At 40.7% G+C, this 288,358-nt stretch overlaps 1 protein-coding gene across 3 annotated transcripts; it reads left to right on the plus strand.

Annotated features, from left to right (window-relative positions):
- Positions 1 to 3,843: 3,843 nt before the first annotated feature.
- Positions 3,844 to 163,367, plus strand: SNX13 (sorting nexin 13). Of its 3 annotated transcripts, XM_077811398.1 has the most exons (26): positions 3,844 to 4,032; positions 50,203 to 50,315; positions 62,219 to 62,321; positions 66,877 to 66,966; positions 73,212 to 73,333; positions 76,340 to 76,461; positions 76,640 to 76,741; positions 82,042 to 82,130; positions 83,047 to 83,130; positions 94,757 to 94,895; positions 95,583 to 95,671; positions 97,173 to 97,272; positions 98,663 to 98,856; positions 108,092 to 108,196; positions 110,302 to 110,434; positions 114,827 to 114,864; positions 119,973 to 120,042; positions 127,459 to 127,598; positions 134,306 to 134,413; positions 136,160 to 136,270; positions 138,275 to 138,436; positions 146,949 to 147,020; positions 150,171 to 150,316; positions 155,612 to 155,680; positions 158,989 to 159,101; positions 159,684 to 163,367. In XM_077811398.1, exons 1-26 carry the CDS (start codon positions 4,021 to 4,023, stop codon positions 159,929 to 159,931), a joined length of 2,874 nt encoding a protein of 957 aa, XP_077667524.1. In that variant the 5' UTR covers positions 3,844 to 4,020; the 3' UTR covers positions 159,932 to 163,367. The 3 variants fall into 3 exon arrangements, with proteins under 3 accessions (XP_077667524.1, XP_077667526.1, XP_077667527.1); XM_077811400.1 differs by lacking the exon at positions 136,160 to 136,270; XM_077811401.1 differs by lacking the exon at positions 50,203 to 50,315.
- Positions 163,368 to 288,358: the final 124,991 nt, after the last annotated feature.

A 288,358-nucleotide genomic window follows, 5' to 3' on the forward strand; every position in this document is an offset into this window, starting at 1 on the left:
CTGCCCATATCTGAACTTTGTTGAGGGGCAGATAAATTCAAAGTTTTCACAAACTATAATTTACTAGAATCACTGGTAAATTTCACAATGTATCCAGGGGTGCACAACAGATCTAAAGGAACAGAACTGCAGGACTCTCAGATTCTCTTTTCTGCTCCATCCCCTGGAGGTGTATGTGTAGGCTGCAGGCTTAAAAGCAAAGTTCACCAAGGAATACATTAAATATTGCTTTGCAAAGTCTCAGTGCCGCAGGACAGGAGTTCAAGAAAATCAGGGACTGCCCTTTGGGCAAGCTTGGATCAGGAAAAGCTGTGGATGATCTTGTGTGGTACACCAAACCCTTTTGGTGATATGCAAAGTGTACCATGAGTTGGAGAGATCACACAGGTGATCTTGGCATTTTGTGAATGATTCCTCAAGCCTAGTATCAGGATTGTTCCTTGAAGTTGGTTCCTGTTGAAGAGCAAATAAGTGTTTGGTCCTTGGGTTTTACGCGACAGGGCTTGAGCTTATCTTTGGTAGTTTTGTTGAAGGGACCATCCATATTGTCATCCATTGTTATCTAGTGTGAATGGCCTCGTTTCCAGACTGTCTTATACTGCCACAGGAAAAAGCCAGAAAAAATGTGCATAAGATGTGCAAATGTAAACTTCTGCATTGCAGTAGAACCTCACTGCACAACTTCTCATAATCCACCAATGACCCACGCAAATGCAGTTCTCTCCATTCCTTACACTTCAATTCCAATCTCAGCAGGCCTTCCTCTCCTAATTCCTCAATTTCTACTCTCCTCCCAGACCTTCATTTCTCTTCCCCACCGCATACTCCCACTGCTGCCCCATGTTAATAACTCCTCTGCTAGGGGGTCTTCTGTTCCACTGTGTAAATGCCTTTGTGGTCCTACCCTCCCTTGCACCCTCCTTCCTGCGGTTTGCAGCCATATTATTCTTGCATTCTGAAGTCAAACTACTGATAACCTAAAGTTAGAATACTATATTATAACTTTCATAGATGACAATTTTTGCATCAATATTGATGTTTCACGTCCACGGAATCCTTGTTGATAATAGGGATAAAGAACAGTAGTGAATACACTATTCAGTAGCTTCATTGCACCAGTACAGGAATGTTAGGTGGTTCCCTGCACAGCATGTTGTTTGCCATTGCCAACCGTCAGGCAGAAGAAGAAATAGGTTTGAAGACGTCAGGCATAAAGTATTAGTTAGGATTTGTTTTTAATGACAAGAAAAAATATCTATATATTTATATAACTAAACTCTGGTTCAATAATTTGAAAATGATACATGTTGCATTGAGGCCAATTCAAGCTTCCCATCTGCATTGAGCTCAGTCAGGAAGTGCTACTTGTACTACGAGAAGGAAGAGGAGAGAGTTTGTTTGTTCAGCTAAGCCAAGATTTGAGGTTAAGGATACTGTTCCAGAATTTGGGACATCTGACACAGTAGTATGTACAGTTGCCCAGCCTAATATTCTACTCTTGTAACATTGACAGTTGGGATTTTCAAAAGTGCTTAAATGAGTTAGAAGCACAAGTTCTGTTGACTTTCAAATGGATGTTTTGTTTTATAAGAACCAAGTGTCCCTTCTTTCTGCACATAGCACACTTAAGAAATTAGGGTGGGGTTCTCAAAAGTGTTTTTTCTTCTTCAATAGGACTTGTGCTCCTAATTCATTTGTTTATTTTTTAAAATCCCACTCTATGCTCTTAAGGGCACTCAAGATGCAGAAAGAGGAGAGATTTGATTGTAATCACAAAGTATCCATTTTACTAGAACACCATCTATGATTCAATTACAGCAAAACACAATGACCCTTTCTCTATATATGTTCACTTAATCCCTACAGTTGCACTTCCTGTTTCGCTCATGATTTCTCCCTACATTTTATACACTGTAATTTATCTTATCATTTGGATAGTTCCATACCTCACGCACAGAGAACACACTAATGTCAGCCTGTGGATGTTACCTAATTTGGGTACAACCAATATAAAAATAGCTATGTGACTATGTGCTCACACTCTGTTTTTGCATAATTATACAACTGATAGTTTACCAAGCACTCTGGTATACTATTGCCCCCTTTAGAGCTGTCTCTAAGCACAGTGCAGCTAATTGGCTGAGTGCAATTAGATATGTGATGAAGACTTGAATGTTGTGAATGCAGACTTACTGCTATGCATAATTTTTTAGTTCTGGTAAACAAATATCCTTTGTGTGAAAGAAAATTAAGCTATGATAGGTTTCAGAGTAGAAGCCGTGTTAGTCTGTATTCGCAAAAAGAAAAGGAGTACTAGTGGCACCTTAGAGACTAACCAATGTATTTGAGCATAAGCTTTCGTGAGCTACAGCTCACTTCATCGGATGCTATGATAATTCTTTTATGTCCTTTTTTGTAACATGTAAAGAAAATCCAAATGCCTGATGCAGTGGAATACCTATGCTCAAATAAATCTGTTAGTCTCTAAGGTGCCACAAGTACTCCTTTTCTTTTTGCGAATACAGACTAACACGGCTGCTACTCTGAAACCTGTTCATTCTAGAACTCAGTAGTCCTAGTGGAATTCTTCATTACCCACTCCCACTCACCCCTCTACTTTAAAGAAAACAGGTTTCCTCCCCTTCCCAAGTCCAAACTAGACCAAATATAAAGTCCCCTGAGCTCTTCCATTTCTGGTTCCAGGCTTTCTCTAACTTCTACTACTACTTTTCCCTTCATGCACATCACGAGACCTGTGATGCAATAACCCTTTATCCACTCCCCCCTACACTTTACTTACCCATGCCTAATTTCACATACCTTGAAAATCTGCCAGGGATCATGGAGTTTTGCTTTCAGTACAGACTGAAGGCTTTAATAATTTTAGTACATATAAAACTGGACGAATACTGAACTGTCAAGACAGATTCTCCTGAAAACAGGGATATGCTGTCCTTGTTTGAAATTTAAGGTCCTGATCCTGCAAAGATTGGTGCACTTAACTGGGGATTATCATTCCTACAGACTTCTGTGGGACTGTTAACGTGGGCCAAGTTAAACATGTGTGTGTTTTTGCAAGAGCAGGATATAAATACTTTTATACGTTTATATTTTTGCTTTCCTAAAAGTGCAGCAAAATCTGCGGAAGTTTTACACAATTTACTCCCTCCCCCCCGACGTGTGCTAATCGTCTAAGAAAATACTTGCTGCCTTAAAAACTGATCCCAGAGAGCAGTTAAGCCCATAGGAGATCTGTTGTCCTAGGCGTTTCTCAGGTCCAGCTGCACCTGCAGGCAGCAGCCAGCTAAGCGAGCAAGCGAAACTCAGCAGGAACAGGACCAAACCCAAAACTCAAAAGGAACCAGCTAAGTAAAACAAAGACCAACTTTCTGGAGCGAGAGCAAGCTCCCAGTCAAACCACCCCCGCCCCGCTGCTGACACGTGGGACATTTCAAGACCCCCCCAATACCATCCTCATCCCCGAAGTTGTTTGAATTCAACCCCTGGGCTGGGAGAACGCGGCACGGCTCACTGAGGTGCATTTCCCAGCCCAGGCCCTGGCTCCACGCTGGGTCCTAAATTCTCCGGCTACTGCTGCAGCCTCAGGGCTACTGGCCATTACCCTGACTGACGAGCCCAGGCTGCCCCGCACGGGGGCGACCCCTACAGTGGCTGCTGCTCTGGTCACGTCGCGCCCACGCCTAGGTGGGGAGCGCAGGGCCAGGCCCGGGACGGAGACAGGCCAGGTGGGGGCGGCTCCCTCCCCGTCTCTCCGCATGCTGCGGCCCCAATGGGCTGGCGCGCCGGCGGCGGCGGCTCACGTCGCCCTCCCAAGATGGCCGCCGCTCCGGATCGAGCTGCGGCGGCGGCGGCGAGGCTGAGGGCAGCAAACGGCCGCTGAGGAGGTCGGCAGGGAGCCGGCAGCCGCCCGCCGCGCAGCGGAGCGGCGGAGTCTTTCCCGGGCTGCTGCGGGCACCATGCAGCGGGGCTAGGGCCGGGGGAGTCCGCAGCGGGGCAATAATGTTAGCAGAGGTAAGAGCCCACCGAGGCCGGGAGGAGCAGCCCCAATCTCCCGCTGTGTGGGTCTTCCCAGGGCCTTGGCCCCCTTCCCACCTCCGAGCTGGGCTGAGCCCATCCCACGCAGCAGCCAGCGGCTCTCATCCCTTGAGCTGCCCGACACGGGAGCTGGGCCCCTCAGCCCGTCCACATCGTTAATCACCTCGGTAACCAGGAACGGCGATTCGTCCCTGCCTCCCTAACGGCTGCGAGGGGCTCTTGGAGGAGCCGCTGGGCCGGCCCCGCTCTGGCCTGGGGTGTTACGTTGTTATGAAGTGCAGTGGCCCCTGCTTTGGGTTTAGTCATTCAAGAGGCCGAGGTCCCTCAGCCTAGCCTGTCCAGAGGTCAAAGTGCCTCCCCCAGCCCCACACGATTGGGCTTCAACTTCAATATGACCCCATCTCTGTTAAGCACCCTATGTGAGATCCCTGGTGCACAGGCTTTGCCTTACTTACTTTTGTATTTATTAATTGGACATTGAGGCTGATTGGGGTAAAGGGCTGAGAAGCAGGAATTCCTGGGTTCCAGTCTTGCTCTGCTGTTGCCTTGGTGCATGGCTGTAGACACTTCCTGAGACGTGATTGCCTCAGTTTCCCTATGACAATTTGGGGAGTTTTGCCTTCCTTACAAGTGTGTTTTGATGCTTAAGGTAATGTTTAAAGTAATAGCACATAAAATATAATGTAAATCTAAAGTATCTGATGCCCAGTCTACACTAGAAAATTAGGTCAGCATAACTACGTCACTCAGGGATATGAAAAATCCATATCCCTAAGCAGCATAGTTAAACCACTCTAAATCCCCATGTAGACAGCACTAGGTCAATGGAAGAATTCTTCTATCAGCTAACTACCACCTTGCAGGAAGGTGGATTACCTATATGTAGGTAGTGCCTATGCTGAAGCTACCGTGGAGCCATGCTGTTCTAGAGTTTTAAGTGCAGACAAGCCCTGAGTGTCATAAGTGTGCTTGGTGTTGTGTAAAACATAGAAAAGATATGATTGCTGCACCAAGAGGCTGGGAGTGCGGTGTGATGTCTGGCATAGTTTATCAAATGCTTTAAGTGACAGGGGTTTCATACATTTGTAAGTTTCCTTTCTTTAAAGGATTATTGATTATCTGAATGTTAGCAGTGTGCTTAGTGTACAAACATTTATAAGGCATGATTCCTCTCCATTGTCCCTGTTCATATTTTGGTCTGTCATTTAAGTCCACCTACCTGCAAGGTGGGCTAATTCCTCTAAACAATATATAGTTAAATTTTGTCACGTGTTCTTATGTGTCGGAAAATGGCATTAAAGGGAAGTGACACTGCCTTTTGACAGCTGAAGCATCTGATTTTTATTGGCCATGAAGGCAAACAGATATTTTAAGTTCTGATTTGCATATCCTTTTATCTCATTGAGATGTAAGTTCCTGAGTGGGGAAGGTGCAGTGCAGTATTTGTGGGAAGTGTTCATGTTAATGTAACAGGACAAGAACTTGCAGACTAAATAATACGTATAAAATAAAAATCCTAGTTTGAACGTGAGCTATGTGGTGGTATTTTGTTTGGAGTAAATGGACTACTTTGAGTAATGGTCAATAAGTGATTTGTATATGTAATGCTTTATGTGCAGTATTTCAGCAGTAAAACCATATTACCGTAGATTTTTAAAATCTATGCTAAATTAAAGTAAATACAATCTTGGGTGAATGATTAGTACAAAGTTCATATTTAGCATGTTCTTATATCCAAGGGGCTTTATATCTAAAAGGGTTTACTGAGGCAGTGAGCTGCTTTGAGGTTGAAATTTCTGCTTATTTTTATGATATCTCTTGGTGATATTTCAAGGTACATCATCAGAATTCATACTAATAGTTGCTTATAATATTTTCCAATTTGAGTTGTGAAGTGAAGAATGCTACCCCAAACGAATAAAGATTACCAGTTTTTCAAACTTTGGGTTTAAATTTGATTTACTGATTAAAATCCTACCAGCAAAACAGTTATCCACAAATACTATATCCTAAAATTAATACTAAAGAGATTCATACAGGTCCAGGTTTCCCCACTGTCCGCTTTATGCTGCTCATAATCAGTTTCGTAAAGAGGCCATTGCTGAAGACTTCTAACTGGGGAGGAAATCAGTAAGTGACAGAAATGTGTTGTGCCTTTTTATTTGCCAAAAGAAACTCCCTAAAATTTTCAGGCGGTATCAAAAACTGGGAACTTTAAGAGTAGCCCACCTTTCGTGAAGTTAGTGTGTAAAATTAAATAGTATAAATTATTTTGCTAAGTAAGCAAAACATAACCTTTGAACCAAACATATGACTTGATGTTGGGGTCAGAAGGAGATATTTGTAAGTGCCAGGTAGATCAGTGGTTCTCAAAGCCGGTCTGCCCCTTGTTCAGGGAAAGCCCCTGGTGGGCCGGACTGATTTGTTTACCTGCCGCGTCCGCAGGTTCGGCCGATCACAGCTCCCACTGGTTGCGGTTTGCTGCTCCAGGCCAATGGGGGCTGTAGGAAGGGCGGCCAGCACGTCCCTTGGCCTGTGCACAGCCCCCATTGGCCTGGAGCAGCGAACCGCAACCACTGGGAGCTGTGATTGGCCGAACCTGTGGATGCGGCAGGTAAACAAATCGGTCCGGCCCGCCAGGGGCTTTCCCTGAACAAGCAGTGGACCAGCTTGGAGAACCACTGATGTAGATGATTCTTCTTGATCTTGGATTGTTGGTTTTTGGGTTTTTTAAAGAAGCATCATTCCTCCTTCAATTTCAATAATCCATAGTTACTTACATTTAATCAAAATAATAAAAACACTTTGAAGGCTCAATTTGCATTCATATACTCGTGTTCTTAAATAGTTTTCTATTATTCTTATTAAGTATTACCAGCTTGTCAGTGAGCACCCTCTTCTCCCTCATATTTCCCCCGAACAGACCCACTTTAAATTGTTAGTGTTGCTCTTTCATTTCCTTAACTTTTCCGGGATTATGTTGCTACATTCATGATGCTTTTTATAGATGATACTCTAAAAATATAATTTTTTATGTGGCCCAAGTATAGTATATCTCTTCTTAAGCAGACACTAGATTCCACTTTATAAAATGTGTTTCATGTGGATGCTATTTAGACAGTCATGTACCCATATGCCTTTTCTTTTGGGAAAACAAATATTCTATATAGTTTGGCCTAGTAATGACAAATTTAGTCATGCTTCTGTAAGGTATTCGACTTGATACTACAGCTCATTTTGATTAAAAAAAAAACCTAGAAAGATATAAAATTAACATGGCACACATTAAATGGATTAAAAACTGGCTAACTGGTAGGCCTCAAAATTTAAATGTAAATGGGAAATCATCATAGAATGGGTGTTTTTAGTGGAGTCCCACAGGGACTGGTAATTGGCCCTCTGCTATTTTACATTTTTATTAGTAACGTGGAAGAAAACAAAATCATTACTGATAAAGTTTGCAGATGACCCAAAAATTGGGGGAGTGGTAAGCGATGAAGAAGACAGATCACTGATACAGAGCAATTTTGATTACTTGGTAAACTGGGTGCAACCAAACCATATGTATTTTAATACTATTACATCTAAGTATATACATCCAGGAACAAAGAATGTAGGCCATACTTACAGGATGGGGGAACTCTATCCTGAGAAACAGTTGTGGCAGACTGACAACTTCCTGCAGTATCCTGAATGAACTTTGTTGAATTATTAAAAATGCAATTGTCTGTGTTATTGTGCAATTGTCTGTATTTCCATGGAAGGATAAAAAGAACAGCGGGGGAGATTAAGAGATGTAGTAATATCTTCAGAGAAGAGACCTTTACATCTGCCCCCACTTCCTGAAAGGTATGCATATACTAGTTCAAACTGGATTCTCTAGGCACCAACAGACACCAAAAACGTTTTTGGATAAATAGCTTGGATTTAAACTGGTTTATGGCCTTCTTCCTGATCAGACAGGACCCCTTATCCACACAAGACCACAGTGCTTAGGGTAGGATTGGAAGACTGGGACTACTGCGGTTCAGGAGATTGAGTGCTTGTTTTCAGATGAATCTGTGATGAAGTGGTAACTGGAAGGAATCCCATTAGATAGTGGAGTCGAAGGACTGCTCCTGCGAGGGTGACCATATATCCCGTTTTGCCTGGGACAGTCCCTTTTTTAAGCCTGGTCCTGGCCGTCCCCACTTTTTTGGCAGAAATGGGTATTTGTCCTGTTTGCTCTTGCTGACTTGATCAGTTGGCAAGAGCAAATGGGACAAATGACCACTTTAAAAAAACAAACAAACAAAACCAAAGGTGGAGTGTGGTGTGGAGGAATGTGTGGGAGGGGGATGAGCAGCCATGCCAGCCCTGTGCAGGGGGAGAGGCAGGGCTCAGGTAAGCAGCGTCGCCAGCCCCAGCCCTATGGGTTGCGGGGGTGGGAAGCGGAGCTTGGGCCAGCCCCATGTGGGGTGGGGGGTGCCTTTGGACCAGCACTCCGTGATGTCCCATTTTCCCTTTGGGAAATATGGTCATCCTATCTCCTGTCAGAGTATGTTAGGGTTGGGGTTAATTCTGGTAAGCTTATTAGCATGCATTCTTTTAATGTTTTAATATGTTTTCTCGGTAAAGCTTTTTAACTTAATAAAATGGGCTTTCCTAGGAAGTGCTGTGTGATACCTTATCACTGTAGAGAGTACAACTGCTAACCATCTCTGAAGAGAAAGCAAGCAGGCATCCCTGGGAAACATGTGCAGGGAAATACATGATGAAGGAGGAGGCTGGGCAGCCTGGAAACACCCTGGTGACAAGGGAGAGGGATGCGTGTCTCCACTCAAGAGAGGCAACAGCTGTGGAGCTGGAAGCCTGAGAGTGGGTGCCCTGGCTGGTCCACTGAGGGGAAATACAGGTGCAGTTGCTCTCAACTGTGCCAGCAGACTCTGAAAAAGATTTGTGGTCATGGTGGATAATAAGTTGAACATGAGCTCCCAGTGTGACACTGTGGCCAAAAGGACTAATGAGATCCTTGGATGCATAAACAGGGAAATATTGAGTGGGAGTAGAGAGATTATATTTGCCATTGGTTCAACTGCTACTGGAATACCGTGACCAGTTCTGGTGTCCCCAATTCAAGAAGGATATTGATAAATTGGAAAGGTTTCAGAGAGGAGTCAAGACAACAATTGAAGGATTAGAAAACATGCCTTATAGTAAGAGTCTTGGAGCTCAAACTGTTTATCTGATAAAAGAGAAAGTTAAGGGGTGACTTGATTACAGTGTAAAATATTTAATAATTGGCTCTTCAATCTAGCAAAGAAAGTTATAACACAATCCAATGGCTGGAAATTGAAGCTAGGCACATTCAGACTGAAAATAAGGCATAAATTTTTAACAGTGAGAGTAATTAACCATTGGAACAATTTACCATGGGTTGTGGTGGATTCTTCATCACTGGCAATTTTAAATCAAGATTGGATGCTTTTCTAAAAGATATGCTGTAGGAATTATTTTGGGAAAGTTCTATGGACTATTATACAGGAGGGCAAATAAGATTATCACAGTGGTCCTTTCTAGCCTTGGAATCTAAATGATGTAGATTTAAATGCGGTAGCTCATTTTTTCTTTCTCTTAAATCTGTGCTGCAGATATCTTAAAATGTATTTAATGTTTGCAAAGCACTATATAATTTGTAAGTGCTGTAGTGAGAGCAACAGTGACTAGAGTGGCTCCAAATCCTACAAAGACTTGCATATGTTTAAATTTCTGTACTGTGAGTAGTCCCTTTGTCTTAATTGGGACTACTTATACTGAATAAAGCGAAGCATGTACATAAGTTTTGACAGTTAGAGGACTGCAATGGTTTCCATTCCAGTCTCCTTTATAGTTTCTTACAACTTTCTGAAACTCTTCATTATTTTAGGATGAAATTTTCCAGGCTTGGGTTCTGCTAAAAAGGGATTCTTTTTTTAAAGTTTGTGCAAAAACAGATGAGCTGTTTATTGAGTTGTGAAAAGAGTGTGGGCATATGTGGAGTTGGACGTTACAAATTCTTGCTAAATAATTTTTGAACAGCTCTTCAGCTGAAACACCTGGGCATAGAAAATTGAAACATGGCTGGAAATAGTGCTTTTTGAGAAGTGTTTTTGAGTTTTCTGGTGAAGATTAGGTTTGATTTGACTGAATTATGACTCTAAGAAAATTGCATGCTTCCTTGGGTGCTTCGCATTTTGCGCATGGTTTCTTACTAAGCTTGTGAAGTAAGCGGTTATGGCAGTCTATGATGCGTATGTATATGTCTATGCTGCAGTGTAAGACCAGGGTTTGAACTCAGGCTCAAGCCTAACCCACTTCCCATCCAAACACAACACTAACCCAGGGCTAGGACCCAGAGCCCCAGAGGGGGCTTGTCTAAGCCTGACTCAAGCGGGACCCATGGTTCAAGCCCTATTGCTTTTCACTGTAGACACAGCCACACTGGACTCATGCTCTGGGAGTGTGCCAAAAGCATCCCACAATCCTAAGGTCTGAATTTCTTTGTCCTCTGAAGAGTCAAGTTTGTAGACAGTCGAGTTTTCCCACACGGTGCCATGAACAAAGAGCTAGTTGCCACATTTGGGAGGGCCCTCGGAAATCTGGGATATGGGTGACTGGACTTGGGCCATGCAGTGTAGGTGCTAGAATCCCAGGTAGGGACCAAGGGTTTAACAATTTTTAACTTGGGGTTACAAATGAGTGTAGCTGCTATTTTACTAACTCTTGGATTGCATTGCGTTGTAGATATATCCTTAGGGCCTATCTACACAGGAAGTTAAGCCAAATTAACTAAGGCACTATCTACACTATGGGACTATAGTGGCATTGTTAAGGTGCCCTAGCTATGCTGGCATATCCCTGTAGCGAAGATGCAGCCTACAGTGACGGAACTGGCTTGTCCATTGCTGTAAGAACACCACATCCCTGAGTGATGGTAGCTAGGTCAACGGAAGCATTCTTCTGTTGACCTAGTTGCATGCACACCAGGGGCTAGGTCAGCATAGCTATGGTGCTCAGAGGTGAGGATTTTTCATGCAGCTAAGCACAATAGCTATGTCAACTTAAAATTTAATATAGACCAGGCTTAAAGATATGACTTCAAAGTGTGTTAGTTAAAGTACATTAAACTCCTGAGTGGATGATCTCATTTAGAAGTAAAGTGGCCTTAGTTCACTAAGGGTTTGTCCACAACTGGCACTTTAGAGTGCTGCAACTTTCTTGCTCAGGGGTGTGAAAAAACACTCCCCTGAGTGCAGTAAGTTTCAGTGCTGTAAAGCGCTAGTGTAGACAGTGCACCATAGCTGGGAGCTATGCCCTCGTGGAGATGTTTTTTTTAAGAGTGCTGGCAGAGCTCTCTCCCAGCGCTGTGCTGTGACTACATAAGCCGTGTTAAAGTGCTGCTGTGGCAGGGCTTTAATGTTGCCAGTGTAGACAAGCCCTAAGTGAATTAAGCTAAAGCAAAGCCCTTAGTTATTTAGGTAAAAGTGTACTGGAGGTGCAAAGGGATCTGCTAGAACTGCTGCTCTGAAGCACCTTGCGAGTTTCACAATAGAGCAATGCACCATTCCCAGTTATGCAGCTTGTAAGTAGAAGGGGACTTCTGTGGACCTCTTTAGTATGTGAGAGAGTTCCCATTGCAACAAGTCAAAACTTCCAGAATATTCTTTAAAGCCAACTTTGCTGTGTGTAAGGGAGTGAATCTCATTTTTATGGCGGGGAAGGGATAGCTCAATGGTTTGAGCATTGGCCTGCTAAACCCAGCGTTGTGAGTTCAATCCTTGAGGGTGCCATTTAGGGATCTGGGGTAAAAATTGGGGAATGGTCCTGCTTTGAGCAAGGGGTTGGACTAGATGACCTCCTGAGGTCCCTTCCAACCCTGATATTCTATGATTCTATGGATATGTCTTTAAAAAATAAACAAAAAACCTCAGAAGTCCCTATATTAAACTATATTAAGTAAAATCTATATTAAGTAAATGTTAAGCTTACAAAATTCAGTGTTCAGATCAAGAAATGCCAAAGTTAAAGAAGCACAGTAGTTTTATCAATTCTCCAAATATGGTAAAAAAGGACTGTCCTTGCGAAACCACAGATTTATGGAGGAAAAGTTGTAAAAAGTCTTAGGGTCTTTTATAGTTGGCTCCTGTTTAATGGAGTATAGGATTTTGACCCTGGTATTTTGATGGCTTTACATTTTTATTGTGAAATAATTGATTTTGAACTGAAAATAATTACTGTGGGACTTTTCCCCATAAATGTGTGTTTTTGCAATATTTACCATGTCAGCCATATTTTGCTATGGCAAGCAACCAGCCTTATTGGCTATTAACTTGCTTTGAAATAGTCACCTTTATTAATATGTTGCAGTTTACCACCTCATTGCTATAATACTAGCTCGATTCAGAAATATTCAGGAACAAGTTTAACATACAGACTTGTTTAATTTCTTTTGTCTATTCCTTGATTTGCAGCTATGAAAAGTTGAAGACTAGGTTTTCCAAAGGTGGCTTTGAAGTTTGACATCATGGTTGGGTTATAAATTGCTGGCAGATGTAGGCCTGGCTTGACATGAGTAACTGGACGTGGGTGAAGCCTTATTTTTTGGGAGACAACATGAGGGAGTTAAATGGATCAGCAGGCTGGAAACAGAATGTCTTTAGGAGCTAAGATAAGGGAAATATTGCACAAATATGTCACTTATTAAATTTTACCAGTCTGCACTTACCTAAAAAATTGTGCCCACTAAAAGTTAGTAAAATATAGTTAAAAACTGTTTTTTAAAAACTTTCTAAACCAAAATGTTTAAAAATGCATAAGACTGGTAGAGTTGGGGGATGGGTACATTAAAATAAACTTAATAGGATTGGCACAAAACTAAACTGTTCGTTTAAAACCAGCATCTCATTGTAAAACCAAACTGACATAGAAATGCTGTGGGAACATAAGCATTTCAACAGAAGATAGCGACAAAAGTAGAGCATCCATTGAATGAGCAAAACCAAGGACTCATTAATAAAGCTTTAACTATATATATAATAAACATAACATTGTAATTGCTTTACAAAAGTATAACATTAACATAAGAACATAACATAACAGCCGTACTGGGTCAGACCAAGGTCCAACTAGCCCAGTATCCTGTCTTCTGACAGTGGCCAATGCCAGGTGCCCCTGAGGGAATGAACAGAACAGGTAATTATCAAGTGATCCATTCCCTGTCGCCCATTCCCAGCTTCTGACAAACTGAGGCTAAGGACACCATCCCTACCCATGCTGGCTAGTAGCCATTGATGGAGCTATCCTCCATGAACTTATCTAGTTCTTTTTTGAACCCTTTTATAGTGTTGGCCTTCACAACATCCTCTGGCAAGGAGTTTCACAGGTTGACTATGCATTGTGTGAAAAAATTCTTTCTTTTGTTTGCTTTAATTCTGCTGCCTATTAATTTCATATGGTGACCCCTAGTTCTTGTGTTAGGAGGAGGAGTAGTAAATAACACTTCCTTATTTACTTTCGCCACACCAGTCATGATTTTATAGACCTCTGTCATATCCCCCGTTAGTCGTCTCTTTTCCAAGTTGAAAAGTCCCAGTCTTATTAATTTCTCCTCATATGGTAACAGTAAGTCAATATGTTCTAATAGGAATATTGTGTAGCATGTAGGAGATACGTGCTATACAAAGTAAAAGTGGCCAAGTTCTATGGAGCAAAAAACCTTGCCTTTTATCACCACAGAAAAGTTAAAACTTTGGTATAAGAACGGTAATACCAGTTGGTGCAAGGTAGGAAAATTAACAAGGGTCCAGTACCACGGCGTTAAATGTGAATCCCATATGATGTGGAAGAAGTTTGTTTTCTCTCCTCAAATACTGTTCCAAGATAATGCAAGGTCTGGAAAGCCTCAGCCTTGTACTGCCATTTGCACCTGGTGGACACTTACATGTGCAGGTGTAATGTCTTACAGACAAAGATGCTGGCAAGTGGATTCACGCTGGGGGAACAGTCTCCAAATTGTACAGTACAGCTGAGATACTGGATGTTTGTAAAATAAACATTGCATATGCTGGTGATAAGTATTCTGTAGTCTCTGAAGAGGGCCACTTCTGGTATGGACCAAGGGGATGTTATTTTAATTGGCCTATGGTTTCTTTCACACCTAAATTGCCTCTAGAAAATGAAAAGATGATATTTTTAGCCTTTTTTACAACATATAAAAACAAAGTTAAAATTATAGAAGGATGCTTTAAAGGCACTGCAAGCTTATAATGTGGAATTATACCCTGGCGGGCTATACCATAAGAGATAAGCTTGTACCCCCCAGTTTGTACTTTAAGCCTAGTATCAGTGGTGGTTCAAATAATTACAACAACTGTGATCTTGAGAATGTGTTGCAGGGCAATGAACTTAAAAAAGAAAGCACAGAAAAACAGATATACTGAAAATAAAACCCATTCTAATATAGAAAAGAAAAACAAAAGCAGTGGAATGTAGGCCTGGCTTGACATGAGTATTTGGAAGTGGGTGAGGCCTCCTTTCTTGGGAGTCTGAGTTAGGGAGGTAAATGAATCAGCAGGTTGGAAACAGAATGTCTGTATAAGCTAAGATCATTTACAATGGACAAGATAACAGTGGATAAGATAAGTTAGGAATGTAAAGATGAGGTAAAGAGTACATGGACAGAGCATGCTGTGCAGGGATTGGTCCCTACAAAGTAACCAAGCCAATCCCAAAACATGATGCAATGTGTAGTACGTGCAATGTAATGTGTAAATGTATGTAAAAGAAGAGGTTTGCTATGTAATATGGATGTATGATATGTCCTATACCCATACCCTACACTTGCATCTGATCAACTCAGCATAGCTTTGCTGTATGCCAAATAAAGGACTCTAAATGATGAGACTGAAGTCGAACAGAGTTCTTGATGAACTGAGTGGAAGAAGTCTTGGGGGAACCCCGAGACCCCAATAAGAGAGAGATTTTAGAATATGAAAATAAGTCAGTTGGGCTGTGATCCTGAAGTTATAGGCAGAATGACCCTCTGTGGAATTTCAGTGACTTCACTGGGACTTTGTGCATGTTCAGGATCCACTTGTGGAGATATGATTACAGAACCAAGGCGTTAGTTTGTAAGCTCTTCAGGGAAGGGGATTTCTTTCCATGAATGTTTGTACCAGGCTTAGCACAGTGGAACTCTGTTCCTGATAGGGGCTCCTGGGTACTACCTTAGCAAGGATTTAATGATTTTATCTTCTGTAAGCTGCCACTGGATTCTACAGTCCCATTTGTTCTAACATTTCTTAGACAATTTTAAGAAAGGTAGGGTTTTACGTGTCCAACGTAATTTACATCTTGGCACACAATATATTAAAAATATTTTACAACTGTATTAAAGGACAATGATTGAAATCTCCAAAAGAATAGCCTAGAATATATAGTGGGCCTTAAAATAATTTGGTTGTAGTGTAGCCACCTTGCTGCAGACTTTTGTACTTGGCCTTATTGGACAACACAGATGAACTAAGTGCATTCAAAATAGCTTATAAGCTATACAGTAAACATGGTGTTTTGATGTTTTCAGATTCTGAGGTGACTCGTGTAGTAGAGCAACCTGTATGTATAGCTTGAAGAAAAAGCAAATGTAAAAATTTGTGAGAAGTGGATTAAAATGGTGGGTCAGTCAGATGTGAGCAAATAGATAAATAGACCATAATTCCAGGTGGTCTGTAGCACTGAACTGGCTCCTAACAGAGACCTTATGCCTTTGATCCTAGTTTTTGCTCCTCTTTTCCCCTTCCCACACAAGATGACATAGCATGCTGTACTAGCAGAGACCATGAGGAGAGCTGCTAGTATTTGCTTTAGCTTTAGACACAACATACTAGTAGTAACTATGTTGCTGGTAGCACTTAAAGCATTGGCTAATTAAAGTACTTCTAGCATCTCACACTGTTGCTTGGGTGGAGGTTGCAAGGTTGGTATGGTAGAGAGATCAAAAAGCAGAAGAGGAAAGAGAGAGAAAATAGGAGTGATAGAGTCCCAAAAAGCACTGGTTCTGGTTGGAAACATTTTATTTGTAGGTCATAGGTTGGAAGCACTGCCTCTAGAAAAGTCAGATCAGATGTGGTGACGTAGAAGGGGTCATAAAGTAGGGCTGAATCACCTGACTTCTGGTAGTGGTAAAGCAATTGGTGTCTGAATCTTTTCGATATTTTGATCCTTATCTTCAGTGTTGGGATGCTGTCCCACTTTGAAAACATTTTGAAAATTTATCTTGGCAGGGCTATGGATGCTCTCACATAGTTGTTAAATTTAATCATATAAACACACTTGACAGTTTTAAAATGACCACTATTTCAATGGCATAACTGATCTTATTACGGATAAAATTCAGTACTTGCAAATACATACCAAAACTAGGCATTGTGAGGTAGCATAGATTGGTAGGCATGTTGGGCTGAGTTGCCTTTTTCTGTAACTAAATCTTTGTGCTTAGGATAATTTTCAGAGCTTTTTTGTACCATGCATATGAGCATTGAAGGATATCTGTGAATCAGTTGTCTTGTTTTTCTTCATGTTTTGTGTAGCCGTTGACTAAAATTCCCAAGTATGTTGCTGCATGGCAACACCAAGGCCTGTACGGTTTGTGTTAATCAGCTGCATGTTTTTTATTGTGGTTGAAATGTCACCTCAATGCTACAGTTCAAATAACCTGACCGAATATAGGCCCCAAAGTTGTTACTGTTTTTTGCATTATCGACATGTATACAGGGACTTAGGCATTATGCTAATATGAAATAAAGACAGGCCCTTTCCCCTAAAGAGCTGCAAACAACTGTTCCATTCAAACTGAGCTGTCAAGGTTCCTCCCCCACTCTGAACTGTAGGGTACAGATGTGGGGACCTGCATGAAAAACCTCCTAAGCTTATCTTTACCAGCTTAGGTCAAAACTTCCCCAAGGTACAAAATATTCCACCCGTTGTCCTTGGACTGGCCGCTACCACCACCAAACTAATACTGGTTACTGGGGAAGAGCTGTTTGGACGCGTCCTTCCCCCCAAAATACTTCCCAAAACCTTGCACCCCACTTCCTGGACAAGGTTTGGTAAAAAGCCTCACCAATTTGCCTAGGTGACTACAGACCCAGACCCTTGGATCTTAAGAACAATGAACAATCCTCCCAACACTTGCACCCCTCCTTTCCTGGGAAATGTTGGATAAAAAGCCTCACCAATTTGCATAGGTGACCACAGACCCAAACCCTTGGATCTGAGAACAATGAAAAAGCATTCAGTTTCTTACAAGAAGACTTTTAATAAAAATAGAAGTAAATAGAAATAAAGAAATCCCCCCTGTAAAATCAGGATGGTAGATATCTTACAGGGTAATTAGATTAAAAAACATAGAGAACCCCTCTAGGCAAAACCTTACGTTACAAAAAAGATACACAGACAGAAATAGTTATTCTATTCAGCACAATCCTTTTCTCAGCCATTTAAAGAAATCATAATCTAACACATACCTAGCTAGATTACTTACTCAAAGTTCTAAGACTCCATTCCTGGTCTATCCCCGACAAAGACAGACTATAGACAGACACACAGACCCTTTGTTTCTCTCCCTCCTCCCAGCTTTTGAAAGTATCTTGTCTCCTCATTGGTCATTTTGGTCAGGTGCCAGCGAGGTTACCTTTAGCTTCTTAACCCTTTACAGGTGAGAGGAGCTTTCCCCTGGCCAGGAGGGATTTCAAAGGGGTTTACCCTTCCCTTTATATTTATGACATGAGCCTTAATGGGGTTTTGCACAGGTGTAGTGATCAATCCATGCAGAACATGTTATAGGATCAGGCCATAGTGATTAGGCTATTAGTTCCTCATATTGGAAACTACAGGATTGTCTGACTATACCATCACCATCAATTTTGTCATACTTCACAAAGGAAGTGTGTGACATGGCTTGAGAAGAGTGTTAGAACCGTTTCTGATATGTAGAATTGTTGGGGATCATCAGGAGTTGCTTCATCTTGTGTATATGTAAACATGAGTTTTTTCAGATGACTTAAGTACTTCAGGACTAATGCGTAACTGCTGTTGGTATAGTGCTTTTTACATTTGTTCAACAGCTAGCTAGGGTTGATTCAGAGTTAATAGTGAAAGTGATGGATAATACTGGATAATAACTCTGTTAAATGTTCTTTACATCAATATTGGCTATGACATTAGATTCTTAAAACACTTATTTTACTTCCATATGTTTATAGTTAACTAGATTTTTGCATCAGTGGGTAAGGAAGCTATACTCAAAATTTTTGCTTTCTAAGAGCATTTCTGAGCTTGTGACTATTTAATAACTGTTAGGAAATGCTGCGGACAGGTTTGGCTTTTGCATTTTTCTATGATTATGGGAGTAAGGCTTTACTGGAGTATGTTTTAGGATAAGCTCTGATCATAATATATTTGTGTTCATAATCATGCCAGTATTCTTTTAAATTCCATCCATTTCAGACTGTGCAGTATATCCCTCTAGTCTTAAGGAATGAGCTGTATTAAAGATTTTTGCTGGTACCTTAAGGCCATTCCACGTTAGCAAGGCCATTGTTTTTGCCAGGTTTCAGAGTAGCAGCCATGTTAGTCTGTAACCGCAAAAAGAACGGAAGTAGTTGTGGCACCTTAGACACTAACAAATTTTTTTGAGCATAACCTTCTGTGGGCTACAGCCCACTTCATCGGATGCATGCTGTGGAAAATACAGTAGGACGATTTTATATACACAGAGGACATGAAACAATGGGTGTTACCATGCACACTATAACGAGAGTGATCAGTTAAGGTGAGCTGTTACCAGTGGGAGAGAAAAAAAACCTTTTGTAGTGATAATTAAGATGGTAATAGCTCACCTTAACTGATCACTCTCGTTATAGTGTGCATGGTAACACCCATTGTTTCATGTTCTCTGTGTATATAAAATCGTCCTACTGTATTTTCCACTGCATGCATCCGATGAAGTGGGCTGTAGCCCACAAAAGCTCATGCTCAGATAAATTTGTTAGTCTCTCAGGTGCCACAAGTATTCCTATTATTTTTGCTGTAAAGGAATGAGCTTCAACAGGAAGTTTGAAGTTCCTGCACATCCTTTAGGATATTCTACATTTCCATTCTTCCTGTTGACTCTCACAGACATGGATCGACTGCAGAAAATGCTCAGAAGTTCATTATCAGACTTGTTTCAGATGACCCACTGGCTATGATATAGTGACTCAGACTTCTGGGTTGAATTTGTTACTAGAAATCTAAATACTGCTCCTTTAGTTCCCCAGAGCGTATGGATCATTAATGATGCAAGATGTCCCACCTCTCACTCTAGGAACAGAATGAATTGACTCTACCATGCTGACCCACAGAATTGGGGCTGCATTAGTTCCATACTGGTGGGTGCTTCCACTCTGCTGATGGTGTAGCTTTTCTATTTGTGCATCTCTCGCCACCCCACAGATGTTTTTCTTTTCTCTTGTGTTTTTTTCTTCTTCTTTCCTTTCTCTCACCCAGGAGTATGGCAGGACAAGTTGCAGAGTGAAATCTTCTACTCTGTTTAGTCAGTTTTCTTTAGCACAGCAGGATGAGCAGAGTGGCAGAGTGAAGTATCTCTTTGAGTGTCCCAGCAGTTGCAGGAAATTTCCTCTTTGACTCTGCCACTCCTTCAGGTTACTATGCCTGTAGAGTTCTGAATGAAACTAACTAGAAACATTGCTGGGCAAACACTGTGGTTGAGATTTTCAAAAATACTCTGAACGGGCTGTCCACACACTTTCTCTTTAATTTTAAGGACAACTGGATCCAATATACCTTAGGTAGCTTTGAAAATCTCAGTTTGTGTCCCTAAACAGAAGCAGCATCATGGGCATAACGCTTGACTGCAGGTGGCATGGGAAAATGCAGTATTCATGATCTTTGACTGAATCTAAATCTTTGGAGAGGTATGAGGCCCAGATCCTGTGAACACTTATACAGCATGAGTAGTTCGTTCCACTGAGTTAACTGGGACTGCTCACCTGTATGATGTTACTCCTAAGCTTTGGGGCCCTTAGTTTAGCCCTCTCATAAAAAAGAGGGGAGGTAGGAGTTCTGTTTGTCAGATAATATTGGTGCCTGGCAGTCTAGGAGCAGTGGTTAGTTCTATTCATAAAGATGACCTTGTTGTCATTCTTCGACAATATGCCCAGTGTAACATTTGTTACTATTTGCTCAATTTATTTCAACTAGGATTTTCTGCTTGAAGCACAAGAAGAGGTAAGAGTTTCTTGCTTCAATATTAAGTGAATGTGCTACATTGATGCCTCATATGATTAGGAAACATGATGTACATACGTGGCACATGCATTGCCACCTTTGTAATTAAGTATTTAACTTCAGTAAAGCGAAGCTGATGACAGCTAGGAACCGAGATAAATTCTTAAAAGTAGGTGCATCCTATTGGTTAACATTAATGGGATTTCTTTGTGATCCATGAGGGAAAAGTAGGATTCTTGATATAAATTTAAAATAAAAAAAATTCATTGAATTAGTAAATTTTTGATGTTTTTGAGAGGGGGTACAAGGAAATGTTTGGTGACAAACAAACATAATATGCATGTTGTGGAGGATCACTGGGATACTTTAAGGAGAGAAATGTGTTGCAATCCAACATACTCTCTTCCTCTCCACTGTGCACTGCCCCCACCCCTTTAAAGTGTATCCTAATGAAGACCCTGATTTATCAAGTTTCTTAAGCATGTGAGTAGTCCCATTAAAGTCAATGGCCCTATTGATTAAGAACCTTATTAATCAGAGCACAAGTCATTTTGGCAGAAGGAGAATGCTGCTGGAGGGCTGCTCTCTACATAAGTTCTTGCTGCGCTATTTCAAGAGGTCAGTCAGAAGGATTTGGGAAGAAGGAATAAAAAATGCTTCTTTCTAGGAGACAGTGATGTATACAATGACCATCTGTACCTTAACATGGGGTGGGTGAAGAAAGTAGACTACAATTGATGTGTTACTTAATATGTGTTTTATTTTTCTTTGAAAAGTTGTGGGATATTGGGATGTTTCCTCGAAATGTTTTCTCTACAGATTTTTACTTAAAATGTAGATATAACCAAAGAAATTTTCACTAGAAATCGAACATTTAAAACCTTGAAAGTGACTGCCCCCTTTGAATCGGCACATCTCTGAAAATCAGTCATTGTTGATGTTTTGACACACGTGGTGAAGCGAGCCATTTCTTGTGGGCACATCTTTTAGCTCTTGCAGTGGAGGGTGGTAGGGCTGTCTGATATCAAAAGCAGTCTGTCTTGGGTGCTCCCACAGAGTGGGAGTTGGCTAAATATATAATCTGAACTTCAGATCTGAAAAGTGTGAGGATAGTTTACAAAGTGTTTAAAAAGCCCTCTTACACTTAAAATAAAATAGCTTTTAAAAACTGTTTGCCTTTAAATTGATTTTTGCAGTATCTACTTTAAAATGGTATTACATACGCATAGCTAAGCAGCAACATCATTTAACGAGTCACACAAACATCTTTACTAATCCTGAATCTAAGAGGTATATTCCCTACCCCTCAGTTTTGAAGTCTTCCTGACTTGTCTTTATTTGTTGTTTTAAGATATAGTTTTTGTTAGTGTTATAGCTTCATTAACATACATTATTACTTCATTTCCCCACTTTGATGTATTTTTTTAATGAATAAATAAAGTAACAAGTATAGAGCATTCTCTCTTAATAAATTGAACAAGTTCCCAGAGACGACTGGAATTCAGTAAATTTGTCTTCTGTATTTCCATAGTACAATATTCTCCAGTTGAACATCATTATTCTGCAATTTTTGAATATTTTTCTTTTCTTGTTGCCTCGTGTTATTTGTTGTCCTTTGGCATGTAGAATGTTTGCTCATTGCAACTAATGACAGAAATTTCAGACATCATTAAATCTTAATGTGTGTGATGTTAGTCAATTGGTAATATTAAAGTAAATATTCTAGTAAGACTTAATATTTAAAAGGGCTGTATCCTAAGGCATGTTGTCAAATTATGACCACAGATGGCTGAAGTCTTCATTCTACAACATGGACCTCAGAAGCCTATTCTGGAGCTTAATTACCCTGGTACTTAAGTTTTTCTTAATATCTAACCTAAATTTTCCTTGCTGCAGATTAAGTGCATTACTACTTGTACTACTTTCAGTGGACATGGAGAACAATTGATCAGCATCCTCTTTATAACAGCCTTTAACAAATTTGAAGACTTATCAGTTCCCCCGTCAGTTGTCTTTTCTCAAGACTTAACATACACAGCATTTTTAACCTTTCCTTATAGGTCAGATTTTCTAAACCTTTTATCATTTTTGTTGTTCTTCTCTGGACTCTTCAATTTGTCCACATCTTTCCTAAAATGTGGTGCCTGGAATTGGACACAGTACTCCAGCTGAGGCCTCGCCAATGCTGAGTAGAGCGGGACAGCTACCCCCCATGTCTTACATGACACTCCTCTTAATATACCCCAGAATGGGATTAGCCTTTTTCTCAACTGCATCACACTGATTCATATTCAGTTTGTGATTCACTATAACACCCTGATCCTTTTCAGCAGTACTACCACCTAGCTAGTTATTCCCCATTTTGTACTTGTGCATTTGATTTTTTCCTTCCTAAGTGACGTATTTTGCATTTGTCTTTGTTGATTTCATCTTGTTGAAGACAAGTGCACAGTACATCATTTAGGAAGGAAAAGTCAAGTGCACAATGATGAATTGCTTTTTCTCTCTGGGTTGTGAATGATTAGTATAAATAGAAAATTGGACTAGGTAATGGGCTACAGAGGGTATAGAGGAGAGGTGGGCAAACTACGGCCCGTGGGCCATATCTGGCCCATGGGACCCTCCTGTCCGGCCCCTGAGCTCTTGGCCTGGGAGGCTAGCCCCCGGCCCCTCCCCCGCTGTTTCCCCTTCCCTGCAGCCTCACCTCGCCGTGCTGCCTGCGCAGTGTTCTGGGCGGTGGGGCAGTGAGCTCCTGGGGCAGCAAAGGTGCAGAGCATGGCCTGACCCGGTGCTCTGAGCTGCACGGTGCGTGGCTGGCTCCAGTGCTCCAGGCAGCGTGGTAAGGGGGCAGGGAGTGGGGGTTGGATAGAGGGCAGGGGAGTTTGGGGCCAGGGGTGTGGATAGGGGTCGGGGTGGTCAGAGGGTGGGGAACAGGGGGTTGAATGGAGGCAGGGATCCTGGGGGGCAGGAAGGTGGCAGGGGGGGGCAGGGGTTCTGGGGGCAGTCAGGGAGAAGGGGTGGTTGCATTGGGCAGGGATCTGCAGGGGGGAGGAGGGGTTGGATGGGGCAGTCAGGAGCTGGGGGGTCCAGGAATGGTCAGGGGACAGGGAGGGGTGGATGGGGCAGGGGGGCTGTCAGTGGGTGAGAAGCAAGGGAGTTTGGATGTGTGTGTGTGGGGGTGGGGGGTGGGGGGTTGGCCACACCTGGCTGTTTGGGGAGGTACAGCCTCCCCTAACCGGCCCTCCATACAATTTTGGAAACCTGATGTGGCTCTCAGGCCAAAAAGTTTGCCTGCCCCTGCTATAGAGTGAAAATGACAATACACAAAGTGGTGTCATATGGACACGGTGATCTTTGAAGAAATAGGTATTTTCCTTTACTCTCTCAGCTAGAGGAGTCTTATGTAGTATTTTTAGCAATAGATATAATATCTCACTTAATTTTTTAAAGTTAACTGCATCCCTTTGCATTTATGTCAGAAGGGTCATGGCTTTCTTACTTATGTTTGTTTCTGGTTATCCTTTTGTCTTTTGGATGTGGGTACTCTGAATTTCCATTCGACTTAAATGAATATATGTTGTTTAGCTTGGTGTTTAGTTAAATATATTTTTAGGCCTTCCCCTTTGTTGGTTTATTACCCACTGTAAAGTGATGCACCACTGTGTAAATAGTGCCTGTTGAACTTTCAATGAACTTTTTTGGGGAAAAGGAGAATAAAAAAACCTTGCAAACAAGTCCCCACAATGAGACAGGATTCATAGTACTAAAAGTGACCATACAGATGCTACCTGGTACTTAGTTTTCCATAGTGTGATCATCTGGACAATTTGTGCTTGAATTTAAGACATTGAATACATAGTTATGTTTGACTTGGATTCTAAAAATTTCATTCTGGAGCAAAACCTCTTGCCTGCTGTAGTAGGGTCTGATCCCACAAACTTTTATTACCAACTACAGTGTTTACTACTGTTAGTGTCATTGGGTATGTCAAGATATACAGTTGGGCAGTGCTTTTTAAAAAAGATTGATTTAGCTAACATGACTTGAACCCCTTAACACCTAGGCTACAGCTTGACCAAATAACACCATTGTAAAGGTGTTAAACTATGTCTATCTTAAGTGTTAAGGGTTGTTTCAAAGACATGCTGGCTAACATGATTTTAGAAAGCATCTCTTTTTATTGTCTAAACAATAGCATTGAACCACTTTACTGTGCAAAGTAAATGGTTGTAGGACTGTACCCTTGCTCATCTATGTAATGGAGCACAAAATTAATTGAACTGTTAAAACATATCTAACATCCTATCATAGAACTATTATAGCTTGAATGTATTTTTATAGGTGAATGAACTCAAAAGATATTTTTTTTTAAATGTGAAATCTGCAGTTACCACAACTAAGCACCAGTTAAGTCAGCTATGCAGGTGGATGTGATAATAAATGAATACCTCAATAATTCAGTTTTCATTTGATAATTACGTTGTAATTCTGGTAATTGCTTCTTTCAGTAACAAGCAAATTGGAAACTAAAGAAATAAAACCGGACTTTCACATAATGTAGTATAAAGTTAACCAGTAATTAAAACCAAGACACTTGCTAAAGGAATAGATGTAATTCCTGCACAAACTTTTTGCAGCTTGCCATCTTAAAAACTAAAGATATTGTAGTAGCAGCATTTGCGTGGGGGGGCTCAGTTCCACATATGCTCATATCCACAGAAGTGTTTCTTGGTCATAAGAAACTGTAGATCTGGCTTTAGATTTTGATGATTTGTCAATCTAATATTTAAAAGAGAAGCCTCTTGTAAACAGTTTAAGAGTTGTATGTTAAAAGAATCTTAATCACAAACCTACAAATTAATTGAGAGAGAATGAAATGTCTTAAATTTTAATGTTCTCAAATTTATGTAAAATTTGATTTGAATAAATAATCACTGAATTAAACATGACAGGTATTCTGGAGCATTGTATCTTCATGTATGATAAAAAAAGGTGCAATACGCTTCTCTTGTGCTGTATGAAATTTTCAAATTTCCATAATTTTACTAAGAATGGAAACTTTATGGTACTTCAGAGTCCCTGTCATTGACTTCCTTATTTGCTTAAAAAACTGAGCTAATTTGTCACAATTCACTGACTTTGTGGGACTGTCACTTTCTAAGATTTTAGGAATTTTGTAAAGAAAATGTCATGTCAGCTTAATGATTCCCCTTTTCTTTAAAAAATGGGAAATCTTGTAATGTAAAGTCTTAAGAAGGTGAAATCATTAAATACTATTCTCGCTGGCTTACTTGACTGGCGTACAGGTGGTTGTGAGGGATGTTTCCGTAGCATAGATTGTAACTATCTATGTGAAACCTGTCAAAACCAAAAAATTCTAACTGAACATCAGGTACAAGAGAAGCACAGGTGTGTGTGTGTGGGGGGAAATCAGTGCCTGGTATTCTAAATAGCAAAGCTATAACTGGCTGCAAAGAGCTGGAGTACTTGCACACGTGGAGAAAAACACTGGGTTATATTGGATTAAAATTCTAAATGTGCAACTCTACGGCCTAGAAGCCCAATTTTACTTTAAATAATATTTTAAATTCTACAGAGGCAGGTTTAGGCTTTATGCTCCTCAAGATGGGGATGGGGATTGTTAAGCCCTGGTGGAGGGTTTTTTTTTTTTTTGTTTTTTTTTAGTTTAAAGAGAGATTGTCATCTCTTTATCATCCAAAGGAAAGTAAGCTATAGCAAAATAATCATGTTTACACATTGGAAATACCACTTATTCCTGGGACAATACAGCTCTCAATACATCGCATGTCCTTTGAGGCATGTAAAGTGTATATTGTTGGCATAGATTAAACTATTGACTTTGCCTACCATTATGTAGAAATAAGATAAAATTATTCGTACCTGGGAATTTATGTAACAACTTGCGTATAGTAGCTAAGACTATTTACCTTCTTAAAAGCATTTGGAGTCATTTGCTCTAGCTACACTGTTGCTAGCAAGTAGCATACACTGTTGAGGCAATTTATAAATCATCATATCACTGTCACAGTGTATAGGATATTTTAGATGAAATCAGTACATCATTGTTGATTTGGTAAACAGCATGTTGAATATCAATAAAAGGACTAGATTTTCACTTTTGTGGTGCAGCTTATCAACTTTTACGAATTATCTGGCTTGGCCTGTTTGAATAGCAGTTAAGTCAAGTCTCCTCCTTCTTGGTCATGTGCTTCATCACCATTTCAGTAGTTGTGCTGGAAACTGATAAAATCTGGCTCACGCTGTGAGAAAGCAAAGCATCAAGGTTGTTGTATTGGAGTTAGGCAGCTTGTGTGCTGTGCCAACATAAGAAATATCTTTTCCATATTCTTATGGAATTGTATATTTTTCTTTCTAAAGGGGAAATAGTCTGTAAGCTTAGAAAAATTCAAGTTTAAGGGGACCTGCCAACCATCAGCCCTCCCCCCCCCCCCCCGGAGTTGGCCATATGCTGTACCCAACTGATTCTCATATATCTAATAACTTCTCAGGGAGAGTGCAGACTGACAGGGCAGTATGCTGTAGAAATGGGTTCAAGGAGCAGGTGGCTATTGCTATGAAGCAGAAGGGTAAATGAAATGTGCAGTGCAGGTGTGTTATAGGGGAATGAGCTAGTTTGCTGTTGGCATTCCAGCCTCAGGGCACATTAACACAAACATAACCACCATTTGTTTTACAATATCACTTTTCATCTTCAAGAAGTACAGCTACTAAATTGTGAAGAAAAGTTTGTTACAGTTGTAACTCATCTTGTATGACTGCCGGTGCTGTGATAGTTCTAACGGAGCTTAGCACTCAAGTTTTAAACCTGGTAGAATACAAATAGTCTACTAGAAATGATTTTTGTAAACGAAGGCTGACCTAATGAATTGGTGCTGAATTGTATGTTAGAAGCTGGAGGAAGTTTAAGTGGTTCAGACTATCCCAGACTGTCAGGACTGGCTAAGAAAATATAGGTGAAATAAACCATTAAGTAATTAATACAGAATTGCAATATTATTGCAACATGAAAACAGTAGAGTTTCAAACGTATAGTTGCTTTTTAAGCAGAACAAAGCTTAATGTTGGCAGATGTGGTTTCTTTGTGTTTTTGTTGTAGGAAATGTAATATATAGCCATAGTATTATATTTACTTGAAGAGAAATGTTTTGAGAATTCTGTTTCAGTGCAGAACCGGGAAATACATGTAATTTGTTTATCCAAAGGCCAAATACAGGATAGTTCAGGAATAGTACAAGTTTATTCCATTGGTGTGAACTCAGCCTTGAGGTGGAAGGATCACTGTGTTATCCTACACTGAGTGGGTAGGTAAACTTTCCCTATGCTTGTGTGGTTCAAAGTACTTTGTCTGACTCTTTATACCCCCTTTAGTTTTACTTATTTCCTTCCTGTTTGCACCTTTCTGATTTAAATCACCAAGTGGAAAGTCTTGATTTAAATAATCAATTTTAATAAACTTTTTCCATTTGTACTTCAGTTAAAGAGAGTTGCATTCTCAGTGGTTGAAACATTGATTTACAGCTAAACAGAGCCTTTACACTAGATTTGTTATCTTTTTTTTTCTCCCTACGAGGGTATGACTATAACTATATACATTTATTTAAGCAGTTATATAGTTTAATATTTTCACACTTATATTAATTGTACATTTTATTTAGTATGTTAGAAAATGGTGAATGATATATTGCTTATTTATTAATTAAATTTTGCTCATGATTTGTGTCAAAGCTGCATTAGGATGGTAACCGGAATTGAATTAAATGCATACAACAGCATGCAAAATTTATTTTTATTAAACAAAACAACCTTAAATGTTTTGGATATATATATTTTTCTGATTCAAAATGTTTCTCATTTATAACTAAATGATTTATTAAACAGTGGGAAAAACTGTAGACAGTGAATTAAACTGATTTCAGGTCAGCCTGGGAAAACGTTCAAATATGCCTACGTGAAAGTGACTTGAGCTTAAGTTCCTACTTGCCAAAGTCTCTTGAAAATGAGACTGTCACCTAAGTTATTTAGGCTATCTTTCAATCTTTGAAAACTAGTAGTAGATCCCCTTCCTCCATATTTTTATTCCCAGACTGGAAGGGAGAGACAAGTTTTCCTGTTTTTTCAACACTGAGTGAATTAGTTCAAATGAAAAAAATATTCCTTCTGTGTCTGCAGAAGAGGTTACTGCTTTCAAAGGCTGGTTTAGCACTTCACCAAACTCTGGTTCCAGGTGCTTAGCTAGTGACTTCCACCAGTTAGGTGGTCTGACTTTCTTTTAAAACATCAGCAAATATGTTCTGCTTGAATGGTTCATTTCCAGCCCTGAGATTTATTATAGTTAGAATGGCTGAAGGGTGATTATTAGATGCCCATGTGCAGCAGTTAAGCATCTACCTCGGTACTTTGCGTTGAGAATATTGGCAGGAAAGTAAGGTGCAGTACAGTAGTTGATCAGTCTGCTTCTTTACCACCTGCAATTTAACTTTGTTGTTGGGTATTCCTTGGAATGTCTCTTGAAGTTCTTTCCAAATTTCATAAAAAATACAGCAGCAGCAAACTTTCTGCAGTTTTTCCAAGTATATGGAAATAGATTTTAGTATATTCACCATATCTTCTACATTTTTCTTTATCCGAGGTTGAGTACTATGGATTTGATAGTTTCATATATTTTATCATGATTTCTTCACAAATTGTCATCAGCATAGGCCAGTTTTTAATAAACAGCTCAAAACCGTCAACTACTGAATTCTATTGTACATCTTTGGGAGAATTAGTTTCTTCCTGCTCTCTTCAGTGAAGCAAAGTGGTTGTTAAAGTATTTTTCAATTTAAACAACATTTTCCCTTTATTCTTGGAGTTGTACTTAACCCTTTGGCTAAAAGATGCATTAAATGATCACTGCAACCCGATGTTGTTAGTTTCAGGTTCCCTTCATTATCTTCTTCTCGATTTCTTCTTATCCTTGCTACATGTGCAGCATTTTGTGTGACAAAGCTAAGTGCTTGAAATTTGAATTTTTGTTCAGTTTGTTATAATTTTTACTGCTAAACTCAGTTTAATAGGGAAAATAAGAAATCATAAAGAGTATCTAAATCTATTTTAAACCTGATCTTTAGCAACATACCAAACAGCATGGGAGGAAAAAACCTTTTTTTAAATGTTACAATTCATAAATGGCTAATACCGCTTTACTTTTAAACAGGAAGTTTTCACCTAGAATGTCTGATTATATTAAGCAATAAAAAATAATTTCAGAAGTCCAGCAACAATAGGAAAATTTATCAGTTATATTTGTACTCTGACAAATTAACATAGCAATTATATTTTGAACACTGTCATTTTGAAATTCATAAGTAATCCACCCACAACATAAATCTATGATGATCTAAGTTATAATTTACTAGCATAAAAAGACACAGTGGCAGCCCGTAAGAGTGGTGCAAAAATAAGTTTACTATCCACATTGTTCAGACATGTCCACATCATCATCATCGTCAAAGTTATTGCCATCCAAAGGGCATTTTTCATAATATTGTTTCATCCTACAGTGTCCTGCTTTGACACCAGTGTTGTTCATTTCTGGTTTCACACTCTGCTTTTTCTCCCTTGTTATATAACTCCACCGCCCTAACCTCACCTCCAGAAAAACAAAAAAGCTAACAGCAATCCAAAACTTCTGCTTGTGTAATTCTCATGCCTTTTGCACTATAGCATTTTATTTGTTTTGAGACAGAGAGGGGAGGAAGTTGAGAAATTAATGGATTTCTGTTTTTGTATCTCTGCAGGGGGACAAAGCAAGGCCATTTCCTTGAAGTGCTCAGAACCGTCCAGAAGCAAAGGCTTGTAGTAACAGGGCAGATCAGTGTTTTTCCATGAGTTGGAGTGTACATTTCCATGCTTGGTGAAGTCAAAAATATTAATCATTTGGGATGATCAGAGCTCAGGTAGGGAGAAGAGATAAAGTAGGAATCTGAGACCACCCAGTTAGGCTCAGCAGATGATCCTGTTGAGATACATGATGGTGTCTCCTGGAGTCAGAGCCTGGGCCCCAATGTCTGTCATGGCTAAGGCTACATTTTAGTCACAGGTATTTTTAGTAAAAGTCATGGACTGGTCACGGTAGTAAACAAAATTTACGGGCCTGTGACTTATTTTACTAAAAATACTGCTGACTAAAACAGTAGGGGACTTGGGGAGTGCCGGGAAGCTGGGGTGGGCTCCTTACCCACCTCCTGGGAAGCAGCGGCCCCAGTTCCCTAGCTCCATGTGCTACCTCTGCTCTGTCCCAAGCCCTAGTTCTGCAGCTCCCATTGGCTGGGAACTGTGGCCAATGGGAGCTGCAGGGACGCTGCCGGCAGAGGCAGCATGTGGAGCTAGGGGAGCTGAGGGAGAGAAAGCCCCTGCCCTCCTCCCAGGTAAGCAGTGGCCCAAGCCCTCAGCCCCCTACCTCCCCCAAACTCCTGCTTCTGGGGGAACCCTGAGACTGCTCCAGCAGCAGCCAGTGCAACTGACTCAGTGGTTTCCCGAGTTTCTCAGGTGGCTCCTGGACCAGCTGCATGGAGCTGCTGCAGAAGTCATGGAGTTCACGGAGTCCGTGACTTCTGTGACCTCTTTGACAAACACAGAGCCTTAGTTATGACGAAGCCAGTAGCACAGCCCCTGGATCTCCCACAGGAAACCTGTCCTTAATACAGTACATGACCTGTTGTGCCATATTTATAAAGCTTGACTTCAAAAGTTGGGTGGCTTTTCCCCCTGATTCTTTCTTTATCTAGAAAAGTAGCCTCTCTAATTCAGTTTTTGTTAGAGGCTCATGAAGTCAGCATATTTATTTTTTATGTAAATGTTTTAAGAGATTATAATAAGTTTAAGCCTTAACATATTTTGTATTACATCCAGGTTTCATTTTAAATGAATATATCTTTGAAAAGAAAAACATAATTTAAATAACAATAAAAAATTCAATTTGAATTAAAAAAAAGATTTTTTTAAAAAATTGTCAGTTTTTTTTATCCAACCTTTTTACATTTAGGTTAGTTTTTTAACATTTGGTGCTATAAAGCTGGAAAATACCATTTTTGAATGGGTTACAAGTTGGTCTCCTATGCCCAAATTCAGGGAAGCATTTGGGCAAGTGCTTAACTTTGAACATATGCTTATATCCCATTCTTTTCAGTGGGACTTAGCATATCTTCAAGCTCTTTTGTACATAAGGATGCTTTCCTGAATCAGGGACATAGTGCAGTTTGTGATCAGAAAAGAGATTTTTCAATTGGAACATGAATAAGTATTCTGCTAATATAAGGCATAACAAAATCCAAGATCTCTTTCCCAAACTGTTGGTTCTGCATCACCATATCATTTAATATCTTATTTATTAGAAAATAAAATTAATATGGCTCAACATACTTACTCCATATGCAAGGAATATTTGCTTTAAGTGAAAAGGTGCCATTTTTGCATTGTTTCTCTTACTGAGGACGATGCATGTGTCAAAAAGAACAAAGTTTGACTCTCAGATCCTAGCTTCAATTGACAATAAAAGTGTGTGTGTGGGAGAGTTGTTTTTTTCTTACAAGTTAGTAGAATTGATATGGACATTATTTAATATTTTTGATACTACCACCAATGTGTGTGTTCCTTTTGGAATAGAAAAGAGACATTCCTTTTCCTGAGGAGCTTGCAGTCTAAAGCTATTAGGATAGTAAACATAGAACCCAATTACACTACTTTTAGTCTCTTGTCAAATTATAATGGATTTAAAAGGATCTGCAAAAGTAGATGGGTCTAATTTATTTTATAATCTTGATACTTCTACTGAAAAAATCAGTGTTTAAAGGGACACAGTCAACTCAGTACCATTAGTGTCTGAAATATTTTTCCTACTGTTGTAACACCTAAAATGATTGTAACTTGAAAGATCAAAGGGAATTAGTTAAGTCTCTTTACCTGATGTCACTTTGTGTATAGATTCTCCCCTGGCCGATTTTCCTTTGCAATATGGGAAAGGTAATGAGAGAATTGGGTTACTGTGCATGCCTTGCTGTAATTTTTCATAGCCTTATAGCTTCTTAGGATGAAATGGATCACAGAAGTGACTTTTAAAAAGACAAATTGTTAAATCTTGATAGTTGTGTTGTTATATTACTACAGTTTAGCACAGTTACTCGCCTCTCTATGCTACTAAGAAGTTGGGAATAAGTAATTTGCAGAGCTGTGACTCTTCAAAGCTCCACCTGACATCAGTTTCACTTTGTTGTCAAGACCTTAAGTCATCGAGGTGTAAAGACTTCAGCAGTTTATTTCACGTGTTATGATTGTTGTGCCTCACTGACGTCTTTTTAAAGACATATGCTGTGTAAATCAGAGTTCTGGTTCCACCTACAATGTTCCAGATTCTAGTTGTCATGCTAGCTGAAGTCATTTAAATTCCCAAATAATTGTTTTAATCACTAAAATGACCTCTACCCTAATTATATAAAGGTGTATACATGAACAAATTTCTATTGCTCTCGGAATTGGAAACCAAAACTTAAAAGGCAGATGTGTTCGGAATTAAATATTTAAACTCAAATGTGTAGGTTAGTTGTCATACAATGTCTGATAACTACTGTATGTGCTATAACTTACCCATCCATTGACAGAGTTTTCTGTCACTCCAGCAGTGATGCTAAATATATTAGGCAAAATTTAGCACTGTATTTCTTATTTAAAAACTAATACACTGATTTGATAATTCTTTGTGCAAACTGAATAGTTTTGTCATTGCTCTATAGTAGCTACTCATAAAGTACACTAAATAAAACCATTGCCTAAATGGAATTTAATTTAAATATTATAATAGAACTGATTATTCAAAATAAATGATTGTCATGTAAGTGTTTCAAAGAAACCCTTGCTGCCACCATGCTGTAGTGAGTAGATACGTCCTTCCTGCACACTCTCTCAATTCCACTGCGTGGGAAGGAGAACTATGAGAATCAGTCTGTTTCTTGGTGGTGGTAGGATAAGTCTTAAGTTACCACAGCTGTAATGGGGGTAACCCATTCTTGAAGTCTTAAGGTTCAGGTAAATGATTCTGGAGCTGAATCTTTATACCAACTTCCATTAGATTTTTGTTTCCCTTTATAAAAAAAAACCAACAACTTAGAAACGCTGTCAACAAAGTTCATGCTTCTGTCTGATATATTTTTTTACTCTTTATTATAAGTAATGCATGGGTTATTAAAATGACAATATCAGGGATTTTCTTTTCCACTTTCACTGTGCATCTGACAGTTCTTTCCATGTAAGTGGTTTCACTTCCTCATTTCCTATTTTAGTATGAAGATGGCCATCTCAAACTGCTATATGGGGCACCCAGTTGCCTACTCTCCCTTTGGCAATGTGATTTTTGGTCCCTCATAAGCATTACTGTTACATCTTTGAGACTTGCTGTTTGGAAAAACAAGTTTATTAAATCACAATCTGAACTTCTTGGAGCTTACACACGCAGAGTCTTCCATGCTCTGGACCTAGGCGAAATGTCTCTCACAGTGCTTTGCATCTCAAATACACTCTAGAATGGTGCCACACCCTGTTCTTAAAAGGATAGCTCCAATTAACTAAAACACAGGTAAATACACTGAAAAATGCATTTAGTTTCAGTCAAAAAAACCCTGAATAAATAATATTTTGGAAATGTTGAAATGTGTCACTTCGAAGCAACGTTTTTTCAGTTTTTCATTTCAATGAGGAAAAACCAAAAGTTCAGTGTCTGTTCAAAATGAGCCGGATTCTTTTTTGGATTTATTTTTTGGTTCAGCTACAAAACCAAAACTGTAATTATTCACTCAGCTGTATTTGTGACACAGCAGTATACTCTGTGTAAGGCCTGCAACAAACACCCCACTCTATCAGCCATCTATCAGCAGCAACCAACCCTTGCTCCATTACCCATGACCTGCTGTGGACACAGTCTATGGGAAGTCCCTTCTCAAGGAGTCTGACAGACAAAAAAGTAACCTCATGGCTCCTTATTGGCTCCCCGCCCTATATAAACCCAAGGGGTGTTCCAGGAAGTATCTAGTCAACAGCATAGGTGTCCTGTAGTTGCCACGTCCATTCCTGCTTTATGCTCTTGAACTCTGGGCTCTGACCTAAGCTTGGTTTGGACCTTGCATTCTAACTTGGACTCTGATTTTTGGTATTGATCCCAGGTTGGAACTTGACTACAAACTTGTCCGCTACTCTTGGCCTCAGGTTTCTCCCTGTTCTGACTCTTGGTCCCAGCCGCCCTTGTTAGGATCCTGACACTCTGGGTGTCAGGATTCTTGGTCTTTTTTTACCTGGGTCTAAGAGTAGACTGTAGTGTTAGGAGCTAGGCAGCATAGCTAATGTAACTGTTCTCCTGTGAAAGTTGTTTGTGGGGATTGAGATGTAAAAGCATGAGCATCACGAAATCATGTGAAGGCTGAAGCTTTTGCAGTCTTCCCAAGACCAGTTGCAGCAGGGTCCAAAATCACATTATTTGTGAGTTGGCAACACTGTTAACTATTTGGCTCGTTTTGAATACGGCTAACTCCCTATCCACTTACCTATTTCTTTCCACACTTTCCAAACAAGACTGTCTCTACCCTCAGAATCTGGAACTAGTGGAATTTGAGAGCTGGAACAAATAGCTGATAATGCTGAGTCTTTCTCTCCTGAAAGAAGCAGGGCTTTCCTACAAAGCTACAGGTCCAACTGAATTTATGTAATTTAAAAATATGTAACTTGTAAAACAGTTTCAGAATCGCTGCTTTATATGCTCCTTGTGTTAATCTTTGTTCAGTTATTTAAAGGGAGGAAAGTTCCATTTCAACATGCACTTCTCACTTAATACAGAATAGATTCTTACAGTAGCAAAATATTCAGTAACCTAGTCTGCCATTTTTGTGTTTTTCAGTTTCAGAATTACCTACTCCCACAGATATGGAAAAATAAAAACTCCTCTTATGGGATTTATGCCATTCTAAAAATGTAACAAAAAATTCTATTTTTACATGTACATCTTAAAATATCTTTTGGTATGCCTCTGAACTTGCTAGTTCAAAAATGTGGAAAACTAGTATGTTGCAGAAAAAACAAAATTGCTGGTTTTTACTAATAACTTGTAACATGAATCATTCTGCAAAACCAGAAATTCTTACATTCAGCTTCTAATACAAGGAATATAATTTTCACAGTGTACCTTTTTAAAAAAGTTTGGTGCATTTCCCTTAATGACCCTAAACTTTTGAAATATCCTTCTTTGCAATCTAGCTTTTTGGAGGTTTCTGAGAAATGAAGTCTATCACTTTGCTGCAGTGGTATAGAACAAGGTCTTAATGTGAGTATTTTATTCTGCTTTTATGAGAACAAAACAGTAAAAAGGCACTTTATTCTAGGTGCCCATTGTCCTTCCAAATTTTTTAAAACTTAAAGATGAATCCAGGAGCAAACTCTGTGTAAAGCAATAACTAAACTTAACAGTGAAAAATTGAGACATTACATCTGCTAAATATTGTCTTGAGCAACACTGCAAAACTCCCTACCCAAAAGACTATGTAAAAAGGTGTATTTTGCATTATGCTATGAAAATCAACAAATTGGGCTGTTTTGGAGCAGATTCTGAATTTATGGGTCCATCATGCTAGCATCTTCTTCCCTTTATATTAAGGGAGTCTGGCTTGCATACCTCTGCTGGTTTCACTCTGGCATTCTGGCACAGGAAAAGATAGTCTCTTAAGAAGGTGTGTCCAAGGCCATTACGGGCTTCTTACCATAGGTCATAACCATCAACTTAAATTCCACCTGGAAAGCTGTAGACAGCCAATGCAAATTAAAGTGCCCTTTTTAATAACAAGTTCATGGTGAGAGACTTTGCTTAACAAATGGTAGAGAATGCACCAGCCTAGTCTGTTTCCAAATGAATTTAAGATGTAGCTCCCAATAGAGTGCATTGCAGCAATCCAGTTTTGTGGTGACAAAGGAATGAATTATGGTAGCAAGAGAGAAGGCCACAACCACCTAGTAAAAAATTGGAATATCTTTTCACTTAAATGACACCCCAGGCAGGATGCAAACCATACAAGCCTTTCATGGGCAGGAGGAAATCCATAAACAAGCTCTGCTATTATTGTTAAAAAGGGAAGTGGGCACAACCCCCGCTTAATCAGTTTCACGAGACTTGCACCTGTATATCACTTGCTTTTCTTCTCCGCTTTCTACCCAGCATAAAAAGCACAGCCCTCCCCACCCTCTAACCTCTCAGTGAGTATCTTAGTTTCATACTAGGAGAAAGTAGTAGCAGTCACCATTCTTGTCCTTAAAAAAGAAACAGGGAGTAATCTGACCAGGAGGCAGAGCTGAACAATCAAGGAGTGCCTCTAAACAGTCCTGTCCTATCAGCTCTGTCTGTGCCAGCCATTAACCTGGCCCTTCCCTTCTCATGTTTATAGCAACTTTACCCTTATTTAGTCTATCCACTACGTGGAGAGGAGGCAGGTATGTGGAGGTGAGGGAAGTAGGGGGAAAAACATAATGTCTTGTTTCCCCTCCCTTACAAATTGCTGATGCAGCTGGTGGCAGGATGTGTATGTCTTCTGTACTTTTAGAAAGGAATTACTTATCTATAATTGCACACTGACCCATCTTCCTTCCCTGGAGAGCTGGATCATGCTATGTTCTTAAATTGGGACCCAGAAAAAGAACAAACTATAGAACAATACGGAATTCTGTGAAACACTGAGCTATGTGTCAGAAATAATGTTTATGGAAACCCCCTTTCTTGGTAGCTGTGATTATTTTTTTTCATAATTTTTCATAATTTTTTCAATTTAGGTTTCAATCCCGCAACCGCATTTGCATGCTTAATTGCAAGTGAATAATCCCTCTGAACTGCTTAAATTAAGTGTGTTTAAGTCTTTTCAGGACTGAGGCCTATATTATATGTTGGAGTCTAAGTAGCTTTCTATAGGATGTCTGTGCATGTATATACAGGATGTGTATACATGTCTACAAAAAAGGTACAGTAAAAATTCTTAGTCATTGAGATTGAGGGTATGCCTACACTGCAAAAAAAACAACAACCCTACAGCAGTGAGTCTCAGAGCCTGGGTCAAATGACTGTGGAGCTAATAAAGCCATGTAGATGTTCTCATTTGGGCTGGAGTCCAGGATCTGAGACCTGGTGAGAAGGGAAGCCTAGGTTCCAGCCTGCATGGGAATGTCTACACTGCTATTTTTAGCCCTGTATCATGAGCCCGTGACAGTTTACCCGGGCTCTGAGATCTGCTGCTGCAGGGTTTTTTGCAGTGTAGATGTACCTTGAGAGTCCTAGAGAAATGCCTCCATCTAACAACCAAAGCATAACCTCCTTTCCTGAGGGAATCAGTTCACAGGTCCCTCTAGAATGAATAGTTTTCTCTTTAAAATAAATATAGTAGAACTAGAAATACTTGAAAAATCTGCAGAATTGTAAATTACATTGGTTATTTACAGCAACATTAGCAGTAATGTCCATCTTCAGCATTTGAGTGGGAGTTGAAAAATATTGGCATTTGAATATTAGCTGCTGACGCTAAAGTAAATAATTCTGCAGCATTTTCTACTAAGCTGGTATTATGTGTTTTGTAGCAAATTCTCCTGGAGTGACTCCTTATGCTAGCCCAGTAGAGTTATGGACTTTCCTTGCATTAAGTCTTTTATAATTTCAGGTTTCAGAGTAACAGCCGTGTTAGTCTGTATTCGCAAAAAGAAAAGGAGTACTTGTGGCACCTTAGAGACTAACCAATTTATTTGAGCATGAGCTTTCGTGAGCTATAGCTCACTTCATCAGATGCATACCGTGGAAACTGCAGCAGACTTTATATATACACAGAGAATATGAAACAATACCTCCTCCCACCCCACTGTCCTGCTGGTAATAGCTTATCTAAAGTAATCATCAGGTTAGGCCATTTCCAGCACAAATCCAGGTTTTCTCACCCTCCACCCCCCCACACAAATTCGCTCTCCTGCTGGTGATAGCCCATCCAAAGTGACAACTCTTTACACAATGTGCATGATAATCAAGTTAGGCCATTTCCTGCACAAATCCAGGTTCTCTCACTCCCTCACCCCCCTCCAAAAACCCACCCCTATACACACACAAACTCACTCTCCTGCTGGTAATAGCTCATCCAAACTGACCACTCTCCAAGTTTAAATCCAAGTTAAACCAGAACATCTGGGGGAGGGGGGTAGGAAAAAACAAGAGGAAATAGGCTACCTTGCATAATGACTTAGCCACTCCCAGTCTCTATTTAAGCCTAAATTAATAGTATCCAATTTGCAAATGAATTCCAATTCAGCAGTTTCTCACTGGAGTCTGGATTTGAAGTTTTTTTGTTTTAAGATAGCGACCTGCATGTCTGTGATTGCGTGACCAGAGAGACTGAAGTGTTCTCCGACTGGTTTATGAATGTTATAATTCTTGACATCTGATTTGTGTCCATTTATTCTTTTACGTAGAGACTGTCCAGTTTGACCAATGTACATGGCAGAGGGGCATTGCTGGCACATGATGGCATAAATCACATTGGTGGATGTGCAGGTGAACGAGCCTCTGATAGTGTGGCTGATGTTATTAGGCCCTGTGATGGTGTCCCCTGAATAGATATGTGGGCACAATTGGCAACGGGCTTTGTTGCAAGGATAAGTTCCTGGGTTAGTGGTTCTGTTGTGTGGTATGTGGTTGTTGGTGAGTATTTGCTTCAGGTTGCGGGGCTGTCTGTAGGCAAGGACTGGCCTGTCTCCCAAGATTTGTGAGAGTGTTGGGTCATCCTTTAGGATAGGTTGTAGATCCTTAATAATGCGTTGGAGGGGTTTTAGTTGGGGGCTGAAGGTGACGGCTAGTGGCGTTCTGTTATTTTCTTTGTTAGGCCTGTCCTGTAGTAGGTAACTTCTGGGAACTCTTCTGGCTCTATCAATCTGTTTCTTTACTTCCGCAGGTGGGTATTGTAGTTGTAAGAAAGCTTGACAGAGATCTTGTAGGTGTTTGTCTCTGTCTGAGGGGTTGGAGCAAATGCGGTTGTATCGCAGAGCTTGGCTGTAGACGATGGATCGTGTGGTGTGGTCAGGGTGAAAGCTGGAGGCGTGCAGGTAGGAATAGCGGTCAGTAGGTTTCCGGTATAGGGTGGTGTTTATGTGACCATTGTTTATTAGCACTGTAGTGTCCAGGAAGTGGATCTCTTGTGTGGACTGGACCAGGCTGAGGTTGGTGGTGGGATGGAAATTGTTGAAATCATGGTGGAATTCCTCAAGGGCTTCTTTTCCATGGGTCCAGATGATGAAGATGTCATCAATATAGCGCAAGTAGAGTAGGGGCTTTAGGGGACGAGAGCTGAGGAAGAGTTGTTCTAAATCAGCCACAAAAATGTTGGCATACTGTGGGGCCATGCGAGTACCCATAGCAGTGCCGCTGATCTGAAGGTATACATTGTGCCCAAATGTGAAATGGCCTAACTTGATTATCATGCACATTGTGTAAAGAGTTGTCACTTTGGATGGGCTATCACCAGCAGGAGAGCGAATTTGTGTGGGGGGGTGGAGGGTGAGAAAACCTGGATTTGTGCTGGAAATGGCCTAACCTGATGATTACTTTAGATAAGCTATTACCAGCAGGACAGTGGGGTGGGAGGAGGTATTGTTTCATATTCTCTGTGTATATATAAAGTCTGCTGCAGTTTCCACGGTATGCATCTGATGAAGTGAGCTGTAGCTCACGAAAGCTCATGCTCAAATAAATTGGTTAGTCTCTAAGGTGCCACAAGTACTCCTTTTCTTTTTATAATTTCAATAGCTGATAGATAAATTTTAAAGAAACAGATGTAGCTGTGAGTCTTAATGCTGGAAACTTTGTTTAAAATTGTTCTTGGGAATTCCATTATCAAGAAGCCTAAATAGTACCTTTCTAAAGATTAGCTTTTTTGAGTAGTTAGAAAACAATAAGATTATGTACCATTTCGTAAAGCATAGAAGAATTTGGGTGAAAATCTCAGCTAAAATTAATACAGTGGTACCTAATAGTGAGAGAGCTATACAATTGGGTCAGTTAAATTTTAGTCTTAAGAAATCCGATTAAAATGCCTAATGAGATTTGACTCTTGGCAGCTGTATGCTACATTACAAAAAATGATATGGGGTAGAGAAGTTCACTGTTCTGGCTACCCAGAAAGTTTTGAGGGAGGTGTATTTGATAATTATAGAGAAAGTCTCATATCTTCTCAATGTGAAGTTTTCCCCCAGACTTCTAAGATTAGATCTTGCAATCCATGTTTAATAAAGCCTCAGTATAAGCATTCTGTATGACTTTAAAAATTATAAAGAAAATCTAGTGTGATTTTGTATTTATAAATTTTGGTCCCCATATACCCTGACTTCTGTTTGTCATGTCTTCCCTTGCCCTCTCTTGTTGTTGTTTAGGCTGTAAACTATTTGGAGTAGGGCCCATGTCTGTTTTCTAGTTATGGCACCTAGCACACTTTTGAGGGCACAGTGAATGCATTTTCTTTTCTGTAAACTTGGGGAGCTCCTAGAATTGGAGGAACCTTGTTTTGCCATATTGTGTAATGGAAACTTTTGTTTTTGTGTTCTTATTTTTAAGACTTTTATTTCTGACTTTGCTGCTAGGCCATAGTGTTCTGCTCAAAGAGAAAACAGTTATATCTTGAACTGAATTGTCTAGAAGAAGATTCCATGATTAGTTAGTATCAGTGCCCTATGTATTATGTGACCAGGAAATGTATTTCTTGTCACAGAACTGTTCTTCAAAATTTGAACTGTCATATTTTTTTGAAATATCTAACCCTAGTTATGATGATACTACTGAAAACACATACAGGAAGATATACCAGAATAATCTGTACAGGAATAATATGAGTAGAAGAGGCAACCAAATCCTCAAATCTCTAGGTGACTAAAGTTGAGAATATTGGCCAGTGTTTTTATCCCACAATCCCAAACTCTCTGTTCAGCTGCCAAAGGCCCCAATTCCAAAACGTGGCAACTTCCATACAAAAAGATGTGGTGTACTGAAATATGATGATAGTGTAAAATAGAATTTAACATAAGTGAAAGTAATACAGAAGAAATTGATTAACAAACCTATCTTTTTTTAATTCAATGAAGCTGTTGTAAAATTTCCAGACTGCTGTGTATGTGATACAAAATTTTGGTCCACCTTTCTATGGTGCACACAGGAGCTTGCTTACAATAAGGGCCACTGGAAATGCCAACTTTTAGGGTGGCAGAGATCTTTGCTATTTCTGGTATTTTCTGCAGAAGCTTTTGTAAAAGATGCTAGTCTCCTGACACAAGACATGCTGCAAAGTGAGAATTGCCATATTCTTTTCAGTGGGGGTTAGTTTTTACGCCTTGTGATGACAAGTTAAATCAACATAGCCAAGCATTTCATTTTGGATAATTTGATGGCAGAAAGAAGAATTGAAGAATCTGTTTTTTCATTAGAAAACGTTGGGGAAAAAACAGTGGTTTTGAAATTGTAGATGAAATATAACTTTGTTCTGGTTATTAAAGTTAGAACATAAAGAATGGCCAAATTGGGTCATATCAAAGGTCCATCAAGCCCAGTATCCTGTCCTCTGACAGTGGCCAATGGCAGGTGTCTCAAAGGGAATGAACAGACAGGTTATCAAGTGATCCATGCCCTGTCACCCAATCCCAGCTTCTGGCAAACAGAGGCTAGGGACACCATTCCTGCCCATCCTGGCTAATAGCCATTGATGGACCTATCTTCCAAGAATCTGTCTAGCTCCCTTTTGAACCCCGTTATAGTATTGGCCTTCACAACACCCTCTGGCAAGGAGTTCCAGAGGTTGACAGTGCATTGCATGAAAAAATACTTCCTTTTGTTTGTTTTAAACCTGCTACTTATTAATTTCATTTTGTGGCCCCTTGTCCTTGTATTATGAGAAGGAATAAATTACACTTCCTTATTTACTTTCTCTATACCACTCATGATTTTATAGACCTCTGTCATATCCCCCCTTAGTCGCCTCTTTTCCAAGCTGAAAAGTCCCAGTCTTATTAATCGCTCCTCATATGGAAGCTGTTCTATACCCCAGTCATTTTTGTTGCCCTTTTCTGAACCTTTTCCAATTCCAGTATATCTTTTTTGAGATGGGGCAACCACATCTTGACGCAGTATTCAAGGTATGGGCGTACCATGGATTTATATAGAGGCAATATGATATTTTCTGTCTTATTATCTATCCCTTTCTTGATGATTCCCAACATTCTGTTCACTTTTTTGACTGCCACTGCACATTGAGTGGATGATTTCAGAGAACTATCCACAATGACTCCAAGATCTCTTTCTTTAGTGGTAGCAGCTAATTTAGACCCCATCATTGTTTGTGTGTGTGTATGTATATAAATAAAATTAGGATTATGTTTTCCAATGTGCATTGCATTTGCATCAACATTAAATTTCATCTGCCATTTTGTTGCCCAGTCACCCAATTGTGAGATCCTTTTGTAGCTCTTCATAGTCTGTCTGGGACTTAATTATCTTGAATAGTTTTCTATCATCTGCAAATTTTGCAACCTCACTTGTTTACCCCGTTTTCCAGATCATTTATGAATATGTTAAATAGGACTGGGCCCGGTACAGATCCCTGTGGGACACCACTATTTACCTCCCTGAAAACTGACCATTTATTCCTAGCCTTTGTTTCCTATCTTTTAACTAGTTACCAATCCATGAGAGAACCTTCCCTCTTATCCCATGACTGCTTATTTTGCTTAAGAGTCTTTGGTGAAGGACCTTGTCAAAGGCTTTCTGAAAATCTAAATACGCTATATCCATTTGGATCTCCTTTGTCCGCATGCTTATTGACCCCCCCCCCCCCCCACCAAGTTGATCTACCTGGAAGGAGACTGGGAGCTGGAATTGTGGATTTTTCATGATAGAAAGATGCATGTATGGTCTGAAGATCAAGGGGAGAACGAGAGATAAAATAGCGTGTCATTTTCTGTGACAAGAATAAATCTATCTAGTAAGGTCAAAGGAGTTCACAGCCAAAAAAAATCTGTAGAGGTTTCAATTTTCAGCTACTAGATTTTGAATTGTATTAATGTTTTAATTAATATTTATCTATAAAAATCTCTGATGTTAGAAGGAAAAATGTGTCTTCAAACTCTTGAGCCTCCCTGCCCTCCCTTCTGCAAATGACTGCATCTTACCATAGATACTGGGACACTTATTTAGGTGGCTAGTGTCTCTCTCTTAGGAAGAAACAAGTAATTTTAACCAATAGGAAAGCAGAACTGCACTCTTAACATTCCAATAGGACTTAGAATCACATATAATTCTTTATATCTTATAATAGATTGAGACACCTACTCACCCAGCAATCTATCCTGAGTGGTGGAAATTTTTTCTTTTTTCCTCCAGAAAGGCACAGAGGCCACTCTATTATATCTGTTCTTTTGGGTTATATGGCTTTTGACTCTCCTAAGGGTCTAAATACCTTTTCTAGAAAGTGAGCTTTCTGACTTGCATGCATAAAGTCAAAGCCAAAGTGTGTAAACTCTGAATATTCTAATCACTCTTTTCAGGTAATAAGAATTAAAGATAGACTTTTCATCGTTCTTTGAGGAGAGCCGGCTGACAACATAGTGCTGGATCTCCTTTTGTTTTACAACTGTCAAACCACATTAGAAGACAAGTACATTAAATACTTAATGACAGGTTTCAGAGTAACAGCCGTGTTAGTCTGTATTCTCAAAAAGAAAAGGAGTACTTGTGGCACCTTAGAGACTAACCAATTTATTTGAGCATAAGCTTGATGAAGTGAGCTGTAGCTCACGAAAGCTTATGCTCAGATAAATTGGTTAGTCTCTAAGGTGCCACAAGTACTCCTTTTCTTTTTGTAAATACTTAATGTTATTCTTCCCTGTAGGCAATTGCTCGAATTCCCACAGGGATGTCATTTAATTACTAGTAGAAAAGGTGGTAAATTACACACACTCTGAGATGTATCCACACCCAGAAAAAGTTTGAGAACCCCTTAGTATTGCAGAACTCTTGGAAAGCCTCTAAATTCTTGCCTGTATTAATTTTATTTAATGCTTGGGATCAGGTTAAAGCATGCTTTCCATATTTGGCTGTAGACTGGACTGAACTATGCTTTAACTATGTTCATAGGCCATGTTGCAGCATTGCAAAAGTCGTGACTAGTGTAGTAAAGTTTGTAGAGCCTTGTGTGGATACAAAATATCACATATCCACATTTGGTCAGCATAAATTGGCTGCAGATAGCTGCAGATTTGCAGGGCTCTACATAAGAGCTCCCCAAGTCACCATGCAGGGAGGCTACATCCCACAGGGTGCTCGGTTGCTCTAACACACACAGTTAGCACGCGGTCGTGCTCTCTTTTGGGAGTTGTCGTTTACCTTCTCCATTTGAGCAAGCTGGGGACTATAACACCCAGAATGCTCAGGTCGCTATTGCTGCTGATGTGTGATTCAGAAAGCAGTGCTGCAGCTTCAGGGCTGGGTGACAACCTCTCTGTTCTTGTGAGTGTGTGCCACAGAAACCTGCGTGGATAATTGTATCCGCATCCAAGGTGCGAGCTGCAAAAATGGTCTGTGCATATAAAGCATGTATATTCAGATTTTCAGGGTTCTACTGTTTGGTCCTATCTCCACTGTTATACTGAACTTTTAAAACTGTATCTGGGGGCTACTTTGTTGCTGGGGGACCCCTGGGTACATATTACAAATTACAGTGTAAATACTAATTGAGCATTGTGACAACGTAAATCTCATTCCACTATTCTGGCAATTTCTTCATGAGCAGAAAAAGGTGAAGAATTGTCCATTGAACTATGTAAAGTATAGAATTAATTTACTTCTCAAATGCTCATTAGATTAATATACTAGGCTTCATATTACAATGCTGTCAGCAAATGATTTGAGCAAGAATTAAAATTTTCTGTCTGTTTTCTATCATATGCTACTCTATCTCCTGAGTGTTCACATTGGAACACAAGCAGTGTAACATAGTAATATGTAGGGTATATCTACACAGCAGTTAGACACCTGTGGCTGGCCTAAGTCAGAGTCTTCAGACCCTCAGAGCTTGGATTGCAGGACAGCATTTGGACTTGGGGTGGATCCTGGGCTCTGGGACCCTCCTCCCGGCCACGCTCCCCACTGACTGAGTCTCTGCTATAGTGACGGGTCTTGTGAGGTGGTGGTTGAAACATACGTCTCTCAGTGTTTTATTCACATTCTATTTATTGAGCAGTTTCTCATAAAACTGTTGCCACTTCTAAATGACCTCACTGTCTTCCACCAGTACTCTCCTCTTTTTATCTTTGACATACTTCACAGCTCCCAAGTCTTTTGTGCTTCTTTGCCTGATCTTGGCTAATCTATATATTCGTTTCCATAGTTCTATATATTCCCCACCCCCCAAAAGAGTTTTCGTGGTCGAGGTGGGTTTCACGCCCTAGAAAATGCCTCCTGCAGCTGGTGTAATATATATATCCTCTGACAGATAAACTGCTACCACTTTTCTTTTTGTGGCAGAGTCATTCTTAATTGAAAGTGGGGGGTGGGAAAGGCGAGTGTCTGACACCTTATAACCAGACTGCTCCAGACAGATGGGGCTCATAAGCTGTCGTAGGCAGTCCACCTGGGTGAAGGAACTTGATTTGAAATCGGAGAACATCAGGCCTGGCCAATGGATTTGTAAAAGTTGTGCCAATCACACATGCTCTATGGGTATGTCTACACAGCCTGTGGAAACAAGCCTCCCAGCCCAGGTCAGCAGACTTGGGCTAGCGGGGCTCATGCTAATGTTCTTAAAAATAGCTGTGTAGACAGTGCTTTGAAGTTGCTGCTCAGGTTGGACCTTGGTCTCTGAAGCTTAGGGAGAAAGGTAGATTTCAAAGGCCAAGCTCCAGCCAGAGCTGTAGCTTCAAAGCCCTGTATACACTGCTATTTGTAGAACACTAGTGTGAGCCTCGCTAGCCCACGTCTATTGATCCAAGCTAAGAGGCTTTCTTCCATAGGCAGTGTAGACATAACCTTTGGGTCTTCGTATTCAGGGAGTATCAGTACAAAGTGAGGACATCCCCCAGAAATCATGCATAATTGCTTTGTCTGATGTCTGGGGAAATGGGAAGATGCTACTGCATTTCAGGTGCATTCGGCTAAAGAAGTGAGCCCACCAACTATATCTGGCTTCCCTGAACGTGGGAATGACACCTGGGAAATGAAGAGAAGCAGATGAGATTTGAAAAGGAGAGTGCATGTTTTCTGCATACAAGAGACAAAATGGAAGGATCAAAATCCATGAACATCAGGGTGGGTTACAAGAAGTATCATGGCTCTGCATCAAGGAGGAATAGAGTAGGAATAATTGTATCAGAAATATTACAGGATAAGGTTGTGGACATCCAGAGGAAGAGTGATTTGCTGGTGAAAGTCAAAATAGCACTGAGCAGAGAACAAATATTTAATGTTATATGCAGATATGGTGCTGCAGGTTTGTTGTGTATTGAGGGAGGATGAGGAATTCCAGATAGCGTTGAACCAAGTTATAAGTGAAGTACCGCAAACTAATTACTTGATTGTTTTAGCAGATCTCAACAGGCATGTGGGAGAACGCAGTGAGGGCTATGACAGTTGTCATGAAGGACGAGCCTTTGGAACCAGAAATGAAGCTGGTGAGGATATGTTCGGGTTAACCAGCCCAAGGCCTGATTGTTGCCAATATATACCTCATAAAGAGGGAGGAGCACCTAATTACATACAAAAGTGGTACCATCAGGTCCCAGATTTATTACTTCCTGACAAGAGGAGGACGTCTAAAAATGTGAGACTGTAAAGTGATCTGACGAGAGCATATTGTGGAGTAACATAGATTGCTTGTAATGAACTTCTGTGTGGGTGGTATTGGTGGCCTTTGATATACAGACTAGATCTGTCCTTAAATTCTGTGACCCTGTCATTGAGAACTTGACACACACAATTAACTGAGCCCTCCAAATAAGCCTTCAACAGAATGTTTGATGCAGCTCTTGGCCAGTGCAGTGGTATTAGTGGAGGATGGACCATTTTGTGTTGGTCCCTAGTTTAATATAATTCCTTCTGCCTAAATGAAGGAGTCGCACTTATTGGCAATGGAAGGTAGTGCACAAATGGAAAGATAGTTATTGTGTGACCTGAGCATATACTTTCTGTGACACAGACTCCTTGGCAAAGGACTTTTACCTCAGACCTGACAAACTTACTCAGCCAAACATATCTTGTGGAATATGTATCCATAAGGTATCTACAGAAAGCTTGTAACTTGTCAGGATTCATAATCATTGTAAGATGTATGGAGGGTAATATTTAAGGAATAATGTGTTTATAGTGAAAGTATACTTTGAGGACATGGAGTAAAAGTTAGTCTCCAGGATAGTTTGTCTTGGTGATTGCCTATTCAAGGAGGAAGGAGTTTTCACCCTGTCCTGGTTAGTTGATGATATAATGCAAGGCTCAATTATCTAGCATTGTTCCGTCCCAAGACTTTCAATGGAACACCACCAGAGAAACTGCAAACAATCGAAATCACGTGGAGGTAAAAAAGGAACGCTGCAACAGACAGAGACTCACGCTGCCTATGAATAAAGACAAGATACTGTTTCAGCGTAACACAGGATGAGGATCCTCTGTATCCATTCACCGAGGAAACATCTTGTGTATTGAGGTTGTGTGACAGGTTCCCTTTGGGGTGCCACCTGGGAATGAGGTACCACTGAGCCCGCCTGATCCACCAGCCTGGGCTCCCTTTACACTGTATTGCTGAGGCAAGCCAGTCAAGCCCTCCCTCAGGCTTCAGACTGCACTTGACAAGCACACATACAGGTAGGGACGCACCCAGCTACAGTTCTACACACAGATGCTGAGATCAGCTCTGCATGGGAAGGCTCAGCTAAGGAACTGCCCAGTCACTCAAGTGCACCCCTCCCCTCCCCTGAGTATAAACCCAAAATTCTACCATCTTGGCTGCACAGAGAACTGTACAGCATAAGCTCATGAAATTTGCCCCCTCCCTCAATGTGGAGAGATATACAACAGCTTTCTGCCCCAAGTTATAATTTCCACACACACTGGTTTTAGACCAAACAAAAGAAGTTTATTAACCATAAAAGATAGTTTTTTAAGTGATTATAAGTGAGGCTATGTTTTTTTCTGGGTATTTTTAGTAAAAGTCATGGACAGGTCACTGACAGTAAACAAAAATTCTCAGCTGTGACCTGTCCATGACTTTTACTAAAAATACTGGTGAATAAAACTTGGGGGGGAGGGACTGCACTGGGGCCCCATGGGTGCTGGGGGGGCTCTCTACCTGCTCTGTGCCTTCCCCCTCCCCCCAGCAGCAGCAGCAGAGTTTGGGTGTGGGAGGGGGTAGTGCTATCTCTGAGAGGTTTCTATTGTAGAAAGTTCCTGGCATAATCCCTGTGCTTGTGTGTATTTTCTCAATGAGCTATTAACATTGTTTTGCCTTTTTACTGTTGCACCTGAAAGGCTCCTTGTGGGTGTTTTTCAACCTCACATTTTTCAGTAACACATACACAGCCAAACTTCAGAACTTCACATACAATGATAGCACATACAATCCAATGAGATATTAATATCTAGCAGATCAAGACTTTTAGAATGATACAAGGCATACTTTGTGCAAAACTTATCCTAATTACATGACAGTGGTGAATATTGGGGTGCCAGGATGTCACAAATGGTTTTTCTCATGAGTTTGGATCCTGGTTCCTGTGAAGCCAGCCAGTTCTGCAACAGATTGCATTGTGTGTGTGTTTGGGGGGGAGGGGATGGGAAAATTAACTATTAATAAATGTAGACCCAGGTTTGCATTTTATGATTTGGTTTTGTATTATGACCATTTGTTTCCACTGCACTCTCTTGTTTCCAATTAACTCGCAATTCTTTCTTAAATAAACCTATTCTTGTTTTATTATAAGTGCTGTGTGATTTTACAGAAGCAGTGATTTAAGGAAAACTATGGTGCACACTGCTCCTTTGGGGCCAGAGGATCTGGGATTTCTGAGTAGCTAGTGTTGGGCTGGAGATCACAGAAGAACACTTCAAAGGGCATCAGGGGCTGGAGTGCCCCTATTTTTAATCTGCAGGACGAAGACAAAGCTGGGATAGCCCGGAGGAGAGTGCATGAGTGGCTAAAACCCAGCCACAATGGCCAAGGCTTCCTCTTGCTGGAGGCAGGGGGTGACTCGCAGTCCTGGGTTACCTGAGAACCATCACGCTTCCCTTCTCCAGAAAGTCTGAGACACATCAAAAGAGGTGTACAGACTGTAACAGAGGAGGAAGAAGTAGAAAGTTACATGAAAATAAGAGGACCCAAGGAAGAGAAGTGCACAAATGCATAATCAGAGTAGGGATGACAGTGTGTAAAGGAGGGAAGGACATGTAATATTTAATTTTTGCATGGAAGGGAGGATTAGTCGCTGAAAGAATCATGCAGTCGGATTGTTGGCTAAATTGGATTGTCAGCCCAAAAGTATTCAGTGATAAAAACGTCCTTTCTGGTACTTTGGAACCTCTTCTCTTTATGTCAAATAAAACTAAAACTCTGAAAACTAAATGGAAATGGGCAGTCATTATGAAATCTTTTAAGACATTTCAAATACATGAAATTTAATCTACTAAAAATTCTCCAAAACGTACAAATATTGTATTAATTATTCCTGTTCTGTTTTTTATTTCAGACCAGTCTTTCCATATGGGGATGGGGAAGCCTTGGTGTTGTGCTCTTTCTAGTAACTTTTGGACCGTTTGCTATATTTTACTTTGCGTTTTATATCCTCTGCTTTGTGGGTGGGTAAGTATACTCTACTGTGGATTATAGTGTATTTTGTAAGTTTAATTTAATTTACTATTTAAAAAGAACACATGAGAACTAAACCTGAGAAAAAGGGTAGAAATACTCCAATAGGAAGCTATCAAGCCATGAAGCATATCCTACATTTTCTCAGATGCTTCACGTGTTCACAGTGGAGTACATTAATCTATCATTTTTTCTTGGCTAATGGAAAAAGTATCCTACTTCTCTTATTAAATAAATGAAGAAAATAAAATTATCCTCTGCTTACTGCTTTCTTATTTACTTCATTACAGTATTTTACATAGCTGATAAATTTTTACTTAAGATATTTATTTCCGTTCTTGAAAATTTATGTACAAACTATTATGAAATAAAAAGGGAAACTGGAAATAAAACAAACAGTACTTTATTTTCCACTGAATGGTGCTTATTACAATATCTCCACCCAAGTTTGAGTAGTAACCATTTCTTTCTGACTCATGACATGTCATATTGATTTCTTACATTTTAGCAATAAACTGAAAATAAATAGCCATGCAATGACTGACTTTACTATCTTCAGTTGATCATTACCTTCAATTACTGTACTGATTACTTGGCCAAGAACCATGAGATAACTGTACTTTGTCCATTTCCCTTATCAAAATCCTATTTCCCTGGTTTTTTATCTATATGCTAGTTAACTCAGCAACTCCTATTTGAATGCCAGTCTTCCTTGGCAACCACACTTTCAGCTGCATATCCAAAGAGATGGAACGAGAGTGTAATTTTGTCTGAGGAAAGAGCTGGTGATATTTTAGTTGTGTTTAGCTCCAGTGTTATAGTGGGCATTACAGCATGTGATATAATTAAAGTTGCAATTTGTTTTTATTTCTATACTTGTATGTAAACCAAAATTATATATTTTGTTAATGTATATCCTAAACTATATAATACGTGTTGTGGTAGTAACCCTGTCTGTTGTAAACAGCCAGGAAATTCCCCCTTCCTTTTTCAATTTATGATGTTGCATTAGTGCTATATGTTTTGTGTGTGTGTGTTTCGATATGTATTGAGTTTTAGTCTGCTTAGCATATTATCAACTGCAGTAGTCTTTCTGCAGGATGTTTTGGCAGTAGGTTATATTGACAGGTGTAGTAGCTTCTGATAGGGTGCTTAGTGGCTAGAGTAATTAAAAGTAGGGCACAGTATTTCTCCTAACCGTTTTGGAGTCTAGACCCTTTGAGAGCACATGAGGGTCAGTTTTATGGAGTTGTACAACATGGTTAAAACTGAATTATTCCCAGAAAACACTTCCTAGAAGGAGTGGGTTTTTAGACATGTATGGCTAGAGTATTTTTTTATTGGTACTTCCAGTGAAAGTGGTACTTCCAGTTGAGCGCTGATATAAAGAAACTAATATTTTTAAGTTTTGTTATGGGTTCACTGCTCAATGTGTAAGATGATCTGAAAAGTTTTGTCCAGCTATACTGAAAGAAGGACGGGAGACACTTTATATGGTTTTAATGAAGCCTCAACTCTACTATCAGATATCTGGGACAAACTGGCAGATAAAAGTGTACCCCATGTTCATTCAATATCTACCTGGGGAGCTTCTGCCAGCCCCCCCTCTTTTTCCATCCAGGTCCCCCAGCCAACCCATGGCTGGGACCTTACCATCCCCCAAGGTTAAGGTAGGCTGTAAGGAAGGAGGGTTGGCTCCTTGCTGTACCAATTCTCAAAGTCAGATTCAGGACTCACATAATTTGTCAGACCACTCTGTTTATTAGGAAAGCGCTTTGCCAGTGCACCCAGATATGTGAGCCCCTCTCTGAGGCTCAAGCTAACTTATTTATACAGCTAAGCCAAAGCCAATTGAGACAAAAGGAAGCAGAAACTGACCAAATATACATACATATCTTATTTGCATACTAACATTTGCCAATCTCCTAGCTCAGTAGGAGCTCTAAGTTAATTAGTTTGAGGACCCATTGTCTCACACTCCTTAATGTTTCTCTTCCTGACAACTATACTTCAACAAACCTTTCAAGTAGCATTTCTTTAATGAATTATAATTTCAATATAATTTATTCTATTTTCACACATTCATAGGAGCCCCGAGCCTCCCCCCATTCCGTTCCTTTATCCAACTCCTCCTTTTTAAGTCCTTTACCGAGGCATTTGTCCGCTCACTGTATACCTTTCTTATGGAGTACGTGCACTGAATATTTTTGCTCCATGCTTATATAGTAAGTTGTGACATATAGCCTAACTCCCTTCATGCCTCACATCAGCAAAGCCCTCCCTGAACCTGCTGTGGGGAAGGCAAAACCCCACTCTCCCCCAGACCAATCTGGTGGTGAAAGAAAAATTCCTTCCCAGCTCTTCCATAAAAAGGGGTGGCTAGAGTAATGCCCACAGCAGGTCCTTGTATATTGCCACCTAAGGCGGAAGGAGGAGGAGTGCTGCTTCTCCTGCTCTGTGGAAAAGGGCTTTTTCTGCCCGGGCTTCCTCTTTTCAACTCGCCTGGGCTTCCTCTTTTCAACTCTTCCAGTCCCAGGGGATGAGTGAGCATGGCCACATTGACCCATTTCCCCCTGTTGCAGTAGCTTCTGACCTCTCCCATCCGCTGCCCCCGTAGAGCACTGTTCCCTTTCCTTCGGCCAGCTGGACATCATCCTCCCCCTTTAAAGGTGCGGTGAGTATCTTAAATCTTTTGTCTTATCAGTATTAAGGATGTTGGTCCACTGAGTAAGAAGTACTGGCCCACAGGAAAGCACACCAAGTGCTGTGTGGCTCCTTCACTCGAGTAGCTTATCAATATTTTGAGGCAGCATGTTTTTGCTTTTGACAACTTTGTCTTTGAAAGTTTGAAATCATGTATGTGTCGGCTTCCCCCTTACCACTGATATTTGGGGCAGTGAGCACAAAATGTGTAAACTAGTTCATTTAAAAAATCTATTTGCAGCATGTTAAAATGTTTATAGACAGTTCCTTCATTTATTACCACTTCCTTATTACAATGTAGTCTGAGAAATTCTCAGAAGTGGAAACTGCACTAATCTCTAGTTTGTGTTCAGTTTCAGCTCCCAGGCTGAATTGCTTGGCTTGTCAAACCTATCAGACTGAGGAACCAAAGACAACTCCTCACGCAGTCAATTTACCATCTTTGATTATTCATTATTGTAGGTAGCTTGGCTGCTACATCTTGTACATTTCACCAAGCCTCATCAATATCCGCCTTAAAGCTAATTTCATTTTATGGTAATATCCGATGAATTGAGCTGTAGCTCACGAAAGCTTATGGTCAGATAAATTTGTTAGTCTCTAAGGTGCCACAAGTCCTCCTTTTCTTTTTGCGGATACAGACTAACATGGCTGCTACTCTGAATACTCTATACTGTTATAGCAGATTTTTCCAGCCGTCCTCCTGGTACTTATTTATTGATGTTGGTAGATGTTAAATCTGAGACCTCAAGTGGAATGTTATTACTTTGAATTTTCTGTGCACGAGGTTTCCTGTCTTTCTTTCTACCTATCCCTACTTAGTGGTGTTAATCTTTTCAGGAGCATGATACTTGCTTAAATTAAACTGTATCAATGTGTGAGGAACAGAGCTATGTGTATGGAACAGTTGAAGCTAGGTTGTATCTGAATTGTTCCTGTCTGCATTTTCTTCACTAATTGGTTTGTCACATTAATCTCATCCAAATTATGTAAGATTCCAAATACTCTTCCTCTGATACAAAGGTATGTAAGTACTTGTCATGATTCATTAAAGTAAACAAAGTTTTAAGCTGTTGTTTAAGGTAAATTACTCATCTATACTTAGTAATTTAAATAATATGCTGTGTAGTATATCTACCTTTATACCAGAAAGAAACAAACCTTAATACTTTGGGAGGTCTCCCTACACCCAATTCATCTTTATCATCCTGAACAAAACACGTAGCACACAACAGTTTTGGGTGTGTGCTTGATTCCTGTATATATTTATATCTCTGTTTTTTCCTATTTGGCATGCACAGTCTTACCAGTTTGTATAGTTTTTTCCTCACAAGTATTTCAAAGCCTATATACTTAAGCAGTACCATTATTTATTTTATGTATTCATGTCCCTTCAATGTTGATGTCAGAACAGTATCAATCTTTGTCTATTTCTTCATTGTATATGCTAGTTAAATAAAAATGCTTTGTTAAATCATATGGCAATAGTTTCCTTTTAAATGTGATATACTCTAGCTAACTGCACATTTTATTTTATTTTAGTATGCTGTAGTCAGGTTACAACCGTTGTTCTTCAGCACATTTGTGGAATGATATTGGAACTCTTATTTTTATACATATGCATAGCTATAAGTCTGAAGTCCTTTTCTGCTTGATATTTATTTTTTTTTATTTGCAGACTGATTTACAAACATTTAGGTTTTTTTTGTAGTATATCTCTTCATCAATTCAGGATCAGGTAAGCTATCACATTAGGAAATTTGGCATTTCCAGAAGCAAGAGGCAAAATATTGGTATCATTTATGCAAGTTACATAACATAAAACCATAGAACATCTCAGTTTCCATGAAATATTTTTTGCCTCTACTTCAAGTATTGATAACTCCTTTGACCTATGTGCTGGACCCTAATTCTACCACCTCCCCTTTCTTTGAACAACATGTGAACATCTTTACTCCTGGGGGAATTGTGTGCCACTGCACAAACACAGAATTAATGTCCCTGCAGATTTCCCCCCCCCTTTTGCCCACCGGGTCTGATGTGGTACCAGAAAGAGAGAGAGAGCGAGCAGCTGGCTCAGGGGCTGCAGCAGCCAGCTGAGGAGGGGAAGGGGGCAGAGGCTACCTTTCTCAGATTGAGGTGAGGAGGCACAGGATATGGGGAGGATGAACAGAGCGGGGCACATGGGGTTGCTAGGGAGTCACAGACTGGGCTTCAGAAGGGCTAGTGGGGGGATGACAGACTGGGGAGGGGGCATATGAGCTAGTGGGGTGACAACACTGAGCCAGAGGCTTAATAGAAGTGGGGGGAGGGTGCAGGGCTACATGGGGATATGTGCAGATGTGCCTGACTGAATGGGAAAGGCTGAGATCAGCCAGGGTCTGCATGGGGGAGGCTCCCCAGCTCCCTAACAATCCCTCCGTGCTCCCCCCAAATAAAACCTGTCCCATACTGCTGCCACCCATACCCAACAGCCCTCCTGGTTCACTCCCAGGCTCCTTCCCAGCTATTACTTTCCTCTCACTCAGTTCCTCCATTGCCCCTGACTCTTGCAATCCTTTGGACTGCTTCTGAGAGGTGCAGGAAATACATTTCTGTATTGTAGTTTATATAAATTAATACTCAGAGTTCTGTACTAGTATGCCTAGTAAGAAATTTGTTTATCAAAAAAACATTTCCTGAATCTTTTTTGTTGTCTGTATTGTTGGACATACTTGCTGACAGGTATGTTGAAATAAATTACCAAAATAATTGAAATTGGTGTGATTATGTTGTTGTTTTGACAAATAAAATATGCAGAATTTTGCAGAATTTTAAAATATTGTGCACACAATTTTAACTTTTTGGTGCAGAATTTCCCCAGGAGTAACATCTTTCCTCAGTTTTTTCCTTTGGATCCTAAGTGATGCTAGGCAAAATGGCAGTTATTTGCTGGAATTAAATTTTAATTGTGTAGACATAGAGAATAGATGTGATGAAGCAGGACTGTTCTTAATGTTTCCTCTGAATAGTGTGGGGGTGCCTCAGTTTCCCCTATGTAGTTCTTAAGTATCTAGGTGGTGGGCTAAGGGTGTATGATCATTGAAGAGCCCTAGAGGGCAGGTGTGTGCAGGGGTCTGGACACAGAGAATGGCCAACACCCTGTTTCCTGGCCACTGATGGCCTGGCCCCTTCCCCCCTGCAAGGTGAGAGCTAAAGGGTGAGAGAACAAAGGGATCAGGTGACCTCCTGGCCCGGGAAAGGGACAAAGCCCAGAGGAGGAGGGGCTGGAGAGAGTTTCAGTTTGGGGCTGGCTGGGGACAAGGAGTGAAGTGCAGATGTGGTGGTCTGGCTCACTGCCCCCAAAATGGACCCGGCAGAGGGGTCCTGTTCTCTGCACCTACAAGCTCTGTTTTAGACTGTGTTCCTGTCATCTAACCTTCTGTTTCACTGGCTGGCTGAGACTCACGTCTGACTGCAAAGTTGGGGTGCAGGATCCTCTGGCTTCCCCAGGAGCCCGCCTGGGCGGACTCGCTGTGGGAAGTGCATGGAGGGGCAGAGGATGCTGAATGGTCAGATCCAGGAAGGTGGAAGTTGTGTGAGCTGTGTGTCCTGAAGACAGTCTGCTCAAAGAAAGGAGACTTTCCCAGAGTCCTGACTGGCTTCGTAGGGAGCAGTTCCAGAGCATCGCCTGGGGACTCCGTGACAATAGGCTTTGAAGCTAACATTTTGGATTTCTTTTGCTCACGTGCTTGGATCATCTGACTCTTACTTTGTGGCTGCAGGGAATGTCTTCTGGCCCATTAGGCCTACCTATCAATATCTTATCAATGTGTCCCTTTTTGTTGCTGGGATCTTAAATTAAAACTGTTGTTTGCCTATGTTTTTAGATGCAACCCAAATTGGGAATGTTGCTGAAGCTGCTTTTGATCCTTAAATAGTCTTAATTTGTTATCACCTTTAGGGCTATAACTCCTTAAGGGAGAGAATAGTCCAGATAAATCTGGAGCAAGATGGATGAGAATTTCAGCTCCAATCACTATTCTGTTTTAAACATTTTTCCTGAAGAGCTAGTCTTGCAGTTTCCTTTATGACAGGGTTACAGCTCTCTAATACTTTTGAATGTAAACAAACCGTAGGGTCTCCCCATTTGTATTCATCAATGTGTTTTCTGTGGTGTCTGATAAGGAGTTGAGGCAAACATTACTTTTTACAGTGCGTCAGTTAGTGTCCTTTTTAACTTATGTAAAACGGTGGCTGCTTCATATTGATAAAAGGCTGAAATTATCACTCTGCATCTCTAGTAACACAATGTGGGCACTTTTGGACACCATTTGCTGTCCCCACTAGGTGGGCATGTGAACCTCTACCTTTGCTGTTAAGCTTCAAACTACTGTGGAATGGATGAGTTCCCTTCTCTGTTTATGGCATATTGATATTGAAAAGAGAAGACAAAAACAGCAGTTAGCAATAGTTTGTGGTACAAATGCTTTTTCACACTCCTTATTTGCCAGTCTATTGCCCACATGCCTCTCTCATGCTTGAAGTTTTTAACTGGGAAGCGCATTCAACTTAGTCACATAGGAGTTGTCTTATTGGATCAGGCCAGTGATCTGCATTGTCTGTTGACAGTTGCCAATACCTGATGCATCAGAAAAAGATAAGAATGCATATCCGTGTGCACCTAATCAGTTTGTCCAACACTTTATGTAGGTGTGAGTAGACAGGATTTCTTTCCAATTCTTTATCTCATTTTCCTGAAGTTTAAGATTTTAGCTATATATATTCTATTAACTTCTAGAAATGAGTGATAAGAGTATATGTTTGGATGAGTAACTGCAGTCTACTGCATCCTCCTTCCAGTACAGTATGTAGGGCCAAATTCTCTAAAGCAGTGCTTAACTTCTGAGAAAAAGAAACAAGACAAATTTACCGGAAGATCAGTATTAAAAAAAAGAGGGGTTATGAGACTCTGTGTATATATCAGCTTTCGTCTGTGAGGATCTCAAAATTCCATTACAAAAGTCTATAATTATTATCCTTAGGTGCCTGTAAATTCAGAACTATTCATGCAGTCTGTATTTGCTGCTCAAGTTTTTAAAGAAGGGAAGGCCACTGAACTGGTAGAATTCAATGGCCAAGCACAGGGAATCAGAGTTTCTTGAAGTGCTAAACCAGTTTTTGACAACAGTTGCCTCTTGTACAAGTGCATAGAGAACATGTTCTTCATTTCAGTTTATTCAGCTAGTTCAGTGACAAGTTCATTCAAAGTTGAGAAACTGTTCGGAATAGAAAAAAACAGGAAAGCTTGTTTTCCTTTTCTAATGTATGAATAAAAACTTTGTGAGAGATATCATCTACTAGTTCTAATATCTTGAAAGACATGGTGACCAGAAACAGCCAGTTCAATTTACTAAATACTTCCCTTGTTTTAATAAATCAGTTAGCTTTAAATACAAAAACTGTTTTGCATTTAACCTTTTTCTCCCTTATGTATCCCAGCACATTGCTGGTAGTTTTAATAAATAAAACTAATGTTAAAATGCTGTTTTTGTGCATTTGAATTGAATTCCAATATCGATACAAATTACAAATAAAAGATTGATAAATGCGTCATTCACCATTTCTAACTTAATAAAAATTAAGAATTTGAATAAGTATAAATCAAGCTATATAATTGCTTAAATAAGTGTGTGTGTGTGTGTGTATGTATATATATATATGTATATATATATATGTATATATATATATATATATATAAATCAGCAAGTAGAAAACCTTGATTTAATAACTGAATTTAATCTTGTTTTTCACTGTACTTTTTAGTTATGTTCCTAAACAAAGATTGGATTCTCACTGGCTGGTATAATTTGGTATTACCTTTTGTTGCCAGTGAGAATCCAATCTTTGTTTAGGAACATAACTAAAAAGTACAGTGAAAAACAAGATTAAATTCAATTATTAAATGAAGGTTTTCTACTTGCTGATTTAAATCATGATTAAAATCACTTTGATTTAAATTAATCTACCCTGCTAAAACATGTTGTATTTCTGGGTTTCAAAATTACTATTTATGGTAACATTAAAAAGTTGTTCAGAGGATATTTTTAATTATAAAATCGTATTAACACTTTTTTTGGTTTGAAAATAGCATGGTAGTCATATGATTTTAGTAACTTACTTTAATGTGTCATCTTGGATTTTCTAACAGATTTGAAACAGAGCTATAATGTATGTAGTTTGTCTGTTACTTCCATGCATAGAAAACTGTTAATTTTGATTCTCTTTTGATAGAGTATAATAGAGAAATTTTGAAATTGGTTATTTTTCAAGTTAAAACTAGTTTATCATGCATAAAACCTTATATGCATCATCTTTAAAACATAGTTGGTTCCCTTCCTTTATAAAATGTTGCTTTAAAATTCATATCTGCAAATTTGCCTTTTGGAGAGAGGATTGATAATGGATAACTGATGATCATGATTGGCAAAAGTTGTCTGTTTATATAGTCACCATTTCAATTATGCTGTGAAATTTATTTTGGGGAAATTGTTTTAATATAGTCTAACAAATTTGGGAAGGTTCTAAGAAAGATATTTCAACTGTTAATTATGCTAATTGTCATTGACAGTGCCTGTAAAGTACAGTTTCTGAAACCATCTCTGCTTGCAGAGAGCAGGACACTGTAGAGCTCAGGTTTTTTTATTGGCCCTCAATGATTTCCATATCAAATATGCTTACTTTGGGAGTGAAAAGATATGTTCTAACTGCCAGTACTGCAAACTCCACCTGGGATGTATAAATCAAGCTATGTTCTGCCCCCCAGCCCTTGCATCATCTACAGTAATAAAGGTTCTGCATTGCCAAATATCCATAGTTATGCTGTGCAACTGTGTTGTCCTCCATGACTTCTCACAAGTGTAACTGATTGGAACTTAGTAAATCATCATATTGATGAGCTTCAAAAAGGGATAGCATCAGTCTCTCTGCTTCTTAGTTATATTGTTTCTGGAGTGCTTGCAGGAGTAAAAAGCCTTACAGTTTTGGGATTAAAACCTGCAAATAGATCTGCTTGAGTGTACCCATGTGTTCAGACAGATCCATTTGCACTAATCAGCCTCTATTTTATTCATCAATGTAAGCATTCCATATATGACCGAACAGGGAACAGATCTGTTCAATAATGGTATACTATTTTTTTATAGTTACATTTCAGTGTAGAGCAGCACTTCAGGTTATCCATATGGCCATTAAAAGCCTCCAACTAGTTTACCTGAAATTTGCAATTTGCCTTTAAAACTTTGTGTATGACTAACATGAGCAATAATAACTTTCACCTTCTCATTCTCCTCCAGTTTAATTCTTTTTCAAAGGCTGTTTTTTTGATTTCACCCATTCCGAAGTAGAAAGAGAACATACAATACAGCTTTTTGGGTTTCATCCACTTCCTATCAAAAGCAGCAGTGTTTGTCTTTCTGCTATCATCCACCAGGGTTGAGTAGTTGATTCGTCATAAAAAGCAATTGAATTTGTCATCATCACAACTGAAACCATTATTTTTTTTCCTGCTATCTTCATTTTTACCAGGATGAAAATGTGCAATAATAAAATTAGTTGCACTTCTATTCATCTTATCATTGTAGAACAGGGGTAGGCAAACTTTTTGGCCCGAGGGCCACATTGGGGAATAGAAATTGTATGGTGGGTTATGAATGGTCACAAAATTGGGGTTTGGGTGCGGGCTGTGGGGTGGCGCTGGAGATGAGGAGTTTGGAGTGTAAGGAGGATGCTCTGGGCTGGGATCGAGGGGTTTGGAGAGCGGGAGGGGGATCAGGGCTAGAGCAGGGGTTTGGGGTGTGGGGAGAGGCTCAGGGGATGCAGGCTCCAAGTGGCACTTACTTCAAGTGGCTCCCAGATGCAGTGGCATGTCCCTTCTCTGGCTCCTACACGGAGACGCAGCCAGGTGGCTCTTCATGCTGTCCCATCTGCAGGCACCGCCCCTGCAGCGCCCACTGGAGCGCGTAGGAGCCAAAGTGAGGTCATGCCACTGCTTCCGGGAACTGCATGTTGCGATCCCCACCCTGTGCCCCATCTGGAGCGCCGGTGCGGGGCCAGGCCGCATGGTGTGGCCCCGACTCAGCGCCCTGGCCGGAGCCAGGCCACGTGGTGTGGCTTTGACCCTGTATCCTCACCGGAGCGGGGGCCAGCTTAAAACAGCTCGAGGGCTGGATCCGGCCCGCGGGCTGTAGTTTGCCCACCCCAGTTGTAGAAGCTCAAGAAGAGCCAGAAGTTAATTTCTGATAAAACCTCATTTTCTGCCAACCCATAAAAAAGCTTTGCAATGTTCCTTTCATTGATTAAATTGTATATTTAAATAAAAAAAATAGTAATAAAATCACTTGCTTACCAAGCTCTATCATCTTCACCTCAGGCTTTTAACTTAGCTTTCTTTTCTCTTCCAAGCTACCCGATAAGTCTACTAGTTTGACCTTACATCTTAACTTACTGCTCCTTTCCTGTTTCAGCTGTCATTATGCTAATTTAAGTAATGAGTTCAGTGTTACTATAACATAATATAGTTTCTTCCTGGTAAAAGTTATTCTACAAAGAGTTATTTTCATACATTTAAATGTTTGTGTGTCCATGTCTTACACTTTCATGTTGCGGGTTGAGTGCATTTCTAAAGAGATTAGTGCTTTGTAGAGTTTAAAGAAAATATATACATAATAATATGTATTTATTTATAATGGCTTGACTGCCTCTAAACCTACTTCATTTTGCTAACATCTCTGTGAACATAAATACTGTGGGTAAATTTACTATCTTTAGTTCTGATCCTGCATCAGGATCCACTAGTATAGACACCGGCCCTGTGCAGAATCCCCATGTGGAATGAATCAAAACATATCGCAGTGCTGGATAGTGGCTAAAGATTTTACCAGTACAAAGTACACTGGTGACATTAAACGGGATGTTACACAGAAGTAGAGTTTTCATGGTTCTTTTTAAAAAAATATTTCTTGAAAAATATAGAAATTCAGCTTTGTATACGGTGAACAACAGTCACCTTTGGTAAGCGTTACACAATGTGTGTAAACTTTTGCTAAAAAATATTGCTTACCAGATGCCTTTGAATTTTTAAGTTTTAGATTGAACATCTAAGTTGAACATTTAGAACATGGAAGCTGATTATTTTATTTTGTATCTTTTTTTAGGGGTTTTGTGGTTACTCTCTTATTTGGAAAAACAAATTCAGAAAAGTATCTTGAACAGTGTGAACACTCATTTCTTCCTCCTACGTCTGTTGGGGTTTTTAAGGTAAGCAACATAAGGAAAATTTACAAAGCATTATAGCTTCAAGATCAGAATCCATAAATTTCAGACTTTGCCTCTTGAGTCTTTCAGTATGTTGTACTATCAAAAAAATTGAAATGTATCAGTTTAAGTGCATATTTCTCAAGATAAACGTTTATATTCTCGGAATTTGAGCCAGGTTTTCTTCTGCTACAAAGAAATATAATAAATGGACAAACTCTGCACTGGCCTTTCAAAAACACATTTTTACGAAGTGTGCGCTACTTTAAAGAAACAGCTTATTTTGATTATATTTTTCTGGCTACAGTGTGAGAAGCAGAATAACGTATATACTAAGTAGTTTCTTCCTATGTGCAATCTGTATAGTTTTTTCTCTGATTAACTTTTATAATTTCCTATGTATTCATTTAATAAATGTTTGTGTCTTAGTCTGCAAAAATGCAGAGACTGGGGCTCCTCACTCACTCCAACAGGATCAGCATTGCTGTTTGATATTTTTTCCATTCCTAGGATCTTCCTCTCTGCATCTTCAGTTTGATTCCCTCTGATCAGAAGGGCACCTGTTAGCTTACTTTTCTTGCCTAACTTAGTTGAGAAAGATTATTGAAGATTGGGTCTGGAAAGCTTGATAGGATGAGAGTCTGTCTTGGCCAAGTCAGAGAAAGCATGGTAAATGATTTACAGCTAGGGAAACTGTGAAACCATCTCCTCAGCTGTCATGTTTTCTGAAGCTAGTGACCTTTCTTTGCTCTGTTTAACAACCTGGTCTTCTGGTTGTGTGAGCCTCCTTTCAAGACTCTTCACTGGGTAGATTTTTTTGCATCTCCTTACCTTGAAGGTAATGTAACAAATACAATGGACAATGGAAGAGGTATTTCATGCTCTCAAGTAGGTCTCCATATTTGATCTTCTATAGCAGTGGTTCCCAAACTTATTCCACCGCTTGTGCAGGGAAAGCCCCTGCTGGGCCGGGCCGGTTTGTTTACCTGCCGCATCCGCAGGTTTGGCTGATTGTGGCTCCCAGTGGCCGTGGTTCGCTGCTCCAGGCCAATGGGATGCGGAAGGTAAACAAATGGGCCCAGCCCAGGAGGGGCTTTCCCTGCAGAAGCGGCGGAACAAGTTTGGGAACCACTGTTCTATAGTGATAAGTGTTCCTTTACACTTGTCTTTCTTAAAAACTAAGATCCTGTCCACCTAACAAAGTTTTCAGAGTTTTGTTCCTTAAGTGAGGAATGTTGAAGCCTGGGCCTGAAAATGTGTTTAAATATATCTGCAGCCTTCAGGGGACTGGATCCTCTTCCAGGTTTCAAGGAGAGGCATCTAGGCTTCTGTATACATCATGGCCAGATGAAGGTTTGTAAGGCCACAGAAGGAAGTTCATTGTCTCATGAGGTTTAGAGAGACCATTCCATTAGAGCCAGAGCTCTGGCTCTGGGCTGAAGAGGGACAAGTATCAGTGATACCTGTTATTCCATGCTTTTACTAGTTACTATTTGAATGTGCAGGCACCTACAAGTGCTATTCTACAATGGATGAGTGCTTAGAACTGGGCATCAGTTTAACATTCCTTTGAAGGGAGTGGGGTATGGGACTAGAGGTTGCCATTTTCTTTTCCTCAGGCTCTTCTGTCTAATTCAGCTGTGAAGTTCATGGTTTTCTATTGCAAACTGACCCACAGAAAGCATTATATACTAACTTATCAGCCAACTTGCTTTTTGTGGCTCTCTGGCAAGAGAGTGAAGGCTTCCACCATACCAGGCCTTCCAAAGCCAGGCTTCAACAATAGATTCTCCTTTGTTAAGGAGGTAGAGCAGACAGATGCCTTTTGGGTCAGAAGGAATCAAACTAGAGAGAGTGATGGGGGAGCCTGAGTGAGTGGAAGAATCCTGGGTAGTGGTTAGTTGTCATCCTGTTTATCAGCAGGAATGAGGAGGAGGAACCCCAGAGTCTTTGCTGTCTTGATGGAACCACAGAAAACAAATTAGCTACTAAAAATTTGCCTTAAGTATCGCTGGGTCACTTCTGTACTTTCAAAAGTCCTTCTACTGCTCTAATACTTAGTTACTCCAAATTTTCTTTCTTTGGAGGTGCTTACTGACTTTTGATGTTGTAAACACACATTGCACATTCAGGTTAATTTTGTCTATTCATTACATACAGGTTAGTCAAAACTCTGGGCTCTTGTGTGTGTGTGTTGAGGTATGTTTATGTTTTAAAATAGAGAAGCCCACACAACAAAGAAAGGAGAGTGTTGATGAAATTGCAGAATGTTACGGTTCCAATCTATACAACCCTATCCATCTTCTTTCCCCTCAGAATAATGTTTTCCATGCATTGCATAGGGTTTACAGCAGGAGTTGCTTTTCTTCTTTCCTTTCAGAACTTTTTAGGCAGATGGCCAGCAGGGATTACTGCTCGTTCGTTTATATCTCTAAAAATAAAGAAACCAGAAAACTGTGCACATGTGTGGATTGTGATACCAGGTGTGCCCATCACTATTACCCTCATCCTCCCTTTTCCTATTATTTTTTTCTTTCTGGTACATGCACTTGTTCTATTTTGTCTCTAAACCAAACTTTGTGGGACAGGAGCTCTCCCTTAGCAGGTGGTATCCAGCACAATGGGAACTCAGTCTGAATGAAGCCTCTGCATGCTTCTGTAATGCAAATAATGAGAAGCAAAACAGAAAGTATTGTAAATGGCACTCATATAGTGCAAATATTAAGTATTTCTTGCCTCATAATGCTTAAAGCCATTGGTCTCATTGGTTCAGATGTCTAAACGAATCTCAGCCTGTTGATTGTGTGCACTTCAAGACAGAGAAGATCCTTGGTGGACCAAAGGCCTCCAGCCAAATTTAAACAACCTGTGTTTAGTTCTAACTCCTCAGTCTGAGACAGGGAAATGGATCAGCGTTCACTCCCTATCAGTGACCGGGCCACGGAGCTAATGAGCCAACCAGCGGACCAAATTCAGTAATGAATGCTTGTTATGTACCACCTGAGGCTTGTTGCGCATACACTAAGAAATCTGAGACTGTTGCTTTCTCCTTGTTCCTCTTTGACTTGTCCTCCCTTATTCCCAATGCTTCAGTGGAGGCACAAGCTTATTCCATGGCTATCAAGATTGCACATTTTAAAAATAAAAAACTAGTTGTGAGGTTCTAGCAGGTCTGTGTTTTAAGGGTATAAACTTCTCTTATCTTCAGAAGCTGGGTCGTTGGCCAGTTGGTTACTTATCCTCTTGTGGCAAAGTTATTTAAACCTATGGGGGTATCATCTTAGCCTGAAGTATGAGCCTAGTACTCCGAGCTCTGTGTGTGCCTCCCTTTTTAGCCTCTGTTTAGTTTCCATGAGAATGTTAAACCATAAGGTTTTATTTTTAGTTGCTGCTGTTGCTGAAGGACAAATCAGCAAATTAGTGACACAGTCAATCAATAGAAATTTCATGTTTTTAGTACCATAGGCTGAAAAAAGGAAAGTTCTAATGTTTGAGGGTGCAGAGTTGCTGTCTATTCTTTAGTGCATACAGTGTACGGTATTGCGTAAGCAATACCTCTGCTTCTCTTAATCTGCCTCTGTGAGCAGATTTTTGAGAAACTCTGCCTTCTCTGATCTCACCCTCAGTTTTTTGTTTAAATTGCTACTTTGATCAATTTATGTGTGGACTAACCTGACTTGTAGAGCACTTCCCCCCCTTATAAATGACATTTCTATGACTGGTTTCAGAGTAGCAGCCATGTTAGTCTGTGGCCGCAAAAAGAACAGGAGTACTTGTGGCACCTTAGAGACTAACCAATTTATTTGAGCATGAGCTTTTGTGAGCTACAGCTCTGTCCTCACAACCTTCCCTGATGCTTTTACTACTGTTTTGTATATTGGTTGCTTGTGCATGTGTGTCCTCTTTTAAACTGTTAACTGGTCTGTGTACTGAAATTTTGTTGTGCAAAGTTTATATGCATTTTTATAGTACCCTATTTAACAAAGAAATCTTTATTTTTGATTTACAGGCTTTATGGGGTTTATTATATAATAGTTCAACATTCTTTTAAGTCATTTTCCAAATAAGTTTAATTTTGTATGCTTAACACAACACAGAGGGTGAAGTGATTTGCTCAAGGTTGCAGTTTCTAATGGTCAGGTACAAGTCCCAGGTCTTTACTGTCAGTCCTGTCTTAATCACAGGCTATCCTGTCTCCTTTGACTATTATGACATTTCAAAGGAACCAATTTTTTCACCATATGGGCAGAGTTTTTCTAATATTAGTCCCTCAGCTCATTTCAGTACATAGTACAAGGGGTGGGAGAGGGGTGTGTGTGTGTATCTATCTTGTGTGTGTGTGTGTGTGTGTGTGTGTGTGTGTGTGTAAATATACACATACATAAGATATACATATTTTCAAATGATTTTATGTACTATATAACTAATGATTATAAGTGAAATACTGTAGTGTAGGATTTTTCATTAAGAAATATTCATATACCGTGAACAATAGATGCAACCCTTTTTATTCATAGTGAAGATCGGGTTAGTAAAATTGTCCTAATCTATTTTTAAGTGTACAGAAGAAATGAAATGTGAAGCCAGGCCTATTAAGATTGACAGAAGATTGACAGGTGCCAATATAATTGATGAACCTTTGCAACAAGTGAGTTTTAATATAAAATATTTGAATTTTTTTTCTTGTATTGGGTGTGGTATTTTTGTGGCCTTCATGACTAAAATATTTACATGATCCACAAAACGGGTAACTGTATATGAATTGCAATAATTGAATACTACTTTAATATAAATTGCACAGTTCTAAACCCACTTGAAGACCATTCTAAATAACTAACAATTCCTGTCTCATTTACAGGTTGGAGAGCTCACTTTTAAAATATCAAACATTTTCTGTGTGGAAGACCTGAATTCAATTTTATACTTACATGGTGGCAGAATGTGTTGTTAAATCCTTAATTTTTACTTGAACTGTGTTACTTATTTGGCAGATTTTATTCAAAATGATTAATGTAGACAAATGCAGCATTTTCAGTTTGTCTTTTGAGTAGTGGTTATAGTCAACACAATAATGACTTGCAGATAGAACATTATTCACAATATTTAACAAGAAACAAGTCTAAGAGGTGTTCAGTTGAGCCTCCTTTGACATTTTTGTTTACTTATAGAACAAATATGACACGGGCAGTGGCATTGTAAGTTTCCCTACATTGCCTTGCCTATATGCCTCTACCCTAAGACGAAAGACTAAAGGTTGAAAAGAGTTCATTCAATCACCATAAGTAATCTAATCTTGGTCTTTTTAGTGAAGAAAGCAAAGAGTTAATTATAAGTTTATAACTGTCATAAATGGCATTTAAAGTGATTTATTATAAAATGTTACCGAATTATGTACATTTCACTTTTTAGAGCTTAGCTAAAGCATTGTTTTCTGCCCCCAAAAATGCTGGACATATTTAAAAAATATACTTGCTATAATAAACCTGAGATGCACAGGCTATCCTTCAGGCATCAGATTGCAAATATCTTGAATTCTGAATACAAACTCTCTGCTACAAACCCAGACAATCTAGTGAAATAGTTGTTCTATAGCAATATGTTAAATACTCAGAATAAGGTTAAGCCTCTAGCATACCTTTGGTACTACCTACATAATTAACAATGTCATTTTCAGGAGGTTTTTTTTTTTTTTTTTTAATTTAAGGTGACTTATTTTAAAAATGTTTGTTCTCCCAAAATAAATTTAATGATAGCTGACATAGCCTAGGTATAACATACAGCTCTTCAAAAGTTTTGGATCCTGTGCTTAATATTGAGTAGTGGCAACACAGGAAAAAAGGTGCCTGATTAAAAGTTTAGTTTTTACTTCTTCAAAAAAGTTATAACTGGTTTTCAAACCCCAGTACTAGCTCTCAAACTCTGTACAGCAAATAATTCTTAGAGAGTACTTACTTTATCTATATCCATTCCTCCCTAAAACACATCTTTTAATGGTACTCTACAACTCACCATTCTCTATCTAAATTAGTACAAATTAGGTATTATGTATAGTACCAAACTAGTATGTTACAGGATGCAGTTATAATTGTCATCCTGATCTCTATCATATCAACTATACAATTTATGAGCGTGTCTCTAATTTGGCCTTGTTTGCAGAAGGTTGAGAAGGTGAGGGGGCAACTTTGGAATCATTTGGAGTCCTCAAATTCCATGATTTCTTTCTATCTAGCTTTCAGCCAGGGTGAGGAGCATTTTATCTAACTCCTTCTTTCCCCATCAATCCTTGCCTCCAGAATACTTTTGATTCTGGAGGGATGACCTATGGTGCTCCTTCCAAATTGCCTTTTTTTAAAAAAAAAAAAAAAAAAAGTTCCTTCTCTGTGAATATCTCCAGGACTTACCTCTACTTCGGCTCATAGTCATCTCATACAGAAAAAGTGAATTTGATGCTATTGTGTGTTTCAGTCCTGCTCAGAATCTTCATTTTTTTTTTTTTATTGCTTGGGAAGTCTTCTGAACCACAGAACAGGCACTAGAGTTGTTTGTCTTCAAATTCAGGAAGGCAGCACTTAATCTGTTTACACTCTGTTCTATTTGGAAGTTATCTTTGCAACTATGTAGGCTTAGAAACTTTTTCAATTTTAAAAAAAAGCTCAAATTCTTTGTAAAGTTACTTAGTTCACCTTCATTCCCCTATATCCTTTATAGGAGCTGATAAATGAAACTTAATCCCTATCTTTCTCAGCTGTTGACTGACCATGGAGAAGTTCACTTGCAACAAAGCACAGTCAGGAAAAATTCACAACTTGGATTCTTTGTATGCCAAATCACTAAGTACTCTCAGAATTCTATTCCCAATGCTTAGCTTTCCATAGACAGCAAGGATTGTGTGCAACAGATAAATTGTATATCCTTCTGCCTCCTCTCTCTGATCTCCTTGCAAAATTCAGACTAAGCAAATTGCAGTTGAAGCACTCTTCAGTAATTCAGAAAGCTGCTTAGAAGGGAAAACTTAAGTGAGAGCTATTACCACCCTCACATGTACCTAACAGTTCTCAAATGTTGAACCCAGGCTCAAGGCTGTCTTCACTTCCCCTTTCCATTGTTTGTCTGAGATATGTTTTTATATCTATATTAAACCCTGCTAAAAGTGTGTCTGTGTGTGGGGGGCGGGGGAGGTTTTACAGGATTAGTTGTGACCCTGGAATACTCATTTTGACATGGTATTTATTGCCAGCTTGCTGTGTTTTTATGTATGTAAAATAGGTGTCAGAATGTGATTGTTGTGGCTATGAAAATAGTTCTTGAATGATGATGCATTTATTAAAAATTATACTTGTATATTTCATAATATTTGTATTTATAGTTAAGGCTAAGATTTTGTCACGGATATTTTTAGTAAAAGTCATGGACGGGTCTCAGGCAAGAATGAAAAATTCACAGAAGCCCGTGACCTGTCCCTGATGTTTACTAAAAATATCCATGATAAAGTGAGGAGCCTGGGCAGCTGCAGGTAGGCTGGGAGCTCCAGGGTCCCCCTCTGCTGGCAGCTCCCAACTCCGGGGGTTCCCCCTGCTGCCAGGGAGGCTGGGAGCTCCGGGGGTCCCTCCTGCCGAAGAGCTGCGGGGGTCCCCTCTGCCGTCTGTGGTGGCAGAGAGCTCTGGGGGCCCCCTGCTGCCTGCAGTTTCTGGGAGTGGCAGGAGGTCGCCTGCCAGCAGGGGACCCTGTAGCTCCCAGCTGGGGGTGGTTGAAGTCTCAGAGGTCTTTGGAACTCCAGGAATCTGTGATTTCTGTGACCTCCATGACCAAATCGCAGCCTTATTTATAGTTTATGGATGTAGTTTGACTCCTGGCAATTTCTCTCCTTTGTAAAAGTGCAAGGAGTCAATAAACTACAGTATAGAACTAGACCATTAAAAAGAATGGTGGTGGCTGCTCAGCATAAGTAAAGTAGTGTGAGCTTTGCAAGAGAGACAAATGGATTGCCACCTTTGTTACTGTGTTTTTTCATGCAAAATCCATTACTTGCTATGAGTGCAGAGCTGATAGTATAAAAAGAGGAAACTTGCCAGTTTTTCACTCTTTAAATTTCTTGTTGAAATTGATATTCTCCCCATTGACACAATTTTTGCTATGATGATGCAGGGCAAAATCATACACTTTAGTACATGTTAAATCTTGTGCACTTGCCAAGTACTCCCACTAAGCATTATATGAAAATTTAAAGATTACAGTATGTCACGTTGTCTGTAGTGGCTCACAACCATAAGTGCTTACCTCCGGGCAGACACCACAAATTGGTGGTATGTTCTATAATTAGATTTTACCAAGCCAGTAACAAATGTGAACTCTTGGATCACTATATCAGTCTTACCATGGAGTCACAGGTTTCAGAGTAGCAGCTGTGTTAGTCTGTATTTGCAAAAAGAAAAGGAGTACTTGTGGCACCTTAGAGACTAACCAATTTATTTGAGCATAAGCTTTCGTGAACTACAGCTCACTTCATCGGATGCATTCAGTATAAAATACAGTGGGGAGATTTATGTACATAGAGAACATGAAACCATACATGTTGTAACGAGAGTGATCACTTAAGGTAAGCTATTACCAGCGGGGAGGGGGGAACCTTTTGTAGTGGTAATCAAGGTTGGCCATTTCTAGCAGTTGACAAGAATGTCTGAGGAACAGTGGGGGGTGGGGAACACCCAGTCGGAGAACACTTCAGTCTCCTTGGTCACTGGATTACAGACCTAAAAGTGGCAATTCTTCAACAAAAAACCTTCAAAAACAGACTCCAACAAGAGACTGCTGAATTGGAATTAGTTTGCAAACTGGATACAATTAACTTAGGCTTTAATAGAGACTGGGAGTGGATGGGTCATTACACAAAGTAAAACTATTTCTCCATGTTTATTCCTCCCCCACCCACCCTCGCTGTTCCTCAGACGCTCTTGTCAACTGCTGGAAATGGCCCACTTTTATTAACACTACAAAAGGTGTGTCCCCCCCCCCCCCCCCGCTGGTAATAGCTCACCTTAAGTGATCGCTCTCCTTACAGTATGTATGGTTACACCCATTGTTTCATGTTCTCTATGTATATAAATCTCCCCACTGTATTTTCCACTGAATGCATCCAATGAAGTGGGCTGTAGCTCACGAAAGCTTATGCTCAAATAAATTTGTTAGTCTCTAAGGTGCCACAAGTCCTCCTTTTCTTCATGGAGTCACAGTGATGGACTGCGGAGTCACTTCTTAAACTGGAGAGTCTATCTTGCCACCAAGACAAACTCAACTTACTGATAAATGGTCACTTACACCAAAAAATCACACAATATTTCAGTTGCTTCCAATCTCAAGAGACCAGTCACTTACCCCAGATCAAATGGTACCATAGATATTATACCAAAGACAAAGCTTGTAGCCAATCCTGTAGTAAACAATCTGAAGTTTTATTAACTAGGGAAGAGAAAGAAGAGGGGTGTGTGTGTGTATATATATGTGTGTGTGTGTGTGTGTGTGTATACACACAAAGCAAGCAAATATGCACAAATGAGTTGCAATCTAAATTCTAAGAGTGACAGAGTTGTCGTGATCTGTCAATTCAAAGTGTCATTCAGGGCAAACCCAGGGGCAGCCCCTGGGGATCTCTGGCTGCAGTTTGGTATCTCCGGCCATGTGAGTGTTCAAACCGCAGAAATGAAAAATCTTCACATCAGCTATTTTTATTTTTCTCCTCCAGCATTCAAAGCAATGGGATGAGTCCTTCTGTATGTACTTCTCCATGGTGGATGAAAGCTTTTTAATGGCTCAGTTAAATTTCGATTGTTGTCCTTGGTGGGCAGTTGAGGGATGGAATTCCCATGCTTGGGTTCACAAGTTCAGAGCAAACATTTAGAGAGCTATAAAGTAAAACTTACATATTTTCTTATTGCATGGAATGTGGACATTAGAAGTAAGATTAATGCATACAGCAATTTACAAGCATTTAATAATCCAAACATTAAATACATTCTTATAAGACTAATACCTATTTTAAGCAAAACTAACATAGAGCTGAACTGGTCTGGTCTCCAGCTATAAGTTTTTCAGTTCTTAGCTAATGTCTGCAGCCTTGGCAAGAGCCTCATCTGCCAGCATCACACCATGTCTTTAACCACGTCTACAACACACAGGTCATAGAGAACAAGAGTTATGATTTGCAGATTAAATATTTCTCCACCTTTCTGCAACCATAGGGCATGGTACTTATATGTCTGAGCCACAGCTATAATAATGATGATTAGAGGCTGTGGTTTGCACATCCTTCCTTTTTGTGGGCAGTAGATCTCTGTAGTTGGTAAATCCACTGTGGGAACATCTCAACACACCATTGCTCAAACAATATGGAGAGAGTAGCATTTTAGTCGCAAGGAATTGCAGAGTCCCGCTGCATAGCTTCTCTGCTTATCATTCCCCCAAGCCAAGCAGTACAATGGTGTTTCACTGTGTTTGGGGCCTACCACAACTGCAGGAAGTCTGAGAATTTCATGTAGTGGTGAGTAAATTTGCATAGTCTAAGGTATGTGTCATGTCTGTATAAGCATAACAATATATTGGTAAAAGCAAAGATTTCAGGGATTGTTTTTTGATGCTCAGCCTTGTCTCTGTATGTTTTGAAAGATGCCTTGGAGTTTTCACCATTGTAACAATAGAGAAGGGTGAATGTTAGTCAACAGTAGAGAGACTGAGTTAAACATAAACAACGTTGAGGTTAAGTTATCTGTATAGCAGTGTCTCAATCACCGTGATGTAAAGGATATGAGAGAGCATTCTTTATCATATGAACTGTAAATGACACAGCTATTGCATCTTCACACGCTAAAAGATATTTTGTATCCTTTTTTTAAATTTTAGGTAATCCAGTTTTCACTGAGGGACTATGTCCAGTACTGGTATTATACACTAAGTGATGATGAATCCTTTCTTCTTGAAATCAGGCAGGCTCTTCAAAATGCACTCATTCAGTTTTCTACTAGGTAAGACAATTTGTGTTTCTATAAACATACATTTAAGCAAGTACAAAATATCATCGGTAGATTGCAGTATAACAGCTGGAGTTTATATTTTTTTTAAAACTTCAAAAATTCTTGAGCATAATATAAAAAGGAGTGTCTGAATTTTGTGGAAAGAGCCAATAGCTTTTAAAAATAATAGTTCAAGACAGCTTCAGCCATTTGGCCATCCTCTAATCTAAGTAAATCGAGTGGAATGTTGTTAAATTTTAGCAATGTCATTACCAGAAAGATACTGGGTAGATATCAAGCTGGAGCAAGTTCAGATAACAGTGATATAAAGAATCAAGTGGTAGTGACAGTGATTTGAGGAAAGATTAATAACTGTATTTAATTTGCCTACATTTCAAAAGTAAGGGTTTTATTGCCAGTTACTCCTGGGGGAATTCTGCGCCATTGCACAATGCAGAATTTTACATTGTGCATGCAGAATTTCCTTTCCCCCACAGAAATGGGCTGCAGTGCTGCTAGCCACCATTGGGGCCAGTGGACTCAGCAGAGCCCAGCTTGCATATAGAAGACACTGCTGTGGGGAGGGAGAGGGAGCTAGAGGGTTCCTGGCTGCTGTAGTTCACAGCATGCCCTGAGGGAAGGAGAGGGTGGTGCGTAGGAAACTGTGTAAGCTTGGGACTGAGCATCAGGCTATTTCTCCCTCTGGATCCCTGGGCTCTGAGTGGGAGGGGAACTGGTGTCTGGGCAAGGGCGGGGGTGCCCACAGCTGGGCTTTGCAGAGGAGGGGTACAGGTATCTCGGCTGGGGAACCCCAGCAGTTGGACTCTGGGGAGGAGGTGGTTTGGGTGTATTGGGGGTTCAGGTGGGCTTTGTGGGGGTGGGGTTGTATGTGTCTGCCCCCACGGCTGGGCTGTTGGGGGGAGAAGGGGGAAGAGAAACAGGAACTGGGTTGTCATAGGGGTTTCTTTAACTCTCTATTCCTGGGGGAAATTTTGAGTGTGTCTGTATTGTTACAGACATACTTGCTGACAGGTATTTTTAAATAAATTATCAAAATAATTGAAACTGGCATGATTATGTAATGTTATTTTGTCAAAATTTGCAGAATTTTAAAATATTGTGCGCAGAATTTTTAATTTTTTTGGCACAGAATGCCCCCAGGAGTAGCCAGTGGAGGTGAAAAATAATGTAGGGTGAACAGTGGGATGGAACTAGAATAATGGGTGAAATAGATGCGGAAAATTAGCCTTAATATCAAGAAGACGTCTTACCATTGAAATCTGTTAGGCTATAAGATAGTGGAAACTTGCAAATGCTGTCACTTGGGAAGCTTAAAACCAGACTAAACAACACGGGAGGCTGTGTACTGTGGGAAATAATCCTGCATTTGCAGGAGATGGATTGCAGTTTGATTCCATCTTTTAACTACTATGATTCTGTGCAATTACTTAATTGGTTTATTTTTATAGGGAGGGAAAAAATTCACAGATTTTTGAGCGCTATTTGGCTATAGGCAAAAAATGTAACAGCTTATAGGAGTGCTAATTAATTAGTTATGACTAGATTGACCTGCTTTGACGTTAAAGTAGAACTTGCTGTCGTTGTAAGATTGAGAAGATTGCATTTATTCATTTCTTATCTTTAAGAACTTTATTTCATAGAATTGGTGCAAAGCCATCAATAGTCTGTAACTCAAAAAAAAAAAAAAAAAAAAAAGGCTGCTCAAGTTTGTTACAGTGGTTATAACTTGGTATACAGCTGTTCTGTAGGTAGGTGGATGATTTTTTGGCAGAATTCTTTGTTTTCGTCTTGGGAGATGCTTGTCAGAGGAATTAGGTAAGGCTGCCACCTAATGTTCTTTGTGTCATTATTAGGTACTTACTACAAGTGAACAATTTGGCTGCTGAGTCATAGCTTTGTTATACTCTTCAAGGTGTAATGCTTTCTATTCATATTTTCCCCCCAGTTCATGCTTCTAGACTAGACTTTGCTGTAGGCTCAACCATTTGTAAGGTTTCTTGCCTATCTTGGTGGGAAAGCTGTTCAGAAACCAAGGTGGTTTTACTTAAGAGTGTTGTAGTGTGGCCCTTTTAGGCAGAGTAGGTACCAAAGTAGTTTACTTTTGCTCTTTCCGTTAAGAAAGAACCCGTACTGGGAATGCCTAGTGAGGAGGAGCTGTGATTGCCTACCTCCTGCTTTACTAAAAGCAAAAGGGAGGAACTTCCTTCAGTCTACACAATTAGAAAGTGTTTTTTCCCCTAAGAGCACTAATGAAATGTTAATACATAAATATCATAAAATGGTGGCTGCTATTTTACCAAATGTATAATATGTCATCAATATAACTGGCTCCCTCACAGTTCATGTGATTTTTTTTTTAGATGATTGCTTGTTTATAATATTGAACTTGCTTATAGCTGTGATTTCTAATATGATTACATATTGCAGGGTGTGAGAAGAAAATAATTTGGCAACATATTTTTCACAAGTAATGTCACAGATCTGTCTGAGAGGTCTATTAGTATTACACTGAGACACAGTACAAATGTTCAACCTTTGTTTTCTTATGCTTAGTACAATTTATGAAAAATGCAAATATGCTCATTTTTAACGTTCTGATGCAAATGTTGAAATTACTGTTGTACAATATATGTTATAGTTGATTTTGTAAATTCATTTATAGCATCTAAGAAATCATACATTATTTAAGGTTTTTCTTGTCCTCCGTGTGTGGTGTTTTTGTTGATATAAAGCTTTCTAGTGTTCTACAATGAATCAATCTAAACATGGAAACATGTTTGAGTGTGTAGCCTTCTGTAGATCTTCCTGAGCTGATAAGTTACAGCAGGACCATACTGTTGATTGTTCATATAGTAATTGTATAGGCCTTCAGAAATGTAATACCAAATTATAGTTCTCATGTCCTTAGATAACTACTGTTTACAATAGCATTAAAATAAATTAGTGTTTTATTTTGCTTTAAACATTTTTGTTGATGTATACTCTATTTTCTGTAAGATCAAAAGAAATGGACTGGCAGCCTTATTTCACCACACGACTTGTTGATGATTTTGCCACTCATCTTCGAGTATTCAGAAAAGCTCAACAAAGGATAACAGAAAAAGATGATCAAATGAAAGGTATTGCCATAATTTAAAATGCATTTGACTTTTTTGTTGTTGACCCTGCATAGCAAATTTCTCTATTCTATTTCTCTATTCACTTCATCCAAACGCTTTTTTTATTTGTATTCAATTACTGGTGACTTACAAAAGAGTCTTTCATGTACACAAATATCTTCTAATGTCTTTTGTGTAGGTACAGCAGAAGACCTTGTAGATACATTCTTTAAGGTTGAAGTTGAAATGGAGAAGGAAGTCTGTCGTGATCTGGTCTGCACTTCTTCCAAAGATGAAGAAGGTTTTTCTAATGATTTTCTAAATGTTGTGTTGCTACATTAAGTTATGTTAGAAATGTTAGTTACAGCATCAGCCAATAACATGGAAGAGATTCAAAGCTAAGCCGGTAACTTTATTGCAACCAGTTATGACGTGATATTTCATATATTTCTTGATTGGTGCATATCAGTATTATACTTTTAGTGGCAGTGACAATATATGTAATGAGGGCTGAAAGAATTTGACGGAAATGTGACTGTATTCAGTTTCATGGTATCCCTTTATAGGTGGTGGTGGGAGGAGGGAGAGGCTAGTTAATTCTACATCTAATATCAGACCATCATCTGATTGAGGAAACAAGGATCTGTTTTGTTTAAAAAAAAAATAAAAAATGAATAATAGTTTCAAGAAATTTTATGCTATTAATAGTACAGTTACTGCCTGATCTCCCTGGGCAATTTATTCCAGTGCTTAACTATCCTGACAATTAGGAAGTTTTTCCTAATGTCCAACCTAAGCCTCCCTTGTTGCAATTTAAGCCCATTGCTTCTTGTGCTATCCTCAGAGGTTAACAAGAACAGTTTACCTCCATCCTCCTTGTAACAACCCTTTATGTACTTGAAAACTGTTATCATGTTCTGCCCTCAGTCTTCTGTTCTCCTGCCTAAATGAAACCAGTTTTTAAAATTTTTCCTCCTAGGTTGTGTTTCTAGACTTTTAATCATTTTTGTTGCTCTTCTCTGGGCTTTCTCCAGATTCCCCACATCTTTCCAGAAATGTGGCACCCAGAACTGGGCACAATACTCCAGTTGAGGCTATATCAGCATTGAATAGATTCTTGTGTCTTGCTTACAACACTCCTGCTAATACATCCCAGAATGTTTGCTTTTTTTGCAACAGTTTACACTGTTGACCTGTATTTAGCTTGTGATCCACTGTGACCCCCAGATCCCTTTCTGCAGTACTCCTTCATAGGCAGTGATTTTCCATTTCGTATGTGTGCAACTGATTGTTCCTTCCTACGTGGAGTACTTTGCATTTGTCCTATTTACTTCAGACCATTTCTCCAGTTTGTCCAGATCATTTTGAATTTTAATCCTATCCTCTAAAGCAGTTTTGTATCATCCACAAGCGTAGTAAGTGTACTCTCTCTATGCTGTTATATAAATCATGGATGAAGATGTTGAACAGAACTGGACCCAGAACTGATCCTTGTGGAACCCCACTCTATATGCCCTTCCAGATTGGCTGTGAACCACTGATAACTACTCTCTGGGAATGGTTTTCCAACCAGTTATGAGTAGTTCCATCTAGGCCAGCCGTCCCCAAACTTTTGAGGGTTGCGTCTCCACGGAGCTGGGGCCGGGAGTGGGGCTGCAGCTGGGGTGGAGTGAGGGGGATGGGGGTAAGGGGGTTGCAGCTGGGAGTGGGTCTGAGGCCGGGGCTGCGGTCAGGTGCAGCTCCACTCCTGGCCTTGCCTCCAGCCTTGGTCCTGGGCTGGGAATGGAGCCGTGGCCAGTGGCGGAGGTTGGGGGCTGGCGTGGGGCCAGGAGCGGAGCCTCGCTGCGTTTGGGTGTGAGGCCAGGCATGAGGTCGGGAGGCAGGAATGCGGCTGCAAATGTAGAGAGGCTGGGTGGTGCTCCCTCCCCGCCGTGCACCTATGGGCATTGCTCCCCGTCCCCCAAGGGGGTGCGTGCCGCACACTTTGGGGACCTCTGATCTAGGTTGTATTTCCTTAGTTTGTTTATGAGACGGTCTTGAGAGACTGTATCAAAAGCCTTACTAAAGTCAAGATATACCACATCTACTGCTCTCTCCCCTCTTCCCCCCGGCGACAAGACTTGTTACCCTGTCAAAGAAAGCTATCAGGTTGGTTTGACATGGTTTTTTCTCTTGACAAATCCATGCTGGCTGTTACTTATCACCTTATTATATTCTAGTGTTTGCAAACTGATTGCTTAATTATTTGCCCCACTATCTTTCTGGGTACAGAAGTTAAGATGACTGGTTTGTAATTCCTTGAGTAGTCCTTATTTCCCTTTTCGTAGATTGGCAGTACTTTTTCCCATTTTCCAGTCCTCTGTAATCTCTCCCGTCTTCCAAGACTTTTTGAAGATAATCTCTAGGTTCAGATACCTCCTCAGTCATCTCCTTGAGTATTCTAGGGTGTGTTTCATCGGGCCCTGGTGACTTGAAGACCTCTAACTTGTTAAAGTAATTTTTAACTTGTACTTTTCCTGTTTTAGCCTCTGATCCTACCTCATTTTCACTTGCATTCACTTTGTTAGATGTCCAATTGCTACTAATCTGTTTGGTGAAAACTGAAACACAAAAGTAATTTAGCACTTTTGCCATTTCCTCCTCCTCTCCTCCCACATTGAGTAAGGGGCCTACCCTTTCCTTGGTCTTCTTATTGCTTCTAATGTATTTGAAGAATATTTTCTTGTTACCTTTTGTGTGTGTAGGTAGTTTAATCTTGTTTTATGCCTTAGCCTTTCTAATTTTGTCCCTACATACTTGTGTTGTTTGTTTATATTCATTCTTTGTAATTTGATCTAGTTTCTACTTTTTGTAGGACTCGCTTTTGAGTTTCAGATCATTGAATATCTTCTGGTTAAGCCCAGGTGGTCTCTTACCGTACTTCCTATCTTTCCGATAAAGTGGGATAGTTTTCCCTTAATAATGTCTCTTTGAAAAACTGCAAACTCTCTTGAAATGTTTTTCCCCTTAGACTTCCTTCCCATGGGATCTTAATGACCAACTCCCTGAGTTTGCTCAAGTCTGCCTTCTTGAAATCCATTATCTTTATTGTTCTGTTTTCCCTGATACCATTGCTTAGACTCGTAAATGCTACCATTTCATGATTGCTTTCACTCAAGCTGCCTTCCACTTTCAAATTCTCAACCAGTTCCTCCCTATTTGTCAAAATCAAATCTAGAACAGCCTCTCCCTTAGTAGCTTTCTCCACCTTCTGAAATAAAAAAAAAATGTCTCCAATACATTCCAGAAACTTGTTGGATGATCTGTGCCCTGCTGCATTATTTTCCCGACAGATGTCTGAGTAGTTGAAGTCCCCCATCAACACCAAGTCCTGTGCTTTAGATGATTTTGTTAGTTTTTTTTTTTTTAAAAAACAAATCATCCACCTCTTCTTCCTGGTTAGGTGGTCTGTAGTAGACACCTACCATGAAATCACCCTTGTTTTTTACCCCTTTTATCCTTACCCAGAGACTTTCAATAAGTCTGTCTTCTATTTCCATCTCAAACTCAGTCGGAGTGTGTATATTTTTGATATATAAGGCAACGCCTCCTCCCTTTTTTCCTGCCTGTCCTTCCTGAGCAAGCTGTACCCTTCTATACCAATATTCCAGTCATGTATATTAATCTGTGATGCCAACTTGTTATACCAATAAAATAAAAAACAGCAGGATCTTATTAAAGGGGAAAAGGCAAAATGCCACATTTATTGTGAATACAGAAAGAATCATAGTAAGCAGTTAGTTATAGCTATAACATTCCATTCAATTTCATATTTATTCACGCATTCATTCATACACACACGCACACACAGGTTCTGCAAGGTTGTTATGCTAGTTACCAGCCTTAGAGTTGCTTGTGCCAAGCCACTGGTCAGGTGGCCTGGACACGAGGATGGAGCAGGGCCTTGTCAGATGCACATCTGACGCTCTTGGAGGTTGGTTTGCAGAATCAGACCTCAAAGTTCTCAGTTTCTAGAGTCCATTTTTATAGGAATTTCTTCCTATGCCAATCTATGGGAATTGCTTCATCATGCTGTTGCTGAATCAATCAGCAGATAGCACATTCCTGACTGCTCCGTGCTGCCAGATGTTATCTTGTTCTTCGGTTCTCCCATTCTTGAGGCTGTTGGGTGGATTCCTGTCTGCCCTCCGGGGGTCTTCTGGTTGTTTCCACTTGATGCCTTCTTCAGCCGATAGACACTGGATTCTTAGGCTGGCACCTCCCTGATCATTCAGTTATTATCCACACCAAGCATCCATCTGCAAACATCCTCTATCTCTATTTTAATCACAATTGTTAACAAAGCGAGATAAATACAACAAAAGGATGGGGAGTCTCTGTGTGCTGTTTCTGTTGTTACAAAGTATTTCTTTGAGAACAGACTCTGTCTTAGGATGTACTAACACAATTAGCAGCTTGTAAGTTGCACACAGAGAGGGAGAGAAACAGTACCAAAAACCAAGAAACCTCTTAATTAGTAATACCCTGGAATTTAAACTGTGGGGAATCAAACTCATTTGTGATTTTAATACAGAACTTCTTTAATATGATCCAACAAACTGTGTTTATTAACTAGCATTTCAAATTCTTCCTACTTATTTCCCATACTTCTTGCATTAGTATATAGACATCTAAGATACTGATTTGATTTCCCTGCATGTTATCTCCTGTCTCTCCCTTATCCCTGCTATAACGGCTCATGATCTCCCCCAGATTCCAACCCTTCTCCCAGGTCTCCGTGTTTTTTGACTTACCTGTGGGTTTTTATCACCTGCCCCCATCGAACTTAGTTTAAAGCCCTCCTCACTAGGTTAGCCAGTCTGTATCCAAATAAGCTCTTCCCCTTCCTCGATAAGCGGATCCCATCTCTGCTTAGCAGCCCTTCTTCCCAGAACAGCATCTCATGGTCAAGGAAGCCTAAGCCGTTCTGTCAACTCCATCCTCGCAGCCAGGCATTCTCTTCCAGGTTCACGTCTCTGCCCTGTCTGATTCAGAGCAGGGGTTTGAATCAGGGTGTCCCCACATGAGTGGTCCTGACCACTGGACCATTAGCTATTCTGGGTCTTTCTCTCATATCCTGGACCTGACAAACTTCCCAACAAAAGTTTAATGGAAACTGATTCATTCCTACGAAGAATTTGTTTCAGCTAGCTTGCCTTTTCCAACAAAAAACTGTTTTGTTTGAAAAAAAATCCTGAAGTGCTCTATGCGTAAGTATGAAAAAAATGCACTGAAGGGGAGTAGCTGCTTCTGTGAGAGTTAAGAGAATGCACACATCCATTCATTCTAGTCAATATATATAAAACCAGTAAAGTCATTTACTGCCTAGATTAAGTCAGTCAGGAATTACTGCATTGTAAGATTTGAAGACAGATACATATCTTTATATAAAATAGAAAAACAAAACTTAAAAGTTTGAGCATCATTGAAAAGTATATTTAATGCTGTCAAATTCAGTCCATAAACTAAAGCTTTTTTTGTTACATGAGAATAATGGGAAGGAACATGTAGTGTTGTCACTACTCTATATTGGATTGATATTTTGTTATTGTTTTCCCCTAGGATTCCTAAGGGATCTGTGTGAGGTGTTACTGTATTTATTGCTACCTCCTGGAGACTTCCAGAACAAGATCATGCGATACTTTGTCAGGGTAAATTTAGGATTTATATTTCACCCTAAGATTTCCAGTTGTATATAGTATAAAAGAGATTTAGATATAGGTCACTTATTTTATGTGTTGTATAAAATGCAATCGTCAGCTATTATATTAATACCAGATGATACTTTTCAACATAATAGGTTAGATACATGTTTCATATGGAGGTGTTGACTTTTTATATGACATTGGTGAACAATTCTAGATGACATTTGTTAGAGATATGAGTGACTTTTGGATGTGCAATAGTCACTGTTAAAAAGTCAGTATTTACCTACTGATATCACTCAGTGGTTTGTGTGATACTGTAACTCTGATATACTTAAAATGGAAAATAACTGAGACTGTAGATACTATAGAAGGTAAATGTTTTTCAATGGTCACCATTGTATTCTTGTCCGACTAATACTAAAGTTCTTAAAATCTTATGGGGATGAGTGTTTCATTTGTCGTATTTCTCTAAGGATCCTATTGCGTGGGTCTTAGCTCAAAAAAAGCTTATCCCCAAATAAATTTGTTAGTCTCTAAGGTGCCACAAGGACTCCTCATTGTTTTTGCTGGTACAGACTAACACGGCTACCACTCTGAAACCTGTGATATCTAGGTTGTCTTCCTTGAGGTCAGTTTCTGTACTGGGCACACAGCAGACTAAGAGAGCTAACATTCTTTATTTATCACAAGAATTTACCTTTGTGTGGGGAGAGTGAGTTCTGAGAAATAAATTTTCTAAATTTTTTGTTTCAGAATTTGTTTTTAAGTTTGTTCTTAATATGCTTGAAGTTTCACTTGTTACTCAAATAGAAGCTTTACGTTGAATTCATAGTAAAATTTGATAGTTTTTTGAGTAAACTATTTGTCATTTTTTAGATACAGAGGACAGATTTCAATTGTATTACATTTCATTTTTCAGGAAATCCTCGCCCGAGGAATTCTTCTTCCATTAATAAACCAGCTCAGTGATCCTGATTATATTAATCAGTATGTCATATGGATGGTAAGCTTTTTAGTGCTTCAGTAGTATTTCAAGAATATTCATCTGTAAGCACATTCCTATTCTCTTTTCCTATGCTCTCTAAGCATGGTTGGTTTAGCGGAAATACAATTTGTAATAGTACATCATTAGAGTAAAAGGGGTAGTGATGCTATCATTGATGTTGCATAAGAATTCCCATTCTAATCCCCTGCTTTGGTGGTTTTATGACTTTCTCAAACTTTGTTTTTTCAGGATGATAGTTTCTAAGCTTGCTCTCTACCTGCTGGTGAACTTTTAAAAAAAGTTTGAGTAAAAGCTGAGTACAATCAAACTAAGGAGGAAAGTAATTTGTCTTCAAGAATTTATTTTTCATGATTTTTATAGTGAAGTGCAGGGGTCAGCAATGTGTCTGTACACGGACACAAGTGTCTGTGGTAAAAATGTTGAGGACTGTGTTAATTTTTCAAAAAAATTGAATGACTGAATGACATAATTGCCCCACCCCATGTCTGTCACTAAGTACGGTAATTTTGTCAAGTGTACATTGCACAACATGGTGGTGTCGACCCTTGGTAAAATGTTTTGAGAGGTCTAGTTCTGCAGTAGTCAGTATTTCTTGTGGAAATGTCTTAATTAAAAAATGCTTGTGAGAGTTGCATCAAAAATTTAGTTTTGGATTGGAATAGACACGACACATCTTAAATCACACTTTGCACATTCACAGTACTTTCCTAATTGTGATGCACAGCTAAGGAAGTCTGCACTTGCACACAACACAGTGAAACATTTAGTTGTGAGCTGATATATAATTTAACATGCATCCTGCTGTGAGGTTAAAGCTGCACAGTTCCTAAGGCTCACAGTAGAGAGGTCACCTAAATGATGCACAAAAGGGCAGAGGTAAAGTGCATATGTAACCTTATACTTTTCGTTTCTTGACTTTTAAGTGTTTAACTGCAACTTTAATGTTCTCAATCATTTTTAATGGAATGAGAGTAGACACATTTTTTATGGAGTGACAGAATTTGGTTGGTGGAAAACTATATTTTTAAGAATTTTGGGAATTGTTTTAGCCTTACATGGAAGATAAAAACAGTAACATTAGATCATAATACTATGATAAAGATGAATTCAGTAACTTATCAGTGATTCTCATAGCATGTCTCCAAATGAAGTAGTTTTCTTAAGGGCTTTAAGAATGACAGATGAAACAAAAACTAACAGCAGTTTAAGTACATTAGAAGCAGTCAGCCTGCAAAACCATCAGTGGGGCCACTGGATGATTGAAATGCTAAAGGAGCACTCAAGGGAGACGGTCGTTGCAGAGAAGCTAAATTAATTCTTTGCATCAGTCTTCACTGCAGAAGATTTGATGGAGATTTCCACACTTGAGCAGTTCTTTTTTTGGTGACACATATGAGGAACTGTCCCAGATTGATATATCGTTCAAGGTGGTTTTGGAACAAATTGATAAACAGTAATAAGTCACCAGAACCAGAAGTAACTCAAATATGAAATTGCGGAACTACTGATTGTGGTATTTAACCTGTTGCTTAAATCAGCCTCTGTACCTGGTGACTGGAGGATAGCTAATGTAACAATGATTTTTAAAGAACGCTAGAGGGGCCATCTAGGCAATTACAGGCTGGTAAACCTAACTTAAGTACTAAGAAATTGGTTGAAACTATAGTAAAGAACAGAATTATCAGGTACATAGATGAAAACAACATGTTGGAGAAGAGTCACAAAAGGAGTCTCTTTTGTAAAGGGAAATCGTGCCTCACTAATATATAAGAATTCTTTGAGGGTATCAACTAACATGGACAAGGGTGATCCAGTTGATACAGTGTACTTGGACTTTCATAAAGCCTTTGACAAGGTCCCTCATCAAAGTCTTTTAAGCAAAGATATTAAAAGATGATAAAAGATATTACCTCACTCATCATGTCTCTCTAATAATATGGGACAAACATGGCTACAACACCACTTCATACTTAAGCAAAGTAAGCAGTCATGGAATAAGAAGGAAGGTCCTCTTATGTATCAGTAACTGGTTAAAAGATAGAAAATAAATGATAGGAATAAATGGTCAGTTTTCACAATGGAGAGAGATAAATAGCATAGATATTAGATATATATATCCTCAAGGATCTGTACTGAGATCAGTGCTGTTCAACATATTTATAAAAGATGTAGAAAAGGGGTAAACGGTGAGGATACAAAAGTACACAAAATAGTTAAGTCCAAAGCTGACGTGATGAGTTACAAAGGGATCTCACAAAACTGGGTGACTGGGCAACAAAATGTCAAATGAAATTCAGTGTTGATAAATGCAAAGTAATGCATATTGGAAAATGTAGTCCCAGCTATACATGTAAAATGATGAGGTCTAAATTAGCTGTTACCACTCAAGAAAGAAATCTTGCAGTTATGGTGGATAGTTCTGTGAAAACATCTGCTCAGTGTGAAGTAGCAGTCAAAAAAGCTAACAGAATGTTTGGAATCTTTAGGAAAGGGAAAGATAAGACAGAAAATATCATCATGCCACTATATAAATCAAGGGTACTCTCTATTCCTACTCAAGATTCTCCTGTTTATGCATCGCAGGACTGTATTAGTTATTTTGGCCACAGCGTCACACTGGGAGAGTTCATGTTCAGCTTATTTATCTACCATGACACTAAATTTCTTCAATGGCACTGCTTCCCAAAACATAGTCTGTCACCCTGTAAGTATGGCCTGAATTCTTTGTTCCTAGATATATGCATTTACGTTTAGCTGTATTAAAATACACATTGTTTGCTTGGTAAACTGGATGCAAGCGATCAAGAGTGTTCTGCATTAGTGACCTGTTCTCTTCGTTATTTAGCACTCCCCCAATTTTTGTGTTATCTGCAAACTTTATCAGTGATGATTTTTGTTTTTTTCTGGCAATAGATAAAAAAGTTAAATAGTGTAGGGCCAGGAACTGATCCCTATGGGACCCAACTGAGAAAACATCTGCTCAGTGGTGATGATTTCCCTGTTTACAATTACATTTTGAGACTTATCAGTTAGTCAACTTTTAATTCATAAAATGTATACAATGTTAATTTTATATCATTCTAATTTTTTATCAAAATGTCATGTGGTACAAAGTCAAAGTATGTCAACACTATTACCTTTTTCAATTACGTGTATAATCACATTAAAAAAATCAAGTTAGTTTGATGAGATCCATTTTCCATAAACCTATGTTGATTGACATTAATTATATTCTCCTCCTCTAATTCTTTGTTAATCGAATAACGTATCTGCAACTCCATTACCTTGCCCAGAGTTGATGTTAGGCAGAAAGGCCTATATTATAAATTGTCTGAAGTCAGACTCTTTCCAAATAAGTATTTCCAAAAAATAAGTAAATGGCATGCTTTCTGAGAAATTTTGATTTGTTTAGATTCCAGTCAGGTTAAAAAGATGAATTTCCAATTTCTGAGACCAAAGTTGTGCTCCCCACTTTCTGATAGGGTTAGAAAGCCCATCCATGGGATTTTATTAACTTCAAAATGTTTTTACTCTTGATTATGATGGAAGTTCATGATGGATGTTTGTTCCACTCAGTAAGGTCTATGAAGACAGACAGCTTTAAATGAAAATCTTCCTGAGCTTGTCTTCCACGCTACACACATGTTACACACACACACACAACACTACATTAAAGTTCCAAAGTCACACACTGAAAAGTTAAGAAATGTCAGTATTAAGGTTGCTTGCATATGAATTATGACAGTGTTTAGTTTCATGATCACATACTGTTGTTCTACAGCACCCCACATAGCTCAGTGCACAGAATGGATGGTATTCACACCTATGTAGCTATTCAATATCTTTTTATTTTTTTCAATTATTGAACTCCTTGTTCAATTCATGGTTCCATGCTTCGTTTACTGCATGCTATTCAAAACCTGTGCTGAAGACAGAATTATTAATTTCCTCATGGACTTTTCTGGGGTGCTCATCGCAATAGCATTCAAGTGCATCACAAACATTATTTCATTTCTTTTCACGATACCCTTGTGAGATGAGGTGGTATTACTATCTCCATTTTATAGATGGAGAGTAGTGGCACAAAGAGATTAAGGTCAAAAATAGAATAGCTTGGAATGGAAATTCTGGTTCCCATGGGAATTCTGACACTTTGAAAGATATCGCATTCTGATTCAGAACAAAAATCTGAAATTTCTGGCAAAATGAAAATTAAAAAATGCAATTAGGGACCATCAAAACGTTTTGTTTAGTGTCAAAATGCAACTTTTCAATACTGTCATTTTGTATAGACTTTCTATATTATATTTAGTATTTGAATATAAAATAAAATAATTTTAATATAATAATTTGAAACAAAAAATTAGAACAGCATTGTCAGTTGCAAATTTTTTGCCTTTTTGTTGACAAAAATTTTCAGTCTCGCAAGATGTTTCAATCTAAACTAACTGCATTTTTTCAAAATAATCAACTTCCATTGAAATTTTTTTGATCCACTCTAGTCAAAACTATCCGCTAATTTCGGAGGCCCAGTTTGAGACACCTACAGCCTGATTCTTCTGAAGATGTAGCACTTTATATGTTCAAATCACAGCTCCCATTGACTTCAATTTTGACTATGAGTACTTAGCACTTCTGCTAATCAGGTCCCAGGCTTTCAAGTCCGGCACCTTAAAAATGAAGACCATACAGTTAGTAACAACTTGTGAAAAGTTTGTTTAAATGGCTTAGCCAGCATCACAGAGGAGCCCTGTGGTAGAGGCAGGGATTGAATCAGTTTGTCAAAGGCAGTATTCAACTGCCGTAAGCATTAGACTGCCCATTCTCTGCTTTCATCCATTCTTTAGGGTTGCTCAACTTATGGTGCGCGGACTGTACATCACCCACCAGAACATTTCATAAGGCCCGCGGCCTGCTTCAACATATACTAATGGCTGATTCATTAGCATTTTGTCATCATGTTTACATCATTCTAGTTTACACAAGAGTGTAAATAGACAATGTTTCTATGTACAGAAATCTGTCTACATACGGAACAAGGTGAACTTAAAATATAAATCAATACAAGTGACTTTAAATCTTATTAAAATATGTAGAATCTGTTTGGCCGACACAGTTTTGCTTAGGTTTGCTAAGGTTGTGTTTAGGTTTATTTGGCCCTCTTGTGTAATAGAGTTGGGCACCACTGCTTCATTCAATATACACCTTCCAAGGCACTTAGCCAGTACATGGGGTTGCCTATCCTTCATGTTCCCCATTGTGTGCTACAAGATGTGAGGGCAGCCTTGCCCCCTGCTTCTCTTGCTTTTCTTGAGCAGGTCCTGTGGGAAGGTACTTCTCTCTCACCCATGGATTTCTGGAGCTTATCGTTGCCTCCCTCATTCCCCGGTACACAAGCTGAGCAGTCTGGGGGCCATCCAGCTGGTCTGTCTGTGAACTGCATCTAGAGAACATCTGTATGCACTCATGCTCCATACCATTCAATTCCTTGCCCTCATGTCCCACCCTGACACTAAGTGGTGGAACCTGCTGCCACCTGTGGAGGGTGGGAAGCCCTCATTGATTCATAGATATTAAGGTCAGAAGGGACCGTTATGATCATCTAGTCCGACCTCCTGCACAATGCAGGCCACAGAATCTCACCCACCACTCCTGCGATAAATCTCTCCCCTATGTCTGAGCTATTGAAGTCCTGAGATCATGGTTTAAAGACTTGAAGGAGCAGAGAATCCTCTAGCAAGTGACCCATGCCGCATGCTACAGAGGAAGGCATAAAACCTCCAGGGCCTCTTTCAGTCTGCCCTGGAGGAAAATTCCTTCCCGACCCCAAATATGGCGATCAGCTGAACCCTGCGCATATGGGCAAGATTCATTGATTGTTATCCCATCATACCATCTCCTCCATAAACTTATCAAGTTTAATCTTAAAGCCAGATAGATCTTTTGCTCCCTGCTTCCCTTGGAAGGCTATTCCAAAACTTCACTCTTCTAATGGTTAGAAACCTTCGTCTAATTTCAAGTCTAAACTTCCCGATGACCAGTTTATATCCATTTGTTCTTGTGTCCACATTGGTACTGAGCTTAAATAATTCCTCTCCCTCTCCAGTATTTATCCCTCTGATATATTTATAGAGAGCAATCATATCTCCCCTCAACCTTCTTTTAGTTAGGCTAAACAAGCCAAGCTCCTCGAGTCTCCTTTCATAAGACAGGTTTTCCATTCCTCGGATCATCCTAGTAGCCCTTCTCTGGACCTGTTCCAGTTTGAATTCATCCTTCTTAAACATGGGAGACCAGAACTGCACACAGTATTCCAGGTGAGGTCTCACCAGTCCCTTGTATAACGGTACTAAAACCTCTTTATCTCTACTGGAAATACCTCGCCCGATCCATCCCAAGACCGCATTAACTCTTTTCATGGCCATATCACATTGGCCGATCATAGTCATCCTGTGATCAACCAATGCTCCAAAGTCCTTCTCCTCCTCCGTTACTTCTAATTGATGCGTCCCCAGCTTATAACTAAACTTCTTGTTATTAATTCCTAAATGCATGACCTTACACTTCTCACTGTTAAATTTCATCCTATTGCTATTACTCCAGTATACAAGGTCATCCAGATCTTCCTGTATGATATCCTGGTCTCTCTCTAAATTGGCAATACCTCCCAGCTTTGTATCATCCGCAAACTTTATTAGCACACTCCTGGTTTTTGTGCCGAGGTCAGTAATAAAAAGATTAAATAAGATTGGTCCCAAAACTGATCACTGAGGAACTCCACTGGTAACCTCCCTCCAGCCTGACAGTTCACCTTTCAGTAGGACCCGCTGTAGTCTCCCTGTTAACCAATTCCTTATCCACCTTTCAATTTTCATATTGATCCCCATCTTTTCCAATTTAACTAATAATTCCCCATGTAGCACGGTATCAAACGCCTTCCTGAAATCTAGGTAAATTAGATCCACTGCATTTCCTTTGTCTAAAAAAAGCTGTTACTTTCTCAAAGAACGAGATCAGGTTGGTTTGGCACGATCTACCTTTTGTAAAACCATGTTGTATTGTGTCCCATTTACCATTGACCTCAATGTCCTTAAATACTTTCTCCTTCAAAATTTTTTCCAAAACCTTGCATACTACAGATGTCAAACTAACAGGCCTGTAGTTACCCGGATCACTTTTTTTTCCTTTTTTAAAAACAGGAACCATGTTAGCAATTCTCCAGTCATACGGTACAACCCCTGAGTTTACAGATTCATTAAAAACTCTTGCTAATGGGCTTGCAATTTCATGTGCCAATTCCTTTAATAGTCTTGGATGAAGATTATCCCCCCAATTTAGTCCCATTAAGCTGTTCGAGTTTCGCTTCTACCTCAGATATGGTAATATCTACCTCCATATCCTCATTCCCATTTGTCATGCTACCATTATCCCTAAAATCCTCTTTAGCCTTATTAAAGACTGAGGCAAAGTATTTGTTTAGATATTGGCCATGCCTGGATTATCCTTAACCTCCACTCCATCCTCAGTATTTAGCGGTCCCACTTCTTCTTTCTTTGTTTTCTTCTTATTTATATGGCTATAGAACTTTTTACTATTGGTTTTCATTCCCTTTATAAGGTCCAACTCTACTTGACTTTTAGCCTGTCTCACTTTATCCCTACATGTTCTGACCTCAGTAAGTAGCTTTCCTTGTTGATCCCTCCCATCTTCCACTCCCTGTATGCTTCCTGCTTTTTCTTAATCACCTCTCTGAGACGCTTGCTCATCCAGCTTGGTCTACAACTCCTGCCTATGAATTTTTTCCCCTTTCTTGGGATGCAGGTTTCCGATAGTTTCTGCAGCTTTGACTTAAAGTAATCCTAGGCTTCGTCTGCCTTTAGATCCATAAGTTCTTCAGTCCAGTCCACTTCCCTAACTAATTTCCTTAATTTTTGAAAGTCAGCCCTTTTGAAATCAAAAACCCTAGTTGCAGATTTATTTTTGTTTATCCTTCCGTTCAGTTTGAACTGAATTAGCTCATGATCACTTGAACCAAGATTGTCCCCTACAACCATTTCTTCTATGAGGTCCTCACTACTCACCAAAACCAAATCTAAAATGGCATCCCCTCTAGTCAGTTCAGCAACTACTTGATGAAGGAATCCATCAGCTATCGCATCTAGGAAAATCTGAGCCCTATTATTGGTACTAGCACTCCTCCTCCAGTCTATATCTGGGAAGTTAAAGTCTCCCATGATCACGCAGTTTCCATTAGTATTTACTTCATTAAAAACATTAAAGAGGGCTCTATCCCTATCCAGATTAGATCCTGGCGGTCTATAGCACACCCCAAGCACTATCACAGGGGAGGCTCTAATAGTTTTCTTCCCCAATGTGATTTTTGCCCAGATGGACTCTGTCTCATCCATTCCATTGCTTCCTATTTCTTTACATTCTACCTCACCACCACCTTTACCTTTATTTCTGTCTTTCCTAAACAGCACATACCCTTCAATACCTGTAGTCCAGTCATGACTACTATTCCACCATGTTTCTATTATCCCTATAATATCTGGTTTCACTTCCTGCTCCAGTAGCTCTAGTTCCTCCATTTTGTTACCTAGGCTCCTCACATTGGTGTACAAACATCTTAATTTTTGCTGTTTGGCCTCGCTCACATTCTGTACCCAATTAGGCACGGTCATTCTACAGCCAGTATGACCTATTAGACTGGTATCCACACTACCCTTCCTCCTTATGTCCATTCTCCTACCCATGGCTGTATCCTCTCTTACTTTGTTTTCTTCCCTCTCAGTGCTAAAATCCGGCGTGGAGATTACCTCATGGGCAAGCCTGTACTCCACCCTGGTCCCACGGGCCACTGAGGATATTAGTTGGTGGCTCCTCTGTGCAGCTAATGGCATGGTTCATGTAGTCTCCTGAAACCTGCCCCTTCTGTGTTGTGCCCCAAGGTCTCCTTCTCATCTATGAAAAGTGCATCAGACTGCAGCCCCTTTTCTGACTCCTCCAAAACCTCCTGCTGAGGTTTTGGCTGCATTTTTTCCAGTATCACCTTATATTTGCATGTCCTATCCATGGCTCCACAAAGCCATGAGACCTCCTTATCATCCTCCTCCTGATGCTGCCCAAGATGACCACCTACCAAACTAGGAGGAGCAAACTTGTGGCTCCTTGGACTCCACTGAGGAGCGGTGGGTGCTGTCCGGGGTTCTCAGCTCAGTGTCCTCATCTGGATCCCCCGTTTTGACCCTATGACCCTTGCTCCCTTCACTGTTTTTTTTTTCATTTGTTGTCTCCCTTAAATCTGGGCTCCGTGGTTCTTTCCCCTTGGTTGAGTGGATCGGCCTGTAGTTCGGGGGTTGGGGGGTGTCTAGGCCTCCCCATCCCAGTACCCACAGTGGATGCACACCTTCCAACCTCTGCAGTAATTGTAGCAGGGGTCAAACAGACAACAATCTAACTTTGCACCCCTGATTCATCCCTAGAGCAGCTCCGTTCTGGGCTCTGAATGATGCAAAGAAACTGTTTAAAAAAAAAAAAAGTTGTTATGCAGTTGAAGACTGTATCATAATGCGCACACACAAGAGGGTCAAGTTAAGGTTGTACAGTGAACCTTCATTCTGGCATTTTCTAACTTAAGAGTGCTTGACTTTGCAACTTAATAATCTTTTAATATCATTTTTGGGTGATGTCATAGGTAAGGGTATGATTTAATTATGGAGGTCATGGATTCCATGACTTTAATGAACCTCCATGACTTCTTCGGCTTCAGCCTCTACCACAATGTGCTCTTCCCCCCTTTATTTTTAATAAAAGTCACAGACAGGTTGCGGGCTTCGGTGAATTTTTGTTTTGTGCCTGCAGCCTGTCCCTGACATTTACTAAAAATAACCGTGACAAAATCTTAACTTAATAATAGGATTTTAAAAAAGCAGAGTCAAACAGAAATTCCATCATGTCATGTTGACACTCACAGAAGTAATCAACAGGATTGGAACCTTCTGATCTTTAAGATCCTCAGCCACTTGAGGTCATGGTGTAACTGATAGTGGTAGTAGTAAGTTGTCATCTTCTATGTGGAACAGCACTAGATGGGGATGGGGTTTGGAGATGTTTGCTCACAGCAGAAGAATGGTGAAACTCAGGAATCTTAGTTTCCATTCCAGGCTCAGGATGGGAGTGTTGCCACAGACTCTCCTCTTTTCTCTTCATTTCTTGTCCCAGTGAGTGCCACTTTCATCACCTTGCCAGCCCCAGTCTCCACTCTTCAGATGTCTCATCTTTGTATCATCCCACTGAACTCCCCATCCCAGTCTTCTCGTCCCGCCAGTCTCAGTTGCCCACATACTTGGCTCCTTGTCCCCAGACTCCTTGCCCAGCCAGACTCCCTGTGTCATTTTCTGCCCCACCCTTTCTGACTCCTTGTCCCAGTCCATTCCCCTCATCCTCCTGCAGGTCTCACTCTTGTCCCCTCCACTTTCTAATCAGGCAGCTTCCTTCTGCATACTGTCTGGGGCCAGCAGAGGGATCATTGACCGCACAGGAGAGAGAGTCTCCCTTGACTCATTTCAAATGTCTGGACTTGGCACAGCAGCTGCAATTGCAGGGAAAGCCCTGCTTAGTCTCAGGCTAGACCATGTGCAAAGTAGACAGAACCTTTGGGAATTTTAGCTGCTGAAATCCAAGTTGTCTCTACTGAGTGTACTCAAACTTTCATTCTCAAGACTTATAATTTGGTCAAATTTAGGCAGATTTTAACAGACACAACCCAGAGCACATCCCTAAAACAATGTCTGTCCCTACGAATTTCAAGCCCCTGTTCCAAAGCAAGTGGAGGGGGCAGGAGAGACTTTCAAAGAAAACGTCACCAGACTTTTTTAACACGGTGGCTTAAGGTGCCTTAGCTCACCCTCCCCCTGAACTGCAAGTTCTTAGTATCTCACCTTTCGTTTTAACATGTAGAGAGAGACCTCTAGTCTGTAATATCTAAGAAGGGGATTTTAAATGTGAGGTCTTAAACTTTGAGAATTTGTGTGTCTTCTGAAGTGAAATATGTCTTGGTTGTCCATAGGACCATTCTTGTATTAATAAACAGTTGTACACATCCCCACTCCTACAGTTCTGATCTTTTTCCTTGATAGAATGTGGGGAAATCCTTAAATGCTGTATGGTCTTTATATCATTCCTGATGCCAAGAACAACAATTCAAAACATACAAGTGTGGATCTGTATCTGATAGCAAAATGACAGAATCTGTTGCTTTAAACATGGCAGGAACACAATTACTGTGGGCCCCCAGAATCTGGTCTTTGTTTCTTCTGAACAGAAAGTTCTTTAAAATGTAGCCTTTAATTTAAAAAGTTCCTAATTGAAAACCAGGTTTAGAGGTTTAAACTGCCACAAGGATTTATTTCTCCATAGACGGCACAATCCTGAGAAAACAGTTTGAATTTCATGGCTGCCATGAACTGTGATGTTTTTAAAGTGATGGCACTATACAGTATATGTTAAATTTACAATTTTCCCTTAATTGTCGATTCCAGTTCACCATGAAGAAGCATACACTATGCATAGATTTTTCTCTTCTGCATAATTTGGGTTGTAAATTTTCTGACTATTTCAGATTCGTGATTCCAATTGTAACTATGAGGCCTTCATGAATGTTATTAAATTAAGTGACAATGTAGGGGAGCTGGAAGCGGTAAGAGATAAGGCTGGAGAAGAACTGCAATATCTTCGATCCTTAGATACAGCGGGAGATGGTTAGTATTTTTATTTTAATGAAGAATTAAAATAAACAAAAGCTAACAAGATTTTTTTTTTTGGTAATTACAGAAGAGTGTTAAAATGTGAACTCTTACCTTACTAGTGTTAATCGTGAGTGCTATTAAAAATGTTATGTGAAAGATTCAAACCTGAGTTTTCTCTGATGTGCAAGATCCAAGACTGATTGCCTCCATCTGTATTCCCCTTTCTGTGATGGCTGTTATCATGGTTTCTAACAGTAATTATGTGTCTTGATAGGTTTTGTTCTAAATTTCTATGATTTTGTTCTATCTTTTAATAAAAGTCAAATGTCCCGGTTGAAACCTGCCTGACTGGTTCTGACTTTCAGTAATGGTTCATCTATTGATGATGGACTACTCACAACTTTTTAAATAATAACTGAAAGTTACATTGAGAACGGAAGGAAAAAGACTACTTAACTGCAATTCAGTTCTTCCAGTAGAAATTAAATGTATTCAAAACAAAACCAAACCACTTCACTGTAAATATTGACAGTCATATTCATTCTGGTAGGTGTCCTTACATAAGAACAAAACAAGAAAAATGATATGTATCTTTTAAAAGTGTGTTTAAATTGATAATATACTTAATCAATTGTTTGATCACTAGTTTGTTTCTACTTCAGTCCTCTTTAGTCTGAGTTATTGTTTTTTTTTCTCTAGATATCAATACGATAAAAAATCAAATAAACAGCTTATTATATGTTGTTAAAGTATGTGATTCAAGAATACAGAGGTTGCAGTCAGGAAAAGTAAGTCATACTTTTCTATTAATACTCTTTCTGATGTTTGTTTTAATCATAAATGATAATGTGAAATTGTCAAAGACGTGCTAGCGATTGTCATAAGATCTCTCTAGTTCATTAAGGGAAAAATATGACTGTAGCCCTTGAGTTTATACTGTGTAGTATATATACTGACTATATTGAACTGTATACTGAGTAATTATGTAGCTAAAGTTGCACCTTCATACTTCCAATTTTATATGGAAAATTCACCTACCAGAGCTTTTGTTAGAAAATGTTATCCATTATATATATATTATAAATATATAGCTATTATGCTACATATTACTATTGCATATTTCAGATTTATTTTCAAACCTTTAAAAATCTGGAATATATTTTTAAATGATCTTGGTTTTAAACTCTTCCAATTAGAAAAGAACTGAAGTAAGCTGCATAGCTAACTAATGAAGTTAAGAATTAAGAGAACAGTTTCTCTGACACATGAGTTCAGCTTCTCTACATCATCAACTGAATTCCTGCCTCTGATTAGGAAGTTCATGCAACACGCAGCTCAGTCTGGAGGCCCTTAGACGAAGTCCCTGTTTTTCAGCTGTAGGAGTTTATAACATTACTGCCTATTTATTGGTAGTAGTGTTCTCTTTTGAAGTACAGTTTGTTGTTCAGACTGTCACTTGTTTAAAAGTACCAATGGTATTTTGCACTGCTTGGAAGTTCTTGTGTGTCAGAAATTCGTCCGACTTGCTTCCTCTGTTTTAACAGCCTCTCCAGTTGCCATCTAGTCTCTAGCCTCTACTTTTTGTTACATTTGAGAAACTGCTGACATTCTTACTGTAGCATATCTGACTTTGTCCTGTTTCTTGGGACTACATCAGTTGAGCTTTAAGCTTGGATGGGGCATAAAGATGATGAGGGTTGTGCTTATTGACCAACACAGTACCAAATATGTAGAGCTCTGGTCCATGACTGGGGCCCCTAACACTACTGTAATACAATCAATAAAATAACTAATGGAAGTCAGATATCAATGGAGACAGATCTATATCATATTCTATATCATGTAGTGCTAATGAATTGGCTGCAGAATTTGAGGTGGTTTCAGGTAATTTTTAAGATGGCTCTAATAATTTCTTTAGAAAATATTTCAGAAGGTTGTGATGAACGTTTTCTTATCTACCCACTTTGTGGCCACTTGTGAACAGCTAGGTTTAAAATACTTGCACACAGGAATTCTGGGGCAGGGATAGAATCCAATTCCCTGGAGGGCATGAATCATCTATGCTGTAAACAAACACTGTTATAAGTCATTACACAAACAAAAAATTGTGGAGATAGCAGTGATCCTGTATACTAACATTTTAAAAACCAAACCAAACAAACCCCAAACAGGTTGCTGTAGTTAAAGTAAATCTGTTTACATTATATAAACACTTTTTGGTAGTAATTTAAAAAATATAAAAATTAATAAAAATAATATATTATCAATGCTGTATCCCATATTGTACAGGAAATAGATACTGTGAAACTGGCAGCAAACTTCGGAAAACTTTGCACAGTCCCTCTGGACAACATTCTGGTAGACAATGTTGCACTACAATTTTTTATGGGTAAGAAAATGCTAACTTTGGGAGGGTGGGGGAGGAAGATTATTTTTCATGAAGTAAGAACATGCCTGTGAACTAATACAAATTTGTGTTGTGTGCCATAACTGTACACGATCCTTTTCGGAGGGAATTGAAACTTAGTCTTTGCCATGACGAGTGTAGGTTAAACTGATATTATTCTTAACTTCATACTTTATGTTGAAGTCAGCTTGAAAGAGTTTTCAGACATAGTGATTTAACTGCAAGACTGATTCAGTGAATGTTTACAGTGGTGTCACTTAAGTTTCTTTTGAGAGATTCTACCGGTCTGAGAGATTCCTTCCCTGTTAAGTAGGGAATATTGCTGGAGCTAGTAACATCTCTTAAATTGAACAAATTTTTTTAATTATGACCACATTGCTTCAGAGATGACTAGTACCTGCTGATTGTGGTGGGGCGCAATTTAAAGGTTCTCTCCACCCTCTCCCCGCAACACTTTGAGTCACATCCCCTCTTACCCTTAGTGGCCCCTCCCTGCAGTTCCCAGCTATCTTGCTGCTGCCTTTTCCCACGGCTGCAGCTTGCAGCTCACCAGCTCCAGGAGCTGCCACACACGAAGGGGGCTCAGCCAGCAAAATCTGGCAGAAATCTGGCGAGGACGGGACATGACCCCACATGCACCCCCATGTGTTGCCTCTGCATTGCCTCATACTCTAGGTAGTCCTATTGAGACTACTTATGGTAGTATCCACTATGCCAGAATTTGGAGGATTGCAGGACTTGTAGAAGGCTCAAAAAATGTCCTTTGTTTAAAAATACTTTTAAAAAGCATTAGAGTTTTAATATCTCTAAAATGTATTCATTTGCAAGAATAAGAATGTCTGTTTTTAGATTGTTGGATTCTGCACTAAATCACAACATTGATAAAGGAGTGAAGTTCATTTACAGGTTCCACATAGTGTCAGTTTATTCTGTTGTGCCCTGACATTGCGAGGATTAAATAAAAGTTAACCTTTAGACTTCTGTGAAGGGACTCAGTTTTACCCCAGGCTCAATTTCCTCTTGGCTCCTACCACGACGCACACAGTCCTGTTTCATCTCATATGGCTGTGGCTACAATTAAGATGTGTTCATTTTTTAATATAAAACACAGCCCTACTTCTATACTTTCCTCCAGACTTTGCTTGTTGATCAAATCTTATGAGTATCCTATTAGGCGTGCTGGGGGGTGTTTCTAACAGTGACTCTGTGAGTGTCAATGTTATAGTTTTATCCAAAACCATAATCAAATCCTGAAGCTTATTCCTAATTTAATGTTTCTGACCTAGTTGTTTTTTACATCAGGATGTGTGATTTCTTAAGATTTTTTTTATCCTCACAGGTATAATTACAATAATGATGATTGATTTTGTAGATTACATGCAGCAGACTGGAGGCCAAGCGCATCTCTTCTTCTGGATGACAGTGGAAGGGTACAGGGTTACCGCACAGCAACAGCTGGAGGTGTTACTAAGCCGGCAGAGAGATGGAAAACATCAGACTAATCAAACCAAAGGCCTATTAAGAGCAGCTGCAGTTGGAATTTATGAGCAGTACTTATCAGAGAAGGTAAGAATATTCTTTTTTTTAAATACTTTACTAATTTTTGAATTCGTAAGTATTTGTGGAATGTTGTTTAAAATGTACACTGCAGTGTCAGAACTCTTAGCTGAATTTAGAACAATCAGAAGCTAACTTCCTGTGAAATAGATTTGGTGAAAAACTTGTTACAAGAAAACAGATGCGTTGCAGTTGATACCTGAATGATTTCACTTGCATCAAGCTTAGGGTAAATAGTTCTTGCTAGCAGGTCTATAAAACGCAATGCATATAAAGTACTCAAAAGTTGGTTGACTTAAACGAAGAAAAACAAATTGAAAACCTAAAAGCTGGCATCCTCTGCTCATTCGAGCTCCACCTATAACCAACTGGGTGGTAAGCAGGCATTCTGAGGGTGTGCTTTGAGGGTGACCTAGCCTGTGACCTGGATCCTGCTCCCCTGTTGTTTTCCACCTGTCTGTCCCCCTTCCTCCCTGCCTGGGCCTCTATAACATCGGACCGGCGGGTCATCTGCACAGTAGCAGGGGGATATACTCTCCAGTTCATTTCTGTCCCTCCCCGTCCCTCTTCAGGGACCCTTCTCACAAGCATCTGCTCGTTCAGGAGGTGCAAGGCCTTCTCCAGGTGGGAGCCATCGAAGAAGTCCCACTGCATTTAAGGGGCAAGGAGTTTTACTCCTGCTATTTTTGATGCCAAAGGGGGGTCGTGAGCTTCTCCCTAATCTCGTGGTCCTCCATCTCCAAGCTTGGTTCCTAGATGGTTCATGGGAATAAAATCCACCTGCTCGACAGGAGTATAATAAGTATTACTAAACATTAGAAGGGAGTCAACTTGAATTACTTTCAGAAATGGAAAAGGTTCAACCACGGGTGTCACCACCACCACCACCACCATCTCTGCTCTCTGCCATCTTGGATTATCTGCTGGACTTAAAAACAACCAGGTTTATCAGTTAGCTCTATTAAGGTTCATCTTGCCGCAATATCAGCATTTCAGTCCCTACTAGAGGGATTTTTCTATTTTTGATCACTATATGTTCTTGACACATAGTAAGGATCTGGGGAATCTTCTACTCACAGGTTAAGGATACTATCGACTTGATCTCAGCCTGGTACTTAGGTTCAAACTGAGGCTCCGTAAGGTATCTATGTAGACCTACTCCTTGCTTCACATATCTAAAAAGACACCCTTTCTAGAAGCTATCACATCAACCCACAGGGTTGGAGAAATTGAGTCTTGATGTCAGACTGCACACTTGTATTTTTCAAGGACAAGGTCTCCCTATGACCTATCCAAAGTTCTTACTTAAGCTGTTTGATTTCCATCTTAACCAGTCTATTAATCTACTAGTATTTTTTTCCTAACCCACATAAATCTCAGCAGGAGACGTCCCTTCATACATTAGATGTAGGCTGGGCATTGGCCTTTTATTGGGATAGGACCAAAAAATCTCCTAAATTTTGTCTGCATCGCAGAAAGATCAAAAGCAACTTCCACAGCCTTACTCAAAAACATTTCCATGTCTGAGATATGCAGACCTACTACATGGACTTCAATGCATACGTTTTCTAAACACTATACTAGGGATCAGCAGTCTTTGGCACGCGGCCCATCAGGGAAATCCACTGGTTGGCTGGGACAGTGTGTTTACCTGCAGCGTCTGTAGGTTCGGCCGATCGCAGCTCCCACTGGCCATGGTTCACCGTTTCAGGCCAATGGGGGCTGCGGGAAGCGGCGTGGGCCGAGGGATGTGCTGGCCGCCACTTTCCGCAGCCCCATTGGCCTGAAACGGTGAACCATGGCCAGTGGGAGCTGTGATCGGCCGAACCTGCAAACATTGCAGGTAAACAAACAGTCCCAGCCCGCCAGCGGATTTCCCTGATGGGCCACGTGCCGAAGGCTGCCGATCCCTGCACTATACCTTGGTCCAGGCCATCAGTTCTGATGTAATACTTGGTTTTGTTGTACTATCTTTAGTTTTGGACTTGATTCCAAACCTCCCTTCCTCCCTCCCATTCTGTGAGGATACAGCTCGGGAGTCACCTGAAATGGAGCACCCATAGGTATTCTACTTGAAGAAGAAAAGGTTACTGTCCTTGCTCTGTAACTCTGGTTCTTCAAGATGATTGACCCTGTGGGTGCTCCACCCTATTTCCCCTCTGCTTTGGACTGTTCTTGTTGGATCTTCAGATAGAGAAGCAACTGAGGGTGGTTCACCCACGCAGTCCCTATATACACTTGGAGCGCGGCATGAGGTTGTATATAGCGCATGCGTGGGTTGAATGGACATTGGTAGCAGAAAATCTCCAATCAAGGGCTTCAGGCACCTGGGCACCTAATATGGAGCACCCACTGAGGGAGGGAGAAGGACACATCTTGAAGAACCAGTTACTGCACAGTTAACTTTCTGTACCCAGAAAGATAATGGAGCAAATAATTAAGCAATCAATTTGCAAACATCTAGAAGACAATAAGGTTATAAGTAACAGTCAGCATGGATCTGTCAAGAACAAATCGTGTCAAACCAACCTGATAGCTTTCTTTGACAGGGTAACAAGCCTTGTGGATGGGGGGAATCGGTAGACATGGTATATCTTAACTTTAGTAAAGCTTTGATACTGTTTCACATGACCTTCTCATAAACAAACTAGGGAAATGTAAACTAGATGGAGCTACTATAAGATGGGTGCAAAACTGGTTGGAAAACCATTCCCAGAGGGTAAGTTACAGTGGTTCATAGTCATGCTGGAAGGGCATAATGAGTGTGGTCCCACAGGGATCAGTTCCGGGTCCGGTTCTATTCAATATCTTCATCAATGATTTAGATAATGGCATAGAGAGTAGATTTATAAAGTTTGTGGACAATACCAAGCTGAGAGGGGTTGAAAGTCCTTTGGAGGATAGGGTTATCATTCAAAATGATCTGGAGAAATTATCTGAAGTAAATAGGATGAAATGCAGAGCGCTCCACTTAGGAAGGAACAATCAGTTGCACACATACACAATAGGAAATGACTGCCTAGGAAGGAGTACTGCGGAAAGGGATCTGGGGATCATAGTGGACCGCAAGCTAAATATGAGTGAACAGTGTAACACTGTTGCAAGAAAAGTGAACATCATTCTCGGCTGTATTAGCAGGAGTGTTGTAAGCAAGACACGAGAAGTAATTCTTCCGCTCTACTCCGTGCTGATTAGGCCTCAGCTGGAGCACTGCATCCAGTTCTGGCCCCCACATTTCAGGAAAGATGTGGAGAAATTGGAGAAAGTCCAGAGAAGACAAATTGCCTAGGGAGGTTGTGGAATCTCCATCATTGGAGATTTTTAAGAGCAGGTGTCAAGGCTGATTCCCCACTCTGGCACTTTGAGTGGAGAAGGTGGGGACCCTCAAGGATTTTAAAAATTAATACTTGCCACTCCCGGCTTGTATTAAACTCCCAAGGTTACAGCTTCTCTCTGACCTTGGCTTGGTAAACGCTGCCATCACCCAAATGCAAAACCCCTTTTGGAACTCAGGAAGACTCACTTGGGAATTCCTTCCTGTGAGGTACCCTCAAGCCCTTTCACCTCGCCTCCGGGGAAGAGCTGAGAAAGAAAACAAAGGGTGTTAGCTGTTGTCATCAGCTAATTAAACAACACAAACCTCTTAGGACACCAAAAATCCAATCCTGTTCTTAAAAAGGGTAAATTTTATTAAAAGCAAAAAGGAAAAAAATACATCTGGAACTTAGGCTTTTGCTTGATTGTTAAAAGAGCAATTCTAAAAATCAACCACCCAAAATAGCTTTCTTGTGGGTTCACCTTAAAGCAGGGGTGGGCAAACTTTTTGGCCTGAGGGCCACATCTGGGTGGGGAAATTGTTTGCAGGGCTATGAATGTAGGGCTGGGGCAGGGGCAGGGGGTTGGAGTGCGGGGTGTGGGAGTGGGTGCAGTGTGCAGGAAGGGGCTCAGGGCAAGGGGTTGGGGCAGAGGAGGGGTGTGGGGTATACGAGGGGGCTCAGGGAAGGGGATTGGGGTGCAGGAGGGTATGCACAGTGAGGGAGGGAGCTCAGGGCAGTGGTGCAGGGAGGGGTGCAGAGTGTGGGATAGGGCTCAGGACAGGGGGTTGAGGTGCAAAGTGGAAGAGTGTTGGGGTGCATGCAGGGAGCTGGGATGCATGCAGGGAGGCGGGGTGGTGCAGGGAGGGGTGCGAGGTGCAGCAGGGGGTTGGGGCAGGAGGGGTGCAGGGTGTGGCAGGGGGCTCCGACCAGGGAGCTGGGGAGCAGGAGGGGTGTGGGGTGTGGCAGGGGGTTGGGGTGCAGGAGGGGTGTTGCAGGGGGCTCAGGGCAGGGAGTTGGGTGTAGGGTGCTGGAGGGGTTCGGGCTCTGGCCTGGCCCCGCTTACCTGGAGCGGTTCTGGGGTGGCAGCGGCGCGCACTGGGGCTGCTCCGGGAAGCAGCCAGCACCACGTCCCTGCGGCTCCTGCGGGAGAGGGGGCAGAGAGCTCTACGCTCTGCACTTGCCTATCGGTACCTCCCCCGAAGCTCCCATTGGACGCGGTTCCCCGTTCCTTTTCACTATGGTGAAAGGGCTTAGGGTACCCCACAGGAAGGAATTCCCAAGTGAGTCTTCCTGGGTTCCAAAAGGGGTTTTGCATTTGGGTGATGGCAGCGTTTACCAAGCCAAGGTCTGAGAGAAACTGTAACCTTGGGAGTTGAATACAAGCCTGGAATTGCAAGTATTAATTCTTAAAATCCTTGCGGGCCCCCACCTTCTCCACTCGAAGTGCCAGAGTGGGGAATCAGCCTTGTCATGGTGGCAGAGTGGTGGGATCATTTTGAACCAGAAGCACAGACCTAAGGATTTTAAAAGGACACATTTTTCCTTTTGGGTGCTTGAAAGCCAGGGAGTTCAACAAGCAGTTCTATATCTCTGCTCTACGGAGAATCACAACACCCAGACAAAGGGAAGTTTTTTCCCCATTTTAAAAATTTCTAGCCTTCCCATTGGCTCTTTTGGTCAGGCGCCCACTCCTTTTCCTTGACCTGGAGGGACTTTAACCCTTTACAGGTAAAGCAAGCAGAGAACAGCCACCAATAGGGACTTTATAGCTAACTGGCTGGCTGTGTGTCCATAAAAGGGAGCTGCCCCCCCCCGCTCCCCCCCCATTTATCACAGCTGGTTAGACAAACATCAGTCAGGAATGGTCTAGATATTACTTAGTCCTACCATGAATGCTAGATGACCTCTCAGGGTCCCTTCCAGTCCTGTGATTCTATGAGTAAACTCTTCGTATGCGCTCATAAAATTCACCCCGCTGTCCCACAAGATGTCTTCAACAAATTTCTATCCAAATCTGTTCTGTAATATTTCTTTATCAGCATATTTTTTCGTTCAGTTATATAATGAGTCTTTCACTTCTAAGTTACTTGTTTTCAATACATGCCAGGTTGATGTTGACAAGAAATTGTTGCCTTTTGAAGCTAATTGGTGGGCAGATATGAACCGGTAGCTGTAGTCCAGGTTGGATACACACAGAAAATACCTCTGTCATTATTAGAACCCTTCCATGTAGGAATCAATGACTGAATTGACTTGGAGACAGTTAGTCTTTCCTCTGAGACACATTTTCTCTATGGGATATATTTATATTCTTGTTGACCATCTTGTACAATAATTATTAAGAAGACTTCAGTTTCCTGTATCCTCCAAGTGGGATATTTCACAAATAGCAAATTCACTTCAAAAACATGAAAATTAATATGTACTTCAAATTTTTTTAAAAGTATGCCTTAGTGTTACTTTCAAACTGTTTTTGTAAAAGGTAAAGCATTCTCCACATTTAATACTGGATAATATTTCGGAAAGTTTCACAATACACAAATGAAGATATTGAGAGGAATTTGAACTGTCTGTTCTCCCCTTACAATCATAGACTCATACGAGTGGAAGAGACTTCAAGAGGTCATCTAGTCCAGTCCCCGTACTCATGGCAGGACTAAGTATTATGTAGACAGTTAGGAAGACCGTATCAAAAGCTTTACTGAAGTCAAGATATACCACGTTTACTACTTCCCCCCCATCCACAAGACTTGTTATCCTGTCAAAGAAGGATATCAGGTTGGTTTGACACAATTTGTTCTTGACAAATTCATGTTTGACTGTTACTTATCACCTTATTATCTTCCAGGTTTTTGCAAATAGATTTCTTAATTATTTGCTCCATTATCTTTCCAGGTACAGAAGTTAAGCTGACTGGTCTGTAATTCCCCGGGTTGTCCTTATTTCCCTTTTTATAGATTGACACTATATTTGCCCCTTTTCCAGTCTTCTGGAATCTCTCCTGTCTTCTATGACTTTTCAAAGATAATCGCTAATGGTTCAGATATCTCCTCAGTCATCTCCTTGAGTATTCTAGAATGAATTTCATCAGGCCCTGACAACTTGAAGACATCTAATTTGTTTAAATAATTTTTAACTTGTTTCCCTCTTTTAGCCACTGATCCTACCTCATTTTCAGTGGCATTCACTTTGTTAGCCGTCCAGTCACCACCAACCTTCATAGTGAAAACTGAAACAAAGAATTATTAAGCAGCTTTCCCATTTCCACATTTTCTGTTCTTGTTTTTCCCCTCCTCATTGAGTAATGGGCCTACCCTGTCCTTGGTCTTCCTCTTGCTTCTAATATGTTTGTAGAGTGTTTTCTTGTTACCCTTTATGTCTCTAGCTAGTTTAATCTCATTTTGTGCCTTGGCCTTTCTAATTTTGTCCCTACTTACTTGAGTTGTTTTTTTATATTCATCCTTTGTAATTTGACCCAGTTTCCACTTTTTGTAGTTTTCTGAGTTTTAGATCATTGAAGATCTCCTAGTTAAGCCAGGGTGGTCTCTTGCTATACTTTTTAGTTTTCCTACACAGTGGGATAATTTGCTCTTGTGCCCTTAATAATGTCTCTTTGGAAAAACTGCCAACTGTCTTCAATTGTTTTTCCCCTTAAACTTGCTTTCCATGGGATCTTACCTACCAACTCCCTGAGTTTGCTAACATCTGCCTTCCTGAAATCCATTATCTTTATTTTGCTGTTCTCCCTCCTACCATTGCTTAGAATCATGAACTCTGCCATTTCATGATTGCTTTCACCCAAGCTGACTTCCAGTTTCAAATTCTCAACCAGTTCCTTCCTATTTGTCAATATCAAATCTAGAACAGCCTCTCCCCTAGTAGCTTTCTCCACCTCCTGAAATAAATAATTTTCTCCAATACATTCCAAGAACTTGTTGGATAATCTGTGCCCTGCTGTGTGATTTTTTTTTTTTTTCCCAACAGATGTCTGGGTCCTTGAAATCCCCCATCACCAGCAAGTCCTGTGCTTTGGATGATTTTGCTAGTTTAAAAAAAAACCTCATTCACCTCTTCTTCCTGGTTAGGTGGTCTGTAGTAGACCCCTACCATGACATCACCCTTGCTTTTGCCCCTTTTATTCTTACCCAGAAGTTTCAACAAGTTTGCCTCCTCTTTCCATGTCAACCTCAGTCCGATTGTGTACATTTTTGATATCTAAGGCAACACCTCCTCCCTTTTTCCCCCTGCCTGTCCTTTCTGAGCAAGCTGTACGCTTGTATACCAATATTCCAGTCATGCATATTCTCCCACCAAGTCAGATGCCAACAGTCATAGTTGTATTTACTGGTATTTCGAGTTCTTCCTGCTTATTCCCCATACTTCTCGCATTAGTATACAGACTTTTCAGATACTGATTTGATTTCTCTTCCTCCTCCAGCCCCCTCGAGTTCTGTCTTGGCTCCCCCTTATGCCTGCTATAACAGCCCATGCTCCCCCCAAATTGCAACCCTTTTGTCAGGTCTCCATGTTTTTGACTTATCTGTGGGCTTTGGTCACCTGCGCCCTTCAAACCTAGTTTAAAGCCCTCCTCACTAAGTTAGCCAGTCTGTATCCAGATATGCTCTTCCCCTTCTTTGATAGGCAGACCCTATCTCTGCTTAGCAGTCCTTCCTGGAACAGCATCTCATGGTCGAGGAAGCCAAAGCCCTCCTGGCAACACCATCTACACTGCCAGGCATTCACCTCCAGGATTCATCTGTCACTGCCAGGGCCCCTACCCTTTACCTGAAGGATCGAAGAGAATACCCCTGTGCTCCCAACTCCTTCACCCTTAGTCCCAGACCCCTTTAGTCACTTCTGATCTGCAGAAGGTCATACCTTGCAGTATCATTAATGCCCACATGGATGAGTAACATGGGGTTCTAGTCAGAGGGCCGGATGATCATTGACAATCCCTCTGTACATCTCCGATACGGGCCCATGGCAGGCAGCATGTCTCCTGGGCTGCTATGTCAGGGCAACTGATGAGTGCCTCCATTCCCCTCAGAAGAGAGTCACCAACCAGTGCTATCCTACGTTTCCTCCTGGGAATGGTGGCTGCGATCCTCCCAGCCTCGGGAGTACATGGCTTCTCCTCCGCCTTTGGGGGTGATTCCTCTTTGCTTGTTGCTAGGGCATCATAACAGTTTTCCGTCACCATGGTGGATGGGTTCGGAGTAGGGGTGGAGTACTGCCTGCTGCCAGAGGTAACCAGCTGCCAGTGTCCTCCCTGAGACAGAGCCATATCCTCCTCCCCCGGTGGTGTGAAAGCAGTCCTTTGTAGCTGGATGGCTTGCTCAGCCTTGACTGTCTCCATATGAATACTCTCATGGGTATGAATGCTCCTCAGCCTAGTCACCTCCTAATGTAGCTCTCCTGCTTCCTGAGAGATTCCACCAGCAGGCACCTTTCACACTGGATGGTTGCCCCCAGCCTGGCTTTCTGAGAGTGGGAAATGCAGGCCATAGTCTGTGCAAAGCCACACCAGGATCTGGGTAGAGGCATCCATGGTTAGGCTGTCTGTCAGGATACAGGTGCAGGTGGAGGAAACAGAAGCAGCGCTGGCACTGGCGATGCAGCCCTTCCTAACCATAGCAATTATATTATGGCTTCCTCCCACCGACCTCCCTCTCAACTCCTCTCTTAGCGGTCCCCTTGATTCATATAACTCTCTTTAGCTAAATAGCAGCTGTATGCATGCATTAAAGAGTAAAATGCCACAGGGTATTTTTAGGTTTGATTTCAATCACTGATGCAGAGTCATTACTTTGTGTTTCTTATTTATAGCCCTATTTTGTATTAAGGTCGAGGTTTAATTTTTTCAAATGGAGTGGTGTTGGTTTTTTTAAGTTAAACACTACACACATTGATTTAGATCTCTGTGATAGGCATCTCCAAGAGTTAATATTGATGACTCCTTGGTAGCAAAACTGGCAGAAACATTGAACCATGAGGAACCAACACCTGAAATCTTCGATGACATTCAGAGAAAGGTATAACATGGTCACTCTTTATTTAATAGGAATTATTGAGACTTATTACAGCAAGGTGGATTGATTTAAATCAAAGTGATTTAAATTGCTGAATTTAATAATGATTTAAATCAGCAAGCAGGAAACCTTGATTTAAATAGTTGATGTTAATCGTGTTTTGCATTTGTGTTTTTTAGTTAAGATGAAAAACAAAAAAAACCCACATTGATTCTCCTTTATAGTAACCATTAAAACATATGGACTTGCAATTGAATACAGCCTTTGCACTAAATTCAGTGGTACTTGTTACCAACCAGGAAGATATACTATATCTATACTCATTTATTTAAGTAGCTATGTAGCTTGACTTATATTTATTCAAATTCTTAATTTTTACTTTTTTATTGATAGAAAATGGTGAATGATCTGTTTTTATTAATTTTTTTTCCTGTGTTTTTTTTGTCCAAACAGCATTTTAATTTGTTGAATTAAATAAAACTACCTTAAATATGCTGGATACATAAAAGTTTATCAAAAACTGATATATTAAAAGAAGTATTATCCGTAGTTAGTGAATTGAGCTGATTGTGTCTGGTCACCGTGTCCTTCAGGGTTTTAGAACTAGTTAGCTTTAATCCTCTTGGACCTCGTTTTTTATTCATAGAATAGAAGAAGAAGAAGAAGAAGAAAACAAGCATTTCTGCTTTTTCAAATCCCAATTGGTTTCTTAACTTTGAATGGATTAGTCATTGAACTGAAGTAGCTGAATAATCTGACATGAAGAAAATATTCTTTCTACCCCTGAAACTATTGCTACAAAAGCTGGGTTAGCCCTTCATTTAAGGCTGGTTCCAGGTGCTTAACTAGTGACTCCCACCTGTTCAGGGGTTTGACTTTCTTTACAACTGGGCAGCAAACATACTGCTTAATATTTATTTTTGTGTTTAATTTAAATGATTTTAATAATTATAATAAATTTAGGTCTTAATGTAGGCTATCAAATTTAATTATGAATACCTTTATTTGATTAAATAAGCCTGTAATTTAATTTAAATACAAAAAATATTAATTTTTATTCCCTTCCCCCTCCCCCGCCCTTCTACCGAATTTATTGGCAATAATCAAATTTTTCTTCAATTTTCATTAAAAAATGAGTCACTCCAAAGTATCTAAGATTCAAAGTAGTCATCCTATGCTGTTTTACAGTTCCAGTGCACAGACCTCATAACTGGTTCATTGTTTTAAAAGCAAGTGGAGAAAAAAGATGTACATATGATAAAAGAAAAGGAGTACTTGTGGCACCTTAGAGACTAACCAATTTATTTGAGCATGAGCTTTCGTGAGCTACAGCTCACTTCATTGGATGCCACAGTATGCATCCGATGAAGTGAGCTGTAGCTCACAAAAGCTCATGCTCAAATAAATTGGTTAGTCTCTAAGGTGCCACAAGTACTCCTTTTCTTTTTGCGAATACAGACTAACACCGCTGTTACTCTGAAACCTGTACATATGATAGTAATTTTTTGGCATTGTTATAATTAGGGTGATATTGATATCTGTGTGTTAAAGCTCCAGTTTAGGAAAGCATCCTTACTGAGGACCACATTTAAACATGTGCTTAAGTCCCACTACTTTAATAATATCATCAAGGTAAGGATGGGTTGGTTAGATTTTTGTGCCTGAGCTAGGAAATTTTTAGGCAATTTTTTTTTTTCAAGGATGTTGCTATTGCAATGAATAACTTCCAGAAATACTGATAAAATATTAGATGTGAAAAAGTTAATTGCACTGCAGTTAACAAGGGAAAATATATATAGAACAAAGGGGGTGACATTTTTTAACCTTTTTACTGGTAAACAAGATTTTGTCTGGTTGAGCAGATATTCTCTATACTTTCAAAGGGAAATATTATTAGAACCAGTAATATCAAACCTTGTTTTAAAAGTATATTATTAACTGTGCTTCATGTACCAAAACATTTGTATAATACAGTAACAAGATTTAAAGAAAACCCCCAAAAGGGAGTGTGTGTGAGATGTTGTGTGCACATAAACAATGTCATGTAGATTTTAATAAAAATATGTATTTAGAAACTTGCGTTAATCTTGGTATTTTAATTCAATAAGGTGTATGAATTGATGCTGCGGGATGAAAGATTTTACCCTTCATTCAAACAAAATGCACTGTATGTGCGCATGTTAGCTGAACTGGATATGCTGAAGGATCCTAGTTTCAGAGGATCAGATGATGGGGAAGGAGGTGAGGTCATGAACTGTTACTTTTCCTTTTTAGCTTTGTATTTCCACGTAAATATTAAGCAGTCAAGCAACCAGAATTTTCAGTCTGACTTTTCAAATAATAAATGTATATTGGTTTGCTGTATTGCCTTCCCACATTCCGTTCTACATGGTCACCATGTCCTTCAAGATTTTAGAACTAGTTAGATCTCGTTCTCTTGGACCTGTTTTTTAATTGATGGAATGGAAGAGAAAAACAAGCATTCCTGCTATATGTGGAATTCTGAAAGAGTTACACATTTTATTTAACTTTATTAACTGGTGTTAAAAAGTATTTAGATTAATTTTATTAAATTAAATTAAATGTATACAGTATGTCACAGATGACAAACTTATAGATAAATTGTAATCCAGTTACTGGTATGTATTTAATAGCTATCAGTGATCCTTGTGATGAACTGAAGCTTGAGATTTTTACATTTAGATTCCTGATTTAGCTGATTTTATATAAAGGTGAGTGAAAGCTTGCCCACGAGAGGCCCTGGATAAAATAAATATCTGGCTTTAGCTCAGATTTTCTCCAGATGCATTGCGTGAAGGAGAGTGATGAAGTTTGCCAAGTCACTTCCAAATGTAATCAACCTCTATTGTGATGTCATTATGTCCGGACATATTAAGCAATATGGCTCATTTTAAGAAAGTGTGTACACTGTTGTGCACATGATTATACACTCATTGTGTGTGTATCACTTATTTGTGAGTATAAAATGTGTCATGAAAATGCATGTGATGTGGAATGTTCTGAAGGCTCTCTCAAAATTTAAAAATGATCACTACTGTAGCCACTTCTAAATAGGAAGTGCTAGATTCCATTGAGGAATAAAGCTCTTAATTCAATAACTAGTTAAAAACTTTGTTTTTATAGCTTCAGGCCATTGTTCCTCATCTCTGTATCATCTGGCCTGGGAATGTCTCCCTATTTTATTTTATTTTATTTTATTTTATTTTATTTTATTTTATTTTAATTTTTATCTCAGACTATGATCCTGTTTCCTGAGTTGTCTTTTTCTAGATTATACAGATTTAGCCCTGTGTTTCTCTTATGACTTATACAAAATGATACAGGGTTTGAAGATAGATAAACTTACATCACATTTTATCCTTACCAATATAATGGAGGCTTTTTTAAAAAACAATCTAGATGCTAAAATTTATATACATATACACAAAGTAGAGAAACAGCTAAAGATGAAAAATGTAATTGTTGTGTACTTTTCTGCCCTCTAGTGGTGTTCTATAGCAATGTCTATAGAAGAATAAATTGGAGACCTGTTTGATGTCATTTATACTTCTGCCAAAATAGTTTTTCACTACAATATATTGTCCAATGTTTGTCCAGTTTTAAATAGCTCAGTTGATGGGGCTTTCCCTGCTGTCTTTGAGAAGGTCATGTCAGTCAAACACGATCCAGGGTATTCTGTCAACTTTTCTTCTTCATCCCCAAACTATTTGACATACTCCTTTATATCTACCCATTGTTGTGATTTCGAGTTTGCATGTTTATTATATCTGTTTTAGTTATTTGATCCAGCTTCACAATCTAGTTCTTACAATTCATATTAGTGACTCTGTTCCATTAATAATTTTGTTTCCTCAGAATTCCGTTCAGTGTGGACATCTTTCTATTATTGAAATGCTCCACGAATGAACGTTGTTCAAGGTGTTGTCTCCGTATAAACAAGGAACTGTTATTTCCAAATTTGATATTGAATGCAGTTTTGCTAGCATTTTATTCTCTTTATTTAGAAATTGGTCAATACCATGTTTATATTTTTTCTATGGTTCCAGAATAAAATTCTTTATTTTAAAATCTTTGTTTATTTGTAAACTATAACGATGAATAGATTTCAGAAATTTCCTTTACTGATGTTCTGATATTGTTTTGGCATTCATCGAATCACATTCCATGTTTGGTTTTTGCTGCTAAGACTGTCCAGATATTTCAATTCATGGCTTTCTCGTGGTACAAACAAGGTGATTTTTTTGTCCTTGTATGATGAGGCAAGAATAACAAAGTAAAGAAGAGTTAACATTTCCAGGTAGACAGTAGCATGGGACTTCCTTTGTGTGTATGCTAGCCCCAAACAAAATCCTTTGTTGGTGGGATGTACACTGAGAAACTTTAAGCAAACATAATTTTTACATGAAGTAAATAGCAGGTTAATGCAACTTTCAGACACATGCCATAACAGCCAAACATCACCCAGATCCAAGTGCATTTGGCTATTCACGTTCATGATAAAATCCCTTGCACTTCTAACATATAACCAAACACAAATGTGCATGTCAAAGGGTGGCTATAGAGAGGGTGTGATGATGTGTGTGGGGGGAAGGGGGATGGCAGGTAAGTGAGGAATGGGGGAATTTGGGCTTTATGTATGAAGTGGGGGAAGTGGTGCTTTGTGTTGGGTGACAGGTAAAGGATGGAAAGGGAAAGAGGAATTGCATTTTGAGGCCAGGTCTACGCTACAAACTTACATTGGTATAACTGTGTTGCTCAACGGTGTGAAAAATCTACACCCATGAGCAATCCAATTATACCGACCTGACCCCCAGTGTAGACAGCACTATATCAATGGGAGAAGCTTCTGTCAGCATAGCTACTGCCTCTTGCAGAGGTGGATTAACTACGCTGATGGGAGAAGCTCTCCTATTGGCACAGTGGCATCTTCACTGAAGTGTTACAGCGATGCAGCTGTGCTCCTTACATGTAAGTGCAGACCTGTCCTGAGGAACTACTGGATATTTGAGCGAAGTTTCTCTCTGCATCACCATCCCAGACTCCCACTTCAAATCTTCCTTTTCCCCTTATAAGCCCCAGCTTCCCTCTCAGTCCCACCCCTGCCAGTACCTCTGTATGCTGTTGTATGGTGTACCTGGGGAGCTGACGTGGGTTTGTGAGCGTATGGGAGGATGCGGGTTGGGAGGAATGGGTCAAGAAAATTGGGGACTTAAAGGATAGCCTTATCCCTAAGTGCTCAGCCCCCCAGCCCTGTTTCCTTGCTAAGTGCTGCCCTTGTAAGAATGATGGTGTAATGCATAGGGAACTGGACTGGAACATGGGAGGCCAAGGTTTGGTTCCTGGCTCAACCACAGACTTCCTTTTGAGACCTTGGGCAAGTCACTGAGGGCTTAACTGCACAAACAATTAGTGTGTGATAAGCTGTGGTGTAAATCTCCCATAGCCTGCTGCCATTTGATCTACTGCCATTTCAAAACAGAACTTTTAGTGTGTGGTAGCAGGGTCCACATGGACAATTAGCATGCAGCAGGCTAACGCAGGGTACTTTTACACCACAACTTGTCATGCGCTAACTGTTTGTAGAGATCAAGCCTTTAGTCTTAGTCACCCTGTGGTACCCTGATCCTCAGTTTCCAATCTGCAAATTGAGAGGAATACCTTCTTATGTCACTGTGCTCTTGTGAGAATAATGTCCATTAATACTGGCAAGGCGGTCTGATACTACAGTAACAAGGACTGTATGAAAACCTAGATAGAGGCACCAGAGAAATAGTCAGTCAGTTTCAATTCCCTTGAAATTCTCAGTATTACGAGAGCTACTCCTGATGCTTTTGTCTAGTGCTTCTTGGAGCCGAGGCAACAGCAGTGAGCATTGCTTCTGTGCCCTCCTACCAGTAGGTGCCACAAAAGCATCTCATTTCTTATGCTCTTCAGTATCTCTGCTGAGCAGAACTGGTAGTAGCCACCAGAATATTGGCTATTCCTTGAAATCAGATTGTTATATCAAACAAGGGAATGATTCTGTCTGTGTTTAAATTTTAAAGGGGGCCTGGATTTGATGTATGTTAGGAAGGTATATGGAATATTTGGAGATTCTAATGACCGATTCTTCAACTGGAACTGACCAAAAAACATTTTTTATGCAAGGTAGTAAACATTTGACCAAAGAAAAGCAGCTCTGTTGTCCGAAGCAAAGTTAGTATGTTATATATGGAGACTAAATTCAATAGTTAATGTAAAATATATAGGGATTTTAGTCAAACTTAAGGTCACTTTCATATCTACACTTTTAATGCTTGAGCATCTATGGTGCCTCCATAATTAGACAACTTAAAGTGATACCCTGAACCTAAAATCACAGATTGTTCTGTAGTGTATGAATACTCTGTTCTTTTCTAGCTGCAGGTGCACACGCATTTTCATTTAGATGTTGTGGTTGGAGCCTTTAGGAGCTTAGACACTTGGAATTGGGTGTGTGCCACAAGTTATTCATTTTTTTAAATGTTTTGTTGTGTTTCAGCTGAGATGATTTTATTTCTATTGCGTGACTCTTAGATGCAGCAACTGTTTAGAAAGTATTTTCTGAATTCTAAATTGATTTTTTTCCTGCAGAATCTTTTAATGGGTCTCCTACAAGCAGCATAAATTTGGTAAGTGCCTTGGGCTTTTTTCAACGTTATAGAAGCCTTCTAAAATAGTTTAAAATATGTAGACATGAGGTTTTTGATTTTACTGCAGTTGCTTTTCTGAAAACATAAGCATACCTTCCTTTTGAACTGATTAAGCAAACGTAAAACTGTTCATTTATCCACAGAATACAGATTTACTTTTCAGCCCTTTCCCTGTGTTTTAAAACATGAACAATTTATTATTCTGTCTCTCATGGAAATGGGACACATTCATCTACAATTATGTTAATTTATGTAGAAACGTACATTCATTCCTAAATGATTTCTTAAATAGGTATGAGCTTAGGTGAAAATGAAATAGCTCTTAAATTGATGGAGTACCTTGAAACCATGCAAATCTAAAAGGAATATTTTTTTGAAAAATAATGCACCTATGAAATTGTAAGGTTGCCAGAGATTATTAGCTTTCACGATATGGCTTGAACAAATTTAGTAGTTTGTAAATGAAATTCTAAATTCTGATTTACATTAGTTATACAAATAATTGTTTGAAATACATAAATATCAATCTTGCAGATTTCAGTATTTCAGTATTCCTTCTAGAATAAGTTTTGAAATAGTTAATCAGAACCAAAGAACCAGTTCAATTATTTGACTCCTCTGTAATTTTTAATAAATACTTGTAGCTATGAAGTTTGTATGTGTTCCCACATATGTGAAGCTAATAGTCATATGATAAACTCGTTTATCATACACTTTTGAGCACTTGACCTGCCCTTTTGCCACTAATTTTTTCCAACAGGACTTATTCTAACATTCGAAATCCCTAAGCACATTCCACAGCTTCAATCCACAGCCATTAAAAAAAAAAAAAATCAGGCTGCCCAAGTATGCTTCCTCCTTTTCCTCTCAGTGTGTTCCCCCTAAATTACACCTGGCTGAGGCCCAAGTAAAATTCAGCTGCGCTCCTGTGACTGCTTTCTGTATGTAAGTGTGGTGACTTTGAAGCCCATCTCTCTGTTCTCAAAAAGATGGGAACCTTGTACACTGGGTCTCAGCCCTTACTTCAAGTCCGGAAAGGCGTGAAATCTGAATTTGAAGGCATTACATTTTCATGCCTAGCAAATGTTCTAGGTAGTTCTTTAGGGGATTCTCTGAGTCTCTACACTGTGATTAATTGTAACCTAGTTACCATGCTCTAAAGGCAGAGGGATACAAACACTAGTCCCCACAATTAACTTGAAAGCTAGTCAATTTTAAAAAGTGAATTGAGAGTAGTTTATTGTTCTACACATATCTTGGAGTTCCCATGCCAATTTTTGTGGTTTTACAATCATATTTTCATTTTCTTCTTCTTCTTCTTATTATTATTATCTGTTATATAAAACACACAAAAACAGGGGAAACTGACTAATCAACTGTTAAAAGGAAATGGGCTATACATAAAGTGCCATCAAAGACATAAAATAAAAACTAGAGGAAAATAGTTCAGCTGAAGTAATCTTACTGTAGCATGTACAGTGTAGATTACAAAATTTCCACACAACTATGATTTCTATACCTTTTCTTTAAAAAAAAAAAATAAATCAAACATTTCTGCAATAGTTTTCCTATATGATGGTGGTGGTGGTACTTTATTAATATTGGGAAATCCTGAATACTTGATGAGGGGTAAGGAATGGTGGATTTATTAGTCTTTATGCTTACCTGCATAACTTAATCATAGCTTCCCCAACCATAATTAGTGGCCACCCCAAACTAAAGCAGGTATAAAACCTTGATAGCTACACAATTATGTATTATCTGCATGTATGTGCATTTGGTATTAAGCTTTTAAAATATCATTTACTCTTTGATTACCACATTTCATAACCTTATTGTAAAAATGATTTGCTCATAGAGTGTAAAGGACTTATTATGGTGGGATACACTATTATAAGAAAGGTCTGCATATGTGGAGGAACTGTTTACTTTGCTGGGTTTGTAACATTTAATGCTATTTCTGGTTTGCAATGCTTGTGCAGGTGTTTGAATACTAGTGGATTTTTTTTTTTCTGGCTGAGCTCCATGCGTGGAATATATGCCTACTCAAATAATACAGCTCCCTTGTGTCACTTAGTTACATAAAACAGAACAATCTATGAATAGGAAAAACGTTACTTCTGAGGTCGCTGACTTGCAATATTTTGTAGCTCATGGCAATACATTAACTGTCCTGGTGACAAATATTTTTTTGCATTTGGATTAATTTGTGCTTCGCTAATGTAATTTGTATAAATTTTTTTTATGTAAAACTACTTCTAATTTTAAATGTCCTAATATCTCCAACAAAAAAAGCCAAACAACCCCACCCAACACCCCTACACCTTCTTACGTATTGTGGTAAGTAATCATAGAATAACCATAATGTGTTCAGTTTACTTTCATTAATCAATGCACTTCCCAGCATGGCCAATCTAGTTAAGTGATTGCTACCATTTCCATTATAAAACTACGTTTTTAGCAGTTTATAACTTGATCTTAAAAATGTATTTCAGACTTATTTGGAGGACAGTCTCAGCCTAAGAGCTAATTTTTGTAAATCAGTTGTTTTAGATTCTAGATGGTTAGAGCAAAGTATATTTTTGTATCTTATGTTTAAGATAATTTTAAAATACAATACTGATGTATCTTAACTTTTTGCAATTGATTTATATTGTAGATGAATCTTACCTGATATATTGAAATATATTCTAATGATTTGAGATGATGTACAGAACCATTGCAGTATGTGCACAATAACTATTTTTCAAGTTGTTATACAGATATTATCTAAATGGGTCCATAATATAGAATTTACACTGGTGGTGGTGGCTTTTCACATCATATCTCTTCCAGAAGTGTATGCTCTTGTGCCTATAAAAATTGCACAAATATTAGCTTAATGGAACTAAATCAGGTTTCAAAGCTAGGCATATACAGTTGTGAACATAAACTAGATATCTGTGCAAACATAGCTGTTCAGAAGTTTAACTGATTATTGGTTTGTATAGATGAATAATATGCACATACACATGTACACCTAATGTGCACATTTGTTAGTTAGGGATTTGAAAATCTGAACATAATGTCCAAAGGAGGCAAGGATACCAATACATGTAAATACCTTTAACGTACTGTTTCTGTCTTCCCTATTTTTAAAAAATACATTAACATTAAAACTTAAAATGTCTAGAGCTCCATTCTCTCTTTTTGTGAACACAATTGTCCCCACACTTTTTGCACTTGCAGATAATTTGCAGCCCCAAATCTAGTTCGTTAGAAGTCTATACAAGAACAAATAAATTAACTGGGTAATTACTAATATCAAATAGCTGTAAAATATATTCTTAAAGAAAAATCCTGAAAACATGGTGTGATGGGGTTCCCTCTCCATTCATGGTGCCTCCTGCTGTTCACACTGACAGTTAGCTCCGTCTTGTCCTGCGCTCTCCTCAGTAGTCTCTTCATCCATCGTCTTCTCTGTGTATGTGGCCTCTCTCACGCTTGGTGCTGCCGCTTCAGGTCCATGGCTTGGTCCTCCAGCCAGATCACGATTTCCTCCCCCTTCTAGGGAAATCACAGTCTTTCCAGATCAACCATCTATCTGGTGTCTCCAGTGCCCTGAGCCACTACCCAGTGGCTGGTAAGGAAACCCAGGCCCACCCTCTACATTGGGTTCTAGTCCAGGGACCTGATAAGATGCAGCCTAGGCCTGAAGTGCCTTTGACCTTGCTGCTGTTTCCCTGGGCTTTTTCCTGCTTAACTGGTTCTCCCTTTCTCTGGGTTCACCAGCTTCTCCACTCCCTCCTCTCAGGGAATCTGTGCAGCCTGCTTTCCTGCAGACTCATACACTCTTCCCCCTTTCCAGAGCATAACTGCCCTTCCCTAGGTGCCAATCTCTACCTTCTTGCTAGCTATCTGGCTTTCTACAGACCCTGCCTGTTCCTGCCCAAGTGAGCCCATTCCTCCTCAATTAGCTCCTGGCTTGCAGCCTAATTAGTAGCTTGGATCCATCTGGCTCCACCCAGCTCTTGCTGGGCCAGTTTGGGGTCCATACCCCAATACACATGAGCACTTTTGGGGCGCACCAGTTGTGAACTGGGAGACGAGGACAATATACTCCTATATATGACATAAGGACAAAAATCTCTTGCTGAGGAATTTTTTGAAACTGTCTACTCTTAGTTCAATTAAAATGATGCAGTTCTTTCATCCAGTTCATCAACTTTTGTGTAATATTTTTTACTTATTTTGATAGAAAAGAGAGTAATGCAATCATGTGAAGCAACAGTATATAACACTTATTAATTCTTGATACCAATATCTACTATGTCCATAATATTATTATTTTGCATTTGCAAATGCTCTATAAAAAGAGCGTACATGTAGATCAGATATAAGGCTAAGATTTAATGGGTATTTTTAGTGAAAGTCACAGGTCATGGGCAATGAACAAAAATTCACAGCCGCATGACCTGTCCATGATTTGTACTGTATATCCATGACTAAAGCTTGGATGTTCTGGGGGGTTCCGGGCACCCGCTGGTGCTGAGTTGGATGCTTCTGGGTGCCCACTGATGTTTGTGGGTGATGGCTCTGGAGCGCCTGCTGCTGCTGGGGCAGGGGCAGTACAGCTCGCCCTGGCAGCAGTATGGCTGGCCCTAGAGTCAGGCGCATTGGCAAGCTGCAGAAGTTATGGAGGTCCCGAAAAGTCACGGAATCCGTGGCCTCCATGAGAGACTCGCAGCCTTAATCAGATGAAAACCTAAATCTGGGTTAAATTTTTTTTTGGGGGGAGGAATAAGGCTAGTAGATGAAGGTTTGACAAACGTGGGGGTGGGGGGGTCATCAATTTTTTTTTTAAAGATAGCGAAGATCTAATAGAAATTAGTAGAAGTGAAACTTCTAAAATAGGGGCTTAACATAAAAACAGAAATTATAGTTATCAGATACTGGAAATATTTATAATTTTAATTCTATTTATGTTTATAAAACTGTTTCATTCAAAACTGTGAATTAAGAGCTTGAAAATTAAATGAATAGGTGAATAAGCAAAAATCTCTTTCCTATTAGAGGGATTATACCTATGATCTTTTTCTCCCTTCCAGTCCTTGGATGACCTTTCAAACGTCTCTGCTGAAGAGTCAGCACAGCTACATGCATATATTTCAGATACTGGTAAGTGATTTTATTGTAGTGATGGCTGACTTGTCTTTTTTCCCCTGCCGTTTTTGAGCTTCCGCCATTTAATATACATTTTTTATTTTAATTAATTCTAGTGTTCTAATGTTAGTGAACTAATTATAGGCCCCCTTAAATCTTAATGCTTTCTCTTTCCTTTCTGTATCTTAAACATTTGTTTTCATGTTTGCTGCTGATGAAATCATTGTAATCCAGAGCCTCCTCAAATTCATATTGTAATTGTAGACAATGCACCTAATGTACTAAAATAGGAGACTTAGTTGTGCAGCATATCATACATTTGAAAGTCTCTCTACCACTAATAATTAGATGACCATCCATTAATTTTAATTCACTTGACTAATGCACAATACCTTACTATGCTCAATTTGAATTTATTTTAAAATTTAATTTATCCACTTCTAGCAGTTGTTGTCTCTTTTTCAGTCAAGCAAATCCTGTTCTCAAGTATTCTCTTCTGTACTATAACATCTTCAGCAATCTTGTTGTAAAGATTAAGTGAACCAGACTTTCACAGGTATAGAAGGGGCTAAATCTTATACTGCAGTAATTGTTAAGAATGGCTCTCATATCAGCTCTTCAAAAATTAATGAAAGTTTAATTGCTGTTACAATTAAAATTTAGGTGTTCAATAGGATTGCTCTTTGGTGGTATCAAATGCATCATATCTTCTCTTCATGTTTTGCTACAGTGGTAAGATTGTCATTGTTTCTTCATTTGATCTTATTACAGTACTAATATTTGATTTTTGGCATGGTATCAGGGTGCTATTGGGAAAACTTAGTATTTTATTCTTTCTTGGCCATGATTTCAGACAACAGTTCCCTCAGTGCATTTGACGGTTTCACTATATGGATACTAAAACTATTGCAGTGTGATATCTTTAAAACCAGAGATGACAAGTGTGTATTTTTGTATGCCCTTTAGATTGGGTTATTGAGTTGGGAGGTTTTTCTGTGTGCCTATGTAGACTTTAGTGAAATTCCCCTTTTATTATACCAGAACACCAGCTCCACTATAGTTAGAAAAATATCTTTTTCTTTTACATCTTGATTTCTATAAGTGCTCTGAAATCCTCACAGTAACTCATATTGCCTTGAGATTTTGTTTGCCTCATGGGGGGAACGGGGATTGGTCAGTGATCCAGTTTGGAGGCCATTTGAATAGGGAGTTCCTGAGGGACAGTCTCCTGAAAGAACAACTTAAAGTGGTCATGTTTTGGTGGTGATTTTTTTGTGAACAGATAGAGATAAACTAAGTCTCCATAGCACCAGCATCCCAAACACTTGAGTTACTCTAACATAGTGCATGCCACACTTAGCGGTTTTGGGAAAATCAAATTGCAGCATTATTACCCAAAGAGTTTGGTTCTTTTACATGTCAGCTACATAAGTGCTTGGTGGCACACCACAAAGTTTATGCTGTGCATGCAGAGAGCGCGAAGCTAATTAGCTTGTTAATATCTGAGTTACAGGAACTGAATGGCTCAAAGGGGAATGTTCCAACCATCAGACCTGAAAAGCGTCCAAGCACTGAGAGTTCAAATCCAACCATTGGCAGAAATCTGAAATTATTAAAGGAGGCATCTGATTCTATCAAAGGTTTTGTTTTGAGGAAAAGTAGTCAGAGTACAGCAGAATATTCAGAAGGTGCTGAAACTGTTTTTGAAACAAAAATAAATTACATATGCAGATGTTTTCTGGGAGGGGAAAGTGATGGGGTGGAAGAGATTTGGGAATGGGGGGGAAAGGATTTAGAGTGCAGCAAGGAGAGGGGGATTATGGAGAGGGGTTGGGACACTGGGAAGTGAGAATCCCCAATATGGGGGACTTAACCTCTTGTGGGGATCAGCATTTCTCCTTGCCCCACCTCTGTGAGCTGGGGTCTAGATGGTCCTGTCCCTCAGTGGATCTCTGAGCCCCTCTCCTTGCCTCTATATAAGCCAATATTTTGGGAGGGAAAGGCTGAAGGTCATGCAGATTTAAATATCTGAATTCCAGAAAATGAGTAGTTAAGCTACACATCCACCCTATGTGGGGTGGGGAGGGCTGGCTAGAGTGTGCGGAGGAGGGGTGAACTGGGAGGGCCTGGCACATGGCTGAGGAGGCCTGGCAGAAACAATGGCAGGAGTGTCCCAGCTAGGATGGGCAGTGGGAGTGAGGGGTCTATCTCAGTGTGCAACTCAGGCCAGATAGCCGAGGTAGTTTGTGGCCCTCTAGTAAATTGCTCTCTATAATGAGTGTACACAGTAGCATAGGGCAGAAGACAGCAAGGAGGAACTTCTTAAATGGTAATAGCTTCTAGAGTGTCAACTACTGGCTTAATGAAACGGAAAGGTGAACTGGAATTGAGGATGGGCTGCATGGTGCGGGAGGAGATACAGAAGAAGACACACACATCAGTCTTCTCTCAGTTGCTTAAAGTTATTGTAACTGCCATGTAATAAAACTGTCAAGGTTTTGGGACGTGAACTGTGGATGAGTTTCACTGTTCCTGTTAACAATTACACATTGTAATGCTTAACCATTATCCCTTTTTCACTCAAACAAAATGTACAGGATTGGGGAGGAGCATTGAGGAATCACATAGCAACAGTGTGGACTGGGACTATTACTAGCTTTGTCCCTGGCCTGCTGGATGACCTAGGACAAGTCATTTCACCTCTCTGTGCCTTTGTTTCCCATCTGTAAAATGGGGATAATGATGTAAAATTCTTTGTGACATAGTCATGAAAATCACTATATTAAATTACTCCTGAGGGAATTCTGTGTCACTGCACGTGCGCAGAATTCATGTCGTCTGCAGATTTTTTTGCTTCGCCACAGAAACATGATTTTCTGATGGGGAAGCAAAGGAAGCCGCAAAAGCAGTCATGTACCGCTTCCCAACAGCACAGGTGTGTGGTTTTGGGTGTCCAGAGCAGCCAGAGGAGAAGTAAATCACTGGGGGGAGGGGATGGGATGGGGCATCCCGACCAGTGGCTCCTGCCCTGTGCCAGGCTCAGGTGCTAGTCCCAGCTGGGCTGGGGAGGATGGGACTTCCTCTTCTCCTGCAAGGAGTGGCCAGGGCTGAGTCAGACCCCCCACCCCCTACGAAACCTCTCCAGCTGCAGGAAGCTCTGTACCCTCCCCCCCACCCCCACCGCTTCCGGTCCCCATCACTCCTCAGCCGTAGGGGGGGAGGGGTCACTGTACAGAACTTGACCCCCAACCGATCCCACTGAGCCCCACTGTGCCAGCACCTGGACACCCTCCCACCCACCGCTGAGCCCTCCAAACCCAGACTACCTCTACTGAGCCCCAACCACCTTCACCTGGACTCCCCTGAGAGTCCCTTTGCTTCTGCACTCAGAACCCACCCCCCAACGAGGTTCATCCAGATCCCCCCCACACTGTCCACCAAGCCCTGCACAGAACTCTCTCACACCACACCTGGATCTCCCCACACTATGCCCCTTCACACTTAGATCCTGCTGGGCTGAGCCTGCCTGACTAGTGTGCTTGACATGGAGGGACAGGGCCCTGGGGTGTTTCTGGGGCAGTCCTGGTCCTGCGCTGTCAGGTGTAGCCTCACTGCCAAGTCCATGTCCGGGGGCTGGGGAGGGGCAGCCGGTTTGCATGGTGATCTCCCACCTCTGTGCAGTTAGTGGCCTGTGCTCCCCACTGCCATGCTGGAGCCTCCACATTTATTTATTCTCAAATAAAATTTGTAGAATTTTGCAGAACTTTAAAATATTGTGTGCCCAATTTTTATTTTTTTGGCACAGAATTCCCTGTGGAGTAGTGATAAAGCTAAGACTTTTTGATTATTATCTCGCCACAGTAGCAAATCTGCTGCAAACTAAGTGAGAACTACAACTGCTTAAATGACCACTGACTCCTACCAACAAACATTTCTCTTTCTGTTTAAAAAGCTAGTAAATTCAATGGCAGAAAACATCGTTAATACAGAGTTAAGGTTGCTGGGTGATAGGTTGTGCTCTTTCAGAACATTCAGCAAAACTCAACCTTCTGAAACCTGAGTACTCATAACTGCAGCTGAGGTCAATAGAAGCTCTGTCCTGAACATATGAATTTCTATAAAATGTCAAATAAGGTTTCTCAAATAGGGTACCCAAAATTAGTTGATACTTCTGACAATATTGGCTTTAATGTCAGTGCCTCAGTTCCCTGTGTATAAAATAGGAATAATACCTCCTTATTCCACAAGGTTGTAATGAAAATAAATTCACATTTATTAAGGCATTATGATGAAAGAATTTCCAATGAGGAAATTAATATTTCTATATTCAGAGAGGAGTTTGGATAGCATGCAGTAAATAATGCTACACTCTGAGTGATGAGGATAAAAGAAAATATTGAATAGTTTTCCATTCAGTAAGCACGTCCTTTCTGTTCATTGAATGAGGCAACAGTCCTGTGAAATAAATAGAATGTGATCATGTAATTAAAGACTATATCATAATACATATACATAAGGAGGCCAAATTAAAGTTGCAGGGGTAACCTTAATTCTGATATTTTGTTACTTTTGAGTGCTTGACCTTTTGCAACCTGAACATTCTTTTTACATGGTTTTTTTTAAATCTCATTTTCTAATTCTAAAATTGTAAAAAAGATTTTAAAAAATGTCATCATGTGGAAACATATTGACTCTCATATGGGCCTTCAGCAATGTTGGAATCTTTAGATCCACCACACTGTTCTCTAACACTGGGGGTAATGGAATAACTTGTAGCAGTAGAATGCTGTTTTATGTGTGTACCCTGTTACTAAAGTGGGCTGGAGATGCACGATTTTCCAGTGGGTTTCACAGCTGTTTTCTAGACAGCAAAAAAAAGTTGAGACTCGGGAATAGTATGTTCAAGTCCAGATTCTGCAGGGGTGCTCTAGTAGTAGTAGATCTTTTGCTCCTTTTTCTATCGCCTCTTCACCCAGCTTCTCCCTCTCTCCTTTTGTCCCTGTCCCAAGGGCAGTTCCTGTCCTGTTTCTGGCCACCTCCCACCCCTCATCCCATCTTCCCCGCCCTTCACTGAGAGCACAGGAAAGACAATGTCCCTTCTCTTAGTTCCTGTGCCCAGTGCCACAATGGCTTCTGGCAACTGGGAGGAGCAATTGCAGGATAAGTCCTGCATAGCCCCTATTATCCCTGGATGGGGCATACTCACGTATTCTGTGGGAATTATACATGTGCGGTCCGCGAGGTCTGTTGGGGCTATGGGGGGATGGAGCACATGAAATCATACAATTTAGCTTTCAAGCTCTAATGGGTTTCTATTGATCATGTATAAATTGTAAATTTTTTCCAAAGGTTTGTGACATAGCCAAATTTGGGTGAATCTTTGTGAGGAAAACAAAAACTGCTTCCCTGACAAATGCTACCCCCTGCCAAATTTAACGTCCCTGTTCCATGGCATGGCAATGTTAGAGCTTCTTGATGAATTGTTGTAAGATATTTTTTTAACATGGTCAAAATATTTTTTCACTACTTTGTTCTCAGACGCAGCTGAGCTGTTTTAGCTGAAACTTAAAAAAAAAAAAGTTCCAATCCAGATGATCTAAGTTTGGGAAAGTTATAAGTAACTGAAAACAGGGTCTTATAATGGAAAGTGTCAAGCAACTTTATCTATAGGCATCACTATCTGCACCCTTTCTATAATTGTGTTTCATCTTGAGCTACTTGACTCCTATTAGTTCAAGATATGGCAGCTTTCAATTCTGATGGCAAAAAGTTACAATACAATATTTTCATTTCAAAATGCTTTGAAAACTACTATGACTTAAAACCTTTTACACTGCCCTCTAGAAAGTCATTGGTTGTGACATTTAATTTTAAGACTGCTTCTCTCCCTGTGTTTTAACCTAGTGGTTGAAATCCGCTGGGGAACAAACTCATAGTTCCTAGTTATTGTTCTAAGGCACAGAGGCAGGATGTTCTCAGTTAAAGATCTTTAAATCTGGAACTTCCTTGCTTAACATATTCATTCCCCCCACCAGTCTTCAGAGCGCAAGTTTCTTGACCTACGTAAAGTTACCTATTTTTCCAAATTCGAAGTGGGGGTTCCAGCCTTATTACCTACTGAAAATGCATGCTTCAATGTTTCTTGATCAATTATCTCCAACATAGTCTCTTTAACTAAAAACCTTGCCATGCATGTTTTTTCTGTGGGTTGTATATAATTGGAAATAAGCGGGACTAGTGTGATAAAAAGACTATCATTTGGTATGATAAAGTATTTTTAAATGCACAACTGAGTAAAGTTGTCAGTTAAGATGTGTTCTCAATTTTTGGAGTCATTGATTAAATGAAGCTATGAGTTTTGTAGGATGAATGTGCCAAGGTTTTTGATGTTTTCTAGGGTGATATGTGGAACTCAAAGTTCTGTTGGCCTCCTAACATAGCATTCTTTCTATTGTATGTTTAAGTATAAACTTGGCATTGTTTCTAGGCTTTCTTAACATTGTGGATTTTACCACTGATTGATAAGTCTTTACACTTTAAATCCATGTTAATGTTTTTACTTGGAAATTCTATAACTGTATCTCTGGCATTTTGGGCTCTCACAGTGGGCTCAAAATTATTGAACTCAATACAGGATGAAATTTAATGGTCTGTGATATACAGGAGGTCAGACTAGATGATCTAATGTTTCCGCCTGGTGTTAGACACTATAAATCTATGGGTGGAAAGGGAAAAGGGGGAAGGAAAGGTACAAAATAGATTATTGGAATTATAACCACTTTGAGAGAACCTACACTTCAAAAATATATTGGTATCTGTATCCTCGGTGTAAACAATTATAATAATCTGTAATAAAAGAAGAAGAACAGAATAACTATACTATTAAATATTATTAAAAGTTTTAAAATGTTTTGCTTGGTAGTATTTTAGCTCTGTGTGTACCCCAAAAGAAGAAATCTGCAGAGGCAAAAGAAAAACTTATGGTATGTTTAGAGAGAAGAAACTACCTGAACATGAGTGCTGAGTAGTACTCTTTCTAGATTTACAGTAGAGTCCTTCACCCATTCCCTGGGATCCGCAAGGCTAAAATAATATTTGTCAATCAAAAAGATATTCAGTATTTAAAGATCTGACCACCTTATATACTCCTTGAGGCATATATATTTTTTTATTTCATACATCAGTGAAACTTGTATAATTTTCTTCTAAGCTAAAGAATCATGCTTACACAATATGGGAGTCTCTGGAGGATGCTGTCTACAGAGGGTTTATTCTTCTGCTTGCATCCATTTTTATCTCCAGCTCTGTCATTTCAGATGTTTCCATTTCATGTCTCTTGTGTCCTTTCGTCTTCCTCTTTGGTTGTGTTCCCTCTTCATTTTTGTTTTAAATTACTAGTCTATGCTGACTATAACCCATATGCTGTGGCAGGAGTATGCAACGACCATGGCAAGACATATGCACTGTATGCGATCACTGTACATCGGAGAAATCCAACTAGTGAAGAGATATGGAAAACGTATCGTCGCTACAGTGACTTCCATGACTTCCACATGAGGATAACTGAACAGGTAACGGATCCTACAGAGACTGCTTAATCTTATGAGTATATCTTTGAAAGGCATGGTTGTGTCTTAGCAGCTATCACATTGTTTAGAATTGGCTACTAAAAGTTTATATTAATATAACTTTGTCACTTGTGTGGCCTTAATTCAGGGGTGGCCAAACTTTTTGGCCCAAAGGACACATCTGGGAATAGAAATTATATGGACAGGCCAGGAATGCCCATGAAATTGAGGTTGGGGTGCGGAAGGGGGGGAGGACTCTGCTTGGGACTGCAGGCTCCAGGGTGGGGCCAGAAATGAGGAGTTCAGGGTGTGGGCAGGGGGTGTGTGTGCGAGGGCTTCGGCTGGGGGTGCGGACTCTGAGGTGGGGCTGGGGATGAGGGGTTTGGGGTTCAGGAGGGTGCTCCAGGCTGGGATCGAGGGGTTTGGAGGGCAGGAAGGGGCTCAGGGCTGAGGGTTGGGGTCCGGGAAGGGCTCAGGGGTGCAGGCTCTGGGTGGCGTTTACCTGAAGAGGCTCCTTGAAGCAGCGGCCATGTTCCCACTCTGCCCCATCCGCAGGCGCCACCCCTGCAGCTCCCATTGGCCGCAGTTCCCGGCCAATGGGAGCTGCAGGAGTGGCGCTTGAGGTGGGGAGAAGCATGCAGAGCGGAGCCCCCTGACTGCCCCTACACGTAGGAGCTGGAGCAGGGCCATGCCACTGCTTCTGGGAGCCACATGGAGCAGCCCCCGACCCTTCTCCCCTGCTGGAGTGGGGCAAGCCCCAGACCCATTTGTGTATAGGAGCATCACTGTTGGGGGAGTTCAGGCAAAAACATGGGGTGAACACAGGAAGGTGCATAGCTCAGTGACTGTGTTCCCGCAGCCATTCTTTCACATAGCACCAGTTTCACTCACAGCTCTATAAACCAATTAGTTGCAAATTAAGGGCAAGGTTCACCAGTGCACTTTGGCTGTTTGACCTGTGCACCAGAAGAGAGCAATCTGTCCATAAGTTAAAATAAAATAAAAAAATTAAATGGTTAGTACTTATGTTCAAATCATTAGAAATATTAATGAGTAGCGTTCTGTTTCTTTGTTTAATGTTCATACATGAAACTTACAATGATTTTTAAAAAGGAAATACCAAGACAAAAAGCTATTGTTAAAATGGAGTTAAAGTTAAGAGTATTAGTCACTTAAGGGCAAAAAACATTACAGGGTTACTGTAATTAACTGAAACCCAAGTGTTGCAAACCCAGGAAATTCAGAATTAAGGTTTCATTTAAGAGATTCATATCCACATGCTATGGTGTGGAAATTACAAATAAGGCAAATTCTACCCTGTAGTCTCCCAGTAGACTAAAACACAGCCAGCTAATGTGGCTAGCCTGCATCTTAATGAAACTTTTCAATAATATTACATTAACCCAACTGAACTGATATGATTGAAAATTTCCCCCTTTTATGCCTGTTATGATAGTGCTTTAAAGGTCATTAGAATAAGCAATATCAAGTGTATCACCATGAGTGGTGTAAGACAATATTGTTCATACCTGGGGGGTAAAATCAGTCTAGTATGGGCAGAGATGTCTGCTTTGGTTTTGGTAAAGTGTATATGCTGTGTTAGGATTTACACAGGTCAGTTTAGGATGATTATATTATTTGGATTACTGTAGGGCATAGGAGCCCTAGACCCAATGTACCAGATGCTGTACGAACAAAGAACACAAATGAAGGAATTTGCATATTAAATCCACAGTCCACCTTGCTTTCAACTCTCCTCTTACCATATCATAAAATCGTAGAATTTTAGGGCTGGAAAGGACTTTAAGCAGTCCCCTAGTCTAGCCCCCTAAGCTAAGACAGGACCAAGAAACCTATACTGTCTCTGATAGGTGTCTGCCCAATCGGTTCTTAAAAACTTCCAGTCATGGGGATTCCACAGCCTCCCTTGGAAGCCTCTTCCAGAGCTTAACTACCCTTATCATTAGAAAGATTTTCCTAATATATAACCAGAATCTCTCTTGCTGCAGATTAATCCCATTAATTCTTGTCCTGCTTTCAGTAGACAGGGAAAGCAATTGATCACAGTCCTCAATATATGCTGGTTCTCCTTTTTAATGTATGTGACCAGGATTTATCATCGAATTTGGTCCGCTGGTTAGACCATTAGCTTCCCCGGCCTGGGCTGGGTACTGTTTGGGAGCGCAACATGAACGCTGATCCATGCCCCCCCCAATATGTTGGTAGCATATTGCAAAACTGATTCTATAGCATGAACACCATTTCCCTAGCTTGTCAGGCAAAACAAGTGTTCATCAAGTAGGACTATTGAAAACTGTTGAAAATTGTATTAGATAATGAATTTCAGTTATTTGAATTGATGTGCTCTTGTGTAATATATAACTGCATTTTCTCATGATTAATATGAAGAAAGATTTGCACTGAGCCTTATACTTGCATATTTTTAAAAATAAAATAGGTTTTTGTATATTAGTGATTGAAGCCTTTGTATTTGGTCAAGTAAAGAGATGCTTTTTATAGGTGTGTTTAGAATTAACTACCAAAAGAATAATGAAAAAAAAATTATCTTCAGAAAGATTTGGTTGACCTGTTTTAATTTTTCTATGGAAAGTTGAGTAATGTTCACAGTAGAAGTGTAGTCGGTGTGGAACAGTTCTTTAGTTCATTTGTTGTATTTGTCACAGAGCTTAAGAAATAAAAACTGAGCTTGGGAAATGGGCCATTTAGGTTTTTAAGTGAAATGCTAAGGATCTGTGAGGTCTAGGAAGGGGACAGCTGTTGGCAGTTCTATATACTATTAGACAATCTGCCTTTTATTGCTTTGCCTGTATTCTCATACTCTTAACCCCCATAAAATAAAAGAGAAAAATGCAGACTTGTAATTCACCAGCTGGTACAAAGTAGAACCTGTTCACATGAATAAGTGTTAACAACACAATGCTTTTAAAGGAGTCAAATGCTTTTGAACCACATCTTAGTAGCGGTTGAGATTATTGACTATATAAATCCTTTAACTACTCTAAACTGTTGCTCTGTAACATATGTTTACTCTATTTTTTGGTAATAGAAGTGTAAATAGGTTTGAATACTCTGAGAGTTATCTGTGACCATGTTCTTATAGGGTCAAAATAATATTTTTAAATGGAAATGGCCAACTTCTTGAAAAGTAAGCATATATCAACCGATAAGCTCGATGCTTATCGGTTTCAGTTAACGATTAAACTCGGCTGCCGGCCCCACATGCTTGGGGTCCCAGCTGCTGGGACTCCACATAAAACATGGGGATGCTGCAGCAGCCTCCCTCACCTCTAGTTCCCTGGTTAAATGTTTAACCGATATAATTTTAATAGGTTACAGAGTTACTTTTTTTACATGCTATTTACATCCGTAATATACACATACATATACTGTACACATACCATTTATATTTAATAATTTGTATATGCACATTAAATATTTTTTTAGATTATAAAAACTATTATCAGAGTTGGACAACTCTGACTAGCAGGGGATATAGAATAATATATTTCAGTATATCAATTCTGCACTCCTTCCTCTCTGCAGGATTAATATCTATTTAAAAAAAAAAAAAGACATATCACACCCTGAAATCCATGAAGGTGAAACAGCTGTGTTAGGTCTCTTACATCAGTGGGTAAAGATGTGTAGTTGTTGTTGGCCCCATGCTGATAAAATGTATTCTAGAAAAGTGTAGTTTGTACATATAGACACAGATTAAAAGCCCTGTGGAAGTCAGTGGTAGCCTTTCCATTCACTTCAGTGGGTTTTGCCTTAGGTTCTAGATCGATCACCATAGTTTGTGCTACAGTTTAAAGCAACAATATTGACACTTACAAATTCTTTATTGAGTTTCTTGAAGCTGCAGATAAATACCTATAAAATGTAATTATGGAAGTGTGTACAGAACAGGCTGTAAACCTCAGTTCAACGTTATTGTGTATTAAAGTTAGCTAACAAATCTTGCTCTTTCACAGAGTATTTCATTAACCTGCATATCTTCCAATTGTGTAAACTATAAATATTTGCATACTGTGGCCTTTCTTTTGAATCCACTTTTTAACCTTTTATAAATAATGCATTATCTGTTGGTGTTTGCAAGATCTAAAATCTTGAATCTACAGATTTAAAAAGCAACACTACCATGTATTACCACACAGTGAGATTTGCTATTCTAGCCATTTGGAGAAAAAGAGATATTTTAGATGCCGTTGTGTGGTAAGTAACTTGTTAGTACCTATGATGTTGATGTATCTCCTGTGCTCTTCAATATGGGAGTATGCGACAGTGGTGTTTGAACGAGAGTTCTATTACATCTATCCTCTTACACTAGTGTAAGGTTCTTAAAGGACTTTGCAACAGTGGCATAAGCTAAAGCAGCCCCTCAGGTGTTCTCACTTGTGCAGGGGCTGCCAATGCTAGATCAAGGATCCATAGCTAGCGACTTACAGCCCACCTACACCCTGATTCACAAGCACAGCTTGTACATGCAGGAAACCTAGTCCTGTGGTTTTTGCCTTTTTATATTTAATTTTTAGCTAGCAGGAAGAACCATCACATTATTAATAGAGACTCTCTAAAAATAAATAACATCCAGAGCTGGGGTTTAATAGTGAGGAAGAAGTAAAGCTTTAATTATCCTGAGACAGTTAATCTCCTCTGTAGTGCAATGGTTTTAGCTGATTCAGGGAAGGGGTACTTTACACTTCCCTGTGGTAGCTTTGAATTAGGCCCAATATTTTATTATAAATAAGAGCCCAGAAATGAGTCATAAGTATTTGAGCCTTCATAAAGGAGGGTTGGGATGTTTGGTAACTCTTATTTTTCTTCAACTTTCACAAAGCTGGCTTGTGGCATTGGTTTCAGACTGAGCAACCCACCCTAGAAGCAAGGGGCAGAAGATTTGTAGTGGGTGGCTGTGTAAGACAGGAAGTGGGAGCTCAAAGTTCTTCTGCTACTGAAACCAGCTTCTCTGGATGCATTAATAAGAATATCATCTTCGACCAATAGGGATGTAGAAACTAAAGATTAGCACTACCTTTTGTAGGATTGCAGAAACTCAGCACTTGATCGTGACCTTGAACTTCGCTTTAGCTGTGTCATTAACTTTTTTTGTGATGATAGTTTGTGTCTGTTTGAAATGTAAAGAAGTTGTGAATCGGAAAGTTGCTGTACATGAGATACAAATTTATAAAGATGTCTTTGTTATAAAAAAAAGTGCTTAACGCTCTGATATTAATTTAAAACAGTTTGTCGGACTATAAGATAGTATAGATATTTACTTTTTAGTGCTTTTTTTTAGGTTGAGCTTCTGTTAGCATTTTTTGTTTTCTGACCTTGGTGTTGCATCTTGAAAATACTATAGGGTTGCTTCCAGTTTCTAGAAGTTAGTATTTTAATGAATTCTGAGACACGCCGTTGAAACCAACTAACCGTGCTGGACAGCCTATCTTCCACTTCCAGGGCTTCTGAGTAGTATAGTTTTAACAGGCTATTTTGTGTCTGTCTCTCTAGTAGTCGTCCTATGTGACACGCATTTTGAGAGTGAACTAGACTTAAAGCCAAAAGGGCAAATGGTTCTACACAGCTCTTCCTACACATTGTAATTCATTTAGAGCTGTGGAAACCTTGCAGGGTTTGGTGGTCTTCACAGACTCAGCCCTGGAGTTCACATTGCAGGAACTGGAAATGAACCAACCCTCCCCTGTTTGATCGGACTTCACACATCCTGAGAACAGTCGTTCCCTCACTCCCACAGGTGGTTCTTAACTAAATTCCACTTACCCCTTCAGAAGACACAGGTTCCTGCCAGTCTCTTAGATGTTTCTAGTAGCAAATCTGGGCTTGCTGAGCATGAAGAGCACTGTCTGAGTCTTCAGGTTCTATTTTTACAACCTTAAATATTCTAGGGTATTGCCATGGGAAGACACTATCTCCCTAAAATACAAGGTCTCTCTGGAGGGTCTAAAAAAACCCTCCTCCATATAAAGCAGTGGGACAGAAAAGCACTTTAGCCTCACCAATATGTGCTGCTACCCTAAGCCCAAGGGCATATAATGGCCTCTGAGGTTTAGTGCGATAACTAAGGGTAACTCTGATTCCCAGAATTCATATGCCAAGAATTTGAGACTTGATTGCCTAGCATATGAATGCTAGAGAAACTGTGGATTCCTTTGCAAGTGTGCTGTGATGTGCCTATCTTGCTCTGCGTTTAATGTGACAGTGGTCACTTTCAGGTCTGGGGGTGTTTCGCTTTTCTAACTGGTGTTGCTCCCCCAAAGATACAGTATGCAGTCAGCCATGTGACATCCCAAAAGATCTTGGCATAGGTCCAGACAGTTAAAGAATGGAAGCAGCAGTAGTAGGAAGGAGGCCACTTCCCCAGAAGACTACAGTGGTAAGCAAGGCCTCTGAGGACTTGTGGAGAATGGCAGCAAGCTGGCTGACTTGGAGAGGAGGCAGGAGGACGTTTTGAAGGGGGTTGCAGATGCTTCCAATGTGCAATATTCTATGTGAATATTTTGTAGAGTTCTAATTTAAAAATAAGTGGTTGCATCAAGTTGACACGTTATGCAGGAGTTCAGAATAGATGATATAATGGATCCTTCTGGCCTTCCAATCTATTTTTTTTTTAAAAAAATCACAATAAAAATATTTTTAACCTCCTTTTTTTTGTTTGTTTGTTTTCCTAGTTTGAAAACCTAGCAAGTATATTGAAGCTTCCTGGTAAAAAGACATTTAACAACATGGACAGAGAATTTTTAGAGAAGAGGAAAAAAGATTTAAATGCATATTTGCAGGTAAGTTCTTGACTAGTCTAGTTTCAAATTTTCCTTCATAGTTATGGCTGTCTGCCTGAACTAATAGTTCTCCATCAGGTATTCAGTAAATTCCACTAAATGTTAATTCAGTCACCATGAGATTGTCTTAATAAAATACCCTGATTTGGAACAACACAAGTATGTTGTAAATGTCACAGCTGAAGGTAAATGCTAAATTTAACTCTGATCATTTGTGTTTCAGTGACCAGAACTTAAATAATTGAAGTATAAGTGGGGGATGCAGATGCTCAGTTTTATAAGGTGTTAATAACCCAGTTTCTAGTTGGATTAACTGAAGTAGTTTATCCTAATGACTGAAAGTGGTTTATTGCTTAAGGAAGAGTATCCCTCCTCTTATACCATAAATAGAACAGTAAAACTTTATTCTAGCTGTTAAAGTTTCCCCTCCTGTTAGCTCAGCATCCTTCTTCATTTTCCCCACTCCCAGGTCAACTTTCAAACTTAGTCTACATCTACACTGCAGTTGGGCGTGTGATTTGTAGCTTGTGTAGATGTACCCATGCTACCTTTATTTTACCTATTTTGCTAAAAATAGCAGTGAGGACATGGTAATGCAAGCTGCACAAGCCTGCCTGACTCCTCTGGGTATATACTTGCTTGTGCTGCCTGCACGGAAGTCCACGCCACCCTATCCTCGCTGCTATTTTTAGTGAGCTAGCTAGCTTTAATATAGCATAGGTAAGTCTACATAGGGCTGCAAATCATACTTCCAACTGCAGCGAAGATATAGTCCTGGTAATTGTGCTCACTTGACTGAAACAATATTCCTGTCTTTTGGTCATTTTTTTAAAAAAGTGTTTAACCACTCTTTTCTTCCATTATTCTGATGCTGAATTCAGTTGTCTCATTTCTAAGTGACTCACTGAGGAGACTGGTCTCTAAACTTTTTGACTCAACAGGGAACGGTTGTCTGAGAAATTTTTTTGTTTCAGCGGGCACGTCTTTACTGGCACGATAAATCGGTGCTGCTGCTGTTGAAGCAGCAACGTCGATTTAGCGGATCTGGTGAAGAGACGCTAAGTCGATGGGAAAGCTCTCTCCCGTCAATGTCTATAATGCACCACAATGAGAGGTGGAAGCTTTGTCATCAAGAGAGCGTCTCCCATCGACATAGTGTAATGTGGACACCACTGTAAGTTGATCTAAGGTACATCGACTTAAGTTACATTAGTTACGTAACTTAACTAGTGTGCCTTGGGTCAACTTATAGTGTTAATGTAGACCAGGCCTAAGTAAAATTCTAAGAGGGAGTGAGAGTAAACAAAATGCTATGAAATCTAACAGCTATTTAGATTGTCTAACAACCTGCATTTGTAATATGTATGGTACCTTATTTTATTTCAATATTTTTCCCAAGTGTTGATTACAGTGTAACTACTGATTTTAGACTCTAGTTTCAAGATAGCCAAAAAAGATGCATTTTACAAATAGAGTGGAACTGATAGATCCTTCTTAAAAAAAAATTAATTATGCAATGCTTATTTCCCTCTCTGTAACAATGCTCATCTTGAAGTAATGTTTAGAGAGAGAATGAAGAAAATACATTCAAAACTGACACTTCTTTGTACAAATATGTAAATTTAGTCGCTGCATACAGTATTAAAAATCTTCATCATATGAAAGGAAATGATATGACTTTTTTCTAAATATGGTATTGTATTTTGGAAGAAGCTGAAAGTTTACAATTAATCTTTTCTTTCTTAGTTGTTGTTAAATCCTGAAATGATCAAAGCTTCCCCAGCTTTAGCCCATTGTGTGTATGACTTTCTGGAGAATAAAGCTTACAGCAAAGGAAAAGGAGATTTTGCTCGAAAGGTAAGAATGGCATTTAATATTTAGCAGATTTTAGTGATGCGTTTGGTGCCATAACTTATTAAATGAATTGAACATATCAGTAACTGACTGCAGACAGTTATAAACCATAGTGTTTTATTTCATGTGCAAGCAATTTTTGAATTTGCATTGTATTTGTAATGTGTGTTATCAGAAAGCGACAATAATATATCAGGAAATAAGACCAGTATAGAATTAAGAACTTAGCCATTTTTAAAATGTGTTTATTTGTAAGTCAAGGAAACCAAATTTCCAAGAAATGAGTGGGTGTTGAATATGCTACAGAAGGCTTTTTAATTCTATTGTTGACAAGTTAACTTCCCATCAAAGATTCCTGTTCTCCCGTTCCTTTCCCAATCTCCTACCCACCTCCAACTGAACACATGGCTGCTGCTATCATGACTTCCGCTCTCCAGCCCAAAATATGTAATGTGTTTACCTTCTAAGGCTGCTGTTAATGCTGTTTCACATTCAGCCAGCAGAGAATACATGGAGATAAGCACCAAAGTCATGTGTCCACCGTTAAGCCTGCACAAAAAAAAATTCTCAGACAACTGTTCCCTGTTGAGTCAAAAAGTTTAGAGACCAGTCTCCTCAGTGAGTCACTTAGAAATGAGACAGCTGAATTCAGCATCAGAATAATGGGGGAAAAAACTCAGTTGTGTTTGTGAAATTGGAGTCTCTGCAAATAGACACTTGTGTTTACAATTGCCCATTTTGCATGGGCAGCTGCTTTTGCAAATTAGGTCCTCATCATTGCCAGATTTCCAGTGACCTGCATGTCCAACATCTTAAACTATTCAAAAAGTTACTTTTCAGTTATTTAAACTGCATTCTTTAAAAATTTACGTCCGTAGAGTTGACTGTAAAACATCATTCTGAATTTATCTAGCTTTATGTAATGTCCACAAAAGAATAAAGATTTAGTGTTCTGCTTTCCAAATGTATTGGATCTTTCATAACCTTATCTTTTCCTTTTGTAGACTATTACACTAGGTAGTGTGTTTTTGTTACTTGCACTGTTCTTAAGAAATAGTGTGCATTGAAAATATCAGAACACTCATAATTAGTCTCCATGAAATATTTTACTAAAAATAATTTAAATGTGTGCGCCTAATGCTGAACATGTTAGACTTAACAAATCACCATGATGCTATTTGGACAAGATATGGGACAGTGAGTCAGGTTGGAGATGAGATGAGAACTAGGGAGGTAGCGCTTCTGGAAGAAGTGAGTTCGGAGGAGAGAAAGGACAATTAGTGGGCAAAAAATTGAAAACGCTTCAAAGCATAAGGGAGTGCTATGAATGAAGGCATGAAGCTGAGACTGAAGAAGGAGCAATAAATGAGGATTTGATAGGTGTAGGCAGTTAGAGTGGGAATGTGAGGAAATGGAAACTAATATAGATTAGACTGAAGCTAAAATGTTTCTCTGAACTCAGTGGGAAACAAACTTCAGCACTTTATCGCAATACATAGAAATGTTGCTTAAAGTATAGTTTTGTTATATACATGGGGAAACTTGTCCATATATTAAGATAATATGATACAAAGATATCAAACAACTGCATATAGATTTCCCAAACATTTCAAATATACATGATTGTAAAAAATAAATGCAGAATTCATTTTAACTAATAAGTCTTGGGGCAGAACCTTGAAGACCTTTTAGTAAAACATGTCTGATGTCTGATTTCAGCTGGTGAAATTCCTTATTCTGTGTTTAACACATTGTTCCAAAATTTTAAGCGTTGATAGCCAATTAATTTTTGTCCACATTAGATAGTGTTTCCAGTATATCTGAGTGAAAATACTGAAGTAAAAATACTTAATCTAGTGCGTGTATCAATTGAATTTTTATATTCAAAGTAAGAGTTGTACTATAAATCGGTTTATTCTCTAGAACAGTGTGACTTTTTTCTTACTTGATGGTTGTACTAGTGTCCTCCGTAGGATATGCAATCGTGGTAAATGTTTTCCCCTTCAGATGGACACATTTGTAAATCCACTGCGTAACTCCATGAGAAATGTTTCAAATGCAGTCAAGTCCCTGCCTGACAGCCTGGCAGAGGGGATGACCAAAATGTCAGACAACATGGGCAAAATGTCAGAAAGATTGGGACAAGACATAAAGCAATCATTTTTCAAGGTAAGAATGTATTGGTGAGGTAATATATAGTAGAGTCTAACAGGAGATGACATTCAGGTTTGGGTCCCCTTATCTAAAAACAAATGTTAAACACCCTATTGAATATAAAAGGCTAAGAATAGCGAAACGACTATTATGCAAGGGTTCTATTTACTTTGGAAAGTTGAAGAGTAATTGGAGTTCCAAAAGAAAGCAATATACAAGGTAATTAATGATATAGAGAAGATAAAACAGACACCTAGTTGCTTTTAAACTACAAAAAAAAAAGAGAAGGCATTAGGTAAAATTAAAAGGCATCATATTTCAAATTGATGGAAATATTGTGCAAAAAATTACATATTGCCCCATGATTTATTTAGGCCAACAACTCCGCAAAATCTGAAACAGGAGTAGACCCAAAGCACAACTGGCATCCCATTTTTTACTGACGCTCTCTTCGAAATAAGGTTTACGGTAAATAAAAGTGCTTTTATGACCCAAACCAATTTTTAGATGGCCCTGATTTACTCTTTCTTGCTTCCTTGATGTTTCTAGGAAGTTGATATTTCTAGGAAGACCCTTCCCCACTCCCCTCCCTGCTGAAATTGCTAATGAAGTCCCTCAGCAAGGAAGCAACACTTGCTGTTTGAAGAGAGGAGGCAGGAAGGTGCTAGTACTTCATACAGAAAATCTACAGGGCAATAGGCAATCCTGTGCATTTTTCTCCCCTGCATCTGGCAACTGAGCATCAGGAAAGAGGTGAAGAAATCCTAAGCTCCACAGACATTGAAAGCAGACAAGGGAGCATTGATAAGGAGCTAAGTCTAGTCTTCCTGCTTCTGCTGCCAGGTTTTATGATGGCTTCCTGCCGGTGTCACCTAAGCTGCTGGCTCCGCTCTCTTCCCCACCAAGTCTATGGTGTTGCTAGGAGGGAAGAAGAAGCTGTGGTGATCTTCTGTACACCACCCACTCTTGACCAAATCTCCCATCGGTCATGCAATTTATTTTTCTTCCTTAGAGGGGCTGCCTTGACAACTGAAAGGGTAGGAATAGAGGAAAGTATTCTACTCATCTGATCCTGCACTAGAAGTGGGAAAACTCAACAGTGATTTAATTGCCTGCTTGCTGGCATTGGTCCTGTCAGGGCTCTCTTTCTTCTCCTTGGCTAACTTATATCTTTGGATAATTTGAACTTCTTTCCTGATCTTACCCACCCTTAGTGTACCAGGTATCTAAGGTTGTAAGTAGGGAGTGGGAACTCTGCTTCCTTCTTTGACTGATTGCACGTGAGCATTCCACTCTTGGTGTGTGTGCATCCCAAACCACAGTTGATGGAAAACTTTCCCTCACTAGTACCTGTCAGTGCAGCTTGAGCTCCTTGTGCTGCCTCACACTGCTGTGTGTAGATATAAAGGGCACAGATGATTCACACCCCCACTTTCATTCTTATCACCTGTGACTAATGTTGGAATCTGTTGGTCTTGCTTTAGCAAGTGCTCTCAGCATGTTTTTTTTCATATATGTAGTTATATATTTGTGTAGTTATTAGGGTCAGTTAGTGTTTGAGTTAGTTTTAGTCTTAGTTTTTCCCACATTTGGAGTTCCATTAGCAGTACCAAAGAATGCCTTTGGAAGTATCTTGCCTGGCATGCTCGAAGTCCATGCCTGTGAGTGACCCACACTCTAGTTGCTTGAAATGCTTGGATGAGTCACATATTAGGGATCAATGAAAGGACTTCAAGCCTCAGACCAAGGAAGATGGAGAAGCCAGGCTGAAGTTTCTTTTGATAGAAGCCATTCTGAAACCACCTTCAGAACCTTCTTGGTCAGAGAGGGTACCAAGTACATCAGCATCTGAGAGATGTGTGCCTTTGATACAGACTGAATCACTGTGTCCAGAAAGAAACAGAAGTCTTTCAAAGACGCTGCTGGGAGAGGCAGCTCTTCAGCCCCAGAGTCTGCCAGGAAAGGGGACAAAGTGAGTAGAATGCAGTCATAATCGAAGCACTCCTCCACTTATTCATCAGCTAAGTCGACCCGTTGACTCCTGCACAGAGGCAGGCACTGTCAAGTCTGAGGCCCGAAGAGGTACCTTCATGGTTGTGGCACCATCTAAATCTCTTGCACACCAGTCAGAGACATTCCTGGTACTGTCCATGCCAGACACATTTCAAGCTGCAAGGGACTTGCTAAGCTTATTGGTGCCAGTGTCCCCAGCGGTGCAGGAGATCATTCCTCCAGTACTGGTAAACCACTTGGAACCAGTGGAGGGCCCAGTACTGAGTCAACCTCCTGGGTCCTGGAGCTCTGCCCTCCAGTACTGTTGAGAAAGAAGCCAGCATTGATGGCTTCTCTTTGCTCTTCCCAGGACTCTCAGTCCCTGGCACTGACTGGAATGGCTCCTCCATAGTCAGGAGAAGGCAATTCTTCTTTTAACTTGGGGTTGCCTCCTATGTTTCCCAGCTGCAGTGTCTCTTGTCACTCCCTTCCTAGATCTTATCTTCTGGGATAATTGTGAGACCCTGTGTCTAGTGCTGGCCTGCATGCGTGGGCTGCATGACATTGGCTCCAGCGTCTATTCAGTGGCCCTTCTGCAATCCATGAAGGTTTTCCCATTTCCAGATCCTCACCTCATCAGTGGCATTCAGTTTCCCTGGGCTAGAAGTTGAGAGTCAGATTGTTGAGCTCCTCCTGATCCCAAGCAGGAAGATGATGTTCAGGAGCATTCGGTGGGACAACTAACAGAGGAGGCTCATCTACCTCAACCTGTGCTAGCTTCATCAGGTCCAAATGAAGCAGTTTCCTTGGAGGTGTCTTTGCCCCTTCTGATGATTACAGGAGACGTCGGCCTTGGACATTCAGGTAGAAGAGGTTAGGGAATCTTCTCAAAACCTGCTATTCTGGCCTCTGCTGTTCCATCTTGGGTGGCACCGCAAATAAACGAACCCATCAAGACTCTCTGGCAAACTTCCTCCTTTCTTCCTCCTGCATCAAAGCAAGCAGATATCTAAAATAGATAAAGTTTTGCATGGTCATGCTGGCTTCCATTATTCTCTCCCTGGATCCTGGAGATTTGTATGTTGCCCTTGACTTAAAGGACCCCTATTTCCATGTGATGATTTGTCAAGGCCACAGGAAGTATCTCAGGTTCCTAATAAATTAATCTCATTACCAGTTTGCAGTGTTGTCCTTTGGCCAATGGGCAGCTTCCCGGGTTATTACAAAATGTATGGCAATGGTAACTGCCTTTCTGACAAGATTAGGAGTACATGTCTGTCCCTACCTGGAAGACTAGTTGTGAGGCACCATTCCACAGTTCAGATACTCTTCAGTGTATCTCTCATTCAGTCAACTTTCAAGTCACTGGGTCTGTCGATTAACTCAGAAAAGTCTATCTTCTCACCAATTCAGAGGATAGAATTTATAGGAGCAGTACTGGATTGTATCCAAGCCAGAGTTTCTTTCCAGAGTCAAGGCATCCGACAATTTGATCCATCATTTTAGATTTTAAGGTTTATCCTTACAACTGCACAGAATTGTATGAGGTTTCTGGAACATATGGTCTCTTGCAAGTATGTGGTCTGGTATGTCAGATTGTGTTTCAGGATTCTACAAGATTGGCTGGCCTCAGTATTTTTGCTGAGCCATCACCATTTGAACACTGCTCAGAGTGCCCTCTCACATTTTATTGCCTGGACTGGTGGACAAACCCTGTCAAATTTGCATAGGAGTTCCATTTGTCCTCAACCATCGCTAATGTTAGTAATGGATATGTCTTTCCTGAACTGGGGGGCTCATCTGGATTCCCTTCAGTCATAGGGGTTATGGTCCACAAAGGACATGATTCTTCATGTAGATGTCAGAGTTGAGAGCTAGCCATCTGCCGTGCCATCTAGCCATCTGCCGTAACTAATATCAAGGGAAAAAAACCTGCTCGCTCTTACAGACCACACACAGTCAATGTTCTGTCTCAACAGATAAGGAGGGGCCCACTCGTCCCAGTTCTGCTATGACACAGTTATCTATGGGATTCCTGTATTACCAACACAATCGATCTCAAAGGCTCTTACCTTCCCGGTATGCAGATAGAGCTGTCAGATCACCTAAGCAGGTCATTTTTGAGTCACTAGGAGTGGTCTCTTCATCCAGATGTAGCCAGGTCCATTTTCCAGCTCTGGGGGATTCCCAAGCAACTCTGTTTGCAATGAGGTGCCATAGGAAATGTCCACAGTTTTGGTCCCCGAAAAGTCACAGTCTGGGTTCCCTAATGGATGCTTTCTTGTTGTGCAGTCTTTTTAATCTCTCCTCATATGGAAACTGTTATGTGCCCCTAATAATTTTTGTTTCCCTTCTCTGTACCTTTTCCAATTTTAATGCATCTTTTATGAGATGTGGCAACCAGAACTTCACACAGTATTCAAGGTGTGGGTGTACAATGGGTTTATGTAATGGCATTATGATATTTTCGCTTATTATCTGTCCCTTTCCTAGCAGTTTCTAACATTCTGTTAGCTTTTTTTGACTGCCTGTGCACATTGAGCAGATGTTTTTAGAGAACTATCCACAATGACTCCAAGATCTTTCCTGAGTGGTAGCAGCTAATTTAGATCCTATCATTTGGTATGTATAGTTGAGATTGTTTTCCAATGTGCATTATTTTGCACTTATCAACATTGAATTTCATCTGTCATTTTGTTGCCCAGTAACCCACTTCTGTGAGATCTTCACAATCAGCTTTGTACTTATCTTGTGTAATTTAGTATCATCTGCAAACTTTGCCACTTCACTATTTACCCCCTTTTCCAGATCATTTATGAATACGTTGAACAGCACAGGTCCCAGTACAGATCCTGGTATTTATCTGTCCATTGTAACAACTGACCGTTTATTTCTACCCTTTATTTCCTATTTTTTAATGAGTTACTGATCCATGAGGGGTCCTTCCCTCTTATCTGATGTATGCTTTGCCTGGGTGCCTGCTCCACCCAAACCTGAAGGCACTCCATTTAATGGCGTGGATGCTCTATGGTTAGAGCTGGGAAGGAGTCGTGTTCAAAAGAGCTTCTAGATGTGCTGTTGAATACCGAAAACTATCTACTAGGTTTACTTCCTTCTCTAAGTGAAAGCATTTCTCTATCTGGTCTCATTAGTCTGGAGTTTTGCTGATTACATTCTTCAATCCAGCATACTTGGACTGTCTTTTGTACCTGAAACTGCAAGAGTTGGCCATAAGCTGCTAAGTGGATCTTGATGAAACTATCTCGGCCTTCCATCCTCAGGTGGATAACAGTCTGTCTTTTCTAATTAAAATATCAATAAGATTTTTGAAAGGCCTGGAAAGATTGTACCCTCAGGAACAAGATCTGTTCTTCTATGGGACCTAACCTTGGTATAGTCAAAGCTTATGGGTCCTCCTTTTGAGCCTTTATCTATCGGTTTACTGCATCTTTCAATGAAGGTGGCATTTCTGGTGGCCATTGCTTCTGCTAGAAAGGTAAGTGAGCTGCAGACCCTGATGTCTGCTCTGCGTTATACTGTTTTTTTTAAAGACAAAGTTTACCTGTATCCTCATGCAAAATTTGTCTTGGAAATGGTATCTAACTTCCATATCAACAAGGTGATTTACCTATCTTCATTCATTCCCAAACTATCTTGAATAAAGATCAGGAAAGGCTGCTGCATACTCTGGATATCTGGAGAGCGTTGGCTTGTCAGGTCCAAGCAGTTCCATCAGCCTTCTCAGCTCTTCTTGGCAGTCAAAGACAGTGTGACACAGCTCCCAGTTCCTTCTCAGAGAGAGAATCTTGGATACTCTCATGTATTTGCTTGTGCTTCAGTTTGGATAATGTTATCCCGCCAATCAGTGTGACAACACATTTGACAAGATCATAAGCAACCTCTGTGACCTTCCTGGGCAAAGTTCCTATCCTAGATATTTGGTCTTTGGTGCACATTTGCTTCCCATTATGCTATCACTCAACAACCTAGAAATAATGCTAGATTTGGTGAGTTGTCCTTCAGTCTTTGTTCAGACTCCCAAGCAAAGGGATAGGAAGGCAGGTCATATAATGGCCACATGCAACACATCTCGAAGCACAACCGGTCACTAAGAGTGGAATGCACATATGCAGTCACTCAAGAAAAAACTGTTACTTACCGGTTGTGCTTCGAGATGTGTTGCATGTGGCCATTATATGACCTGCCTTCCTATCCCTTTGCTTGGGAGATTTTCTGACCAGAAGGAATTGAGGGAAGTTGGGGCCAGCTCCACCCTTCATATCTACACGCAGTAGTGCACAGCAGTGGCGTGCTCAAGCTGCCCCAGCAGGAACAGATGAATGATCGTGTTTTCCACCCTAAATCCCATGTAATTTCAACCTCATGGAAAAGTATTCAAAAGAGATAAAAATCAACAGGCTCTCCTAGATGTTTTAATGGGGTTCTATAGGAATTACTCTACAAACCTGTAGAATTTAACAATGAAAAGATACTTACTGTATAGTGGCTTAAAAATAATATAGAGACTTTATCAGAGATTAGGGTGACCAGACGTCCTGATAAAATTGGGACTATCCCGATATTTTACTCTGTGTCCACGTCCCGACGGATGACTTGGACGCTATTTGTCCCGATATTGTAAGGTAGCCCGGCGATGGCGTCCAGTTGGCGCGGGGCTGGCAGGCTCCCTACCTGGCTCCGTGCAGCTCTCTGGAAGTGGTAACATCTCCCTCTGGGTCCTAGGCTCAGGGATGGCCAGGGGGCTCTGCGTGCTGCCCCCTGTTTCTGGCCATTGGGAGTTGCGGGGGCGGCACCTGTGGGTGAGGGAGTGCACAGAGCCACCTGGCCATGCCTCCGCCTAGGACCCAGCGAGAGATGTGGCCAGTTCCAGGGAGCTGCCTGAGATAAGCATCAGCCCACATACACTCCTGCACCCAAACTCCCTCATGGAGTCAGCACCCTGAACCACCCCGCCCAGCGCTCCCCCAGTTCTGAGACTTCCCCCTCGCAGCAGGGCCAGAGCTAGGGCCCTGCATCTCCCACTGACCCGTGGCTTGCTGCAGGGCTGTGCTTCCCCGATCCATGGCAGGGTCCGGGCCCAGGAGCTGCTGTTGAGACTGTGTGACGTGACCCCTAGCTTATGGCAGGGACTGCTACCCCGACCCATGGCTTGTGGCAGGTGCCGCGGCCTGGGGCTGATGTTGGGGCTGTGCACCCCGACCTGCAGCTTCCTTGGGCTGTGCGCTCCAGTGGGGGCTGTGAATCATGTGTCCTGATATTTTATTTTTGCCATCTGGTCACCCTGTCAGAGATACAATTCTATATTCAGTTTAATACAGTTGTTTAAAAATATATGGAAAGTTTATAACTTTCTACAGGGCTTTTGTTGGAACAGTTCTTTCCCCAGTTTTCCAAACAATCTTGCTTTCCAGCAAATTGCTCTTTATCTGCTCCTGTTCACACCTGATCTAATACCCCTAAAATATAGCACATTTTTAAAAGTATAAATATAAAGTGGAACAAGATGAATGCCAACCATAAATCCTATGAAAATATTTTGTTTTCCCTCTTGCATCCTTATCCTTTCTAGTCTCCTACTTTTTTTTTTTTTTTTTTTGCAAATAATTAAGATTGTAAGCTCCTCAAAGCAGGTACTTTGTGGCTTTATGTCTGTAAAGCTCACCTCTAATATATCTATAGCTATAGCAAGAGCCGAGGTGAGGGCCCTTCTTCCTCAAAACAGGAATGACAAGACTGAGTCTGGGGTCATATGAAATACAAAACTGTTACTTGTAAAAAGCATAGATTGGACCTCACCCTGAGCCTCTCTTTTTGGAAAGCTTCCCAGTTACATAAATAAGGATAACACAGTTATACTCACAAAGAGAGATCTAGGATTATGAATCCTCATGCTTCAGTCCTGAGATCAGGAAGAAATGGGGGAGGGATAGCTCAGGGGTTTGAGCATTGGCCTGCTAAACCTAGGGTTGTGAGTTCAATCCTTGAGGGGCCCATTTAGGGGTCTGGGGCCAAAAATGGGGATTGGTCCTGCTTTGAGCAGCAGGTTGGACTAAGATGACCTCCTAAGGTCCCTTCCAACTCTGAGATTCTATGAAATGTCCACTGTTGGCTCTACAGTATGGATTGATTGGTTTTACACCTTTCTCTGAAGAATTAGCCGCTATCTGAAAGAGGATATAGAACTAACCATCAGTTTCTTCTGGTTTGAGAGTTTCTGTGATAATTTTTAATATAAATGTGCATGTGGGTTTTTTCTTGAGGATATTCGTACAGTTTTGATAACTATATTGGGAAATGTTTCAAGCTGTGCTGGAAAATAATTCCATATGCAACCATTGATATATCTTGATATGTCACTAACTTGGAATCAAAATGCGTGATAGTAAGTCAGTTATGAAGATTGTATCTGAAATTTTGAAATTGGTTCTGTCATAATTAGAGATTCTCTTTAATGGTTTCCTTGAGACCTTTAATTTTCCCCCCATAATCACGTCTTTTTTTATTTTGAGTATAGGTGCCTCCTTTAATGCAGAAAACTGATTCAGATCCTGAACACTGCCGTGTTGCAGCACAGCTTGATGACAATGTGAGTCTGACTTTTATTTTAGATTTGTTTAGCTACTTAATTTTAAAGTACCAATGTGTGTGTTGTTTCATATTGTATTATTTACTTGCTCTATGCTATACTTTATTGGCATCAGAAATTACACCAGAGGGAAAACTGGAAACAGTACTTTCAGAACATTTTAAATTTTTTACTTTAAATAAAATTGACATATTTCATTCTAAAATGTTTAGAAGCCCTTTTAATACAAAATTGTTTGCATGGTAATGTGGTAAATGTTACCTACCTATTATTACTTCTGTAACTATCCTCAAAGATAGAATAGGGTTGCAATATGAATAGTATTCAGCTAAATCTGATCCTGAGATCTTTAAAACTAGCAAACATCGTCAGTATTAGTGATCAGAGAGAATTGTTTTAAAGAAAACTTTAAAAAAAAATTCCTAAACAATAAATGTTCAATCTGTGGACCCTGAAATATATAAAGGAAAAAATATTAGAAACGTGATAGTGAAGTTTAAAATGTTAAGCTCTTGATGTTCTCATAAGCTATGGTATTTTCCCAGTGTTCTGATTGATACACTGATCATATGTGTGAAACATAGTTGAATAAAATCTTTTATCCGTAACTAGGACTGAAGGCCCTTAAGATTACTAGTGATTATATGCGGATTTGTCATGGTTATAAATCTGCACCTGTTCCACACTTCACATTTTTATTTGTCACATCAAAGCATTCCAGTTTGTCTTCATGTGCATAACTGCTACCAGGACTCCGGTAAATGACGTTTTGCTCAAGTAACATAGGCTTCAGTTCTTTTGTTTTGCAGTGATTTCATCTAATACAATTGTTTATCTGTTTACTTTTGAAATTCTTGTATTCTGAAACACTGAGCTCAGCCAAAACAAATTAACATAGAAAGTATGTGTACACCATTTTAGCACTAAATGAGCAGAAGTTTGAATTACTGTATCTCCCTTTTTCTGCAGTTCAACTTTTCTGAAAAAATATAGCATCTACTTAGTCTTAAAATTTCATTTTGAAAGAGTAGTGTTTGGAAGTTTGAATTTTGCACCATATTTTAGGATATTTTACATTTAGAACTTTTCCTGAACTTCACACAATGCCAGGAAATTCATAGTTAAACCTTTAGATAATATAATAATACTGCATTTCTCTTCTGTTAGCATTGCGAATAATCAATAGTATAAGGAAGATTTAGTTGGCCTATATCTCACTAACAGAATTGTGAACTAAGGCTAACATTTTCAAAGAGACACTTAAAATTACGCTTCAAAATCTATATTTAGGTTCCTGAATATGTGGCCAGATTTTGAGCACCCAACTTCAGTAATTGGTGCTGCATCCTGAGCACTTTTGAAAATCTAGCCACTTACTTAAGTGTATAGATTTAGGCTGGGATTTTCAAGGGTTCCTTAGGGAGTTTGGTGCCCAACTCCAGCTGAAATTCAGTGGGAATTGGGCACCAAGTCCTTTAGGCTCCGTTCAAGCATAAGGAACTATTTTTCAAATCTTCGCTTTAGTTCCAATTGCATGTGGAAATTCTGCTCTCAACTATAGTTGTGCAACTCCATTGTTGGCAAACTGTGCCTTCTGAAACACCTTTACTATCCCATTGAATATAATGGAGTTGGACAGGTGAAAACAGTTTGTCTCTGCAGTTAGAACCTTGTGAACTAATTTTCCCATAGTTGTATTGACTCTGCAATTGACTTTTGCAGGAGTAGAATATAGTAATGTTGTAATATCAGTTAAGGAAGTAATTCCATTTAAGAGGAAAGCTGTACTGTAAAATATTTAAATGTGACTGAATAGTATGCTTAGTTTGAAATTTTTGCCTGAAGCAAAGTGAATTCACCCTTTATGTCAGAGATTTACAGAGGAAAAGTTTTCAGTAAGTTTTCTTATGTTCCATGCCGGTACAGGTTTGTTAAAACAATACTAATTGGCATAAAAACCAAGAAACTCAGTTAATATTTGTGCATGGATTTCCTTCGTTTTTTAATAACCACTTTTGGCTGACTCACAATCTAGTATGAGTTGACTTCACATGTTGAAATGGCTGCTCTAGATAAGTTATTGTCTTACATGTAAATGTATTTGATAAAAATGAAGTTATTTACCTAATAGTGTCAGTAAATCTGTAAACTTATATTTTGGTATATATAACAGACAGCACATGGATAATAGATCCTACTGCTCACCTATAAAGAGACATTTATTATCAGATTTTACAGATTGTTTTTGACATCAGATACTATAGTGATGGATATCAATATAAAATGCTAAGATAAAAATTGAAAACAACGTATTTTAAACATCAATATAAAGATTGACAGTTACTGCAATTTCACAATAGCCTCTTAAGTTAAATATCTAGTATTTTGGAGCTATAAATCTTTTTGCAATAACTCTGTAAATATAGCGTCATTGTAAAATAGCAGCCTATGCAACTTTTAACAATAAACACAGTTTTTACTACAGAACCACAGTGAAGCATTTGAAAATAACAGACCTTTCTCTCTCCCCACCACTAAGTTAAAAACACAGGTCCTGTGGAATCATCTGACACTGACAGCTTATTTCTGATCAAGATCAGATTGAACTCAAAGAATAAAAGTTTGGGTTCTGTAGCAATGGAAGAGTGGTCTGCAATTGGGCACCTTCCTTTCAGAGCCACTGTTGCTACTGCTACATTCAAAAGAAAGGGTATCCAGACGAAAGCCACTCCTTGAGTTTCCCATCAGCTCTGCTCTTGGAAGCACTGTTGCTATCTGAAGAAGAGAAGAATAAGAAACTCCTCTAAGTAATACTGCTGCCACCTTCTGTAACTGGTTCTGAACTCTACCATTCTGGCCTCAGTAATGCAGCAGATTCTTCTTTTAGGACATATTTTTAAAAGACCATACTTAAAAATCTAGTTTAATTTCAAAATAAAAACCATGAATGATTCCATCCTGGGGAAGAGAGATTTCAGACCATAGGAAACTCTTTTAATTATTGACTTCTTTCAGAAAGACAGTGCGTATGATGTAGTGTGGAAGAACTAAGACTCTTAACTTTAACAATTGTGGTAGATGCTACCTTAATTGCCTGAGCGGGAATTGAGGTTTTCTGTTTATACTTTGCCTTTTACTGTACATATCTAGGTGGACGACAATATTCCTCTTAGAGTAATGCTGCTCCTTATGGATGAAGTCTTTGATTTAAAGGAGAGAAATCAGTGGTTAAGAAGAAATATAAAAAATCTACTTCAACAGCTTATTAGAGCAACATATGGAGACACGATCAATAGGTACCAGCTTTTTTATTCATGCTCAATTGCTGTATGAGAGTTTGTGAATCATGTCTAGAAAGTTATCCTTTTATTAGTTAGTTGTAATGTTCTACTGATTGTGCATCTGCAAATGTAAGCTCACTGCTTAAGTGCAGTTTTTTCTTTCTGAGATTATACACAGATCATTAAAGATGGAATGAGATGGAAGCAGATTTTTTAAAAAAGTCATTTTTAGTGTCTGTTGCATAAGACATGGAATGCGTCTTATTTAAACTTCTCTAAAAATTTGTAATTTCCAAGAAAATAGTAAGCTCTTGCATATGTTTATAGAAGTATGAATTCATTATATTATCAACTAATGTTGACATTGTGTAAGCCTTTTGTAAACTTTACTTTTTATAGTGTGCAACTGTTTATAAGATTTATTACTTCTTGCACTGTTTAACAATTGAGTCAATCAAATGCTCATAAAACTGAAGCCCTACATCTACCAGACTGGATGTATTGTACATAGTTATACAGTATGTGTTAGAACTGGTGTCAACAAGATGTTTTTTGTTGGAAAATGCCGATTTGTCAAAGCTCAAACTTTTCATGGGAAGGGGGTGGTTTTTGATGAACTTTGTGACTCAAAAATAATTTGGAAAAATAAATCATAATGACAACATTTCATTTTGATGCTTTCAAAATGAAAAATTCCAGTTTTCCCATTTGAAATGGCTGTTCATTAAAAAAAATAATATGGGGAAAAATTAAATGGTTGAAGTACTGTATTTAGAAATTACAGAAACAAAATGTTTTGGCTCAGACTGAAAATGTGTTTGATTTTCCATTCATGAAAGTATGAGATTTTGACTTTTCATCTGATTTGGGATGGGACAATGTTTTGATATGTCCAGTTTTTGTGGGATGGCAAAACTGTTCCCCGCTCAGCTCTAATAAGTAATGATATGGGAACTTACTGTATTAGTTTTTCTACTTCAGCATTTTAAGCGGTTTATTTAAGACCACCAAGACTTTTGTTTTATAATTATATTAAAATGTACATGAACTGTTATACTTCTTTTAAAAAGCTTAATCACTTTAGAGACAAACTCAGTTCTGTTTAATCCGTATTTTGTCTCGCAAATAGTTTCAAAGATGGGGGGGAATAGCACTATTCTAATCTCCTATTTCCCCATCCCGCTAATAGGACACTGTTACATAATCCATGACTCCACCCACCAAGAAGCAGAAGACAAAGCAAATTGTAAATTATTAATCTTGTATAAGGAATAATTTCACTTACCCTCTTCATCCTAGAAGCAGGAAGACTATAGCTATCTCCAAACATTTTTTGTGCGCTTGGAGGTAGCAGAACTTGATGAGTGATGTGTTTGTTCTCTGCAAATGGGCTGTGTAGCTGGGCATGGGCCCCTGAGTAAGCAACTGAGACAGGTGTGTGTTGGTGCCTTGGTAAGGGCTGTGTGCTTTGACCCTTGGACCTTTGATCAGCCCTGCTGTTTGAAGTCTGAGTGGTTAATCATACCCTGGTGGTAAGGGGTGAAGCTGAGGTAAATAGGGAGACTTAATATAAAAGGTCATTTGCTAGGCAAACTTGAGCCGCAAACAAAGGCGGATAACAGGAGAGTTTCAGAGGGAGTTTGGAGAGGGAGCATGTGAGGCTTTCCTTTCAGATCCAGGTCTATGTATGATTCCACAATGGCCAGCAATGGAACCGTGGTGGTGACCTGCAGCAGACATGCCATATTTTCTTGTCTGCCTGAAGCCAGGAGGTACTTCCTCTGTATGAAGTTGGTGGCTATAATGGAAGAAAACATTCTTGGATTGGAAGGTGAAATAGAAATGCTACTGAGAATCAGAAAAGCTGATGAGTTAGCTCCCAGGTACAAGGTTGGGCAGTTCATAACCACCAGAAGTAAGAGGTCAAGGTGGCATTCTATGCAACTGCAGATAGATGAGGATGGCAAGCAGTGAGAAGAGGATCAGGAGGAATTTCACACAGCTAGAATCAATTGGAACCTTCTAGCTGTGTGGAATTCCTCCTGATTCTCTTCTTTCTGGTGGCCACAGCCTACCATCTCATCTGTCTCCAGCTGTATAACATGCCACCTTGACCTCTTCCCTCTGGTGGTTATAAACTGTCAAACCTCCTCTATGATTTTCCCCTCTCTCCAATTCCATAGTGGCCAGCTCAGTGTAGAAACTGTACAATATATCTCTCAAAATCCAGCCAATCCAAGGAAACGGGGAGAGATGAGGGGGGACACGGATGAAAATCTGAAAGAAAATCAAGCTTGCCCACCGAGATCTCCAACCATCTAAGGCAAAACAAATTATCCTTGTTGGGGATTCAGTACTCTGAAGAATTGGAAGCACATTCTGCAAGGTAGAGGTGGACTACAGAATGGTGTGCTGCATTCCTGGAGCCAAGATAGGAGATGTCGCTCTAAGATGGGATAGGCTTTTGAAGTTCACCAGCAAGGATCCATTACTGATGGTTCATATCAGCATTAATGACACTGCATTGCAGGATATCTTGCAGCTAAGATGACTCTAGTGAACTCAGAAGTGTGGTGAAGAAGAAAGGAGGAGATATGAGCACTCATTACAAAATCGAGGTGCTGAGAACAAAATTAACTAAGGAATCAAAGAACATGAAGAAAAGAAAATTTTTAATTGCTTGTGCACTAGCGCTAGGAGTTGCTCATTTGTGAGCATAAATTCAGTGTAGCTGGTATTATTGAAACCTGGTAAGATGATTCATGTGACTGGAATGTTAAAAACAATCAATATAATCTAGTTAAAAAGGATTGAGTGGGCAAAAGGGAAGGAGGAGTGACAGTCTATTAAAACTGGTATTACTTGTTTCTGTGTCCTGCCTATACTATGTAAGGGGTGGGGGGGAGGGGAAGCTTCCCCCAACATGCTATAAAAACTCCACGGCCTACCTGTGTCACAACAACCGTTTTTCTGCATATAAAAACCGGGGCCGGTATTAGGAGGTAGCAAGCTGGGCAGTTGCCTGGGCCCTATGCCACAGGGGCCCCTGCAAAGCTATGTTGATCAGGCTTCAGCTTCAGCCCCATATGCCAGGGCTTTGGCTTTCTGCCCTGGGCCCTAGTGAGTGTAATACTGGCCCTGCTTGGTAGCCCTCCTGAAACCTGCTCACGGCCCTCCATGGGGCTCCAGATCCCTGGCTGAGAACCACTGCTTAAAGGGGCCAATTTCACAAAGCTGAAAACAGTTGAGCCGAATCAATTTGTGAGGAACAATTTAACCTGAAAAATGTGAATTGGGAATTATTTAAGAACACTTTAAAAGCCAAGTCCTACAATCAAAAAAAAGAAGGCTGTATTAGTTAAAACCAACCAGGTTCAGAAGGGAAGGCAGCTTTAAACATTAAAAAGAATATATAACAAATGGAAGAAAGGGGAAGTTGATAGTAATGAAAATAAATCAGAAACTAGGAATTGTAGAAAACTGGTAAAGTAAGTAAAAGACCACAAGGAGATATCTATGGCTACCAGAGTTAAGGATGATAAGGAGTTTAAGTATATTAGGAAAAAAAAAACTAACAATGGTATAGGTCATTTATTAGACGGAAATGGGAGAATTATTACTAATGCAGAAGAGTCAGAATCGTTCAATACATATTTTTGTTCTGGAAACAAGCCAGATGAAGTCATACTGTATAACAACACACTTCCCATTCCACTGTTGTCTTAGGAGGATGTTAAACAGCAGCTACTAAATTAGACACTTTTTAATAAATAAGGAGGTGCAGGTAACTTGCATCCAAGAGTTTTTAAAGAGCTGGCTGAAGAGCTTTCTGGACGGTTAATGCTGATTTTCAGTAAGTCTTGGAACAGTGAGGAAGATCCAGAAGACAGAAAGAAAGCTAATGTTGTGGCATCATTTAAAAAACAGTAAATGGGATGATCTAGGTATTTATAGGCCTGTCAGTTTGACATCTATCCCAGACAAGATAATGAATCACCTGATATGGGATTTGATAAACAAAGAATTAAAGGAGGGTAATATAATTAATGTAAATCAACATGGGTTTATGGAAAATAGAACTTGTCAAACTAACTTGATATAACTTTTTGGTGAGAGTACTAGTTTGGCTGATGTAATAGACTTCTGTAAAGCATTTGACTTGGTACTTAACGACGTTTTGATTAAAGTAGAACAATACAAAATTAATAAAATACAAATTAAGTTAGTTTAAAGCTGGCTAATTGAAAGGTCTCAAAGTGTAATTGTGAATGATCATTAAAAGGATGTGGTTCTTGGCCCTATGCTATTTAAAATTTTTGTCAATGATCTGGAAGAAAATGGAAAATCATCACTGGTAGTTTGCAGATGACACAAAAATTGGGGGAATTGGTAATAAGAGGATGGGTCACTGATACAGAGCAATCTGGATGTTTCATAAACTGGGCACAAGCAAACAATTCTAGGAACAAAGAATGTAGGCCATGCTTGCATAATGGGAACTCTATCCTGGGAAGGAGTGACTCTGAAAAAGATTTTGGGGTTATGGTGGATAATCTGCTGAACATGAGTCAGATGCTGTGGCCAAATGGACTAATGTTATCCTTGGCTACCTAAACAGGGGAATTTTGGGTAGTAGTAGAGAGGTTTTACCCTCTGTATTTGGCACTGCTGGAGTAGTGTGTCCCATTGTGGTGTCCACAATTCAAGAATAGACTCAAGGAGCTCAATCTATTTAATCTTATCAAGGAGAAGGCTAAGGGGTGACTTGATTGCAGTCTATACATACCTATATGGGAAACAGAAATTTGATAATGATCTCTTCAGTCTAGCAAACAAAGGTATAATATCAAGTGGCTGAAAATTGAAAATTCATTAATTGCTCTGCTTTCTGCATCAATGTGATGTAATGATCTAATGTTCTGTTTGTAGGATGGGAAAGAGAGTAAATTACCTAATGGCAATCTGGGTTGTATGCTTCTTCTCTTCTCCACCCTTCTTCATCCTTTTTCTTTCCTATTTCTGTTGGGGTAAACCTATTTAACTTTAGAAGTACTCAAAATGAGGAAGGAAAATGAGTGAATTTAAACCTTAAGTGAGACTGAGAATGAACAAGAGGCTTTCTGGTGTGATAACTTGATGTAATCTGTGGAATGGTGAAAAGGAGAAATGATGCACTTTTTTGTTTTTTCTTGAATATTGTTTGAAGTTTTAACTACTTTAAAGCACTATTTACTTAAAGAACTCTTCTTCCTGATGCCCTTTGAAAAGTAAAATGAGAGCAATCACTAATTCGTCTCACTTTGATTTTAGAAAAATAGTTGATCACGTTGACTCGATGACTTCTCCTGACCAAGTAGCAGATGCAGTGAAACGCTTCAGGTGTGTTTTATAGATACCTTTTTTATTTTAAAAGTATATTAAACTTATACCGGTATAGGCCAACTAATATTTAATGATTGTCCTCCTACCTCAGCAATGGAATCAGTTTAAGCTGTCAGAGACAGTAAGTCCACTTCACACCAGAAATTCTGCCTCTGTACAAGATTCAGATAGGTAGTTTATATCCTGATTTGTAAAGATTTTATGATATATAAATTATTCATTACTTGAACAGAGAATATTCTGTGGCTAGTCTCTGTAAATTTTTCTTTTTTGGAAAGGGGTATCATAAAATCATAGAATATCAGGGTTGGAAGGGACCTCAGGAGGTCATATAGTACAACCCCTGCCCAAAGCAGGACCAATCCCCAACTAAATCATCCCAGTCAAGCCTGACCTTAAAAACCTCTGAGGAAGGAGATTCCACTAACTCCCTAGGTAATCCATTCCAGTGCTTCACCACTCTTCTAGCGAAAAAGGTTTTCCTAATATCCAACCTAAACCTCCCCCACTGCAATTTGAGACCATTACTCCTTGTTCTGTCATCTACTACCACTGAGAACAGTCTAGATCCATCCTCTTTGGAACCCCCTTTCCGGTAGTTGAAAGCAGCTATCAAATCCCCCCTCATTCTTCTCTTCTGCAGACTAAATAATCCCAGTTCCTTCAGCCTCTCCTCATAAGTCATGTGCTCCAGCCCCTTAATCATTTTTGTTGACCTCCACTGGACTCTTTCCAATTTTTCCACATCCTTCTTGTAGTGTAGGGCCCAAAACTGGACACAGTACTCCAGGTGAGGCCTCACCAATGCCGAATAGAGGGGAATGATCACGTCCTTCGATCTGCTGGCAATGCTCCTACTTATACAGCCCAACATGCCGTTAGCCTTCTTGGCAATAAGAGCACGCTGTTGACTTATATCCAGCTTTTCGTCCACTGTAACCCATAGGTCCCTTTTCTGTAGAACTTCTGCCTAGCCACTTGTCCCTAGACTGTAGCAGGGCATGGGATTCTTCCATTCTAAGTGCAGGACTCTGCACTTATCCTTGTTGAACCTCATCAGATTTCTTTTGGTCCAGTCAGGTTCCTCTGTATCCTATCCCTGCCCTCCAGCGTATCTACCACTTCTCCCAGTTTAGTGTCCTCTGCAAACTTGCTGAGGGTGCAATCCATGCCGTCCTCCAGATCATTAATGAAGATATTGAACAAAACCGGTCCCAGGACTGACCCTCAGGGCACTCCGCTTGATACCGACTGCCAACTAGAAATGAAGCCATTGATCACTACCCATTGAGCCTGACAATCTAGCCAGCTTTCTATCCACCTTATAGTCCATTCATCCAGCCCATTCTTCTTTAACTTGCTGTCAAGAATACTGTGTGTTTCCGTTTCAAAAGCTTTGCTAAAGTCAAGGAATAACACACCCACTGCTTTCCCCTCATCCACAGAGCCAGTTATCTCGTCATAGAAGGCAGTTAGGTTAGTCAGGCCCTTGGTGAATCCATTGCCCTTGGTGAATCCATGCTGACTGTTCCTGATCACTTTCCTGTCCTCTAAGTGCTTCAAAATTGATTCATTGAGGACTTGCTCCATGATTTTTCCAGGGACTGAGGTGAGGCTGACTGGCCTGTAGTTCCCCCGATTCTCCTTTTTTAAGTTATTCACTACCTGTTCTAAACTGTTGCAAAATTGTTGTGTACTTTTAAACAGTAGTTAAATTTCACTCCATTGATGGGTGAAGTGGTTTGTTTGTGTTCATGCAAGTGTATAATATGTTATAGCAGGAGCAGCAACAATTACTGTAGTTAAAACTTTGCCACAGGTTATTACTAATATTTGTCTATACATTCATAACATTTGAACTTTCCTTTGGAGCTTTCAGCCCATTGAGTAATCATCAGTTTTAAAAAAAAAATTATGAGCTAAAGGAATCTATTTGTACTACATCACTTTTAGAATGCTGTCTTTGTAGAAGCCTCAAGAACATGCTAAAATAGTCATAAGATATGTAGGATGAGCTCTCCAGAAATGTGGTTCACAAAGATTGCCTGTTTAGCAAAGAAGATGAATATCTGACCGGTATTTTCATCTGAAGAGAGAAATACCTAAAGATGTAAAGGACAGTACTAACAGACCCCATAACAAAGGCTCTGTGACATTAGTCTTCTGGACACTCTTCCAGTCTGTATAGATATGGTCAAGACTGTATTTGAAGATGTTGCAGAAGTTTCATCTCTCACTGGAATTACTGAGTGAATTTTATAGCTTCTCCAAAGGTAGAATAGATCCCCAGACTGTGATCCATGTTTTATGTGCGTGAATGCAGTTATGTACCAAATTGAAACTGCTTTGCCAGCAATGTAAGAGCTCAAAAAGTGGATTTTACATTGTTCTGACTCTGGTCATTAATAAATAGCATGGACCCAAGTGTGAGGTAACTTCAGTATTTGTCATTTTATCCAACAGAGCAGTTGCAAATAGACTAGATAAAGTCAGATTGGCTAGGCAGGCAGACAGTTACAGAGACTGGAACTTTCAGTCCATAAGTTTCCTTAGATAATGTACTTTTGAAACTAAGAAGTTAACTTTTTTTACAAGCTTAAAAGTAAATTTTTTTCTTAATAGACAAAATTTTAAGGCAGTTTTCATTGATAGGATAGCAGGATTGTCTACATTTTCCTCATTTCTCTCCTTGAATTGTCCAATTAAGAATACTGAGAGTCTATATGTCCTCTAATTGTAAATAGAAATAAAAAGAAGCCCAAGGTTTGGACCCTTTTTCAAAGTCAAAAATGCAAGCAGCGCTGTTGTCACACAGATTAAACATTCCAAAGCAAGTCATCGTCTTGTGTTTTACTACCAAAAAATTTGAGCCTAAGTTGTTACTAAAAGAGAGAGAGACTCATTGATATAAAGTGATTTGTAGACAAGTTACATATAGCTAATAAATTCAGCTGTATTTGGATGTTTCTGGCAGAGAAGGGGTGGATGTATAAATTTTTCCAAGAGGCTCAAGCAACAGACTCCCATACTGGAGTACATAGAGAGTAGTATGCAACTGTTAGTAACATTGCTGAGTTATGTTCCTTTTAAAGAGAATTGACAAGCAAGAAATTCTTATTTTTTGTTCTATCGGTTCTGAACTACACCTCAAATGATTAACAAAAGCATTTTGAGTATTAAAGATTTTTGCAGGTTAATGTAATCTCTGAATGCTTTCAGTTTGTTCACATTATGCTATGAGGTAGCTCACAGGGTTTAAAAAATAGGTGTTTTTTTTAAAGAACTTGTTTTTGTATTTGTTACAGAGATGCCTTTTGGCCCAATGGCATTTTAGCAGAAACTGTTCCACGCAGAGACAAAGATATTAGAATGCGAACGAGAGTGGCAGGGAAAACTAAACTCCTGGAGATAATGCCAGGTGAGTGAGCTTTGAATATTTTTAGTATTTTTACTAATATTGTACATTACTGGATTTTATATTGTTACTGAAGTTGAAGTATGGGGGTCCCAATCTTTATTTAAAAGTGAAAGAAGCTAAAGTACTGAAATTAATATCCATGGAGTAATTAAATATCTATTTGAACCCATATTTTTAACGGATTATCAGAAGATTGAATATTTTTGGTTCAGTCTGACAGCTTGAGGTTTCTCTTAGAACCAGTTCAGTATTAACTTAAACTAAAGATTTAATTTTTAGGTCTTGGACATGCATACTGCGTGTAGATACCAAGGGACAGTAAAATGTATAGCAGCATTGTTTTGCATGTGTGTGTGACTAGTAAGTAAAAGTGCACCATCATATTCAGAGATCTGTACTACTGTAATGGAACGACTTCTTTTCTCGTCTCCAAGCTGCATTCCTTTTAAACCCTTTCCCATAAGGTTCTGTCCGAATATTGCAATGGTTGATTTACAAGGAGTTCTATCTTTCCTATTAGTTAACCTATATATACTTAAAATATGTATAAAACTACTTCTGTAACTCTTGTCATTTGTGTAGATGAACTGAAGCACATCATAGGTGCTGAGACAACACGGAAAGGCATTCTTCGCGTCTTTGAAATGTTTCAGCATACTCAGCTAAATAAGAGGATGGTATATGTCTTTCTGGAGGGCTTCCTGGAAACCTTATTTCCACAATATAAATTCCATGAGCTCTTCAGCAAACTGCATTCACGGTCAGAGCAGATGCAGAGATACAAGCAGAGACTACAATCTACTCAAGCGCCTTCCTTACAGAAAAGGTGACACTCCAAACTATTGAGCTCGTGTTTGTTTGTCCAGGACTAGTGTCATGGGCATATTCTCTGGGGCTTAAAACTCACTTGCTGTTGTTTCTGCACCAGTCTTTTAGTGTCACATATTAGATTATTAATACATCCATAAGACCTGTGGATCTTCTCATCCTCACTTATATTGCAACCACTACCACAATGGGATTTGTGTCTCAAATGATTTGGTGCATCTTCATGCAACATTGAGAAGAATATTGGCCAGTTATGTAAGGAGTGTCAGTTTCTTCCGTTCCTGACTGAATTGGTGTTTGCAAGCAATGAAAAGTGTCAGACTGTATTTGCTGAGGGCTATGGAAAGCACAACTACAGTAACCATGAGGGATTTGACTAGTTTACCACTGGGAGATTGTGCAATGTGTGAGAATCAGGTGGGGTTTGTTTTGCATTATGATTGTGGGTCTTGATCAACATTTGTGTAAAGGTTGAGCTTTGGAATAGAAGTCTTTGGAACAGCTGGTTTCTGGAAAAAAATGTTACAGTATGTCCCCAAGAGTACACTCACTAAGTAGAGGTTGAGATAACGTGGCTTTTACACCTCCATTAACTTCATCTTCGTTTATTTTGAAAAAATAAACTAACATTATATCTTGGTTTGTTTTGTTTTTCAGTGGTGCAAGGCAGAGGTGTAGTAGAAAATAGACCCTTTATTCTGATGAATTTGTAGCTTTAAGGGCCCTCTTCTGTTCTTATGGCACATGGCATACAGTTTGCATGCAATTTAAATGGAAAAGGGGCATACAAATTTTATTGAAATTGTGCAACTGGTATTATCATTGAAGCATATCTCAAGTAGATTGGCAGTGACAGGGGATGGGATACATGCTCCAAGCAAGATAGACACCAAACTAAAAGAGTAGAAATTTGCAGTGGAGAGCAAGTTACACACAACTTTTCCCAGTAAAACTAAGAATTGTTTTTAAAAGCCCACTGTGTTGTACTTCATTTAAAATAGCCCCAGGATAGCTATGTACCCCTCACATGAAAAGTTGCTAGAATTTCTTGGTGCCTGACTTACACAAGATTCCTCTAGACTTCATTAAACAGTCATGTGCAAACATTTGGAAATTCCTGAATGCATCACAATGTATATATGAAAATATAAAAAGGAAATACAACTACAATATTTTTTTAAATAATCTTTTTTATTTTTTGCATAATGTAAAATTTTAATAAATAAACCTATTCTACACAAAGGCCCCAAGTCTATCCATTTACTTCCATAAAAATTAATGTCTGATCAAGAATAAAGATTAATTACACTTGTTTGACCTTAGTATATGACAGAGTTTGCATCCTACTTTTTGGACTCCCCTTCTATCTTGAGCTCCACCATCTAGGGCAAAGGATGGGAACCATACACACTCCATTGTCTATTTTCCATTTTTAAAAATGTTTACAAATATTTTCTAAATACTAATACTAAATACGAAGTAGGATATTTAATGGATCACTGAACCAAGGTCCTCAGGTGAGATGAGAACAAAATATGGTTCCATTGTCTGAGGGATGGGGAAGGGGACTTTTATGGGAGCGTTCTGAGGGGAGGAACCAAACAAGCCCTCATGGGTTGGGTGTGGAATCAAAACAGATCAAGTTTCCATACTGATTTTCTTTTTTCTCTTCGATTCCAATCAGATTTTTTTCATCGTATTTCTCTTGTAGTGAGTATCACTGTCATTGTCATATGGTATACATGTGCTCAAGTGCACTTGTTTTTCTTTTTTGCAGATCTACATACTGTAAATTAAGTCCCTTCCCTTATGATTTCCAGGAAGGCAAAGACAGCACATGTGGAAGATTCCTTCCCCATTGCCCCATCTATGTATAGTTTAAGAGGTTCTAAAGAAACATAGTAATTCACTGCTGTTGGAATTAACTATTTTTCCTCACATTCTTATATAAGGTAATAGATATGGCCATCGTTGAAATTCCTATTGCTTACATGTCAGTCTAAATCTTATTCCCATGTCAGTATGTATCACTTAAAATCTAAAGGACAAGATATCATGCAGGCTTTGTGTTTGGTAGTCCACACAATACATCAACTATTGGAAGGTGATGTATCTAAATACATACTAGAAAAGAGACCTAAAAATAATTATATAACCATATCAAATTCTATTTTTGAGTTAAATTTGTAAATCACTTAATAATTACATATATACTTTGAAATCAGAAAGATAATACGGTAGTCTGTGAAACTTGTGATGCCTCTTCTCGACCGGCACCCAGGCTAGACTTCTGGAAGAACAGTGGTCATGCTCATATTGTAGGAGATTTTACAATTACTTCTTCAGGAACACAAATTGTACATTGTGTACCAGGCTTAATAAAGTCATTACACTTAATGCATTTACTGCATATATATATATATATATATATATATATATATATATATATATATATATATATATATATATATATATGGCTTTGTCTTCTACTATTTTATTTCAGAATGTGGTTTCTTAACTGTAGGCAGGAACCATCAAAGATAAATAATTTTTATCAATGTTTGTGTGCTGTTTAAATGGTTTACATGTTGACCATTTAAAATAATCAACCCTGCCAATCTGTGTTATATATTACCCTGTAAATGCCCCAAAACTGAATGTTAAAATACAGCACTTAACTGGAAAGGTCTATCTCCTAACATTTGCGTGCTGTTACTAGCCGCTGAAAATAATTGTGCCATGGACCAACAAATGCACTTATTTTAGCCTTAATTCATTTTAAGAGAAAATGAACAGTTGAACATTTCATTTGGTTCATTCTAAGCTTGTGTTGCTGGTGTTTGCTAGAACAAAACAGTTAACTTTAATGCTACCAGAATGTGAACCAAATTTTTTAAGAAGGTAAAAAAATAAAAAATTCCACAATCTAAATTTTAATTTTGTGCAATATTTTCATTTAACGCATGTGTATTTGAATAATTGTAAAATAAATGCATTTTTAATGTTCTGAGGTCTAGGTTAAGTTATCTCCTTAACCCAACAACTTACATTCTGTTGTGGTGCATCAGTTTATTTAAGGACTTGTTTTAAAAGTCTTGTTTGACACTCCTTGTAATCTCTCTTGTTATCAGTGATCTTTTGCTCAACTGAGCATGGCTCGTATAATACAAGGGAAAATCTAAAGAGCACATCTTATGAATATAGCTGTTATAAATGACTTGTGCATATCATTGTACAGTAAGTGTCAGCTGTGTGCCTAATTGTTCTAATGATATTCCCGTCCCCTCCTTTTGACTAACAAAGAACGAACATGAATCAGAATGTTATGGTCATTTTTACTGAACGGCAAAGGACTCTAAATTTTTATTTGGAGTTTGCATTATGCCCTGTCCAACAGAAAAGCTGAAAAAATATTACACTAATAAAGAATTAACAATATTTTTTGCTGAGTCTGTAATTGGTTTGTTTCAAAATAACCTTCCCATCAGAAGATGAACATTATATCACATGTCAGTCTGAAAACTCACTACTTGGTACTACTGCTTTACCTAGTAACATTAGGAGCTTGAATAATTTGTAACTATCTGCCAAAGGAATATTTTTGTTACAATTGCCAAAGGTAGTGCTGAAGAAGTCTGCAAAGTCATTGCCATTGGTAAATACTGGGTACAGATTCACTTCTTAAAAAAAAGTTAATGGCACAGTTTCATATTCGCACCTACATTCTAAAAAGATTGAAGCAATAAAGCCATGTGAGATACAAATAACTGCAGGCCTTCCTCAAACTATTCTACATGTTTGGACCTATATTAGGAAAAAAAATCTTTATCCTTTGGCTTTTTCCCTTGGGTTTATTTTCACAGCAGCTGAGTCTGCAATGGAAGCACAATTGTTACCTTTGAGAGAGAGAGAGATACATATATATATATATATATATATATATATATATATATATATATATATATTCATTCCAGCTGTTCCACATTCATTATAAAGATGTTCTGAGATCTTGGAGCCACAAAGATATCATTTGATTGACCCTGTTGTAAACTATTTACTGTGGCTATTTTCAGCTAATTTACACTTTTGTTACAGAATGTACACTTCAGGGATTTCATTAGCTGCTCACTGACAATTTATATGCATGTTTATTTCAGCTACCACTACTGATAGTAAGACTTCACAACAAGAACTTTAATCGTTTTAGATTACTCAAAATAAAAACACTTGCCCAAGAACTGTTTTCTTTAAAAAGGTATTCCTTCTGTTGAATCTACAAAATTATGCATCTGCTAGTTGCTACATTAAGGTGATATATGTATGTATTTTATTTTGTTTTTACCCTCCAAGATACCATATTATGTCTAATTTATATGGTCTTTGATCTCTGGCAAAGGGGGAGGGGAGCTGGTATTTATATTATGCACAAACCATGACTTACTTTGACTCTTCTAATTTCAAACTTCTTGCTGTATCCCTTAGAGAAAAGAAAATGAACTTACGTAATGAAAACAGTGTGACTCTACTTTTACTAAATATTTCAAAATTAAGGTTTAGTTTCATGAAATATTCCATTTGTACTATTTTAGTTTTTCCTCCCCAATTCACCATATTTGGATACTTTAATATTTAAGTATCTCCAATAACTAGTTTTCTTGCAAAGCTTTTTTTAAATTCCTATGGTCCATTGAGGTTAGGAATTGTTCACATACAACAGTTTCACGTACTAATTTCTGTTAATCATTTTGATACCTTACTTCAGGAAGGGCTAACTGGAGTTTTCACTTGACATAGTTTTAGGATCTGAATGGGGAACAATTTAATTCCAAAGGATAGGTTTAATTATACAATTAGATCCCTGTGTTTATGCAGAATTGCCAATTCAAGGCACTGAAAAAATCATGGGTCTGGCCCAAAATAAATAAGGAAGCTGGCTATAAAAACATGAGTGTTTTTTTTTAAAGTGTATGTGTTGACAAGAGGAGGTATTGGCCTTCTGATTTTTTTGAGCCTTTAGGGAGCACTGAGGTCATGTTTTCAAGCTTTTCATTTCAACCATGAGAGCTAGAGATTTACTTTGCTTAAAAGAAAGCAGAGATTCTCATAGAATTACCAGGCCTACAAGACAATACCCAAATATCATGAGATTCATAATATTGTGGGTTAGCAACGCTGTTATGTTCATTAAGGGTTTGATCCCACGCATGCCCTCAACTGTGAATGACGACATGTTTTGCTGTATCAAATGAGCAGAGCATAGGAGAAAACAATTTTTTCTTGGTTGGCACAACTTTCCTTGTGTAAGCCCTAAAGGATGCAGACATAGGAAAATAAACTTCAGGCAAACATTTTAGCTGGAAGGCTCCTTGGAAGAGTCGTGAACTGGAGTGGAAGTTTTCTGAGCATCAGGTGAAGGGGATGGAGGTGTTTAAAATCTTTATAAAAGAGAATATTCTAAGTGGCAGGAGCTTAAATAACAAAACAGCAAAATCACAGCAAAACACCTATTTATTTATTTAGCAAAACATTGTCTACAAATCCACTTTCCCTCTCCCTCCCTCAGATTTCAGGTCTTATGCAGTCTTATATCCACTATACTCCTGCAAGGATAAACAAGGCCTTCGATTTCTAATGTAGAAACAATAGAAAAAACTTGGAAAAAAATTAGGGGCTTCAGTCTCTGTTGCCCTCCACCTTGTGTAGTTATTTACACAGGTGCAGAGTGGGTGTAGGCTGCTATCATTCCAACATGGTGGTGTTTTACACCCATTTTACTCTGGTACATATGGCAACAGAGAATTGGGTCCCAGACACACCCCAAAGTTTTACAAAAAACCTCACCATCTGGCAGTAGCTGTTAAGTGATCCTAAGAATTCCATTTTATCCAGTCCTCCGGAGGATCTGTTAGGTATCATGTCCCAAACGTTCTGCTCACGGTAAATTCAACCAGTGAAAGAGAATTTGGGGAATGGGAATGAGGGCAGCTGACTACCCAGGAAAAGTTAGTGCGAGTCCTCCAGAAACAAGTGCATCTCCAGAAACAAAATGTGTGAGATGGGTCTGTTTTACTATGGCTGACTTCCAAAAGTGCCTGAGCCGTTAAACTAGTCAGACAACAGAAACATGTTACATATTGGGAATAGATTAAAGGCAGCAGTTCTTTAGCCTGGGAGAAATTGCTAAAAGGGCAAAGGGAGAAATTCAGTGACAATGCCCACAACTCCTGAGGTGAGGGGCAAGCAAGGTATTTTAATGTCAAGTGCTTGAAGAACTAAGAGTCCAGCCAGATGGTTCAGCGATGTATCTGCTCAATTGCCCTTTTTGATTCTCATTAGGGAGTCACAGCACATTGTCCCAGAGTAAAATCAGTGAGTTGGGAACCATAATAAAACCAGGAATTTAAGCTGTGAGACCTTTTTTTGGCTAGAGTGACTTAGATAACCTGTTCCTAGTAATATTCTGCACATCTAGCAATCTTCAACTTGAAGATATCAGAGCATTTTATGGCTTTTATGGAAGTCTCAATGTCCCTGTGATGTGGATAAGTTAATAGTTTGGGGGACAGAGTTGAACGTCTTCCCTGTGGAATGATGGAATCGTTTGTTCATTGATCCACAGACTGCTTGGTATGAAAGGTACATTATGCACTTATGTAAATAATGCTGATAGTTCAAGGAACAGATTCTTGGAGATAACATAAAACATAATAGGCTTAGTGCATAGATTAATTTAGAAAATATCATAAGATGCACAGGGCAGTGCAAAGATTGAAGAGCTAGATAGCTATTTAACCAAGCCTCTGACTGCCAGACCCTGGGACTGGTTAATGGGATTGATCACTCAATAATTGGCCTGTTCTGTTTGTTCCCTCTGGAGCACCTGGCATTGGCCACTGTTGGAAGGCAGGATACTGGGCTAGATGAACCATTGATCTGACCCAGTATGAACATTATTCTTATGTTTTCGTTTGAATCAATTTCTAGTTTCAAATGGCTGTCTACCTGACAGGTCGGAACTGGCCAACCACTATCTTATAATGAATGCTTAGATGTAAGAAACTAATCCAGGCATACGCTGAAGTCCTTCTCATTGGCATCTGTTCTGCCAGTTGCTTGTCTAACCATCTAGCAAACGGAAGACTGATTGATGTAAAGAATTAACAAATTATTTGTCAAACAGAAAGCATGTAGAAATAGCTTCCAAGTCTCTTAATACTCAGACATAAAAGTTTGATTTAGTTACCTTATAAATAATTTTGTAATACAGATGAGGGAAGAATTTTAACTTAGTGTATTTAGCTGGCTAGACTGTGATTTGCTTGACATAGTTTGTCTCATCCACCTGTGTTGTCGTATCCTAGATAGTCCTTGCGCTAGAGAGTTAGTGTTTTATTACACATCTCCACAGTGCTTTGTACAATGAGATTCTGATACTTGATCTCCTTTGGTGCTACAGCAATACAAATATTAAACGATATATGAATTTAGCCTCTACCTGCGGAATGAGGTTAAATATGAGGCTCCTTATTTTTTAAAATGTAGTCATTACTGTCAATATTAGGTGGATTGTTTTGTGAATGTTATTACAATGGATTGATCACAGACAGATCTCTGTATCTGTTTGAGCTGGTTAGTTTTGAGTGGTCAGTGAAATCAGTCACATGATACTTCTCTCTTATTGAATGCAAATGGTCATGCGTGTCATTTTGAAACTTTTGTGAATGTTCATGGCAGTCAAACTTGATCACACAAATGTTTGTGGAAAGTGAATAAAGGACATGGAGATGGCTGAAGCAAATTCATTCAGCCAGTGAATATTAGCAGGCTGTTTTTTCAGTGCCCAACTCTATTCTATAATATGTCATCTGTCTCTTACAAAAAGGTAATGAATAGAAAGGGAAGAGTATTCGTGCCATCTCTAACACTGGGAAGTCCCACTCTTTTTTATGAAGGAAAAGCAGGCTCATGCTGATTAAAGGAGATGGTTTCCTAGCAAAAGCAGTAACAAGTATTGGATGTTTTGACCTAAACATAACGCAACCACCTTACAAAGACTTAAGCACTTATGACGTATATTTGAATCACAACTGTCAAACAGTAAAATCAGCAGCATTCGCAGAAACAGAAATAACCAACCAGCAACTGAAACTCAGAGCTAAACAATAGCCCATCTGATACACAAGTACCAATCTGTATCTCACCCTTCCCTCCCTGAAAGCAGGAGTAAATAGAAGAAGGGTTTTGCAGCATGTCCTGGTTGTTTGAACCAACTGAAATAGTGAAACCAGAGAAAGCCAGCCCTGGAGGTGTTTAACCCCCTCTTAGAAACCAAGAGGCCTCCAGTCCTAAGCACCTCTGCTGGAGGCAACTGCTGCAGGTATCACCCAGGGAGAGAGGCAATCACTCATTGGCAGAACCCAAGTGATTTAGGGTGTATAAGGCCAAACCAACAGGCAGCCAGCACTAGAGGACTGGCATCATGTATTCCTAACAGAAAACACCTGCAAACAAATGGGCTGCTACATTCTGCACTAGCTTCATCTTCTGAATGGATTAAAGAGGCAGCCCCACACATAATTCACTACAATACTCTGTGCTGAGCAAACAAAAAATATATTGACACTAGTTATCTTGTATACAACTTGCAAACACCGTCTAGACACAGATTGGTGGAAAATCTCAAACTAGCTACTGCTACTAACCTGATCATCTCACAACAGCTGGGGATCTAGCCAGGCTCCCCAACTGGGAACCTGAGTAACAAAAGGTGGACACATGCAACCCATGTCAGTGGGACGTATAAAATCCTCACCCCAACTTCCAGTTGTTTCCCTCCATCCTACCAGGATCTTTTATCCAGTCTGGATCGTAGCCAGCCATGTCCAATTGCAGTTATATATATGGTAAAACATTAAGTGAATCAGATGGATTAGGTCAGATTAATAATAAGTTTAGCATACTGAAGGCCGCATAGCTCACATTTCCTCACTAGTCCTTCTAGCTGCCCTATATGTGCTGGCTAAGAGGGAAGACCAAATGGAACCTCAAATGAGAATGTCCTTAAGGAGAACAAATAATTGCACAAAACTGCTCTTTGGGGATGCTCAGCAGGAAGGAACAAAGTTGCCCCAAAGCCTATACATTCATTCCTGTTGAGATATGCAAGCAAGTCAGCAATATCTCACGACCAGTTGTCAATAGGAAAGGTAGGTTTAATACTGGCATGGACTGTTGGGTCAAGATTTTCAAAAATGGATGTCTAAAGTTAATTGCTAAAATCGGTATTTAGAAAAATCAAGCCACTTATTTTGGTGCCTGCATATGGATTACTAACTGCAGCTGCTCATTTAAAAAACTTTGCCCTGATCTCCATCCAATGTTTAAAGTGTGCTGTCTCAGACCCAACAAATAAAAGCTCTAAAGAGCAGCCTGGGTTTGTGAGGGGTGCATATGTTTAGTACAGCCTGAGGGGGAACCCCTCTAGATTCTTTCCCCGCTTGCTTGCCTCCTGGGGATGAACAGTGAGTCAGGGCTGCTGCGAGAAACATGCAGAGTGCTCTCCCCGTCCCCTCAGGAGCAGACCCCACTCTCATGAGAGGCAGGAAAGGGGGAGGAGAAAGACCTCAGCCTCCTCCTTCTCCTGCAACACCCAACCTGGAAAGAGGCAAAGGGGATCCTACTGCAGTCCACTCAGGCTAGGAGAGAGGGGTGAGGAAACCCAGGAGGAGCAGATGTGAGTCTAGAAGGCAGAATTAAAGGGGGAGCTGCAAGGAGCAGAATAGATATGGGAGCAGAATTTAGCGAGGGATGTGATTTGGCAGTTGGGGCAGAATTAAATGCTGGACGAGGGGATGAGCAGCTGTGGGTAGTGATGAGGTCATCCCACTTTTTTGTGGGGGCTGATGATGTCCCCCCACTTTCATAATCTGCAGCTAGGTAGAGAACATTCACCATTGTGACCAGTGTAATTTCCATACCATTCTCATCTCAGCACTAAGACTGAAGACTTGATACTGGATGTTGTTTGGTTGCACTGTTTGGGTCAAGCAATAGTTTCCTGAGCCAAAGCCCCAACCCACTCTAAGGGAGTCATTATTGTCTCTACCAACAATGGACCTATGTCTTTCCCACTGGCCTTCGACATCCAATAGATGCATGGGTTGGGTGCCCTTGGTGAGGCGAAGTTTCTGGCACTGGATGTTCCCAGTGTCTCCAGGACCCTGGGATCAACTCAAGCAGAGCAAACTTAGCATTTTCCTCTTCCCATGGGTGCAGAGTTCATTTCAAATCCACCTACAACATTACATGAAATTTCCTCAAAACAGGAAAGAATTGAATCAATTGAGTAAAGAGTCAAGATTAACCTGGCTATCCACAACCTGAATCAAATCTGTTGTGAGGTTTTGTAGATGTGATGGAGGGAGACATGCAGAATAAGATGTTAATAGCGGTGGGTTTGTGAAATAATGGACCCAAACCTTTGACCCAAATTCAAACTGGATCTTTCTTGGGGTTGAACATGATCTTGGAGGGGCCTTTGCTTGCCCTTGTTCTAGCTGAAACACTGTAATGCAGGAAAAACCTATAAGAGACAGAGCTCAAGTTTAAATTCACAAGCTCCAATTAGTATGAAATGGGTCAGACAAATTACTGAACTTTTGGATCTTTACTGAACTTCTAAATCTTTTGAAGTTTGCCCATCACTAATATGAAACAGAATTAGGGTCTACAAGCACTGAGTTTCTGAGTGTTTGGGGCTAGCACCTGCTGAGAGAAATTTTAGGTCAATAGAGTTCCTTGTTTTTTCAGCAATTTTATTATGGTTCTGTTAGACATATTCTACATCAGAAAAATACTAGAGATGAAGTATTTCTTGATTGATTTTACCCTCCTTTCTGCCCCCCCCCCCCACCCAACCCACACACATTTTGGGATGCATCATATTTAAACACACTTGCCATTCAAACATTCTGTCATCTGTTTTCAGGCCCAACGACTTTTCACTATTTCTCTTGTTGATCATCTTGAGGGGGATTGGTTAGAATTACAACTCAGTTAGCCAGTTTGGCTTTCTTAGATGAGCAAAGTTGTTGTCTTTTCATGAGAAATTAAGATAGTAAAGAGTAAACAAGACGTTTAAGCCTTTGCCTCTGACAACATACAGTTTTTCTCTATAGTATATTTTCCATTGCTTTTTCCAATCAAATAATTCAAAAGACAGACTTCTACCATTCTCCTATTCCACAGTCAAAAAAATTCAACCCATGTCTATTATTCTCCTTCCTTGATGTTCAATAGAGCTGGTAGAAAAATGTCAATTATTTTTCAAGGGAAATTTAAAAAAATAATTGTCCATTTCCTGTGTTAAAATAAATTCAGCTTTAGAATGGAAAACCACAATTCTGAACAATTTTAATGAAGAAATATGGTTTCACTTTTTAACTGAAAAAAAACCCACCAGAAAATACACTCAAATGAATTTTTCCACAGAAGTTTTGTTTTTGACAGGAAGCCATTTTGTCTTAATTACTTTTTATACAAATTGACTAGTCCAGCATCTTCACCCCTCAGATAATTATCACACAGCACTTCTTAGCTGTTTGATCAAGCTCTACAAATTCAGCTTTTTTTCCCCTTCCTAACAAATTCCTCTTCACACAGAGGTCGTAATTTTCAAAGGAGCTGAGCACACTACTCCCCTAGGCCCCTTTGACAATTCCAGCCTAAACATTTATCTTGCTTTCCCTGAATTGCAGTTCCTCACCATTTCTCTGGTTATGAGATAATAATAAAATCAAAATACTAAAAAATGTTGCATTAATAGATAGAAATAAGACTTGTTAAATATTTCCTGTACCTTGTTTTTGAAAGGAGTGATTTAATGGACTGACAAACAGTAGAATCAACCTGAGTTTTAAACCTGATTCTGATAGCAACTTCTCCTTTGGCTTTAGTCAAGTCACTTACCACTTATATGTCTGCCTGTTTTCCCCATCTGTAAAATCAGGGCAATACCTCACAAGAACACAGTGAAAATGAATAGTATTAGTATGGTACTTTGAATTTTTTTTTTTTTAAAAATCTATGAATTACTTTGGTGGAGTCTGGCACTGTACAGGATATCTAAGGGTATACCTGTGCTTCAAGTGAAGGTGTGATTGTAGTGCAGGTAGGCATATTTGTGCTAGATTTAATCTATGCCTACCTATGCTAATATGCCTACCTGTGCTACAATCACACCTTTGTTTGCAATCTTGACAAATGTAATCTCACTGATGTTGTATATTCCCCCATAATATGGGACACATTTTTATGTGTGCAACCCAAAACTGGGGTGGTATTTGGCATCTTTTCACTGACCTTGCCACCAAAGTTTAATCTCCTGAGACTGCTGCCTCTAATGGCATCATTCAGAAATTTCTTGTTGGACTTATTTGCTATCAACCCTCTGACTGTGCCTCAGTCTGAGCCATTCCTCTCTGTATACAACTTCTTAGGTCAAATGACACAGCATGATGAATCCTCAATAGTGTGACTTCTGTTTTAATGATAACGTAAGCAAAACATTATTTTGGCATGTCTTAGTCACTCATTCTTCAGGCATGGATATGGGTGAAGCTATATTTAATGCATATATATATGTGTATATATAACAAACAATTTTGAAGAGATCCCTATATTTTACCATACATAAAATTATGGTATTTTATTGTCTGAAGGTGACAGAGATCAGGAATGACACAAAATGATGGATTTTCTGGAATACATTCACAAAAAGTCAGTTTGCCAGCAAAAGAACTGTCAGTATAAGCTGTCTCTCCATCGGGGGTGTTGCTGGTATAGCTAGGCTGGTGTAACTAATCAATGAGGCCATTGAAGCAATTGTGAAAGGGAATCTTTTCAGAAATGTATAGGAACCAAAGTGTAAACATTATAATTAAAACAGAAATAGGTCAAAACTGGAACTTCATATGAAACACCCTTTGAGTTACAGAGGAATGATTGGGCCTATTTACTTCAATTAGATTGTTCACATGAGCAAGAGCTGCAGGATTGGACCCATGGATTTTAAACCATTACTGTCACTTACTGTTTGTTCTGATTGGCCGTCTTTATTTTATTCCCCGACTTAAGGTTGGCTTTAAACTGGAAGGGAGCTGTCACATCATTACAAGTCAAGTCTAATACTACTTTAAAACATAGTGTTTAGAACTACGTAGTGTTTTGCAGCTCCAAATAGTTTGAGTGTTAACTAGTTCAATCCCCCTGGCACCCCTGCGAGAGAGGCAAGAAAATGTTATCCTCATTTTCCGGGAAGCAGAGAGCAAATGGGCCTGATCCAAAGCTCTCTGAAGTCAGTGGCTTATCCAAGGCTGAAGACATGAACAAGATAGTTGGGAGTTCCTTCTTCACAGTGCTCTTGGCCATTCAATTGGACCTCTAAATATTTACCAGCCTATTATTTGTTGATTTTAGTATTTTTCGTCCAACCCTCCCCCCCTCCAAAGCATACCACCGCATTGCTGTGTTTTGGTAAATGTAATAATAAGGCAAATAATTATTTGACTTTACCAGCAATTCCTCAGATAAAGCCAGTTTTATCCTTTTCAAAAGAATTCATTGTTACCAACCCAGCTCTACAGTAGTTGGGATTTTTCTCATTTTACTCCTATGGAAAATCTTCTAGCTGCAGGTGTTTTTCCTTTTTTCAGGAGGGGGAGGAGGTGGTTCATGGAGGTCACAGAAGCATGAAATCTGCCCTAATTCAGCTTAGCTGCTAATTACATAGAGAGAAAGGAAAGTGTGACTGAGTATTGAGTAAATGTCAGTTGGCACCTGTTTTCACCATCTCAATTTGTTTTTCTTCTCACAGCATTTTACACCTCTTAATTTAATTTGTGACTAACCTTTTCTCCTCCCAGCTGTCCCTGGCTATAGAGCACACATTCCAGCTGGTGTTATCAGGGGCTTAAATGGCCCATGTACTGAGCCAAGCAAATTACCAAAGTTGCATAGAACCCTGGGGTCCCAGCGCTGGCTGCCTTATCTCACAACTTGCTGGTAACTTGAGTCTCAGGATCTGAAATGGAATAAGCATATTTCAAATACCTCCAGAAAGTCTTTCCCATCCTAACTATGTTGTTTTGGGATTAAAAAAGACTTTAGGTAACCAAGTGGCCCATTCAGTGGCTTTGCAATAATTACAATGCTAATGTTGATTTAAGTTTGTTTTTTAAACATAAGGGTTCCTAATGGTATTTGCAGAATAGTTCATCTGAGGAACAGGCTGCTTTACAGCAGTACTGTTGAAATGTGTGGCGTGTAAGAGTTACACTTGACACATCAAAACAAAACCAAAAAAAAGCTGCAGGTCTGGAGAAATGGAACATTCCACTCTAGTTCCCCAGGAAAGTTTAAGGCAGTCCCAAAGTGAGATACAGAGCAGTAGCAAATTTAATTTCTTGGGCCTCAGGATGTGATAACTTAATCCCTCTACCACAGCTATCTTCCACAGTAAGATGTGTGACTGTCTGGAGAAGTTAACAGACTGGAAGACTGAAAGATCATGAATTTGCAAGTTACAGAAGCCAACAATATCCCCTAAGCTTTGTCTATGGAGGTTCAGAGCATTTCAGGCCAATACCGGACAAACATGCCTGACTCTGTTCTCTTTCTGAGCCAACATTTCTGATGTGCTCCGAGTCCTGTGACTTTTCAGAGATGAAGTTTATAAGCAGCAGTGGTTCATTAAACAGGTTGCTAATTTGTCTGCATTACAAAAATAAATAATCTGTTTCAAAACAAACAACTCTTTCTGTCACGGCAGCCAAATAACTTGCTCAAGATATTTCCATTGTGATGGGCCTGTGAATGCCTGTAAATGCCTGTAAAACAGCATTACATTATTGTCACTTTTATAGTGGGGTGGGACTTGTGAGATTTCTGTTATAGAAATTAATATGCAAGCCTCCTGTACAGTGTTTTCCTCTTGTGTTTGACATGATTTCCCCCACTCTCCACACACTACATTTATTACCCCTGAGCAGCAAATAATCTCTTTGCCTTTGTAAAATATACACTTGGCTGATACATTGCATACAGAACATGCTTTTTGAAATCGGGCCTTGGACTGATGAACTGGGGGAGAGATGGAGGGTTAAGAGGCTTCATGGGGGAACTCTAGGAGGCATTCAGTTTGGCAGCGGCTCTATTGAGGTCATTCCCTAGTCATGGGTGGTGCTTTCTGTAAGGCAGACCCCATCGCTTCTGACCCTTTTGGCGGAGAAGTCAAGGATTGCATGGCCATGACAACTTGAGCTACGAGTCCCACCAGGTGAGGAAGCACATAGTGTGGGGAAGCTCTAATGCTGAACAACTTGTCCTCCATAAAAAACGAGAATCCTGTTTATGTTCGAGGGAAGGAACTAAATTTGAAATTTAATACAGCGTAGGGTCCATCTTTCAAACCCGTCTCTCTCCATTTTAGTTGAGGAGTGTTCAAATTTGATTCTAGTTTTCCACTAACCCTTCCCCTGCCAAGCGTAGGGGTGTGTTGGGAAGTCACCACCATTCTGTTAGTGTTTAATGGACATAGTACTGATATGTGCGAAGAACCTTTTAGAAGCCTCTTTCAAATTAGAAAGGGAATGTGAATATCAAATTGTCTTTCCAGAGCATGATGAATAGAGGAGGCTTTCTTAGTGTGGAAATATGCACCAGGAAAAAGTCCTGTTTTTGTTTTTTGGAAAGTAATTTTTGTCTTGTCGTCCCACCAGTCAAGCCTTAAAGGGAAAAATAAAGTTACTGGGAGAGCCCATATGCAGGACTGCAGTGTTTGAGTCTCCAAGACATTGGCATATGTGGCCTCAAAAAAACCTAAAGCCTACCACCACAATTGGATTTTTCAGGTAACAGATCTTCCAAGTATATTTTTTTGAGTAAACAAGCATAAATTCAGTATATTTATAACAGACATTTCTCTAAACAAGTCTGGAATTAGGGATTCTAGTAACCAAGAGAAGTCTATATAATTCTTGAGTGAATTCAGGGTATCCAACCGTGTATAATTAATAGAGACATAGGGTGTACTCACATCATCTAGTCTGTTCCTTATCTACTGCAGTGAAGGCAACTGAGGTCGATTTGGGGAGTGATAAATGATCATGCTCATTGTCTGTTCATTCTTCTGCTGCCTCTTGTCTCACATTTGACCCCAGCTGTTTGATTGTGTGCTTCAAGTGAAAAATCAAAATTACCTGCAAATTTTAAATCAGGAGGAACCCTCTCATTCCAGTGAATATTTACAAAATAGAACTAATGGGCAAGGGAGCATTTGAAAAAGTTTGGCTAACCTTTTGTTCACCTATATTTTCTTGTACCTGTGATTTCTGGTTTCAGCTAGAAGCAAAAGTACCAAAATATCACAAGAACCTGATTGCAGCCATCATGAGCCAGGAATCTCATGAGAACAGCATCTTTTGAAAGATTTCCAGTTAGATTTCTAGAGCCAAAAAATTTGCATAAGGTGCTGACCCAAATTTGGGAAGGGTCACCTCCCCCCCCAACCCCTACTGCTCATTAATCCTTTCAGTGACCCTATCCCTTCGAAAAAAGGCGGCTTGTGAGTTGGTCTAATTATATATTTCTCATACTGTGGTAGTCAACAGCTGATGACAGAAGTGTCTGGGAAAACTCCAGGGGATGTGGTGCTTAATCTATGAAAGCAGCTGAATTTTTCCTACATTTGTCTCTTAGGAGGAGAAGCTGCTGTTTAAGAGAGAGTCACAGCAAGACAAAAGATGAGACACTAGAAGTGGGGGTAGGAGGGAGGGAAGCACTGGGAAAATGCATTTGTTTAGTCAGTACTCACATGAGCTCTGGGGTCAAAGGTCACTCTAGCTCTTGGCAACTTTTAAATTTTTCTCAAACCAAAGATGGCTGTAATAAAGCCACATAATTAAGGAGTAAGCTTTCAACCCGGGCTCAGCACTGGGACCACCAGAAACTGATTACAAGACTTTTGTGGGGAAAAGGAAGTGCTAACCCCTTGAGCACACCCAAAAGGCATTCTTCTTCCAGAGGGGTCATGATTTCAGGGTCTGGCACAAAGCACCGTGCTGTCCTTTTAACGTGGGAGAGGAAACATTCACTTGGAAGGAGTCACAAGTTCAATAAAACAGATAGTAAACAAGAGGTGTTTCAGTACCTGCAGGTACAGCAAAATACACATCCATCCCAGGTGCCAATAATTCAGGTAGCTCTGGGTTAAGCCATCCAAATGCTAAACAAATAAAATGAGGTACATTGATTAATGGATTTGCTTCCTTACTACAGAGTATATAATTGTTTCTTGATATATTGTTGACCCTGCAGCATGCGTGTTAATTTCCTTCTCTGTGTCAGGTGATGATTTCGGTTTTGTTCTAAATTATATTATTTACATTTTTGTTCAAAGTGCGTCTCCCCCTGGAATGTTCATTCTGTACAAACCCACGCATGTGACAGCAAACATATTGAGGGGAGTTAGGTTTTCTTGGCATGAGTGTCTAGTTACTCATCATGACCAATCCCCAAATGGGTTTTAAGTGGGTCACCCCAAAAGAGTGCTAATGAAACCTTTATGCCATCCCATTATACCTACTTTGTCACACACAATCTGACTTTAAATCCAATCCTGTGATGGGATCTATGCAAAAAGGCGCTCAATCAAGATTTTTTTCTCTAACATTTTCTTACTGAGACATTAAAGATGAATTGTAAAAGAGAACAATGTTTAAGGCCTTTTAAAATACATTTTAAGGTGGGTGGGGGGAGAAGGGATAGAGGCGGGTAGGTTTGGAAGCCCAGCTAGCTTTTTACATTGAGAAATTTTAGAAATTCAAGTTTTAGGTACCTGGAAGGCAACTGGAAAACTAGTGAAATTCTGGCACCATAAGAGACTAAAATTGAATAACTGAGAGCGGAAGGGATTTTTAGTTTTGAAATTCTTTTGTTTAACTTCTATTTAACTCTAGTGCTTAAAGAATGCTTTGGAGACAGAGTGCTTATGATAAAATTTAGCCGTCTTACTTCTTTCATATGACACTTTGAAATCCATGCTCTTTTGAGACCCCTTGAATTTTTTCATTACAACTGGGGAAGACCAGAAGTGACAATCCTGCTATTTCTAGGTTATACAGGCTGGAAAATAAAACCTTATAAAAATAAATGAGCCTTCAGCCTGTTTTATATTTGATAAAGAATCAAAAATGGGCACATACCCTTTTTAAAAGCCTTTTGGAGGTCACCTTTAAAAAATGGTCCCAGTGTAACTATTTTTCAAGGCTAAGGCATTGTAAAGATAAAGCCCATGCAGACTGGGCCCATGTCCAGCCAGTTGAAGGGTATTTTGAGTAGTGACTCAGATAGGCTTTTTCATGTTCTTTTAAAACAAAAATCAATCTTTTAAAATTGTTTTGATAGAGGCAGGAAAAATAAGGTCTGTGTTTCTGTGCATGTGTGGGAGGGAGAAAAAGGATCAACGTCTGAAAAGCTTTAAACAAACCTTCCTTTCATTGTTCTTGGGCACAAAGAGCTTGTTTTGAGTTCTGGATACTTACGGCTTCCCTTCGTATTTCTCATTGTTTGCTTGTAAAACAGTCTGGTTGACCGGGGACGTGGGTGCTGTGGTAATCTCTTCCGACTGCACCTGTCCGTGGGCCAACATTAGTGTGTTCAGCATGCATAAAGTAGCACTGTCGATATGGTCTGAGCAGAGATTTCATTTTTCCAAGGTCACACGCTCATACCTTGTCATTGCAATTTGTTGCACATTTTTGCGTGTCACTGAAGTTTTGTCTTCCCAACCAACTGCCTTAGGTTCCTAGTCTGGAATAAACTATTGGCCTCATTCTGAGAGCTGCCATGTACCCCGTGAGTGCTAGTGACTTCAATGGGAGTTGTGGTTGCTTCATAACTAGGCCCCATGGATGTGCTGAGATCTTTGAGCTATCAACCTTCTTCCAGTATGTCACTTAAATAATCATATTGGTCAAACTATTCAAACTGGGCAGTGGTAGCACGGAATTCTGCTTTACATGTTAGCAAATGTCTGCTCTTATTTGAGACCAAGGCCGTGATCCAAAAATGAGCTTTCACGGGCAGCCCCCTGCACCCATGCTGAAGTTGATGAGGCTCTGCTGTGCATAGTCAGGGATATGCCCTTGCCCAGGGCTCCAGCTCCTGCAGCCATATGTTTACTTACCAAATAAATAAATAAATAAATAAAGCTGGAGAATGTTTTTTGAACATAATCCCTGCAGTGATGTCTGCTCAAGAGGTGGGAGTTGCCCATGTGTCTCAATAGGTTGTTAACACTAAGCCCCATAGCTCTGGGAGACACTAGCCATAGCAGCCCAACAGAGGTCTGTGTATGGTGGGTGGGGAAGAGTGCAGTGGACCTGGTTCCCCTCAGCTGCTGGGATATATACTGTGGTTCCCGCAGTGGCTGCTCCTGAGAAGGAAAAGGAACCCTTATGCTGCTGCCCCTGCCTCCTTGAGAGAGAGAGAGGCTCCTTGCCACCTTTACTGCAAGTGGGGCCTGGCCACAATGCAGGAAAAATGGGCGGAGCCATGGGAGGGAGGGGGGAGCCCTGTGCTATGATGTGCCTAGGGCACCCAATGGCCTTAATTCAGCCCTGTGCCCACGTGGAGCTCCCTGAAGGACGGAGGCCTAAAATTGTTAATTACTTGAAGCCTGCTGGGTAGCAGTAGCTTGTTGTTGTTGTTTTTGTCTGGTGTTGCCTTTGGCTTCTTCAAAACCCACTGAAAATAAGATGCTAATTTTAAATATCCCCCCTTTGTAAGAAAAGGAAAGAAGGTGTCACATTTCCTTTACTGGCTGGGCCTTGGCAAACGAAGTCCTAGGTCCAGTCTACACTACAAAGGCTTTGCCAATATAGTTGCCAAGGGCCCTTGTGCAGACACAGCATGTACTGGCTAAAGGAGTTCTTCTGCCAGTATAGTTAACTTCCTTCCCTCTCCCATCCTTCCCCGTACCCCCCTCCCCCCACCCACCGTAACAAGATCAGCTATAGTGGCAAAAGAGACAGTGAACTGTGTTTACACTGGGAGTTTTGCTGCCATAGTTATGTCGGTTGGGGTGTGTGCTTTTTTCAAACACCTGGCCAACGGGACTATGCCAGTGACGCTTTGTAGTGTAGCCCTGACCTTACATATTGTAGCCCGTGCATGATCTGCTCAGAGCAAGATACAAATCCGTAATACACTCTGACCTTCATTGAAAAGGACACTGTCAACCTGAAATCTTTAAAATCTGATGCATTTAAAAAAAAATCCAGTTTCTAACAGAACACCTTTTCCAGAGTAGGTCCTGATTGGTAGTTTTAATTGCCAATTTTTAAAAAAGGGATTTTCTGATCCCCCTAAATGGTGAAAGTTGACTACACCTAAAGTACAAAGTGGCCAGTTATCATCTTATGTTACTTTTAACTCTGATGGATACAACATTTTCAGATGCAAATGAAATGTTCACTTTAACTGTATCCTTTTAAGCCAGCATAGTGCACAAACAGATATTTCAGGTGAACAGTAGCTTCTGAGTCTTTTAAAACAGCAACATGCTTGCTGGTTACCCAGAAACCAGGTTTTTTTGTTCACAACAGTGTTTACATGGAAACTAAAAACAGAGTAAAGTTATAAAAGAAACAGTTGAAAAGGAATAACAGAGAAATAGGAAAATACAGTGTGTGTCCCTGCTATTGACCAAAAAGATCAGAGAAACTTTCAGGGCACAATCCTGTCAGCCTGCTAAGGTGTTGTTAATAAATAAGGATTATGAGATAGTAATGTTTTGTACTTCAGTGTGTCCTTCCATCTGAGTATCTCAAAGTGCTCTGCAATGTCATGACAGATGCCCTGGTCAGGTAAGTAAATATTAAGCCATTTTACAGATGAGGAAACTGAAGGAAAAAAAGATGAAGGCCCCGTTGCTGTAAAGACTTAAGTGCTTGCTTAACTCAATGCATGCCACTGAATTCATTGGGACTCTCACTTTTGAAAACCAGGCAGTTCATCTCACTGTCTCACTTTCTCCATCTCTAAAATGTGGCTAACAATGTTGATATACTGACAGGGAAGGAGTGGTGTTTGTCCAGCACTTCGGACAAAATATAAAGTGCCACATATGTGTTAGGCCAGTGGTTCTCAACCAGGGGTATGCGGACCCCTGGAGGTACACAGAGATCTTCTAGGGGGTACATCAGCTCATCTAGATATTTGCCTAGTTTTACAACAGGCTACATAAAAAGCACTAGTGATGTCAGCACAAACTAAAGACAATGACTTGTTTATACTGCTCTATATACTATACCCTAAAATGTAAGTACAATATTTATATTCCAATTGATTTATTTTATAATTAGATGGTAAAAATGAACGTAAGCAATTTTTCAGTAATTGTGTGCTGGGACACTTGTATTTTTAGGTCTGATTTTGTAAGCAAGAAATTTTTAAGTGAGGAGGAACTTGGGGGTACGCAAGACAAATCAGACTCCTGAAAGGGATGTAGTAGTCTGGAAAAGTTAAGAACCACTGTGTTAGGCTGTTCTGTTTTTATCCTGCCTGGATGCCCTTTATGATGATCAAATTAGGGATGGATCCATTACAATCTGCATCACAGTCAGCTCTTTGTCAATTCTGTCACACACGAGGCCTGGGCTTCTTCAGCTATTCAGGTCTCCATTTCATGTGTGTGTCATAATCCTAGTGTGAGAACACTGATTGAAATGACCTGGAATTCATGGGCTTCCCTTTGATCATCCAATACATAAACTAATGGCAAGAGCAGCTACATATATGCATTCCAGCAGCCAACTGCACCTTACATTTGAGAGCACCTGGTAAGTGTGGAGAGAATCCCTTTTTAAATTAAGTTGTGTGGTGTTAAGAGTGGGCTCTGCTCTGTAAGAAGGAAAGTGAGAAGTAATGTTGAGGATTTCTTATAAAAATTCAAATGGACAGTAATAAGATATTAAAATTGGCCAAAATTTGAGTCTCACAGTCCCTTAATTTTTTTTAAGGTACAGACAAAATTGGGCTGGGATGGAGGGACTCTTCTTCCCAAGTGGTTTTTTGTTTGTTTGTTTTTAGTATAGATTTCATAATTATCCAGGGATGATGTGATTTCTTCTGGCAATATTTTTAATATGCTGTACTTAGTGCTGATAAAATCTGCTTCTGGCAGCTTATGAGTTCACCAGCACCACTGAGCTGTTTGTCAGATTGTAACTCTGAGGCGTGTGGTTTGTTGTTATAACCCAGACAGAACATGCAATTTAAAGGAAGGTGTTTTCCTGGCTGCTGTGACAGACATCTTTGAAATGCCTGGCATCATGGCAGTACCCCTAAAGTGTGTCCTTGCAGTATTTGTCGTCAAAGCTACTGGGTATGCAGAAAGACACATCATCAATTCATTTTTGTCTGTGTTAATAAAGAGAGAAGAGTTATGAAAGCAATAATAGCAATCTCAAGCAAAGGGCATTTCCTGATGAATTGATGACTGGCTGGATTTAATGACCCTCAGCTTTGCTTTGGGTCATTAACTCTCCCAGCTAGTTGTTAATCCCCAGGAAATGCCCTGTGCCTCAATGATCATTGCTTAAAGACAAGACACTCTCTTTTCTTACACATATTTTCCTATGCAATGTCCAAAATACACATCCAACTGAATCTTTTTCCAGTCCAGATGTCCCAGTGTTTTTCACTCTTAAGGAGAAAAATCTTCCTTTATCTCAGTGATTTATGTTGGCCTGACATTGTGATGATTAAAAGTGGTCACTAATAGACCTCTGAGGCAGACAGAGAATATTTACACCCCTCAGTCTCTTGGCCTTCAGTCCCAATTCATTAAACTAGCAGCTAACTGGTCTGTGCAATATAATTTAGTTTTTACTCTGGAATGTGTGATTTATCAACATCATTCTCAACTCAGTCCCAGGTATCTGACTGCCTTGCTCTGATGTGGAAAACAACACCCACTCTCATAGAGGAGAGACTGATACTCTTGCAGACTTCCTAATGTCAGCCTGTGCTGGCAATGCCAACAATTCATCCAGTCCTATGATATTTATGGGGCAGGTGAGAAGAACTTTTCTACTTTGCCCTGTTTAGCCTGGCTTAGAATCATGATGACTGTTGCAGAGTTGCTGGTTAGAAATGACCAAGATTCTCATTTTCCATTTGTGTCATTTGATTTCTTTTAAAAATCTGAATGGTTAAAAAGCATCTCTTAGCCTCCATTTTCTGCAAATCCCCATTTGCACTACAACAGAGGAGTCTGCTGGGAGTCAGCAGCTGAGGATCTAGAGAAAACAGCTCATTTCAGCTGTCACCATTACAGATGGATACGTGCTTTAGCATTCAGAAATCTTGACAGTAAGTGCATTTAGGATTTCCCAGCTCTGTGCCCTAATTGCAAATGCATGAATACTCAGTTAGGGGAAATCTTTACACTAACCCTTGATTATTGCATAAGAGGATAAGAAGGAGCAAGATACCTTGTATAGTGAAAAGGCAGAATAGTTTCTCGCCTTAGAATTTAAATGCCCTATTTTAATCTCCTGCAATTTAAGCAGCTGTAATCAGGTTTATATGGGGTCTGATCCTACAGATTTCTACACAAAACTCCTATTGAATTCAAATAGGATTTTTTCATACAGAGGCCCATAGTTTGTAGCTGACACCTCATTTGCATTCAGCGTGCCTCATAAATAGGCAAAGAGGTATGGGGTAAATCTGTGAGTTATCCCTAGGGAATATTCACTTCTGACCAATGTAACTATCCTAATGATATCCATGTCACTCAAATGTTCCTAGAAGTGCCTTCCTCTGATATTTTACTCTTAGAAGAGGTAGTTTGATAATGACACTTCTGGCTGGTTTGGTGCTCCTTTCACGTGACTCTATCTGCAGGCTTATGGAACAATTCCAAAATTGTATATTTAATTATGGAGGGTGGTGACTGCAGAAGAGCTGTTCCTCCCCCCACCCCACCCCCGCTGATCATTAAAGAGTATCAAGGTCCGTCATAGTTGAGCAATATATGCCTATTTTTTTCCAGTTCTCCTGGGGTCCAGTCCTAAAGTCTTTTTCTTAGGCAAACCTCTCATATAACTTCAATAAGAATTTTGCCCTGAAGGTGCAAATTCACCACTGCTATTAGCAGACAGAGGAATTGGGATTTGGCCCTCAGAGAATGAATACTAATGTATACTCCACCATTTCCTGTACCCAAGTGGGAGAGTGACCTACGCCTACGCTCCTCCACAGATTGGGTTGCTATGCTATAGCTGCAAGCTATACACCAAGTCTTTCTCTAGTACAATAATACTGATTACATACCTGGACTATGAATGTGCACAACTGTGAAGCAAGAGTGCCACCTCCTGGAAAATGCAGTGATGTTGTAGATGATGTGGGTGAGGTAATATCTTTTACTGGACCAACTTCTGTTGGAGAAAGACACAAGTTTTTATAGGAATCTTGAGAAATCATCAAGTCCTGCCTCCTGTTCTGAGGTAAGATCAAAAATACCCATCCTCAACCCTCCCTGACAGGTGTTTGTTGAGCTTACACAGAGCTCTTCTTCAGGTCTGGGCTATCTTGGTAAACACTAATGTGCCACTGGTTGCTAGTTAATTACTGATTTATGTTGCTGACTGATCCTGAGTTTTCTCTACAAACCCAAAAAGTGCGGGGTGGAGCCTCAGGGGAGAGCCATGGGGTCCCGGTATCAGGTATGAGCAGGGCACCCAGTTGCTTTAGTCCAGCCTTGTGCCCATTTGGAGCTCCCTGCAGGACTGCTGCCTAAAATTGTTGGTAACTGTAGCCTGTTGGTAACTGTAATTTGCTATTGCTGTTTGTGGTTGGTGTTGCCTTTCTTGGATTCTTAGAAACCCACTGAAAATGAGATGCTAAATCTTAAATATCCCCCTTGGATATAAGAAAAGTGTCTGTTACATCTCCTTAATAGGCCTTGGCAAATCCAACAGTGACACATACCTTGCAACCGATTTTTGCCTATAAATAACTACAAAATGGGTCATTTGTTAAAAAGAAAAAAAAATCTATGTAATCTTTGCCATCTACTTGAAGATGAGTGTAGCAGAGGCTGTTTCTGAAGCTGTTACAACTCAAAGGTGAGTGCTAAAGGACAATAAAAAAGATCTTACGGAGAAGCAGATACAATCTTGGAATCTCTCTTCAGCCCTGACTCAGGCAAAATTTCCAGTGATTTCAGTGAGAGTTAGGCTTTGTCATTTCAGTCCAAGATTGCCAGTGATGATGACGAGGACTCTACAACTAGACAAACTGAAGCACCTTGCCAGAGATTCATCTGGGTGAGGTGCTCAATTTACAAGGAGCACACATCTCTTTGGGATTTGCGATGATGACGATGATAGATGGTTGGTTGGTTGATGATGGTTTCAGTCCTGGATCAGTTCAATGGACCAATAGGTCTGTATTCTGACTCTGACATGGCTCAGTAGAAGAGGATTCAGAAGCAGATTTAAGCTTTCATAAGGAGCAATGAGACGGTAACTTAACTATTGCTGATGTTTCTTGCCAATCATCTGTATTCGATGCTTGTTCTGAGTTTGCTGGAGTCAAAATGGAGTAAAGGCCTTAGTTAGGTCCACGGCACATAAAGCATGTCTTCTAACCTGATGAACTTGTGAAGGGGCTGTTTCAAAGTCAGCTGCATCTCATTTAAAAAGCACTGGGCAGAGGCTCTGTTAGTAGAGAACCCAACTGTGGACCCTTTGCCATATTTTTAAAATTCATCTTAGCAAACAGACAGAACACCCCGAAACTAAGTGCTATACAAAAGTTATTTATGACAAGTGTACAGACGGGAGCTCTGATAAAATGACTCAGGTCTGGCTTTTGCCACACTGATCGCCCCATGAATAACTTGCCAGAAGCCCAATGGCTACACCATCTTCCATGTTCATGAACATACTTTTAAAGTAAAACCAATGTACGAAACAACCACACAAAATCACATTTGTATCTGCTGATACAGCGTGAACAACCAATGGCTTGTAACTTTGTAGCTGATTATCTTTCCCCCTCACTTTGTTTGAACAGGAAAAGGATGAGTGCAAGGGTGGGAAGCAGGGTAGAACTCCACAGGCCCCTGTGCTGCTGTTGGGTTGCCCTAAGCATTTTAAATTTTTTTCCCTATTGCCAAACTTTTTGCCAGCACTGTTTTTATAGCTACCATTGTCTGCAGTTCCATTTTCATTTGGAATGCTGCTTTTGCTACTTCACACTATGCATACAGATAGAGCTTCTTAGGTGACATTATTCCCAGTGCCTAAAAACTGGTGGATAATTTTAATTTGTGTTCTATTTACCTTTTTGTCTCTCTCTTGCAAGGATGTAACATCCATGCTATTGTACACGAGAACACTTCTTTAGAGAAATCTGTCTATAGGAATAAGCGACACCATTCCCCATGTGACATTACAGAATGAAGACTTGACAAGATGTTGCTATGCAGCAATACAAAATTATAGCAAGAAAGGACATGCTTGTGAAAGAAACCTGTTGAACAAACACGATCCTTAGGGTCTTCATCAAAGTGGAGGCAGAAATAATACCAGGAGGCCTTATAAATCTACTACCTATTAAAGAAACAAAAACAATAAAGCTTTACAGAGTTAGACATTTCCAATGCTCAGTGATAGCCTTGAGCCAGCAATCAGTGTAGCTGCACCTATGAAGGCCTTATCTAGAGTAAGATTTGGAAGGTTTATGTGTAATATGTGTTAAAGGCCCATTGCCTTGTCTACACTGAGCTGTTGGCATGTGCTGGCTAATGTGCGTTAGCTATAACAGCTTCTAAATCTAACACACAGTAGGCAACATGTGCTAGCAGCTTAATGTAGGAAGGCACTATGCCTTTAAAACATGTTAAACGTTGGTCATTGGAAAGGTTATGATTTACTCAATATGATTATCCTATTTGTATGCACGTATCATTTTTGTATCTGAAGTTATGAATATTGGTTATGTCTCTGCAGTTCAAATGTGTTTACACTTGGGGAATGCCCACTAGACAAAAAGGCTCTCAGTCCAGGTGGCTGGCTGGGAAGGGCCCATTCAAGTTAATGAACCATTAACAACAGGCCTTAGGAAAAGCTTCTCTCTCACTCCGAGGGAGCCTTCCCGAGGATGCTGCTGACAGCCTCTGAATAATGGCTGCTGTGACACTACAGGGATATGTGACCATGTCACCTGGTGCTGGGATCTTGGGATATCAGTATTTTTCCATTGATTGGCGTGGGAACCAAGCTTTGAAACAAAGGGTTCCCACCATTTGCAAAAGCTATGTAAGGCCGGGGAGTGACATCACTGTGGTTCTTCACTGACTCCCCACCCAAAGAGACTCCTGAAAACACCTGAGGAACACTGAACTGGGGGAAGTGCTGGACACAGGCTAAAGGGATTTTTATCTTATGAATGGAACATCTAGGGATTCCAAGCTGTAAGCAAGTGCAGTTTGCCTCTTAAAAATCTGCAGCCTGTTTGTATCATCACTTAGGGTGAGAATTTGCTATTCATATCCAATCTCTTTAGTATATTAAGCTTAGTTTGCATTTTTGTTTATTTGCTAGGTAATCTGCTTTGATCTGTTTGCTATCCCTTATAATCACTTAAAATCTATCTTTTGTAGATAATAAATTTGTTTTTACTTTGTCTAAAACCAGTGTGTGAGATTCATAACTCGGGGCAGAAAGCTGTTGTATATTCCATTCCACATTGAGGGAGGGGGTGAATTTCACGAGCTTATGCTGTACAGTTCCCTGTGCAGCACAAGATGGTATAATTTTGGGTTTATGCTCCGGAGGGGGTGGGGGGGTGCCTGTGTAGCTGGGAAGTTCCTTAGCTGGAGCCTTCCCATGCAGAGCTGATCACAGCGTCTGCATGTAACTGTATGTGTGCTGGAGAAAGTGACAAAAACAACCCTGGAAATGATTTAAAACCCATTTTTGTACATTTCTCCTTCTTAGGCCCTTTCCTCACCCCAGAGAACTGGCCACTGTACTTAGCAGCTTTGGGGTGACTGTGTCTCTCCCCATGCCCTGAGTCTTTCAATAAACTCAACTGTATAAATCAAACCCCACAGTTTAAAAAAGACGTAGAATGTGTTTTTATCACAGACTGAAGTCATAAAGATTTGGATTCTGACATGCCCGTTACAAAGGACCAGACACTGACACCCTGAGACTCTTGCTGAGTAGCACCTTACTCCTTGAGTGGGCCTATTGATGTAAATGTGTAAGTATAAGGATGTCACAAGCTGTCCCTGGATAAGTGTGGTATGTGCAGAATTGCTGGTGCAGCAGCACAATAAATGACTTGTGAATATTTTCACCAATTAATGTGGCAAATTTACTCTGCCTTCATTTGTGGGATAATTTTTGTTTTACAGATGATTGCTGGTTTATTCAAGGAAATGTCTGTAACCAGTGGGCAAACATTTAATGGACTTTAGTGTACAGATGGTTTATGCTACAAGTACATTGTGAGCTATTTAATAATATTTTTTCAAATTTCTATTGTGGTAGCACTTTGGAGCTTTCATCTGCAGATCTCAAAGGAGGTAAGTATTATTATCTGCATTTTACTGATAGTAAAACTGTGACACAGAGGTAAACTGAACTGTCTAAGGTCACCCAGCAGGCCAATGGCAGATCCAGGAATAAAACCCACGTTTCCCAAATCCCAGTCCATCGACCTATCCATTAGACCACACAGCTTCCCTTAGTTATTAGTAATTTTCCTATTTGAAAAGTTTTGTCATCTCCAAAGGGAGCAGAAACAATCCCACATGACCCTAGGTGACAAATCCCAAACAGCTAGTGCATGAAAGACACGGTCGAACCAAGCTGCCTGTGAACAGTGCATGGAACAACTGCAAACCACTTCTAGGGGCAAAAAAAGTAGTTTAGTTTCCATGTCTATTGAATCCTTGGCCTCACTACATATACTGCCAACGAGGCGTTTCTGGTAGTTTGCAGACATTTTTCTATTGGGAACTGGATTGAGTCCACCCAACCAACTTTGCAAATGTCATTACTGGCATCTTGTATCTGTATCAAACACATCACAAATAGGTAGATTTTCCTTCCTTGTCCTTGGAGAGCTTTAAATTAGTGAATCAATGCCTATTAAATTAGATCTTTTCTCCTTTTCCAGGATTTGTTAGGTTAGACTGAAGAACGAACTTCTGTGACATGCAGACTCACTCAGTATTACTGCTTCTTTGGATTTAGAAGCTTTGGAGAAAGCTGCCAGCTAATTAACACAGACCAGCAGCTTAGCATTCTTGCCGAGTTACGACTCCACTGAGAATATTGAAAGAGTTAGTTCTAAATGCCGTGATGTTCTGTGTCTTTTACTAAACTTCAGATATGTGAGCAAGGAATGAACTGGAAAAAGCACATACCAATAAATATTTTAAAGGAACTTATGAAGTGCTTAAAGGCACCTGTTCCTTGAAATATTAATTTGTTAAAAAAATCAATAACAGGGAAAGCCCTAGGAAATATACTATAGGATAGAGTCCTTCATTTTCAGGGCGAGTAACTGGATGGTTTATTGAGGGTATTCCATCTCTAATATTCTAAGATTGTGACACCTTCTTAGGGTCAGATTTTTAAAAGAGCTCAGAACCAGATTTACTCAGTTCCCATTTGATCACCTAAATAAGGACCAGAGTTTCAGAAGTGTTCAGCAGCCATTGTGCTAAACCGTTATGAAAGTCTGGCCACAATAATCAGTCTGGGACCACGTATAATTCCATAGGCAAATTAATGATAGAAAGGTAAGGGAAAATCTACAGAATCAAAATCTATAGAATCACGATTTCAATGATGTCACCATCTGCAGCGTGGCATGGGGACTTGCTTCTGCCCTTTCCCCTCCCCATCTACACCTTCCCTGGTTCCCAACTTCAGGTCCTCTGGTTGTGGAAAGTTATGATAAATACAGTGTCATTGGAAATTGGTCAAGCTGGGTATCACTCAAAAGCCCTTTCTCCCATGAACACAGTGGTACCAAACCAAGAACAATCACATAGCTATATATTTGAGAAAGTGCTTAAAATCAACTTTTTAAAAGTCATGCTTTAACACAGGCATGTCAAACAGGCAGCCCTTGCCCAGTTAAACTGTGGCCCCTGACTGATAGTACTCTGTTAGCAGTTAATGCTCAGAACATGATACCTGATTAATTTATTTAATGTTATAGATTACCGTAAATGGAAGGAGTGCTTCAGGATGAGTAGTCATCATCTTCAAATAAGAAGTGGTTCAGTGGTGTTGATTATCAGCTTTGTTCCTTATGCCAAAAGAGTTGTAATGAGGCACTGGCTAAGACCTCAGCATCGAGCCAGGACTTAGTAGAATCCATCCCCAAATGGTATGTACATAGTTACGTAACATAATTACAATCACAAAATAATTTACTATAAAATTCTTTTTTTTTATTTTGGTCTTGACCATTTTTAGACATCAATTTGGAGATGAAGAGTAGCTGAATCTTTGGAGAATACCACTGCCAAGGACCTGGTTAAATGCAATGCTTGATGGCACCTTACGTGATATAAGAAGTGTACCCGTAAACTGAATTTGGTAAGGTTGGAGAGGAAGGAAATTGAGAATTAAGGAAAAGTTGAAGATGCTAGGACAAGTGCCAGCTGTGAGGAGAGACTCGCCTTCTACAAGGTTCCATGGCATGTATTTCAAGAAGAACACCTGCTTCTTCTGTGGTAAGCCAGAAGCCTGAAGGCATCCATTAAGTGCAATTTCAATGTCTGAGACAGGTGAGAAATAGTATGAAGCAGTCACACTTAGTGTGATAAATGAAGGGGGAAGGAGTAGCTTCCTTTTATGGACACCCAGCTAGCCAGTTAGCTATAAAGTCCATCTTGGTGGCTGTTCTCTGCTTGCTTTACCTGTAAAGGGTTAAAAAAGTCCCCCACGTAAAGGAAAGGGAGTGGGCACCTGACCAAAAAAGCCAATGAGAAGGCTAGAACTTTTTAAAATGGGGAAAAAACTTTCCCTTTGTGTCTGTTATGGTTCTCCGGGACAGAGGGGAACAGGGAGCAGTTATGCTGTAAGAAGCTTTAAGCCAGATATAAAAATCATCAGATTATATCTAGAACTACTTTTAACAACCCAAATGTGTAAGTAGATCAGGAATGTTTAGAAAGGTTTATTTCTGATTTTCTTATGGCTAGTGGACTCCTCTGTGCTAACCCCAGATGCTTTTGTTTGCTTGTAACCTTTAAGCTGAACCCCCAAGGAAGTTATTTTGGGTGCTTAATTTTTGGAATTGCTCTTTTAAAATCTAGCAAAAGCCTAAATTCCAGATGTATTTTCTTTCTTTTTGTTTTTAATAAAATTTACCTTTTTTAAGAACAGGATTGGATTTAAGGTGTCCCAAGAGGTTTGTGCGTATGTTGTTTAATTAGCGGGGGGCAACAGCTAATTTCCTTTGTTTTCTTTCTCAGCTCTTCCCTGGAGGGGAGGGGTGAAAGGGTTTGAGAGTACCCCACAGGAAGGAATTCCCAAGTACTCCTTCCAAGGGATTTGCATTTGGGTAGTGGAAGCTTCTACCCATCCAAGGTCAGAGAGAAGCTGTAACCTTGGGCGTTTAATACAAGCCTGGAGTGGCCAGTATTACTTTTTTGAATCCTTGCGGGCCCCCACCTTCTGCACTTGAAGTGTCAGAGTGGGGGATTAGCCTTCACACTTAGCGAGAACGTTCCATGGAAGTAAAGTTAAGAAGGTGCATTGATGTAAAAGACGTCCACGCATACAACAGTGTATTACATTGAGTGTTACATCAAGAATGTACGTAATGTGTTGCATCAAAAGGTGAAAGTAACAGGAAAATACTGTTTTTACTACTTCCAACTGTGCAACTAAGCTGGAGTTCTTAACTTGCATAGAAGAGGCACTAATGGCTGATGCAGAGGGTAATTACAGAGAAATATGTGCTCTGAATGGGATTGAAGAGAAACAAAAGCGTAGCAGAGAGACTCTTAAAGCACTTATTGAAGGTGAACTGTGGGATATGGACATCGTTTTTAGCAAATCGATCCACAGAAATGAATCACAGCACATTAGGGTTGCCAACTTTTTACTCGCACAAAACCAAAAACCCTTGCCCTTCCTCTGCCCCGCCCCTTCTCCGAGGTTCCCCCCTTCTTATTCCATTCTCCTTCCCGCCGCCCCCCCCGCCCCATCACTCACTCTTGCTACCCTCACTCACTTGTTCATTTTCACTGGGCTGGCTCAGAGGGGTGGGGTGGGGGAGGAGTGAGGGCTCCGTCTGGGGGTACGGGCTCTAGGGTAGGTCCAGAAATAAGGATTTCAGGGTGCAGGAGGGGGCTCTGGGCTGAGGCAGTGGGTTGGGATGCAGGAGGGGTGAGGGCTTTGGCTGGGGCCAGGGATGAGGGGCTGGGGGTGGGTTCTGGGGTGGGGCCAGAAATGAGCGGTTCAGGGTGTGGGAGGGGGCTCTGGGCTGGGGCAGGAGGTTAGGGTGGGGTGGTGAGGGTTCTGGCTGGGATGGAACTGGGGATGAGAGGTTGGGGGTGTAGGAGGGTGCTCCGGGCTGGGACCGAGGGGTTTGGAGGGGGGGAGGTGGGGATCAGGGCTGGGGCAGGAGGTTGGGGCATGGGAGGGGGTCAGAGGTGCAGGCTCTGGCTGGTATGTACCTCAAGCAGCTCCCAGAAGCAGCAGCATGTCCCTCCCCTGGCTCCTATGCAGAGGTATGGCCAGGCAGCTCTGCGTGCTGCCCTGTCCACAGGTGCTGCCCCTGCAGCTCCCATTGGCTGAGGTTCCTGGCCAACAGGAGCTGTGGAGTTGGCACTTGGGGTGGGGGCAGTGTGCAGAGCTCCCTGGCTGCCCCTATGCATAGGAGCCAGAGTTGGGGGGCATGTTGCTGCTTCCAGGTTCTACATAAGACTGTGGGGAAGTAAAAGTTCTCTGCCATACCACGATAAATGTTTGAATGCAATGGAACATGGCATATGTACCAGGTGAAAAGCAAACTAATGCACATCTTGCATGATCTTCCTAAGCCAGCACCTATTAACAATGTGACTTGCATCTTATGCCATCAGAGGCCTTTCAGCGTAGATGGTATGGCTGAGGCACAAATGCTCAACAAAGCAGAAATTGTTAACTGTTGAGATTTGGCGGAACACTTTGTTAGGAGGCTACAGAGAAAATACTGGCCTTATGGCAAAGCCAGTCTTGTCTTTGACATGTATGCAGAGGAATCAACTAAAAGATGAGATAAAATTACTAGAAAGATGAGACTTCCTGGTATTGCACTTGTCTAATACAAAAATCATTGATTCCACATACATCTCCAATATCGCGGCGAAGAAGCTACTGTCTCATACTAACACGAAGGCTGAGTTAACTCACAGGAAAAAATGTTCCAGCAGGCAAAGAATTGCTAAAACAATTTACAGAGTAGCAGCCGTGTTAGTCTATATCCGCAAAAAGGAAAGGAGGACTTGTGGCATCTTAGAGACTAACAAATTTATTAGAGCATGAGCTGTTGTGAGCTACAGCATTTACAGAGCTACTACGGTGGATGTTTTCTAATTAGCATGCATCCGACGAAGTGAGCTGTAGCTCACGAAAGCTTATGCTCTAATCAATTTGTTAGTCTCTAAGGTGCCACAAGTCCTCCTTTTCTTTTTAAAACAATTTAGTCATTGTAATGAAGCTGCTACCTCGGACTGTTCAGTGGAATGACTTTGTAGTTCCCACGAGGAGGCTGACACTAAAATTATTTCACAAACCATCAATGCCGCAGAGAGGTGCTAATAACTCTGGATTTTTGCACCAGACACAGATGTTCTAGTGCTCTCTGTGAGACCTAAGACTTGTGCAAGACTGTTTGTGCCTGCTGCTGGGGAACAGAATTACTGTATATCCCAGAAGAGTTCCCATCACTCTGATGATTAAAAGCCACTGCATTGCCAGGTTTCCATGCCCTTTCAGGGTGTGACACGGCTGGAAAGAACAAATTATCTTACTGGAAGGCATTTGATTCAGCCTCTAAAGACTCTCTTCATGCTCTGAAGATGCTTGGAATGGCTGAGACAGTCCCTGATGAGGTTATAAATGCACTGGAGGTGTTCATATGCCAAGTTGAAGATGGACATGACAACACTTATAGGGCTACTATGGTGGATGTTTTCTAATTAGCAGATAAACAAAAAAAATGCCACCGACAAGGGATGCATTTATACTTAACAAATTACCAAGCAATGGAATGACTCGGGGATGATTGAGCACATTCAAAACTACCCTCCCCTGTTGCGCATGGATGGGTCTTGGATGGATTAATCTCACTAGTCGTGTGAAATACCAGGCGCTCCTGAGTCAATCCTTCAGCTAATCAAATTCTCACATGCAAAGACCAGATGCTCTCCACCCTGTAAATGTTTGGCCAGCAGCCAGCCTTGTAGTGGGATGTGCAAGTGCAGCACAGACAAGACTCAGTGCGACAATGCATCTAGCGGTGGTGCCTTAGATAGGACTGAAAACGTTTATTCATCTCTATTTGTCAAGGCTAACTTCCCTAGGATTACCAAACCTCAATGTCTTTTTGATGTAAGTTATGTGGCCATTTTTAAAAACAATTGATTTTTAAAAAATGTTCTTGAATATATATCTACATAATTATTCTATGATTGTCGTGCTTGGTACCATTGTGTTCATAGGAGAAAAGGTTTTCAAATGATTCCCAACCAGACCCATTCCCAATGACACTCTGTTATCAAAATTTCCACTAACTAGGGGACCTGGATCCAGGGGGAGAGTCCCTCCGCCATGCTGCAGAGGGTGACACCACTGAAATCGTGATTCTGTAGATTTTTATGAATCAAATCACCCATGGGGTGAGATTTTACTACATTATACTCCCAGATCTAATGGGTGTTGAGTGCACATGAAACTCTGTCTTTTGAAAAGAGGTGTGTGTGTGTAAATTGACAGTTCTTTGCATGACACACCAATTAGCTATGAATAGTGATAAATACTTACAAACACATCTGCTCCCTCCCCAACAACATCCCCCAGATTCAAGCTGCTCAAGCCAAAGCTGCATCAACATTCTGTCTTCCATTCATCGTGTCCCTGAATGTGCCCCACTTCTTACCTTGATTTCTTTTTTCTTTTTATTTAGTTGGTTCTAAAACCTTTTACTATTGGTTTTAATTTCCCTTGCAAGGTCCAACTCTGCTTGGCTTTTGGCAGTTCTCACTTTATCTCTACACTTTTTGACCTTCCTGATCCATGCCATCTTCCATTCCTTGTAGGCTTTCTGCTATCAGAAGAGGCATTACATGTTGTTGTTGTTCATTCTGAATAATTGAGCATTCAACAGTGGGATAAAATGCCATGGTTATGCAGGCATTTTTTTTTTCAGGATTGTCTTAACATATACGTGTGCTGCTTAAAGCCAAGGTTTCCCCAGTTGGCTATGTCAGAACTTATGACGTGTGAATTTTATCACCAAGCTTTGTTTTATATGAGATAAAGTGATTTATATCCTGCTTGATTATAAATATGACATTTGTTGTTTGAACTTATTTGGTTTTTTTTAAGTGCTGCTCTTTTCCTGAAGTGTTTGGACGACTTCAGTGTAACTTAGTTTGGCAGGCAGTTAGTTGTTTGACAGAAACTCAAGTACATTTTTTCATTAATGAAAGGAGAAGAAAATGACAAAATATTGAGAGAATTAAAATGCAATGGATCAAATCTCACTTCACATTTCAAACAGCCACGGCAACTTACATGTGAAAACTTTATTAAAAAAGTGTGTTTAAAAATTGGCTAGGATGTGATTTATAGTCTAACACTGCCACCTAGTGACTGCTGAGATTAATTAACACGTTTGTACTAAACTGTATTTTGACATTTCTTAGGATAATTTCTTCCCCCTTATAATTCAAGATCACATCTTTGTGACCTTTTCAAAAGTTGTTTTTTCCTGGGCAGTAAGCTAAAATAGTGCTAATGACTGACTCAATACCCCTAGAAAAGGGTGGTTCTTTGCCTATTTGGATATGTACATCAAGGAGATAAATATCAGAGCATTAGGCATATGGCTCTCAGTGCAGTCAATGGGAATTACATCCTTGAAGAGTTATGAAATCTGTTTTCTGCTACTGTATGTGCATTTGTTCTTCTTCAAGAACACTCCCCAATACCAGAACTCAAGGAGGGGACAGGCGTACTTTAAAAAGAACAGTTCTCACTGCCTGACACCAGGATTCATTACAACCAGTATTTATCAAGTTTTTTTTAGAAATTGTATGCCTAATATATGTACACTCCCTGGGTTACGTTGTATTTATCACCTCCTCACTGACCACTCATCTCCAAAATGACATTAACCTACAGATCAGAAACGGGAATAGTCATTGCTATAAGAGTGATAGATTTACAGCCTGATATCTTAAGGTCTATCATTGCTAATTGTGAGATGCTCCTCTGTGCCCATTAGAAAGGAATTTACAGTCTCCGCTTTGTCCCAATTATATTACATTGCAGTTAGGTGCATAGTGGGGTTTTGTATTCTGAAGCATCAGGTATTGATCACTGCCAGAGGACACACACAGGATGCTTAATTTTTCCCTCTCTCTTTCAATAACAACTTCTGATTCACTGGACTGTCAAAGAAAATAGCTCTTTGGTGATGGGTTGCTTTAGAATACCTGTGCAAATGAGCTGGTCTCTTAACTGTGTAAGATGATATTGGAGAGGGGAGGGGAATCACGTCACTGTGTTTCTCTTTAAACATTTATCTCTTCACAGTTGGTCTGATTTTATAAAGTATGCGAACCATCTGAAACAGGAAGCCATGTATGTAACGTCAAAAAAGTTATTGAAAACGGAAACTTACCATCAGTAACTTGATCTGTTGCATAGTTGGCCCCCTTCTCTGACATATTTGTCTTTCAACCCAAAATGGATGCCCGATGGAGCAAGTAAATATTCTATGATTTTGTTCACTAGACGGGGTGAGATGTAATTTTTTTTTCTTTTTGACTATTTTTGGTGATAGTAATGCTTATTTTCTGCCATCCTGCTTTTCTCTTTCTTTCTCTCCCCCGCCTCCCCACCCCATGTAACCTGCATAGAGGAAAGGTAAGTCTAAGTTTGTATTGGTTGCAATTTACTTACCAATTCTGTGCTACAGAATTCTGACTTAAGGTATTTGTATGAATACATGAATTTGTATCCTTGCAAGGGACTACAGCTGGATTTTCTATAGGAACTTTCTAAATGCTAAAGGATAGAAATTAAAATAGGATTCACTGTCCCCTTCTCCCTCACCCTATTAGGAATCCTGTACCAGTCTTTATCATAAGAAAGTTACACACACACACACACACACACTATATTAGCAGTTTCACACTTTTTTACTGAATAACGCTGCAGAAGATAAACTGTTACAGTACATCAGTTATAAAACACCCTAGCTAGACTAACACTCTAACTAGAGATTTTGTTGTTTTCCTTTATATACAGTGACAAAGTTCCCCCTCTACCTTGGTGGGTCCTGTGCTTATTGGCGGATTTGCTCGCCTCAGAGATTCATGGCAGCCTTCAGTTTGGCCACTTTCATGGCTCAAATCTGCTATTTTACTCAGATAACCTCATCACTGGCCAGCATGGGGAAAGGAAGAAGAACAATCCCCGCAGTCTCCGCTGACCCACCATGTGGGTTGGGGAACAGCCCAGAGACATTTCCCTCTGGTTGAACCCCACAGTCCAGGTCAACTCCTCCTGTGTCAAATCAGGAGTTGGGAGGTTTGGGGGGAACCCAGGCCCACCCTCTACTTCAGGTTCCAGCCCAGGGCCCTTTGGACTGTAGCTGTCTAGAGTGCCTCTTGGAACAGCTATGCGACATCTACAACTCCCTGGGCTACTTCCCCATGGCCTCCTCCCAACACCTTCTTTATCCTTACCACAGGACCTTTCTCCTGGTGTCTGATAATGCTTGTACTCCTCAGTTCTCCAGCAGTATGCCTACTCACTCTCAGCTCCTAGTGCCTCTTGCTCCCAACTCCATGCATTCGCGCCACAAACTAAAGTGAGGCCCTTTTTAAACTCAGTTGCCCTGATTAGCCAGCCTGTCCTAATTGATTCTAGCAGTTTCTTCTTAATTGGCTCCAGGTGTCCTAATTAGCCTGCCTGCCTTAAGTGGTTCCAGGAAGTTCCTGCTTGTTCTGGAACTGCCCCTGTTACCTTACCCAGGGAAAAGGGATCTAGTTAATCTGAAACGAATATATCTCCTGTTGCCATCTGGCCTGACACTGTCACAATATATATTTAAATCTCACAAAATAAATACAGGGTTTGGGACTTTTGACAATTGAAGGTCTTTTGTTTTCACGTCGGATCATCCTGGGTATTACACTGACAACTAGATAAAACATTTAATGGTCCCACAAAACCACTTGTTTCAGCATCCACAATGTTGAGCACATACATAACTTCAAATGAAAAAACCCTGACAATTTATGTAACTGTTAGGCTCACACGGTTTCTTTGCTTCAATAATCTGACAAAACTCTCAAAGACATCCAGCCACCAGTCTATGATTTCACCTTTATTGTGGTTTCTTACTCTTAATCCCACTGATTTCTGTAAAATTACTGGAAACTGCATTGAGACTGAGAACTGTACCCACAGATTCAGTCTGGATTACCCCGGTAGCTCTATCATCTTCATGTGGGGCAAGGTTGGATCAACATGGTTCAGTTTCGTTTCTCTGATAGAACTTGCCACTGATTGGTCAGGAGCTTACAGCTTCTAACTAAGGGTGTAATGTATGTACAGGAATATCTGCCCTTAATGAAAACTTCTGCAGTGCCTTCAAAACAGCTTCTGAACATGATTAGCAGCTTCCTGTACTCCCTCTAGTGTGCTGAAATAGCAACTACTTGTTTGCAGTCACTCAAACCTTTATACTGCTGTCTTGTCTGGGAATGTTTCCATATCTACTCAGAGCAAGTAGATACAGCTGCTGTAATTACAGCAATAAGGCTTTTGACTGAACAATAGAAAAAGGAAAGGTTGGAGTAAGGGACTCTCTCACTCCACAAATAACCACTGGCCTTTGCAGGTAGTACAGTGGAAAGAAATGCTTTCTTATGGCACCGTATATGTTATTTGGGCCCTAATCTGAGACTACTGTGACTTGATAGTCTATTATGCATCTCAGCAAGGATCGCTCTGTCTGGTTTTATTGGAATTTGACAAATTGTAATCGCTATGTTTGGCAAGTCCAATAGTCTAGAGAAGTACTGCACTCCCTGAATGCCTTCAGAAAGCACTTACAAACCACTATGAACCTCTTTCAGATGAGGGCATGGTAAACTATTCTAAAAGGAAATGCAATTAAGGAACTGTCAGTCTGAGCATTTAGATGTGAATCCCCAGGAAAGCCACCCAACAACAACAACATAGTCTGTCACTGATCTCTGAGGTCACAGAATTGCACAATGTAGAGCAAAATACTTTGGTGACTAATGGAACTCTTTAAATAACATCCTTTCCCTGCCTGGGAGAGATGCCCCTTACAGCTTCAACAGAGAGCTAGCTTTACATTTTATAATAGCCCTGATAAGTAACTACCAACTTTTTTGTGAGAATAAAAAGTGAACCACTCAAAAGAGATGCTTACCTTTTATCTCTATTTAGTGTGTGTGTGGGCACGAGTGTGCAACACAAACACATTATGAATAGAGGGAATACATAACATAAACATTGTGTGTGTGTGTTTATATATATATATATATATATATAGACACGTACATGATTATATACTAAATAAAAATGGAAGCGCTGGTGGGCACCTTTTTAATGAAAATATTCCGTTTAATGCAATAAATCATATTGCTGCCAGTTAAATTTTAGCTGTTAAACTCACGTTCAGAGTTAATGTGGTGACATTACCAGTACCCTTTGTTCATACTGTACATGTGTTACAAAAGCAGGGTCTTTCATAATGGGATCATGTAACAGTGAGTAATGTGACATGCTGTACTTCTTTATTTTGTAAGCGTGAGCCTTGTATGGTTCCTTTTCCGTCCACTATGTGTGTAGGTATTTAGGATGGCAGAAGAGAAGGATTAGAAGTTTTTCACATTTCTTCAATGGTGAAAAGGGATAATGGCTAAATTAATGTGATTTTTTTCTTCATTTTTTCTAAAGAAAAATTCACTAAACTCAGGTTTTTCCGTTTACCTCTGTGACACGGTCGGGCCAGATGGGTACAGGAGAGTGATAGAAGGCAGATATATTAGCCCCAGGTTAAGTAGGTCCCTTTTCCCTGGGTAAGGTAACAGGGAAGGTTCCAGAACAATCAGGAACTTTCTGGAAACAATTAAGGCAGTCAGGCTGATTAGAAGACCTGCAGCCAATCAAGAAGCTGCTAGAATCAGTTAAGGCAGACTAATCAGGGCACCTGGGTTTAAAAAGGAGCTCACTTCAGTTTGTGGTGCGTGTGTGAGGAGCTGGGAGCAAGAGGCACTAGGAGCTGAGAGTGAGAAGGCGTACTGCTGGAGAACTGAGGAGTACAAGTATCATCAGACACCAGGAGGAAGATCCTATGGTGAGGAAAAAGAAGGTGTTGGGAGGAGGCCATGAGAAATAGCCCAGGGAGTTGTAGCTGTCGCACAGCTGTTCCAGGAGGCACTCTAGACAGCTGCATTCCCCAGGGTCCTGGGCTGGAACCTGAAGTAGAGGGTGGGGCCGGGTTCCCCCCAAACCACCTAACTCCTGGTCAGATACAGGAGGAGTTGACCTAGACTGTGGGTTCACAAAAATGGCCAAATCGAGGGCTGCCGTGAAGCTCCAAGGCGAGCAAATCCGCCAATAAGCGCAAGACCCACCAAGGTAGAGGAGGAACTTTGTCACACTTCATAACATTCCCAAAGGGAAATGGGGAATTTCATGTCGCTTTGGTGTTGTAAAAAATGGTGAGGGTCCCCGTTCTAGGGTGAGATTCTGTCCTGCACCTTTACGAAGTGCGTGACCTTCCTGACCTTGTCCTTATCAAGCTGTGATATGTTTTGACTGACTTTCAGTCAATGATTTTCATGCTAGAGGCTCAGAAATTCTCTCAAGCCTCAAGAGTGAGGCTCTCAAGCGTTGCTCAGGATCAACAAATAAAGGGACCATATAAATGCCTAGATAGACGGCAGACAGACCAGGTGGGCGAGGTAATATCTTTTATTGGACCAACTTATTTTATTTTGTTTTTCTTTTATTGAACAGCCTTTGGGTCAGCACAAGCCCACTTAACTGCAGAGGGTTAATCCCTTTCCCAGGTACTAGATGGCATTGTACTTTAAGCCAGGAACTGTTAGAGGGTTGTCTAGTCATGCACAGTTTTATCAACCCATCTTCTTTACACTTATTCTAACAATCAGTTTTTCCTATACATAGAAAGAGATGTATGATTTGTATTCAGATGTACAATAGATACTCACTTAAGGGGGAGGGGAGATGTTAATTATATATTACACATGCTGAGACCAAGCAAATCTCAAGTGCTTTTATGAACATAGCCTCCTAAAGGTGAATTACTGCCTCATGTCTGACGCTCCGCTATCTGGTGATATATTATGGGGTGGATATGTGGTTTTGAAACATTTTTCCTGTGTTGCAGCATGATTCTTGAAATATTTGGGGTGGGGGTAACTGGGTGGAAAAGATGATTCAGCTGTTGGAGGAAGTGACTTCAAGGTGGAATCAATCATCCAATCACATTTTGCAATGACCTCCTGTAGGCAACAATGATAAAGCAAATACAAAAATGCATCTCCCCTCCTTCCTAAACTTGCTTCATTTTGATGAAGCAATTTTACACCAGAAGCATGATGGGAAGAGTGTGCATTCAACTGACAGGGCCTTGGCACAACAGACAGACTTCAAAGTGCACTAATATTCTCTAGAGATCAGCCAATGTGATTGATATAGAGTCTGTGGGATTTTTGTTTTTTGTGAAGTTACACAGACTTCTAAAAAGAAAAACAAGTTTTATATTTAATATCTAATTTGTTCCACATGGTGGAACATGTATCAATATTTTCCTGTTAACGGCCAGATTATGAGCCCCTTGCTCATGCTGTTCAGTAACTTAGGCCTGGATCCACATGGGGCCTTCAGTGGGGTGGTGCTCAGCAATGCAATGCCTCAGTTTTGGGTGCTTAGAAAATCAAAGGAACAATGGCTGGATAAGATGGTGGTGGGGCTGCCCACTTTATAGCTTTTAGCCCAGTGATTGGAGACCTCTCCTGAGAGGTAAGATTTGACCTGTCTCCACCTCAGCCACAAAGGAGTATTGAACCAGGGTCTCCAACATCCCAGGGGAGCACTCTAACCACTGACCTAAAACTTATAGGCTGGGCACTGCCTCTTCCTCTTCTGGACAGATTTTGAATGGGACAGGTAGCTGTGATGGGTTGGACCTCCCCCATCCTCACTCTGTCCTAGCTGTACTAGGCCTTCTCTGGCACACACACAGGTAAGGCCACACCCAGCTGCAGACACAGACTGAATTCATCTGTGTGTGGGAGGAAGCAGCTCGGGGATTCACCCAGCACTCACGTGTACATCCCTTTTGGGGAGTAAACCCAAAATAATATTGTCTTGTGCTGTATAGAAAGATTTCCACATTGAAGGAGAGGGCAATTTTTATGAGCTTGCACTGTGCAGAGAGATATGCACAGCTTCTTGGCCCCGTCTCCCAGATATGAATTGCACAAACTGTGTTATGTTATAAACAAGAAATAAGTTTATTAACTATAAAAGGTAAATTTTAAGTTATTATAAGGGAGAGCAAACAGAACAAAGCAGATTACTGAGCAAATAAAACAAAACACTCAAACTAGGCTTAATACACTCAAGAAACAGGTTACAAAATGTAATTTCTTATCCTCAGTGTTGTTTTTAGCCAAGTTGCAGAGTTTCTCTAGCTTAGAGTTCCAGTTATTTCTCATTACAGACTAGACTCCTGTCTTAGTTTGTACTCAGCCCTTGCCTTTCCCTCAGCTCAGGTCCTTTGTCTCTTTCAGCTGTCTTTCTTCTTGGGCAGGAAGGTAATGGAGAAGAGTCTTGTTTGCCTTACTCCTCAGTCTTAAGTAAAATTTACATAAGGTGGGAATCCTTTCTTTCCAGTTGAAAAGTACCAGAAGTGTCCAAGGTGGTACTTTTTACCAGGTGACATTATCACCTGACCTTGCAGTGTCAAAGCAACCATGAAACCAGGTTTATTTGCCATGTCCACAGAAGATGGGGGATCCACATCTTCAAAGACTCATTGTCTTTTTCCCAATGGCCCATTAAGGCTGATTGCTTACTGTCTAGTGGCCATCTCCAAGTATAACCACAGTTGTAATTGTTACAGAGTCAATATTCCTAACTCCAGATATAGAAATGATAAATGCATACAAATTGGATAATCACATTCAGTAAATCATAGAATATCAGGGTTGGAAGGGACCTCAGGAGGTCATCTAGTCCAACCCTCTGCTCAAAGCAGGACCGATCCCAGATTAAATCATCCCAGCCAGGGCTTTGTCAAACCTGACCTTAAAAACTTCTAAGAAAGGAGATTCCGCCACCTCCCTAGGTAACGCATTCCAGTGTTTCACCAGCCTCCTAGTGAAAAAGTTTTTCCTAATATCCAACCTAAATCTCCCCCACTGCAACTTGAGACCATTACTCCTTGTTCTGTCATCTGCTACTACTGAGAACGTTCTAGAGCCATCCTCTTTGGAACCCCCTTTCAGGTAGTTGAAAGCAGCTATCAAATCCCCCCTCATTCTTCTCTTCCGCAGACTATACAATCCCAGTTCCCTCAGCCTCTCCTCATAACTCATGTGTTCCAGTCCCCTAATCATTTTTGTTGCCCTCCGCTGGACTCTTTCCAATTTTTCCACATCCTTCTTGTAGTGTGGGGCCCAAAACTGGACACAGTACTCCAGATGAGGCCTCACCAGTGTCGAATAGAGGGGAACGATCACGTCCCTCGATCTGCTGGCAGTGCCCCTACTTATACATCCCAAAATGCCATTGGCCTTCTTGACAACAAGGGCACACTGCTGACTCATATCCAGCTTCTTGTCCACTGTAACCCCTAGGTCCTTTTCTGCAGAACTTCTGCTGAGCCATTCGGTCCCTAGTCCCTGTCATAACCTTTCCAATGATATCTTACATGAGCCATCTTGCATAAAATATATCTTAGCCATATTCATATCATAAGCATATTTCTATAAATAATATGGAGTGTCCTGGCACAGTGACCTCTGAGCATGCCTACCAGCTTGGGCACCACGGGTGAGATAGGTGCTTGTCCACCTATCTTCTTCCAGTTCATGGGTTGCAACAGGGAGTGGGGGATAGGCAGGGGATAGGCCTTGAGTTGAGGATAGCTGTGTGCATGCCCAGAGGTGCTTAGGGACCTTTTAGAGAGAGAATTAGTGTTATGTGACAACTGAGTGGGGGTTTTGTGGATCACAGTTGTGTCTAAAACTGGGACATAGGTGCCTAATTCTGAGGTTAGGTTCCTAAGTACCTTTGTGGATCTGAGACTAACTTCTCAAGTAGTTTCACTGAAGTCAATGGGAACATCTATGGAATAAGGTGCCTACTCAATATGAGTAAAGTTGTCAGAATCTGACAAATGAATGAAATAAAATGAAATTTGTGAATGAAATTTGTGTCCAATAGCTGTGTGTAAAAATAAATAAGTTGCTGGTCAGCTTTTTCCCTGATTGGTCTTTCCCATTAGTATTTCTCTATTAGCCAATTTAGGGAATATGAAACTGTTCATCTTTCACTCTGGAGTAGTTACTATTACATTTTACTATGGCAGAAGGGGTTCCCACTGTGTCAGAGCTATCCAGTCTATATTTCCAGTGCCAAGGTTTCTATAAGGGAAATTGTGTCTCTGGAGACACTGCTTTGGAATGCAGTTTAACTTATGGCTACACTACAATCCAAGGTGTGATTGCATCTTGGATTGACATAACCGTTCTAGCTTCACCTATGTCAGCATTGCTAGAAATAGTAGTGTAGATGTAGTACAGGCTTTAGCACAAGCTGTACAAGCCTGTTGGGGACCCTACGGTAGATACTCACATTTGCTAGCCTGGGCTGAAGCCCTTGCCACTGCTTCTACACTGTTATTTTTAACAGTACTTGCGTGGGTATGTCTACCGAAGCGGGGGAGGGGATATGATAAAGGTCTATAAAGTCCATGACTAATGTGGAGACAGTGAATAAGGAAGTGGTATCTACCCCTTCACATAGCATAGGGACCAGGGGTCACCCGATGAAATTAATAGGCAGCAGTTTTAAAACAAACAAAAGGAAGTACTTCTTTATACAACTCAGTCTACTTGTGGAACTTGTTGCCAGAGAATGTTGTGAAGGCCAAAACTGGGTTCAACAAAGAACTAGATAAGTTCCTGGAGGATAGGTTCATCAATGGCTATTAGTCAAGATGGTCAGGGATTTGACTCTACCCTCTGGGTGTCTCTAGCCTCTGAATGCCAGATGCTGGGACTGGTGACAGGGGATGGATCACCTGATGATAGCCCCAATCTGTTCATTCCCTTTGAAGCGTCTGGCATTGGCCACTGTCAGAAGACAGGATACTGGGCTAGATGGACCATTGATCTGACTCAGTATGGCAGTTCCTATATTCTTTATGTTCTTATGTACCTGAGATGTACCATGCTTTACTTGGATTAAAGTATAGCCATTCCCTAGGTAGGTGATATATCTTCCCATGGAAAGGAGTACTTGTGGCACCTTAGAGACTAACAAATTTATTTCTCTAAGGTGCCACAAGTACTCCTTTTCTTTTTGCAGATACAGACTAACATGGCTGCTACTCTGAAACCTATCTTCCCATGGGTGGCCGATACATGCAAAGAACTATGAATGAATACAGTTCTACTGCTGTCTGCACTTATTCATGACATGAGTCCCCTGCTTCTTGTCTTTATTTCTGTTTACCAAAAAAAAGTGGGTGAGACACTTTTGGGGGTTCAAAGAAGAGCTCCTTTTGGATGTTTCCAAGGTAGTTAATCTCCAAACCCTTTTTTCATCTATCAAACAGCTCTGGCTGGGCTGCGCTGGGCTGTTACTGCTGGGCATTTTCATTTGGTGCAGACAGATCATGTTCATAAATGCCTTTGTCATTTGTGCCACCTCTTTGCTATCTTTTTCAGGAGCCCCCCCCCCCCCTTAAAAAAACCCTAAAGTTGAAAGGTGCATTCATATATTTCCTTCCTTACTGTATTAGTTCTCCAAAATGCATTTGCAGCACAGCTATAAATTGTTAAATGGGAAATGGGTAAAGTTTCCCTCACTCCTCTTCTTCTGCATGCAGCTGTTGAGTGACACTGGCACCCAGCCATAGCTTGAGAGACGAACTCCGAGAGTGGTGATGGTGCATGAGGTTTTGTGGTGGCATGTCTGGACTGCTACCCCACTGAGGGCTGCTTACCTTCTGCAGCACACTCATGCTCTCTCCCCCTCCCCCAGCAATTCCTGTCAGTGCTGAGGACACACCTTTTTCATATCTACTTACTGAATGAACGGAATGAAGGATGCCGTATCTTTCCCGCGCCTGGCTTGCTGTTCCTTTTCAGAAACTTCCTGTAGAGGTCAAATACACGATGCAGATTTAGAAGAACCAAACAATGAAATGCGGTAGCACAGGGGTTTTCCCCCTGTTGTCTGTGATCCACAGTACACTTGCTGCTGGTCTGCAGAGGATTGGTTGGTCTCACTGTACTGGCTCCCCTCTGTGCTTCCAACTTTCAAATGACATTAACAGTGAAGGTAAAATATATAAATAAAAGACTTTCCTAATATTCCATGCAAGCAGAGCTGTAACTATGATAAAAAGCATATGTGGTCACGAAAGGCTGGGGAGATGTTCCATGTGATTGGGAATGGTTTGTAGGCCTTGGCTGTACTAGGAATTAGCCCCCATTCTGCTATTATTGGCTAGAAAATGGAGTTTGCTTCCAGTACGGCTACACCAAGTATAGACCAGGTGATTTGCATGGGTTGAGATTAGCCATTTCAAGCAGGAATAAGGCCAGCAGGTGAAAATCATTGCTTTTCTTGTCTACAGCTGGAGTTTTACATAGTCACCTCTTTGGGACAGGGGAATGGGCATTTTGTTCCATATTTGTACAGGGTCGAAGCAAAGTCTGTCTGGCAGCATGGAAACAAATGCTATTTAGCAGTAAATATTATAGGAGATTTGTTTGAGCATTAGTATAACACACTGATTTCAAAACAGTGTTAATGAGCTGACATAAGACCTACTGGATTTGTGTTCCTAAGCCCAGTGCATCAAATGCAGCAGTGTGAAATTCCTAGTATTCCACAGTCAGGCTGCAGTTAAGCTTGGAAGGGTTGAATCAGGCTGTATGCTTTTACCAGCTCTACATAAAAAAATACGCCAGAGAAGAGGAGTGTTGCAAGAAGTATTAATGGATATGTGGCTGCAGTGCTAATGCTTTGCTGCTGGGTTAATACAACAGTTATATGAAGACATTATCAAGTTGTAACTTATGTGTCCGGGTAGTCTAGCTTCCAGCAGTCTCACTTCCAGGACTACTATTTATTAAAATAAAATAAAATAAAAAAAATCAGATGATAAGTGCCAGATAAACAGCACTGGAAACGGCAGTGCTCTCTCTCCCTCTCCCCTCCCCCGCCTTTTCCCTCTGCGTAATTGGAGCAGTTCAGACCATTGCTGTGGAAGGTTCCCTCTGTTCCCTAGACATTCATTGTGCCTTAGCTTTGATCTGCGGGGGTGAAGTCATTTCCTTTGCCCTTTTTAGGCCACTATTCTGCAGTGTACTGAGCATTTCCTGAGTGGGGCTCAGCACCGTCAATGTCTGTTGGTCACCTGTCAAAGATTCTTGCACAATTGAACTTACTGGCCTCTCTGCTGAGACTCCCAACAAGGGCATCAACTGCTGGATTTTGTGCTCTGGACCCCAATTTAGTAGAACCCGTCTAAGATCACCAACTCATTTCACACCTCTTAAAAAAGCACTCGGACAATAAAGGCTCTGTACCGAGTGTTTCCAGTACAGTGACTCTTCCAAACCAATCACTGAGATGATCTAACTGAGGCTAATGAGGCATTACTTGCAAAAATATGTTCTTTAATCCATAGCATCTAGTGGGAGTAGAATGGTCATTCTACACCCTGAGCATTCATAAGGATTTGGGTCCCCTGCAATTGATCTGTATTTTTAGACAAGTTGTGAAATTAGCACTAAAAATGTGATAATGTTATTGGCTAAAACTTATCAATAGACCAAAATCTTGGACCCTAGTTCAGCAAAGCATTGACGCATGTGCTTAAGTCCATCTCTATTCAGCAAAGCACTTAAGCACATGCTAATAGTTAAACATGTGTTTAGGTCCCATTGGCTTTGACAGGACTTTGCATGTTCCTGAAGTTAGGTATGTGCTTAAGTGCTTTGCTCAGTAAGACCAAACTGTTGATCTGGCACCTTAATATACAACTTGGGCAATTCCATTACCTTGTCTGGGATTGCAAAGGATGTGGCCCACTATATGGCCTGACCCAGACTTCAAAGAACAGGAATGTTATTCTAGGGGTTTCATGGGAAATATCATCCATTCCAAACTAAATATGATCTTCAGCATTAATGATGAGATATTAATACTTTTGAAAGAATAAGGATTGCATCAGCCATAACAGACACAGGAGTGAGAGGAATTTTTCACATGAAACATAGGATCTTAGTAATGACGAAATTAATCTCTTGGGAATGAAATTAAAAGCCCCACGAGACTCATAGACAGGGAGAGTGTATAGTGAAGGATCCAAGCCCATCAGGAATCCATTAGAATTAAATCCATTCCCATTTCCTGTCTAGGATAGCAGATGGCATTTTAAATCATAGTCTTGATTTAAAATGCCTTAAAAGTTCCCAGGCTACAAAGAGTTAAATAGAAATATGTTTTCATTAAGTGAATTCCCCTTCTGGACTTTATGGTTCCTGTATCAAAGAGCGATACCACAATGAACCAAATATTTTGGAAGCTATTTCTCCTCTGGGAGAGAGACATTTACAGAAATTCCAGACATGAAAATGTCAAATGTTACTCATCCTCTATGGCTTTTTTATTTTTTCCCTAGGAATGTTTGCTTCTATGTGTTAGCTCAGGGAATCATTGCTCGCTGTTTGATATCCAATGCTGGGGCACACAAAAGGGTGACTAATCCCATTTACGGGAATTTTACTGTTTTCATCAAGGCCACAGTTTCCATTTCAAGCTTTATAGTAAAAGCAAAACACCAACTGGGAAATCAACTTCTGTTGTAGTAGTAAATGAATCTGGCTTCAGTGTTACAGCAAAAGAAAGCTTTTTGATAGCTACTTCGGAAATCAAAGGAAACTTTAAAAAAAAAAGATGGAGAATTTATAGTTACTATACAGTACAAAAGGCTCCTTGTCCATTTCCAGTCAGTGCAGGCTAGCACTTGCATGTGCATTCAAACACATACACACATCCCTCCCTGCCTCCCTTTTTAATTTCATGGTTTACAGGGACAACAGATTAAATCTAGTTTGAAATCAACAGCTAGTAGTTTAACCCCATGACTTCTCCTTCTGCCAATGGGAACCACAGGGCTAAAACCCTGTCGAGCACTTGGAATAACTTTTTCCCCTTAATGTTCAGCAAAATCTCATTTATTTCACGGAATGAAAAACTAACCTTTTAAAAAAAGGTTTGTTGTTTAAGTTTGTCCATACAGGAGCCTTTTCTCTTTCAGTTTTAATTGGTATTCCGTACACTCTTGAGTTTGCTTGTATTCTGCAAGGGTGCATGTGGCTTACAGAAATTTGTGGTGAAGCATGTCTATAGAAAAAAATATGAGCTTATGACAAATGACCGTTTGAACATCAGATTTTAAAAAAGGAAAATCTAGTATATTTTGATTCTTGATATGTTTTCCTCTCTGCTGGTTGGTTGTTTGCTTCTACCCCTGGACTCAGTCCTTTCCACTACATCTTCTTTCTGTCCTTCCTCCTCTCCCTATTCTCATCTCCTCCCTCGCCTTCTTTTCTTTTCCTGTCCCCTTACTTCTATTCACTCATGCCCTCTCCCTTCCCACATTACACCATCCGCCCTTATATAGCTACCCCGTGTTACACAATCTCATGGTCTCCTTATTAGTGGGTATGGGCAAGTAGGAAGAGTCCCTGGAATAATGACACAGACATGAGCCCAGTAAAAACAGATCCCCATCTAACAGTTTTGCCAGTTCTCTCATGGTTTTATCAGGAATCTTGTGATATTGGGTGTTTTTCTCAAAGCCCCAGCTCCTCCAATTAGCTGATTGATTACATAAGAACCTCAGCTTTCAGTTGGAAAAAAAAAAAAAAAAGGTAAGTTCCCAGCCTCTCTGGCGGCAAAGAACAGCTTGAAGATGTTAACCCAAGGGGTCAAACTCCAGAAAGCAAATAAAAAGAGCAACAAATGTATTTTTAAAATCTCATTTTTTTAGGCCTAACTCATGATTTTTGAATGACTGAGGTTGGCAATACGTTTGTCACTGGAGGAAGGTGCCAAGGCAACTCCCCTACTTGAGCAGGTGTTGCTGAACCAAACAATTTCACTTTCTTTCCCAGGCAGGAAGAACACGCATGCCCACAAACTCTTTCAGAATTATTTCCTGGGATGAAGGGTACTTCCCACTAGGGAGAACCTGTACCTTTTTAGGGCTGTTTGTGAATGTACCATGGACCAGCAATCCACCTCATCGACACAGTAACACTGTTACTTTATCTACTAAAAAGAACAATTTTAAAAATGTGGAACTCACATGTTGCTTGTCACTCTCCCTAATCACTCCGCTTCCATGTTGCATCCTTTTCCCCGCACCTATTATTCTATCTTGCCTGCTTGAGAGCACCTCCTCACCCAGTTGCAGGATCTAACTCTGAATTACAAACTCTTCAGGGAAGGGACTATATTTTATAATGTGTGTATAGATCCTAGAACAGTGCCCTGCTTCTGACTGGAACCTCTGGGCACTATAGAATCACACATAACAGAAGTATCATTACCAGGCTGGACCACTGAAAAGAGACTAAGGGGGAAACTCTTGAAACCCCCAATCCCCAGCATTTTAAAAGGCCATGTATTTGTTATCTGAAGTCCACAGGAACTTATTCTTGGAGGTTTTTATTTGTGTTTGGTTGAACGTAGCACTCATGAAAGGTGCTGTAAGTAGGCCTTGAAGCCATTCAATATTTGTGCTCTCTGCTCAGCTTGCCAGATCGGTTGACAATTAGTCTCAACTATGTTGGTGGATTTGGTCATGTTCTCTGGGAATAGTACTGAGATCAACTTCCTAGCATTTTATTTTGATGTTAGTAATGTTTCTTTCTGGTGTAATGCCACTTCCTTTCTTGCTTCATTCTGCATGAAAAACAGGTCATCCTCAGCTGGTATAAATCAGCACAGATGCATTGACTTTACACCAGCTGAGCAACTAGCCCAGAATTCTAGGATAGAGAAATCACATTCTCTTACTGTACAAGTGCCTGTAAACTCATAGAACTGGATTCATCAATGAGATCATATGTAGGAATTTTAACAAACAATGGAATTCCTATTTGTAAGTTACATACTTTAGACTAGAATTCTGATAATAAATACCCCATTGTTCTGTTTATAAGTAGCACAGTTCTCTATGAACTGCTAGTTATCACCTATACATGCCAGATTTTGTAATTAACATCCCCCAAAGTACTGTTCAGTTCAGGGTTGCTAGTTAATGAAGTTGCCATCCATGATGGGTTCATGGTTGAGATCCCAAATCTTTCTTGTATAACCATTTCTGTCCTTTTTTTTTTTTTTTTTTTTTTTTTTTTTGAACCTTCTTATGTAATAAGAGTCTAGCTTAGCCAGTCAGGACAATTCTATACTTGCAAAAATTTGTTGTGACCAGAATAGCGAGCTAGAAATGCTTGGAACAGCCTAATTATGGTACAAGTTCATGGAGTGACTAATTATGTTGTGTGCTGTATGCTGTGCCGGGGGGTTTCTACCAATTGAACTGTAGCTCAGAGAGAGAAGTTGAATTTTCCTATCTCCTGCCAGTCTCCGCGCTCTCCCTGTTTGTGTGTTTTCATATTTTGTCTTAAAATCTGATCATTTCTTCTGAACAGCAAAACTTGAGATCTGCAACCTACAAATTCCTGTTGCTTTTCCCCAACAAAGTCATTTAATACCCTCTGACTAGAGCTTCTCCTTTTAAAATATTATTTTGAGGGGAAAATCTGAAATTTTTTTTTAAGATTCCAATTAAAAAAAAATTTCAGGTCAGTTTTTATCCTCACTGGGCCTCCTTGTAGTTTAAGGTACTTCTCAATGTGAGTCAAGGGTATTGTGATACATCACTCTCTACTTGTAAAAAAGTGAATATGGCCAGGCCAATCATACAGGGAGATTTTTTTTTTTAATACACAGAACTTCCAGTTTGAAACAGGCATTTTAGAATCAGCATGTAGGCATGCATTGGTTTTCTGTTTCTACTTTGAGTGGACTTTGTTGTTTTTCCATTCCCAACTTCTCCCAGCAGGTGTCATTGTAAGGCAGAGCTGTTCAGAAAGTTTTTGAGGGAGACTTTAATAGATTACAAAATAAATGCATGAAAAGGGACTTTGCCTTCATGACTCTTATTTGCTTGCAGTGGTGATAAGCTAACTCCAAATAAATCAACACCAAAATTATAAACAGTTACAAATAATAAAAAAACATTGGAAGGGGAATATAAAATGGGAACATCAAAGTTTTCCAATAACTTGAATTTACAGACTACTTGGGCCCTATAAGATCCCATCAGAATCCATCCTCTCATTTTCCATTGTAATGGGTGTGAGAATGAAATCACCAAAATGACAGAGCATTTTGAAAGCATAATCTTTTAATGCATGGACTCTGTGCACATAAGCATGTGTTTGAAAAGCAAGTGTGTGTCAATGAAACACAGGTGCAAATTCAGAGCCAAACTCTGCAAACTGGAAGGTAGTCATTTTTATTTTACATGTGTGTGAAGTAGGGATTAAAGAAAACAATAAGATTTGATTGGTTTGCAGGCTTATGCCCCACATGTCAATGAAGTATGCTCGTAGACAGTTAAAATGCCATTTGGCAGGAAGTATTACTTATCCTTTCTTCTCTAATGTTTTAATTCAGTGAATGAATCACATGTAAGTGCTGGATCGTTCCTTTTATATTTGACACTAGCACAGTCAGGTGGAGTAACAACAACTCATCAACCAACAGAACAGACTTTTTTCAATGTGCCATCCACTGGAGTCCTTCACCAGCTGCCTGAGTTGGGGCAAAGGATTTGGATCATTTGAGCTAGTACGATGACAAAAATCAGACTTACTGATCACAGTACTCCTCAGAGAAGATCACTAAGAAAACAAAAAAGAAATGAGTACCAAGACAAAATTGTAAATGGAGGGTGGAATCCTCCTGAGATCAAGGAAAATTAAGAATGATGGTTCAAAAATGAATAGGTGGAACAAGTGGGGAGATAGAAATAAAGCTGAAGCAGAACCTGCCCTTAAATTGCACAGTTGATGAATAAAAATTATTTTGAGGCCTATTTTCTTCTGGTTGCATAGGTATAATTCATACTCCTATCAATGGTAATTCTGAGCTCACATCTGGAAGAGCATATACTTGCTCAGAGAACCTGCTGCTTCGCTACCAGTCAAATAATTTGACACTGAATGGGGGAAGTGTTAGTCTGCAATTCTGGTGATGTTCACACACACGTGCAAAATATTCATAATGTAGTAAAAACAGCTAAAATGTCTGGGGGGTTTTGCATTTGCGAGTGGACTAAAGTCAGTTTTGGGGAAAATTTCATTGTTCTGCAGATTTTTTTTTTTTTAAGTATGAATGAGTTTGAGTCCTGGTGAAATTGTGCCTTTTATAAACTAGAACAGGCTTTTGATTTAAAAACCTGAGAAAACCCATGCTTTTGCACATTTTCAGGGTGAAAATGACATTTTGCCAAAATTCCAGATAAAAAGAAAATTTGAAAAAAATAGAAAATGGCAGGGAAGTTATTGATACAAAAGTTATTTTTATGAGTTTATGAAAACTGGCACTAAGAATGTATGGCATTATTTATTCCTGTTTTAAGGCAAAGCCATTCACAATCTCTACGGCTGGAGTTTGAGCACATTTTACATTATTTGCACAAGTCTGGATATGAGAAGTCCACGTTATTTGCCATGCACTGGGCACCAAACAGTAGCTAATGGGATCCAGTGGATATTGAGGACCCAGTTCATTCTTGATTCACCCTCGACAGACAAAGTTTGTGGGCCCCCAATAGCAGAAAGTCTGTCTGAAGTAGCAGCCTGGAGCCATAATCTACCTGCAGCCCCAGCTTCACCAGAAGTCTCTAGAGCAGCCAAGCAGCACAACCCAGAATATGGACGGAGTCCATCACAAGATGACATGGCCAATGAAACAGGGGCACATCCTGATTTGGCACCTCTCCAAGGCAGCATCCTCTGGCAGAGCTTTGATGGAGTTTAAAGCTGCCCTCCTCTTCTGGAACCTTTCAGGGCAAGACCTATTGGATTGCCCTGTGCATTTGGGAGTGAATTAAGCCCTCAGTCTGAATCCTCCATTCTTCTAGCCACTCGGCAGAGGTCGGCAAAAGGGAGGGACCCAGGGATGGCTGGAAGGTGGGAGCTAGGCCAAAAGGAAAGAAAAAAGGAGGCTCTGCTCTAGGAATGGGGTAGAGGGAGGAAACGGCTGACAGGAATGAGCAGGGAATTGTACTTGGCACACGGTTGGATGGAGGGAAGAAAGGACACAGGCGGGGAAGGGTGGAGGGCACAGAGGTCATTTCAGCTATGCATTCTTAGCAGTAAAAGTCTGAATCAGATTTACCAATGTGTTGACAAATCCACTCCGAATCAAATTAGTACCTTGTTCTGAGTCCACAGGCATGTCCTGAACATGCGGGCAGGCGCTTTGTGGCAGCGTTTTCATATGGGTCGTTTCCCTGTTCCCTGCTAAACTACTGAGCAAATTAAAAAGCCTCCCATTGTCTTTATAGTTTCTAAGTTTCTGTTTCTGAAAGCTTTTTAATGAAAATAAATTGCCATTTAAAAAAAAAAAAGTATTTCCTTTTCCCTTTAATTTTAGTTTTCGACAGGGCAGTACTTAATAGAATCCATGTAGTTACTGTGTGAGATCCTAATAAAGTGCTTTTATCATTATACCCTGAATAGAGAAGTAAACCTTAAGACTATTCATTTTAAATCAGTTACGTGTTTTATAATAGATTCCATAGTATAGATTTCAAAACTTCTAGTAGTTTAATCACAGACAGTGACTGTATCTTGCCTTCCTTCCTATGTAGTTCAGCTGCTCCTCATTTTCTTCTGCAGCTTTATGTGTTTTTTGAACATCTGGCTTGAAGGAGTCAATTTATGTCTGTTTGCCTTATTAGAGAGTTTGGTAGTTGAGTTTTCCAGCTGAATGCCAGAATCCTGCCTTTTGTTTTTCTCAGTGACGTGCACAAAAACTTTGAGGTGGTGTAGGAACAGAGGGATCCCTGGCTAATAAATACTTCATTTCAATGGAAGAGTGTTTGAATTGGGCTGTTGGTCTTGCTGGGTTTAATTCTAACCATAAGGAGCAATAATCACAGCATGCTTTGGGTGGGAGAGGACATCAATCACTGTCTCTTCAGCAGCGAGGGCGGGGGGGAGGGGGGAGCAGAGTAGAAAAACCATGCTGGATTTTAGTTCTCTGAAATTGCCACTAGGAATTCATTTAGGAGCTAGGTTAACTCTTGGGTAATCAGAATCCAATACTTGCATCCCAAACTGTCTTTCAGTGGTTGTGGTTATTTTATTAGTAGGTTAGAAAGTGTATTTAATACTTTTATCCTGAATAGGCTTGGGTATTCTATATAATAACTGGTGATTACTCGTATTATTATAGCATCTAGAGCCCTTTCTGTGACTGGAGCCCAATGTACTTGGCATTGTGTACAGAGGATCATTATGGAATTTTCACTTTAATGGGACAGGAGGCTTTCCCATATTAGAGTTCCTTATCATTGGTGGTGAGAATTACCGCTAGTGTTCTGCTAAATTTCCCTTAAACATTTGAATATATGGTTAAGTGATTTGTATTTAAAACTGAGTACCATTACCAGCTAATATGTCCTCCATAAGCCATCTTGTCATAGCTGAAACAGGGCCAAAGATATTTAATCTACTCCATCCATTTCCCTGTACAGCTGTAATGAGGTCAGTGTGAGGGGAGCTATAGGCTTCCTCTCACTGATCACTGTACTGCTCTGGGCAAAATAATTTGACAAAGGAACAGCTGCATATTTCTATCAGTGCTAACCAAATGCTAGGTAAACCAACCCAGTGCTGGCGGTTTATATGATTTCCTTCTGCCTTTCTCTCTCAGTGTGAGCTCCAGAATTAGAGATGACAAAATTTTCCAATTAAAATTTGTTTTTTGGTCAAGAAATAGGGTTTAATCAAAAAAGACTTTTTTCAATGGGAATGTGTCATTTTTGCAAACGCTTCTGATTTTCCAAAAAAAAAAAAAAAAAAAATTAGATGGGAAACTGAAATTGTTGGAAATTAATTTTTTTAAAATAGAATGATTTTTGTTTCCAAATTTTCATTTTGAAATTGAGTTTTCCCCACTTTACTGTTTTCCAACTTTGCTAATTGGCAAAGAAGTGCTGAAAATGTTACTTTCAGAGAAAAAGTCACACTTTCTTCATTAGTACTAAAAGTGAACGTTTTGGGTTTTTTTAACCGAAAAAAAATATTCCTACTTCCCCCACATTCCCTTGCGGTATCCCAAATGGAAAAAGTTTGGAAACAGTAAGGTACTATGGCGGGAAAACAAAATAAAAATAAACAAAAGACAGTTTCCACATATTTGAAGTGTCCCTTGGGAAACCGAGAATCCCTAGTTGGGGGAATTGCTAAAAGGAGATTTTCTGACCAGCTGTTCTCAACATATTTCCACTGTACTGTGGGGCTATACTTCATGTTCAGGATGAAATAAACATAGATTCATAGATTTTTAAGGCCAGAGGGACCATTATGAGCATCTAGTTTGACCTTCTGCATAACTAAGGCCATGGATTTCACCCAGTGCATCAAACCCAACAACTTGTGGGAGCTAGGGCATATCTTCTAGAAAGACATCCAATCTTGAGTTAAAGAAGCCAAATGATGGTACAAATTACTAGACCCCTTGATAATTAAAATGTCTCTGAGTACATGAGTGTTTTCTGTTATGATCAATGATACTGAAACGTCAGTGTGAGCAAGCAGCTTGACATAGGCAGGCATGGGAATTTTGCCGCTGACTTCAATGGGACCATGAATTCACCTAAATTGCCTATTCCACTTTTTGTTTCCTTTTCATTCTCTTTGTCAAAGTTTCTCAGCACGCCTATCAGTTCATTGACACAGTTCCTCTTTATCTGGCAACGTGATACACTGTGTATCAAGGGAAATACAGTCATCTTCAACAGCATTGCTGTCCTCATTGACATGAGATAGATGTGATGCAGTGCCTTGCTGTCTCTACCCATTGCTGGCGGAGCAAAGAGGTAATATATATGTCATATTTGATTAGAGGGGTGGCATTTTCAAATGAAAATCTTCACTTTCTCAACTATATTGGCTACATTTGCTGTGACTTGTGGATATTTTTTACCACTTAGAAGTAGATGACATTTTTTAAACATGATTTATATTTTTCCTCTCTTTTTGAAACTGCTGTCATATTTAGACATGAATTACTGTCTCTTCTTCTAAACTTCTCTTGGTGTTTAATTTCTTGGAGTGCCATCTGGCTCACTTAACAATGTGGAATAGATGATCTACTTTCGCTTGACCACTATTTATTAATGCATACAGTCCAATTTAAAATGTAAATTAGAGATGATTTTGAAAAAAATGAAGACTGACACAAGCCTTCCACGATCCCAAATTCAATTTTTCAGTTCATTTAATTGTTTTCAATTTTTGTCACACCTCTTCACTTCCTAGTGGCTAAATCAGCCCAGAAAATGCATTTGTCCCTTTTTAAAAAACCAGGAGTGCAATCCTCCTTCTATTAAAATCAGTGCCATTGACTTCAAAGGAGCCAGGGTTTCATTCTGTGCTTTCATTCCATGTAAAATTAAATATCAATTTTGAACATGTTTCTGATTAAAATGTTGGGTGGGGGGGGAATAGAGAAAAAGGCACTAATTTTGTTTTTTACAAAAAATAAATTTTTGACAATCAACAGTTTTTCCAGAAAAAATGTATTTTTGACAAAAATGCTTTTTGTTGATATTTTTCAGATTATTTCTATTTAGTGTGACTGATTTTTCTTTCACCTCCTATTTCCTTCTTCCTTTCTTTTCCCTCTCCATTTCACTTTTCTGTTCTTTTCCATCTCAGTTTTGTCGTCTTACTATTTCCCTTTGTGCTTCCTTTCTTTTGTTCTCTTCTTATTTCACTCCTCTTCCTCACTTTCAGCCCATGTCTCTCTTTCTCCATTCCATTGGTTTCCCCATCTTTCTCTCCCTCTGCCTTCCCAATTTGTCTCCTCTTCCTTCTGTCACTCAGACAGTATCTCTTTCTCTCTCCCTATTCCATATAGCTGCTGTCCTATAGGACAGACCTGGTCCCCAGAGTCCAGCTCTTCAAGACATCCTGTTCCTCTATCTTCCTCACAAGCCTAGGTTTCTGATCCACTCAGCAGCTCAGAACCAGATTTTTGAAGGCAGTTAGGCATTGCGCTGCTCAGCAGTGCAAGTCCTAAGGGATTTAGCCATCTAAATCCCATGCACTTTCAATGACACTTAGGTGCCTAAGTGACCAAATAATTTTTGGAAATGGGATTTAGCCATCTAAATCACATAGGCATTGAACCACTGAGCAGGGCAATGCTTAAATACCTCAACAATTTGGGCCTATATCTAGCAAGTAAGCTAGACTGCCTCTTCCTTAGTGGTTCTTTCAGGTAAGTACTGACAAGGTTAAACAAAACCATTAATATACTTATAAATTTGCAACTTGAAAATATAATACTCCTCCATCCATATACTGCAAAAATGTCATCAACAATATATTATTGCAGATTGGGGTGCACTAAATAATGAGATGGCATCAAGATAGTGTGAGATAGTCCTCTGCCTTGGTAGGTCCTGTGCTTACTGGCAGATTTTCTCACCTCAGAGGTTCACGGCAGCCCTCAGTTTGGCCACTTTCGTAGCTCAAATCTGCCGTTCACTCAGTCTCATCACTGGCCAGCCTGGGGAAAGGAAGAACAACAATCCCCACAGTCTCTGCTGATCCACCTAGTTGATTGGGGAACAGGCCAGAGACCTTCCCCTCAGGTGGAACCCACTGTCCAGTTCAACTCCTCCAGTATCAAGTAGGGAATTGGGGGGACAGAGGGATGGGGGGAACCCGGGCCCGCCCTCTACTGCGGGTTCCAGCCCAGGGCCCTGTGGATTGCAGCTGTCTACAGTGGCTTCTGTAACAGCTGCGTGACAGCTACAACTCCCCGGGCTACTTCTCCATGGCCTCCTCCCAACACCTTCTTTATTCTCACCACAGGACCTTCCTCCTGATGTCTGATAATACTTATACTTCTCAGTCTTCTAGTAGTATGACTTCTCACTCTCAGCTTCTTACTTCCAGCTCCTCGCATGCACCACAAACTGAAATGAGTTCCTTTTTTAAACCCAGGTGGCCTGATTAGCCAGCCTTAATTTATTCTAGCGGCTTCTTGATTGGCTGCAGGTGTTCTAATCAGCCTGTCTGTTTCCAGAAAGTTCCTGATTGTTCTGGAAGCTTTCCTGTTACCTTATCCAGGGAAAAGGGACCTACTTAACCTGGGGCTAATATATCTGCCTTCTATCATTCTCCTGTACCCATCTGGACCGACCCTGTCACATATTCCGCGCCCCCGGCTCAACACCACGGGGTTGGGCAACTTGGGACGTCAGACAGTGTACCCATGACAAGCCATCTGCATTGCCATGGTGGATTCCAGCCCAGGTGAATTTGAAAGGTTGTAGGGACAGGTATCAAGTAGGGAATTGGGGGGACATCTGGTCACCCTTCGTTCTTCTCTTTATTTCGCTGCATCCACTGGAGGGGTGCATGGTTGGTCAGAAGGGTAAACGGTCTTCCCAGAAGGTAATAACGTAGTGTTTCCATGGCCCATTTCACAGCTAGGCACTCTTTTTCAACCATGGCATACTTCTGCTCTCTCAGGAGGAGTTTCCTGCTGAGGTAGAGGATTGGGTGTTCTTTATCTCTGACCATCTGCGACAGGACAGCTCCCAATTCTACTTCAGATGCATCTGTTTGTAAAATTTTGGATAACCTTGTTTAGCTGGGGCTTAACCATGCCCTTCCTACAATGTAGCCAGTGTATTTAGCCTCGGCTAGCCCTATAGCACACTTGGCTGGGTTGGCTGTGAGGCCAGCCCGTCTTAGAATCATAGAATCATAGAATATCAGGGTTGGAAGGGACCCCTGAAGGTCATCTAGTCCAACCCCCTGCTCGAAGCAGGACCAATTCCCAGTTAAATCATCCCAGCCAGGGCTTTGTCAAGCCTGACCTTAAAAACTTCCAAGGAAGGAGATTCCACCACCTCCCTAGGCAACGCATTCCAGTGTTTCACCACCCTCTTAGTGAAAAAGTTTTTCCTAATATCCAATCTAAACCTCCCCCACTGCAACTTGAGGCCATTACTCCTCGTTCTGTCATCTGCTACCATTGAGAACAGTCTAGAGCCATCCTCTTTGGAACCCCCTTTCAGGTAGTTGAAAGCAGCTATCAAATCCCCCCTCATTCTTCTCTTCTGCAGGCTAAACAATCCCAGCTCCCTCAGCCTCTCCTCATACGTCATGTGTTCTAGACCCCTAATCATTTTTGTTGCCCTTCGCTGGACTCTCTCCAATTTATCCACATCCTTCTTGTAGTGTGGGGCCCAAAACTGGACACAGTACTCCAGATGAGGCCTCACCAATGTCGAATAGAGGGGGACAATCACGTCCCTCGATCTGCTCGCTATGCCCCTACTTATACATCCCAAAATGCCATTGGCCTTCTTGGCAACAAGGGCACACTGCTGACTCATATCCAGCTTCTCGTCCACTGTCACCCCTAGGTCCTTTTCCGCAGAACTGCTGCCTAGCCATTCGGTCCCTAGTCTGTAGCGGTACATTGGATTCTTCCATCCTAAGTGCAGGACCCTGCACTTATCCTTATTGAACCTCATCAGATTTCTTTTGGCCCAATCCTCCAATTTGTCTAGGTCCTTCTGTATCCTATCCCTGCCCTCCAGCGTATCTACCACTCCTCCCAGTTTAGTATCGTCCGCAAATTTGCTGAGAGTGCAATCCACACCATCCTCCAGATCATTTATGAAGATATTGAACAAAACCGGCCCCAGGACCGACCCTTGGGACACTCCACTTGATGCCGGCTGCCAACTAGACATGGAGCCATTGATCACTACCCGTTGAGCCCGACAATCTAGCCAGCTTTCTACCCACCCTATAGTGCATTCATCCAGCCCATACTTCCTTAACTTGCTGACAAGAATACTGTGGGAGACCGTGTCAAAAGCTTTGCTAAAGTCAAGAAACAATACATCCACTGCTTTCCCTTCATCCACAGAACCAGTAATCTCATCATAGAAGGCGATTAGATTAGTCAGGCATGACCTTCCCTTGGTGAATCCATGCTGGCTGTTCCTGATCACTTTCCTCTCATGCAAGTACTTCAAGATTGATTCTTTGAGGACCTGCTCCATGATTTTTCCAGGGACTGAGGTGAGGCTGACTGGCCTGTAGTTCCCAGGATCCTCCTTCTTCCCTTTTTTAAAGATTGGCACTACATTAGCCTTTTTCCAGACATCCGGGACTTCCCCGGTTCGCCACGAGTTTTCAAAGATAATGGCCAATGGCTCTGCAATCACAGCCGCCAATTCCTTCAGCACTCTCGGATGCAACTCGTCCGGCCCCATGGACTTGTGCACGTCCAGCTTTTCTAAATAGTCCCTAACCACCTCTATCTCCACAGAGGGCTGGCCATCTCTTCCCCATTTTGTGATGCCCAGCGTAGCAGTCTGGGAGCTGACCTTGTTAGTGAAAACAGAGGCAAAAAAAGCATTGAGTACATTAGCTTTTTCCACATCCTCTGTCACTAGGTTGCCTCCCTCATTCAGTAAGGGGCCCACACTTTCCTTGGCTTTCTTCTTGTTGCCAACATACCTGAAGAAACCCTTCTTGTTACTCTTGACATCTCTCGCTAGCTGCAGCTCCAGGTGCGATTTGGCCCTCCTGATTTCATTCCTACATGCCCGAGCAATATTTTTAGAGTCTTAGAGTGTCCAGAACCACTTCCACCTTTTCCAAGTGGGTTTCCCAGTCGGGGGTGTGAATAATCACATCACCCAGGTATGCCGCTGCATAACTGGTATGGGGCTGTAGGAGCTTGTCCATAAGACGCTGGAAGGTGGCAGGTGCCTCATGCAGTCCAAAAGGAAGAACAGTATATTGCAACAGACCCTCTAGTGTAGAGAGTGCCATCTTTTCTTTCACATCTTTGGCAAGGGGAATCTGCCAGTATCCCTTTGTTAAATCAAGGGTGGTCAAAAATCGGGCATTGTCTAGGCCGTCAACTAACTCATCAATATGGGGTATGCATTGAATTTGGATATCTCATTCAGCTGGTGAAAGTCATTACAAAACCTAGTGGTGCCATCGGGTTTGAGCACCAACACAATCGGGCTTGACCACTGACTCTGGGACTCTTCGATGCTCCCAGCTCCAACATCCTTTTTACCTCTGCCTTGATCTCCTCCCTTTTTGCTTTTGGGACGCGATAGGGCCTTAAAGTTACCTTTGCCCCAGGGTCTGATAATATGATGATATGCTTCGGTGGTCCAGCCTGGTTTGGTTGAAAACATGTCCTGGTATCGGCTGATCATCTCAGTTACCTCCTCCTTCAGGTTTGGTGTCAGATCAGTGGATATCCTGATCGGCTCCTGCATATTATTTCCCTGGATCAGGGTCTCTTGGGCCACTACACACGCCTCTCATTGGTGCCAAGGCTTTAAGAGGTTAATGTGATAAATTTGTTCTTGTTTCCGGCATCCTGGCTGCCACACCTTGTAGGTTACTTCCCCCATGGGTTCAACCACCTCATAGGGCCCCTGCCATTGGGCCAGAAGCTTGCTTTCTGCTGTGGGTACCAACACCATCACCCGATCCCCTGGTTAGAATTGTTGGACTTTTGCCTGGCGATCGTAATGGGTTTGCTGGGCCTCCAGCACCTTTTCCAAATGTTCCCGTACAATAGGGGTGACCCGGCTATCCGTTCTCGCATCTGCAACACATGGTCAATTATATTTCTCTCCTCATTGGGTTCCTCTTCCCAGATTACTTTTGCGATATCTAGTATGCCACGGGGGTGGCATCCGTATAATAACTTAAAGGGGGAAAACCCAACTGAGGCACCTCCCGGGTTGCGAACATAAGGTAGGGTGTCCCAATCCTTTCTGTCCCAACTTACCACTTTCCTTATCATTGCCTTGAAGGTTCAGTTAAACCTTTCTACCAGCCCATCGGTCTGTGGATGATAGACTGAAGTTCTCAGGGTATGGATATGGAGCAGTGTACAGATGTCCTTCATTAGCTTCAACATAAATGGGGTACCTTGGTCTGTTAATATCTCCTTTGTTAGTCCCACTTGGGCAAAGATCCCCACCAACTCTTTAGCTATCGTTTTAGAGGCTGTGTTCCGCAGGGGGACGGCTTCTGGGTAGCGAGTAGCATAATCCAGAATGACAAGTATATATTGGTGGCCCCGGGCTGTCTTCTCCAGGGGTTCCACTAGGTCCATGGCTATTCGCTCGAAGGGGACCTCTATCATGGGAAGGGGTACTAAAGGTGCCCTCAAGTGGGGACGGGGACTGTGCAGCTGGCACTCTGGGCAGGACGCACAGTACCTCCGCACTTCTTCATGTACTCCAGGCCAGAAGAACCGTTGCAGGACCCATGCCAGGGTCTTCTCTATCTCCAAATACCCCCCCAAAAAGATGACTATGGGCAAGACTTAATACGGCATTCTGGTGTTTTTGAGGTACTAGGATCTGCTGTACTTTCTGCCCCTGTACTGGTGCAACCTGGTATAAGAGATTCTTCCTCCTTATGAAGTAGGGTCCTGGTCTCTGGGTTTTCCCTTCCACGGGGACCCCATCTATTTCAGTCACCTCCTTCCTAATGTTGTTGTACCTTGGGTCTTCAGCCTGGTCCCGTCCAAAATTTCCTCTCCCGGGGCTAATCTGCCCGAGATCTAGGGGGCCAGTCTCTGTTGCCTCTACTGGTTCAGAAGCGTTAGGGTGTGGGTCAGACTCGGGTGCTTCTCCCTCTTGGGTGGCCTCCTTTTCAGCTGCTTGGGTCCGCCTACCTACGAGAGCGACCCTCTGGCTTTGGGTCAGTATTCGGGTTCCCAAGGTCTTAGCTGCCCTCCTTTTCCTTTTCGACTTTCTACCCTGAGTGGAGAACAGTGGGGATATTTCAGAGAAGATTGGGGGTTGACAGTCTACTGTGGATGCTTCATTGACTTCAGGGTTTCCCTATTTCTCCAATTCCCCTACTGGGAGTAAGTCTCCAAACCCTGGTAAGTCCCTCCCTATGAATACCGGGTATGAGAGTTTAGGGACGCACCAGGTGTCTTCAGTAGTGTTCCCGTGAATCTTGATTTTTACTGGGATGGTGGGGTAATAACCATCTGTCCCATGGATGCATGTTATCCCCACATGCTTAGCCCACAGCAGCTGACTATGCTTCACAAGCGTGATAGCATTCCCCGAATTAACCAGTGCTGTGGTCTCTACCCCATTTAGCTTCACTGGTCTGATGTACATCTGTAGAGTTAGTGAGACCCCCACAAGGTGGATTAGGGAGCATGGGTCTGCCCAGTTCCCTAGGTTACACTGCATAGGCTCCTCAGCATTGTGCAGCTATGTGTCCCCACTGTGCTGCTATGTGTCCCCACTCCCCGCAGGTGTAACATCTGTGTGGAGTCCTAGGCGTTCCCCGGTCTCTTGGTTTGGGCAGTCTCACATCATGATCCCCTTCCCCCTCAGTGCTCCGACTCTTTGTGGCTTCTGGTGGGCCTTCAGCCCCTCTCTTTTTCCACCTGGGCTCTCCTGGTGGCCCAGTCACTCGAGGTCTAGGGCTTGGTGCTGCTAGTTTAACCCAGGGTGCTTCTTCCTTAACTGGTTGGGTCAACTCCCTCGCCATCCTTCACCTCTCTACCAGTGCGACAACCTCGTCATAGGTGGAGGGTTCATTCTGGCTTACCCAGGAGCGAAGGTCTGATGGTAGTCCTCTCATGTACCGGTCGATGACCAGAACCTCTAGTATCTCCTCCGGGCTCCGGGACTCAGTTCGCAACCACGTTCGTGTGAGATGGATGAGGTCATATAATTGGGACCGCAGGGTTTTGTTTTCCTGGTACCTCCACTTGAGATACCACTGGGCCCGCACTGTGGTCATTACCCCAGATCTGGTTTTCAGCTAGGGGTAGTCTGCTGCAGCTTCTTCAGGCAGATCATAGTAGGCCTTCTGGGCCTCCCCACACAGGAATGGGGCGAGGATGCCAGACCAGTGATCTCGAGACCAGGCCTCCTGTAGGGCTGTCCTCTCAAAGGCCAGGAGATATGCTTCTATGTCATCCTCCCCCATCATTTTCTGCAGCCAATTGCTGGCCCGTATGATCTGCATCCCATCATGGCTGTGGTTCATCTCGGTAAGGGCCTTCACTTGATTTACCAGTTCCCGCAACATAGCATGGTCTTGAGCAGCCTTGTCCATCAGCAGGCGATTAGTCTCTTGCCTCCTGTTGGGCGGCTTCCTGGACACAGGTAGCCTCCTGCTGGGCAGCCATGGCTTGTATCAATGCCCGCACTACCTCCTCCATTGTGGTGGGGAAAAAAAAAACCCTTTCCTTTTTTCGTTTTTTAAATAACACCCCCCTCCTTCTTCCGCCACGCTGTGCACATCAAATCCCACTGCTAACACCAGTTGTGACAAAGTTTCTCCTCTGCCTTCGTGGGTCCTGCACTTATTGGCTGATTTTCTCGCCTCAGAGGTTCACAATAGCTAAAATATAAACATGAATTCAGATCAACTTGACATGTCAAAAGGGAGCCTAAAACATATTCTTAGATGTTGCCTGAGAACATTTTTGGTATTCCAATACCTCTGAAGTTTACTTGTTTTGGTATATTTTCCACAACCTCTCCTGCCTAATTTATTGGAATGGTTTAACAGTGTAATCTTGACAATTTTTCAATTCATTGTCATTTAGTTTTAAAAACACCAGTCCTTTTACAAGAATAAGGAAATTAGCTTTGGCATCTGAATTACTTCCACCTATTCCACACTGGTATTCTCAAGTGATTAGTTCAACTAATTCTCTTATAATTCACGTGAGTTCCTACATATCCTTTAATCCTGTTAAGAAGAGAATAGCGATTAATTTGTTAAAGAGTTCACTGGAAAAATGATCTAAAGCTCATGCTGAATCACTAAACAAAATCTCTAATTGAATTATATAACACTTGGGAGGAATTGCTGTGCGAGGTCTAATGGGTCAGCAACTAACATAAATTTCAAGTCTATGTAATTTTGGTCATGAACACAAAGAAGCTGTTTTTAAAAAAAAAAAAATGTTACCACTGAATAAGGTTCAGTGGTTGGATGGGCTCTGTAAACAAACTGATTCCCCATAGTATTTCTGTTGAGAAAAATGAAATTACATCAGGGACTAATTTGGTCTGATGATGTAGCCTGCCTTTATGGGCTGTGATTTTCAAACGATCTTAGCATGGCCTAATTTTGCTCTTATTAGAGTAAACGGTAAAACTCCTATTGACTTCAATTGGAGCAGAGTTAGGCCAACACTGAGTGCTTTTGTAAAATCACTCCCTGTACATAAATACGCTTCTGCATATACATACATACATATATACATACATATATATATATACACACACACACACATGCATGTTCGCATACATAAAACACCTTAGAACTTCTACTTTTTTCATTTAAAATCCTCTCCATGGCATGTCACAGAATTCATTAAGAATTACAATACTCAGCCATGTTTCAGGGGGAATTTGAAAATGTTCGGTACCATAGATGTGACTTCATTAGAGAAGATCTGAGTATTACAGTTCCCTTACAGGAGTAATACGCATATACACACTCAGTTACAAATTACAAGTCAAATCTTGCTCAACTTACTCCTGTGAGTAGACCTAGTATGTAGATGGAAAATCATATTTAGATTCTCCCCAAGAAGCTCTGTCTTCTTATTTAAACCTTACTTTACAGGTTTGACATCTTGACCAATCAATTCAATTTGCTCCTTCAATTGGATAAAAAAAGGAGTCTGTTTTCTTAAGTGCACAGTTTACTCCAATTGTGTGTACAACTGTCCCTAGAAGAAGCAGATTTGTGACCCTTCCAATAATTTTTTAGCTCCTTTAAATTGCCTATAAACCAATTCTGGGAGCCTGGATAATAAGCAAGAGGAATTGGAATTGCTCATTTGTAAGCATGAAGTCGACCTGAGAGGTATTACTGAAGTCTGGTAGGAAGAGTTGCATGAATGTAATACTAAAATCAGTGGTTGTAACTTATTTAGAAAGGTTCAAGTGAGCAAAAGAAGTAGGGGAAAGCACCCTATGTTGAAAAGGCATCTATTTCTGATTCATAGACCACTCAGAAGCAAGTGATTTTGAATGCTTAGGATCAACGTTCTAACATACAAAGCACAAGACTACTAAATCACACTGGAGAACAGGATGACCCTTTCCTTAAGCACTCTTCTATAATGCATAGAAAAAACGCTACCTTATCATCAGGTGCATTCTTTAATCTAAGTGATACATGCTGGAGGTCTCAGACTGCCAGTACTAAAACATTCTCAGAATTTCTAAATATTATAGATGACAATTTCCTAACTCAAAAAAGGTTGCATCCAACATGAGGGAATTCTATATGAGACCTCACCTTGAAAGATAAAGAGGAGTTGATCACAGAACTAAAAATTAGTGGTAGCTTCGTTACAAGGAATTATGACTTGATTACATTTGCTATGTGAAAACAGAATAAAGTCCAAACTAGTAGTGTGTATGTGCGTACATATGTTGATGTATTAAAAGGGCCAATTTCACGAAGCTGAAAATGATTATGAGCCAAATCAGTTGGGAGAGACTGTAAACAAAAAAATGTAAATTATAACTTGGAACTGTTTAAGACCATTTTACTAGATCTCTCCTCCCAACCCCCTTTCCTGCCCCCCTAAAAACCACAACAGAGAAAGAATGCCACACTGGTTAAATGACATAGAGGGGAAGTGAAAGCAGCTGTAAACTTTTTTAAAAGTCTAGATCATCAGTAGAAGAAAGGGAGAGTTGATAGTAATTAATATAAATTAGAAGCTAGTAATTGTAGAAAATTGATAAGGGACACAAAAGGACATTAGGAAAACTCCATGGCCAGCAGAGCTAAGGACAATGAGAAGTAGTTTGTTTGTTGGGAAGAAAGGAATCCTAACAATGGCATTGTTCCATTACTAAATGGAAATGATAGAGTTGTCAATAATAATGCAGAAAAGGCAGGAATGTCAATAAATACTTCTGACCTGTATTTGGAAAAATGCCACATGATGTATACATTTCATATATGATGATCATTAAATACTTTTTAATCTGACAGTAACTTGGGAGACTGTTAAACAGGAGCTATTCAAGCTAGACATTGTTAAATCAGTAGGTTATAATGACTCCAAGAATTTTAAAAAGATGTTGACACTTGGACTGCTCTCGAAGGGTCTATAATTTTGGGTGAAATAATAATGGAAGTTAATGAAGATGTAACAGAAAGTAGAAGAACCAAAATGTATGTATTAAAAATAGGTTTGGCTATAGGTATTAAGCATTAAAAGTTTAGAGTGATGCCTAGAAGTTAGCAATATGTATCTTGTGATAGTTTAGCATTGTGATTATGACCTGCTGCTCACAAACCGGGAAGAATTAGTAGGGGAAGCAAAAGTGGACGGGAATCTGGGAGGCAGTGACCATGAGTTGGTTGAGTTCAGGATCCTGACACAGGGAAGAAAGGTAAGCAGCAGGATACGGACCCTGGACTTCAGGAAAGCAGACTTCGACTCCCTCAGGGAACAGATGGGTAGGATCCCCTGGGGGACTAACATGAAGGGGAAAGGAGTCCAGGAGAGCTGGCTGTATTTCAAGGAATCCCTGTTGAGGTTACAGGGACAAACCATCCCGATGTGTCGAAAGAATAGTAAATATGGCAGGCGACCAGCTTGGCTTAACGGTGAAATCCTAGCGGATCTTAAGCATAAAAAAGAAGCTTACAAGAAGTGGAAGGTTGGACATATGACCAGGGAGGAGTATAAAAATATTGTTCGGGCATGTAGGAATGAAATTAGGAGGGCCATATCGCACCTGGAGCTGCAGCTAGCGAGAGATGTTAAGAGTAACAAGAAGGGTTTCTTCAGGTATATTGGCAACAAGAAGAAAGCCAAGGAAAGTGTGGGCCCCTTAATGAATGAGGGAGGCAACCTAGTGACAGAGGATGTGGAAAAAGCTAATGTATTCAATGCTTTTTTTGCCTCTGTCTTCACGAACAAGGTCAGCTCCCAGACTGCTGCGCTGGGCATCACAACATGGGGAATAGATGGCCAGCCCTCTGTGGAGAAAGAGGTGGTTAGGGACTATTTAGAAAAGCTGGACGTGCACAAGTCCATGGGGCCGGACGAGTTGCATCCGGGAGTGCTAAAGGAACTGGCGGCTGTGATTGCAGAGCCATTGGCCTTTATCTTTGAAAACTCGTGGCGAACGGGGGAAGTCCCGGATGACTGGAAAAAGGCTAATGTAGTGCCAATCTTTAAAAAAGGGAAGAAGGAGGATCCTGGGAACTACAGGCCAGTCAGCCTCACCTCAGTCCCTGGAAAAATCATGGAGCAGGTCCTCAAAGAATCAATCCTGAAGCACTTACATGAGAAGAAAGTGATCAGGAACGGTCAGCATGGATTCACCAAGGGAAGGTCATGCCTGACTAATCTAATCGCCTTCTATGATGAGATTACTGGTTCTGTGGATGAAGGGAAAGCAGTGGATGTATTGTATCTTGACTTTAGCAAAGCTTTTGACACTGTCTCCCACAGTATTCTTGTCAGCAAGTTAAAGAAGTACGGGCTGGATGAATGCACTATAAGGTGGGTAGAAAGTTGGCTAGATTGTCGGGCTCAACGGATAGTGATCAATGGCTCCATGTCTAGTTGGCAGCCGGTGTTAAGTGGAGTGCCCCAGAGGTCGGTCCTAGGGCCGGTTTTGTTCAATATCTTCATAAATGATATGGAGGATGGTGTGGATTGCACTCTCAGCAAATTTGCGGATGATACTAAACTGGGAGGAGTGGTAGATATGCTGGAGGGCAGGGATAGGATACAGAGGGACCTAGACAAATTGGAGGATTGGGCCAAAAGAAATCTGATGAGGTTCAATAAGGATAAGTGCAGGGTCCTGCACTTAGGACGGAAGAACCCAATGGACAGCTACAGACTAGGGACCGAATGGCTAGGCAGCAGTTCTGCGGAAAAGGACCTAGGGGTTACAGTGGACGAGAAGCTGGATATGAGTCGACGGTGTGCCCTTGTTGCCAAGAAGGCCAATGGCATTTTGGGATGTATAAGTAGGGGCATAGCGAGCAGATTGAGGGACGTGATCGTCCCCCTCTATTCGACATTGGTGAGGCCTCATCTGGAGTACTGTGTCCAGTTTTGGGCCCCACACTACAAGAAGGATGTGAATAAATTGGAAAGAGTCCAGCGAAGGGCAACAAAAATGATTAGGGGTCTGGAATGCATGACTTATGAGGAGAGGCTGAGGGAACTGGGATTGTTTAGTCTGCAGAAGAGAAGAATGAGGGGGGATTTGATAGCTGCTTTCAACTACCTGAGAGGTGGTTCCAGAGAGGATGGTTCTAGACTATTCTCAGTGGTGGAAGAGGACAGGACAAGGAGTAATGGTCTCAAGTTGCAGTGGGGGAGGTTTAGGTTGGATATTAGGAAAAACTTTTTCACTAGGAGGCTGGTGAAACACTGGAATGCGTTGCCTAGGGAGGTGGTGGAATCTCCTTCCTTAAAGTTTTTAAGGTCAGGCTTGACAAAGTCCTGGCTGGCATGATTTAATTGGGGATGGGTCCTGCTTTTGAGCAGGGGGTTGGACTAGATGACCTCCTGAGGTCCCTTCCAACCCTGATATTCTATGATTCTATGATTGCATCTTCTGAGAAATAGGTAAACCACAAATTGATAGATGGTAGCATCTTAGGGGCTTTTTGCATTAAAAGCGAACTGCTTTGTCATACCAAAAATATTGGGAAAAGACTGACATGAATGACTGGACTGTCAAAAATGTAGTTATGACCAACTGGAATAACATATATGGACAACCGAAACCCTAAAACTGGTCTCCTGAAATACCAAATATGAATAGGGGACTGAGACTTGGGACCATATCTGATCAAATGCACATCCCTAATTGGGACGTCAGGGATGACTAAAGCCTGAGACCCAGGAGTCTGAGTACGAATGAGCCCTCTTGTGGTGAGCTCCACTTACCTTTCCTTCTATCTTTGTTGTTACTAGTCTCCATAAAGTTGTAACTATGCACAGGTTTGTAAATAGGTCAACATTGGGGAATTGCTTTATCTTGTGCCAGCCTAAGGCTGTAAGTATGCAGGAGATCATTTCACTGTACTTATACTTACCTTGCTTTCCTATATTATTTTATTATTTCAGTTATATTTGTCTGTATTACCTAAACCATCACAAAGTCTCTGTGTGTGCTCCACCAATCCCAGCTCAATACAGTTTCTGACATAGCTGCCTGAGTAAAGAATCTGTTGTTATCTAAGGCTACAAAGAGATGGCTCAAGAGCATGAGTTTATAGAAAATAGATTTTTGGGGGGTGAGATTAAAAGTTTGTTTGAGAAAGGTAATAACGTTAGTGTAATATATGAAAACTTCTATAAGGCATTTGACTTGGTTCTGCATGATATTTTGATTAAGATAACTAGAATAATACAAAATCAATATGTCACATATTATTGGCTTATCCAGAAGAAGGTTAAGGGTTGATTTGATCACAGTCTATAAGTAGCTACACAGAGAACACAAATTTGATAAGAGAGCTCTTTGGTCTAGTAGACAAACCTATAACGAGCTCAAAACTGAAGCTAGACAATTCAGGCTACCAGCATAAGAGAGACATTTTTAATAGTGAGGGTAATTAACCATTGGAATAATTTACCAAGAGTTGTGGTGGATTTTCCATCTCTGGAAGTTTTAAATTATGATTAGATGTTTCTCTAAAAGATATACTCTTAGTTCTAATAGTAATTATTTTGGGGAAGTTCCCTGGACTGTTATACTGGAGATCAGACTAGATGTTCACAATGGTACCTTTTGGTCATGTAATCTATGGAAGTGGAAGTAAAAATCAGGAAACTCACAAGGTATGGGAAAATATCTATCCAGGTCTGAAAACATTGCTGCCCATGTTATAACTTTCAGAGCATATGGAGAGTTTTACTCTAATTTAACCCATCACTGCAAAAAAGGCACACATGGTTACACTTTCTGTTCCTTATACAAACTTTATAGCAATCACTGTAGAGGCCATCTGGGATTTAAATGCTGCAATTTAAAAAAACAAAACAAAAAAAAACAAAAAAAAAACAAGTGCTCCTGATAAAATCTGGCAGAGTAGTGGTTGGAGGCAGAGATAAACTTGGAAAACAGAACACTTTGTTTCCTGACCATTTACATCTAAGCTCCTCCCTTCTGCATAGACACAAATGAAAGAGATATATGTACAAATGCATATGCATTTATACTGCATATAAAGGAATACTTTGAAGAAAGAAAAATTACTCTAGAAGATATAGCCAACCCTTAGTTACTAATAACACATTAGATAACTAACACTGAAGGAATTCTAAAAAAGATAATTTACATTTCATCATTTATGTTGCTTAATTTTTTAACATTATTTAACAGCTTATGTAGTGAAAATATCTGACTAAGGGCTTGATCCTGTCCTGCTGCATAGTTGTATTAATTTAGATGGGATATATGGGCTAAAGTTGTTAACATAACTTAGAGTACATCTATACTACCTACTGGATTGGCGGGTAGTGATTGATCTATCAGGGATTGATTTATCACGTCTAATGTAGACGTAATAAAATCGATCCCTGATCACTCTGCCATAGACTCCTGTACTCCACTGCGCTGAGAGGCAGAAGCGGAGTCAAAAGGGGAGTGGTGGCAGTTGACCCTGCGCCGTGAGGACGTGAGGTAAGTCCACCTAAGATACATCGAGTTCAGCTACACTATTCTCGTACCTGAAGTTGCATATCTTAGGTCAATCCCCCCCCAGCGTAGACCAGGGCTTAGTTGCTATCTAATATTAAACAAGGTCCAGGGCTTGGTATAGAGAGACTTCCGCCTGCTTAGAACCATGGCAAACACATTATTAAAAATTCTCTTAAATGTTTATTAAAGATGAAGAAAAGAAGGAAAAACAGTGGAAATGTTTGAAAAGTAAAGAATTAAATAAGGTTTTTATTTTAACCACTTTTTTCCTTCCCTTTCCTTTGAGCTGTGAGAAAATTTTAGAAGGAAAACTCCCCTTACTTGACAGTCTTTTAGATGGTATCAAAGGTGGTAACTATCCTTTTGGGGAAAAGATAAGAAGTTAGTAGATCAGATGGCCTGGTGATATTGCTGCTGTTGTTAAAGTCTAATGTTAGAAGGAAAAGCCCCCTTGTTTGACAGTCTATTAGGTGGTGGTAACAGGTCATTCCAGGTGGTGCTTGGGACACATCTGGGGCTGGTAGGAATGGCAGTGTCATCTGGGTCTCTCTCTCTGGCCCATTTTGGTCAGGATACTGCTCAGGATCAGGATGATGAAGGCCCAGCTGTTAGGAAATAGTGAGAGTTGCAGTCTTGGTGGTGAAGATTGCTTCAGTAGCTTCTGTCCTCCCCATTGGTGGCAGTGGTGGTGTTTTTTCATATTTTCCCCACAAAATGAAAGGGAGTGATGGATGGGATAGTTCATTCCCTCATTATTTTGTCTACTAACTAGGCCTAATATCCAATATACCAGTTTTGGCTTATTAATTTCTGGCTTTACATTTCTTGTTTTTAACCAGCACAATTTCAGCACAGTACTTAAAGTATATTAATGTAGCCTTTTTGTTTAGATTAATTCAGTTATTCTGTCTTCCTTTTGTACTCTTTCTCATAAACATTTGTTATTATAAGTTGTTATAACATTGCAAAAACTTTTACATAGTTTTTTACGGTTGAGCACACAATCCAGGTAAATTAGTAAGCCCAATTGTCACAACAGCATTCAATAGTAGTTTTGCTACTGGCTTCAGTAAGAGCAGGTCAGGCCTTAATTTCACTTTTGCTTTGCAGTGACTTTCAATTTCTTGTTCTCATGCATTGTCCAATAAAGTTGGGCCTAATTCTCATTTACGTTAAGGCCCCTCGTACACTGCCACAGAGATATAAAAGGGGCCTTAGTGTAAATGAGAATCAGGCCAGTTTTGTTTGGATACATAATACTGCAGGGAAGTGTAAAATTCCTCCCAAAATTGTTTACATGAAGAAGAAAAGAAACTTTAAACACTCTTGTAATCATATTCAATCATATAACTCTCATCTCCTTTCTATTTTTACATAACCTCAGTTTTCGGGGGCCTGGAGAAGAACCTCTTAACACCGTGTTCATATGCATTTAAGGGTGAAAAGTAGTCTTAGCATTTAAACAGAATTCTTGATGAGAGGAAGTAAAAATGGCTGATCTTCACTGTACCCTGTAGCTGTGAAAAGAAATGGTAAATGTGAAAGCTTGAAAAACTGTTCTGTTTTTCCTTCTGGGAAACCCAGTCCAAAGCCCGTCTAATTCAATGGAAGCTTTGATGTGACCTAACCTCCTATTTTCCTTTAGTTCCTTTGGTTAGTCACAGTAATAGCAGACATTTATTACAGTTTTCATTAAGTGACTAGGATGGAATAGAAATAATTTCAGACACAGCAAGTTCACATTCTTTTTGTTCAGAAGGAAGGAGAACAGAAAGAGACTGAAGCAAAGTCTTTTTCAGATGATTTTGGAAATGATTATGGCATTTTGAAACTCCATTAAAATAAATTATAGATTATAAAAATGGATCTTAATTTACCTATACTTTTTTTCTCCTCCTTGCTGGCAGGTTGCTGGGGTGTTTCAGACTCTTTGCCCGTGGGGTAAGAACTCAGGTAATCACATCCAAATGTCAATAATTTGTACTTGGATTACAGATGGGTAAATCTAGGGAGGATTTAGCACCTTTTGGCCAACTACACAGCTTGGTTTAATTTGGCTTTTTAAGGAGAAAGGAAAGGGAAATCTTTCACAGTGTCTAGTTAAGATCCAGGGGAGCTTTCCATTCCTTCACATTTCTCCTCTAACTTCCTTGTACTTCTGTTTCATGGTTCATCTTTGTGAGAGAAATGTACTGCAGCTTGAACAAAACTTTGTTTCTTTAAATAGTAAGTGACATGTTTTAAGTCCTCATAAGAGGTGCTGGATTGCAAGCCTTCAGGACTGAAGTCCTTTTTCCAGCCACAGAGCAGGAACCACATGGACTATGACAACACACACACAAACCAGCTAATGTGTTTCAAACCTAACCTGGAGACCTCTCGAGATACAAGGGTAAATGACTCTGTACAATCTGGCACAAACTTTGGTGCCTCAGCTGAGATTGCTGAGAATCAGTGCCGACTGTGATGGCAGCTTTTGTGATGTGAACTTCCTGAGCAGCAGCTGAACTACGAAGTGGTCAACTCATTTCACGTGACTTTCAGACTACCTGTCAAAGACTGATTTAGACGGTGACACAGAGGTGAAAGATTCTGCATCCAATCCTCTTACTAGTGTGGCCTTGTCTGCATCTGAAACTTAAGTGGGACTGGCTACAATGCTCAGGGCTGTGAAAAAATTCATTAGCTGTGCAATGTAGTTAGGTCAACCTAACCTGCACTGTGGACACTGCAAGGTCTACAGAAGAATTCTCCTGTCAACCTAGCTACAGGCTCTCCTGGAGGTGGATTTACTACAGCAATGGAAAACCCCTTCCATCGCTGTAATAAGTCTTTACGCTACAACTCTACAGCAGCAGAGCTGCAGCACCACTGTAGCACTGGTAGTGTGGACCCAGCAGTTTAGTCCCTTGTTCTGATAAGACTTTATAAATTTCTACATTCTAACTTTAGGTCCATTCCCGCCATGGGACACGCTGGCACCTTTTCCCTTGTATATTTTAAACTCAACTTCTAGACATAACACAAGGCTGATTGTTTAGTTTACAAGAGATACAGTTGTGTGAGCCCACATATGACAGAATCAATGAGCCTTAAATGCCATAACACTTATGTACAGAGCCCAGAAGAGGAAGAATGCAACATCCTTACTTAGTGATAAGTTGCTGATGTACATAATTCATATTTTACATATTACTCATTTGTTAAATATAGGGTTCGGGTTTTTTTCATTAAGTGAGAAAAATCCCAATCATTGCTTTGACTATTGACCCATCACTCTCATCAATCAAGACTGCAAGTTGTTGGCTAGAGGCCTGATACATTGCCCTTGGAGTCAAGGGAAACTTTCTATTGACTTTGATGGATACTGTACCAGGTTCTTAGAATGGTGCTCTGGAAACCTACTTTCCATGCTTAGTTCACCCAGATCAGTCAGGTGTGAGCCCCTCTAGAGCCCTTTTAAAAAATTGTGTCACATTAGCTATCCTGCTGTCATCTGGTACAGAAGCTGATTTAAATGATAAGTTACATACCACTGTTAGTCGTTCTGCAATTTCACATTTGAGTTCCTTCAGAACTCTTGAGTGAATACCATCTGGTCCTGGTGACTTTTTACTGTTCAATTTATCTATTTGTTCCAAAACCACCTCTCATGACACCTCAGTCTGGGACATTTCCTCAGATATGTCATCTAAAAAGAATGGCTCAGGTGTGGAAATTTTCCTCACATCCTTTGCCAATGGCCTGTGGCCCCAGTTTGTTTAGCAGGCTTCCTGCTTCTGATGTACTTAAAAAACATTGCTGTTACTTTTGGAGTCTTTCGATAGTTGCTCTTCAAATTCTTTTTTTGGCCTGTCTAGCTATGCTCTATGTTTAATCAGAAAGACCCATTTCTCCTTTGCAAGTGAGTGTCTGGAGTTTCCGTAAAGCTCATTTTAATATCTTTTCTTCATGCACAAGAAATCTTTAAATACTTTATCAAATTTGCTGAAGATGTTTTCCAATATCTAACGAGGAATCATTCAGGAAAACTAATTGATTTTAAGGTTCATAATTTAAACAGAAATATTACCCCAGAGGAAAGGCTGCATTGCTTTCCTTACATCTAGTTCATGTTGGATTGACTTGAGCAATTGACTGAAACATTTACTCAATATTGGAGTTACATCAGTGTCAGACTGTTGTAATAAGAGACCAGAGAACTTGACAGAGGAGCCTTTGATTTGCATAAGTGTGAGAGGAGAGATGGGATCCAAGTGCCCAGTTCTAGTTGTTCCATTAAGAAGTTTACAGTTGCAGTACAGGGATGTCAGGTTAAATATATCCACCAGACTGCAATGAGTCCAGTCAACTAGCAAATTTCCAAAGCTACTGGTGTGTGTACTTTGTTTCTGGAGTTTGTTTTCCTTGTGGCTTTGGATTGTCATTTCATCCGATTTGACATAAGCTATTTAGTTTTGATGAAAGCTTTGATCACTGATGGAAGAAAAAGGCTTTCAGTTATCACATTTAGAGAATGACTTGGCAATAAAGAGAGGATGTGTATGTGTGTGAGCGCACAAATGCTGGAGGGTGATAGCTCTAATTCCCTACAATGGTTTTTTCAATCCAAGTTCAGTGTGGTTTGGAAAAAAAAAATTAAAATGATAATGCTCAGGATATTATCTCTGGCAGATATGAAGGCCTCAGGACCATAGAATTAGTGTCTTAGTTTATAAATCTGTATTAGGGACAATTAAATATTTCCATTTGGGAAGATTTTAGAAGGTCTAATGCTGTGAAAGAAATACAATGGTAGTAAAATGTCAAACCTTCCTGTAATTTATAAGTACATATGACTGTGGTAACATGAAGAGAGATTACTCCTTTAATTCAGTAAGGATCCTCTTAATAATGTGGTTTGAGGTGACAATAAGTCAGGCTCTCATTAAAAAGACATTGAAAAATATTTTTGATAATTAAAAAAAAAATCTTTCTTGTTAATTTCCTGTTTAAAATACAGTAGTACCTCAGAGTTACGAACTGACCAGTCAACCACACACCTCATTTGGAACCAGAAGTATCCAATCAGGCAGCAGCAATCCACTGTAGCAATCTCTCAGTGCACAAAAAGTCCCAACAGCCACAGACAGGACCTTGTTACCTGGGCTGAAATTGTGAAGCAGCATGGGCTAGTGGATAGAGCACTGGACTGGGAGTCAGAGACCTGGATTCTACTCCTGGCTCTGCTGGTGGCCTACAGTGAAATCCTGAAGAAATCCTCTCCTCCTTGAAATCAATGGGACCAGGATTTCACCCCCATTATATTGCCATGGTAAAGGCTTGTCTCCACAGGGAAGTTAGTTTGGATTATAAAATAGGGTGTGAATTTAAAGAGGAATAGCTATTCCTGAATAACTCCATGTGTGGATGCTTCCCCTCCCCTTCCCCCCAGAATAAGAGTGCCTTATTCTGAGTTAGCTTAATCCACTGAGAGATTAATTCCAGGGAGTTAATCAGGAATAAATATTCTAGAATAACACCCTGTGTAGACCAGCCCTAAATCACTTCACTTTCCTGTGTCTCTCTTTCTTCTTCCACCCTTCAGGTGTCTTGTCTATTTAGCTTGTGAACTCTTTGGGGCAGGGACTGTCTCTGGCATTGTGTATTACCAGTACCTGGACAACGGGTTCCCAGTGATATTTGGGACCTGTGGGAGCTACTTTTAAAAAATCATAATACTGTTCAATTTGTTCCTAAAGTCCAATACCGTTGTGAAAGCTGTAAGCAAGAAAAATGCACTTCTGTCAGTATTGAGATGCAAACAAATACACTTAGCAGCCCAGTGTTTGACACTAAATGTTTGACATTTTCCTGCTTGCAAGTAATTAGTCCCCTCAGTTTTCCCTATATTAAGCATAGGGAACATGCGAATTCTGATGTGATATTAATTAGCTGGGTATAGTGACTACAGTACATCCAGCAAAAGCACAAGTAATTTTTAAGCTGGATCATGTGTGGAGATGAGACATTAATGGCCTAAGAATGGACCCTGAACTCTCAGGATCTCATTTTGATTTTACTTACATTAGTTTTACACCACTGGCTTGAACGTTGGTACTACTGATTTACCACAGTGTAACTGATAGCAGAAGCAGGCCCTTAAAAACCCCCTTTAGGGCTTACCTACATCTTCTATATACTATAATTTAGCAGACCTTTCCTATTGTTATTCTGGAAAAGGACACTGTTAAGCCTTAATGGCCCAGCTTTCAACTAACTCCTTTAGGTTGATTTGCAACATCCATGTAACAATTTCCTGAAAGATAAAATGGCTATATAAAAATGAATTTTAAAAAATTAATGCTGGTACCCAACCGCTAGGGACAAATCTAATAATGACAAATGAGTTTACAAGTTTTCCACATGAACATAAGTCATATACAAAAAATTAAAATAATTTTAGGGCTTTGCCATAAAGGTTGGGAAATTTAGATATCAGGCTGAATCTCTATCCATAATCAGGCCCATACATTTCAGATTACACTGACAGGTCCAAGTGTTTCAAATCAGTCTCCTAGACATAACTGTGTGGATGGAATGTTAGCCTTAATTCTACATTTCCTTTGCCTGCACATATACAAGCCAAAATCTTAACCTTATTTTGTAACATTTTTGATGGTGCAACTATGTACTGTACTGTATACAGCCAAGCATAGCAAGGTCTGGACTTAAAAATATCTGCCACTCTTCCACTTTATTTCTTGTATTACATGTGTCAACAGGTTCTGGCATAGCATAATTTTTCCAAGTTGCATTTTCATGTCATTCATCCAGGGATCACACCTATCCCCATCATCTTCCAAAGAAACAGATGGGAAGTGCCTTATGTTTGGATTCCATTACCAGTTGGTAACAGGTAGAAAACACTGTGACATGGAGTTTGCTCTTTTCTCTCACAGCACTCTGCTCTCTTGGACATGTTTTCTTTGGAGCTCACTGCTAACTCACAGTCAGCCAGCCAAGCAACAGCTGATACGGTTAAATCACGTTGCACAGCCAATTGCTGGGGAGTTGGAAAGATCTGGTTTTTGCATAAGCAGCCCATGTAATGTGCTTGTACTATCCTCATGCATTTTAAACACTGAGCAATAAACAGAAAGGAAAGTGGGCATTAGTTTTCTCATACTCTTAACTTGACAATCACTTAAGAGCCAGAACTAAAATTTTTCCATCAAGACCAGAGCCACACGTAAGTGAAGAAGCAATGGTCTCACACAACACACTGCAGGTTATTTTAACGTGTCTGAGAAGCTTAACTTTGGAAAGTAGCTGCAGTGCATATGCAAGAAAGAAACTCTCCTCTCCTCCCCACAGTGGAATTAGGACTTTGTCACAATGATTTCATGGCAATAATTTAGCAGAACCACAGTTACTTAGGACTTCGCAGCTCTGTCATTCCATGCCAGGCCATCACCACTCAATATTTCACACTGACAGTGGGGAATTGAATTCAGATCTTCTCTCTCCAAAAGTAGAGGTTCTTACCACTTCTGTTGAAGAAAAATCTCCTTTAGCTGTACCAGAATTAGGGTTATGACATTCAGTTGAGCTGTTCTGATTCATTCTGGCAGAGGGGAGGGGTAAGATGCACATACTCACAAGTACATATGATCTCACTCTGGCAGAAGAGCTCCCAGCACTACCTATCCCATGTAAAAGATTAATAAATATATGAACAGATATAGATATTTTGTGCACTACTTATATCATGGTATTAATGTCTGAGTTAGAGACTTTATGCTGGTTTTCAGGATGTTGACTCAGGGCATATCCATTTTCTGAAGAGCTGAACAGCAGCAGAATGATAAGAGGAAAAACTGCCTCTGTGTCCTGATTTCTCAGCATAAGCCCTACTCAAATATTTATGGGTAATTGTAAACTTTAAGTAATGTCTAATTTCTACTCTCAGATCTTTCCTGCAAAACCTGACTTCTCCTTCCCCTCTGACTACAGCTATTTCCCTCCTTGCTTCGTACTGAATCTGGAAACAAAGGCCATGAATTCTTTTCGTGACAACATAGCAATCAGCTGCCACACCTATGCACTGACTGATTAAAGTGTTTTCAGGGCTGAAGTTGCATTCCATCCAGCTGCCATTGATGAATACAATATTTTACTAGGTGAGTCTAAGGATTTTATGGGAGAAGGAATAAGTGAATTGTCAAAGGAAATCCTGGTGTTCGTTTCCACTATTTCCTTGCATTGTTCAATCTTCCATATGCTGAAGTAATCCCCACTGCGCTGGGGATCCCACATCTACATTTGTGCATAGTTGACAGTTTAATCATGCTGCCGCCTTATTGGAGCAGGTGAAATGTACAGTGGTATTTTAGACATTTTTCAAAACAAACAGAAAACTCTACTATTTGCCCCTGCCGTAGCTCCCTCCCTTATGAATAGAATTTAATCGAAAATACTGAACCATGCATTATTTTTGAACAATCCTTTAGAATTTGATAGGAAATGATGACCAAAAAACTCTGTAAGAATATCCTCTTTCTCCATTAATCATAGAATTAGAACCTTATTAATTTTCTATAGAATGCGGTTGATTCCATTCCTATTAATTTTTATAGGAGTTTCCATAAGGCCATCTACCAGCACTGGAACATTCGTGGAAGTATTGTCCCTGATGGCAATACTTCTCAGAATAGGATACAATTTGTTTTCACATAGTACCTTTCATATTCAAGATTTTAAATTTCATCACAAATGGATACTGATAGTGCAGTCATTATATAGGGAAACAGATCACCTTATTCGCTCTTCACACATAGACTTCAGAGTATGTTTTATTGAATGAATGTTGATCAGGACAATCAAGAGGGATTTGCAGCTCTCTTTGGAGGTTGCCGTGGAATGATTCTGGTTACTTTCCAGTTAAACAAGTAGAAAGGACACATTTAATGTGCTAGCCAAAGGTCCAAGGGTGAAATGTTGGTGTGGTTGGCTATTGCTACTGGTTAATAACATACAGAGGCAGTCATAGAATCATAGAAGATTAGGGTTGGAAGAGAGCTCAGGAGGTCATCTAGTTCAACCCCCTGCTCAAACCAGGATCAACACCAACTACATCATCCTAGCCAGGGCTTTGTCAAGCTGGGCGTTGAAAACCTCTAAGGATAGAGATTCCACCACCTCCCTAGGTAACCCATTCCAGTGCTTCACCACCCTCCTAGTGAAACAGTATTTCCTAATATCCAACCTAGATCTCCCCCACTGCAACTTGAGACCATTGCTTCTTGTTCTGTCATCTGCCATTACCGAGAACAGCTGAACTCCATCCTCTTTGGAACCCCTCTACAGGTAGTTGAAGGCTGCTATCAAATCCCCCCTTACTCTTCTCTTTTGCAGACTAAACAAGCCCCATTCCCTCAGCCTCTCCTCATAAGTCATGTGCCCCAGCCCCCTGATAATTTTTGTTGCCCTCTGCTGGACTCTCTCTCCAAATTTGTCCCCATCCTTCTGTAGTTGGGAGGCCCAAAACTGGACACAATACTCCAGATATGGCCTCACCAGTGCCGAATAGAGGGGAATAATCACTTTCCTTGATCTGCTGGCAATGCTCCTACTAATGCAGCCCAATATGCCGTTAGCCTTCTTGGCAACAAAGGCACACTGCTGACTCATATCCAGCTTCTCATCAACTCTAATCCCCAGGTCCTTTTCTGAAGAACTGCTGCTTAGCCAGTCAGTCCCCAGCCTGTAGCAGTACATGAGATTCTTCTGTTCTAAGTTCAGGACTCTGCACTTGTCCTTGTTGAACTTCATCAGATTTCTTTTGGCCCAATCCTCCAGTTTGTCTAGGTCACTCTGGACCCTATCCCTACCCTCCAGTGTATCTACCTCTCCCCCCAGTTTAGTGTCATCTGCGAACTTGCTGAAGGTGCAATCCATCCCATCATCCGGATCATTAATAAAGATGTTGAAGAAAACTGACCCCAGGACCAACCCCTTGGCACTCCGCTTGATACCGGCTGCCAACTAGACATTGAGCCATTGATCACTACCCATTGAGCCCGACAATCTAGCCAGCTTTCTATCCACCTTATAGTCCATTCTTCCAATCCATACTTCTTTAACTTGCTGGCAAGAATACTGTGGGAGACCATATCAAAAGCTTTGCTAAAGTCCAGATATATCACTTCCACTGCTTTCCCCATATCCACAGAGCCAGTTATCTCATCATAGAAGGCAATCAGGTTGGTCAGGCATGACTTGCCCTTGAATCCATATTGACTGTTCCTGATCACCTTCCTCTCCTCTAAAGTGCTTCAAAATGGTTTCCTTGAGGACCTGGTCCATGATTTTCCAGGGACTGAGGTGAGGCTGACCGGTCTGTAGTTCCCTGGGTTTTCCTTCTTTCATCTTTTAAAGATGGGCACTATATTTGCCTTTTTCCAATTGTCCATGACCTCCCTTGATCACCACAAGTTTTCAAAGATAATGTCCAATGGCTCTGCAATCACATCAGCCAATTCCCTCAGCACCCTCGGATGCATTAGATCTGGAGCCATGGACTTGTGCATGTTCAGCTTTTCTAAATAGTCCTTAACCTGTTTCACCACTGAGGGCTGCTCACCTCCTCCCCATACTGTGTTGCCCAGGACAGCAGTGTGGGAGCTGACCTTGTCTGTGAAGACTGAGGTAAAAAAAGCATTGAGCACTTCAGCTTTTTCCACATCATCTGTCACTAGGTTGCCTCCCCCATTCATTAAGGGTCCCATACTTTCCCTGATCTTTTCCTTGTTGCTAACATACCTGTAGAAACCCTTCTTGTTATCCTTCACATCCCTTGCTAGCTGCAACTCCAGTTGTGTTTTGGTCTTCCTGATTACATCCCTTCATGCTCAAGCAATATTTTTATACTCCTCCCTAGTCATCTGTCCAAGTTTCCACTTCTCGTAAGCTTCCCTTTTGTGTTTAAGCTCATCAAAGATTTCACTGTTAAGCCAAGCTGGTCACCTGCCATATTTGCTATTCTTTCTGCACATCGAGATTGTTTGTGCCAGCACCCTCAATAAGTCCTCTTTAAAATATAGCCAGCCTTTTCCCCCATTTTAGCCTCCCAGGGGATCCTGCCCATCAGTTCCCTAAGGAAGTCAAAGTCTGCTCTTCTGAAGTCCAGGGTCTGTATTTTGCTGCTCTCCTTTCTTCCTTTTGTGAGGATCTTGAACTCAGCCATCTCATGGTCACTGCTGCCCAGTTTGCCACCCAATTCTATTTCCCCTACCAATTCTTCCCTGTCAGTAGTCGTGAAAAGAAAAGGAGTACTTGTGGCACCTTTTCTTTTTGCGAATACAGACTAACACGGCTGTTACTCTGAAACCTGTCAGTAGTGGGGCAGTGAGCAAACACCAGGCCTACCACTAAGAAAACACCATAGGCCAGTTTGCCAGTCAGGAGAGGCAAAAGAGCCAGAAATTGGCTCCAACTGGCCAATGCCCAAAGGAGAATTCCGCTGTTGAAAGGGAACTCCCTGCTGCTGTAAGAATGCTGGCTGTGGGCTCCACATCTGTTCCATACTCTGTGCAGGGGTGGGAATGAGAAAGGGGTGTGGTGAAGGTTCACTCCACACCACTTGTCCACCACTGCTGTAGGGTCCATTAAGTAGGTCCTTAGCAGAACTCAGAGCTGCCTGGAAGCAGTTGTAACTATGATAAGTGCTGGGACTGGTCCTGAGACTCAGGGAGCTGGAAGCAGTTCCCTGACGTCCTTGCCTTCTCCTGGCCAAAAAGAGTCTGGACCAGAGTTTTGGACCAGATTTTGCTTGGCCCACATGTAGGAGGGTGCAAGGAGTTTTCCCTTCCTTTTGTGTCCTCCTCATAGGGCCTGCATTACTTCTTGACCCCAAGCTCTCCTTGATAAACTCAGGGACTATTAGTGCTAGAGGGCTGAAGGCCACCCAAAAAGATGGAGATGGGCCAGGTGGAGATACGGAGAGGAGAACATGATACCCCCTCCTAAGATCACAGAAAGCAAATCTCTTGTTGTGACCTACTAGCGCAAATCTGGCATTTTATGTGGATGGAGTTGCTATGCTTTGCATTTCAAGGCTGTTGGAGGACAGCAAAACTTATCCACAGGAATACTTGGTATTGTTCTGTAGTTATGCGCAGGGTCTCTTCTGAGATCTCATGATTGTCTCTGGTAGGGCTGGTTTCTGTGAATGGCAATTAGATACAGTCACCATGCACTCTTGTCTGAGCTCAACAGGGAAACTTAGAACGGTCAGCTTGTAAAGGATAAATTAGGACACAGCTCTAGGAATCCAGAGAAAATTGCCTAGTCCCAAGATGATCAGCTTTCACAATAACGGGTAATAGGTGTTTTACAAAGACGGTTAGTATCATTATTCGTGTTTTACGGATGGGGAAACTGAGGCATGGGTGGGGGAAGTGACTTGGCCAGCGTCACCCAGCAGACCAGTGCCAGAGTCAGGAATAGACCCCACATTAGGTCATACTGTCTCACAATTAAATATCAACGTTTGTCTGGAACAAGAACATGGAAGGCAAACAAAGGGCATCTTCTAAAATCAGGAGCAATTACAAACCCTGAAATCACTGACCATGTTGATTCCTTCCCTAGTGTTACCTTCACTATTATTAATGCAGAGTGAATTTCAAGCAGGCTTAGATGTTAGTTCACTGTGCATATGCAGCACCAACATGCTCCAACATGGATCTGAATTATCCTAGCCTTTGGAAGCTTGTTTGAATAAGCTTTCTCATGAGATTGCCAATACTTCTGCTCCAGGTTAGGTAGGGAATTACAAGAAAGGCTTTGCTTACGGTATCATATCAGCACTGTGATTTCCTCTGGAACCAAGCAGTGAACAAGAATGTGAAAGTTAAAGAGAAAAAAGAACTTTTTCAAATTCAAAAGGTTAGGATCCATTTTGGTTTGAAGATTTGGCTGACGGCTCCGGTTAGTTATTTTATTTTAGCCAGTGATCCATCACTAGTTGTTATAGCATCATTTCCTCCCTGTGGAAATGTCTGTAAACTTCTCTTTGTGGTGTGGAAGTTTATTTTAGTTCAGATGTGCATTGAAACGTTTGTTTACCTGAAACTTGTCCTGGTATGTAACTGTATAAAATGTACTGTCTCTCCTGCTCTTAAAACTATGCTGGAACGTGATCCTGTGATAATTTTGTGTAGTAGAAGCTGCTTAATTGGGACATCCAAAGTAAAAGGCTATCTTATTTTAACATTTTGTAAGTGTTACTCAGCATGTAACCACACATTTTTCTACTCCAATTCTTGCAATGGAAGCCTGTTGTAACCTTGAACCAGCGTAATAGCACTTCTAATTGTAATTGACAACTAGGATAATTAGGCAAAAAAATCCTAACAACAGTTTGAACAATTATGATCATCCTGTTAGAGTGACAGAACACACACGGAATTTTAGAGTTCTTTGATGTCTACTCAGTTAAAGCAGTTTTCTCAATTCATTATCCATGATCCATTGTATTAACCTCAGTTGTAATTGTATTAGTAGTGAAAACTAAGAAATTCTGACTTCTTATTTCTGGTGAAAACTAAGAAATGCTGATTTTTGTTGTTGTAAAGCAACACAAATGAATTTTTTTGAACATCGAAATCTTAGTTTGGGTTTGGACAGAGTTTTGGGTGAAGGTTCAGGTCGATTCTTAGTGTATCCAAAGGGGGTCACCTGTTCTTTCTTTGAAGCTACATGGATAATTTGAATGGCTCACTATAGAAGTATAAAGTATCCTTCAGCAAGATCTCCTGGATTTCTTCCAGGGTTTGTCTATGATGGGAAAATGCATTGTGTTAGAAAACAGGGTTAGTGTGTTAAACATGAATATCTGGCCCAGCTTAAGGGCAAAGTAGTGTTTAACATTGTGCTCATTATAAAGTTTAATACTGTGCTACTTATGCATTTTCCCAGCATAGAGAAGACATCAGTCGTGTTAGCACTTAACAATATTTCACCCTGATGCTGCTTCAAAAAGAAGAACTATTCGAAGAGAGTTATTGATAGTATGATAATAGAGTAATTGATATAGTGAGTGGTATATCTAATTAAGCTGTCCACTGTATTTATCTATTTTCACTTGTTCTGATCCATTCACAATTGCGTCTTGATACTGTGATACCATGGGTTCATGGGTACTGCAATAATCTGTGCTCTGAGCCTTCACTTGATACAAATACTGCACGACACCATGCCTAAACTCTCATCTGTTTTCTCTGGTTGTTCTATACTGCATTATTTCTTTCTCAGAATCATGTCATACATATACTGTTGCTGAAGTGTATATCTCAAACCACAGGTCCTCTAATATTTTTCCTTCCATGCTTGCTGACAGCAGCTTAGATCCCTTGTTAATTTCCACCTGAATATGGTCATGGAAATTCAAATAATTACATGCCGTGCACATTCTTCTTTTGGAAACAAAAAGGGTTAGGAAAGGTCATTGGAATCAGAGCTGCATAGGCAGTCACATAATGAAAAAGGGCATCGCAGTCTATATAGAAGGATAAATGGTATAATTGGTTCGCTTGCACGGTGAGAAAAAATTCAGAAATAAAATGGTATCTAAGAAATGGGCTATATCTTTATTCCCTCCCTTCCCCCCCCCCCACTCTCTCCTGTTTTCAGAGAAGTTCACCAGAAAACAGACCATAATGGGTCTCTCTGACTATTACACTGAGGAATCTGTAGACACTATAGAGTGTAAAGACTGCTTTGGATTTACTTCAAAATGTGTCATTTGCTATACTGCTACTGGATTTAGACCAAAGGATTGAGAGAGAAATGTGTAAAGTTAGGCAATGAAGTAAATGATCTTCAGGAGTCCTCAACCCCTGCTATTCCTATTGAGTTCATTTGCTACTTGTGTGATTGTATGCCAGGATCTGGAACCCTCCCACCCACCCACATATCAGCTGGGTCCCACCAGCTCCGCTTCACCATGTGCCCTCCTCAGTCATGTCCCTGACCCATTCACTAAATTCCCTGCTCCAACCTGACCCACTCCCTACTATTGTACCCAGGCAGCACTCCCCCTCCCCCCTCCCAGCAGAAAACACAGCTCTCAGAAAGTCTTCACGCCCTGATATACAAATGTTTCTATTGCTGTTACTCCCTCCCCCGACCTTGTAATCCAACTCACATGAAGTGCTTGTAGCAAAGCAACCCATAAACTTTAAGGCCAGAGGGGATCATCATGATCATCTAGTCTGACCTTCTGCACATCACAGGCCACAGAACCTCATCCACCCACCCACACCTGTAACCTCTGTCTGAGTTACTGAAGTCCTCAAATCATAATTTAAAGACTTCAAGTTAGAGAGAATCCACCATTTATTCTAGATCAAATGAGCAAGTGACCAGTGTCCCACTCTGCAGAGCAAGGCAACTCTCCCCACCATCCCCCTAGGGTCTCTGCCAATCTGACCTGGGAAAAAATTCCTTCCTGAGCTCAAATACGGTGATCGGTTAGATCCTGAGCCTTGGTGAGACCCACGATTCAGACACTTGCGAAAGAATGGTCATGTTTCAGAATGGTTGGAGGATGAGTTTACGGCAGGACTGGTAAGAGAAATCACAGACAAGGTTTCTGTTCCAAAATACTGGCAGTTTTTTGTTTAAGAGAAATGGCAATTTTTTTCCAGGCCTTATCTCTCTATAACCCCTAGATCAAATGACCCCAAATTTGGGTCACTAACCTTACCCTGCCCTCTCTTGAGGCACACCATATTTCAAGGAATCCGACTAAGCATGTCTATTTTCGAGGACTTTAGAAGGTCGACCTTTAAACAGAAGTTGTGATACAACCTTTACTATAATGGTGCTGCCATGCATGCCACCGTAATACTGAAAAATCTGCTTTGATGGAAAGCTACCTTAAGGCACATTAAAAGCTATCTCCCTTCATCTAAAGATTCCAACAATGTAGTGAGGTCACATTTCTGTTAAAAACATAATTAGATTTATGTTGGGCACTTTTTATTAATTCAGATGTCTACTTTGGCTCAAAATATTTCTTGACACAGAAAAAAATGTGCTTATAGGCTGAAGTAACAGGTTTTAATGTGAAATGATGAATTGCTTAGAAGCAGCCAAGAGGTTGTTAGTGGACTGTAGTAGTAAATCTTGCTATTTTCTATTGCATATAATATTGAGTGACACATGCCATACAATACAATATTTTATGGGTATGTTGGTACCTGGCTTCTTCGTGAGCCAGAATGGTGTTAACCCTTCCAAGTTCAGTTTGGAAAGGGTTGTGAATTTTTGCATAAGATCTGTTTCCTGAAGTGATTATATGCTTTGTAGTTAAAAAGAATGGATCCAACTTCCCCAGTGCCTGTGTGAACTCACAAACTGTGGCAGGGTTCTCTGGTTTACCAGAAGTAGGACTAAGCCTTATCTGAGATGCACAAAGCAGAGCTGTGATCTCAGGGAAACAAATGTCCCTTGCTCATTAAAAAACATGCTCATTAGGATATGAGCAAAAATATAAAACAATGAGAGAATTCATATTAACAGGAAATTGCAGCAGGCCATAATGGTATAAAGCTTAACTTTGGTACCCAGAAAGTTAATGGAGTAAATAAACAATCAATTTGTAAGCTCCTAGAAGATAAAAAGGTGATAATTAACAGTCAACATGGATTTGTCAAGAACAAATCAAGTCAAACCAGCCTAACAGCCTTCTTCGACAGGGTAACAAGCCTTGTAGATGTGGGGAAGCAACAGATGTGATATATCTTGACTTTAGTAAGGCTTTTGATGCTATCTCATATGACCTTTTCTTAAGCAAACTTGGGAAATATAGCTAGATGCAGTGGGCTAGAACGGCTTTTTGGAGTGGGGGTGCTGAGCTGCACCCCTCTTACCCCCATCCGTGCCCTTCACTGCCCCCTAGAGCTGGGGCTGGGATCAGAGCTGTGGCTTCAGGAGGAGGGGGGACGCAGACAGGGGTAAGGCGGTGGATGCTGGGGCCACAGCTAGGGGTGGGTGCAGACTTCGGGACTGGGGCAGGTGGGCGGACGTGACCCCGAGCCAGAGGCCAGGACCCTGCATGCGGGCTGGCTAGGACCGGCAGCAGAGCCCCCGGACATGGGCCTGGCAGTGGAGCATTGGCCTCAGCTCCACTCCACCCTCAGTCCTGGCCTCAGCCCAGCTCTGTCCTCATTCCCACTCCACAACCAGGCCAACTCTGCCTCTAGCCCCAGCTGCTCCCCAATCCCAAGTTCTACCCCCAGATGTTTCACTTTTGTCAATTTTTTTAGTGGAGACCTGGGGAAAGGGCTATCTGCACTAGTTAGGCAGAAGGGCTGGTAGAAGATCCCAGGAGTAAAAAAAGGCCAGGCAGGAAGCCTGGCTTTGAGAGGACTGTGAAACCCAGTTGGAAGATTTGTGGTGAGTAGGGTAGAACGGTTCTGTTTTTTTTTTTTTAAATAGACCAGACTCCAAGAACAGGATGTTATTGGAACAGGTGAGTTTACACGCATTTTTGGGGAGCTGAGGAAGCAGTCATGACCAGATGACCCTGTAATAGCGTCACTTAGAGATTAAAGGTCAAATTGCATTCTCAATTGAACCGGTGAAGGGGAGAGTTATTCTGGGTTGTTACTGCAGCAATTTAGAGCAGAATCAGGCAAACAACGGAGGTGTCTGAATTAGGCTGTTTTGGCAAAAATTTCCCACTGTTGCTAGCATCTGGGTCCAGGTGGCTGCCAGAATTTTAAGGAGGTGTATGTAATGTGGTTTGTAGGGCTTTGTTCTACACTACTGCTCCCATAGCTGCTATTACTAGTGAAGCTGAAGTGGTGGTTTCTGATGAAAGTGTTTTGCCAGAAAACCCTACTATAGAGATGGTTGATGTGCTAAAATGTCTGCCACACACGGATAATTTAAAATGATACCAATCACCCAGTGAGTTATTTTTTTTTGCATCCAAAAAGAAAATGTGGGTAATGATGATATGTGAATATGTGGGGAACATAATCAGAAATATAATGTTCCCATTAAAATAATCACTGCTGTTCCAAAGGTGGATAAAAAGCCTTCATTTCCTTGTTCATTTTAAATGAACAAATACTAAATTTAGAAAAAATGATTAAGATATTATCTTAATGTTAACAAGCTTGATTTTTGCCAATAAATGTAATTACTTTGGTAGTGATTTCTTGCACATAGTCTGTTTAAAAATTCAGACTTTCTTGGCATAGGATTTTTTCGTGTTTAATTAGACTGTTTGCTTCCTGCTAAAAAAGAGAGTCTGATTTTACAAGCCTTACTCACAGTGAGTGGTATTTACACAAGATCCATAAGACCAACTTGAGTGTTTACTCATGCAATTAAATGACTTGCATGCTCCTCTCCCACTGCTGAGCCTCCGCCTAACTGAAGGCCAGAAATCTACTAGTACTTTGACCTATTCTACCTCATCTACATGGAGTATTTCCTCCAACATGCAACATTTTGGCCTGTGAGCCACCAGTCAAGCACCGTTTTGTCCACAGCTCTGGCTCTATTGTCCACCATCTCCTATAGGCAAAGACACCACTATTTTGTACCTTGCCTCTGATATACAGGCTAGACTAGAGACTTGTCTTTCCTTCCAATGCAGAGATCTGATATGGATTATTTATGCTTGTCTAAATCATATGTCTTTTGTATTCAGAAGAATTAGGCAGAAGCTAATTTTACAGCTTGTATATTGCAGGTGTCTTCCTATGAATGGTTTCCTCTGGGTAATCTGAACTCAGAAGGATTGAAAGTAACACAGTTTTGATGGCATTCTATGAGATAAACATGTTTTAAGACTGGGATCAGAGCAATTAACTAACATCTGTTAATGTCTTTCATACAGGTCATCTTTCTTTAATCTCTTTAATACAAGGTATAGCACAGAGGTATTTTCTCTCACACTGTGGGCTGCATGTTCTTTTGTTATTTACAGGGTGAAAAATCATCAGATGGAGAACAAACAGGAAAAGGCATGGTAAGTGTGAAGCTTAACCCCCTTTGGTAAGTATGAGGGGAAAAGCCAGTGGAATAACAGTGTAGTTGTGCAAATAAGAATTCCCCCCACTAGTCTTTCCAGGGATTTTTTAGAATACAATGGCAGTTCAGTACAGTTGTACTGTGCATATATCTGAGTACTGCATACTGGCTGTCAAGATTCTCTTCAGACAAAGCCTTATTGTTTTGTTAAAATATTTCAAAAGCCCTTACTGTGAGAATAACAAATCTCTCTCTCCTCCAGAGTCCAATACTGTTCAGGGTACGACTGGGAATGCATATCCTTGTCAATGTTAACTAAAGAATAATTTCCCTGTAGCCTGTGCTAAAAATCCATTTGAATTGAATGTCTCCTTCTCAAACTTCAAATGACCTGTGTTGTCTTGTGTCAAAATAAAAGCGGACACTGACTCTCTGTTCTGGCCAAGCCATACTCAGTCTGTGAATGGTGGGGAAATGGAGACAAAAGTAACTTTAAGCCACTTTTCCACTTTCACTGAACAGGGTGGAGTAGCCTTAGGGAGGCTCTAATTCACACTCAGTTGTAATGACTCTAGAAGCGGTTGTGGCAGCCCCAAGCATAGGTGCTGGAAGTAGGTGTGCTGGGGGTGCTACCATAACCCCAGGCTTGAAAGGGTTTCAGGATTTTACAGGCTTTACAGTTTGGTTCAATGGCTCTCAGCAGCCCCACTATACAAATTGTTCCAGCATCCCAGGCCCTGAGTAACTGTAGCAGAGTGACACATACTGTCTTCCAACCATGATCCTGTTTGTCTTCTGTGCTTGGGACTGAGAAGGGTAGCATAAAGCCATTACACCAGGTCTCTGTCATGGGATTCCACCCATTTTATGCTGCCAGAGTGGGAAAAAGGGGCTGCAGCATAACAGAGTTGGGACCAGTAATCTCCAAATTACAATCCTTTTTGTACAGATTTGTCATGTCACCAGTCTACAGTTTAAACCAGTGAGATTATTTACCCGCAGCTTTTCAAAGTTATATTTCTGTATATTAGTTATTACTTATGAGCTGGACAACCACATACAGTATGAATGCACCAGGTAGAGGACTTTAGGCAAATCTGAACTATCGCCATTAATTTTGTGCAAGCAATAATGTGAGAGCATCCATTTGCATATGCAAAACACATATTTGTATGTGCAGATTTGGTAATTAGATGTATAATTTCCTGACTGTCAGGGTTAAAAGCCTGTGTGCATGGGCAAGTGTGGTTTACTCATATGTACATTTAGTTTGCACAGATTTAGAGGCCAGACTGAGAGTGGCAAAAAATGTTGCTTTATACTGATAATTGCTACACAATAACTAGCTGTTGCCCCAATCCAAAGGCATTTGACTCTAATGAGCTTTGGTCTGGCTTTGTGTAACTAACCCAGGGATCTGGACACAGTAAGTAGAATGTAAGTACTTCTCATGTTATTGAGGCATATCAGCAACTTCTTGAAGATAGTCCAGAATATTTTCCAGAAAATAGACGGGCAAGGAGCTCATTCATCTTAATTTCAGACAGTTTCACTATATTTAAGACAGATTATGTTTTCTTTAAGAAAACAATTTCTATTCATGCTTCAACTATTTTTCAGTGTTTTCTGATCCCTTCCAATTCTGTGAATATCTAGAGCCATATCATTCTTTGTTGTACAACAAATAGTTTATTGTGGAACGGAAAAACCATTCTGCTAAAGATAACATAATTTTTACTCTTTATTTTCAAGTAGAAAAAATAAATGAATCAAACTAGATAAAACCTCTTAATAACCCATATTGCATTTTTAGCATAAAGTTTAAACAAAAAGACATAGCACATAATGACAAAGGTCAGAAAACAAAGTGTATCTAGGATAAATATTCAAAACAAAATGAATGGTTTTGCCCTTTCTCCTAAAAAGAACATAACCGTAAATCAGGGTTGTTTTTCTGAAAAACCACAAATCTAGTGCAACCACTTTCCAAAACAACCCTTGGGGTGAAGAGCCCAAAATAAACAAAGATTGCCCACAAAAAGAGTTTCTGGACCATCTATGCGTTTTCCATATCTCTTCAAAATGACAGCTCAGGATAACTTTCAAGTGCATGGGTACGTACAACATATCCCAACAGGACTGGGGTGTGTATCCTATCCAAATGTGAATATAATAACCTGAGCTCTCTCGGTTCATTTGACAGGACTACATGGCAAATGTTCATAATCTAAAGTTTGACACATCTCAATGTGGCTTAGCTACTGCCAATGTAAAACTCTCTGTCCTACCATTTCAGTGAACATGTGAGAGGCTGCTTGCTACAGAGAGAAACACATTGTTCTTAGGTTTCAGAGTAACAGCCGTGTTAGTCTGTATTCGCAAAAAGAAAAGGAGTACTTGTGGCACCTTAGAGACTAACCATTTTATTTGAGCATGAGCTTTCGGGAGCTACAGCTCACTTCATCGGATGCATTGTTCTTAATCTACCTAATTGTTAATTGCCACGGGGCAAAAGTGGATATCAATTCAAAGCTAACATTCTTGGTTTTGTAAGTTGTACCCATGTGAACATTAGGTATCTTTCCTTTGTATACCAAGTGTTAGTGCCTATTCATTTAAACTATGTGTCTTTCTCAAAATGCTTTCAGTTACATGTCTTAGCCACAGAGCTCACCCAATTTCCTCTCCTCAAGCCCATGAAGGCGGGAGAGGGGGATGTAGTAATCTTAATAGGGGCCAAGAGTTTTTCTTTTCCCTTCTGGCCGGGCATTGTAGTATCTTGAAGTTGTTTAATAAAACACTGCAGCTTTGTTTTTTGTGTTCTAGTCACACAAACCCCACCACAAGTGAATCCCATTAGTACAGCCTCACAGGAATCTCAGGCTTCTGTACAGTATATCCAGATGGACTTGGGGCCTCTAACATTCAGTTCTTGTATTTTGCTCTCTAAAGGGAAACAAAATTTAAACCATCATTTAAAATTCCCCATAGCTCTAATAGGATAACTGGTGTTGTTTTCAAAAGCAAATAATCTTTAACAAGCAAATGAAACTTCCTCTAGATTAGATCTGTGTAAATGTGGTAAAAAAAAAATGTTCCCATGGCATTTTTACAAAGACTCACCACGTTTGGAGGTAATTTTGCAACTGTGAAAAATGTAGCAGTAGTGGTAGTTATAAATTGTATCAATTTATTTTGATTTCCGTCTAAAAGAAGCTCCTCTCCAAAGGGTGCCACTGAAACCCTTGACTTGCATTTTGAAATATAGTAACATAGGAATTCCACTCACAACACCAGACAAAAACTCAGCTCTCTTCCCTCCCTCCCTCCCACATATTGTTGCATCCAAATTAAGGGATCCATGTCGTTTAAAACCCCACTGCTCTTCCCCACCAGACAGCAATCTCCCCCTCTCCTCCAATGCCCACTCAAACAGATGGGCTTTGCAGCCTACTTGGAAGGTCAATAAACTGAGATTTGTTGGGGAGAGCCTTCCAAAGGAGAGTGGCCCTTTGGGGAAAAGCTCTGCCAGCAGCCCCTTGCCTTATACCCCTATAATAAATAATCATTGTTTTGGTGTACTGGATTTTTCATAGGGAAGGGGAAGAGAGCCTGGTGTGAGGTACAGATGATCTGTGTTCTTTGACTACTGGACACTATAGAAACGTATTCATAATTTGTTTGTATCCTTCTGCCCACTCAATCCATGCCATCATAGAGCTCAGTCCTGCAAACGTGGACTTCCACTAATGCAATGAGAGTGAGTTTGTTCCCAGCCTAATTTATCAAAATTGGTTAAAGAAGAGGCAGTGTAGTCTAACAGACAGGGCACTGGATTGGTCATCAAGTGACTTCAGTGCCATTCCTGGCTCTCTCGCTGACCAGCCGTGTGACTTTGGGCAAGTAACTTACCTCTCTGTTTCCTCTCCCACCCCTTGTCTATTTAGATTGTAAATTTGTTGGGGCAGGGATTGTCTGTGTTGCTGAACTCTGTGCCTGTACCATTCCTAGCACACTAAGGCCTTAATATCATTTGAGACTTCAGTAATCAGTTGTGGATTATCCAGTGGGCCTAAGGGGCCCATAGAATCATAGAATATCAGGGTTGGAAGGGACCCCAGAAGGTCATCTAGTCCAACCCCCTGCTCGAAGCAGGACCAATTCCCAGTTAAATCATCCCAGCCAGGGCTTTGTCAAGCCTGACCTTAAAAACCTCTAAGGAAGGAGATTCTACCACCTCCCTAGGTAACGCATTCCAGTGTTTCACCACCCTCTTAGTGAAAAAGTTTTTCCTAATATCCAATCTAAACCTCCCCCACTGCAACTTGAGACCATTACTCCTCGTTCTGTCATCTGCTACCATTGAGAACAGTCTAGAGCCATCCTCTTTGGAACCCCCTTTCAGGTAGTTGAAAGCAGCTATCAAATCCCCCCTCATTCTTCTCTTCTGCAGGCTAAACAATCCCAGCTCCCTCAGCCTCTCCTCATAAGTCATGTGTTCCAGACCCCTAATCATTTTTGTTGCCCTTCGCTGGACTCTCTCCAATTTATCCACATCCTTCTTGTAGTGTGGGGCCCAAAACTGGACACAGTACTCCAGATGAGGCCTCACCAATGTCGAATAGAGGGGAACGATCACATCCCTCGATCTGCTCGCTATGCCCCTACTTATACATCCCAAAATGCCATTGGCCTTCTTGGCAACAAGGGCACACTGCTGACTCATATCCAGCTTCTCATCCACTGTCACCCCTAGGTCCTTTTCCGCAGAACTGCTGCCTAGCCATTCGGTCCCTAGTCTGTAGCGGTGTATTGGATTCTTCCATCCTAAGTGCAGGACCCTGCACTTATCCTTATTGAACCTCATCAGATTTCTTTTGGCCCAATCCTCCAATTTGTCTAGGTCCTTCTGTATCCTATCCCTCCCCTCCAGCGTATCTACCACTCCTCCCAGTTTAGTATCATCCGCAAATTTGCTGAGAGTGCAATCCACACCATCCTCCAGATCATTTATGAAGATATTGAACAAAACCGGCCCCAGGACCGACCCTTGGGACACTCCACTTGATGCCGGCTGCCAACTAGACATGGAGCCATTGATCACTACCCGTTGAGCCCGACAATCTAGCCAGCTTTCTACCCACCTTATAGTGCATTCATCCAGCCCATACTTCCTTAACTTGCTGACAAGAATACTGTGGGAGACCGTGTCAAAAGCTTTGCTAAAGTCAAGAAATAATACATCCACTGCTTTCCCTTCATCCACAGAACCAGTAATCTCATCATAAAAGGCGATTAGATTAGTCAGGCATGACCTTCCCTTGGTGAATCCATGCTGGCTGTTCCTGATCACTTTCCTCTCATGCAAGTGCTTCAGGATTGATTCTTTGAGGACCTGCTCCATGATTTTTCCAGGGGCTGAGGTGAGGCTGACTGGCCTGTAGATCCCAGGATCCTCCTTCTTCCCTTTTTTAAAGATTGGCACTACATTAGCCTTTTTCCAGTCATCCGGGACTTCCCCGGTTCACCACGAATTTTCAAAGATAATGGCCAATGGCTCTGCAATCACAGCCGCCAATTCCTTCAGCACTCTCGGATGCAACTCGTCCGGCCCCATGGACTTGTGCACGTCCAGCTTTTCTAAATAGTCCCTAAACACCTCTATCTCCACAGAGGGCTGGCCATCTCTTCCCCATTTTGTGATGCCCAGCGGAAAATGGGCACCTCAGCAGCCCAGAGTCCTGGCAGAAGCCGTGGGGTGGCCCAGCGCCCCAACGTTGGTTCCCGGCAGCAGCGCCCGGTGGGGGAAACTCCAGCACCCGGACTACGGTCCCTAGCAACAGAGTCAGGGCTAGAGGAGCTCTCACTCCCCACTGCGGGGACGTGGCTGGGGGGACAGAGTTTCTCCGGTCCTGGGGCTGCACTGGGAGGGAGAGGGGACAGAAATAAGGGAACAAGGGGTGGGGGGCAAGGGGCAGGGCTGCGTGGGAAGGGGTGGAATGGGGGCAGGGTTGTGGGTGGAAGGGCCATAGGTTCTGGCACAGGGGGGCCCCCAAACTTGATCTGGCCCAGAAGACCTTAATCTACCTCTGGGCTTAATACAAGTAGGTAATAAATGAGAGGGAAATCTCCTGACCACCAGTGCTAGTAGGAAGAAGTGTGAAAAATTCCTACATTTGAAATCACAGAATTACTGTACTCATGTACTCTAGTTATTTGCTGGGCAACACATACAGCCAAATAGGTATCAAATAGGTTTGTAATGGGCCTGATCCTGAGAACTCCCACTGATATCAATGGGAGCTGTGGGTGCTCAGCACCTTGTACGATCAAGCCTATTTAGAGAAGCCAGATTTGGGTCTGGTCCTGTGAGATGCTCAGTGGTTTCTGCCAGGTGTGGAGCACTCAGGGCTCCTACTGAAGATGATGAGGTCCCAGGGCCTCAGAATAATGTAATATCTGGCATTTAATGTGTAATTCTGCTTCTCCTTAAGCCAATAGCAAACTCCCAGTGATTTCAATAGTGCAAGATCAGGCTGATAGATTTGCCAGATTTTTATGAGAAGGAATCTGTCTGCCACTACATTTTGTAACAGATTGGTGACCATATATAAAGGACTGGTAATTATAATATTTAATCTGTCTTAAGTAAGAACTGAGCAGCATCTCAGAATCACTTTCTTTGAGCTGAAGTCTGTGCAGTGTAGTCTCACCTACAGAACTATAGGAAGGGGATTAAAGAACACTGTAAATATTTACCACAAGTTTATCAGTGCTTAAACTTTGCAGCACTGTTGTTCCTTTGCTGAGCAGTAGCAGATTTTGTGGCCTAACTCGTCAATTTCTCATCAGAAATCAGTGATGCAGAGTATGGATATTGTCTTAATTGTAATTTGTTTTATTTACACGGTATGCACCAGTCCTTGGACAGAGGTGCTCAAACAGCATGGAGGGATTCCTTTCTTTTAGCAATCTCAGCTCAAATACCAATGCCTGGTTCCTAGGGTGCAATTCTGCCTCAAGAATCAGATAGTACTTAGACAGACTAACTCAGAGGAGAAACACTCCTTCTGCTTGTGTCCCCAAAGCTCTGGCATCACAAGACTAGCAACAATGAAGTACCTGAAAGACTGAATGAGGCTCATAAGCTAAGAAACAAAATTTGTAGAACTATGTTTAATTTGGGATTGGTCCTGCTTTTGAGCAGGGGGTTGGACTAGATGACCTCCTGAGGTCCCTTCCAACCCTGATATTCTATGATTCTATGATTCTATGTTTAACGGCACCATTTGGTGACTATTGCCACACTGGTACTGTATTGCTCCAGTCACAGCAGCTCCCAAAATAATATAATATGGTATTGTGAAAGATAAATAGTTGCTGTCATATTGATGTATAACAAGTTACTTAGGTCGAAGATATACTATGGGGGAAATCCCCTGCTGTAGCTTCCTTGAGTGAACTGGAGTTACTAAGTGGTGTTTCATGAGATGTCACCAGGTCACAGAATCAGGTCTGCTGTGTGGTGGCTGATGTTATGACCGGGGAGCAAATGCCAGAAAGAAATCAGACTGTACCTCGACCTTCTGTGCAAAAGCAGAGGAGGGTAAAGAGCTTCCTCCAACCTTTGCCGACCTTTCCATACAGACCAGCATTTCAGTCTGGTCTCTCTCCTAAGCACAGGAACTGATCCCTGCTAGCATCCTCGGAGGCACTAACTACCCCAATAGGATGAGGATGGCTGAGGAGACTGCAGGGCCGTGTCTGCCCTAACCAATGGAGCAGGGTGACTGTGGAGGGGAAAACATGCTGCACCCACCTGATACATGGTGCAGTAGACATGCTCATAGTGCTCCTCTAGGTATCTTAGGGTATGTCTACACTACGGAATAAGGTCGAATTTATAGAAGTCGGTTTTTTAGAAATCGGTTTTATATATTCGAGTGTGTGTGTCCCCACAGAACATGCTCTAAGTGCATTAACTCGGCAGAGCACTTCCACAGTACCGAGGCTAGCGTCGACTTCCGGAGTGTTGCACTGTGGGTAGCTATCTCACAGTTCCCGCAGTCTCCGCTGCCCAGTGGAATTCTGGGTTGAGATCCCAATGCCTGATGGGGCTAAAACATTGTCGCGGGTGGTTCTGGGTCCATATCGTCAGGCCCCCGTTCCCTCCCTCCCTCTGTGAAAGCAAGGGCAGACAATCGTTTTGCGCCTTTTTTCCTGAGTTACCTGTGCAGACGCCATACCACGGCAAGCATGGAGCCCGCTCAGGTAACCGTCACTGTATGTCTCCTGGGTGCTGGCAGACGCGGTTTGGCATTGCTACACAGTAGCAGCAACCCATTGCCTTCTGGCAGCAGATGGTGCAATACGACTGGTAGCCGTCATCGTCGTGTCCGAGGTGTTCCTGGCCACGTCGGCTGGGAGCGCTTGGGCAGACATGGGCGCAGGGACTAAATTTGGAGTGACTTGACCAGGTCATTCTCTTTAGTCCTGCAGTCAGTCCTATTGAACCGTCTTATGGTGAGCAGGCAGGCGATACGGATTGCTAGCAATCCTATTGCACCATCTTCTGCCGAGCACCCATGAGATGTGGATGGCATGCAGTCGTTCTGCACCGTCTGCTGCCAGCCAAATATGTAAAAGATAGATGGAGTGGATCAAAACAAGAAATAGACCATATTTGTTTTGTACTCATTTGCCTCCTCCCCCGTCTAGGGGACTCATTCCTCTAGGTTACACTGCAGTCACTCACAGGGAAGGTGCAGGGAGGTAAATCTAGCCATGTATCAATCAGAGGCCAGACTAACCTCCTTGTTCCAATAAGAACAATAACTTAGGTGCACCATTTCTTATTGGAACCCTCCGTGAAGTCCTGCCTGGAATACTCCTTGATGTGAAGCCACCCCCTTTGTTGATTTTAGCTCCCTGAAGCCAACCCTGTAAGCCATGTCGTCAGTCGCCCCTCCCTCCGTCAGAGCAATGGCAGACAATCGTTCCGCGCCTTTTTTCTGTGCGGACACCATACCAAGGCAAGCATGGAGGCCGCTCAGCTCACTTTGGCAATTAGGAGCACATTAAACACCACACGCATTATCCAGCAGTATATGCAGCACCAGAACCTGGCAAAGCGATACCGGTCGAGGAGGCGACGTCAGCGCGGTCTCATGAGTGATCAGGACATGGACACAGATTTCTCTGAAAGCATGGGCCCTGCCAATGCATGCATCATGGTGCTAATGGGGCGGGTTCATGCTGTGGAATGCAGATTCTGGGCTCAGGAAACAAGCACAGACTGGTGGGACCGCATAGTGTTGCAGGTCTGGGACGATTCCCAGCGGCTGCGAAACTTTCGGATGCGTAAGGGCACTTTCATGGAACTTTGTGACTTGCTTTCCCGTGCCCTGAAGCACATGAATACCAAGATGAGAGCAGCCCTCACAGTTGAGAAGCGAGTGGCGATAGCCCTGTGGAAGCTTGCAACGGCAGACAGCTACCGGTCAGTTGGGAATCAATTTGGAGTGGGCAAATCTACTGTGGGGGCTGCTGTGATGCAAGTAGCCCACGCAATCAAAGATCTGCTGATATCAAGGGTAGTGACCCTGGGAAATGTGCAGGTCATAGTGGACGGCTTTGCTGCAATGGGATTCCCTAACTGCGGTGGGGCCATAGACGGAACCCATAGTCCTATCTTGGCACCGGAGCACCAAGCCGCCGAGTACATAAACCACAAGGGGTACTTTTCAATAGTGCTGCAAGTTCTGGTGGATCACAAGGGACGTTTCACCAACATCAACGTGGGGTGGCTGGGAAAGGTACATGACGCTTGCATCTTCAGGAACTCTGGTCTGTTTCAAAAGCTGCAGGAAGGGACTTTATTCCCAGACCAGAAAATAACAGTTGGGGATGTTGAAATGCCTATATGTATCCTTGGGGACACAGCCTACCCCTGAATGCCATGGCTCATGAAGTCGTACATAGGCAGCCTGGACAGTAATCAGGAGCTGTTCAACTACAGGCTGAGCAAGTGCAGAATGGTGGTAGAATGTGCATTTGGACGTTTAAAGGCGCGCTGGCGCAGTTTACTGACTCGCTTAGATGTCAGCGAAACCAATATTCCCACTGTTATTACTGCTTGCTGTGTGCTCCACAATATCTGTGAGAGTAAGGGGGAGATGTTTATGGTGGGGTGGGAGGTTGAGGCAAATTGCCTGGCTGCTGGTTATGCGCAGCCCGACACCAGGGCGGTTAGAAGAGCACAGGAGGGTGCGGTACGCATCAGAGAAGCTTTGAAAACCAGTTTCATGACTGGCCAGGCTACGGTGTGAAAGTTCTGTTTGTTTCTCCTTGATGAAACCCCCCCGCCCCTTGGTTCACTCTACTTCCCTGTAAGCTAACCACCCTCCCCTCCTCCCTTTGATCACCTCTTGCAGAGGCAATAAAGTCATTGTTGCTTCACATTCATGCATTCTTTATTCATTCATCACACAAATAGGGGGATGACTACCAAGGTAGCCCAGGAGGGGTGGTGGAGGAGGGAAGGAAAATGCCACACAGCACTTTAAAAGTTTACAACTTAAAATTTATTGAATGCCAGCCTTCTTTTTTTGGGGCAATCCTCTGTGGCGGAGTGGCTGGTTGGCTGGTGGCCCCCCCACCGTGTTCTTGGGTGTCTGGGTGTGGAGGCTATGGAACTTGGGGAGGAGGGCAGTTGGTTACACAGGGGCTGTAGTGGCAGTCTGTGCTCCAGCTGCCTTTGCTGCAGCTCAACCATACACTGGAGCATACTGGTTTGGTCCTCCAGCAGCCTCAGCATTGAATCCTGCCTCCTCTCATCACGCTGCCGCCACATTTGAGCTTCAGCCCTCTCTTCAGCTCTCCACCTCTCCTCCCGGTCATTTTGTGCTTTCCTGCACTCTGACATTATTTGCCTCCATGCATTCGTCTGTGCTCTGTCACTGTGGGAGGACAGCATGAGCTCGGAGAACATTTCATCTCGAGTGCGTTTTTTTTTTTTCTAATCTTCACTAGCCTCTGGGAAGGAGAAGATCCTGTGATCATTGAAACACATGCAGCTGGTGGAGAAAAAAAAAGGGACAGCGGTATTTAAAAAGACACATTTTATAAAACAGTGGCTACACTCTTTCAGGTGTACTCTTTCTAACACACTTGCTGTTAACATTACATACATAGCACATGTGCTTTTGTTACAAGGTCGCATTTTGCCTCCCCCCACCACATGGCTACCCCCTCAACCCTCCCCCCCTCCCCGTGGCTAACAGCGGGGAACATTTCTGTTTAGCCACAGGCAAACAGCCCAGCAGGAACGGGCTCCTCTGAGTGTACCCTGAAGAAAAGCACTCTATTTCAACCAGGTGACCATGAATTTTATCTCACTCTCCTGAGGATAACACAGAGAGATAAAGAACGGATGTTGTTTGAACGCCAGCAAACATACACTGCAATGCTTTGTTGTACAATGATTCCCGAGTACGTGTTACTGGCCTGGAGTGGTAAAGTGTCCTACCATGAAGGACGCAATAAGGCTGCCCTCCCCAGAAACCTTTTGCAAAGGCTTTGGGAGTACATCCAGGAGAGCCGCGAATGCCAGGGCAAAGTAATCCTTTCACATGCTTGCTTTTAAACTATGTATGGTATTTTAAAAGGTACACTCACCGGAGGTCCCTTCTCCGCCTGCCGGGTCCAGGAAGCAGCCTTGGGTGGGTTCAGGGGGTAGTGGCTCCAGGTCCAGGGTGAGAAACAGTTCCTGGCTGTTGGGAAAATCGGTTTCTCCTCTTGCTTGCTGTGAGCTATCTACAACCTCATCATCATCATCTTCTTCGTCCCCAAAACCTGCTTCCATTTTGCCTCCATCTCCATTGAAGGAGTCAAACAACATGGCTGGGGTAGTGGTGGCTGAACCCCCTAAAATGGCATGCAGCTCATCATAGAAGCGGCATGTTTGGGGCTCTGACCTGGAGCGGCCGTTCGCCTCTCTGGTTTTCTGGTAGGCTTGCCTCAGCTCCTTAAGTTTCACATGGCACTGCTTCGGGTCCCTGTTCTGGCCTCTATCCTTCATGCCCTGGGAGATTTTGACAAAGGTTTTGGCATTTCAAAAACTGGAACGGAGTTCTAAGAGCACGGATTCCTCTCCCCAAACAGCGATCAGATCCCGTACCTCCTGTTTGGTCCATGCTGGAGCTCTTTTGCGATTCTGGACTCTATCATGGTCACCTCTGCTGATGAACTCTGCATGGTCACCTGCAGCTTGCCACGCTGGCCAAACAGGAAATGAGATTCAAAAGTTTGCGGTTCTTTTCCTGTCTACCTGGCCAGTACATCTGAGTTGAGAGTGCTGTCCAGAGCGGTCACAATGGAGCACTCTGGGATAGCTCCCGGAGGCCAATAACGTCGAATTGTGTCCACAGTACCCCAAATTTGAGCTGGCAAGGCCGATTTAAGCGCTAATCCACTTGTCAGGGGTGGAGTAAGGAAATCGATTTTAAGAGCCCTTTAAGTCGAAATAAAGGGCTTCATCGTGTGGACGGGTGCAGGTTTACATCGATTTAATGCTGCTAAATTCGACCTAAAGTCCTAGTGCAGACCAGGGCTGAGTTGTTATGCTTCCCTTTGGCACAATTCTTCCCAGAACTTCTCCTTGGATGGTGTGCTTTCCCACTGACCCAAACACAGGTCAGTAGCCATCTGCACAATCTGGGGTAAAATGTACATGTGTTTAGCTTGCAGACTGATGCTTGTTGCAAAAATAATGCAGTTAACATCCTACCCATTCCTCACATTTGTTTTAACAATTTATCTGAAAGTATCTGAAATGCTTCATCCATGATCCCTTCTGTCTGAACACATTTGGGCCCAAACCCACAGACCTTTACTCATGTGAATATTCCTTTACTCATGCAAGTATTCCCACTGAACACAAGGTGTTTCCGCAGGTGTAAAGCTTCCATAGTTAAAACTTTGCAGGATGGATGATTTTTTATTAATGCCTCCTGACCAGAATGATGATAAAAAGTTTATCTTTTGTTTGCTGGCTAACTCCCACCTCCTCTGTCAAACGTACTGTTTTTCATCCTTTACACAATTGATCCCAGTAGCCACTGCTAGTACTCATGTCCTCAAGTCTTTTTTGGCTCGTGATATTAAAGATCAACAGCACTGGGTCAACACTTAAAGGAAGAGTCATTATTTATTATCCTGTTTAGTCAAAGGTTCCAAATTGCAATGCAATGACAGCTGTGAGGATATCCAAATGCTATTTTCTCTCTTTTTGTTTAGTTGAGGACATTTATTTAGGTTGTCTTGAAGCTACAGGTTTAGTGTAGCAACACTTTGCTACTAAACTGGTTGTTTAATAAAAGGAAAATTATTTAAGATTTTCCCTGGAGATTCTTTTCTCAGCATCTGACTTGAGAAAGTCTGGTTATAAAATGCTTATATGAAAGGAGAAGTTAGCCTGTTTGAAAAGAGAACTGGAGAGCGGGTTACATGTTGTTATAACGATCACTTCTGCCTGAAAAGTGCCGGTCCACTTTCATTAGTTTTAGCCTTCAGCGGCTGAAGCAGCAACCATAAGTTCATGATTCACTTGCTTTTTAGGGAGTTGCACAATGTAGATAATCAAAGAAATGAGCGTATGTCTTGTATTAGCTGGTAAAAAGAGAAGGACTTGCATCTACCCCGCCCCCCACCTTCCTCATGTTGCAGTGCTAATGCTGACTGTGGACAGAGCAAATATTTCCTTGTAAAATGAGATAATACAGGAAGTGTTCAAAAGAATAAATTCATTGGCTCACTGTGATGTCCATCACTGGAAATGTTTAAATCATGATTGGATGTTTTTCTGAAATTTTCAAACGGGAATTAATTCAGCAAACTCCTATGGCCTGCGTTATACAGGAGGTCAGACAAGATGATCACGTTGGTCCTTTCTGTCCTTATAATGCATAGCTATGTAGAATAGTGTGAGAGAGGGGGAGAAATCCTGTTAAAGCTGGCATCATAGTTTTTACTGTAGGTCTCCAGTAGCAAATCAATGACATTATTGTATTCTGCTTTGTGTACTGGTGTGGAAAATTGAAAGGAAGAAAAGAAGAAATGTTAATTATTTCATGGACAAGAACATGCACATTTCTTTCTAGAAAGAGGAGGATGGGCTGCATAGTATCTTACCCATGCATGACAAAAATGTTCTAGAATACAACACTGCAATTTAAAGTATCCTAGGTTAACCCTACTTACACAGGATGGCTTTTTTGTCCTCCTTTAGTGGTTGCACCACAGATGTTTGAGTTGCTGGCTTTGAGCTAACAGCTGAATCTTTTAGCTCAATCAGCAGAGGTTCATGCTTTCAGATCTGGAAATCCCAGGTCCAAACCCTCCTGCCAATGGCCCATCCAGGGGTGTTGCATTAAACTAGCCTGTTTACATCTTAGCAGGGGTTTGGTGACAGCCTACAGACAGGTTTATCCAGCACAGGTTAGTAGTAACCAAAAATCCTTATTGTGACTGTTTTGGTGGCTTATATAACATGAGTTAATGATCTCTATTTAATTCTTGATCAGCAGGTGTCAGCACATATTGACCATCAGCACTTTTGCTGGTAGTCTCAGGAGAAAGGCTAAGGACTGAATGGCTGGGGAGTCACAGAGAATCTGTAATAGTGTTCCTGATAAAAAATGCGATACAGGCTAGGGAACATGCACTTCCTGTGCTTATTATACCTCTTCTGTGAAAGGAGGGGATTTGGTGCTGTCAATATAGCTTCTTTCACGTTGATTTAGATTAGAAGAGCGTGTGGCACCCTCTAAAAATAAAAAACCCAGGCGAGCAGTCTACAGTGTCACCACTCAAACTTTTCATGTGGATTATTGGAACGTGAAATTAATTTTCCAGGCACCTGTATTTATTTTACAGCAAATCAGCATCATTAGGAAGCTGCTTCTAGACGGTACAGGAAAGAACAACGGAACAATCTATTGACAATATCTGAGGAACTGACAGCAGCATCTGGGGACTGCATGTTTGGAAAGCCGCTTTGCACATGGCCAGTAAAGTTTCCAAGGTGTGAGGTTTTATTTCAGGAATCAGAGACTATCTGATTAAAATCAAGTGTAACCCTTGAGGAGGAGTGGTGTTTTTGTGGTCTTGGCTGCCAGAGTGGGCTCCTTTACAGCATAGCTGCTACTGCTGGGTCCTACAGCTATACATCTCGAAGCAGCTTTTTTCGGTGAGCCTGATGACTTCCTACAATTAATTCACCCTTTTAAAAAAAAATTCCCCTTAGTCTTTTTTTTCCCTTTTCTCCCGCCCCTCCCCCCTTTTGAAAAACCTGGGCAACAATACCATCTTCAAAAGAGTGGCTTCATTTGCACCACAGTTGAATTACAGGCAGAATTCTGATTACTTGGCATCTGAAAGAACATTATTGTGGCAAATTAGATTGCTAACATAATTTAGGACTAGGTCAGCAATTCATTTTTAAGATATAAATTGTTCCTGTATAATGACCCCAGTTGTGTTAGCAATTTTACAACCCAGAACCTTCAGTGCTAAAAGCATGACCCTTTACTGCTAGCGCTAAAGGAGTAATTCCTTTACCTGGTACCTGTAGTCGACTCTTACAATCCCCCACACCCCACCAACCCAATGTGGACTATTCACTTGAAAGGTATAAAGATCCAAGTTTCCTACTGTGGGTTACATCTGTGTAAAGAGAGGCTGGGCCTTAATCCTTTGGAATGTTTCCCATTATATAATGCTCTCTTTCACACTTGTGCTGATTTTAAAAAACATAGTGGAAGCAAGATGTATGTTACTGATCTAACACTCAGAAGGTGGTTGGCTGAATAAATGAAGCTGTCGAAGATAGTTTATGAAAGCTAATTAAAGATTATTCAGTGCAGAGTGAAGTAGGATGAATCAAAAACACTACTGCAATAGGGTTTGCTTCTGCTACTATTAAAATTCAGTGTCAAAACTCATGCTGTTTTTCAATGGGACTAGGATGAACTTTCTTGGGCCTGATTTGGCTCACACTGAAGATCATGGAAGTGGAGGTGGTTGAAATGTTTTAATCAAAAATAGCTTTTTTGGTTAAAAATATTTTGTTTTGCTGGCGGGAAAAACCTCTACTCTCTTGAACTAAAAAAAAGGGGGGATTTTTTTTCCCACTGAAACAAAATTGTTTATTGAAAAATAATTTTAAAAAATCATGAAACATTTCAAATGAAATAAAGAATACATTTCTTTCAACATTTTTCACAAAATATATTTACCGTTTTCTCACCAGTCAGCTCTACATGGGAATTTTGCCATTGACTTAATAGGAAAAAAATAAGTCCCCTTCTCTGGTCTTGCACAGAAAGGCAAGATTCTCTCCTCCTCCACAGTTCTGCTCAACCCAGGGTGCAGAATGTCAGGGAACTGATCCTAACTCCCTATTTCTGAGGGTCAGTCCCAGCTACAACAGCAGTAGGCCTTGTCTATATTAACAGGGTTTTGCCGATATAGGTAAATTAATGTAGTTAAACTGGTAAAACCTTCCTAATGTGGATGCAGTTATAGTATAAAAGTGCTTACTTATGCCAGTATATTTTATGCTGGTTCAGGGAACTGGCATCAGATATGGTGGTATAATTACAGTTGTACTGGCATAACTACATCTACACTAGAGCTTTTACCGGCTTAGCTATGTCAGTTATCCTTAAGTAACTGCACCACTGACATATGGCCCTTAATGAACCCCATGCCAATGGAGGATTTGTGGAGTGGAACTCCATCACATTTCCTTCTCACTCCTACCGTTTCCCCACCCTACTCCCAACAAGCCTACTATGCCGCGAGTGGGATGGGAATGAAGAGCCACAGAGTGGGATATAGCTCAGCACTGCCCAGCAGAGTGTTCCCTACACCAGTGAATTTTCTGCTGGTCATTTGCAGCCATATTATGTCCCCATGTTGCCACATGAATAATGTAAAGGGATTATAAATTCACCAGAGAATATGACCCAAAATGTTTTACTATTGGATTAGATTCCATGAGGTGAACTTTCTGTTCTACCACTAATTAATAAACACAATTTTGTGTTCTTCAAACTTTTCTGCTCTCTTTTCTCCTCCACCTCCCCAGCCCTGTGCTTCTCTTCAGGAAATCTGGTCTTGTTTATTTTTACATTATTATCTAACAGGCATTAATTATAGCTCCGCATCACTTGGTATATCTTTAGGGAGCGCCTGCAAGTTGTAGAAGCCAGCAGCAAGATGAAAAACACAAGTTCTCTTCAAAGAAAGCAGCCATTTCACTTTATGACCTCTACATATCTGCTGGGGGGCTATATTATTTAATTAGTTATTTATTTAATTTGTTTTTACAGCTTGGCATTAGAAGGACCCGTTCAAAGAACAAACATTTAAATGTCCCCACAGTCATTCTGGAGTTAGTTTAAAGGACAGTTAGAACACTAACATTCAGTAGAAAAGCTGAAAGTATTTAACAGTAAAGGCTTCTTTGCCAAAATGAATTTTCAATCAAATAAATATCTACTTATCTTACCTGTAGTTGCTGATGAAAAACTGGTATTGTAAGACTAAATGAGAAGATCACTGAATAAGTGTTTGGACTTGGAGAGTCAACATGACAGCACTTAAAAAAGAGATTGGAAACAGGAAAAGAAAACAATCAATACATCCAAGTAATCTTCCTGAAATTTGTGGAAAGTGGTGAACAAAAATAAAACCCTGTCTATATTCAGTATTTTATTCAGATGTGTACAGCTTCAGCTCCTGTACTGGAGAATCTAGGCTCACCTGAGTGTGATGCTCAATCACAGATACTAAGATGTCCCTCAGTATCAGAGATCCATATCTGGCCTGATTTCTAAGGGCTTGTCTATACAGCGACAATCAGGGGAAAATTCGTCCAAATTAATTGTTAAAGTGGATTAGTTAAACTGCATTAAATCTCTGCATGGATGCACTCATTCAGAATTAAAGTGGCCTTACCTTGGTTTAGTTTAATTCACTTTGGAAATGAGTTAAGATAAACTGAAGTAAGGCCACTTTAATTCTGAATAAGAGCATCCACACAGGGGTTTAATACAGTTTAATGAGCCGCTGATGGTGTGGTTGGTGTGGGGATGAGAGCTGAGGATGCGTTGTTCTAAGTCAGCCATAAAAAAGTTGGCATACTGTGGGGCCATATGGGTACCCATATCCCGAACCTGAAGCAAATACTAACCAGCAACTACACACCACACCACACCACAGAAACATTAACCCAGGAACCAATCCCTGTAACAAACCCCACTGACTTCTCTGTCCCCATATCTACTCTAGCAACATCATCAAAGGACCAAACCACACCAACCACACCATCAGAGTCTCATTCACCTGCACATCTACTAATGTGATATGTGCCAGCATTACCCCTCTGCCATGTACACTGGTAAAACTGGACAGTTTCTATGTGAAAGGCTAAATGGTCATAAATCAGACATCAGGAATAGTAACATACAAAAGCCAGTAGGAGAACACTTCAATCTTCCTGGGCACTCAATAACAGATTTAAAAATAGCCATTCTTCAACAAAACAACTTCAAAAACAGACTTCAAAGAAAACTGCTGAGCTACAATTCATTTGCAAACTTAACACCATCAATTTGGTCTTGAATAGGGACTGGGAGTGGTTGGCTCAAAGCAATTTCCCCTCTCTTGGTATTGACACCACCTCATCAATTATTGGGAGTGGACCACATCCACCATGACTAAATTGGCCTTCAACATTGGTTCTCCACTTGTAAGGTAACTCCCTTCTCTTCATGTGCCAATATATATTTATGCCTGTATCTGTAATTTGCACTCCATGCATCTGAAGAAGTCAGTTTTTTATCCACAAAAGCTTTTGCTCAAATAAATCTGTTAGTCTTTAAGGTGCCACCGGACTCCTTGTTGCTTTTGTGTCTATTCAGAATCATGTCTGCTCTACAGTGACAATCAGTTACACCTGACAACATTTGAATTGTACAGTTGTCACTGAAGGCATAATCTGAAGCCAGTGGGTTTGCACAGATGTACATGAGGGCATAAACTGGCCTGCAGAATCTTTATTACTAGTGATGATACATGATAAATAACCTTTTTATTCTCATATCTTATCTGATTGGCTTTGCAGAGCTCCTAGCTAAACCCCCAAACTCCCCACCGCTTCCACCCTTTTTATATTGCTTGTAACGTGAGCATAGTTGATCTGGAGTCACTGAATGACAATAAACATTGAACCCACTGTGATGCCAATTTTACAATCACTTCTCAGGGTAGAACTGCACTTTAAGGAATAATGATTTATGGAGAGGGTATTGCCTCTCAATTCATGACCAGTAGAAGGAGTTGAGGGCCCCATGTGAACCTCATTGCTCTTAATCCAGATTTTCATTAATGGCTAGGAAATACCCAGTCCAGAGGTAATTATTGCTATTATAAAAAATATAATTAGTGAAGAAAAAATTATAAAGGTTTACTATTACAGTGCTGGAAAACTAGAGGTTAAATCACACAGTTTCTATGCTTTGGTTTATTGAAAACTATTCAAATTATAAACTTGTCACTTTACATTTCAGAGTTTCCTGGTTCAGCTTGTAGGTCAGGGGGCTCTATAGGGAAGTGGAAGATCTGGGCCTACCAGCAGACAGACAGACATCGCCTAGCATAAGGTGTGGGTGAGTTGTGTCTTTCTGTTTGAGGAAGCAGCCTGCTTGTGTCTCTCTATTTTGGGATTCTTGTGTGTTATCGACCTGAACCCTAACAAATAAAAGCAATGTTATGTTGCAACCTTCTGGCAAAAGTATTTGTTGTCATCTAACGATTCTGTGTGTATGCTATGGACACAACACATACTGATCTTTTCCTTGCAGCTAAAGACTGATACAATAACCAATGGAAAAGTAGAACAGCCTGATGGCTCCCGTTCAGAAAAGAATTCAAGCATATGCGTAACTTTCAGCGTGTACTTCAGTCCCATTGACACCAACACAGGCCGATGAGCTTTGGTGAGTAGGGAAGGACTGCTAAATCAGAGCCTATAAATGTGCTATTAAACTGATAATCTAGACCAAGACTAATAAACATAGAAGATTCATGTTAAAATATCATTGTTCTCTCAGTAAGCCAGAAGCACAAGAGTTCATCCTTAGTTTCTTCTTAGCGGTACTTATAAATCTTGGAAAAATTTACAAGACTCACTTTCCAACATTAACAGAGAATAGTTCCCCTTTGTCTCAGGTTATGAATGTCTCATATAAACTTTTAAGCCTTGTGGGTGGGATGCTGGTAACTGCTGCTTCATGGAAAAACATTTTACAATATGTGGTACTATTGTTGCTTTGTGTTATGTATTAAACTATTTTATCCACTCAGCCATAGAAATACAGATTTTTCAAGTCTATGTTCTACTGCTTCAGACCTTTCCCCCTGCTCCTTTGAGCCCTCTTGAATCATTCAGAAGTTGGAAAAGCAGCTTAATGAACAAAATACCATTTTGAACTTGCTTTCATTTCACAGGATTAGAACTGAACATTTTTTACTTTGTTCTCAAAATATTTTTTCTAAAAAATTTGAACCCTCAAAATTTTAATTTCCCCTTTGCTCACTCTTGCTTTTCTTTTTTTTTTTTAAAGGAAATGTTTTTCTGCCTAAAAATTGCAACCATCTTTATTCAGAATTTTTCTTCAGTGTTTCTCTCTATAGTGCCCTCCACTATTTGGGGGATTCCATTTCCCTCCACCCACAGCTGTTTGGAACATTCCATATCCTTCTTTCCATAGCTAATCATCATCTAAAGAGTCTCCTCTTCAACTGTTCTGGACCTCTCTGATCAACTCTGGCTACTCTGCACTTTTTTCATTCCTCCTTCCCAGACACTGTGGGCTTTTGTAATGTGAAAACTGCACCCACTACAGGCCCATTCAGATGTTCTTTTCAAGTTTTTAGGGCTTTTCTGATCTTCATCTCTCAAAAACTATAATGTAAGGTGAAATCTCAGTTTCTTCAGGCTTCCTCTGCCCTCCTGCAGTAAAATCCTCTTCCAACCTCTGGCTGCCCTTGAACTCTTTAATCTTCTTCCATAACTGTAACATTTCCCTATTCCAGGATCTATTCCTGGATGTATACAATCTCCCCTTAACTGCTATGGGCCATTCCAATTTTAAGCACCTCAGTCTATCTCCTTCCCCTCTGCCACTCCTGGCAGCCAAACCAAGTTTACTGAGCCTCACTAGGTATATTTAATTGTTAAACAGCTATACAATCCAGCAATAAATGGGATATCCATGCCAGAAGACCTACAAACGGGATTTACTTGGCTCTTGCAGCAATGAGGTAAGAGGATTAAATGAGTTTGTGGTCACACATAATCAGACCACCATCAGAGACATAAAAGAATGCTTGGCCCATTGTACTAAGGAAAATATTTAGATAGCTCACATTAAGAGAAACATCTCTGGACATTTATAAAAACTGCAGTTTCTGAGCTTTGTTCCTAGAGGTTAACATCTCACTGCCTGTGAGATGATAAATTAAATGTCATTGCAAACCAGCGGGAGAAATCTGTGGGTTGTGTTCTATAGGAGGTTAGACTAGATGATCCTAATATTCTCTTTTGGCCTTAAAATGTATGAATCTATGAATTTCCATACAGCTTTAAAAACTGATTTACCAATAAGCAGAACTTTACTACTTAAGGGCTTCTTATTGAAGTCAATGTGAGAGGTGAGTTCTCAGCACCTCTCCCAACCAGGCAAAATGATCAATATAATTTCATTTTTGATTTTGAAAGCTTCCTTAAATCAAGATGGAAAGTGCTTTGCATTATTTGACACTGATCTGATAATGGCACTGTCATATGTCATTTTTCAGCAAGAAGCTATAGTCATAATATCAATGAAGGGCTCTAACTACAACTTTAAGAACTTGAGTCAAAGTCAATGAATTCAGTGGAAAGACTCCCCTTACCTTCACCTATTTAACTTTGACTTTAACTGCTTTCTTCACGCAAGAATCTTTGTTGCGGAATGTTATTAACATAATTTAGATAAACCCATGACATCCTGTCTGGAAGCAATGGCTCTCTCTCAATTTTCAAGTGGAGAAATGTATATCAAGGTTTCAGTTTCCATCTTGTAAACAAAGCAGTCTCAAAACTTTTTTTTTTAGCAAAAGTCATTATCACCTTCAGCTCTACTGCCTGCTGATCAAACATTATGAAAGATGCATCACACGCTGAGCTGAAGGCAACTGTGTTTATTGGATGTCCAGGTCAATTATAGCACAGTGATCAGCTGAATCTATAACGAAAGGCAGCTATTGTTAGACCAACTTAACCAAAGTAAATATCTATTTTTAATATGTAAAATTACTGATTTATCACCCCCTAAAACCATGTATAAATAACTGCCTTTGCAAAATAGTTCATTTTAGCATTTGACAGCAATCCACAATGGGGAGAAAGAGTCCTGGAAAAAGTTCCAGAGGATTTCATTCTGCTATAATGTTGAGGGATTGATTGCTTTCTATGGAGTATTCCAATATAGTCCATTTGTGTGTATTGTTTCAATGCTTTTTTCATTCTTTGGAGTATACTGCAGGAAAGGGAATTTCTCAGCAATACATGCTGTTCCAACTTCACAATCTCTTCCCCCTCCCTGACCCCCGGCCCCCAGCATTCTTTGTTTGCTCTGGTGGGCCTGGATGCCATCAGGAAGAACTCCATAGTCTGGTTTCATGGTCCACACGTAATTTGGTGTAATTTGGGAATGACTCTTTAAACTCAAAATAAATATTGAAATTCCAAAATATTAATTTAATTTGGCAGCATGGTTCTCTTCACCCCTGGCAATACCCATTTGACAGGCATTTAAAAATTGCAGTAATTTTAAAAGTACAGTTATTTGAAAAAACTGCTGGAATTGCAGTTCCTTCAAAAATCAAGGCTAGGCTGTTAAATTGGTCTTAAATTTGATAATATCCTAGTCCAGGTTTGATTTTGAATGACTAGTAGAAGGGGTCAAAAGGTAGGTCACAAATAATTTCACATAAATGTGAGTTCCCTATATGTGATCCCCTGTTGTTTGTAGTCAACTGCTGGTCTGTTCATAAAAAGTCAGCAAAACCTGAAAGTTGTGAGTTTTATCACAAATGACTACCCAGCTAAACCACATGCTATAGTTCATTGCTTGTTAGTCACTTGTCATTGTTTGTTAATTAGTCATTCTCCTGTTTAAAACAGTTGGCCAGTCAGGAAACAGAACCAACACCATGTGATGTAGGTGACCACTGTGAATAGGGACACAAGAACACAAAAGTCAATCACAGCCTTATCATTAACTTCCAAGGGAGGAGAATCAAGGTCACTCAACTGTTTGCAAACAACCCACAGGTTGAAGTTTGATACAGTTGCAAAATACTTAAATAGAGCAACCACGTTCATAGAAATCCAGATCAGTTTTTGAACAATTCACAATCTAAAGAAACCACAAAGTTTGCTGAGTAAGTTGTGCATAATAAATAACGTGCCCAACTCTGCTTGGGAACATAAAATGGAAAATCCTAGCCTGTGGCTACATAACTGTAATCAGATGCCTCATTTTGGCAATAATGCCTATAATCTGTCTTTCCATATCACAGATTTCTTGAAGAAAAAATGGGGCTACACAAGCCAGGCAATCTGAAGTTACTTAGAGGCCAAAAATATGAGATTAGAGTAGACTTCACACATATGGGGAAAAGAGCTCATTGTTAGCAGCAGTCATATTTAGTTTAAGGAAGGGCAAAGGCCACTGCAGTTGGCTTGTGTCTTGTCCTGCCTTGGGGAAAACTCATCTAGCTCTTTGCATTGTAAATTTTGATCTTATCAGTTTGAAAAGTACAACTCTAGGAAAAGTGCTTATGCCTGCTGAAATATTTCCAAATAAATTAATTTGTCCTAGGTGATGGACACAGAGTCAAACCCACCAAATCTAGGCACTCCTTTCACCTTAGGTGCAGGTCACAAAACGGGTGCTTGCTCACATCTCTGGGAAACAGAAAACAAAAAGTTTCCCTTTAAAAGATTAAAAACCAAACTGCCTTGCTCTGTTCAGAGTAAATTTAAACTGTACTAGGAGCAAGGAGGAAAAAAAATATGTACCAGTTAGTTCTAGTCTTGGAATGCTTTCATTGTATGCTCAGGGAGGAAGCCAAACCAAATATTTACATTAATCCTTTTGGGAGCAGCAGAAGAAAGTAAAAGATTGATCCTGCAAACTCTTACTAACATAAGTAGTCTTGGTGCATGTGACCAGCTCCACTGACTTAATAGAACTGCTTGTGTAAGAGGTTGCAAGATCTTGCCCTTAATAGTCAATGAAAGCAGATCATTAAAGGTTAGAATGAATGATGCAGGAGCTCAAACTATGAGGTGTTGAGTATCTCTGGTAACTTGCTGAGCAATGGTGAACTTTGGTGAATCCCCCACGATTTCAAGTGTAAGCTCTTTGGAACAGAGACTCTCTCTTACACTATATCTAAACTACATACCTCCTGAGACTGGGAGTAGGACTCTCTCGTCCTGACTGAGCCCTCAGAAGCTGTTATTATGCTCAGGTGTTCCTTAACTAATTAATGGCTCCCTAGCCACTGAGGTAATTAACTACTCTCAGTGGATCTGAATTGGCTCATTTTCCTTAGTGGAGTCTGGTCGCTGAGCCCCCACAAATGGTCAGCCCCCATAACAAGAGTCACACCCAACTGATCCTTTTCTAACTCCTTCCTCACTTAAATGAATTGTCCATAAATGTTAAAATATCAAATGATAGGGACCAGCCCCCGCCCCAGATATAGGAATCTGTGTGACATCTTACATAACATGTCATATTTCTACTGATTTCTCCTCCCAGATATTGGGTTTTTTCCTAGGGTGTCCGTTGCCATCGTATCTAAGCACTAAGATGCATATTGTGCCAGACCAGCCACTGCACATCTTTATTTTGTACTTTCTTTTCTCCATCCATCTTGCCCCAGTCTTGTACTCCAGGTAGTGTCTTGTCCTTGAAACCCTAACATGGGCACATAGCTTTACTGAATGTGCGCTTAGTGGGACTACTCCCATGAGCAGAGTTCCTCATATGCATGTGTTACAGACCTGGCTGAGTCCCCCTACCTGATGATCACCAGTCTGTTGTAAATGGACCCAACCTTTGGATCCCACGTGCTTCCAAGCCAGCTTGGTCTGGGCAGGTTCTAGTCACTGTTTCTAGCTCTGGGCAGCTAAGGGTACGTCTACGCAGCAATTAAACATCCGCAGCTGGCCCGACTCAGCTGACTCGGGCTTGCAGTACACGGGCTGCCAGCCTGTAAAATTGCTGCATAGACATTTGGGCTTGGGCTGGAGCCTAAAGGCTGGGACCTCATAATGGGGGCTGGTCCAGCCTAAGGCCAAATGTCTACACAGCAATTTTTAGCCCTGCCGCCTGAGCCCAAGTCAGCTGATCTGGGTCAGTTGCAGCTGTGCTATGGATCTTTTTTATTCCTGCATAGAGGTACCCATAATACACTCCTGGGTGCAAACTCCTTGTCTAGCACCTTTCCTAGGGATGTGGGACTCTGCAATCCAACTGCCCTTTGCTCTGAAACCCGTGCCGAGACCCCACAACCTCCCCAGTTGCCTATGTGCACTGGTTTATAGTTTAACTCTTTGCTGACCACATGGCAGATAAAAAGGAGGAACACAGGATTTGCACAGGAGTTTCTTAACCACAATAAATGTTACCCTGAAAACATACCAGAATCACAGATCTTTGGGCAAAACAACAAAAGTCTTATGCTGTCTCCCCAAGTCTATGCTCATCCTTGAGAATCCTAGGCCAGTTGGTGTGTCAGGTAGCTAGGCCCCTCCTTCAGTTCTTCTGTATCAGGCCATGGTTACCTAGCAAGAGCGAGGGAGAGTTCTGGTCAAGTGACTAGCTGGGTAGTCCCAGGCTTCTTGGAGTCCAGACTGGGAAAACTAGTTCTCTTCAGCCTGGCTCTTCTCTTTAGAAAAACTGTTCTAGGAGTGGGCCCCCTTGACTGAAAGATAAGCACAGTGATGGCTCTTCTGTCAGTCCTTCAGGTTGTTATTAGGCATTACGATAAACTGGTCTTGGTCTGTCCTTTACATCTCTAAGCAGTTACAGCTACATTCTCAATGTGTAGGTCAAATTCTTCAAAACAGTGGTTACAATGTCAATTGAAGATCACAGTTTGGTACAGACATGTACATACACATACCAGTCCACCACAGCATGTATCCAGGATTGGGTCGTTCATTTGTAAGCTTCTTGGGGTAGCGAGCATGTCTCAGTTACTCTGTGTAAAGCCCATGTTAGTAGATTTGCAATGCCTATAGTCCCCCCTGGTAGATTCTGGCCCCCAAGAAGGCTTTGCATTTGTGTCCCAGCATATTATTTTGCCTCTGTTTTGGGCTTCATTTAATATTTGCTATCTGAAATGATGACAAGCAGCAAGAACAAACTCAACAAAAACAATAGTCTCACTTACTGGGTTGTTCAAGGGATCTTATAGTGTTATGTCACTTTTCACAAGATGGGGGTAAAAATACAGGTGCTAATGTCATCTTGATCTTTCAAAAAACAGGGAGAAGTGAAGGAAATAAATTACCCCCCTGCAAATGTTTATTTTTAAAGTACTTTACAGTTTGTGTAAGGTTTGCTTTCTTATGTGTATGCTCCATGGCTAGCTGGTTCCTATCACTTCATGCAGGGGATGCACAATTCAGTCTTTTGTGTTGTGAAAGTAGAATGAATTATATTGAAATTATAATTCATTAAAGAAATGCTACTTGAAGGGTTTGTTGAAATTTAGTTGTCAGGAAGAGAAACATTAAGGAGTGTGAGACAATGGGTCCTCAAACTAATTAACTTAGAGCTCCTACTGAGCTAGGAGATTGGTAAACATTAGTATGCAAATAAGATATGTATGTGTATTTGTCAGTTTCTGCTTCCTTTTGTCTCTTATGTTAAATTGGCTTTGGCTTACCTGTATAAATAAGTTATCTTGAGCCTCAGAAAGGGGCTCACATCTGGGTGCATTGGCAAAGCACTTTGCTAATAAACAGAGTGGTCTGACAAATTAAGTGAGTCCTGAATCTGACTTTGACCATTTGGAGGTTCCACCAAGATGGCAACCATCTTCACTGGGGCCGTGTGACTCCTGACCATACTTAGGACTGCCGTGGCAAGCCGGCACCTGGGTATTTGGCCCAAGTGGTCCTCCGCCAGAACGGAAGGGTGCATGACTACAGTGAAGTCTACGCCATCGAACCTGTTGGTTCCCACTCTGTTCTGGTCTGACATCAGGAATCTGGTCAGGTAATTATTTCTGTGTTTTGTCCGGACTGAGGACTTTCTTGTCTCTGTGTCTATCTGTCCTCCCTGTGATGTGTTTGAGTCTGGGCGCCATCTCTGTCCGGGGATCGGCTGACCAAAGGGTTCCTGTCCCCACGGTCTGAGTGAGTGAAATCTGCACAATCGCAGCCGCACCGTGCCTTGGGTGAAACCCTTTGTGTGAAAGCAAGGGCGATTGAGGCAGTAGCCTGTGGGCTCCTTTTGTGTGTTGCACCGGGCATCGCTCTGATGAACCCGACTTTCCTTCTGGTGTGATTGGTGTGTAAAGCCCTCCTGTATGGGTAACTAGACGTCTAAGTCGGGACAGTTCCCTAAAGGAACGCCGGCTCAGTTTATGTATTTTAGGAAGGGTCCGGACTCCTGTAAATTTCTGAAAAAATGGTCTAGGCTAAGGGGGTCAGGTAGAGTGGCTACTACCACCATTACACTTCTGTCCCTAGAAGCCTTTACAACTATTCTGAGGGAAAATGGGCCCTTTTCCCACAGAAATGGTCTATAAGAGACTGCTGCAGGCAGAGAGAGAATCTGATCAAAATTATTTGACTATTGGGTTATGTAATCAAAATCACTAAAGGATGTAAGGGGTTTCTATTGGAACTTAACTTGGCTGCTCCTGGTTGTGTCTAGTTATATAAGATGGAAGTGTAATCGGGGTACAGTTGTGTAAAAGAGTAATCACAGTGCAAGGGATGTTAGGCAAAAGAGAATTTTGTGTGTGTGTATAGTGCTAAAATCTGAAGCTGTGTCTCAGCTATTACCTGAGAATAAACTTAAAGGTTGGTACAGCAGAGAAACTATTGCAAACATGGTCTGTTGCACAAGAGGGGAAACTGAGGTACACCACCTCATGAATTTCATAAATGACCAGTGAGTGGGGTAATTCACCAGCCTAACTACAGAACAAAATAGGTACAGCCTGGAGGTAATTCTTCTGTTTTTCCTGCAATTAGCAAGGAAATTTGTAAAAGAAAGTGGTATTATTATTAAGCAATAATCTGTCCCCACCAGGGGGTGGAAATTGTTTTTTGTTTTTAGACTCTACAAGCAAGCTGGCGCCAGCAGAAGAATAACTCAGAATACCATGGATCTATGTTTTGTGTTGTTTGTCTGTGGTGTTTGTCTTGTTGCTAGCATTGTTGTGTTTTAATGAACAGAAAACCTCATGACATGGGTGGGGGATGGCTTCAAAAGGCTGACCTGGGGAGAGGGGGGGGAGATGTGTATGGGAATGCAAAAGGCTAACTCAGGAGAATCCCAAAATTCAGTGGCCGCTGTTAGGATCTTGGGACAAAGACTGAGAAGACGTCTTAAAAGACAAACTCGGCCAACCTAAAACTAAATTGGCAAAAGCAGAGGTTGATTGTTTCATGCAGTGGTGGGAAGAGGCAAATCATAGGTGGACAGAATCAAAACTTGCCTCTCTCAAAGATTCTGGCTTCTATCCCACCAGATGCAACTCATTTTACTGTTGTTGATTTCTGCTCTGCTTTCTTTTCTGTCCCAGTTCACCCTGACTCCCAGTTCCTGTTTACCTTTTCTTACAAGGGGCAACAGAACACATGGACCACACTGCCCCAGGGGTATACTGAAAGCCCATCATATTTTTCCCAAGCATTAGCCTGAGACCTTGCTGACCTTGTTTTCCCGTCCAGGTCCACATTAGTCCAATATGTAGATGATCTACTCCTCTGTTCCCCTTCATTGTCTGCCTCTGAAACTGACTCTTTAGTGCTCCTTACTGCCCTAGCAAATAAGGGTCACAAAGCTTCTTGCTCTAGACTACAACTCTGTCAAGCTTCTGTCGCATACCTTGGCTTTCCCCTCTCCCAGGGTTCCCGTGCACTTTCTCCCACCCGCGTCCAAGCTATCCTTAGCTTTCCCCGACCCTGCTCCCCACACCAGGTCCGGAAGTTTTTAGGCATGGCTGGATTTTGCAGACAGTGGATTCCCCAGTATGCCTCCCTTGCAAAACCTTTCCAGGAACTCACTTGATTCTCTGTGCCTGACCCCATGCCGTGGCCCCCTGAGGCCAATTCTGCCTTTGTTTCCCTCAAACAGGGTTCGGCTTCTGCCCCTGCCTTAGGGCTGCCTGACTATTCTAAGCCTTTTACCCTTTTCTGCCACAAACAACCTGGGTGTGCACTTGGGGTTCTCACTCAGATGCACGGAGAAAAGAACCGCCCAGTGGCTTATTTCTCTGCCACTTTAGACCCTGTTGCCCAAGGCTTACCCCCCTGCCTGCGTGCTATGGCTGCTGCAGCGCGCCTAGTCGAAATGTCTGATTCCCTTGTTCTCCGCTGTCCTCTTACCCTCCTGGTCCCTCACTGACCTCACCCTGCTCCAAGACTCTGCCCTAGAAACCGAGAAAGAATCTTTGGTTGCCCAAGGTTGCTCTCTACATCCCGATTCTCTTTGGCGCTCGCCTACTGGCGCCTTTGTAGCCCCCTTTTCATTCTACTCGTCTCTGGCCGCCCTGCTACACGGTGTTTCACACGTTGGAAAGGAGGGGATGGTCTCTGCTGTAACTAAGACAGGATGGTGGGCCCCCCATTTTAGCTCTTTTGCAGCCCGCCACTGTGCAGCCTGTACCATTTGCCAAAGCCATAATATTGGTAAACCTGTAAAAGCGGCCCAGGGGTTCCGGGGCCTGCCTTAAGCACCGTTCTTGCACAAATGCCTAAGTGTCAACAATATGAATTTATATTGGTTATGGTATGTTTATTCTCTGGTTGGATTGAAGCCTTTCCTTGTCGCAAGGTTGACTCACTGTCTGTTGCCAAATGTTTGTTAAATCATATTATGCCTGCCAAGGGAATTCCTGTTGCTCTGTCCAGTGATCGGGGTACACATTTTACTGGACAACTTGTTCAACAGCTGGACCGTATATTGCAACATATATCAAACACCTGTTGCACTGTCCCTACCACCCACAGAGTGCAGGTGCAGTTGAAAGACGAAATGGTGTACTTAAAAATAAGCTTGCTAAAATTTGTGACTCTACAGGATTAAGCTGGCCAGTAGCCTTACCATTAGCCCTTATGGACATGAGATCCACTCCATCCCAAAGGCATAAATTAAGTCCCTTTGAAATTGTTATGGGACGCCCTATGCGAGCTATGACTACCATTACTCCCGTTCCAGATTTGAACCTGACTCACAGTGCGCTCCTTCAGTATTGCAAGAGACTAATGCAAGCTGTAAGTCACTTCCATTCACAGGTTCGAGTTGCCTGGCCCATGGAACCCACCTCCGACGCTTGCCACAGCCTCGAGCCAGGTGATTGGGTCTACGTACGGTGCCATCATCGAAAGCACGCCTTGGAGCCCCGGTGGAAGGGTCCTCATCAGGTACTGCTTACTACACAGATGGCTGTTAAACTATCTGGCATCGCAGCGTGGATACATGCTTCACAGTGTAAGAAGGCACCATCCCCAGAGAACCAATCATCACCTCAGGACAACGCAGAGTCAATTTTGACTCCAGAAGAAGACATAGAGGAAAAGTCTGCAATACCTTACAGTCTACGCTCTCATAAGAGTTGCCAGAAGCAGACGCTGTTCCTTGGCTGCTGGTATCTTACGGTCTGGGGAGACCACAATGACAATTCTTTTATCCAGCAGCAGGTGTGGATAGCTCAGACCCTTAATATTTCTAATTGCTGGGTCTGCAGCCACATCCCAGCCCACTCTAAAACTGGTGTTCCTGTCCTGGCTATCCCACTCAAGTCCCCAGACCTCACTGGAGGGCCTCGCCCGTTTAACAAAATATGGAACAGCAATGACACTTGGGAAGCGGTGGGAATAAATGCATCTAAATGAATAAGTGTGTTGGAGGGAAAAGGTCATTGGTGTTGGGTGTGTAATGGGACAGGGCTGGATCTGGGGAAAAGCCGTTGCCTTCAGCATATTGTGGCTAATGGTGTATGGGATTATTCAAACAAAACTAAGAAGTGGCAGGCTGGGTATGGAGATATGAATTTTTTTCTCAACCTGGGATCAAACAGAGAAATCAATCTCATGTTCCCCCTACAGTAACCTTAGTGAAAACAATACAATCTTTCAATGTCATGCAAATAACACCACTCCTCGTAAGGAGAATTACCCTGTACCCTTTGGGGGATACTACTCCTCCTTTGCAAACACCTATATGACAAATGGGTACAACCTACCCTTCCCGGCCTTAATAGGCCATCACTGGGTGTGTGGGACCAGAGCTTATACCGCACTGCCAGCTAATTGGTCAGGAATCTGTGATCCCGCCCGACTCTTCCCACAATTCCAAGTGCTAGGAACCTTCCCTCGAGAATGCATCCGCAATTTCAGGCAAAAAAGAAGGGACTTAACAGATGCCCAATGGTATGTAAATAACATAAGCCCCTTAACCTGGGAAGAGGCCATTGGCGGTTCCTTCATACCATTAGGGGGAGTAATACACCATGCAAAAAGGCTCCTAAGGTTACAAGCAGTAGTTGAAATAATGGCAAATGAAACCGGAGAAAGTTTAAGAGCCCTGGCCAAAGAAATAGGGGCAATCTGACAGATGGCCCTCCAAAACCGTCAGGCATTGGACATAGTGCTGGCGGCAAAAGGAGGGACTTGTGCTCTCATTGGAAAAGACTGCTGTGTGTATATAACAGACAACACCAATGAGGTAATAGAATGTGCTAGCCACTTAGAACAAATCGCATATCTTCCCCACGAAGAGCCAAGTTCTTTATGGAAGTGGCTAAGTAACCTTTTCAATTTCTCTGGCATAGGAAACTGGTTGTTTCAGGGAGCCCTAACTCTCCTGTTTGGAATCCTAATAATTTTTGTATGTTTTCAGTTACTTTTATGTTTTATCCAAAATTGTGTCAGGCATGCTACACAGATAGCTGCCCCAAACCAGAGTGCTAATTTGGTGATTTTAAATATCACTGATGAACAAAGAGATAAAGAACGATTGATATGTGGAACCCAGTCATTGTTGGTCATTGCGTAGCTTGACCAAAAGGAGGGATTGTGAAAGTAGAATGAATTATATTGAAATTATAATTCATTAAAGAAATGCTACTTGAAGGGTTTGTTGAAATCTAATTAACTTAGAGCTCCTACTGAGTTAGGAGATTGGTAAACATTAGTATGCAAATAAGATATGTATGTGTATTTGTCAGTTTCTGCTTCCTTTTGTCTCTTATGTTAAATTAGCTTTGGCTTACCTGTATAAATAAGTTATCTTGAGCCTCAGAGAGGGGCTCACATCTGGTGCATTGACAAAGCGTTTTGCTAATAAACAGAGTGGTCTGACAAATTATGTGAGTCCTGAATCTGACTCTGACAGTGTCAACGACAAGCTGTGTGGACAGTCATGACAATTTTTCTACACTACGGGGTGCCTCTGTTCTTTGTCTGCCTTAATTGATGTTAGGTAATTTGCCCAAGTCCTCTCATGTAATAGAGTAAACATGATCCCATTGCATAGCCTTTGATTGATATTACATATAGCAATTGACCACTTTTGCATTACTATAGTATATAGCTGTCTCACGTGCAAGAGATGTAGAATAGATGTACGCAAAAGTAAGACCAGCATCCCTCTGGTCTGTGCCATTTAGTTCTCAGATTTTGAGGCTGGCCTTCCTTTTCCAGGGGAGAGCAAATTAAAACAGCTTTATGGAAAAAGAAAAGAGGAATATTTTTCCTTTTTTGTTGGATTATTTTCCCGTGGGGCTCAGCAGAAGGAACAGTGTACTGCATACTGCACACGCAGTAGATGGTTCTGCTATTGCTAAACCACAGCAAGTTGTTGATAGGCTGCCATGTGTTTAAAACAATCTTCGAAAAAGCATATTAAAAAAACCCAAATATATTCCAGCAGATGGCTGAGGGAAAGATTCTTTTTATGGTCCAGTTCAAACACCATTGAAACCAGTGGGAATCTTTCCACTGAAGTCAATGGGCGTTGGATCAGACCTTTAAAGAGTTATTCTTGAGTACTGCACTGGGGCTACCCAAACCATGGCAGAGCGGGGTTTGTGGCAAATCCAAATATAACTAGGGCATCTGGTTTTTGGTGAGTATAACAGAACCCAATAAATACCCACTGGATTCTGTTTGAAGACATTCATATATAAGAACTGTAAAAAAGCTAAGGTTGCTTTGTTTTTCTGCCTCAGAGGTTTGCTAGCCCTTTTGCTGACCGTCCTACTCAAATTATGTCTGTGGCATCTTTGCTCCAGCTTCTCTTTAGGCAGGCTCTTCAATGCCACTACTTTCTGTACTCCTACTTTCTCTGTTGTGTTAACTTCTTTGCTGCTTTTTGAACTCCTTCAGGCATAGTGGTGCCAGCCCCACAGACCTCTGTTCCTTCTTCCTGTGATCTCTGAGATGCCAAACCCTCCTCTGAGTCCTATTCCTAAATTATCTCTGTCGTCAGCCCTCCCTGCTCTCCTCAGTTTCTTCCTGTGATCCCTGTAGTGCCAGTCTGTTCACATCTCTGGTTCCAAAGGTGCCAGCTTCTTCGCTATTCCTATATTCTCTCTTACTCCCGTAGTCATGTTTCTGATCCTTTACCTTAAAAAAAATTCCTTTACCTTCCTGCTGATATTTGCAGACAACAAAAGTGCTAGATATAATTAACTAAATATAATCCAACCAGACATGGAGCTTAAAAGTTGTTTGGTTCAATATTATATTATTTTCTTCCTCTATTATTAAAATGAAAGGCTCATACATAAATGATACCAGAGCTATCCCTAGGGTACGGTGAATCGGAGCAACTGCCCTGGGCCCCGCGCTTTGGGGGGCCCCCACAGGAGACGGGCAGGGAGGTGGGCAGGCGGAGTGAGGTGGTGAATGGGGAGGGGAGCGGCAGGCGGGCAGGACAGAGCAAGGTTCCTCCCTACCAGAACCTCTCACTCCCCCAGTACCTCCTGCCCGCAGGTGGGTCCCGCTGATCAGCACCTCCCCCTCAGTGCCTACCGCGGAACAGATGTTTCATCCACGGTGTCAGGAGGCGCTGGGGGGGACGGGAGAGGAGCGAGGACGCAGCACGCTTGGGGGAGGGGGCGGAATTGGGTGCGGAAGAGGCGGGGCAGGGGTAGGAAGAAGCAGGGTGGGGGTGGGGCCTTGGGGGAAGGGGTGGAGCTCAAGTGGGGCCTGGGCGGAGCCAGGGGAGCACCCCGGCAGATTAGAAACTTGGCACCTATGTCCCAGCCTAAGGATGGCCCTGGATGATACAATAATTTAGTATTCAAGGTTTAATAAAAGGAACATTCAAGGAACATCCCTACGTAAGGACATTTTTGCATCCTGCACACACCATGCATGTGTGATTCTGACACTTGTGCTGGCATGGGTATGTTTGTTCTCTATATTATCATATCCGTGTAATCAGTTATCAGGGGCGGTATGGATCAGCGTTCATGTCACACTCCCCATCGGTACCCTGCCCGGGCTGGGGAAGATAATGATCCAACCAGCAGACCAAATTCAGTGATGCATCCTGGTCATGTGCCACCTGACGCATACTGCGCATATGCTCAGAAGAAGTGTGGTGGAACTGATGCTTAATTATGAACATATAAACATACCATATTCTAATATATCAGAGAATAACACTGTTTGATAAAAACATACTCTAAGGCCTGGTGTACACTAAGAATTTACGTCACCATAGCTACGTCTCTTGGGGGGTGTGAAAACTCCATACCCCTGAGAGACGTAGCTGTACCAACCTAACCTCTGGTGTAGACAGTGCTAGATTGATGGAAGACTTCTTCCATCGACCTAACTACCGCCTCTCCTGAGGGAGTGGGAGCGGGTGGATTACCTATGCCGACAGGAGAATCCCTCCTGTCGGCATAGGTAATGTCTATACTGAAGTGCTACCGCTGTACCACTGTCGCGTATTAAGGGTCTATCAGTGAAAGTGGAGCCCAAGGTAGCAGGTGAGAAGACTGAACACCTCCATCCACCTTCTTGCTACATGATAGGGCCATATTTCAAAGGGCCTAAGTCTGAGATGGTTCTCGACAGGGGGATCTTAGGAGACCAGGTCACTCAGAAAAATATATTAAAATAAAACACAGTTCACCTGGAATCTGTGTGTCATGTAGAGCACTTAATTTAACAGTGTAAGTGTTGTCTGAATTCCACATAAAAATTGCACTTTGGGACATCTGTTACTGTACACCATCTTATGCTAAGTGCGCATTTCAGCCGTGCCAGTCCT

The sequence above is a fragment of the Eretmochelys imbricata genome, chromosome 2 (genome assembly GCF_965152235.1).
Source record: "Eretmochelys imbricata isolate rEreImb1 chromosome 2, rEreImb1.hap1, whole genome shotgun sequence".
NCBI classification, from domain to species: domain Eukaryota; kingdom Metazoa; phylum Chordata; order Testudines; family Cheloniidae; genus Eretmochelys; species Eretmochelys imbricata.

Excerpts from the sequence above, each read along its gene's own strand:
- SNX13 (XM_077811398.1), top strand. Across the intron at positions 82,131-83,046 it reads TCATGCGATACTTTGTCAGG|GAAATCCTCGCCCGAGGAAT; the intron begins GTAAATTTAGGA and ends TTCATTTTTCAG. Across the intron at positions 110,435-114,826 it reads ATCAGATGATGGGGAAGGAG|AATCTTTTAATGGGTCTCCT; the intron begins GTGAGGTCATGA and ends TTTTTCCTGCAG.